At 36.8% G+C, this 288,358-nt stretch overlaps 2 protein-coding genes across 5 annotated transcripts; one reads left to right on the forward strand and one right to left on the reverse strand.

The window, feature by feature from the left end:
• Nucleotides 1-15,707: 15,707 nt before the first annotated feature.
• NBAS (NBAS subunit of NRZ tethering complex) lies at nucleotides 15,708-206,637 on the reverse strand (the record flags this gene model as incomplete). 3 transcript variants are annotated; one of them, XM_082757307.1, is made up of 52 exons in its annotated part: nucleotides 15,708-19,789; nucleotides 30,556-30,684; nucleotides 37,167-37,311; nucleotides 46,395-46,534; nucleotides 68,325-68,520; nucleotides 70,923-71,012; nucleotides 80,181-80,383; nucleotides 80,635-80,853; nucleotides 86,529-86,863; nucleotides 87,914-88,164; nucleotides 91,490-91,600; nucleotides 94,563-94,792; nucleotides 115,569-115,706; nucleotides 116,291-116,367; nucleotides 121,211-121,334; nucleotides 121,585-121,698; nucleotides 122,244-122,411; nucleotides 129,843-129,941; nucleotides 132,208-132,365; nucleotides 133,965-134,078; nucleotides 141,119-141,232; nucleotides 141,568-141,680; nucleotides 143,562-143,785; nucleotides 145,935-146,037; nucleotides 147,510-147,632; nucleotides 148,150-148,212; nucleotides 148,909-149,042; nucleotides 149,991-150,164; nucleotides 151,109-151,294; nucleotides 153,338-153,491; nucleotides 154,000-154,083; nucleotides 166,837-166,973; nucleotides 167,248-167,352; nucleotides 168,303-168,381; nucleotides 168,646-168,780; nucleotides 169,567-169,718; nucleotides 171,043-171,168; nucleotides 171,937-172,194; nucleotides 173,276-173,469; nucleotides 174,957-175,020; nucleotides 176,411-176,539; nucleotides 182,241-182,306; nucleotides 183,352-183,490; nucleotides 191,651-191,749; nucleotides 191,865-191,998; nucleotides 192,750-192,883; nucleotides 193,538-193,581; nucleotides 194,720-194,767; nucleotides 195,833-195,910; nucleotides 197,622-197,658; nucleotides 198,291-198,345; nucleotides 206,485-206,637. In XM_082757307.1, 52 exons carry the CDS (start codon nucleotides 206,635-206,637, stop codon nucleotides 19,514-19,516), a joined length of 7,155 nt encoding a protein of 2,384 aa, XP_082613433.1. In that variant the 3' UTR covers nucleotides 15,708-19,513. The 3 variants fall into 3 exon arrangements, with proteins under 3 accessions (XP_082613433.1, XP_082613434.1, XP_082613435.1); XM_082757308.1 differs by lacking the exon at nucleotides 122,244-122,411 and having other exon boundaries at nucleotides 206,485-206,596; XM_082757309.1 differs by lacking the exons at nucleotides 15,708-19,789; nucleotides 30,556-30,684; nucleotides 37,167-37,311; nucleotides 46,395-46,534 and adding an exon at nucleotides 66,020-66,456 and having other exon boundaries at nucleotides 206,485-206,596.
• Nucleotides 206,638-209,111: 2,474 nt separating this feature from the next.
• On the forward strand, nucleotides 209,112-229,303 carry DDX1 (DEAD-box helicase 1). 2 transcript variants are annotated; one of them, XM_082757262.1, is made up of 26 exons: nucleotides 209,112-209,174; nucleotides 210,998-211,049; nucleotides 212,037-212,100; nucleotides 212,798-212,827; nucleotides 213,074-213,170; nucleotides 213,989-214,036; nucleotides 214,171-214,254; nucleotides 215,157-215,240; nucleotides 215,675-215,751; nucleotides 217,044-217,116; nucleotides 217,225-217,301; nucleotides 218,087-218,201; nucleotides 218,668-218,806; nucleotides 219,593-219,653; nucleotides 221,108-221,206; nucleotides 221,892-221,981; nucleotides 222,536-222,724; nucleotides 225,150-225,201; nucleotides 225,350-225,496; nucleotides 226,171-226,262; nucleotides 226,876-226,948; nucleotides 227,340-227,412; nucleotides 227,529-227,571; nucleotides 227,797-227,892; nucleotides 228,534-228,654; nucleotides 228,955-229,303. In XM_082757262.1, exons 1-26 carry the CDS (start codon nucleotides 209,159-209,161, stop codon nucleotides 229,083-229,085), a joined length of 2,223 nt encoding a protein of 740 aa, XP_082613388.1. In that variant the 5' UTR covers nucleotides 209,112-209,158; the 3' UTR covers nucleotides 229,086-229,303. The 2 variants fall into 2 exon arrangements, with proteins under 2 accessions (XP_082613388.1, XP_082613389.1); XM_082757263.1 differs by lacking the exon at nucleotides 209,112-209,174 and adding an exon at nucleotides 211,886-211,957 and having other exon boundaries at nucleotides 228,955-229,302.
• The last annotated feature ends 59,055 nt before the right edge of the window (nucleotides 229,304-288,358 follow it).

Below are 288,358 nucleotides of genomic sequence, written 5' to 3' on the forward strand. Positions count from 1 at the left end.
TAATATTTAATATTTTATGTTTTGTTTTATTTTATTTTATTTTATTTTGTGTGTGTGTGTGTGTTGTCTTTTTTTCTAATTTTTTCCTAAGGAAAGCCCAAGGCATGATGACTATTCAATGAAATGCGTGGACAATATTAAAGAACAATTTTTAATGGTCTTATCTGACCTAATAAAAATCAATTCACTAGTCATCAAAAATCTCAGTAAAAAGTGAAGAGAAAAATTCTTAATTCAAAATCATGGCCTCATTCCAACAGGTGGAGAAAAGCAAACTGGAAAACATGTACTAAATGTTACTTTCATATTAAAGTGATCAAAATTGATCCTTCAGTCTCACACACTTTCTTTTAAAGTACACCGACTCTCGTTTCTTAATGTACAACACAAATAAATTCAGTATATTTACGGTTTATAAGAGAAAAAAAAAATCTACAAATTTATAAGGTTGCTCTGTCCCAGATAGTTTTGTGAAGCTAAACAGGAGACCAATTTTAAACAAAAGAAAACAAAACAAAAGTTTTTATAAAACTGTTTGATAATATTTCATGTTTGATAATATAATGATAATATTTCATTTGGGGAATTCTTACAGTTTAATGTTGTTGTAAATACAATCAACATAATTCATTTTGGAAAGTAATTTTTAAGTAAAGCTTATATTCTTTTTAAAGGATTATAATGATTAAAATCATCCAAACAACCCTTTTCAATTAAAAGTTTTCATTTTCAATTAATTCATATTTTGTGATAGGTTGAAAGTATGGTTCAGTTAGCTTTATCTGGATTCTGCTTAGATTTCAAAAATCTCCTACTAAGACATTTTAAAATTCCCGGTTTCCCATGGAGTTTGTCTCTATGGCTTTCTCTTATAACTTGATTCTTCATATTCTGACACCAGATTTTATGGTATTTTTTTGTTGTTTGGTTGTGTTGTATTTTTTCCTTTTTGTTTGACTGACAAAAATGTTCCATGTAGCTAAAATCTACTTCTGATGTTATTGGGGATACAAATCGTGTGTGCATTTATGTTTCTTTAGTCACATAATTTTATATATTTCATTTTTTGAGATTACAAAACTAGTTACAAATAAAATGTAAAATAGGTTACTTATATTTTAATAGTGTCAGCTTTTATTTTGTATTTTGTCTGTGAAAAATAATGAAACACATACATATAAACAAGCTGATGCCGTGGTCATCAGTGTCCTTACATGTCCTTAAACGGTTTTGTTGGCAACAATATAATGGGCATTAATCCACTGGATTTTTACTTCTAGAAATGAAGAGACCTAAGTAGAAGATTTATTTTCTCCTTGAATTCTTACTGATTATTTCTCTTCATTAGACATTCAGATTCCTCTGTGATGAGAGGCATAAAACTAAGACAGATGAGCAGACAAAGATAACTATAATTCAATAAAATCTCTGCTCAAAACCCCATCTCAGAGTAATAAGGACTTTACTTTCAGGGAAATAATGGAAGTATTTTAATGAAAGTAGTTAAGAGGTTTAACAGACCACCCTCTATTTATCTACTGTTAGTTATTTAAACTTCTTATTTACAGAAATACAGTTATTTATCAAGTTTTCTGAAAGCCAGAGGAAGAACCAGAGAAATGTGAATGTGTTTAGATCATAAGAAATAATTGGATTATGTATGAGCTATCAACTAAAGCCTGTAATTGCAAAAATAACAGCAAAGCACAACTAATGAAATGAGATTACTAAATAGTCATAGTTGACTTCTGTTTTCTTCCCAGGCAAAGGGACTGGACTTGCAACCAGACAAGCACTTTCAAAGCAATTAAATGCTTGTGATATCAGCTGCAAGGTCACCTCCCCAAACCAGCAGCACTTTTACCAGCATCCAGCAAACCGCTAATAAGAATCAGGAATGAAACAGCTGGGGGCTGCAGAATCATGTTGCCATGGAAACCACTGCAGGTGTGTGGTTCAAGGAATAATAAACCCTAGATTTTCAGGGTTTATAAAAAAAAAAAAAATAAAAAAATAAAAATAAAAAGACACAAACTGAAATAAATATCACTAACCAAGGGCATTGCAAGCATTTTTGAAAGGAGGACAGAATAGCATTGTTAAATGTGATCTGTCAGGAAGAACATTACAGGAGACAAAGGGATTTAGCTAAAAGGTACCTTGGTGTACAAAGTATGCCAGGAAAAGGAAGAAGAGAACAGAACTAAACAAAAGAAGAATACAAACACCAGAGGTCAATGAAAGAGAAGTAAAATCTATTACAGGTCACTGAGTTTAGAAGAAACAACAGAAGGAAAAGAACAGTTCAAAAACTGATATGGGAATCAGGACCTCTTGGATTTCATAATCTAGTTCTAGTTCTCTTGTGCCAAAAATCACTTGAACATCAAGTCTCTCCCTCGTATAACACATAGAGTATCCTTTCCCAGAATTAGCGCTCATTCATCTCCACATCTCAACATGTGTTGATGGATCCAATTTTCAAAGATATTTAAAGTCCTGAAACTCATTGAATTTGCTCAGCTTCTAAGCAGGATGAGCACTTAGTTCACATTCATATCAGTGGACCCAAGGCACCTCATATTCATCTTGCCTGTCTGAGGACTACTGGCACCCTAAATTTTCTTTACAATCTAGTGAAGGGGACTTGTAATTCTAAGACTGAGCCAACCAAGATTTGAATTGGTTTCTGTCTCTCAAGTGGCTCTATAGGATGCAATATCAATGCCATTTTTAGTAAGACTGTATTTATACATGTAGTTTCCTATTTGTAGATTTTATGAATAAAAAGAAAAATGCTGTCCAGAGATGTAGAGCAATACCACTCCAGGCTCACAATACTCATGCAAAGGAAGAGGAGAATTCTCAGAAGATTGTGACGTTTGCAAAGGAGGTTTAACGTCATGCATGGTGATGGCCTCTCTACTAGATACTCACATACTGCTTTGTGATAAATTGACCTCCACAGAGCAGGGAGAGATTAGGGTTGTTTGCAAGAGTAAAAAAGAATATGGACAGAGAGATCTGGCTGATATGGATAATTCAGATTCCCTAAAAGCATTTAGCAAGATTATCAGTTCTTAAAAAAAAAAAAAAAAAATACAAAAAAATACAAAAACAATTTTTCTCTTGATTAGCTTCTCAACATAGGGGCTCATCTTTACAGTTTAGGAACTTATGATAGGATGTTTATTTTTCCCTGAATGACGTAAATGAGATCATAATAATTATAATTCTGATAATTATAATCAAATAATCTGATTCAGAGTACTAACATTATGAATGTTAAATGCTGCATAAGATCATCATTATATTGAGCAGTTGCTGATATAATGGCATGTAACAATGAGTTATGAGAAATGTAAAGCAATTTGTCCACTCATAATAATGGAATTTAAGTTAGATATTACTAAACAGGAAAAACGATTCCATTAGGAAGCAACAGAACTGGCAATATGAAAAGAAGAGGAAAAGAAAAATAAAAAAAGAGAGAGAGAGAAAGAAAAAGGAGAAAAAATGAGAAAAAAAGAAAAAAGATAAAAAAAAGAAAAGAAAAAAAGAAAAAAGACAATCAGACATAACCCAAGGGCAGAGCTGTGGATTACTTGTGTGACACAGGGGAAAAAAAAAAAAAAAAAAAAAAAGATCAGTAAGAAAGTGAAAAGGAAAGTGGGGAGGAAAAAAAGCAAGAGAATTAATTTTGTGAGACCAAAATAAAATAAAATAAAATAAAATAAAATAAAATAAAATAAAATAAAATAAAATAAAATAAAGAAAGAAAACAGGGAACAAAACAGAGATAACATTCATTACCAAAGGACAGAAAATCACAGAAGATGAAAAGAACTGAAATGTTTAGTGTCTTTTTGCTCCAATTTTCCTAAGATTAAACATGACTAGACACTCAACACAATTAACATTTCTAAGTGACAATAGTAAAACAGGCCAAAACAATGGAAGACTTCATTAAAGACAGAGAGTCAGATATAATCAAGACAGCTAAGCCTCATGAAAATTTATATTAGGTATTTAAGAAACAAGCTAAAGCAACCTCCAAATTCAAGAGCCCAAGAAAGATAAGAGATTTTCCAGAGAAAAAGTTATCACAGTAGCTTTAAAAGAAAAAAAAAAAAAATCAAAAAAAAAAAAATCCAGGAATCACCAGGGAAGTGAAGATTAAACTCTGGTATCTGAAAGAAAGTTGAAAAAATATTAAATTATTTTGTAAGATATTTGATATTAACATGGCAAGAAATATAAAAATGGATTGTCCAAAACAGATGTCATTGCACTAATCAAATTTACTTCCCTGTCAGGGCTATTGGACTTTGTATTGTGAAGCACTTTAACATATATGCCTTGCCTTTAAGAATGCTTCTGACACTTAACATTTACATAGAAAAACTAGGGAAATATCATTTAGGTGAAGTTAATAATAGGTGCTTGCACAACCAATTGAAAATAATAAGAAAAGAACATATTCGGAGAATAGTTATCAGTTAGCCTGGAAAGGCAGGAGATTAAATGGAAGATCTGTCATAGGTCTTGAATAACATTCTGACTTTCCAGTAGCGATATGGTTGATAGTCCAGAAACAATTTGTGGATGCTACAATGCTGCAAATGCCATGAAGATTTTCTTAAGGCCTCTTATTGAAGTGCCCTGAAATGTTAAAAAAAAAAAAAAAAAAAAAGTACATTTGAGGAAAAAAGTGCAAATACAAAAATTAGAATAACTGTTTACATAATACTACTGCAGAAATGTAGCTGGGGTTACAATAAACCAAAAACAAGATGAGTTGAGAACATGAGATGGTTGTCAAAAGAGCAAAAGTAATTCTGGAATGAAGGTAGAGGAACACTAAATGAAGGCCATGATAAGTAACCATTCCATTCTGCAAAGTACTGACAAGGCCTTAACTATGATACAAATTCAAATGAAAATTGACAAAATCCAAAAAGGGTATTCCAAAAAAAAAAAAAAAAAAAAAAAAAAAAAGATAAAAGAACTAAGAAAAAAAAAATATTTTCTTAAGATGGAGATCTTTTTAAATCATTTTCAAAATGTAAAAGATTATAAGGAAACAATATTGTGATATTCTCCAAGATGCTAAGAGTTAATTTGAATATTTTTCTACTACATTTTTAGGTAAATTACATAAAACAAAACTTTTCAATAAAATGACAGTGAACTAGTAGGACTGATTTCCTGTGGAGCGTGTCAAGGTAGGACACTTCTAAGAACAGATTAAAAACTGACAGATACCCCTGTCTGGGTATAAATAATGCTGCTTCAACTCTAGATATAGACAAAATGATTATATTGGCCTTTATTTTGTGCTTTACATATTCTTAAAATATGTACAGGATTCCATGGATGCTCAGTCATTGAAATCGTCTACAAAATAAATAGGAATTATGTGATCAATAGCATGACATTGCAGCATCTGCACATGCAAAAAGATGTTCTTTGCAACACTTTCTCTTATTCCATGCCAGCTACTCATGTTTTCCAGTGCTGGTGTCACTGGAAAAAGGCTAACGTAAAGAAGATACGACTGTCAGTCTAACACAAATATAGCTTTTGGTATTAACTTGCTGATAGCTGCATCTTAGAACCTGCTACAGTTTATAATTTGGCCACCACTATTATTGTCAAATCACTACTTGAAACAGAATGGCAAGGTAAATATCCTATAATGCAGAGACTGTTTTCTGTCTGTTGTCACTGGTTTGACTTTCTTGCTATCGAAGATGTTTGACCTGGCTTCTGCTTCAGGTAACTATTGAGATAAACATGGATTAATTTCTGCAGGGAATCTATTTATTCAATATATTTGCAATTGCTTGCTTGCAAGAGGCTGATAGATATTTTTAAAATAATGATCTTTAAGAGTAAGAATTGGCTATTTGCTAAATGCATCAGACTTTGAGTTCTTCCCACATTAACTCTGAAAATAGCACAGGAGAAGGGTGGCAACAGATACTGTGCATCACTTCTTTTGGAGATAAAAAGGGCATTGTTTAATTCCAAAGTTTTCATTTTAGATAGCAATTTTTGTTACCTCAACTAAGCATTCTGTGTTGTTATGTTGAATAAGCATACCAAGATATCCATGAAAACTTGGATTCGATGTCACAGAAAATAATGTCTCAAAGTCCAGGAGCAGCTATGAAGACAAGGCTGAATTAGCAGAGACAGATGAATCTTAGAGTTCAGGATGCTTAAGCATAAACTGATACTTGACAAAACTTGTACTGATTAAAATTTGTAAAAGATATTAAAACAAGTAGCAACAGATTTTTTCTCACATTTTGTAAAAGCAACGAAAACAAACAGAGGAAACTTTGCACTGGAAATATGGCTACAGTGCTTCTAGCAAGACAATGATGAAGAATATGCAGGGAATGTAGGATACCTAATAAGATTACAAAAATGCAAATGTATGCATTTGGACCAGGACAAAAATGCAGTGAACGCTCTGCCTTCATATCAAGGGGGCTTTACATTCTACATTGTAGAAACGTGACAGAGCTAGAACATGGGCTTTTATATTCAGTGTCAAGGTTTTTTAATCATTTCTCCCATGTAAATTAATTCCTTCTTAGGGATATGCTTTTAGCTGTTTAAAAGAAACAAACAAACAAACAAAAACAGATATCTGGCTAAAAATAAAATACATGTAAATACAAATAAAATGTAAGTAAAAATTAAAAATATAAAAAACATAAAAAATAAAAATAAAAATCAAGCATGTTAGTTTATGTCAGTTTTGGCTTCCATAGAGTACAGGACTTTACGACATTTCTTTTTTTGGAAAGAATTAACAATTGAAGAGATGGAAGACCCATAAAATTGTTTTTCTATCAGTTGTAGTTAAAGTGAGATTAATGCATTTCTTTGCTGAGTAACAACCTGGACATAAGCAACATTATCTCTAGCCCACTACTGCCATTTCTAGTAACAGCCCTCATGGTTTGCACTGACTTTTCAAGGCTTCAGGACTGAGACTTTTTCATTTCCTTTGTTTGAACTTATCTTGACCTGCATGGAACTTTGTTTAAATGTTCTTAGCCATATAAGCATTTTTGTAACAAACAGCATACCAATATCTAATTTTGTTGTTTTGTTTTGCTTTGCTTATCTCTGTACTGTATAACCATAGTTTTAAATAGATCATAGAAACAAGCAGTTGTTCTGTATGAAGTGGTACATTTATGACTAAGACAAGGAAGTAGTGTGGAGGAATACAGGCCTAGTGTGACAGAAGGGGCCTTGAAAAGTAGGTACATGTGTTGTGGTGAAGAAAATTGTCATGGGATAGTCAAAAGATGTGGCACAAGCTGATGGTGGATATGCTTTCTGCCTAATTTTTAGAATACCAACCAGGTAAGAGACTGCCTAATCATGATACTGCAGAGTTAAGCAGGAACCAACTTTAACCAATAAACCACAACAGTGGCCCCACAAAAAATCCTATACTGAAGCATGGACATCAAAGAATCCAGAGGAAGGTCCAAGGTCAAAAAATTGTCAGAGGAGGACTCCTTTTGGAGCCCACTCCTTCCTTTGGGAGAACCCTCCAGCCCCACACTAGCTGCAGCTGTAGGCTTTGTCTCTCTCTGAGCCTGAACCCAAACTTTAACCCCTACATAGGGATTCTCTGTCCAAAGAATCTGTTGGCCCAGCTGAAAATTCTCAGTGGAGAAATCTCCCAGCCATCAGCATGTTCCTTCGAAAGCTCCCTGAAGCCTCACTGTCACCAAGCTCCAGGCTTTGTCTCTCTCCTAACCATACTCTTGACCACCAGCATACCCAAGGGCTGGGCTGAGCCTCAGTTGTCGATCCTCAGGTGGTCCAAATGGAGGAGGCCATGCTGAGGTCCCACTCTCTGCACAGGACCATTCAGACCTGTGAAAGAGAAACTCAAAGAACTCATCAGATCTTGGTGGGAAAGAACAAGTCAGGACATTTTGTTAACTTCTACCTGCTCACAGGAACAGTGAACACTATGCCCACCTGTGGTGGCATCACACCACCCAACACACCACCCTTTTAAGAGAATGAGCCTTACCTCGTCTTTTTTAACATTGGCAACCTACGTAAACAAGGCTGAGGCCCCATCACTTCAAATGGGTCAAGAAAAATCACTGTAAGGAGTTAGTTCCAGGACAGAAAGAAATCATTGACAAATCAAAACACAGACCTAATGAACCCATGTAACATCATCTAATTATTGGCAGATTATTTCACAGCATTCTCTCAGGCTGATTCATAAAGTATTCACAAGCACCCATTAGAATACAAGCCGTGAATTCATGGCAGTGGGGTTTGAAGCTCTTTTCGGTAATTTTATTCTAAACATCTGTACGTGGCATTTTTTGCTGCTGTTCGCAGGGATATCTACTTCTGTATCCCAGATTCTGATGTTTTTCTATCACTGTTTTGTCTTCATCTTAAAAAACAAACAAACAAACAAACAAAAAAAAACTTTAGATTAATTAAAAAATAAAACAAAACACAACAACAACAAATCTGGCAGCCTAAAAAAGTAACAGGATTTGATAAGCAGTCTGGAATGGAATGAGGAGAATAAAACTCATGTGTAAAAATAGTCACTGAAATATTCCAAATTGGCAAAATCAATAAAAGTCTGAACATCTGATACATGGAATTATCTCAAACAGGAAATCCAAGCTACATTCATCCATTTAATTTTTCATTACAAATGTCTGGAATAGCTCTAACAAGGGCACTTTATTTAATTTTTTCAGTCACACAATATTTGAAGCCCTCAGCCAGTTTACATAGAAGCTATGGTTAGAAGACAAAGCAGAACTAGGGTAGGCAGCCAAAAAACAAAGTAACCACACAACTACTCTGAAATTAAAGGCAATTTTTACACAAAAATAACTTGATTATCTCTAAGCATCATACAGCATCTTCTCTATGCTTTATGCACTAAATTCTTTAAAAGAGGTAGAAAGACCAGCCAAAGGGGCTATTGTTCTCTTCTAGCACATCTCTGACGGGAGCAGCTAAAACCTGGCTGAAGGCATATTTCCTAGTGGCTGCTCTAAAAGAGAGCTGCAGGCTGGCCCAGCATCAAAGTCCCTGAACATCTCTGGACAGCCACCTTCTTTTTACTTATAAACTCCTCAAATTGGAAGATGCATGCATAAATATAGTCTTAGAAAAAAAAAAAAAAAAAAAAAAAAGAAAAAAAAAAAAAAAGATATTGCATCTTCCAGAGTCCTTGGAGAAAAAGAATATGATTCATATCTTGGTTAGTTCTGCTATTTTTGTTAAAGCTACATATCCCCTTCACTGGAGTGTAGGATTAAGTCCTTTCTCAGATGATATTTCAAAAAGTGACTAGCAATAATGCATCAATAAATTTACAGTTACAGTTTTGAGACATTGACTCTAGTTTACTACCAAAAATTAAGCAATCTGAAATGTCAGAAATTGTGACCGTCCATCTCTGTGGACAGAGGAGTGGTAGCAAGTGTTAACATTCCTCAACCCAGTAAGGAAAAATTACACTGAAAGAGAACAAGCAACCATAATGTCCTCCTTCATTTGCCACACAGTTTGTTTTTTAAAGCTCACCACACAATCCACTAACTGCAAAGAACACACAAGTGAAATTTCATCCCATAAGGTCAAAATCTCAAAGTTACAAATGTATTGAGCAATGCAAACTGATTTGCAGCTTTTAAGAACTAGAAAAGCTGCCAGCTCCGAGAACTGAAAGCTAAAACTCTTGGCATCAAACACCCCCAAAATGTTATTTCCCACAACAATGCTAGTCTCTGGTAGAAGGAAGAGCTCTCAGTTTAAACCAATCTCAACAGTAAAGTAGAGCTTTGAGATGCTGGCTGCCCACCACCACCTCCCATGCAAGGTCAGGCAACTCTTCTCAGTAATCTTCAGTGGCAGCTCTGTAAGCACCAGAGGATGTGTTGTTCAGACTTATCCTAAGGATGCCAGAAATTATACTACTCTTTTCACTGCAGTTATGGTGCTGTTTTATCAAGGCATATTTCTCTGGTTAAGCCTTTGTAGATCTGAAATTTTGTAGAGCTAGAGAAATAGCAGAGAGGTGTTTAGGATTAAAAAATCCAGTTTACTGATTTTTGTTCTTCTGCAGATTTAACCCTTAATTATTGAATTGTGATTAAAACCAGAAGCTGAAACTAGTAGCTACAATAACTAACATAGTAATGAAAGGAAGCCTTCTCAAATATGATGTTGGTACCAATTCGTATTCTCTATGATCTATAGGACAATAGATCAGAGTGTTATTAGGAACGAGGAAGAATTTACTCCATGCTGTCAAAGGCCTCTCCCAACTGCATAGAACAGCATTTAAACCCTTGCTAAAAATCGTATACCATAAAATGGCATGAAAAAGTGACAAGAAGGATGCAGAATATTGTCAGTGCAATCACAGCAATAGAAGAGGATTTAACAGTGGGAGTTGATTCTGTCTGCTGTTTCATTCCACTGTTAATAATCCTCCGGACCTTGAGCCTTTTCCAAAAGATGTTGGATACACTGAGATCAGCGAACATCTGAATGAACTTTGGAAAGTGATTCTTGTACTTCAGATCTGAAATTTAACAGGTTGAGCTGCAGCTCTGGGTATATAAGATCCTTTCAGTCTTCAGAGGCATTATTCTACAATAAAACCAAAACTGTGCCAAAACATTGGCACAAGCAAGACCTGTAATCTCTTTCCTTATATCTGTGACATTTTTACTTAAGAGTACAGAAAAAAAAAAACAACCAACTTTCTAAGTGAATAATGCTCATCACATTTAAAGCAGGATCTTGCAGTATGAAGAAGTTATCACAAACACCAGTTATTTTTAGAGGCCTCGTGTGGGCAACTAAATTGTATTTTATTAGCCTTTCATGGAATTAGATGTAAACATGTTGTCTTTAAAAGTTCCTGAAGTTAGAAAAGTGCTAAATGCAAAAGTTATTTTTCTTTAGCCTTCTTTTATCCAATGCTACCAATTTTATGTATAAATATGATTACAGAATGTTAAGAAGAAGAAAAAAATGGAACTACTCTTTCTGGCTTCAGACAGGACTGATGGACCTCTGCAAACTACTCTCATGATTCAGAGATAAGTCTCTCCCTGTTTTTGTTTGTTTGTTTGTTTTTTTTTGTTTGTGTTGTGTTTTGTTGTTGTTGTTGTTGTTTCTTCCCTACTCTTTTGGCCAGATCAGGAGAGCAGAGTGAAACACCAAAATACCAAAGGTAAAAATCAGTGCCAAATAAAACATTGATTGACATTTACCAAAATCTTAAGAAATACCATGTTTTCCACATCCCCTCCAGGAAGATATTGAGAAAGCCAAAGCTAAATATCTATGCATAGATACCTGCTTAAGGCTAACAGTGATAAAGCCTCCATTTCCTTTGGATGAAAGAGTCAGATTGCTCAGATTCAGGACATAAGGAGAACACTGACATTTAATCAGATGTAGTCTGCCCTTCCTAGCCTGTAGTATTTTCCCCTGCTAATTGGCACATAATACCAATCTTTTGTCTGAGCAAAGAATCATTAGCTAAAAGTGGTGAAAGAACGAAATCCAATTTGACAAACAAAATTAAAAGGACATCTTCAACTTGGTATGGTACACATTGGTAAGGCCAGACAAACGTTGGGCAGAATTTATGCAAATATGATGCATATGTTACTGTGTTGTGCTCATTACTTTCTCTGAACACATTATCTTTAACACAGTGTTAAAATTATGTTGCAGGGTCACACAGGTACAGTGCTTCCCAGTTTGCGTCTTTACTGGGGCCTCCAAAGACTACTGCTGTAATAAGTACTGCCCTCTACATGTCAAAGTATCTGAAGGAATCAACAGCTTATTTGTAGAGCTGTAATTAAACAGTTGGTGACTTACAGGTCCTTTAATTCTTTTACATGAATTGCTCTTCTCCATAAACAGGATACTACTCTAATTCCTCTCCAGACCAAACTTTTCAAACTCCTGAATTACATGTGTTAAATATAGCATTTTAGAAAATCCCACAGCTAGAGTGTCATCTGCTTGGTGTGGTCATTCTTCCATCATTATGAACAATAGAGATCTAAACAAAAAATTTAAATATTTACTTGGGAGTTTCCTCCCTCTGGAGATCTACCAAGTCATTGAAGGGATGCAGGTTATGCCTGGATATGAATCTAACAACAACACAATACTTAAATATTCAGCCATCTCGAATCTTCAGCCATCTCAAACTGGACCTTACTTCATGCATGAAGTCATCTCTCATGATCACTCTTAGTGTTTTTTGGCACTTATGTCCAACAGTTAAAGAAATTGCCAAAGACAGACAAAATGCATCTTAAAAAGGGATGGTTTTGCTAAGGAACAGCTGCAGCGATTATAGCTCCAAAGTCCAAATTGGCCTAGGTTAGGTTTTCCTTCACTTTTCTCTAGAATGTCTTTATTAGGAATAACATTTAAAACAGCACTGTGACAAACATCCATTAAGCACTTAAATGAATGGAACCAGTCTCATCATCACTTGCAGAATTGTGCCTTAAACTGCAGTCCCAGTCCCTTTTGACAATTACACGGGATACTGCCTATATATCAAAGCATTCTGTTGAAAGCTGCATTCAGATATTGTTGTGCCTTGTTTCCTCTGCTGCCAGAACCAGCGCAGATGGTACTACCAGATTAATTAAAATCACCCCCCGGTTTCATGCGCAGTTTGCGTTCTGTATTGTTCTCCCATTTAGACTAAACTCCTTCTGCTTATTTGTTTTCAAGCATTACTTTTTATTTTTAAACAGCATACATCTGCTTTGCTCATTAGAATAAATATTTTACATGCACATTATGCAGATAAAGACTCTTGCAGAAAGAGACTGCCAAGCAGTTTTCTGTATCTGGGTTGCAAATGGTGTTGGGCTATAAATCAGAGCTTGTGTGAAGCTGGTTGCACTGCTACTGCGCCTCGTAAGCGAGGGTGGGCCAGGAGAACATCCAGTGCCATGGTATCAGCACAGCCTGGCAGAAGATGCTGATTTCAGAGGGAGAGGAATACAAGGGAAGCGGACAATGCAGTTTTGATGTAATCACATTTTTTATGCTAAGGTTTATACATACTTACTTTCACTGCTAATAACTCAGGTATTGCCACTAATCATTTCCTTCTTTTTCCTCATAAACAGTGCACCAGGACTAATATTTTTTTATTATTATTATCTCTGTTTTGAGGAAAGAACCTGGCTTATACCAACTACGGCCAAGGAACATTTTGGCATTTTGTCTCTTCAGAAGAATGAATCGGCTCAATACTCAGCTTTGCTGGAACTAGGCATTATGACCAATGACTGAAACAGGTATTTCTGCTTCTAAGGCTATTTCAGTAACAACTACATATAAATTGATTGTACATTAAAAATAATAATCATAAAAATCACTGTCATGTATCTGCTATTGATAAGTGATAAAGGAAGAGGTGTTTGGTGATGAAGTAGATGTGCACCAGGAAAGCTGTTACGGTCTCTGCCACCCACTGTCAGGTAGCTTCAGGAAGTACATACAGACTCATTTTAGGTAGAAATGCTGACCAAGTTGTTGGATATGTCGGATATGTGACTGAGTTGGACATACCTCAGAGTTTATCTTCTATTTGCACAGCTTAGTGTATCCTAAGAAGGTTCAGTCAATAAGGAAAAATAGCACAGTCATTAGCATGAGGACCAAGCCATCCTCTTTGTTAGCTGATTGCAAAGCTAGTGAAGAAAGAAGACAGATAAAATTTATCACTATAAGAAGAAATCAAAGTAAATAGGATTTTCATGTTTCTGAAGGTCACAGTAGTCAGAGAGATTTAGAGAAGGATTTTTTCCTATGAGTTCTTTGCTGTTTTAATTACCTACTGAAGATACTAGTTGTAGATAAGAAAAACAACTCTACTGAGCTCTAAGAAAAGATGAGGCCCAGCAGCTATGTTGCTATAGGCTTCCGGCTCTGCCAGCTCATTGAATGGAAACACTGCACTGCATCTTCACCAAGGGCAACAGAACCACCAAGGACAGGCACATGAAAGTTTAGGGAAGTGAGCTCTTGTGGAGAATGGAGCCATTTAACCAAGCCAAAAGAGCCTGCCTCTGGCCATTGATAGGACCTTCATCTCCATTCCTGCTTTTATACACATGCCTCATCTTCAGCAAAATGAGGCAGCTGCTTTCAAATACAGACAGTTGTTGAAGAGAATCAGGTTTACTATTTTGTGTCTACAGAAGGGGGCTAATAGTAAAGGTGTCAAAGTGTGCTGATGGAGACATGCTTTTGAGGAATAATGACAACTGGACGAAAACCTGTTGAAAGTCTTTATGAAACCTGCTGGTTGGGTGATAAACTGGTAAACAGTCCCCAGTTTGTAACTGCAGGATAATGTACACAAGAAAAAAAATAAATAAAATACAGTGAAATAAAATAAAATAAATAAGCTGTAAAAACATATAATCTCAGACGACTGTAGAATGAGAGCTCAGGGTCATAACGAACAATCCTATGCGAACTCTACCTCAGGTGTTCAGTAATAGTCAAATAATCAGACTGAAAAACATTTTTATGCCAATGTATGAAACTTTGGAGTGTCTGTAACATTTAATATATATACATACCGAATATAAAAATGATACAGAAATGAAGAGGTAGACCAAAGGGCATATAGAAATGAGTTAAGTACACTAGGACTCACTACACTGGAAAAGACATAACTGAGTATGTCGGAAGTCTATAAAAACAGGGTGAAGAGCCATTTGGTTTTTCACTTTTTTTTTTTTTCTTTTTTAATTTTTTGAGGCATCGTTTGAAACAAATGAAAGCGTATAAAAGGAGGTGGCTCTTCCACTAGAGAGGTTTATAACAAGTTGAGTGTAGAGATCGAGAGACAGTTTTGGGGAAAAAAAAAAAAAAAAAAAAAAAAAAGCCATACCACCATGGAAATGAGACAAGCCTCAGGGCTTTACTAAAACTCTCTCTTAAAAATGCGAGAACATAGGAACCTGAAAATCTTTAAGCAGCAAGTGTGACACACATGGTGGGCAATGATGCAATAATAAATCTGTTTTTAAAGACAAAACTTCTAGTTTTGTGTTCATTCCCTTCTTTCAGAATCTATCATCAGTAAGTATGATAAACCAGTAAGCTGGTAGATGTTACTTGCTGTGTTTTGCAGTGAAACGTAACCCTAGCAAAATCCTTGCCTTGACTCCCATTTCCACTTCCTTCAACTGTCATGGACCCACGGATGTTGCCCTGCTCCTGATGTGTTCTCCAGCTAGAGTCTTCTTGCTCAGGTCCTACCCACTGACAGGTGAAAGCAGGCAAAACCTTAATTTCCTATGAGCTTCATCCTGTGCTTCTGCAAAAGCAACACATTCCCACATTCTTTGGGAGACCTCGCAGGGCAGAAACCTGCCTTCATTCCCATAAACAAATGGCCCAAGGTGTCACCTAGAGCCCTGTTTTGTTGTAATAGTTAACTGCATGCCCCTTTGTGAAACTTGACCTTGCACAGTGTACTTACCCAGATTGCTGTGTTTCAAAGGGAAAGTAGAGATAAATAAAGCAAGCTTGAAAAATGACCATGTTTTTCAATTGCAGTTTTACCCTTTGTGATGAAGGTATCCATATTCTATGGCCATCCTCTCAACATCTTTTCACAGTGCAAAACGCCAAAAACAATAAATCACAGAAGGGATCACTATACAAGGAAACTAAATGAATCAAATGTGGCCACCCTGGCCACTGAATTGCACTGTTGTTTATGAATACAGAAGTGACCCCTCTGTAGCTGGTTGCAGTGACATACTGGCTCCACTTACGGCTTCCAGTGGAGAAAGAAATTGTGAACTGTGATCTTTCTTCTTGAATCTCTTGAATCTAGTTCTGCTTATCCACAAGGAAGATTATGGATTTGCCTGCTTTCGAGCACCTACCAGGCAGAAAAAAGCTCCTTGAAGATGCAAGCACTATCAGTGCTTTTCAGGCAAAAAAGGATTAATTGCCCTAGAAAGCATTGCTCCTAGAGATACAACCGAACTCTTTATTCATGTACTTCTGTCAGTATATGCATCTCCAAGTTTATATTTGCACAAAAACAAATAAACAAAAATTACAAAATAAAACTGACTCTCAAATGCCAGTTCAACTCTTTTGTGTTGTGTTGGTTTTACTTTGTGTTAAATACTACTAATAATGCCAAGGTGATTTTCTTAACTAAAAGAGAAGAAAAATCTCCCAAATACAACAGCACTTGCTAGTGTATCTTGGTCACTCCCAGAGCGTCAAATGTAAAACATTTGCTCTATCACTATCATCCAGAAGATACAAAAAGCTAGCACTGGGATACACATATCCTTGTTATGTGCCTCTTCTTTCATCTATTTTTTAATTTCTATTTTACTTTGGAAGATATACTAATATGGGCTAATCAGTTTTGGATGTATATACTAAAATTGTTCATTACTGATGCAAGTTTTGAATACAGAATAAATCAGGGGTAGCTCTGGTTAGAAGGAAAACATTTATCATGGTTTTTTAACACCAGCAAAACAGAACACAGACAGAAGATCAATAACACTCATTAGAGCTTTATCTACAGCTCAGCTCTGAAGTGACACTAAACACTAACTTTTCATGATCCTGAAAGAGAATAGTCAGAAAATCCAGCTACAAACTTACCAACTAACCTGAAAACAAAACAGACCAAAAAAGAAAACATCATTAAATATAGAAATATCTTCTGTGGAATAATTCAAGGTTTTCTTGCTGGAGGTATGTCTTGCAGTTTATCTGCATCTGCTGATTTCCAGTTACATTTCATTTTTTAAGTTTTTCCTTTCTTTTCTCTGCAATTCCAATATACTTTGCTGGGCTATTTTGAGGCTCTTGGGACTGTTAGTATAAGAGAACAAAATTAAAGCAACATACCTGAATTATATACATTTGAATTTAATATATATATGGTACATGGATGAGATAACCTTCCTTAAAACACTGAAGGACAGCTGTGAACTGCAAGTACAAAAAAAGTTAACAATCTCAAGAATTAAAGCACTATTAAATATCTCATTAGGAATGCTAAAGTAAGGTGCCAAGGCAAACATCTGAGCGATTTTCACAGGCTGTTCAAGCTGATGCAATAATACAGATCCCAAGTCAAAGATGATGCTAATAAGTGTTGGTTGTGGTTCCACAAATATATAATCATCCATTACTAAATCCTGAAGCCTAGGAGAGAACTCAGTAATATAAATTTGTTACAAAACAGTTACTTAAAGCTCTTAACCCACTCCTCTCCTTTCTTTATGATTCAAGCTGACATTTAACGTCAACCTATGATGTAGAGCTTAGGGATGTGGTTTAGTGGGGACTGCTAGCGTTAGGTCAGAGGTTGGACTCGATGATCTTGAGGTCTCTTCCAACCTAGAAATTCTGTGATTTAGGAAAAACAGATTTAGAAACTTCTCAGTATAGTCAGCTCATTACTGCATTGCACAATGAAGGGCCTGGCTACTCTAAAAATCTGAAAGTTCAGAATCCATACCTGAACTGGCTCCTTCTATTACCATTAGGATTTGCTTAAACTCCTGTAGAGTGTTCTGGAACCCAAGAGAGATTATTTATTAGCAGGGTGGCAACCTGACCCTGAGCTCCCTTTGCAGATTACTACAGTCCTATTTGCCAGGATTTAAATCTTTACATAGCACTGAGTATAGAGACACCCAGGTCATTAGCTGAATATCAGCCCTGGCCAGCACTGGAGGAGATTAACTCAGTCCTGCCTGAGACCCAGGCAGCACCAGGCAGCTGGGCATTGGCCATAATGCTCAAATTTCAGTTCTGAGATCCCTCTGCTGGCTTGAACTCTCAGCACTTGTCGTCATGTCCTGTGAAGGCTTGGACCTGAGCTAGGCTTGGAAACAGTAAAATATACTGGCACTTTACACCTACACTGAATTTGGACTACTACAAGTATTAACTGAATTCATCACTAGTGTCTGTAGTCCAGGTGTAGTACATCCACTTAAGTCAGCTATGAACTGAAATCACTGCACTAAAAGGTGATTTATTTGTTTTTTTGTTTGTTTGTTTGTTTGTTTTTTTGTTTTTTTTCCAGTTCTTCTTTTGAATTTTGTTTTGCTTTTAGAGGAGAAGACTGTGGAGGACCCCATAGTGGCATTTGAATACCTACAAGAAGGCTATCCAGCCAGTGGAGCCACGCTTTTCACAACATGCATGGTGGGAGAAGGAGAGACAACTTGCAGGTACTGAAACAAGACAGTTTTAAACAAGAAGGTATTATGTAAAAAGCTTTTCAACATGGGGACACAGCCTGCCTGGGACAGAGTTGCACAGTTTCCACCCTTAGAGGTTTTTAGACTTGATTGAATAAAGCCCTGAGCGATCTGCTCTGACATTAAACTAACACTCTTTCAATGAGGAGGTCGAAACCCTGGATATCACTTCCAACGTGTTATACTATGATCCTACAGTGTTTAAAGTTTCTGTGCATTATTACATCAAAATTAGATCTGAGCACAAAATTAAAGATTTACAGATTCATTTTAACAAGAAATTTCTATTAACACATGGAACTTCAAAACCTTCTTATAGTACAGACAATGTAATAAACAGACAATGCCCTTGATAAAAAAAACGCAGAAAACAAATCAGAAATCCTTTGACTCACTAAGATAGAAAGGCATTTGGAAATTGTCATGTCTTGGAAATATTTGAAAAGTGCATTCATAATAGGTATAAATAAACATTGAAAATTTGAGATGGGGCTTCCTAATTGTAGAGAAAAATACTTCTAAAACTAAGACAGTCCACAAGCATAAAAAATTTCTGCTTGTTCATATGAATAAACATCACTAAGAAGAGAAAGGAATTTCAGAAAAAGTGGGTAAAGAAAATATTTAGCTATCTAAAAGAAGGAGAAAAAGAGAGACGATAAATGCAAAATATTTTACTTATTGCAAACAAAAGCTGTGGCAACAACATTGCACAATACTAAATTTTAAGGTTTTGAAATTCTCAGAAATTAATTTTCATTCTGATTTTTTGCTCCATATATCTTTGTATTTTTACATTAGTTTTACATTATGACAAAAAGTAAATTACTTACAGAAATTAAGACAAATTGTATATAACCTGTCAGATTATTAACATTTCATTTACATGTCAGTGTAATCATTTAACATTCTTCTCCTTTATGAAAACTTTAATCGTATGCAATGTTTTGCTAGTATGTAACAAAATTACACTGTCTACACCAATATATTTTTTTAAACATTACAAGTATATAGGAATCCACCGTTAGTGTGCTGTTTGAACTTTCTGCAAAATGTAGGCAATGATAGCTAACTTTGTTACTTTACTGGAACAACAAATTCTCCCTTTTGTAGATATCTCCAGAAGAAAGGCAGAGAAATCTATAAATCCAACGTTTTTAGATCCAATGCTGAATAGCCTGGAGAGCAGTAGCAAAAGTCCTGAGTGCAGGATGAGTTCCTCGGTGAGACATCAAGAGAGACCCTGCCTCTGCACTGAACCCTGCTTCTTTAAGTTGTTTTGCTACTTCCTCTACATCCCAGCCTCCTTCTTCCTGGTTAGCCAGCAAGTGGTCAATAAGGTGAGGGTAGAAGGCAGTAGATATGCACTTTACCACTAACTTGGCATTGAGGAGCAAGGAAAGTAGTTCAGCATCACAACTGGAATCATCAACCTACGAAGAATGAAAAATCCATAGTAATTAAAAATGAATTACCCAATACATCCATCAACCAGAACATGCCATGACTGCTCTATCTGCACAGTGTGACCTTGAAAGCAAGATGATAGAGTACTTTGAATGGATTAATAACAGTAATACATACTTGCTATATTTCAGAATATGTAAAGATGCATCTTTAGCAGTCTCTATTGCTTTAGTATATATACTTGACCTGCATGAAGTTAAGGGATAAGAATATTTAGTAACGGAGCTAGAATTATATGAAAAGGTTTATTGAGTTTTCATAGGCTCTTAGTCCCCAGTGCTGAATGGACCACGCCACCTACCTCCATATTAAAAAGGACACCCTGAGGAAGGTCAGAGCAGAATACGTTACATTTTGGTCATTTTCATTAATATACTATATTACATTCCATACTGACGACATTCTCAGACTCAAACATATTTTCCAGAGTTTCAGCACTCACAACAAGGTCTAGATTTTCAGAATACAATGTATTTTTAAAAAGATTTGGTGCACACAGTTGCTATTTCTGTGAGACACCCTAGATGTCTCAGAAAAAAAAAGAGGCTATTTGATACATGAGAGCACATATTCTCTTGAAAATCTGGTCTATTGTTTTACAAATAACACTGCAGAAAACATTAAATTCTACTTCACTTTATTTTGGAAGTCCTATATAAGTCTTTTCTAGGTTTCTTGAAATGTAGTGTTTTAATCAGCTTAGGTGTCATATCACTTCAAGAAGTGCAATAGAACAATACATGTAACACAAAAAGGACTAAAGAAGTGGTGGACAATAGTCAACGTGACTGCATCCTATCAACTTACAAATAAAATAATTAAATCCCTATATTTACAAAGCAACTCTTCAGTTTTAAAGAAGTCTGTCTGTCTAGCCATTGTTTCATTTTCTATAACAATGATGTATTGTCTTACATGTCTCATACTAACATACCAGCATGTAATAAAAATCCTGTGATTTGGTACTACTTGAAGACCAATTCAGCAACAACTGTTGACTTACCACAGGACACAACACTAACATTTGACGGTTGAATTCAAGCAATTTTCGATCTAATTAGCATCACAAAGCACTTAATCCTGATACTTTTCAGACATGTAAAGTTTCCTTGCCTTCAGACATGTAAAGTTTCCTTGCCTCTGTTTCAGTGCAAGCTAAAACAGCACAGAGCTTTGCTTCCTCTTGTTCATGTGTAACAGACAGCATGCAAACCTTGCCCCCTCCTTTACCACGAGCACATTGTAACAGGCACTTCTTGCTTATAACCCAGTTCTCGCTTCCGTGAAGTTTTCACTACCGCTGCTCAGTGAGATGTAACTATCAATTTACAGTACATTTTGCAGTATTTATTTATTAGGAAGATTAAACATCACTATGATCTACCAGTCCAGAAAACCAAACTTCCTGGTAAATATCTTTCTTACTCAGACGCATACACTGTGAGAGATCACGCACACCAGTTAACATGGACTGTCTAATGTGGGAAACTACTCTCTCCAGTTTCCCTGTACACGTAGTCAAAGAAACAGGATCCTTAAGGCATAAGTCAGAACAGGTATGTAACTTTCCCTTGAATGATTGGCAATCCCAAGTTTTGGCACTTATTTAGAGGAATCAATATTACATTTGCATATGGAGGAACAGTGTTCATAAGAAACTATCAGGTAGCTCCTTGTACGAAAGCGGATCTGAACCTGAGAATGAGAAATCTGCCCCTAACTTCAGAAGAACTTCTTTTGAAGTAATGACAAATGCTTTTAGAAGAAAGGCCTTTATTGTATCTAAATAATTTTAGACTAATGAATATATGTTTCTCTTCTGCAAAAGAGAAAGCATGATGACTGAAAGCATATATGTGATAAGAAACAAAATGATTTGTTGCTCAGTTTTGGAAAAGACTCACTCTACACAACATTAAATATAATTAAAAAAGGAAAAAGACAACATATGAAATATCATAGCATGAAAAGATACTATACTTAATCAAGCACAAAGCCTCAAATAAAGGATGCCAGATGAGGCTATTCTCCCAACAAGCATTTATCACCTTTAATTTACCATTAATACATGATTATTCCTTTTAGTTTATAATTTTTACTTCCTTTCAAACTTCAGAAGTTTTCCAGAAAAACAGAATGGCTTTATCACGGCTGAAATCTTAAACAATTTTCTCCAAGTCTTCAGCATTTTCATGGTTAGTTACATAAACTCCTTATGGTTTACAAAGCTAAACTGCAATGATGCACAGGAGTTCTAGACCCAGTAGTCAGAATGGTTCTAACAATTGTAGAATGTAGAATTGTGCATACTTCAGGTTGCCCACTCTGTCTTTCATTATTTAAAAGTTCCTCAAAATTATTCCATGTTAATTACTGAGATGCTTTCCTTGTGAAGACAATAAAAATCCTGGCATTGGCATCGTGTAGCATACCACACAGTGCTATAAGCCATTATCGAAACAGCCCTCATCTCTTCTGAAATGGGAGGCTGGAGAGGTATTCTGCCCCACTGCTGAGCTCCATATGCTCTATTCTTGATCAGCGCATAGAATGCAACTTTACCCAGCGCTTTAGTATTTATTTTTATGGACATAAACCACAAACAATAATTACAGTAATGAGATTAACGGCAGATGGGAGGTCTGATTTGAATTAGTGGTTTTTTTTTAGGCTATTATTCAGTTAATGAAAAGTCCTATAGATTAGTACAATTTCGTATGCCAAAAACCTACAAATTGGAGAGAGACAAGTCTGAAACTAATATCTTTTTCAGCATAAAGCCATTAATCGTCTGAGCTACATATGAATATAAAGATGTCCACGTGCAATACAGAAGCAGAGCAATGCATCTGTATTCACACATGAACAAGATCATTGTGCCTTTATACACAACAAAAGAGCACACAAAACACTTTTGGTTGTGTCTGGAAGCCCACACTTAAGATTGAATAGTCCAGTAGGTTTAAACTGATTAACATTTACAATTGTCTGACTCTTCAAGGCTGTCTGAAAATCTGGTCTGAAAGGGGAAGCCTTTGCAATGTATTTGTCTCCAGGTGACTGGAAACACAAGAAGGCAACAGCCCAGAAAGCCAGCCATGTCCTGAGCTGCATAAAAAGCAGCATGGCCAGCACAGCGAGGGAGGTGATTCTCCCTCTCTATTCTGCTCTCAAGAGACTCCATCTGGAGTGTTTGGCTCTGAGGTCATGGATCTACTAGAACAAGTCTAGAGGAGGGCAAAGAGGACAGTCAGAGGGCTGGAGCACCTCTCCTATCAAGACAGGCTGAGGGAGTTGTGGTTGTTCAGCCTGCAGAAGAGAAGGCTCCAGGGAGACCTTCCAATACATAAAGGGAGCCTACAAAAAAGCAGGAGAGGCATTCTGTCAGGGAATGTGGTGATAGGACAAGGATAATGACTATAAACTAAAGCAGTGGAGATTCAGATTAGATATTAGGAAGAAATTCTTCACTTGGAGGTGGTGAGGCACTGGCACACGTTGCCCAGAGAAGCTGTGGATGCCCCACCCCTGGAGGTGTTCAAGGCTAGGCTGGATGGGGCTTTGGGCAACCTGATCTGGTGGGAGGTGTCCCTGCCCATGGCAGGGATCGGGAATTAGATGATCTTTAAGGTCCCTTTCAACCTACACCATACTTCGATTTTATGATTGTGTTAAATCAGATCCTTTGAACACATTTCTTGGGGCCAAGGCCTCTGACTGTTCTGCACTGCTTTGGTAAATCTAAGTGGTGCCTGACAGGAGTGGGAGGAATGCAGAGAAGCCAAGGTTTAATGAGAAATTTGTATAAAAATATGCAGCAAAAACTTGACTATATGTTTTTATCACTTTTACAACTCTGGATCGTGCCAGTATTTAAATAAAAAAATGTGCTCATGGAAATTACTTACCCAAACCTATGCGAAGACTGTCAATGAATCAATGTGTATTTTAAAATCTCAATTAATACAGCTTATATATTGAGCAGCCATATTTTGATAAAACTATAAAAAGATTTAAAAAAATAAATGCACTCTATAACTATATTTAAGATTATTTTAAATTAGAACAAACATTAATGCAAGCACTGCTTTAAAATATAGACACAACATACATTTTAAAGCAAAAATATATTATAGAATCACAGAATCATTAAGGTTGGAAAAGATATTCAAGACCATCTGGTCCAACCATCCCCCTACCACCAATATCACCCACTAAACCATGTCCCTAAGCACCACGTCCAACCTTTCCTTAAACACCCCCAAGGACAGTGACTCCACCACCTCCCTGGGCAACCCATTCCAATGCCCGACTAACCTTCCTGAGAAGAAATGTCTTCTGATTTCCAACCTAAACCTCCCCTGCCACAACTTGAGGCCATTTCCTCTATAGAGTTTATAATATGGTATTTGCTCAAGAACTCAAAAATCTAGGACTCCTCCACCTAAAAAAGCAGAACCTTAGAGAGTATAAGCAGATATCAGCATCATTAAAGTATATGGGGACTGATTAAACATTCCCTCATAAAACAAGAATTATGAAGCATCAAGTGAACCTAACAGAATCAGATTCAGAGTAAATAAAAGAAAATAGCTTTTTATTACACTGTTGAATTCTTTGGCAAATGATACTGCACAATGTAAAAGCTCATCCGTGTTTAAAGGGGAAACTGGACAAAACTGAGAGAGAAAACTACTAGCAGTTACTTAGTACACGAATACATACAGCCAAAAATAACTGGAAGCTGCGAGAGCAACCCAGAACAAGAAGATATATATGTCCCCTGTTCTTATTCTTCATTAGACTTGTAATTATTTCCCCTGTTGGAGCCAAGACACTATTCTCTATGGACTTCAGATTTTCAAAATTTTACATTTTTACATATAAATTCATAACAATATTAGAGGTTATTTTTGTTTGCTAACCATTTTGACTATACTTGAAATGTTCTATGGATTGGCACACGCTGGCTGCAAGAATGTACACCTAGCATACATACCAAATATTTGCCTATGGTAAACATGGAGTCTTAAGTTTTTTACTGTCTCTTCTTTTTCAAACTAACCCTTTTGACATGACTTGTAAACAAGAGAGTAAACTCAGTTAAGACAATTAGTAAAAAGCAACTGTGCCACCCTAGCACCCTAGTATTAAAAAGATGTTTTTTTTGTTTGTTTGTTTGTTTGTTTTTTCTGAACAGCAAGCAAAGGAGGGTCTTATTAATGAATCGCTTCTGATCTGCCTGCACACGCATGTCCTTACCATCCCAAGATCCTAAGTGAGTCTTAAAACACTGGTTCCAGCAGGTTATAGCCAATTCCCCATAAACACTATTCCAGTGATGTGGAATGCAGCTGACTGCAGTTTAAGCAAGTCTTGCAGGTGCAGGTATCTTCTGTGAAATGAATTCACAGCCACTTTCCATCTTGTGTGAACATGTGAATAAACCATAAACAACAACGATGACAAACTCACAGTATATGTGATGGAGAAAAATCACTGCATCTATCCAGATTTCCACGCTGAGGGTGCTGAATTTTTCATTAGTGTAAAACCTTTTACTTTTGGAAGGCTTAAATTGTAGATGTTTCTCTTTTTCATATCCATTTCTCCTTCAGTAGGATTTGACAGTGCTGACTTAGTGTGATGCCCACACATACACTGTGCATATGTACAGGGAAAAGAACTAATGGGGATACTTATGCTAAGGAGAGGAAATCCTGACTTTTTTCCTTGACATGGGTACCTATTTAGGTATTGGCTGATATCTACATTAAAGACATAGGCATTCAAGTGCTACTTCTGATGACTAGCTCACTTTAGACTGACGATCAATGCAGTTCCCAGCTACAGAGGTGCATATATATCTAAGAAGCCAGAGACCACATAGAAAGAGGATTGCAACAGATGCACTGATCATTTCTGCCACTGCAGTGCTACAGCAATCTGCTTCAAACAGGGTTTGTACATTTTATCAAATGTCTCTTTAATGCAAAATTTATAAAAGAGTCTGCATCTGCTCATGAAAAATCACATCCCAGCAGGGCTGCCCTCAACAAGCACAGAAGTGAGGACCACGTGCGCTCCTTTCACCACAAGTCTTAATTTCTTTCTGCATATCCTCAGCAGGAGCGGGAGGAGCTTCATCCCAGACTCTTAGGGAGGACACATTCAAGCTGTTTCTGAAACACCCTTGGCAAATGATCTGAAAAAGAAGCAGTTGTACAACCTGTATTTACCCCCTACGCTGACTGCAGTATTTCTGAATCACAATGTCAGTTTGTGTCTTACGCTGAACTTGGTGTTGTCAGTGTATAATTAGGAAGGTTTAAGCGTGCCTGCCTGGGGCTTTGCCATCAGCACAAATGATGTTACCAACTGCAAATGGGCTCAGGCTCGAGGCCCTCAGCTCCACCAAGACAGCAGCTCCCCTGGGCAAGCAGAGGCAGGGAGTCTGCATGTTTTAAACAACCTTTTGTGCTAAACAGGTAGGTGAAAATCAGCTCTACCAAAGGTGACAGCTCTTTTGACATACTAGGAATAGCAACTTGAGGCATCTAAAGAAGCTCTACTAGTAAATCACTGAGGATTCTGAAAATTTGAGTGAAAAAAATAATGTGACTCCACTCCCAGGACCAACACTACATCTCATGTAAGTATCCAGTATTTCTACTGGTAGCTATTACAGTCTACATGGATATTGTATCTATATTTGATAGTACATAGTATATTTGAAAGAAATCTCTCTGCATTGATGACTTTAGATAAGCAAGAACAGGACAGAAGGTTTGCCTGCTTCAGTAAAGGACAAGTCAGAGTCCGGACAATTCCCTGTCAGCATTTTTTATGTCTAGAGAGTCTGGTACTAGCAACAGGAAATGTGTCATCCATAACTTATGCATTACCAAACCCATGCACTATGAAATATGGATACTAATGGAAAAATAAGAGCTGTTGATAACATAACAGCTAAAAAGAACTGAACCGGCCATTTGCTTGAGTATTAGCTCTACACTACTAGTGGAGGTAAAAATGCTTTTCATTTTGTTCCTGGATGGAGTCTGCATGGCTGCAGGACAAATAAGTAAGGGGGTAAGAAAATTACAAGATCTAAAAACAACTAGACAAGTGAAGGACAGAGACATTACTGTTAGGTTTTAAATGCATAATTTTACAAGGTTTCTTTTAAAAGGTAAGCCACACAAAGTGAGCAGCCATACATGGAACAAGACTGTGGAGAAATAACTGGAAATTAATTTCAAACATTAATTTTTTAAAAGGCAGTCTTAGCACTTCAATATTGAAAATACAGGATATAAACTGAAATAAAATATTATTTTAGATTAACTAAAAACATTTTCTAGTCCTACTTTCTGTTAAAGTAGTATTTATTGATCACGTCAACTTCCATTTTACCTACCAACAGGTAGCAGAACACTTAGTTTCTCTGTCAGAAGTAAAAACATCAGTCTTGATCTATGAAAGATAGTCAAGTGAACCGCCAACCCTTCTCAAAAATAAAAAAATAATCTGATTCTTAAGGGCAAAGTCTAAATCCCACTGGCAATAATAAGTTTATTTAAGTAAACTTTTTACATTTTTTTAATTCTTCACACACCACAGAGAAAAACCAGATATTTCTATTATCCAAAAGAGGTAAATGGCAGTTTATAAGAAGATGCACAATAAAAAGAGATGTCTGCAATTTCAAAAAAGCTTACACAAAATCCTGGTTGTTTTATTACAGGCAAAAGCTATACAATTCTTAGTATCAGCACTTCAGCATCATCCTTTTAACTGTAAACATCCATAAAGCTGTCAGCAACATACAACAAATGGCTAACTAATACATTGTATCAGCAAGCAAGTGCTGTATTTTTCTCACAGCCATATCTGTGAGTTGTTTTAAAGCTATGTCGCGGAATCAATAGCTATGATTTCCTTTTGCCAGATGTTATTTGTCCTTTTCCTGTTTAATGTAACCAGAAATGGGCTTCCCATGAAAAATTCATTAAAAATTCTACAAGAAGCATTAACAATTCTATTACTGTTGCTAAAAAGCAAAAAGTATGCATACAAAATTATACTGAATAAACATTGACATAGCTAAGCAGTATACACACTTTTAGTTGGTAAACTACCAACTAGTGTAATCATAAGAGATGCATATAAATCAAGGAATAAGAGGTAATTTCTAAACCATCCAAGAAACCACCATGCTCTAAAATTCAGCAGGGCACTCTTCTGTGCTAGTTGCTTTTCTAACACTGGTGGTGAATCTCACATTCAAGGTACTGGCTAAACACTATGCCTTATGGTATGAAATCAAGTTACATTTTCATTAACTTATGATGAAATACTAGACCGAAGCTAAATGCGCTGAAAATTCTAGGTTATGGAGCACTGGTGTAGAAGTATATGCTCAAATTAATACTGATTTTGGAAGAAAAAATAGGAATAGTTTTTCAAAGTGCCTCTCACATAAGAAGGCCAAAAAGAACATTATTTTAGGAATGCATAGGTGTAGTGAGTGTTTTATATTAGTAAGAAGTTAATATGGTTCCTGGCTCTAAAACTTCAATATAATATAATCAACCCAAACTGTAGAAAATTAAAAGCCACAGCACACTGGAAAGAAAAGGCCAGTTAAGATAGCAATACAATCAGCAGCCATTCAGAAAGTGCTACTGCACAGCACTGGGCTTTAAAAGTAGTTAAATAAAATGTACTCGGACATAAATTCCTGCTGGGAAGTTTGAGAGCTAATCACTAACTCAGCAGCTTTCAACTGTTAACAAAAAAGTCAATTTTAAAAGGTTAACAGAACATATAGACGAGAAAGTGCATGCATATATCTGATCTCCAGCTCCTTTTCTATAAGATCATCTTGTTTAAAAACAGTTTAAAAAAATTGTTTTGCAGACCAAAATGTACAACTGTAGGTGTGAAAATTAAACTATTAATATGCTAATGATAATCCACTGCTTTGGTGGTTAGAAAGGTATCTTTTGTGGAAAAATCAGACATGTTGTGTTTCATTTGTATAAAGAACTGGGAATAGGACCAGCTTCACAAAAACCTGTGGTTCTTTCCTTAGAACGACAGCCTCAACTAGGAAATACTTCCAATTCATACTGGATTAACATCATACTGGATGTTAATTACAATATTCACATTTTGATACAAGCAGATGTGTAATACATGTAACACGCCCTGCTGCCTTCTCTGCAAACACTTTAAATGTCCACTTATGTTCCACAAAGCTAGTGCTCCATCCGTTTCAATAACAGAACTTTTGAAGGTAAATTAGCAACATCTGAGATGAAGACAATACTTTCAGATTCATTACTTCTCTGACAGGTTCTGGAGACCCCCTGAAGAGAAGCAGATAAAACCAAGAGAGGATGAGAGACTTACAGTAGAATCCTGGGAAAAGCAGGATTGCTTTTCTTTTCATATCTTTCCTAGGAAACAGGGGATGGTGTCAAACTACAGGATTGGACAGCACTGTTTGTTGTAACCAGAGAATCTAAAAACTTGTTGCAACACATATAACTGGAACACAGAGCCTGCTGGAGAACGTTCCTTCAGAAATGGAGGAAAGTTTGCATACTTTTAATCTCAGAAAAAAGGTACATTTTCAATCTGCATTCCAACACATTGCATTTTTAAAGCTTTTGCGTTTTGAGGATGCTTATTTTAAAAACATGTACAAGTTTTCATTCCTGTTTCTGTAAAGGCAGTTTTATTTTGAAGTAGCATACTGGAAATTTTACCTCAATTATTATTTTATATTGCAATATACAACTAAGAGCTCCCTAAGAGACAGTACAGAATTCAAAAATATTGGAGATGTGTTTTTTCTAAATAAATAAACATTATATGGGGACCTTCAACGCAGTTATCCAGCAAGAAAGGAAAGCCATTCCTTCTCTTTTGCAGTAAGTAGATAGCTGTACTGCACAACCATGGCTAACAAAATCCAAGAAAGTCTTTCAGGTTGTACATGCACAGAAGTTCATTTAGAAGTTAAAAGTTTTAAACCCACCTCAGTTCTCAGGAGACCAAAAACAAAAACAAAAAACAAAACATGCAAACAATTGATTTTTCTTTCTAAAAGACTAGCTTTCATTTCACCGGGGTGGGGGAAGGAGGGGAACAATTGTATAACTTTCTACAACAATTGAAAATACATAGTAATGTATAGCAGTTCTTGTCCAAAGAAGAGGTATTATTTAGCTTTTTTTCTTCCAGAAACTCTGTTGCAGTATTAAGTAAAAACATGCTTAGAATCGACTAAAATCCCCAAATATGTATTTCATCCCTTCTACAAAACAAAAAATGTTAGCAGCTTACAATGTGTACATGAACAATGCCAAGATTGTCAGAGACATGCTAACTCATTTGTACTTTTATCACTTACAAAAAAATAATAAAGTGCAATAATAGATACACTGAGATAGCAATCTATTTCATATAACATGGTTGTTTCTTTTCCATCACATTGACTTACAATAACACACTAGGTAATTTAAAGAAAATGCTGTCAGTTTTAATCACCTCAAGTATATAGAAAAGATCTTACAAGCCCTGTGTTACTGCTCAGCGTACACAATAGCTGTAGAAAATCCTAATAATAAGGGTCTCGATAGTCTCTGCTTACTAATATGAAGATAAAAGAGCTAATTTATTACCTTAAACTCTGAAAGCTAATTAATTCAACTGCTCATACCTTAGCAACAGTTGTTATCTGCTCCAGTGCCACAGCATGAAGATCTTGATCTTTGCTTTCCACCAGCAGTTTCAGGGATGGCAGCAAAAGGGACTGGTTAAGCAGCAACAAACATAATTCTTTTATACACTGAAAATAAAAGTAAACTCATTCAGCAAGATCTCTGGAGATATTAACATCATCACTCAAGCTAAAATTTATGAAAATTCTGTGTCAAATGAAGAATGAAAACCTAACTTCTAAAACAAATGAAGTCCCTGATGGAAATAAGTCTTTGGAAACTTGAACAGATAAATTTATAACAAAAAAAAAAAGTGGAATACAGGGTTTTAAGTTGAGTCTTTGTTACATTAAGATGAGGCACTGAATCACCATTAGAACCCAGAGTTTCACTGAAAGAGAAACAAAGCAATCACAGCCCTCTCTGGGACTCATATATTTGTGCTTAGTGAAATACTGCAAAGCACAGAAAGAAGTTTAACAAACACCTGTGATACTTCTGTAACTCAATTATACAATCATAAATGTGGAACAAAACAAAGAGGAAATAACAGTACATACCGAAGTGCAACACCATAAAGCTCTGTTTCAAAAACAATTTCAAACTTTATACAAACTTTTACACGTGATGAAAGCATAGTAATTTACCTTTCCCTCTTTCATATAACTTCTCATTTTTATAATTGAACACAAATTTAGCATCATAAAGCTGATGCAGCAAAAAAGTACATATTTAAATGCAAACAAACAAACAAAAAAAACCTATGTGTTTCCAAATCTTTAATTTGAATTTTAGTTTAAAAACAAAACAAAAACTCAAACAAACAAATAAAAACCCTACAAGTAACTTGTCTTTTTGTTTTTCCTTAACATGGCAATTATTTATTTATACATCAAAAAGCATTTAGACTAACAAACTGATGACTTCCCCCCACCTTTTTTTTTTCCCCAGTGATTTTGTTCTAACAGCCACTTTCCTCTGAGATCCAGCAGACATGTCCTGTGTTCGGGACAACTTACGCTGAGTGCTTACACTGAGTATTACATAGCACTGTCACCTTGCAAATGGCATCCAAATCTTCCAGGGGCTCTTTGTTTCACTGCAACACTTAAAAAACATCAATTGCCAAAGGATTTCATCAGCTAAATATTACTTTGAGGGAATGCAAACCATTTTTAGAAATCTTTTGAAGTTTAATGGTAAGTATAACAATTTGAAGACTGAAATACAATCACACTTTTAGCAGCACGGTTTTAATTTCCAGGCTTTTAGAGTCACAGCTGCTATTCAAAGACAAAGATGTTAAAGGTTTTGACAGTCATGTACTTCACAATCACCTGGCCTCACTTGGTACACGAAACTTCTTAGCTGCACTTTGCTCAGCCTCTTCTAAATGTATACCTTCAAGAAACAGCAGTGAGCAGGATAAATTATACTGCACTGAGCTCTGCATCACTCATGCAATGCTTGTTCTCTTACCCAGATTTGTTCCTTTAAACCTATATTCTGCTGCTACTGATGATTAATGTTTTCAGTAAGGGATCAAGGAATAAGAATATAGGATCAAGGAAAAAGAAGATTAAAAAAATACACTAAAACTTTGTCTGATCAGTCATATGCTCATTAAACTTTTGATAATTTCGTATTATACTGTGTTTCTTTTGAGCAGTATGCTCGACATACCAGCAAACCTACTGAATGCAAAGTTAGAGATTCACTCACTCTACAAGTCTGTTCTTGAAAAGGTGTATCCATGGCAATAAATGCAGCTTATGTTCAGAAAAATAATTTCTGAGTCATAAGATACACAACCTGAACAAAACAGCAATTTTACCATACTTGGTAACGTTTTCTGCCTGAAAGCCTCTCAAAACTAAATGGAGAAACAGTGTCATTAGAAATAACCCGTAACTATAAAAAGGCTCTAAAAGAACCCCAAATCATATTTTTTGGTTGTGTGAGGAAGAAAAGGGAATCAGGTACAGTACAAGTTTAAAGCAACACATCAGGGAGACCAATGGTGCAGATGTTGAATCTATTTGCTATCTCATTGCACTTCTTTAAAATAAAGAAAATTACATCACTCAGCAAGCAAATGCAATAATACAGATATTAACTTTCTTATTTTCAAAGCAATAACATTTAACTCAGATGACATGCCACTGTTTTGTTTGCTTCTTAGATGCTTCAAGATTATGTCCTAGTACTGGTTATACATTCTAATGGGATATTTTCTAAAGCAATCTGCTTTGTTTGTAACAGAGGCATAAAGGCCTCAACAGAAGAAAATGTTTAGCTATTCAATCAACTTAGATTTACCTTATGCTAGCAAATTTTTAAGCCAAAGGTAGTTAGATTTCAGGTAGTTACCAGTCATATGATTTTAGTAACTCTGTGCCTCATTTTGAGTCTAGGAGACAGCAGATATCCAGTCTTACCTACAAAAAATGTTCAAATATAGATAATTCATCATTTCTCTCTAAGGAAAAGTATATTCCAACAATTGTTATGTTTCATTTTACACATTTCTTTGTAAATCAAAAGAGCATTTTATTAGCTTCTGCTCCCTCTAAAAATACCCATACAACAAAATAAAATCAACCTCTCAATCTCTGATAAGGTAATATACTGCACTCTTTCAGTCTTCCCCTTTCAGGTTCATCTGTACACCAACTTTTGTAAGGCTCTCTCTTTTGCCCCTCTTTTCGCAGCATCATCTCAAAATGCAGCTATGCTAACAGGGCATTATATTCTCACTAGTTCACTAGCTGTTTATGGAGACTTGCGCTTCTTATCCACTAATCTGCACTTGATCTCTCTAACCTTCTGGTGAGACTGCACTGCCTCCATTTCCCTGGTACTCTTATGACATGACATCATGATTAATGACATACTGCTATGCAAAAGCCAGTAATGAAAATTCAAGAAAAGGAAATATCTTTCTTGCTTTAATTCTTATTAAAAGATCTCAACCAAATGAACAATAACAGTTGACAATTACAACAGGTGAAACTTCAGCATTGAAAATTTAGTCTAGAATTAATAATATATATTATTTTTTCTGGGACTCAAGAATTTATCTCAAAGGATCTACAGAAATAATAAATCAAGTTAAAAAATACCACTCTTGAGAACAAGAATGGTTACAGAAGACTGGAAAAGAGAAAGGCAGCCTGCCCTTTAGACATGGAATAAAGATGTGCAAGAGGCAAAGGAATTGTAGACTTCTCAGACATCAAGCCCGTGAAAACCATCAAAACATACAATGAAAAATCAAACATAAAAAACTCATAGGAAAATCTTCCTATGGGTCCTAGCAACAGGTCTAATAGTTAGGAATAAAGCAATTGCTATGGTATACTTTTATCTTGGCAAGACTTCAAAGATGTCACACTGAAACACTGTCAGAGAAACTAGGGAAATAAGGTCTATGACGGTGTGGTCCAATTTGCAAACCCTTGCAGCGGCCTTCATCCCTTTTTCCAACTGAAGTGACACGACTATGTGCCAAGCAGAGAAAACTGTCCGAATAGTAAAACCATCTCTTAGTATGTCTTGTACAAATGACTGCACTGCTGATTTGGGCAGGAATTGGAAATCCAACCTATGCAACAAGCCAACATTCTGAGCACTTTCAAAGAGCAACACAAACAACTTTTCTCTCTGCAATAGCACTGGAAAGCACTCTAGTATCATTCTGTCTGCTGTGAGAGGCTGCACTTTGAGGTCACATGATGTTACCTGTGAGGGACAAGGGAAGTCCTAAATCAAAATCCAGATTACCGTGATGTAGCTGAAACTTTTGTAAAGAAACATTTGCTTCCTAACTAGTTATGCAGCTATTGATGGTTCACTCTAACACCAGTGAGGCATAACAAATGAATTGCATTGGAGTCTGCTTTGGGTCCGCTATTACTCAGTGTTTTCATGGATGGCTCAAATGGCTGGATAATGAGTACAAACAGTATTGTGTAAAGAGACTCAAAGGCTAGCATTTAAATTCAAAATTACCTAAACAAAATGGTCAGAGACAACTGCGAATGAAGAAAAACATACAAAGTAAATTCATATATAAAAAGCATGAATAACTAGCTGCAAAAATAGAAGGGAAAAAAAAAGAAAATCGACTGCTGTATTATTCTACAAGATAAGCATCTTATGGCCACCAAAACCCCAGAAATTACAAGAGACTAGATGCATTCTTCTACTTAAGTGTTTGTGTTAACTGACACCTGACCTACAGGTTGATAGAAAAACACAAGATATTCAGAGGAGTTGCACTTTAACACTTACTAGGGGGAAGAAGAACTTGCCCCTTTCTAAAGAGATTTATCAGGCAGTGCAGGAGATGTCAGATAGTCCAAACAGATGTGCACTCTAAGCAAGTAAAACAGTGCTTATTTGAACAAAGACGAATGAAAAAGTCCATCCACTGAATAATGCAAATAAAACCAACCAAACAAAAAATCCACATATATAGATGCAAAGATTAAAGCTATGCAATTCCCCAGAAAACATTAAAAAAGATCTTGGCTGTAAATAAACTAGAAAGACCAGCAGGAGGAAGGATAAAGAACAAGAGTGCTTTCTGATGAAATCTACATCTAAGGAAAGTTTTTCTAGACCATCATGACTTGAAGTTAAATGTTATTTTCCATCACAACTTTTGCATTTCAGAATGGCAAATGTTATCCATGGTGATAAAATGTTTTTAGAATTCCATCATTCTAGTTCTCTCCTCTTAATTGTATGACTTCAGATTTATTGAAATATGAAGTCATCTAAATAGGTTATTTGTCAGCAATCAGGTTTTCATCTTATATAGCCATGCAAGCTCAACGTACTGTACACTTAAGTGTACGGCGCTTAAGCACTGTAGCTGTGTGTATAAATAAGTTACTTAAATTCACCCATGTCATTACCCTTCTTCCCAAGAAGAGACTTAAAACAGTACAGCCTGTATTTGTAGGTAACAGTACAATCAAACATTATGGTGCAACTTCTGTTGCTGTACAACATTCTAGCCAAAAAAGGTATGTTAAATTGGTAAAGCTAGTCTGGTCCTCAAACATTACATAACTTTTACTAGTAATGAATCTTTATACTGCATCTGTATATATTCACACCCATAGGTAGGGTTCTTCCAACACTCTATCTTTAAAAAACAAGGCACCTCTAACTAAAGCTGTCAAACAACATCAAAACAGTGAATAAATAATGGTCTTGTTATGGAATTCAAGAAAAAGTTCACTTAATTAAGAAATGTGAGAAAACTACAACCCACTCTTGAGCAGAACTCTTGGTAAACTGACTGCTATAAGATGATGACCTTCAGGGGGATTTGTCTTCCTCATTCACTAAAGTGAGTTAGCCTACTTTGGCAACTTTTGACTACTCTTATGGACGTGTAAGATCATGCTACGATGCATCACTCAATCCTGTAAAGAAAAGCTACATACATGTACACTTAACACCAGTCTCAAAGTTATAGACACCTGTCTTCAACCAAAAGTTTTGGTGAAGCCAGTGAATTAATAATGCAACCTTTCAGATTACTGACACCTTCTGGAGTCATGTTTTACACAGATTTTGAACTGAAATCAGTCTAACTATTGAAAAAAAAAAGCACAGCCCACCCCTTCCCATTTATTTTAAATAGAATCTGTCTCTTCTGTTCTGCTTCTGGTCTTAACATTAGCTGTTTTCTCTAGCAAAGATTGTGATTGCACGAAGAAGATTATAAGCGATTAATGAGCCTAGTAAAATATGCACAGGACTACTCTAAAGTTGTGTGAAGTTTATTAAGCATTTCTCAAGCCTGTCTTGATTAGTATACAATATTTATGTACAAAACACTTCAATAATTGTAGAGATGCTTGTATGGAAGTATACTTACATAGTAGAGCAAGACAGAATGTCACACGGTTATTACAAAGTAATTGCTTGTATATAAATTTTTATCGCCAACACATTTTCAAGGATTCCTCGCTAAACCGTTATACATTTATAAGAGAGAAAATTACTCACTATTTAATGAACAGCTTTAGCCATACTGATTTCAATAGCAATGCATTATTAAAGCCTTTCTACAAATACTTCAAAGAATTTACACTGGAACAGACCTCTAAAGGTCATATAATCTAACTAGCTCCTAATTCAAAGCCAGCCTGACAAGATCAAATTGCCCATGATGTGATCCAGCCAAGTTCTGAATATTTCCAAGGATGAAGAATCCATGTCTTCTCCAGGCAATCGCATGTTCCAGTGTTTCACCACTTCAGTGGAGAAAAACTATTCCTTGTAGATAAACAGTTTTTAGGTTGCAAGTTATCTCTCCTGCCTTTCATTTAATCACTAAAAAGAAACTGTCTCTGCCTCCTCTACATGTTTTCTCTTCCACATATTTAAAAACAGCAATATGATCTCCCTCTACCATCTCTTCTTAAGATGGAATCAACCCAATTCTCTCAGCCACTCTCTATGTATTGCGTATCAGCATCCTGATCATCCTGCTGGCTCTCCACTGGACTTGATACAGCATGGCAACATTGTCTTGCACTGGGACTGCAAAACAGGACTCATATCCACGACAATCAACGTTAAAACTTACCTCAGCAGGGAGCATGTGCTTAGTGTCATACAAAGAACGGCAGATTTTCAAAATTTCATTTCCCGTGCTCTCCTTTTCCTCAGCTGGGCATCTCTGTAGCATAGCAGTCCCCAGTTTCACCCAGGGATTATCATCTGTGCACAACCTGCCCACAAAAAAAAAAAAAAAAAAAAAAGATGTTTATATGTACACATACACATATATACATATACATACATGTATATATACATACACACAATTTTCTGAAGTTTGTGCACATGTATGAGAATTAAAGTATGATCTCATGAAACAGAGAAGAAAACATTTTGAAACAAGTTACTATTCTGATGCCATCCGTCTTTCAATGCAACAAAGTTATTAGAAGTATTTTGAATTCTGACATACTGTTATCTGAGGAATCACACACCAGACAAAGACTGGTCAAATTGGAACAGCACAGGAACAGCATCTCCTGTCCTTGTACCAGCTAATTTCCCAAACAAAATGGTATTGAGGGAGTGGTGACATGAAACCAGAATTCCTAATTTTCTTAGCTTTGATCAAATTCTAACAGAATCTGTCTCTCAAGTACCTGTCTAGTTTCTTTGTTTAGAAAAAACTTAGAAGACTCATATTTTAATTTTCCAGTCCAACAAGCACAAACAAAAATAAACATTTAAAAATATATCTATCTTCTTCTATAAAACCCATTTTATAGCTCATACAAACAATGCTGTAGAGAGAAATTATATGCAACTGTACTTCTCCATTAGTAGATATGTAGATACTTTTTTATTATGGTCATTATTGTTATTGTATTTAAAGTGTCCTTTCTATTTCATATAGAAATTGGAATCCTAGAATCACCTGGGTTGGAAAAGGCCTTCAAGACCACCAAGTTCAGTCACCATGAACTACTGAGTTCCATCACTAAACCACGTCCCTTTGTGTCATGTCTACACGTCACAAATACATCCAGGGATGAGGACTCCACCACATCTCCTGGAAATCCCATTCCAATGCTTGGTCACCCTCTCCATGAATAAATCCTTCCTAAATACAATCTAAATCTCTCCTGGCACAACTTGAGATCACTTCCTTACGTCCTATCACTCATCATGCGAGAAAAGAGAATAACACCATCCTTGCTGCAACCTCCTTTCAGGTAGTCGTAGAGAGCAATGAGCTCTCCCCTTGGCCTCCTCTTCTCCAGACTAAACAGCCCCAGTTCCCTTAGCTTCGTTTCTCATCAATGCACGTGCTTTATCAAAATAATATCCTTGTCGCCAGGGACCCAAAAATGAATACAACTTCATCTGCTATCACCATTACATGGTCAGCCTTAAACAGAAGGCAGACAGTAGGCATATGTAAGTTATATCATGCATGCTAGCAAAGGCAACATTTAGTATAAAATTTAATTGCTGGAACATTTCTTGGCCTACAGCAGCTATTTGCTAGATCATGGAGATGCCTGACTACTGTTGGTAGGGATAGGTGTACTTTCTGGATGTACTGATAGAAACAGGAAGCAGACTGGAGCTTTTAAATAAGAGCATGAACTGTAACACTGGAACACATCCACACTGCCATTTTGCTAATTTGAGTTAAGTTAATGCATTTCAATACACTTCTACAATGGGCTAAAATCACACTTAACAGCATAGATCAAGACCACATAAAGCCACAGTAACACAATGTCCTGGTTTCAGTTAGGACAGAGTTAATTTTCTTCCTAGTAGCTGGTAGAATGCTATATTTTGGCTTAGGATGAGAAGAGTGCTGATAACACCCCAATGGTTTAATTGTTGCAGAGCAGTGCTTACACTAAGCCAAGGACATCTCAGCTTCTTGCTCTGTCCTGTCAACGGGCAGGCTGGGGGTGCAGTAAGAGCTGGGAGGGGACAGACCCAGGACAGCTGACCCAAACTAGCCAAAGGGGTATTCCATACCATCTGACATCATACTAAACAATATATAGGGGTGGCTAGCCGGGGGGAGGGGGCCGGACTGCTCGGGGGTAGGCTGGGCATCGGTCAGCGGGTGGTGAGCAATTGCATCATGCATCACTTGTTTGTACACATTATTAGTAGTTGTACTATTATCATCATTATTGTTATTGTTATTATCGTTATTATTATTATTATCATTATTATTATTATTATTTTCCTGTCTTAATAAACTGTCTTTATATCAGCTCATGGGCTTCACTTTCCCTTTTCTCTCCCCTATCCCAGAGAGGGAGAGGGGAGAGTGAGCGAACGGCTGTGTGGTGTTTAGCTGCCGGCCCGGTTAAACCACGACACGCAGCCATTATGTTTATTTGTGCATACACAAAAGAAGGCACAAAAGGTGGTTAAAAAAAAAAAACTCCATGAATTTCTGGTCATTAATCAACATCCCAAAAAAGCAGGATATATTTTTATTTTATTTTGTTTGAAGAGGGGAAAAAAAGTCACTGGAAGAGCAAATCTGGCAGGTTGGTCTTACAGTTCACCGTAAATTAAGATACTTGTCCAGCACAAGTGGAAAGGAGCTGTAAAGTGCTTTTAAAGTGCTGTTTTTCAATGGTATTATTAGCACCAATTGTTCAAAGTAACATAATAACTACAGCAGCAAATGGAGTCTGTTAAAAAAAAAATCAGTTGGGCTGACACATAACAAAGAATAGGTCTGACAATTTGGTAGAGGACAACTGCTAATACCTACTATTTCATACATATATAAGATCTCTCCTGTTCAGCATCCACTTTCGTAAGTACATACTGTAAACAAATAAAACCAGCTCCACTGGAAGCTGACATTATATTCTAACACAAACACCAGGCAGAGATGCTAAGAGCAGGTAAGTTTGAATGCAAACTAAATAGAAGTTGTGATTTTCATTCTTTTTGACAACTTAATTGAGCCTTTCCATCAGTCACAGTCACTGAACAAACTGCTGCCAGGAGCCTGGCTGGGAGCAGCACAGCTCCTCCTCCTCTCCAACCTGATGGGTTAGACCCAAAGAAGCCAACTTATCTGACAGGCAAAACATGATGCACTCGATCTACGAACCCCCTGTAAGGTCAGGAGAAGAAAAAAAACAATATGCAACTCCATCTTTGCCACTGGCTAAATTAATAGCTCCTGCTATGTGATCCATCTTTTGCTTAGAGGCATGGAGAATCATCATGAATTTCCATTTTTATAGCTGCTGCCTCCAGAGTACATTAAGAAAACCTAGAAGAATTTTCCATTAGAAGAAGAAAACAAAAATCACACTTCAAAGCACATTTAGAAGTAGTTACGAAGAAACAGAACAATTAGAAAAGTTAGATATAACGAGAAAGATGCAAGACCATTCAATAAATAAAGCTGCACATGGCATGCCTTAAGTTAAGCATTGGATATATACTTTACATATATAAATCTTTTCTGACATATAATTGTGATTTCTGAAAATTATAATTTTCCTTATAATTATTTGACCTTCTGTGGTCTGCTATCAAATAAAGCATCATTTGCCATCTCTACGTAAAAACAAGATTCAGTCACCAAAAAATTTGACAACTGGAGGCAGAATTCAGTTTTCTTCTTTTATGAATTTAACCATTTTTATTTATTTTTAAATAAATAGAAGTCATTTACTTTTTCCATGCGGAGAACTTTTTCACAAACTTGCAATGAAGGCATTATTTTCCTGCACCAAACCAAAAGCATCTTTGGAGGGACATTTTGCATTAAGAAAAAATAAAACATGAACTAAGCCATTGAGCCCCTAAAATCATGTCTTTTTGAGTTCCCAAACACCTCATCAATATTTAAAATGAATATAAAAAATGCCTTTTGAACGTAGGCAGCAAGTTCCAAAGGACTGCAGAGCTTTAGGTACTGTCAATCTTCTTCTTCCTTTTTTTTTTTTTTTTAATGTCTTCATGAAGCACTTAAAATGACATCTGAATATGAGACTATGAGACACCTAGATGGAAAAGCATCCATGAATAACATGGGTTTAAACACCAGTTTTTAAAAAATGTATATATTTGAGTATTGACTGAAACAACCAAGTCACCTTCAGTGGTTCCTCGCAGTCAACGTGGCCATTCTTTTGTCAGAGTGTTTTGAAATACAAAAACACCCTCAGACTGATCTTTGTCAGAGAACTCTTTTTTTTTTTTAATTAGAAATAAAAATTAAAAAAAAAAAAAAAAAGTAGTAAAGAAAAAGACCCCGAGCTTCAGTTCTTTTACTTTCCCTTCCTTTTGAGCCTTTACAAAAGATAAGTTTTATTTTCTAGTTTGGTATTCAGTTTTAAGGATTAGGTATTTACTGCTAGGCTTAAAACCGAGATTTTAAGTATTCAGATGACTAAGAGTAAAATTCCCCAGTTCCTGCACATATTATTACATTTGAAATAAACAATCAGTTAGCATCAAAGGCCTTTTTTTTGCAGCAGAGCAAGAACAAATAAGTAAAGATTGAACAAAACCCTAATACGTACAGCTAAACAATTGGCTTAATTGCTTATAGTTCTCTTCTTTACTCAACAATTTCTTCACACGATTTGGTTTAAAAAATGGGATTGCTGAATAACTCACTATCTAAAGAGTTCCTGCTTTATTCCAACTGATCTACCAAGGTAGGTTTTTCAGCAACACAGTTTGAGGAACATTTAAAAAAAGAAAATCTTGTAAGGATACCTGAACACTACTGACATGAAATATGTAACAGAGACAAAAGAGAGAATTTATGAGTAATGCAAGAAGAGAAGACACTAGAACAGAGCAGAGATTGCTAGCAGCCTTGCCAAAAATGCAGAGATAAGCATATGATAATGACTGTCAATGACAATAGGGAGAGAAGGAAAGAAAGCTCAGATAAAGAAGGCAGGAAGTAAAAATTTTGTTGTTGCTGGTTTTGATTGCTGCAGAGCATCATACTTACAAAACACCCTCTGTTTCTTGGCTGGCATGAATTACTCCAGGGTTTACAAAGCAAAATAATTCAAATTAAGAAATAAAATTCAAAATAATGAAAATGAAATGTAAGCTATTCCCAGCTGATTGTAACAAGAAGGAGTTGCAAAGATCTAACTATCTACTTGGTAAGAGTTCAGAAAATGAATGTTCTCTCATATTGAAGGATACTAAAGAGAGCTGTAGCTGACTTTTTAAAGCCAATCATGCTTGAGGTAGGAGGACTGAGGGTGGAATGAGGACAACGCTTCATTTCTGGAGCGTTATTAACTATTCATGTTTTGAGTTCATGCAAATTCATTCTGATGACAGCACGCTTACTATGAATGCCAAAAATCTGTTTGAGAATGTCTCTGCACACCAAACATATTCCTTTAGACAAAAAGATACAAATTTTGTGCTTTTATTTTTAAACAATAGTTTATTTTTTAGCCTAGATTTTAATTTAGATTAAGTCCTTGTAATGTACTTACTGTTTGTCCATTAGACTTATTTAAAAACAATAAAAATAAACAAAAACACTTTCCCTCCAAAAAAAAACAAAACTCCAAATATAGATGACTGAGCCTATAGAACTAAGTGGAGGGAATGAATTTGCAACAATCATAACTATGACCATGCTGACCACTATTAAAATGCCAGGCACATTCCTTGAAAGCACTAGAAATGCATAAGAAAGGAGGGCTTTGAAGACTGCAGATACAGAATTTATAAAGCACTTAGCTTTGCAAGTACTGTTAATAACAGAAACAAAACAGATATTAACAGAAAAGCAATGAGAGTATAAACACAAAGACCTCAGGAGAGAGCAAACTGTCCCACCTTTGATAAATTTTTCTACTGGGACAACTTCTAGTAGGAGAGGGAAAACTGAACAAAACCACAGCCACAAAGAAACACGAAGAAACTAGAGATGCATCATTCCTAATGAGAAAAGAATGATGAGGGTTAGGAGGGGAGGGGTGGGCAGGAAAACAACATCTCTGTTTCTTCTTTCAAGACACAACCTCAATTCTCTTCTCCTTGAGAAAAACACAGCTAAAGCAGGGAAGAGAACAGACTGCAAGGTCTTTCCTACTCCTCTAGCTAGCAGAAAGAGCTGAAGAATAAAGTAACAGTGGGAAATGCAACCTGTGACGCCCACCTTTAAAAACAACAACAAAAAACAAAACAACCAAACAAAAATTTGTTTTCGTTACTATTAACATAATCAAAGTTATTTTAATTTTTGGTTGTCTAGAGTTTTAGGCAAACTCAAAAGAAAACTGGAAATCTGAACTACTCTTTATTTCCCTGTAAACAGTGAAAGTGAATTAAGTGCTGAGCTCAGGAAAATTTCCTGAGCCTGCACTGTAAATCATGTTATGGAATCATGAGTCAGAGATTCTCCATGAAATCAGTAAAGGTAGCTACTACTACTGAAAGAGAAGGGGGCAATTCCTCCTGAAGGATTTCCGATGCCTCATAGCAAAGACAAAGCAGTGAAGAAAGACACCAAAGTTCAACTGATAACAGAAATTGTTTAAAACAAAAGTAAAAATGAAAATCTAATCAGAGGATAAATTTTCAGTTTGTTCCTTAAGACTTTATGCTAAGACACAGGCCAGTCAGTCTCTCCTCGATCTCCGGTAAAGAGATGAAGCGAATCTTCCTAGAAGTATTTCCAAGAATATGAAGGCAAGCAGGTGACTGAGATTAGTCAACATGGATTTAAAATGTGGAAATCATGCCTGATAACCTTCTACAATGAAATGACTGGATGATAGTTGATGTTACATACCTTCATTCAACAATACTTTCAATGCTCATAATACCCTGACTGACAAACTGATGAAGGGTGGGCTAGATAAGTGGACAGAGAAGTAGACTCAAAACTGGTTTTGATAATCCAGGATCAAAGGATTGTTATCAGTGGCACAAAGTCCTGTTGGAAACCAGTGAACAGTGGTGCACCCCTGTGGTTGGTATTGGGGCCAATACTCTAACTTCTTCATTGAAGACCAGGATGATGATAAGACAGTGAACCCTCTGAAAGTTTGCAGATGATACTAAACTAGAAAATAGTGGGCGATACACAGGTTGGTTGTACTGCCATTCCGATGGGCCTTAAGAGGAGTAACGAGTTTTCTGTGGCTTATCTCTGCCCAGCAAAGGGAAATCCAAAGTCTAGTACCTGGGGAGGAATAACCAGAAGTACAGGCTGGGCCAACCAGCTGGAACAGTTGAGCAGAAAAAGACTTGAGGGCCCTGGTGGGCAAGGTGACAATAAGCCAGAAATATACCCTCATATCAAAGAAGGCCACCAGCATCCTGAACTGCATAAGCATTGCCATTAGGTCAAGGAAAGTGTTCCTTCCTCTCCACTTGGCATTAAGTGAGACAAATCTGGAGTGCTGCACTTAGTTGTGGGCTTCCCAGTACAAAACTGACATGAGCATAGTCAAGGCAGATAATAGAAGTTCTCTTGCCCCTTATCTTAGCTACATTGATTTCTTTATGTTAGAATTGTGATTATGCATATGTCTAGTAGCTACACTGCTTTAGATCCTAAATGACTTACACTATGGGTGTTCAAAGTATTTTGTACAAATTTTCAGGCTACCCATATCTCGAAACTAAGATGCATCCTACCTCTGAAATTTAATCCACTGTTAGTTGTGAATACAAATAACATTTAATCATTATTTTGTTTTCTCTTTTTCACTTGACAAAGAGTCTGAAGAAATAACACCAAGTGGGAGATAAAATTAAATAATTTTTATGTTTTTTTTTTTCTATCACAGAACAGTAAACAAGAACTGTCTATTTATAAATGTTCTGCTTTCACAAAATCTTCAGACTGTCTGTTCAGCCCAAGGAGAAAAATTTTTGCTGATTGTTTTGCAGCAATATTTCACTCTCCTCTGTGCTCCGTAAGTTATGTTTTTTTGTTTTGTTTTATTTTTGTTTGTTTGTTTGTTTTTTGTAAACCTAAACACTACCTTGAACAAAGTCTGACAGTTCCCCACACACCGGAAGGCATCAAATTTTTCAGATACAATTAAAACTAAAAAGGAAAATTGGAATATATATTTGTGACAGATCATGCAGCAATCTTTGTAATTCACAATGCACTGAAGAAAATATTTAGTTCATAAAAATGTCATATAGGATTTAGATTAATTTTCATTCAGAAATAGCAAACAAAATGCAGGCTTGAAGGTGAATAATCTTTACAGATTAGATTCTAATGGACTGGTTCTCTACAAGTACAAAAAAAAAAGAATTATTGTTCATAAAAAGGTAGACCCGAACTTCTCTGGCTAATCAATGTACATAAACACTTTGGGGAGTGTAGTCCTCAAATTCAAACAGGTTGCAATCAATGCCATCAAAGCAATCCAAAGAAAGTATAATTTAATATCTCTAACCTAACTATGCTACATTGCACTGGCTAGCCAGAAAGTGTACTAATATTACTGCTCTCCTTGAAGGATGTGTGACTTTTGCCTTAATGTAAGATTGTATGAATCCTTTTATCTTAGAAATCAAGAGTCTGTTACAGAATGGAACAACTGAAATTGTTACCTTTAAGCATGTTCAGGAAGTCACAGCCAAAAACAAAAGAAACAATAAATAAAATTGTAGTCAAGATGTCCCAAATCAAAATTTTCAGTAAACAGTTTCAATAAATACCCATTCTGATGGGTGCCATGCTGAAATTTTAAACAATTATTTTCATTTTAAATTGTTGGGCTAGAATCTTGTGGATATGTCCTGCCATAGTATAAATTCTTTGCTTTCAGATATTTCATCTAGAAACAGAAATGAGAGGCATTGGATCGAGAAAATAAAAGCACCATTGCTTGGTACCATTAACTGCACAGACCTTCTGCAGCTTGTCTGCCGCATATGAACATTAGCTTTCAAAGACATTTCTGTAAAGCATAACTTGAAGTAGAATTATTTAAAAAAAAAAAAAAAAAAAAAAAAAAAAACAAGTCAGAACTTCCTATTGGATTTTCTACATACTGGCAAAAGTGAGAGTAAAATATGTAACTCTAAATTCAAGTACTTGGAAAAACCTCCTGTGCAATAATTCAGACAATAAAATTGTTCTGTCTTCTGCGTGAGGCATACTATATACTTTCTAAAAGAAACTGATTCAATTCTACTTTTAATAAGCCATTTATTTTCCCCAAATGATCTTTCTGAAAAGTCATACTCCTCTTAACCATGTTTGAACTCACTGACTGAAAGTTATGTGATATGATCAATCAATAAAACTTTTTTTGCTTGAAGAAATGCTCACCTGTTGCTCATTTCCATAGGTGGCCATGCTTGAAGGAGTAAAACCAAGTGCTGAAACTCAGACAGGCTGTGACTAGATTCCAGAAGTCCCAAGAACAGATTGTACCTTTTTTCTTCATTTTCAATATCTGTTATCTCTACCTGAAAGAAAAACAAACATTTTAAAATTATGAATTTAAAGCAACAAGCTATCTGTAAAGGACATCACTGTTGTAAAACAACGCAGAAACACAGCCAATGTAATTTTCCCTGAAAGCCATTTTCTTACCGCTCATTTTCAATTACATGCAAATAAAACAGGAAAGCACACAAACAATGGGAAATGACTTAGGTGTATGTTCCCAAAATGATATACCTCCACAAAAGTACATTAATTGATTAGTGGAGTCTTACATCTATATTCTTCATACATCCAAAAAATCTTTACATTTTCTTTTCTCCATATATATATATATATATATATATACACACATATATATATATACACACATATATATATACTTTTAAACAATGGGCATGTATAGTACCAATCTTAGAACAGCTTGGGTTGGAAGGGACCTTAAGGTAAAAGGTTGCCCATGGACTCATCCAAACTGGCCTCAACCACTCTAGGGATGGAGCATCCACAGTTTCTCTGGGCAACCTGTTCCAGTGCCTCACCACTCTCTGAGTCAAGAATTTCCTGCTAACATCTAAATCTCTCCTCTTTTAGTTTAAAATCATTCCTCCTTGTCCTGCCATTATATCCCTGAAGGTGTTCAAGACCAGATTAGATGAGGCCCTGAGCAACCAGATCTAGTGGGTGACGTCCCTGCCCACGGCAGGGGGGTTGGAACTGGGTGATCTTTGAGGTCCATTCCAACCTAAGACATTCTATGATATGATCCTATTATCTGACTGAGCAAAAAGTTGCTCTCCAACTTTATGTATGTATTAGTTCTGTAATACATATTACTCTCACTTACCTCTGAGAATTCAATAGTTTTACCTGAATTTTTATCATCTAATCTTTTCTCCCAGAGGAAAAAGTACTGGAAGTTAATTTTAATTCATTTACTCAATGAAGAACATTTGCTGACAAGCATTACAGTGTTTCTCTGTATAGGTATTTGAGCTTATGAAAAAGAAAAACCCTATCAGCAGATAACTCTGTCTCAGGAAAAGTGTCCATCTAAGTTCAAAACACACAGCTGCTGTTAAGAACTTGAATACACTTCAGCTGATGACAGGTTCTATTACAGATAATTACTGCCTGCAGTTTGAATGGTAAAAAAGTGTGAAGTCTGACTATTCAAGGAAGGTTGCTATAAATGAAAACCAGCTTGCTGCTAAATGAGAAGCAGCTTCTGTTTAAAAGTTTGGGTATCACACTAGGAGGGCTTTCACAAACGAAATAGCTATTCCTTGTCTGCCTGACACACAAAAGTTCTTGTAGTTTAAAAATAATTTGTTACAATAACAAGGTAGCTTCATTTCTGTTATTAACACATTCCAACACTAAATTTTTCCTCCAAACTTTGAAAACTTCTGGGATATCAAACACTTCAGTTACATCTTATAATTCAGCTGAAGATACACAGCATTAAAAGTTAACATTTTTGTTTAAGCCCAAGTAGTTCTAAGACTTCAAACACAGACTAAGTTTTCCTTAGTTCTACAGCTACTTTAAAAGATTAAAGATTGTATTCCCATCTTCTCAGAGTGACTCTGATACATCAAGGACAAGTTTTTCAAAAGAGGGTGGAAAACAGATTACTGATGCATTTATTGAGTTGCCTACGTAATTTGTGACTTTAAAATATTTAGTGTTGAAAAGTTTACTTCTTTCTCCAGGGTATATCTGAAAATACCGCATACTAGATCATTTTAGATAGAGAAACAACCTTTCTGAGGTCTCTCCATTTAAAATACTTCCCTGTACTGCAATGTCACACAGCAGATATCAATTACCCACTTGTAATATCCCTAAATTCCACCTATACTTGCTGAGATGAAATATGATTATCTTCACTATTTAAATCATACGGATGAAAAGAGAAGGGAGAAGAACAGGAAAAGGTAAAAGGTTAGGATGTCTTATGTCCCTTTAGGGATCAAAAATATTTAGCAATCTAGCAACTCTAGCATTTAGATGACTTCATCTGTCCCCAGACTCCTTTCTCAGACAACTAGTTCTAAGTTTTTAGACCAAACAGCTAGCATTACGGATGGCCCATTAAGTACATTCTAGGATATTTGCACGAACAGCATGTTAATTCAAAACAGACTGAATGTTTAACTCTTTCTAATGATAGACATAAGAAGGGCGAGAAACGGCACATGAGTGTTTAATACCATTAGTATTAAAAGATGAGAAGAGCTGCCACAGAAATTGAGTTCTTGGCAGTAAAGAGTAGATGATAATAGATCAGATATCATATTCAACATGAACTGAATTTCAGTAACATGACATAATAATGTATCTTTAAAGACTGGTTTACATTTTTATGATGCTAATTAATCTAACATTATAAGGTACTGTTTTGGACAGCTGGATCCTTGCAACATAATTGCTTTTAACAAAACACATTAATGTGATCAAGGAGAATTAACTTTATATTCTTAAACATGCTGTGTATTTCTGAAACATTTCTTTCTACAATGGCCTCTTTACAATCGCCTGCATTTCACACTACAAGTAGTAAAAATAAAGTGAATGTTCCACAGTGTTATTTATAGTCTTTAAGAAAGAACTATTCAAAATTCACTTTTCATATGGTATTTTTAATGCACATTGCTTCAATTTATTGTGAACTAGGTGAGATTAAAAGGTAGCAACAGAGGCAGCAGCAAGCATGTGTACTTTTAAGGCTGAATGTGGGGATCTAAAATGTAGCACTGAGGAAATGGAAGATTAATGAAGGAGTAAAAATGGAAAATACGTAAGTGTTGAAGGGAAGATGACAAGTATATTTACCTTCCCCCACCCCCAAAAAGACTAGCTTTATCCTACCTTAAACTTCCCACTCTTTCATCTTTTTATACCTCATCTTTTTTCCCTGATTTACATCATCTTATTATAGAGAATATAGATGCACCACTCTGTATTCTACAGACACCTGTGTTTCAAGGAAGTTTTAAGCATTACTTCATTTCTTTGACAACACGGTTATTAAAACTTCTTTTTGGAAAAGAAAAGCTGAGATTCAAAGGTCTAAAATCTACATTTTAGCAGCAAGAATGCACGAGCATTTCTGACAATGGTCACAGTCAACTGTATCAGGAATATTTTCTAAAGCATTCCTGAGTTGAAAACATCATCAAATACATGCTGATTCCGCAAGGGTTGTGTACACACTTCACATCACATGTTGATAAGTAGTCCCACTGGTTTCAACAAGATTGCACAATGTCTAAAATTGTACCTTCTGGGAAGCAGCTGTATTTAACTGGTGTGTACGTCTTTACAATCAAGGGGATTGAAATCTATATATGGTTTGCCCACTAGCATGCCTAGAAAAATCCTAAGCAGATGAACACCGAGTAACAGAAACACAGATAACAATAAAACATTTAAAAACTTATTTTCAATACATTGTTATTCTTCTAAAAGAGAAGAGTCCATTTTAAGTTAAAGACCTGTAAGGTATACTATCTACTATGTAGTAAATCAAGGTAGTTGCTCTAAATAGTTTCCACACAGCTTTCCACTTTGACATGATAACTTATCCTATCTCTAATTCTTTCCTTACAGTTCTCTAAAAATAAAAGTTAAACTCAAACCACCAAAAAAAAACCCACAAACTGATAGCTCCTTACTACAATAAAGCATGATCTTGAAGCAAGGGATTGAACTGACTTAATAATTAATTTTGTTATATTAATATATAATATTAATATGCTTAAAAATAAACATAGCTGTATAAAAATATACACGTGTATACATTTATACTAGGAGCATTGGTTTTCCTCTGTATTCTCTTCTCTTTCCAAGGCTAAGAGAGAGCATGGAGAGGAAGCAGTCATATGCAACAGAAACAGGGCATGGTCTGTGTTAAAAGGTAGACATTTCATTTTATAAGAACCAAAAGCTAGCTGAGATGAAGTCACCAAGGTTACAGTTAAGCCTGTCACCTTGTTGTAGTACCACAGCAAAAGAGCAGAGACATTAAAAATTCCATTTTAACTGAACACACTCTTTGTAGTGACTCTGAATGATCGATTCAGCTGACTCTAAAGGATGCAATGCAAGAAGGCGCTGCATTTCTAGTAGCATGGTCACCTTTAAAACCGTGGTAGGTAATACGATACTATAAATTCCTCATGCGCACCCTCCCCCCCCTTTTTTAATTCTTAATTAAAAACAGAAACATCCCTCTAAAACATTCAAGGCTATGCACAGATAACCTGCCACAAACTGCTCAGACCCCTGGTAGCAGAAGGGTCTGAAAAGAAGAATCTGTCACTAACCAGGTTAATGAGGCCTACAGCAAACTAGCAAGGAGTACACTTGAACTTCAGATGATCTGAAAGGCCTATGAAAAAGCAAAAACGGAAAAGGAAAGCAGGACTTTCAGTTTTAAGAACAGATATGCCCAATTCTGTCTCAACTTCCCCTAGTTTTGTGCCTTCTCTTTGGCAGTAGAAGGCAGATGACTTTATGCCTCACATTAAAATAAAAGGCTGCACAAGTATACACCACAATGGGAAAGACAATTAGGGGAATTAATTTTAGAAATGATACTTGTGATAGATTATAAAAAGAAATACAAATTAAATAAAATCTGACCTTATGTTAAATTGTTAAAACACACAATTTAATGGTCAACAAGAGACTACATACGCTTAAAATCAAGAAAACACAAGCATTTGCATAATGCTAATGTTCTTTAAAAGAATATTAAAAAAGAAAAATACGTGCTACACAAATGACACAGCTTATGCAGCCATTGTTGAAAACTGCACTACATCCCACAAGCTGTCTGAATCAAATACTTTCAATCTTATGTTCTCCTTCTGAGCTCTTCGCTTTTACCTCTTTTTCTCGGTTTCTCCTGTAATTAATTGGCAGAAGTTATGATGGCCCATAAAGGAATTGTGACTCATCCCAGATTATCTCTGCTTAATAAAAAAAGCAAAAATCACTCCATTTTTATCAAATATATTTACTTACTGAAACATATTTATATTATTATATAAATATGTTTATATAAATATAATATTATATATTATATTAGGGGCACAATGTTTAGCTACAGCCTTTAGCAGCCATAGCATGCCAGAAGACAAAAGTCAGGCCTTTTGATCTGAGGTACATCTTTGATGGTGACATGGGCAGTGGGACTGAGTGCACCCTCTGCAAGTTTACTGATGACACCAAGCTGAGTGGTGCAGTCGACAAGCTGGAGGGAAGGGCTGCCATCCACAGAGATAGGTTCGAAAGGTGTGCAAACCTCATGCAGTTCAACAAGGCCAAGTGCAAGGTCCCACAGATGGGTTGGGGCAATCACAAAGAGAAATACAGGCTGGGTGACAAGTGGATAGTGAGCAACCTTGCGGAGAAGGACTTGGGGGTTAAATTTTTAACAGTAGATATAAAAAAAAGAAAAAAAACTTGAATAAATATCCAGAGAAAATGATTTGTTTAACCTTTTAATGTTTTTATAGGACGTCTCTTTCATGGATGATAAATCCTTAGTAAAACCTTTGTTTTACTAAACAAGTTTCTGTCGTAAATGCAGGGAGTAACTGGAAAAAGCTTGTTAGAAAAGCAGATCTCCAAAATTCTTTCTTCCGGATCCTAAACCTAATTTGATGTCATCTTAAATTCAGTGTCTTTCTGTGTGTCAGGGTAGATTTACACACACAAACCTCATTCTACATTATACCTGCAGATGTTGGTGGATGGAAAACTGAACTTAAGTCAGCAATGGGTGCTTGCAGCCTAGAAAGTCAGCCCTATCCTGGGCTGCATCAAAAGCAGCATGGCCAGCAGGGCAAGGGAGGTGACTCTCCCCCTCTGCTCTGCTCTCGTGAGACTCCACCAGGAGCACTGAGTTCAGCTCTGGGGCCCCCAGCACATGGAGGACATGGATCTATTAGAACGAGTCCAGAGGAGGGCCACGAGGATGGTCAGAGGACTGGAGCACCCCTCCTATGAAGACAGGCTGAGGGAGTGTCGTGGTTTAACCCGGCTGGCAGCTAAACACCACGCAGCTGTTCGCTCACCCTCCCCCCTCTCTCTCTGGGATGGGGGAGAGAAATGGAAAGTGAAGCCTGTGAGATGAGATAAAGACAGTTTAATAAGACAGGAAAATAATAATAATGATTATTATTAATATAATAATAATAATAATAATAATAATGTGTACAAACAAGTGATGCATGATGCAATTGCTCACCACCCGCTAACCGATGCCAGCCTAACCCCGAGCAGTCCGGCCCCCTCCCCCCGGCTAGCCACCCCTATATATTGTTTAGCATGACGTCAGATGGTATGGAATACCCCTTTGGCTAGTTTGGGTCACCTGTCCTGGGTCTGTCCCCTCCCAGCTCTTACTGCACCCCCAGCCTGCCCGTTGACAGGACAGAGCAAGAAGCTGAGATGTCCTTGGCTTAGTATAAGCACTGCTCTGCAACAAATAAAACATCGGGGTGTTATCAGCACTCTTCTCAGCCTAAGCCAAAATATAGCATTCTACCAGCTACTAGGAAGAAAATTAACTCTGTTCTAACTGAAACCAGGACAAGGAGTTTGGTTTACTCAGCCTGAAGAAGAGAAGGCTCTGGGGAGACCTTATAGCAGCTTTCCAGTGCCTAAAGAAGGGGGCCTACAAGAAAGATGAGGAGGGACTCTGTCTCAGGAAGTATAGCAGTATGACAACAGGTAACATTTTAAAACTTTTTTTAGTAGATTTAGATTAGATATAAGGAAAAAATAGAAAGAAATTCTTTACTATGAGGGTGGTGTGGCACTGGCACAGGTTGCCCAAATGATGCTCCATCCCTGGAGGTATTCAAGGCCAGGTTGGACAGGTTGCTTTGAGCAACCTGGCCTAGTAGAAGGTGTCCTTGCCCGTGGCAGGGGTGGACCTAGATGATCAGGTGCCTTCCAACCCAAACTGTTCTATGATTCTAATATTTTTGGTGTCTCTGAGCACAGCCACACAATATACCTTTTTGAATTACATGACTTCAGTTGTCAAAAGCACTATTTTTTTCCTCATGTAGCTACAGTCTGCTTGTTAATAGCAGATTCATGAGATTTAACAGAGTGTATCTTCTTCAATCATCCATTTTCCTACGGGGAAAGTCTTACACTGAACTTGATATAACCTGCAAACATGAAGAAGACCAAAACACTTTATGATTTATTTATTTATTTTCTGGAGTCCAGTTATTTATCAAGCAATCGGCCACAATACCTTAGTTCTCGCATCACTTTATTACAAGGGCATTATATCAAAGAAGTTTCCTACAAGCTTTTAAAAACATTTTGTTTTATATAACAAATATGAAGTATAGGGGTATGAGTGCTTTTACTGCTGAAGTATAAAAAAATAAAAGGAGTCTGGCAGTTGGTTGAGGTACTTGTAATCTCTTCAACAGTACATTATCTGGGCACAAACATACCCTTTATCTTACTTCAGGCATTCTGAACAATCCTGGAATGCACATTCTTCATATCCAGTATGGGAAAAAAAAAAAAAAAAACAACCACCACCTTAATGCATTTACAATCCCTCCTCTAATAAAACATCAAAGTATTCTGCCTGACAATAAAATTTTTCAAAGATTTATATATAGTTCTCTTCCCTTATAGATTAAATGTATTAGCTGTCCAAAATGTTGAAACTTTTACCCACTTTGAGCGCACTAAGTTTTGACTTATCATCTTACTCTATGGATTTGTTACTGCTTTCTAGAGACCCAAGTGCAACACACATGAAAGAGTCCAAATATGAAGAGTTCCCTCAAACTTGTGTTCTACCAGCTTTTGAAAATTGGTATTTTGTAAAAACAAACAAACAAAGATGTTTAAGAATAATAAGGTTAAGTAAACTTGAAGAATAATAAGGTTAAATAAAACTGTGGGACATCATATATGACTGGTAAAGGTAATTTTTGTGTTTGTAACTGAGTAACTCAATAACTGAACCATGTGTTCGGTTCAGTACATTATCTCACTCTTGAAGTTAGTTTAAATCAGTATTTACAGAAACAGTGATATATCACTATATCTAAATTGTGTCCCAGAGGCATAACTATCCCCTATATAATGTTTTCCTACATTAGGAGGACATCTGATAGAATTGTAATATAGTTTAAGTGATAAAGCATTTCATTTGAGAATCTGACACCAACCAATTTGGCTGATGACCTAGAGAGTGTTTTAAACAAGCAGAAGTAATAATAGAAAGATACAGAAAAAGAATCAGTGAATCCAGTCTCCTCCTTCCCCTGAGATAAAAACAAAATGTTGTCTGCTTACATGTGAGAGTGGTGAGCAGAAAAACTGAAGCAAACACACCCCTACCTGCCTCTGCCCAACCAAATCTGTTCAGCATATTATATATTTTACTCTCTAAGCATGGCAGAGCCATAGTTTTCATCAACAGATTTTGTTCAGTACTAATGTTCTAAGGAAATAATTGATAAGGGTGTTTCTAACCAAAGAATATGGGTCATAAAAATCAGGAAAAAAAAATATTTTCCTTCATTGTAACTGTTTGCTACTGCTTGAAAAAAGTTACACTCATGCTTAAAACCAATTCCTGGTATTAAAGGCAGAGATATTTGTGGTTTCCAAGAGCTGCAACCAACAGCCTATTGCTTTACATGATTATAAAATTCATTTTGTTACATATGCCAGACTGTAAATGTAAGCATCTCAAAATATGTTCACGTTCATCACCGCAGTGTAAGTTTGAATTAATAAGGCATCAAAAATAGAAACAATAAACAGGCATTTGAGTAGCCCCTTACTGCTACAATACATTCTCAATTTGTTTGGACTCCCTTGTAAATGCATTAAGTTTTTATTTATTCACCCCACCACAGGCTCCAGTGGTAGAGACTTTATCTACATTACATTTTAAAATAATAGGCAGATCTGACATGAAGGATTTTACTTGGATTCAAGACAAGGAATTCTGATGCTAAGGCTTCTTAATATGATTTATAAGCAATAACTGAAAGGATTAATAATGACTTGAATTCTGTAATTGGCATCTGTATACAGTTGACAGCACAAAAATAGAAGTCTTACTTTAAAGACAATATAATCTAAACAGGTAAATCATCAGGGCTGCAAAGTTAAAAGCTTGTTACAAAGGACATAATATTACAAATTAAGATATTTAAGAGATATAACATATAATTCATATATATTCATATAAGACTATGAACACAAATGTTAAAAGTCCTCAGCTATATATAAAAAAAAAAAAGGGCAGACATGTTCTCTTCCTGAAACTGTACAGCTACTGACCCTGCAAAGATAAGATGAGGGGCTTTTAAACACTATTTTTCATTTCACTCTCTTCAGACTGTTTCAAGATGCTAGACATCCCATCAACCTTGATGCTAGACACGTTACATACTTGTAAATAATGGCAAAAACAAAAGCACATATTGAAACATCTTATTAAAAACCTTCATGTACCAGAGCAGCATTAAATGCTTTCAAGGGCAAAACCACAAGTGATATTGTCGCCAGTACACTATCAGCATTCCATTACTTCTAAACCTGGGTGGTTCTAAAAAGAATTCTTTTAGGTTGTGATTGAGAGTGAAATCTTCAGAGACACAGCAGAGTCAGGCTAGAATAAGTACTAAGAGGTGAAAAAGAATAATCCACAATTATTCAGCTTCCTGTATATGGCCAAGTGTGCACGTGCACACACCAACAGAAGTCAAGAGCAAGCAGGAGAGCAGAGCTGTGCATGAATAGTTTGAGGTACCTGATTAAAGGCAGGTTATGAACAGATCTCACCCACACTTACACAAAGAGTTTAAAAAAAAAAAAGAGTTAATTAGTTATCTGTTTTGCAAGACATGCACTACAATTCAGAGACTCCTAGGAGGAGAAGTTATGCACAACACACTAATTATGCACAATTTCATCCAATAATTTTGCAGTAAAACATTAGCTTCTGTTTGAACTAGAATGGTTCCTGATAGACTTGCTCTTCTACTTAAGTAAACAAGTTAAAAATTGTTGACTTGTTTACAACTTTAAGTTAACATATAAACACAAGATTCGTATCTTCCTGGTAAATTATTCCCACCTACTGCTCAAAATGTAGCTCTTCCTAATTTCACTTTAAGATTCTACTTCCTAGGTCTTTGTGGTAATTAGAGCTTGTGGAATTTAGAGGTTGTTGACACATAGAACTGCTTCCACTTCCTACTCCTAATTAAATTCCTTTGACTGTGACTTGTTTAAGGCCAGGTTGAATGCGGCTGTGAGCAACTCGGTCTAGTGGGAGGTGTCCCGGCCTCTGGTCGGGTTGGAATTTAATTGGAATTAATTCTGGTTGGAATTACATGGTCTTTAAGGTCCCTTCCAACCCAAAACATTCTGTGATTCTGACTTCCCAGAGATGAGGACAATGATTGGGTAAGTTTCATACATACTCCTTTTCTTATTTTTTCCTTCCACACCCATTTTTTGACCACTGTTAGACACAGAATATTGGGCTAGATTGGACTTTGATATGAACCAGCACTAACATCTTTACGTACTCACATATCAATTAAAATCTTTGTTATGAAAACACACAGGGCCAAAAATATTTCATCTGCAGTTTCCAAGTGAAATTGAGGGAAGACAGGGACTCAGGTAAGCCTACCATTTTCATTACATGAACTGTGTACTCTCACAAGATAGCTGAATAGAAGTAAAATCCTGAGATGTTACAAAGAAAGCAAAGGTACAACCTTTCCATACATCATTAATTTTGTAACTGTGTAAAAAACTCTTATTCTGTGAATAAAACAATGGGTAGTTCTTCTTAAAGGAAGAGTCTTAATACTTCCATTAGTAACATAATCACCTCTGCTACCCTTTCTCTCTATTCACTGTGCACATGAAATAAGAACGTCTCGGGTTTCCTCTTTTTATTCTTTTATTTTTGTTAATTTTCATACTTGTTTGTTCTAAACTGTTTGAGACATTTCATCCGTTCTGTTCTATTGACTTCTTTCATATATAACAAAACTCAGTGCTATTGAACTCTAAATAATAAGTTAGCATTGAAATGGCCATGATTTCTAACACTGTGGTCCCTCACCTATTAGTAACTATTGGCAACGGAATGAAACAAACCCCAGATCTTTTAATTCTCTTTACCTGAACTGAAAAGCAAAATGGAGTTGAAATTAGATACCTTTTAATCTACACCTGCTTTGTATTTCCACATCCTTCACTTCTTATTCTATAAGGACCAAAGTACTTAACTTTTCTTCTCTAACAGTAGAATTGGAGACAAATCAGCAGAAATGCAATGCTCAGAGACCTCAAGAATAGAAAAGATTCACAGTAAGAAGACGTTTGAACCCAACTATTTTCATAACGCAGAATTCCATCTTAAACTGAGCAGAAATCTGACTTTGGGAGAGAAAGGATCAGTCAATCTTGATCACATTTGCTAAGCCAATATTTGCTTTTGTAGTAAAACTCACAGGTGATAAACAACTATGTATTAAAATATGTATAAACAATTCCAAATTATTTGCAGATAATGAGGTTAAAGTTTTCTTGTTGATATATTTTATAGTTCTCATCTTAAACCTCATATATTCATGAAGTTCTTTCCCCAGTATTTATCAAAACTTTAGGCAATAATTTGATATAGTACCTTTTGCTCCATGTCCTAGCACAATACTGCCACATACAGAGTTAAAGGCAGTTAAGAAACACAGTTTAAAGAAAAACTATACAGCACCACGCTTTGTATAATATAAATATTCACACGGTTTTAGAATTAAATTCAAAAGACTTCCTAGAAGAAGGAATACTGCCAAATGACTAATGTGATGCACTGACATACACCACGTCAGCTTCCTCACTGAGCTTCCAGACTTTGTACTATAGTTACTTCCTGTTTTTTTGGAAGGGCAAAGACAACTTTTACTTTTGAAAATACCCACATAAAGCTGTGGTTTAGATTATAAAATGATGGTTTATCCATACCACTGCAGAAGAAAAAAAATATATACAAAAAATATTCATATGTATGTCATTTGAGAAGTCCATCTATCCTTTTACATAGATGAGCTTTAGCTTCTCAGAAATGAGAAGAGGAACATTCATTGTAGAGGAACATGCCAATTTTAAATGCGATTTTTCTATCTGCCAAGTTTGTATGTAGATAATCCTACATCAAACCCATTTTGGGTTTTGATAAATGGAAACATTATAAGGTAATGAGTCACAGCTGAGAGATTGGTAGTTTTTAAAAATCTGTTCTACTAGGCTCACAGATGCCCCCAGGTAATGACAGGATTTAGTTCTATTTTATGAAAAAAACACTGTAAAAAACAAACAAACAAACAAACAAACAAACAAACAAAAAAAAAACACCATGATCTCATTTAGAGCCTGTACAATGTTGTGGATAAAATTCTGTTATTTGAAGGAAACGTTTTTGAAGATATGCCTATGGAGTTACCCCATTTAACAGAGAACAACATATTTACTAAGGAAAATCTGTAAATCTGTGTTCTAATGTAGTATGGTCCATGTTCTCCACTTAAAAAAAAAAAAAAAAAAAAATACCACCACCTCACACTCCCCCATTCAAAGTACTTTTCATTACCGTTACTAATGAGAATATAACTTGAGCCAGCAATGCAAAGCAAAGGCGTAATTCACTATCTCCCCTTCATTTGAGTTTAAGACAGCACATAGACAAGAGCTCTTGGTGCAGCATTACTCATGTCCTGAACTCACAAAAAGAATAATGACAGCATAGGACCTTGGAAAAACAGCCACTATCTGAAAGACTGAAAAGAAGTGTCTGCCATCAAAATGTTAATCTTCCTAGAGCAATTAATATGAAATTAAAACCAAAGTCAAGAGTTTTGTGTGACAAAGTGTTCACAAACCATGTCTCCTACCCCAGAGGTGGGAAAACTCTGAGGTCAGACATTTTGTACTTTCTCCCAAAGCTAGACTCCACAGACTGCACATATTAAAATAGGATTGCGAGTGGTGAGCACCTCTGAAAGCCTGCTGCACACAGATACTGAAGGGATGTGCACGATGTCACAGGCCAAATCCTTCTCAAACTAAAGTCACTGAACAGGATAAGCAAGTTATGGGATTCAAGTTTAAAAATAAGCCAACCAAAAAGCCTAAAGGTAAGGGCTTAAACAAAGGCTTAGCCACATGTTGAGCTCCCTCTCTCATAGAAATACCCAAGAACCTTTTTCTTCCAAACTGATTTATATATTGCTTAATTCCTTATCTGCTTGACATGCAGCTCACTAACTTCTAAGAAATGCATATAGAGTCAGTAAACACAAGTGCGTTGCCTAATGCATAAAAATGCATAACTTGCACAGAAAATAAAATCCATTCATTTGTATTCTACAGGAGACTCTGTTGTAATCTGCACAGAGAAAACCTCTGAAGACCATACACAGATATTGAGATAGATAAGGGTGAATAAAGAAAAAAATGCATTTAAAAGATGTATATAGCTAGCTGGCTAGAATTTAAAGAGAAGATTAACATACATATAATTTAAAATATACATTAATTGTCAGTTAATATGAAAAAAATGGATCTGTGTAAGTTATGGCTAAAAATAACAGCTATGCAACACAAGGATCTTAAAAACTTGTAAGCCATTTTACTTGCATGCACCAGCTATTAATCATTATTTCAAACCTCGCAGTCTACGTATGGTAAAGATACGTTTAAAACTGAAAAGGTGATAGAAGATTTAGCCTGAAAATAACAAGATTTCAATCCTTAAATGCTACTTTTAAATTTAAGCTGTTAAATTAGCATCAGTATTTTTCCCCATTATGGAAGTGGCTCTTCAGTTTACCTTTTCTGATTATCATGACCATTAAGAGAGCAGTGTAAGCACAAGTTCCCAGTATTCAACTGTATGTGTAACTGCTGTCTTGATGATCAAAGTCTGCAATTCTTACTAATAGAGGAAAAATGATATTAAAAAAAAAAAACATTTTAATTTAAATGAAAACTTGTCAAAATGAATCCTTCCAAAATGTTGTTTTGCATATAGAGTAACATAAATTAAAAGAGGTATTTTTATAAAGAACAACCCACATTAAACTGAAACACCTGCCTTTAGAAACAACAGGTTGTTGATACTGACTCCAACTCAATGTCATATTTCACTATCTATTAAAATAAATAAATAAATAAACATAAAAATAAAATAAATGACAGACAATTATTTTTTTTAATGTAAGATTTCTCTATTTATCCATATTTATGACCTGGACCAGGAGCATTGAAAGTGCCAAGTGGATAGATACCACAAAATTATTGTTGCTGTACAAATTTAAATAAATGAGTAAGTCTATTACAGCCATAAAATGAATCAGAAACAAGTAAGCAACACAATGCAACACTCATACAGAATGGCATTACATAAGCACAGCAATTGGTGCTTTTCTTTTTAATTTGATGTAGTCAAAGTCATAGCAGTTAACAGGTAGTCACAGATGAGTCTCTATGTAATAATAATGACAACATAGTTAGATTCATAATTCTAAGTAACGGAAAAGAACATCTAAATGCCATATTCACATGGAATTTTAGGGTGATACCTACCCAAAACTAGGATTTATTTAAAAAAAGCCCTCATAAACATCAGACATTTACATTTTGAAAAGCTACAAGGACTAGTGTTTATATACACTGTAAAAGAGGTTGAATATGAAGCACTTGCTTTTCTTATGGAAAAAAAAATCTCTTTCAATGAATATGAACTACTAGAAATGCCTAAGAAGTAACAACTATTCAATGAATACTTGAGAAGGGATCCTTGGATGATACAGAGTTTACAGAACTCTAAAATAGCATCAGCGTTTGATGGAAAAAAACAGTTTAGAATGATATGGTAAAGAGTAGAATTTCTGCTGATTTTCTGACTGCTTTTTTGCTTACACAAATTAATGGATGCTTTTAGGGAACTGTCTCGTCAAGTCAAAAGAGCTTCACTGACTGAAATTCAGAGACCTGTGGTTAACGTACAGCTAATGTCAAAAGAGCAATCGAGGTGTTTGGATACACATACTGTTAATTTCCACAAGGACATCATATTCCTTCTCCAATTATCTCATTTCAAAGGTATTCTGGGTATCTCAGTAGGCTCAGATGGAGGTGAGAATAGAAAACAGACAGAAAAAAAATGGGGTGAGATAACAGGACTGGAATTGTTTACTTGGATTGAGTAAGCAACAGGAAAAAAAAAGTGGCAAGGTACACAGAGGAGACTGATTTTCTGAATTTTACTGTCCTATAAAACATGGAACAACAACATATACAAAATCACAAAGAGGTAAAAATCCTTCTACAGTGCCAGTATGACTTGCCTTCAGTGCTGTATGACCAATGCCACAAATTTAGAAAGTCATAACCTAAGGTTGTGTTATCATTTACCCATACATTTCTTTGCAACTTAATAACTCTGAATATCTCACTAGTGAGATATTAATTTTTCTAAAGCTGTGATAAAAGCACAATATGCAACTGTTTAAACCATTCCCCATCTATACATTCATTACAAAAGACCTATTACAGAAAGTGAATTATTCCACATGAATTCACTCCAGATCACATTTATCTTCCTCTAAAACAACCGCAGTAGCCATGGATTATCGTTCTACCTAAGGCTTGCATTGGAAACCATCATGTTCACTCAAGCTATACTGCTTCTCTCTTCACTTTGTCTTATCCATTTTACTTGTGCAGTTAATGGAAAATTTTTCATTTGCATCCTAAAGTATTTAATCAATCATACACACTACAGCAGTTTATGTTTCCAGAAAAAAAATACAATTTACATGTTTTCATATGGATAAATTGCATCTTCAAGAAATGGAAATTAGTGTTTTAAAATATTAATTAAAACTTACATTTAATTTCTTAAACCTAATTTTTATGCATTACCAGTAGAGAAACAATGTCTCTAGAATTTATAAACATCATCTTAATAAATTTACTCAAAGTTGATAGGAGCATAAATCCTTCTTCTAAGTAAGCATGTTCCACAACAAAAAATGGCTGAGGATTAAACAGATACTGTTCCTTCACCTGTATTTTGCCAGATCAAGCTAAATGCAGGTCATTGCAATCAGAAAGCTGATAAATGCCTCCAGCAAAATGCCTTGGGAACTCTTGCCTCTTTGCTTTCCATATACTTGTGCTCCAATCTAGCTGACACAAGTACAGGCACTAGATAAAAGTTGGAAGTCATGTGACACAATTATTTGCATTAAAACCTTTCTTTATGAAGTCATGGAAAAAATACGTAAACAGATACATATTTGTCATACACTGGGGAAGAGAGACAAAAAAGCCAATGGAGACTTAGCTAAGAAAGTCATTACGTTAACGTAGGTATTACAAAGATGGCTGAGACACATACAGTGTGCATGCAACATACATGAAGGCCTATATGCAGGAACAGCAAATGTGTGTGGGGAGAGGGGCTGCACATACCAAACACACATTAATTTACTATTTTTCAAAGTTAAATTTTAAAAGTAACAGATAAAATAAGTAAGGTCCTAAAGTTACAATCTCAAATTTGTATTAGACATCCCTTAGAATTTTAAAAAAATCTTTTTAAAAGCAGATCTCTATACCCTCCAGATCACAAAAAATGTAACAATATGAGGGGAAAGGCTAAATGAGATTACCTTCTCTAAATGACAAAGCTATTTGCATTTAAGTAGTATGCAAATAGTAATTACATTTTCAATTTGCATAATAATTAAACAATCCTTTAAAGACCTGTCTTATATAAGCTTCACAATTGCTAACTTCTTGTCTTAAACTAACCCTTAGTTTACCTACAGAACCTTTACAGAACCACTGCAACTTCCTGGGAAAAAACCCTCTCTTGTACTGTAACTGGTCACTGTATTGAATGACTGTACACACGTAACCTGCTTGGTGTTATTTTGCATGTTAGACACTGATGCAAGTCATTACAGACGAGATTTTTACACGTGATATGAAAACAAATGTATTTCTCATCTTAGATAGATAAAAATCAAACTTTGATATGAACATTCTAAACCACATTTTTCTCACCTCCCACCCAAGACTTTTTTTAATGTACAAAAGAGTCGGTATTTTGACCCATATTTTTCATGCACCAGTTAACTAGAAAATTACAGAACCTGAAGAACTCAGATAAAATTCATCAAGGGTATTAAAACAACACATGCCTCCTCCTCCCAGTAGGATGGGATGCTACTGGAATGTGAATTAAAGACTCTCAAGCCTTTGAAAAACGAGGACCTCTGAATTTTTAATTTTGTTAACTTATCATTAGAGAACTGGAAATTGCTGTATTTCTGACCGTTTGATAGGTAGCTGCTTCCATAAAGTACATTTTTAATTTTGTAAGAGCTGGCCTGTTTCCCAGCAGCACATTGATTTGTTGGACCACTACTTACAGCACCTACAGCATAATTAAATATTAAGTCTCCCTTTGATGTATGCAAAGCCTGACTAAGAGGATTAGTAGACGCTCTGAGGGTGGCTTTCACACATTTTCTGGTAATTGAACACCGCAATATCATTAAATTTATCTTTACTCAATAGGAATTCACATACAACCTTCACAACATTTAGTGTCCCTTTCTGTATGAAGAAATGGTAGAGGAAAAGAGGGATCTTCTAGAAGCATGCCAAAAATGCCAAGCAAGTACAGATAGAATAGTCTGGAAGCAAGATCATGAACACATTTTTGAAACATTTACAATTTAAACTTCATTAATAAATCTTTTAAACACAATCCTCCAGTTAAAAACAGCATTCAGTTGTCCCTTGGCCATATTTTTTTTCCATAATGTGATCAAGGGTTTTACTACTTTGTGGGATGAGAAAGGATGACCAATTTAACAAAGGTGTGGTTGAGTTAGAAAACCAGATACCTACAGAAACAGACAGATATCTCAACATGTCTGAGCACACTTCTGAAAGATGTAATTCCTTATGTCTACTTTTGACCCTGGTTTACCATGGGTCAAATTGCATTTACCTAGCAATTTGATAGAACTTTCAGACTGTGCTTTAACTTCCCCTTCACAATGGTGCTTTTACATCCTCACACTTGAAGCACTCACCTGTGTATGAGAAACTTTATTAATGCTCTCCCAAAAGCTGGGATTCAAATCTCTCTTCACTTTTCAGCAGTCACTCAACTACTGAATTATGCAGTGTTATTGTTTTTGTAATGTATCAAGGATTATGAAATACATCTAGCAAAAATACAGAGAAAACAGTCTGCAATGTGCTGTCTTATTATTGTCTCCCATTTGTTAATTCACAAAATGAACAAATTCAATCAAATAAGGTCATCGTTTCCCCTTTCTAGCACTATCTTCTAGACTAGTGTTTGACATCAGCTGACTAGAAGATAAAAAAAATAGTTTAGTTAATCACTTTCCTTCTTGGATATTAGTGAAGAGCTCTGAACTTCAATTACTGGTACCTAACAGAGAAACTAATATGACTGTTCTGTCTAAACCACTCATTAGTTATCTAGCACAAGATATTCACTCAAAACAAAGGGTTCCCATCCATCACATTTAGCTTGAACTGACAAGAAAATTAGAATTGTTTTTAAGTGTGTTCCAACAGGACTCTTATGATTGCACTCCGTAGCAGGAACTGGGGTGAAAAAACAATTATTTTATACAAGTATGTATAAGCGTAACTTTCACTATAAGAACTATTTTTGAACTTAGCTAAATACTTTATACAGAAAATTTTATGTTACAGCATTGTATGGCACATTTTTATTTAATTAGCTCTGAAAAGTTTGAGCTTACTGTCGTGGTTTAACCCGACCGGCAGCTAAACACCACGCAGCCGTTCGCTCACCCTCCCCCCTCCCTCTCTGGGACGGGGGAGAGAAATGGAAAGTGAAGCCCGTGAGTTGAGATAAAGACAGTTTAATAAGACAGGAAAAAAAAATAACAAAAATAATAATAACAATAATAATAATGATGATACAATGGTGATAATACGAAAGTAATAATAGTATGTACAAACAAGTGATGCACAATGCAATTGCTCACCACCCGCTGACCGATGCCCAGCCTAACCCCGAGCAGTCCGGCCCCCTCCCCCCGGCTAGCCACCCCTATATATTGTTTAGCATGACGTCAGATGGTATGGAATACCCCTTTGGCTAGTTTGGGTCACCTGTCCTGGGTCTGTCCCCTCCCAGCTCTTACTGCACCCCCAGCCTGCCTGTTGGCAGGACAGAGCAAAGGCTGAGATGTCCTTGGCTTAGTATAAGCACTGCTCTGCAACAATTAAAGCATCGGGGTGTTATCAGCACTCTTCTCATTCTAAGCCAAAACACAGCATTCCACCAGCTACTAGGAAGAAAATTAATTCTGTGCTAACTGAAACCAGGACACTTACCTAGCACAATAGTTACAGTTTTTACTACGTGGCTTCTTGCAATACTTGCTTACTTATCAGGAAAAGAAGTTGAAGTGATCAACTGTTCTTTGTTGTGATCTAACAGGGTGCTGCTTATTATCAGTGCACTGCTTCCTTCACCAAAACCAGGTGTGTTTTTCTGCTCAAAATTAGGAGTACTCTGAAAATCCATCACTTCAAAAACCAGAAATTACTGACATATAATATGGAGAGACCTAATCAGGCTGGAAAATTGGGTCCACAAGAGTTGTACTATTTTGCAAAGATACATGTGAAGTCTTGCACTTGGGACAACACTATCCCATGCAGCACAAGCCTGGAAGCAGCTCTACTGAGAGGGCCTTGGGGGTCCTGGAGGGCAGTGAGCTCCATGTCAACCAGCAGCATGTGCAATGAATTTGAGTAATTCCTAAAACATCACGAAACATAAACAAATAGATGTAATCTTTGTGTTATAAATTTATACAAATTTTGACTTATCAGATTATGGGAAAAAAAAAGTCGTTGTACATCTTTCATGATTCTCAAACAAGTGTAATGAGTCTCACAAGGTTGCCATCAAATACAGGTGTTTTTTTCTTCTACAGATATGGCTGAAGGCTATTATCTGCCTTTTTTTTAAAATAAAAAAAAAAAAATATTCTAGTTGAACATTTTGAAAGGTTTTTGACTAGGAAAGGGGGTTGCAGGCAATAGAAATGTTGACACAGGACACTGCATATTAACAACAAAAGAAACTGAAGATGAAGAAACCAATCACAGACATCCTAAGAGTGACTGCGGAGTTAAGTGCTGATATTATTGTGAATCCAAGAGAAAAAGCAATTTCTAAATGAGGCAAGGGATAAGCATTTTCTTTGAGATTATTATGGTGATTATTCCCTTGGATAGTCTTAGTAAAGCACGTAAAAAGTGCTTTTGTTTGAAATGAACACAAAATGCATTTGTACAAAGATTTTTTGGAAGTATTAAAAATATTTTAGCTCCACAAGGTTTTAACATTGGAGACAGAAGGGGAAAGGTGTTGATAGAATCATAGAAAAATCATTCAGAAAATTGATGTAAATTAACTGATTTTTAATAATTCTATGTGCAGCAATTGATACAAGCTTCAAAGACAAGATTATTTCTCCCTGATAAGCATTTTGTATATTTTCATTGTACCTAGAAGACTAAATGTAGAAACTCTGTAGTAATACATGCTTTCATATTAATAATTTCACCAAAAGGAGTTGTGAAATGTAGCAGCTAAAAAAAATTCACGCATACAAGTGTTGTTTTTTTTTTGGTTATTCATTAATATTTCCATGTTCTACTTCATAAACTCAAGCAGTTTCATGCATGAAAACCTTCACTATAAGATCCTTACTAGTCTTAGATTAAGTTTTACATATGCTTTAGAAACTCAGAGCTTGGTATTTTCTAGCCCTTTAATTCAGGATGAAAATGAATCTGACTTAGACTAGAAAGTTTGGACTAGAAGCACTCTGCCACTCTGAGTGAGGAACAAATAACAGATTAGAACAACTTTTTGCAAGAATGATTTACCTTATTTTTCCCCACTTCACACTGAAAAAGACTTAAAATTCTCACTTGGACAGGTTAAGGTATGAGCCTTTTTAAGAAACTACTGCCTTAGATGCTACCTCCTAAAAGAAACAGTAGCAGCCTCTAACTATGACCAAACGCATTCCCTAAAGATCGACTCTTTCCAGCTGAGCATGTCCCTAATATTCTGACTACACATTCATAGAATAGTATCTTAAGAGCCCAGAAAAAAAGTAACAAGAGCCAGTAATTCTCACTCTAATTCTGACTATAACGTCACAACAAATAGATAAAAAGGAAAATAAAAGTGACAAAATCGTCTGATAAGAAAGAATATGCAAATGTTGCGCTTAGGAACATTGTTTTAGTGGTAGACTTCGCAGCGCTAGGTTAATGGTTAGACTTGATCTTAGAGGTCTTTTCCAACCTAAAAGATTCTATGATTCTACGATAATATTAAAAATTGAAAAATTTAATGCATAACAGAGAGAAAAATCATTAGTGTTTGATCAAGCTTGGTATTATGTACTCCTGATCCCAAACAAAAGCTGAGGAGTCTATTAACTACTCTGTTTTTCAAAGAATCGCTATTTATTAGTGATTCAAAAGGAAGGTAGCATTAGTTCTCATACTGACATCCCAACCACGTACTACAAACTCACATTTCATCAGATAATCCCCGCATAAGAACGGTCTCATGCTACTATTTACAGCAGTCAGTTTTAATACCTTTGTTTCAAGCCAGCATGCTCTGAGAACAGCTTGTGTCCTGAAGTACACAAGCAGCTTGCTGTCCTCATCACTGAGATGGAAAGCTTGCTCCAGTATTTGCAATACTCTGATGCGAGGTTTCACAGGTAAAGAGTCATCACCACAGAAAGGTCTCAACCACTCCAGGAGGTCATCTGAAGAAACTACTTTCTCCCTGTAATTAAACAATACTGTGTTAAACAGACTTTGATAATCCTAATCAAAATATTACCTACCTGTCTTTTCAGAGTTGTTAACAACCACATTCAATACACAAACAATTTCATTAGAAGACTCATATACCATTCTTGTGTTACACACAATTTTCAACTTGTGCAAAAGCAGGATCCCTCAAAAATCACTATATGAAATACAGAGAATAGCATGAGCAGTATGATCATGCCCTACAGATGCCTGCATAGAAGCAGGACACTATCTCTCAAAGAGCTCACCTTCGTGAGACAGAAGAGAAACGAGCCCTCGTAAACCAGGTGCCTAAAATTAAGTGGTAGAGGAATCTTTAAAAAAACAAAAATCAAGTAACCACATAAAGACCATAGAACTCCATCTATCCAAACAGTAATGTATTGTCTCCTACACTACCTTGACTGCCAATTTTATAACAACAATGCCAAATTTCAACATTTAAAAATAAAAGCTGTTTTATTGTGACTGGTCCTGATCAATGCCTATACCTGCACACCATTTGACCTTACATAAAACCAGCCTGACTGCTTGCTTTTCAGGTGTGACTTTTTTTTTTTTTATCCAATGCTCAAATTCTCCTGTATTCTTTATTTTCTTACATATCCCTTTTTTACTTTCCATATACACAAATTAGTATCTCCTGTGGCTTTAGCTATTTGTTTATTTTCCTACATCATCATCTTTAGCAAAGTGGATTACTTTATGTCCTAACATGATAATGATTACAAAATGCCTGTAACTCCTAGAAGGTAAGAAAAAATGTTAAAAGAAAAAATAATATTTTTGTTATTTCTTGACTTAGAGAAATAAAAAAGCTATTAATAAAATTTTTAATTTTAAAAAGTGTATTATGCTGAACACATCCTAACCACGTGAGAGCATTTAAAGCATACAGATTACCATGAACTCAACCAACCAGCTATTTGCAGACAGAATAACGTGTTGGGTACTTTACTGGCTCTAAACTACCATGTAACATCAGTAAATGCTATTCTGATATTTTTTTAGTAGTATTTCAAAGTAAAGCTTATTTATTTATTTATTTAAAATCAAGAAAGTGGTTCCAGGTGGAGTGTGATTTATAACTAATGTTCTCTTATTTGTCTTAACAAGACAGATGGGAAAGTAATATCAGACAGAAAATACCAATTTAACCTGTCTTGCAGCTCTGAAATAATAAACATTGACAGCTTAGATTTTCAGATTGCAAGGATTTCAATTTTATTTAGTTTTTACATTGTCTGAATTATGTTGTTCAGTGCAGAACTTTAGCTAAATTAGACATGCCTCAGCTAAACAGGTGGCATTCAAACTGTAAATTAAAAGTTTGGGAATTAAGAGGAACTGTTTGAATATTTCTACAGTTTTGCAGACCTCACACCTGATACTTATACATGCTTTCCTTAGGAGAAGATTTATATTTTCTAAGTTGAATAGCTTAAGTTTAAGATAAGTAAGATTAACTTAAAAAAGAACGTAAATAGCTTCTTGTAATCACATCGATTTTCACTCCAGGTTATTGTTTTAACAGTTACATGTTGAAGTATACACCTAAGGACTCCAGAAAGTACCTCTTGGAATAAAATATTACCGACTCTCCCATGCTACCTTATAATGCTGTTAATGAGATTTATTGTAGATTTTGACGTCAGTCTACTTCAGTACCCAATGCTTACATAATACCAGTAGAAGAGCCTCTGTACTAATAATTTAATTGTTTTTGTTGGCTACTAGAGAGCATGAAGATTTATTTATTTATTAATTATTATTATTAAATACAAGTTTTTAATTTGTACAGCTGGAAAGAAAGTTGATTTTTTTTTTTTTGTCTTCCTTGCCTTTTACAGAAAGGCAATGGGAAGTACATCAGTAAGACAGACCTTTGTATGAACTGAAATAAGGGCATCCATAAAAGAGAATTTAAAAATAGAGATGAGCATTTATGAAATTATTTCTGCACTATACGCCACAAATATTGGTAAGTTTGGCATCTAAATTCAGATGTTTAAAGTGAGTCAATATTATTTGCAAGCTACATAATAAACTGAAACAAAAAAAACCCTAAGTACTCTACTTCTAGTAGAGTCAGAGCAGAAATATCATTTCCTCAAATTATCATAATACATAGTTACATAATTTTTATGTTCAGAGAGTTGCTTTCTTCCAAATGATCAAGTAAAAGCTTCTGTCAGGCTTTGAACCTTGTAAGTGATAGCCTGTTCCAAATAAAATCCTAAGAAATAAAGTGTAAACACATTATATACACCCATGAAAAAAAAAAAAGATCCATATTCAGTATTGTAGCTTCAAGGCTTTCATGAGAAGTATCTTTCAAAGCCTAACCAGGGAATCCATATAGTAAGTTCTTACCCTTTTTCAACACTTGCATGCACTGCAGAAATGATGCCTTCTAGGATTCCAAGTGGATCTTTCACTGATGTAGAAGAACTGTCATTTGCTCTGTTAAAGTAAGACAAAATTCACCATGAAAAGTCCCTAACACTGTATCTAAATCTGTACAACTGCAGGATACATATGAATTGTTCAGCATTTATGGAAGTTTTCTACTTTCCTTGCTTAATTTTGTGTCAAAGCAATACAGGGAGTAACAAGAAAAAAGTTGGAAAGATAAATACTAAAAGACATCAGTGAAATTGGAAAGAAAATAGAGATAAAATTTAACATTTATAACACAGAGTAGCATAGCAAAACACACATTTATTGCCTTAAACATCTCATCAGCAATAAGTAAACAAATACACATAAGCATCACCATCTTTTCTTTCCAAATATCCTCATACTGTATCATATTGGTTTAAACCAACTTGACTGTAACCTGATGTCAAAAGAATCCTTTCTGCCGATTCATGCTTACCAGAAGCAACAAAAGGAAAAAAGAGAAAAAAGGTTGTTCAAGAACAGTGTGTGGGAAAGGGGAAGATAGGGTGTTGTTCCACTGCCGGCTTATTGCGCATAGGTAGGAAGAGTGTGAATCACGCTGCCCATCAGATGTTCCAGTTAAACCATAATGTTCTTCCATGGTGAAAATAAATATTGGAAAAGTCATCCTGATAGGAGAAAAAACTTCACTACTAATGCAGTGGAAGTGATTTTTTTCTGCTAACATTTTCAGGGAAACAAATTTGAGATGCAACTCAGTGCTGAGAGAGGAAGAGATTTCACACTGGCATGCCAATAAATTACAGTGTCTCTTCATGCTTCAATTCAGTAGCAATGATGACTGTACTGAACTAGAAAAACAACAGTTTTGCCTATTTTAAGAGTTTGTCAATGTTGCATTGAAGCAAAGGAAGGCAAAAGCAAATAGTTCCAAAGTCAGTTTACTTAGGATGACTCAAAAACCCAGAGATAAGGTGTATTTTCTCTACCGTTCATCAGCATATCAAAGCTATTCTGTTACTAAAAATGTCAGCCTCTTACTATATCTCTTAAAAAAAAAAAAAAAGTCTAGAGTCTGCTGACTGTTGTTTGAAGCAAAAATATACTCTGTAGCTGACTCTAATTTGCAAAAAAAATTACAGTTTACTGCACTATTTCACAGATTTTGTGTCAAGAGTTATGAATTTTTATAATTTTGTCATGTATTATTTCAGAAAGGTAAATATTTTGCCTAAAAATGATTATACTGTATGGCATACAAACCTGAATTCTTAAAATCTTTAGTGTCTTCCTGTATTCAATATATTTTTTTAAAAACTTAACATGACTAGCACTTCAGTGAACAGCAATAGATTAAAAAACATGTGACTTCATTCAGAACAGATACAAGATAATTTGTTGTACAATGAAATCTAAACATTGTTTTACCTTACCATTCCTTTTGTGTTATTATACCACACTCACAAGTATGAAGTAAGACTGAAAAGATCATAACACCAGTCTTTTCCTCAAAAAATACTGTTACTTTGATGGGATCATCACAGAAGTGCTATTGTTAATACCAATACTGTCATATGGTAGTTGAGAAAATTTTAGAAGTGTTAAGTTTAAATTCATATATTTAAAACATCTTGAGAATATTTGGAAATAATCAAGTTATAGTTTATGGTAAAGAAATATCCAGGGTTCCAGATTCCCAAAGGGGGAAAATGCCTGTCCAGTCAAATACTTTGTTCTCAGAAAAGTCTATTTTTCCACAGAGGAGACACACAAGATCAGAATGCTCTGTAAAATGAAACAAACAAAATCCTCTACATTTAGATTACACCAGCACTACACAAATGTGCAAATCATAGAAAGAACAGCAGTATTAAAGTAACCATTCATTGAAAGTAGCATTAAAAGGTGGTTTCAAATTTGTTTTAAAATAAAAAAGCCAAGAAAATCTACAATATATTTCCCAAGTGACCAGAAATAAGACTGTTCATTAATGTCCTCTCCATAGGCTCACTTTACATTTTTCTGTATTATTTTTTGTGTTTTTTTTTTTTGTTTGTTTGTTTGTTTTAGTAAGTTTGTAATAAGAGGACATCAACAAAGCATATGAATATTGCATATCTAAAGAAAACTAAGGGAATATTTATAAAACTTACATACTAAGAAGAGAATGATAGTTACCTGAAATGGAAAAGAAATAAGGCTGCAGTAGGGACGGGCCATGGAGATCTTAGTAATTCTACTTACTCCAAATTACATTTAATGTCCCTATGTAAATTACATATGAAAGGAGAATGACTAGCAAACCTTAGCTTCTGGGTTTCTTTGCAGACTGATTCTGAACAGTCCTAGCACTTGCTTTACAAAAGCCCTTAATCTCTAATTAGACATGAGAGTCTGTAGCTCCTATGGCAACCAGGTTCTAAGCACTTCAAAAAACATGGGTAAAGAGAAACATACACACAAAAGCTGATGGACATTTCTGAAAACAGCAAATCACTGTTTCAGACAACACAGCTGTGAAGCCAGTTCTTGGGTATGGTAGATACATTCATTTGCTCAAAGTTTAGAGTTCGTCATCCACAGACAGGCACTGTTCCACTGAGAGGGAGGCAAGGAGAAGAAAATAAAAAGAGGCAAATCTCAAGCAATAAATTAGAGCTATCTATACTAAAAACATATGTAAAAGAAATTAAATCTAGCACTTTTAAAAAGCTTAATATTGCCGGTACTTCCCAAAAACTTCCCGAGAACTGTTACAGAAACTAAAAAGAGATTACAGCCCATGAGACAAATATTGTGTCAAGTTTGTTTTGTTCTTACTGATTTAAAATTAACAGCTACTAACAGAATCAAATATAATTAATGAAGGATTATTTTTTTATACAGATTATACGCTACTTGATGCATGTTTTAAGCAACATACAATTCAGCATTCACCTCAAAACTCATAGGTATAAGCCTGGTGTAATTACACTGATAACGGCTTATTTTGATTTCAGTTGAGTTTCAGAAAAAGTGATGCATATTTAATCAAGTTCTTCAAATGCAACAAAGTACAAAGAATGCTTGAAAGGATAATAAATTAAATCCATCTAAGCCTTTTAACCTAATTATACTATTCATCATAAATACTTGATAATTCTTTCCTTTATCCAGCCTTATTTTTCTCTATTTTGTGTTTCTTTTAAATATCAGGAAAATAAGCAAGTAATACATTGTTGGTGTTATCATTCCAAACTGGGGAAAAGAAGCCATAATGTCAGTCATTTCTGTAAGAATTATTATCAAATTATAAGATACCAGGTTGCAAGATTTCCCTGAAGAACCCCTGCTCAAACGAGATGAGATGGTGAAAAATATGCTTTCCTCCTAAGTTAGGTGCTCAGTCTATTAAATACAAATTCAGAATTCCCACCAAACCTGTCCTGCTCATTGCCTGGTGAATACTTCCAAAATTTCACGAAACACAAAATCCATCTGAGCACAAAGGAGGCCATAATGTCTTCAACAGCTAAACTGCCTTCCCTGACTACATAGACTCCTAAGTAGAAGATCCTCACTCATGATACAAACTTCTCTTCGTCATCCATGAACATTCCTTAAATCATGGATCATGGATAGTTTCCAATACATGACACGAGTGATCTTGGTCATGGAATAAACTGAATCTTAGATAAGTCTAATTAGACTATCAGCATTACCAAAACCTTCAGAATCCCATGATTTCTTCTGAAGAAGTAACTAATTTCTGTTGTTAGTAGCTTTTTTTTTTACTTTAAATTTTGTGCACAAGAATTACAGAGTCAAGGAAGATAAAAGCAGTTAACAGAACTGGACAATACTGCTTCTGAAATTATACCCTTAGACAAATAACTACATGTATGTTATATTTAACAAGAGTTACTGTTTCTGAGAATGTATGGCAGATGTTAAGCCTGTAATATTGTACACTATTAAAAAATGAAGGGAAGAGAGAGAAGAGAGAGAAGAGAGAGAAGAGAGAGAAGAGAGAGAAGAGAGAGAAGAGAGAGAAGAGAGAGAAGAGAGAGAAGAGAGAGAAGAGAGAGAAGAGAGAGAAGAGAGAGAAGAGAGAGAAGAGTTCAGTTGGACTTTCAAAGGGACCTTCAAAGGGACCTTCAAAGATCATCTAGTCCAACTGCCTGACCTCTTTGGGGCTTACCAAAAATTTAACTGTGTTATTGAGGGCATTGTCCAAATGCCACTTGAATATCAAGAGGCATGGGACATCAGCCACCCCTCCAGAAAGCCTGTTCCAGTGTTTGACCACCCTCATGGCAAAAAAAAAAAAAATTTCTGATGTCCAGCCTGAACCTCCACTGGCACAGCTTTGTGCCATGCCTTCATGTCCTGTCGTTGTTTACCGGGGAGAGGAGAACAGCACCTTCCTCCTCCTCTGCCTCAGGAAGCTGCAGAGAGCAATGAGGTGAGGCTGCACCAACGCTAAACACAGGAGGAGAATCAGCTCTTTTGACCAGCTGGCCATGATGTGTTTGATACACCCCAAAATGCAGTTTCTTCTAGCTGCCCAGGGCATGTTACTGGCTCATGTTAAGCCTCCTGCTGACCAGTACCCCCAGATCCCCTTCCGGTGAGCTGACTCATCTCCAGTCTGTACCCATGTCTGGCATTAGTCCATCCCAGCTGCAGAACCCAGCAGGAAGACAAAAATAAAATAAAATTAAAAAAAAAAAAAAAAAGTAATTTTTCACAAAGGCAACATTTTCTTGAAGAATCTTCTACAGTAGTCAGTCAATACTTTAATAACAGAAGATATTTTACTGTGTTTGAAGGGGGGTTGTAGTTATGAAACTGGAAGGAAGGATGCATATTTTCAGTCACAGATGTGGTGTGTCTCTGCTTAAGTTTCAGGTAAATCACAGGCACTACCACATTTTTTTACATCTACACAGGCCTACTTCATTTATGGTCCCTGTACCTTAATTACATTCCCTGTCACCATAGCTACAGAAAATCCAGGCAAACTCCAGTTCAGTGTTATAACCCTACAAGCACTACTCTGAATGTTAATTGTCAAAGGAATTTCTTTTCTGCAAAACCACTACATAAAATAACTGCACTGTATAACATATCAAAGCTCAGGAAAAAAAAAATGTGAAGAGTTTTCCCTTGAAATGTTACAATTACTGAAGAATAATTCAGCTTTCCAGGTTCACAGGCAAGACTTTTTCTTTAAACATATCTTTTTGTCCATGAACCCTGAAGTTAAAGTGTTGCACAAAAATGCTGTGGTTAATGTGTTTTGATTTGTGTTATGGTCTAGCTAGAAAGCTAATATCTGAACATAGGATAGAGATGCATACAATTTCATTCACAGCAATGGCATCAAAGCCAGCAGGCTTAAGAGATGACAAGTCACAACCTTTCTTTTAAATGCTCACTATATTTAAAGAGACTCTACCTTATAATATTATCATCTTGCTGAATTTTGTAAGAGGGATAATATTATTTCAAATATTTTTTTATTCTACATTGGCTTTTACTTTATGCTTTTTACCACTGTAGTAGGCAAACTTTCCAGACTTCATTATGTGACTACTACCTACCACATGACTTTCATCTCATCCTGTTGCACAGAGACAAGTAAATTAACTGGGCCATCTTGTTTCATAATATTTTTATTTTTTTTAACATCAGTTTGTATTTATAAAGAAGAATACTTGTCAAAAGAATGCACATCACAAACCAGATGAAAAGTTGTGAATTTCTGAGTTCTTCTGAAGCCTCCAAGTAATTCCTCTGCCTTTCCATTTTTTTTCCACTGGAGGGATGGATGCACTTTCCATTCTTTAATGGTTTAATGGCTTTCCATTCTTTAAGTACTGATTAAGAGTTATTGGTTGTGGTCTATATGCAAAAACTATATTAAATAAACTTTCAGACATTCCAGCTTTGCAACGCGTATAAAAAGCAAATATGTTAGTATAGAGAAGAGTAAAAGAATTTCAGGACGTCCATCCTAGTCTGCATATTCATATGAATCACTACTGTTGAATTAAATAGACTTTATATCCAGATGCATCACACAGACCAGATGTATCATTCCAGCCAGGAACATCAGGACCTTGATCATCTAAAGCCAAATTATTCCTCACAAAATGGACATGTCAATACAAGAAAGACAATGTTACTGATGTTGCTATGCAGAAAACTCTGCCATTGCTGGGGATGCTATGAACACTCAAACTGAGTGACAGGAGACATTCATTTTCTGTCAAAGAGGGCTGCAAATGCTTTGACAGGCTCCCTTCTTTTTATCTGTGACTATCCAATCTGATTATACACACAAATTCTAAGGAAAAAAATAGGTAGAGCTATACATTATTTTCCATGCTATATTTGTTTCTGTATTTCTGGCATGCATATTCAAATCATCCTACCCACGTGTAATTTTTCCACATGCAAAAGAATCAAGTAAATTGCAAAAGCTTTATCCATCTAAGCTGGTTTTAAAAGTGATAGAGTTTAACAGCCATTTAACAATTGAATACTCTTTAGTATGTGTTGCATACATCTCTTTGGAATAGAAATACTTCAGAAGAGAGTTCTAAATAGTTAAACGAGAAATATCTGTTCATTTGTTATGATATAAAATAACCTTCTCCCCTATCCCCCGCCACTACTCTTCCTCAAAAAAATAAAGTAAGTTTTCTACTGATCACATAGGTCATCAACACATGGTCTTTCACTTGGAATATTCAGTAGATCAAAGACACAGCCAGGCAGAGGTAGCACTCTGCAACATCAAATCCAAGACAACATCTACAAATAAAAATCCCTGATGAATTGCTGTCACTGGACTACAGAAGAACAAAAAAACAAACCAAAAAAAAAAAAAAAAAGTGAGTGTTTTTGTGCTGCTCTGAAGGAAAAAGAACATAACCAACAAAAAGATTTTTAAGAGCTGATTGGTATTCTGTCAACTATGATGAAAAAACAAAAACTACCACCACACACACACACAAAAAAAAAAAAAAAACACTTGTGCTCTATTTTTTTCCTGAATAATGATATAGATGTAAAACCCTAGAACTTCATTCTCTGTTTGCTTCTTTCAGAATTTCACATCTCAGATGTAGTCTAACAGCAATGGAGACTGAATATACTCTTTGGTTAAGTTGTGTCAGAAAACATCCAGAAAGACACACTGATTCAATCATGTTAAGTCATAGGGCTGAACTCTGCTAACTTCTTGACAGGAAAGAGGACAGGTTGTTCCTAAGTAGCTACAAAAATTCACAGACTTTCAAATATCCTAAACCTTGTTAAAGAATAAGGGCATCTTCACAGGCTTATTCAATCCTAACAAACCTTTATCAATGTACACTCACCTTATAGATTGCCATTTGAGCCCACAAACCACATTCCCTATTACTTCACTGTCCTAATAAATAACCTATCCTTTGGATAGTGCCTTACACTGTGGCAGGGAAAAAGTTGAACCTCAAAAGACATACTAACTTATGTCTCACGTTTTGTGCCGAAAGAATTTTGTAGTCACCATGGCTATGAAAACTGCCAAATCTCTTACCAAACCTCAGGAGGTATTAAAAATGGCAAGCTCGGTTAGGACTGAGTATTAAACACAATGAATAAAAAAGCACCTTATTTAACTGAACAGCTTTTCAATAAACATGCTTTTCTTTCCCTCACCTGTGTCCATATTCTCCCTATGCTCACACACATGTATTTTTAACAGTTCTATATTCCCAGAGACATTACATTCTCCCAAATGCCAGTTAAATTAAAATGATTTTAGCCTCAGACTCGTGAATGAAAGCAACATCCCTTCTGGGCTAGAAGATATTACATAAATTAAATAGAGGCTGCTGCTAACCCAACAGGCAGTATGCTCTTCAATACAGAAATCTTCCTTCCTTAAGACATGACAAGTACTGAAGAAACACCGTGATTACAGTAGTTCTATAGATTCTTTATCACAAGTGTTAGAATTTAGAAGCCATACTACAAAGAATCATGCAACTAAAAGATCATTGTAGTGAAGTTTATATAAACTCTGAACTCTCTGATAATGAGATTAAGATGGCCACCATCAATTTATTTCATCTTCCTTTGTATCACTCAGGTCTCACCAACATCTCGACACAATTATTCAAGGATTCGTAACTATAAACTGTATGGAAATTAGTTATTTTGCATTTTCTCCATACTTTTAAAATAAAAGATGACTCAGCTTGCTGTAGTTGTATGAACAGATTGGTTTGGTTTACGTAATACAATGGAAAACACAAATGCTGAGGTTTTGGAGCTGTGAATTCTAGAAAAAGATAGAAATAAAGCCTTACTTCTGGCAGGGAACGCCTCTGTGATGACACTATCAGCAGCAATAAACAGTAAGTGTCAACACTGAAAAAGTTGATCAAATGAATGTCCTTCCTCACATTAGAAATCTGTTTCTGTCCAGGAAGTCAGCTAATTGTGTGTTTTGCTTGCTTTTTAATCATTGCTGCTTTTAAATGCTGCAGGAAGCATAGAACAATTAGACTTGCTGTTTAATTTGGGGGTTGGATGTGATACAGAGGGAGGTGGAAGAAGAAGAGAAAAAACGTAAAGAAGTGTTCTTTAAGAGAGCAAAGAACAAAGATTTATGGCCTATATATTCATGATTTTAAAGAAACACACATCTCAAAAGCTTGAAAACTAGAAAAAAAAAAAAAAAAAAGAAAAAAAACTAGAATGTTCCCCGAAATACCCTGGCAAGTTATTCAAAAGATGGAAATTGTACTTCTTCCTGTAGAATTAACTGTTGTGGCAACAGCTGTTGCTAGACCTCTGCTGCCCAAATACCTGCAGAAGCATGTACACACTATCTCCAACAAACATGTTTTTAATTCTGTTGTTCTTAAAATGAAAATTATGTCCAATTATGTATTTGCCAAAAAATCAAAAATGTACACACACACACATAATGGAACAATATTGTAATGACACAATTTATAATTTAAAAGCACTTTTCATTGAACAGGATGAGCAATGTTGCTTGTTTTGTTCCGATTGCCCAGGCTTCCCAAACTCAGAGAAATATAGCTGTCTTATCTGAATAGAAAAACATACGTCAGCAAGAGCATAAGAACTCAGTTCTTCTCATTGCCCGATCTTCTGTAAAATTCAGACATTCAAAAAAAAAAAAAAAAAGGAGGAGAAATTCAATGGTTATAGTAGACTTACCTTAGAGTGCATATAATTTTTTTAATAGCACATTGAACAATGTCCTTGGGAGAAAGACCTAGATCTCCAACAGCAACTTGTATCAACTGTTGTATCATGTCCAGGGGCTGACCATCTATACACATAGTTACTGCTTGGTCATGGATTTTTTCTCTCTCTGATCTTGACAAATCATATAAATAGCCATACTTCTGTAGTACATCCTGTGAACAGATAATTTTTGAACATGAAACAATGTACTCTTTATTTACAGGTACATTTCATTCAGGGTCTTCATTTCTACCAAGATAATACATATACTACAAAACAAAAAAGACTGATGGAAGAGAATTTCAAAAGACTGGGTCAACAAAAACAAAGCTATAAAACACTAACAAAATATGACAGCAGCTTGATGTGCATCACTGCTAGTTATGGCTACATTCAAAACAATCATGTGATCAGTAACCATTACCTGTTTGCTGTTTTTCAAGTAAGTAATAAAACTATGAGTGAGTGTTTCCAGATGAGCAAGAGATTGCTGCAAGTGATTCAGAGTTTTTTCATAAGCAACAGATGGATTTTCAGCATCTTCCATGTCATTCTCAGAAGGTTTTTTTCTTGATTTCTCAGAAAGATGTTTGACTGCCTTAATAGCCTTCTTAGTCACTTCTATCCTGGTTTCAACTGTCAGCTGAAAAAGATTGCTCAATATTTAATCATTATTATTATCTATATGCTACTATTTGTATTACAGCAGTGCCTAGAGTTCAGGTAGCTCCACTTTCCTACATTATTGTACAAAACTAAATGAGTTATTTTAGGAGAAACAACTGTATTTCTTATTAGTAATTTATTCAAAAAAAAAAAAAGATCAGTATTCCATGTACTTTCTTCTGTTGTCCTTTCTTTTATTGACATTAAATCTGACTCACAATAGAACATACCGAACTTTCCTTAACAAATAATATCCGTGATTTTTGCAGACTGCCACTTTTTTGTAGGTGGTGTTTTTGTTCTTTGAATTTTGTATTAAGAAAAACCCAAACACAGAAAATTAACTTAAGGTTAGTTTTGTTAGGTTTAGCTTGTGGTTTGAAATGTATCTCCAAGACTATGATCATAAGTGAAGATCAATTGGAGGTCTACCAACTTAGGCCATGTATACTTTGATCTGCTTGCACATTTACCGCAGATACTTCACACTATCTGCCAGTACATACAACCTACACCACACTACTACTGCAATGAAGATTTTGCAGCTATCAAGTTTTTTTCAATCTCTAAAAGGATCATCTTACAGTTTCACAAATTTTAAAAAGTGCAGGCCACAACAGATTGGATGTGAGGGAGACACAAACTCCTTTCAAATCGACTTATTTAAAGCACAAGTTATACAGAACAGCAAGTTACTATTTTGAAAGACCTTTACAACTACATGTTTAAACCAAAACAAGAACGTCTTTTTTTTTGTTTCTTTCTTTTTTCCATTAAGCTTCCCATAGAGATGAATTTCTGGATACAGAGTAATACATACACTGAATGAAGTCTCCCACTACGCACAAAGGAGTCATTCCTGCATGTCAGAATGGAACTGAGCACTTCAGAACAGAACCCAGGCAATGATTATAGATTTCTAAGCTTCCAGAAACCAAGAGTACTTCAAGAACAGATACAGATAGAACTACTCTTCATATAGACAAGACAAGCAGCAGACTGCTGTGTTCTTAACCCAGCAGCCTCACCTGGAAGTCCAAAACAAACTCTGAAATATAATTTTTAAAATTCATGTATATTTTGCCAATTTTTAATTTCAAGTACCATTTTAAAGATGCTTTCAATATACGTTCTTTCCTCTGCTCATACCCACAACATTAGATACTTTAACATCAGCTGTTTTAATTACTGGTATACTGGACGAAGACATGCAAACAACTTTAATTTTCAAGTAAAATTACACAAATAGAAAACAAAGATTGAATTTGTATGGTATTGAATAAGGAAGAGGCTGATTTACCATAAAAAGAAGAAAATTAAGCTGCTATAAACATTCTTTTTAAGGAAGGCGATTTGATATTTACATCATGAATTAGACTTATCTGCTTGTAAAGCCATAGAAAGCTTCACAAAGAATAGCGAGTGGAATGTTTTACAGCTTTTATATATCCATGCATATTACTTTTTGCTAAATATACATGGTGAAAAATGTAGGGGTTGCTCTCATGTTTTAGTGCTGTTGCTGTAAACCACAGCAATTATCTACTGCTATTTAGTACTAAAAGCAAAATGGGAGGACATTTTGGGAACAACTAAGGAAATCTTGCCAGTATTAACAGAGTAAATACAAAGGATATCATAAAATCATATGGTTTGGGTTGGAAGACACCTTAAGGAACATCTAGTTTCAACCCCCCTGCCATGGGCAGGGATACCTTCTACTAGACCAGGTTGCTCAAAACCCCATCAAACCTGACATTAAACATTTGCAATGATGAGGCATCTGTAAGTTCTGTGGCAACCTGTTCCAGTGTTTCACCACCCACATAACGAAGAATTTCTTCTGAAGATGTTACCTAAAACATCCCTCTTTCAGATTAAAGCCATTACCCCTTGTCCTATGTCTACACATCCTTGTAAAAAGTCCTTCTCTGTCTTTCTAATTAAGCTCCTTTATATATTGAAAAGTTGGAAAAAGTTTTAACTGGAACCTTCTCTCATCCAGGCTGAACAATTCCAATTCTCAACGCCATTCTTCACAGCAGAGGTGCTCCAGCCTTCCGACTGTTTTTGTGGCCCTTCTCTGGACCTTTTCCAATAGGTCCATGTCTTTATGTGCTGGGGACCCCAGAACTGGATGCGCTCATAGAAGTGGGATCTCATGAGATCAGGACAGAGAAGGAGAATTACCTCCTTCAACCTGCTGGCCACGCTTCTATTTATGCAGCCCAGGATACAGTTCAAAAATGAATCATTTCCATTCCCATTAAAAGAAATTAGATATGATTTTGTTACTTTGAACAAGGTCTCAACATCAGGTTTTACTATAAGCAGGGAAAAGGTGATGCTGTTCATATCACATTAAAATTTAATGACCACAGATGGATTTATGTATCCATTTTGTAAACCTCATAAAAGATTAAAACATTTACCTTTTTCATTTTTCCTCTTCCACTGTATATACTACTAATGTTCAAAATGCAATTAAGAGAGATGCAAAAGGCAAACAATTCAAGTACTCCATCTAACTGTTATATCCTAGAGAACAGTGTGAATATACTGCATGTTTGTAAGTCATGAGGCTATCAGTGTATACAGAATAAAGCATTAAAAAAAGAATACAGGTTCTTCCCAAGACCGTTTTAATTTTGCTTTCATATTTCCATGAACTGCAGCACTACTATTTCATTTCTCTGATTATTTTATTCTCAAATGTGAATGGCTATCCCTCTATACTTCTAGTCAGTTCAGTAATGAGATTTGGTGTCATACCTGTGACAAAAAACAGCTTAGGGGCTAGTTCAATTTTTGTTTGAATGTGAAGTTGAGTTTTCCTTTTAAAAAGTTTTTATAGTTTAAAAACATTTTTAATTTTATAGGCCACATGTGATAAATAGTACTAAAAAGCTGTTTTCATTTTCAAGTAAAGGAATATCACACACTATTTCAGCTCAACAGGTTTCACTCTTTAGGGTGAAAATTCACCGCAGAAGCCATTTTCCTTAAGAATATCTAAGTTTTTCTCAATAAAGTATCGTACAAGTAACATTTACTCATGTATGAAGACCCTGCCACTCTTACTGCCAGTGATTAATGACAGAAACAGCTTCCCTTTTAATTCCACAGAAACCTGGGATTCCAGCAACATAATCACAGAATGGCTGAGGTAGGAAGAGACCTCTGGAGGTCATCTGGTCCAACCCATTCCCAAGCAGGGACACCCAGGACCAGTTCCTAAAAATCCTACTTCCACTATCTCGCTTTAACCTTCTCCTCAAGGTCCGCTTAAAAGCCAAAAAAAAAAAAAAAGAAAAAAAATTGCTGTCTCAGTGAGATTAGAAATTACTTCATGGTAATCATTATGCTTTTTTTTTTTTTTTTTTTTTTTTTTTCCAGTCCTTTACCTATATTAAGTATCAATACCTCCATGAAATATGGAAATGTACAGAAGCGTTAGGGGAATAAGAAACCAATTTAGTATGTCCTTGGCCACAGAACTGGGCTGGGAATAAAGTGCTGATGTAGAGAGTTAAAATAGCAATTGCATGACCATCACTGCTTCAAAACATGATGAAATTTTAAGTAACAACTGCAAACCAAAAGACAGCTTTTATGTATGAAGCACTTTTCAGATGAAAGTTAGAGAAAAGAGATCTCTCAGAAATATTTTTTCAATAACTACTACAAAAATCATACACTTGCACTTGAAAATCATTAACTGAATTTTAAGGGAAGGCTAGTTGTAAGCTGGTCAAATAGCTGTTTCATTCCCAAACCCAGTGCATGGTAGGTACTAAATCAGCTGATTTGACCAACTTCTTCAAACACTTATTGAGTTTGTTTTATGACTTTGAGTTTCATCCAAAAAGCTGGCAGATTTCTGCTAAAAAGGTTAACTTAGATAGCAACTGCAATAACCTTGAAGAAGCCATCAACAGCTCCTTCCCTTTACTCCTACTCATCTTATGGGACTAGAGAAACTGTATTAGAATCCTAAACAGAAATAAACAAAACATTTCAAAGCACATGCACAGGGGAGGCTATCCAACCTTTCCCTGCATCATTCATCCACACTAAATGAGAAATTTTCCTGAAAGGTACATTAACAGAAAGAATTTGTAGTCATGAGGAGCAATCACACATGAAGACACTATTACCGTCTCATTATAGCACAGTCATCCCCTGGCTACCTCAGTTCAGGGTCATGTCTGGCAACTGAAACCTTGGCATGACTGTCAGTTTTTTTCCTGATAGGCATGCAAACCTGAATATTTAGAATCACAGAATATCCCTGTTTGGAAGGGACCCACAAGTTTCATTGAGTCCAACTCCTATGTCTACACAGGATGACCCCAAAATCAAACAACATTTTCAGCAAATGCTTATTGAATGCCAGCAGGCTCAGTGCTACGACCACTGCCCTGGGGAACCTGTTGCAGTGCCCAACCACTCTCTTCACAGAATTGTGGGGGTTGGAAGGGACCTCCAGAGATCATTGGGTCCAAGCCCCCAGCAAAACCAGGTTTGCTAGAGCAGGTTGCACAGGTAAGGGGTTCTTCTCTGGGTGAAGAACCTTTTCCTAACACCCAGCCTGACCCTCCCCAGTCCCAGCTCCACGCCGTTCCCTCGGGTCCTGTTGCTGTCCCCAGAGAGCAGAGCTCAGCGCCTGCCCCTCCACTTGCCTCGTGAGGGAGCTGCAGGCCGCCATGAGGCCTCTCCTCAGCCTGCTCTGCTCTGAGCTGAACAAACCAAGGGACTTAGCTGCTCTTCATACACCTTCCCCTCTAGACCTTTCACCCCCTTTGTTGCCCTCCTTTGGACACACTCTGAGTTTTATGTCCTTGTTTACTTGATACAAAGGATCGAAAACCTAATCACAACGATGGTTCCACTGAAGAGGTGTAAGAGACAGCTGACAGTACTTTATTTCTAACGTAACTTAATGTTAGAAATACCTTTACAAACAGATTTCACTGGGCAAAAAGAAACTGTAGATCTGGTAGTATATGTTACAGACACAGAAGTACATCCTTTCAGTAACAGGCTTTCAGCAAGATGGAAATTACAACAGAGTTTATAATTTACATTATTACAGTGCCTAGAAACCATACGCAGCGGCCTGGAACACCTCCCTGTGGAGTATCCTATTCAGAATGCAAAAGCCTGGTAGTAAACAGAAGCCTGCAGCACAGTGAATTTTAGGATCAGCACAAGTGAAATAAACAAACACATAAGAGAAGTATCTTATTCTCTGCTGAACCACAATACTGGGACTTTGGGGTGCCATGAAAATCTTTCTGATCCTCAGAGCTAACTCCTTTATATTTATCTATATATTATACACATATAATAGATATATGATATATATCTCTATATTATATATAACATAATATATATAGATATATGATACGATATATATGACATACGATATATATGATATACGATATAGATATGTGATATATAAGATATATGTATATTTTATACAGTGATAGATATAAAAAGAAGAGAGAGGTTTATAGGAAGGTAGCTTTATGAATTTATCTTTAAAAATTGTAAAATGAAAACTGCAAATATTTGCTGAGAATTTCTCCCTGACAGTATATCAACCGTGCTTCACCTGAAGTTTGAGTTTTTTCAAATGCATCTGCTTACCTTTGTGACAGCTTTTGAAGAAAAGGTAATTTCATCAATAAAAGTGATGATATCATCTGGATCAAGTCTATCAAAGTACTTTGAACACACATCATATGCATGTAGCCACTCATCCATAGTTTCTGGTATTTTTTTAATGAGATGGTTATCACCGTTCCAAAAAAGTTTTTGTAACCAGACAGCATAAAGAGAGCTTGGTGACAGCATACTGCCATCTTTTTTAGGAATTTTGGGAGCCAGTTTGGAAATAGATAAGATATTTTGACTCGTAAGTACTGGCTCCAGAGTTCCCAGAGGGTTTTCGTTTTCATCTATTAAGTTTTTGTAATTAAGACCTATTGACAGAAGGAGAAAAAGACAAATTAAATGTAAGTTATTCATTATTTTCAATGTTATTTAGTTATTTAAATAAATCTACTCAAACTCCACATTTCTGTACAATTCAGTCAGAACTAGAAAAACTCTTGCTCCACTTCCATTTTCAATCACGTATATTGACGGACTGGGGAGGAAGACAGGTTTGCATGCAGATAACACCAGGATTTTATGCTGACCTCATATATGAGATCTCTCAGTCCCTGGAACATATTTTGACTTCATATATTGATATATATATATATATATACACACACAAAAAAAACCATAGATTTTCAAATATGCAAGGATATTTTTAGTACGTAGAATCATGAGACCATTTTTTTAAATATAAATCCTATAAAAGCTCATCTTAATAGAATCTTATCAATACTTGACTTTATAAGCAAATTGAAAATGGTATTCAAAGTTTCAAAATACTTTCCAGCAGTTCTCTTTCATGTGTATTGTCTAATAATGCAAGAGGAATAAATAACGTATTTCTGTAAAGACAAAAAGTAACATCAAAGAAAAAAATACAAAATAAAATTACCCTCTTTACAAAAATGCTTAAAGTTCTTGATATATTACGTAACTTAGACTTTTGAAACATAAACTAATATTCTCAAATGACTTAAGACAGTTAATGTTGAACCTGCAGGCTTAAAAATTATGCTTCAGGATAACTATTTTTTCTTTAAAAATCATTATACATCATTGCTAATAATTCTGACTTGCATCACCAACAGAAATCTGTTTTTAATCTATCATAGTAGGGAAAAAAAAAATTAACTTAAATTTCCGGTAATACAAAGAGAAGGAACTTCTCTCTTCCTATAATGCACGACTAACCCACCAAATTGCTTGCAGGCATCTGATATGCTCATTGAAAAAAAATAATAAGAAGTGCCTGGCAAGTATAAATTAGATAAACATAACCATGTCAACACTCATATAACAGAATAATAAATACAGCTAGGAGAAAAAACAAACAAACAAACAAAAAAACAAACACACATTAACTCTCTTACCTGGTGCAACTGCTTTGAATTTTTTCAGGAGTCGAATGTGAGTTTCAGGTTTCACAGCATGCTTCACAAATTCTGAGCAACCACAATTTTCAAGGAGTGTGAAATAATAAAGCAACCGCTGATGATCTCTACCTTCAATACTTGGGTAAACATATTTAACCATGTGTTCATGTAAAGTTTCAGGACTTGTTTTCAAAGTCTCAAAAAGACCAAGACTTTGTGCTCTTTCTTCTATTTCCAGAGTAGACAATCTGCGTTTTGAAAGAATTTTGCTTTAAAGGCGTGGACATGCCATTAATGCCTTTTCAGTTCAACACTTACGAAGACAAAACAATATTTTTCTTTGTTTGAGTAGTAAGGTTCAACTTTGTAAGAGATTCTGAAAGAGCAAATACTTGTTCATAGATAGCTTCTGTTTATGGAGAATTGAAACTAAGGAGTTCTTTCATTTCCTGATCGTATTATTTGTTTATTTGGATGTGAAGACTAAGGGTGACACACTTAAGACTTTTATGTGTGATTCAAAGCGGCATTTCAATTCTCTAATTATATGTAAAATCTCTAATTATACGTAAAAGTAGACATGTCCAGTGCACGTGTATAGGAATTTTAAGCTTCTGCTTAAAAAACAAAAGCCAACAATAACAAAAAAAAAATTATGCACACAGCACTTGTGGTTGAGAGATGTTAGAAAAATCTTAAAATCTTACAGCCCAACCTGTTCTCTCGTTCTATTACATTTTCTGTAGTAAATGAGGACCTGTGCATTCTTTTAGAGAACATCACTGAAAATTGACTCTTGTCCACCAGTTTATCTATTTGACACTATCATTCATACTTCACGTTTAATTTGACAGTTTTATTATGCTACCTTTCAAATTGTCATCCATAAAAACTTATGAAAATACCAAAAATCTCAGGTTGACCTCAGCCAGTCTCACTGCTGGAAGTTTTTTTCTTGACCCTTTTGAAACGAATACATTAGTTCATTCGCAGCATGAACTCAGACACTTCCAACAGACTACATAAAAGACAGTTGAATGCAATCACTCCTTTTTTCTCCCTCAACAGAGGTAAAAATGGATGTATATCAATGAAGTCTCATCTTGAGTTTATACATTTCTCAACAGAAATTTTTACCTAAAATCTAAGGAAAGAAGTCACCTAAGGATGAGCATTAAACTGACTCTTCCCAGCATCCAGCCACAGGCCACCTTAGGTAGGTATGTTTCAATTTGAGATTTGATGTCTTCTAACCACATTTGATTTTTTTTTCTACCTTTACAATTGATTAAATTAGAATTTTGACATCATTTTTCCCTCAGTATATATGCCACAAGTAAGGTAGTGTTTCTTTTTGATATCCAAGTCAAGTAAGTAAGTTTCATTCTTAAAGATGAATTTCATACAGCAAATACTACAGACAACCTTCTCTCAGTTTAAAATTAATCTCTGATTTCTAAGGGATAAGTTATTTTTGAGTTATTTTTATGGCTAGAACTGAGCCCACAGGCTAGAAACCTAACCTTGTAAGCTTTAATTTAGGTCTCTAGATTCTAGCTGTTTGCTAAGTGTAATGGTTCTACCATATTAAGGGAAAAATGTCTGCTACTAATGGAAATAAAATGTCATTCACTCTTAATACTCTTAATGTAAGACAAAACTGACACTTGGAACTGATTTATATCAAGAAAGAGATTTGAAAGCTCTGAATACACTTTCTTTCCATACCATCCAGCCTACAGGTTGAACTTTGAGATGTTAAATTTTAAATCGATAGAGTTTTGCTGTGTGTTTTTTGTTTCTCTTTTGTTTTGTTGAGGGAGTGGGATGGATGCAGGGGAGAGCAAGAAAGGTTCATTATGTTGTTCACCAAGATCATGGAATAGAATCTATGGAAGATAAACATAAAATTTCTTGTTGCTAAAATTATAAAAAGCATTTTATACACTTTGGCATTCAAATTTGACCAGATCCTCCACAAGAAACAATTAAGTGTTCAATTAATTAAGAAACAGTGATTATGTGCAATTTTCATCAAGTTCAAATTCACAGCACAACAGAAAAACATGTTTATTTGTTACCAACTAATCAAAGAAATAGTTAATACAAACCATGTAAGTGCTTCTTTTGAACTTCTCTGTACATAAAGTGGCTTATAGAAATAATCTCTTTAACCAAATATGCAGCAAGTCTTAGAATAAACTTCTTTTCATTTCAGAATGAATGCATAATGAGGCATGCATTATTAATGCCATAATCCCAAGAGTAAAATATACTGTAATTGCCATATGCTGTCAATCAACTTTAAAATGAGATTATGATACAACAAAAACATACTCAGCAGCATATTATGCTATTATATATCAATTTTCAAGACTTTTTTGAATTTCATTAGGGAAAAGGTCGTTACTTCATACTTTGGTGATTTCAGAATTCTATGATTACTGACTCACAGAGGACAGAACAAAAAGTGACGGAAAACTGGTGCAAAACACCTTCGGTAGAATTTTAGTCCCAGAGAAGTGATCTGGTTCTTTCATATTGACCCCAGTGTTGCCAGGATTACACTCCAACTGTCTATTTTGTTTAAAGAACTAATTCATTTAGTAGCACCAAAATTTCAAAGATACAACTTCTCTGTTTTCTGAAGAAAACAAAGGAATCACAGAATGTTATTTCACCTTCTCAGACTATGTACCAAAATCTATCCGGCTTTGTTTTTTATACCCCATGTTCTATAAAACATTTTAATGCTTTTTAATTAATAGTTAATGGTAAGAGAGGTAGAAGTACTGCTGCAAGCTACAGCTGCTTTCACAATTTAAAATTTGAAACCAACTAATTTCATCATGTCTGTTAGAACAGTAGATAAGAGCTGCTATATTACACATGGGGCTCTACATCACTGTCACCTGAATGCACTATTCAGGTAAGTAGCTTAGGCTTTCATTAAAAGGGTTTATTTCTCTTTCAATTTGCTAAAAGTTATTGTCTGACTGACAAGATGTCCAAGTCTGAAAAGAAAAAAAAGGCTCTTGAACCAACTCGGGAATGCAAAAGAAAAGAATCCCCCTTGCCATCAATGCCAAGTCTGATCTGCCACAATCCTGTAGTCTAGAAAAGTTCCAAAGAAGTCTTGTAGAAAGTGCTTCCATAAAACACACACACACAAATGAATAACACAACTAAGAAGCTCTAATATAGTTATTTCCTTTCTTCTATTTAGAAGAGAGGTCAATAAATACCAAAGTTTATTTTAAAATAAACAAACATTATCACAATTCACAACCTATTCCAAAGGACTATAAAGGTAAGGATACTTTGCTATCAAGGACTTGATAGCTGTGGAAACCTAAAAACTGAACCAAAGTCCCAGGATATTTACAAGAACAGTAAGATGCACATGGACTTTTATGTCTGCTTGTAACACATTTTCATGGCTGGTTACAAAAACACCACATGCAAGAAATATGAAAACACAAACCTAAATCTGCCCCCAGTATAATGCCATTCTATCTCAGATTAGGACATATTTCCGTGTAATAGAATCTGATGTCAATTTGCAAAACTTACCCACTGTCAGTGAATAAAAATTCCAGATGGGTCATATAAACTTCCCAAAGGGGGACGTTGTATCGCTGAGCCAAAGAAACAGCAATCTTGTATACATTTTCTTCAAGTGTTCTTGTAGAAAAGAGCCATGAAACAGAACAAGGAAAAATTACACTAAGCCCCTAGAGACAGGACAGTAAGTATTACCACTAGAAGAGCAATGATTTCTTGTTAATCTTATTCTCTCCAACCAAGGACCTAGATTTAATTCACTAGTTTTAAACCACTGTTAAATAAAAATACACAAAGTGTGCCTTGTTGCATTTTCCACGTTCTGTGGTCCATTTAGGGAAAATTTTGAAATCAAATCAAAATACAGAGAAATTTCAAAGACAAATACCTGCTCCACATACACCTTGGTTCTTAGTGACAGTTGGGTTTCTGCTTAACCTTTTTGCTACAGAAAAAAAACATAATTTTCCTTTAAGTTACAAAATGATAACCAATGTGAACCAATGCATCACAGCACTTACTTGATGCAGCACTTATTTAGTGGCAACATCTAAAGTCTTTGGTATGCAGATTGGTATGTAGATACTCAAAGCTTTTCCTAGAAGTTCACAACCAGAAACATTGCTAGTCTTTGCAGGCTGAAAAAAAGTGTGAAGGTGTCCAGCTACACTCTCTAAGTGTCCTACAAATAGTAAAAACTGTTTGTGTTACTACCCTTTAACAGAACAATCTGTTAAGTGATGAAAGCCTGATGTTAACCTCATATTATTTTCTATTAATCCACTGAAGTTAGTACAGCTCAAAGATTAGTGCAGAAGAAAGCAAAGAAAGGAGCAGTTCTTGTGCATGGTTCTTAGCCATCTCTCGTCTGTGTGCCAGCACGCATTGCTGAAGTACCTGAAAATATACCTGTACAGTGCTGCTCAGCTGGAATTTTGATGATCACCTCCATGCTCCCAGAAACAGGCATTTGGAAAATCAGGGCTGTTTTTTTCCCCCCCAGTGTTGTTCTGTTAAACCTCTGTTGTATTATACAAATGCATATGTGCACTTACAATCGTTGGACATATCAGTCAGCTACAAAGCATTACAACCAGAACTGCATTCAATTATAATGACAAGAAATGAGATTGATGTTTCCAGTCAGTCATTCATCCTCAGAAGACGTAAAATGGAAAAAAAAAAAAAAAAAAAAAAAAAGGAGAAGTAAAATGAAGATTCAAGCTAACAGCCTTTAAGTCTCATGCTTGGAAAAGGAAAACAAAATGGAAGACTACAGCTGTTTGAATTCTGCAAAGCATTGGGGAGAAAAAGATACGTCTTAACTAAAAGACCAGAGCATCAAAAGCATACACAGTATTTCAGAGACTAATGACACTATTAAGAGCTACAGTACATTGAAGACGTTTTATACAGGATATTCTGGTTTAGTCTTCTGGAAAGGGACCTATTTCATATGCATCAAAATCGTTCTGAGAACCCACTAATCATGAACTAAATTATGGAAACTCCAATTGCACCATAATTGCACACGTTTTCTAATCCAGATCACTCAGGCACAAAATAAAAAAATCTAACAAAAGTATTTTGGTTCAGTTACGTACAACAAGGAAAAAACAGATACTCATTCATTAAAATCAGCTTCCAATAAAAACATTTAAGCAGAAACAGTGATAGGCTGAAAACATCACAGTAATCGAGTTGGGGGGGGAGGAGAACTTGCCACAAGTGAAAAATAATTTGGAAAGTTTATACACTATGGTTGGCCTAAAGCTGTGTGGAACTTCAGCTGATAACTCAGGAATTCCAATTCAGTCTTGCTCTAGTTTCCTTTATTACTTCCCTGATATATTCTTGCTTTATTTTTCCCAAATTGAAAACTGCTTAAGAACTAGCCTTGATTAAGTCTGTGAGGCACCTCAATCTTTAAATGTTTGATAAATAATGTGTAATAAGCTCTAATGAGAATTCACCAAAATATGGAAGATAATATTGACATAAATTGTTAAGTAGTTTTAGCAAACAAATTCTTCATTCTAGTACAAAGCTTTTTTTGTAAATAAGATACCATCTCTTCCAGGTTTTGTTCCTGCAAACAGCACTTCATAAAAGATTCAAAACACGAGCCATTTAATGATAAACCAAAAGCAAGCAAGAAAAAAAATATGCTACATAATTATATTAAATTTGCACATTGTTTTCATCAGAAAATGCAGATTAGGAGTCAACTAACAAGATTAGAACAAGGAAGCTGTGAGCTGAACAAGTAATTAATTGCATCTTTGCAACTGCCTAATACAGCACTACCACTCAACTACATGCTATGAAGTCTCATTTTTACTAACCCTTCGACAGTCTAATGGCAATTCAACTGGGAGTGCTTTCAAAACATATAGAGTTCAATATATTTGTTCACATTGTAGAGCAGTTGCATGCAAATGTTAATAAAATGTATTTTTAAAATGAAGAGACATTACTATCCTACAGCTTACCTTTTTCCTATTCTGGGAGACTTAAAGGTGAGAGAAAAGCATTCTACATATCACAACAATATGCACAGTGGAGGCTTCAGTAATTCCAAGTGATTACAAAAAGTATATATTGTAATATAGGGTAGTTTTAACTTAATTATTAACAAATAAAATAGTTTTATTTATGGTTTAAAACCAGTAACAAGAAGCTGGGGTTCCGAGATTTGTTAATTTGTTTTGCTACAGTTCATTATAAACTGACTCTTGTGCATACCCTAATAGATTTCAATGGCAGGCATACAGAAGATGAAAGGAAGAGAACAGACCTCCACCTGTGCCCTGATTTTACTTTATGTTTATTAACTGCTAATATTGAAGTTAAGAGTTCTATCTTCCATTAAAAGTTATCGACCCAGATGTTTGAGTAATGTTTTAAGTGGAATAGTTGAATTGCAAAGACCCCAGTTGTAGCAGTTACAGTGTAAATATCTGAAGGAACTTGCAACTTATCTTCTAAAGGTCAGCGCTACTTTCAATTTGCTTTCCTGCTTTAAAGCTTAAAGTAATTCCATTTAAAAATAAATAATGAACACTTAATAGATCTTACTTACTCTGCCAGTCCTAGTATTGTTTCTCTCTTGTACTGTCCATCTGCTGTAAACCTCTGCACATCTACTCCTTTGCCAAGTCCTTGCAGAATCTGAGCTTGAGTGAAATCCAGCAGTCGTTCATTGTAGTAATGCAACTGATTTATCAAAGTTGCAATTTCTTCAGGCCACTCTTTATAGCCATACTGAGTAACATGCTGTGTGACCATCTTAATCAGCTCTTTTGGATCAGCCTGTAAAAATAATTGGAAAACACATTTGAAAATATCCTACGTGTTCCTTCAAAAAAATTACCATTTTATAATTGATTCCAGTGTTCAAAATTGAAATATTTTTCCATTTTTGAGAAATCTTAAGTACATAAGTATTGCAAGATGTAAGGAGTACTCACTATGACTTTAAAACCTGTCCTGGAATGTTTTAGAGTTATGCTATATGCTACAAGAACTCACACTAACTTACCTAAATATACTAAGATTAAAAGTATGTCACTGTGACTGAATTTGTTTTTAAAAACCTCATTTTTATTACTATTAAGCTAGGCAACTGATTTATAAAATTTATAAAGTTTTTCTTTATAAAATTTATAAAGAAAACTCTGCAAATCTCTCAGTCACAAAACTAGAAATAAGTTTATTCATAAATACAGACTACCTCAAAAGAAAAAAATGGAAGCAATACCATTGAGTCTTTTTTTGTTGTTGTTTGGTTTGGTTTAAATTGCTGATTTTCTGATATACTTTTATTTTGCAGAATTGACAAAAGGCAGCATTTTCAATATCAAGCACTGGTACTTTCAAAGACCAAGAAGTGTTGCAAGATCTGCAAATTACACACAAGACACATTGCCTACACACATTCATTTTGTACATTAAATGCTGAAATCTTCAAGTAATTAAATATTGATCATCTACTGGTTAGGATAACCTTTGTTTACAGAATAACTTTCATCACAAGGAAAACTTACTTTTCTGCATCAAGTGCATATTTAATCCATCACTAACTTCTGTAGTCAAAAGCCCATGTAGCGAATTAGAACATGAACCAAATACAGTAAACATGTTTGAAATGGAAAAGGAATATGTGCATTACAAAGAGTTTCCAATTACCTCTGGGTAATCGGCTAATCTGGGCAGTGGCTACATCTAAGCCCCTTCACTAGAACAAAGCTGTGTCTGATACATCACTCAACATGAACAAAGCCTTCTCTCTTCCACAAAGCTGCAATGCCCACAAGGCAGCACCATGACTTCTGTGTCAAACCCACTGAGGATGGAGTGCTCCCTACAGTGTCCCAGCACCTAATACTGAACTGCATTGCTTTACAGTGAACAGCCACTTAGAAATACCTTGGGATGCCGACTGTAGTTACAGAATTTTCTAAAATAACTGATTTAACTATTGTGATCATAAATATTTTGAAAATAATGGACAATGTACTTTGTTTTTATTATTAAAGAATGGTTCTGCTAAATTAAAAGCTAAAACTTACGAACATGAACTACAGTGTACAGCAAATTAAAAATGTATAAAACATCTGAACCTTGAGACACGCTTGAACTTCTCTGTGGTTTGATGGTCATTCTAAATTGATTTATTTTTTCCCCCCTTTTCAAGTCTTAACTGACACGCTGCTCACAAAGTCATATTAAATGCTACAGGGCATCCTTTTTCCTCTTCACATGATATTTTTTCTGAAGCCCTCTAAACACTGCAAACATAGATTTTATAAACAACATCAGTAGTTCTTTCAAGATTGTTTAAGAGATTGGTAACAGAATAATAAAACCTCAGAAAAGAGATAGGCTGGCAGAGCACTGCCTCTACAATGCAATTACACTGGCTGGAAACCAATACACTGCTGCTTATTATATACCCTGGTATCTAATTTTAGGTGATACACTAGAAAACAAAGCACTGGAAACAGGAAAAATCAGAGCAAGATGAGGAAAACTGTTTAACATAATTGCCTCAATCCGCTGTGCAATCCACTAGGAAAGGCAGGTGCCTCTGACAACCTCTGTGGCTAAGTTTGGTCTCTTCAGCTAGGTTCCCCCTCTCTCCATGAAGAAAAGCAGAGTCTAATGTCAGCAGTCTTCTTCCTTTGCACAGCACACGGGATTATTCATGAAGTACACAAAGACAATCTTGAAAATATTTTCAAACATCTGTCAGAGCAATTCCTTGAAAAATTGCTTCTGAAGATGAGAAGACAACACTTTTTATTAAGTTTCCTGCAGAGCACCAAGTTTTTCACAGTGAGGTTGAATGTAACTTGAATATTTACAACAGTAACTTATAAATAATATTCAGGCAGATTGAAAACACTTTACTTTTGTTCCACCTTTATCTTCAACACACTGGCCCAACACAGGCTATAAATTTGAAACTCCTCTTTAAAAAAAAAATTCTGCCACTTGACTTCCAAACACATTATTCTGACCAAGTTGCAGCCTCTCATCTGACATCTGTCATTGATGCCAACCTTCATTCTTCATGTGTCACATCTCCCTAAAGGCATCTTTGTGCTATCCTCCACATTGCCTGTTCATGCTTCAAAGGAGCACCTTAAGGCTATCTAATCAGCTTATCATTCTCCTGCTAGTACTTTTGCCAAATAATACCTACAAATAAGCCTGCAGTTCTGCCAAGACTGCTATATATCAAACTAGTAAATACATTTTTCACTGTTTTTCTTATCTGAACCTCTTCTACCTTGTTTCAATATCAAGCTGTAACTGAAGTAAAATAAAAAACCTGGATCAAGGACAATTACAAGGACTGAACTTCTGAACTTCTTAATGACATAATTAAAGATCAATATGATTGTTCCCTGTACAAATACCCATGTATGTGTAATAGAAAAAAGTTCATCACACTCCTCTAGCTAGGCAACTGAAGTATGAAATCTAATAGCTGGTAAGTTAGCATATACACATTAACGCAAAAGAAAACAATTGTTTTTGTTGTTTTCTTTATTTATTGGGATCCTTTGTCAAGGATTGTGTTGAACTCTCTCCACCACTAGAGATCTTTCAATCAACTGTTGCCCCTTCCATCCCCTACAAGACTTAGACCCTGAACTATCCAAGTATGTGAAATCAAAAATTAGAGAAATCCCACAGCCTGCTCCATGCAATAGCCTATAGGGGATATCAGTGAATCCTTCTACTTGTTTTTTTTAATCCATGAAAACTTTTTTTCCTGAGTTGCAGTTGTTTGCAAAACTCACTCACAGTGTAAATGAATCATACAGATTTTCTTCTCTCTGATTTGTCATCTTTGTCACAGTTTTAAAATGCTTTCTTAAAAAATAATGTTGCTTGTGCAGCAATTATTAGGCATTTGAGACAAGCTCACTGAGAAAACACAGCTGAAGCATTCAGTATCGAACTGTTCAGAACTTGCATTTCATAGCCTTAAATAATCATTAACATTTCCACATTTTAATAAGATAACTTTATGAAAATAAAAGCACAAATACTTCTGCATCCATTAGATACCTAGTTCAAATAGACAGAATGTTGTATTATTCTTATGTGGCAAGGCTTTGGTAGCAGCAAGCTGCAGGGGTGGCCTCTGTGAGCAGAACCCAACAATGCCACAGGTCATAGAATCATAGGATCATAGAAGGGCTTGGGTGGCAAAGGAACCTTAAAGATCATCTAACTCCAACCCCCCTACCACGGACAGGGATGCCACCCATTAGATCTGGTTGCCCACAGCCTCATCCAACCTAGTCTTCAACACCTCCAGGGACTGGGCATCCACAGCTTCTTTGGGCAACCTGTTCCAGTGCCTCACCACTCTGAATCAAGAACTGCCTGCTAACATCTCATCTAAATCTCCCCTTTTTAGTTTAAAACCATTTCCCCTTGTCCTATCACTACACTCCCTGACAAAGAGTCCCTCCCCAGCTTTCCGGTAACATAAACTCCTTCAATGTGACCATCCAGCCAATTCCTTAGCCATCAAGTGGTCCATCCATCAAATCCATGTCTCTACAATTTAGAGACAAGTATATCATGGGGGACAGGGTGAAATGCCCTGCACAAGTCCAGGTAGAGGATGGCAGTTGCTATTCTCCTCTCCACCAACACTGTAACCCCATCGCTGAAGGCCACTGGATTTGTCAGGCATGATCTGCCCTTAGTGAAGCCATGTTGGCTGTCACCAGTCACCTCCTTTTTCTTTCACATCCCTTGAAAATGCTGCATTCAGCCATACACATTAAGAAAAAAAAGGGGAATATGAGTCAGTCTTTCTCCTGTTCCTCTCCTGAAGTGGCAACAATTTTACAGCTACAGTAAAAATAATGATAATGATAATAAAAAGACAGCTTTCATGTAAGTAAGTGCGTCATTGATGACATTAGAGCATGATAAGCTATGTAGCCTGTTTACTTATTTTAAGACCAATAATCTTTCAAACTGTTCTAAAAAGGAGCATTTTTTGCCTTTTTTTTTTTTTTTTTTAGTGTAAATGATCTTCAGATTGCAATACAGAAACGACTAGGAACATTGATGAGAAAAGCTGCCAAGATCATCTAGGCTAATCTGCTCATAATCACCATGAATGCATAACTGATTTTGCAGATCTTTCTGGAGTAACGTAATGATTAAAAGGTAATGATCAAAAGCTGCAAACATAGTGAGCCATTGGAATCTGAATGGAAAGACAGAGAATGTTTTAGTTGTGGCGGATTCTTGTAGTACCAGATTTGTTTCAAAACATTTTAAGTGATCTGAAGAAAAAGATCATGCTACAGAGGAAGCCACATACACCACCCAAAACCCTAACAGTTAGTAAACCCAGGAGATGATGGTACATGAGCAAAACAAGATACCAGAGTGCAGGGCATGAAATTCCTGCTACAGACACTGGTACACACTGATCATCATCCCTGCCTCTAGTTGCTGACAATGTGCAGTGCTTCTATGCAAACCACACCTCTGGAAAGCACTGATACATTTCAGGGAGGAGAGGAGAGTTCTTCCTTAATCCTTGCTTGCAGCAAAAGCCACAATCCCTGTAGCAAGAGATTCAATGTGCTACAAATCTGATCCAAACAAATATAAAAGAAAAAAGGAGACACAAGCAAAAGCTTTTTTTTTTTTTTTTTTTCCCAAGTACTGAAGCTGGGAAAGAAAAAAAAGGTTTATAGGAAAGAAAGTTTACCCATGCCTGTTTACTCAAGAAGTAAAATCCATCCCTTTATAGGATGCCTTTTCATTAATTAAATCAGTAACACTTGCCCTCCACCAAGCCTGCCATGCTGTGAATCAAGAATACATTCTCACGATGACACAGCATCAGATCAATTTGGGGTAGTCCATCTTTCAGATCATGGCTGTCTCACATCTGATCTGCTCAAAGCAAAAGCTAAAGTTCATGACTGGGAGCCCGAACATCTCAGAAATAAAAGCTGTACTAGCAGGATTCAGATGCAAGGATGCATCCTGTTTCTTTGTCCTCTAGCTACATACACTGTTGGGTAACACAACAGAACACTCATGCATCAGGATCAAGAAGCAGCAAATCTCATTGTCCACCAGCGAAACTACATCAAGTCAACATACAAGGATGCCTATTTGTATACCTATTGTAAGCTACAAAATGCTTAATGTCTTTGCTATACATACTAACATAAAATGAAGTAGAGATGAAATAAAACGTTAATCCTCAATTATCAAAGACACAGGTATGTCTTCTTATACATACAGACAATATTAAATTTGTATTTCAGGTTTTTAGAATCTTAAATGATCCATCAGATGCTTTTGTAGCATACTTGAATGTCTCAGCTGTATTTACTTACAATGATTTTGAAACATGTTGATGCTCTTAAAAAATTGCTTGTTGGCACAGTACTGTGCATGGATGATACAACCCTGCCATTTCATACTGTACTCAAAAATGTGGATCTGGATATTATAGATCTGGGAGTAGAGCTGTGGACTCAAATTCCCTAACTTCCCTCCTTGCATTTGCCACAGATTTTATCCAAATTTCTCTTTTTTCTGCCATATATTGAAATAGAACATTTTAAAATTTTACTGAAGATCAATGTCTGTATAAAACAGACACAGATCACAGTTTAAAAGCCACTGTTTTTTGAAGCTCTCACTTTAAAATGGCCAAGTTTAAACTACTCCCAAACATCCTGCGTACAACTCATATTACATCATACAAAAAGTAGATTACATACTTGAAGTACACAGGTGACTGAGAACTCTGCAGTCTTGATGTGCCTAGGGGTTTAAGACTAGCACTAACTTGAAAGAGTTATTTGAATTTCCAGGGAAATTATTAAATATATATATATATATGTGCACATTTACAGTGAAATTGGTGTAAACTAATTCATGAATAAAGAAACTAGCTAAAGCTGGTAAATTGTGAGAGGAACACAAAAGCACAGGCAAGCAGTTTGCAAAAAAGCAATTTCCCTTTCACAGGAAATGGAAGAAATTAATTCTTATTTCCAAAGTCCTGCTTCTTTCCATTATCAGGCAATGTGGACATCCAATAACAATTCAAACGGCAACACTCCTCATCATTTTGTGACTAAAAATAAGTCGCGAAAACAAAATCTAGAAAAGATTTGGAAATGATAGTATTTCAAAACTAGTCTAAAAAAGAGCAAATTATTTATTTGGCTGTTTTAGTTTTTGTTTATTTTAATAGAAGGAATGTTTTGTGTTTTCAATAAGCAATGCTGAAGTGCAATGTTTGAAAGCTGAAACACTTGTAATAGGAAGTCAGGCAGCATACTCACTCCACTGCTGCTTCAAGATCACTATGTTGGAAAACTACCCGGCTCTTATAAGGAGAAAAGGTTGCCCAAGATGCTGGTACAAGTAAAGATGACAGGGAAGTGGAAAAGTGGAATCCCAAGAACCTTTTCTGCAGGCAAATCCCCCAGAAGAGACTGAATAAAAAGCACTGAGTTAAGCTGTTAGCTTTGAATTATGCATCAGATCTTGCTTGCACACAACCTTGGGAATATATTACCTGTTGATTTTATTTCTGTTTCAGAAATTACACTAAAGCTGGTATTAGAGTTGGGCTAAGGAATGCACAACACCTATGAAGAGGAATCATGTTCTATGATTTTTTTTTTTCAACTCTATTTGCAGAGGTAGCAAAACTGCAGGCTAGAATTATGAGAATACCAAAAAAAAAAAAAAAAAAAGAGGAATAAAATGCTGTTACAATTTTATTTCATGCATACATCATATTTTAAGGTCAAACAGCTATCCATGACAAAATGAAGTCATGAAGACAAAAGAATAGCCACTGTATTTGTAGATAATTTAATGTAAATACCTGCATGCTATTGTAATTATTGCCTTGAGCTTTTACTGAATGTATTTTATGATAAATTCCTAGCAGATAAAACTTGGCTACAGAAGTAACATACGATCCTTTAAGAGCCAGCAGCAGACAAAATAATGACAAAAAGTTATTTTAAAGTGCAAGCAAAACCTCTAAATTAAATCAACATAGTTACTAATACAGAAGCCAGTACTGCTGCAGGAAAAAAAAATGCAAGTTACTGCTGTTGCTAATAACATATAAAAATAATTTTAAAAGTTGTTAAGGCAGTTGCTTCCACAGTTAAGTTAAATGACTTGTATCTGAAGAGTTGAACAAATTGCTCTAGTGCTGTTTTAAATGCTTTTTTGCTTTGTTTTCAATCAGCTCTTCCAGCAAGAGTGAAGAATAATCTGTCCCAAGAGAAAATGTTTTGATAGCTTCTCTTCTCGTGTTCTCTTGCAGACTCTCTCATATTGGGTAGGATACTGACAAGTCAGACTTAAGTAGAAAAACTCATCTTGTCATTTCAACTTAAAGCTGCTTTAGGGGAACTAACATATGATAAATGCAAAGTTAAAATGTCAAATAAAAGAACATCTCTGAAAATAGAAAATTACTACTTAGTTTTGCGTCAACTACTGAATTCATAGTACACAGTTCTTTTCCCATTTGCAGTCAGCATTAATATGTCTCAGTTGAGACATAATGAGACAAATGACTAAATAATGTCTCAATTTTTGTAATTATCCTAACCCTCTGACCATCTCCATTTTCTCTAAAAAAAAAAAATTATTTATTTTAATAATAAATGATGTTATGGATGTTCCTTTAGAATATGTCTTTACTCTTGATCTACATGGCCACAGCTTTAGTCACACACACAGACTTTGATATAAGCATACATTCCTAGGGTAAAATCTATGTATAACGTGATATCGTTTTAGTTTCCTGTGTACAATATCATATGCTTTTAACTGTAGTTACCTGAGTAGGTACATGCAAATATTTCTATATTTTACTAATTTCAAGCTTGAAAACTATTCCATGAGCTACATAACAGAATAAAACACCTGTTTTTTTCAGTGAGTGTCTCAGTGACCACCTTCCCTTACTGTGATATTTTTCTGAAAAGCTTCTTAGGCTAAATTTATCCAGACCAAAACATTTGCCCTCAACTCTCCAAATTGGGGAGGTGGGGTGGAAAGAAAAAGAAACAGAAGAGGCAACTCAATTCCTGAGTAAGAGAAGACTGCCTGTAGCTCTAAACTTACTTATATTGACAATCCAGATGAATAACACTTTGCTAAAGTATTTTATATTCTAAAAAAAATGTCACATAAAATTTCAATCAGGCTGCTTGCAAAAATTAATTTTGTTGACAGCTTTACATTCATCTCTAAATTATGAAGCGGTATCATGTTCAAAGTAGAAAATGCTGAACCCTTTAGTTAACTGAAATAGCTGTCTAGCTGTTTTTGTTGGTGGTAATTTTTTGTTTGTTTGTTCAGTGCTAATTTTTCAAGGAAACTTGAAAAACCATACCATCATCTGAAGAGTAAAGTAAAAGAGAAGATAAAGTGAACTGACTACAGAAAGACTGCTTCAAAAAGCTGGCAATCACCTTTGTACTCTCTCAGAAAGAAACAAAACCCCTTGCAAGAGAAAAAGCAGAAGTTATCCCAACTCCCTGGCATGAAAATCCGTAAGTAACTCTCCAGAGGAACACAGGCAAACTAGAACTCAAACTTCCATGAAATTCAAGGTTTGAAGATCTTCTGTTCTGAAAGAGTATTTCTGAACAGCTGGCTTAAGAACATTTGCTCTGCTTTCAGAAGTGGGATTTAACAGCATAGCTTATACAGTCCTCGCAAAATAAAAATGAGTAACATTGCTATAATCTCTTTTTTCTTTTTTAAGTATAATTTACCTTGAAGAAATAAAATGATGCTTTGTAGTGTTTTGTGCTTGGCAGACAAAGAAATATGACGATATGCAAAACACTGGCTTATCTATATCAAACACACTTCAACCAAAGGAACATAGTTGTCATGCTATGACTGCAATGTCACTAATTGCTGGCTTACTATTTCAGGGATGATACCAGAAGACGTTAAAAAGCCTCCATGGGGACTGCTAGTGCAGGAGAGCTTACTTGAGTCTTAAGCCTTTGAATGTAGTAGCATATAGTGAGCTAGGGGAAAGATGGGGAAAGAAGAAGCGTGTTTGTTGATAAATCACTAAGGAATAAACAAACAAGTGAGAAAAGAAAATTAACAATATGTGACAGGTCAAAGAGGTAATTAGAATCATAGAATCATAGAATATCCTGAGTTGGAAGGGACCCTTAAGGATCATCAAGTCCAACTCTCGACACCGCACGGGTCTACCCAAAAGTTCAGACCATGTGCCTAAGTTCACAGTCCAATCTCTTCTTAAATTCAGACAGGAAAATTATTAAAAGGGCTAAAAAAAAATAAAAACCTGCAAAGCATCTTACAAGGAATGGCTAAGATGATAGCAATGAGTTCTGAAAAGCAGCTCAAAATCAGAACAGCTAGAGAATTGGCAGAATCACTTGGTGATAAGGTGTGAAAGGAGCAGGGATGGATAACCCTAGTAGGGGAAGTCAATGAGCTAGCATGCCACTATGACCAGATGGCATTCACCTTGAGTTCAAGAAACACAAACATGAAATTACATTAAATGACAGGCTTAGGTGCATCAACACATGTTATAACCACCGTGACAGAGTACAAGACCGATCTAAAAAACGGATTTCAAGAGGATCATCACAGGGATGACAGACCAGAGAGTCTGATTTCCATCCCTGGTAGACAGACTCCATCATAAAGAATGAGGCCACTGAACACATGCATAAACTGTTTGGTGGGAAAGAGTCCGCATGGCCTCTGTAAAGAAAAATCTGCCTCATTAACTTGCTGGAGTCCTATTAGCACTCAACGAGCACAGTGGTAAAGGATATTCTGTAGACAACAAGCATAAAGACCTTCCAAAATTCCTTGGTAAGTTTTCCAACCAAAGTCCAGTCAAGAAAAAGTTGTCATGGGATTGGAACAAAGGCCTTTTTAAGAACTGAAACCTGGTGAAAAGAAAGGTGAAAGCTTAGTGATCACAGAATCACACAGAATTTCTAGGTTGGAAGAGACCTCAAGATCATCGAGTCCAACCTCTGACCTAACGCTAGCAGTCCCCACTAAACCATTTCCCTAAGCTCTACATCTAAACGTCTTTTGAAGACTTCCAGGGATGGAGACTCCACCACTTCCCTGGGCAGCCTGTTCCAATGCCTCACAACCCTTTCAGTAAAGAAGTTCTTCCTAACATCCAACCTAAAACTCCCCTGGCGCAACTTAAGCCCATTCCCCCTCGACCTGTCACCAGGCAGGTGGGAGAACAAACCAACCCCCACCTCGCTACAGCCTCCCTTGAGGTACCTATAGAGAGCAATAAGGTCGCCCCTGAGCCTCCTCTTCTCCAGGCTGAACAAGCCCAGCTCCCTCAGCCGCTCCTCGTAGGACTTGTTCTCCAGGCCCCTCACCAGCTTCGTCGCCCTTCTCTGCACCCGCTCAAGCACCTCCATGTCCTTCTTGTAGCGAGGGGCCCAAAACTGAACACAGTACTCGAGGTGCGGCCTCACCAGAGCTGAGTACAGGGGGACGATCACCTCCCTAGCCCTGCTGCTCACACTGTTCCTAATACAAGCCAGGATGCTCTTGGCCTTCTTGGCCACCTGAGCACACTGCTGGCTCATATTCAGCCGACTATCCACCATCACTCCCAGGTCCTTCTCTGCCTGGCAGCTCTCCAACCATTCCTCTCCCAGCCTGTAGCTCTGCTTGGGGTTATTGCGCCCCAGGTGCAGGACCCGGCACTTGGCCTTGTTGAACTTCATGCAGTTGACCTCAGCCCATCGGTGCAGCCTATCCAGATCCTCCTGCAGAGCTTTCCTACCCTCAAGCAGATCGACACACGCACCTAGCTTGGTGTCATCTGCGAACTTACTGAGGGTGCACTCGATGCCCTCGTCCAGATCATCGATGAAGATATTAAAGAGGACCGGCCCCAGCACCGAGCCCTGGGGAACGCCACTAGTGACTGGCCTCCAACTGGACTTGGCTCCATTCACCACGACTCTTTGGGCCCGGCTATCCAGCCAGCTTCTAACCCAATGAAGTGTGCGCCAGTCCAAGCCAAGAGCAGCCAGTTTCTTGAGGAGAATGCTGTGGGAGACGGTGTCAAAAGCCTTGCTGAAGTCAAGGTAGACCACATCCACAGCCTTTCCCTCGTCCACCCAGCGCGTCACTCTGTCATAGAAGGAGATCAGGTTCGTCAAGCAGGACCTGCCTTTCATAAACCCATGCTGACTGGGCCTGATCGCCTGCTTCCCCTGCAAGTGCTGCGTGATGGCTCTCAAGAGGATCTGCTCCATGAACTTCCCTGGCACTGAGGTCAAACTGACAGGCCTGTAGTTTCCCGGGTCTGCCCTCCGGCCCTTCTTGTAGATGGGCGTCACGTTTGCTAGCCGCCAGTCGACTGGGACCTCCCCCGATCGCCAGGACTGCTGATAAATGATGGATAGTGGCTTGGCCAGCTCCTCTGCCAGTTCTCTCAGTACCCTTGGGTGGATCCCATCCGGCCCCATCGACTTGTGCACATCCAAGTGCCGTAGCAGGTCAACAACCAGTTCTTCATGGATAGTGAGGGCCACATCCTGCTCCCCATCCCCTTCCACCAGCTCAGGGTACTGAGTATCCAGAGAACATCCGGTATTGCCGCTAAAGACTGAGGCAAAGAAGGCATTGAGCACCTCCGCCTTTTCCTCATCTCTTGTAACTAAGTTTCCCCCCGCATCCAGTAAAGGATGGAGATTCTCCTTAGTCCTCCTTTTTGTGTTGATGTATTTATAGAAACGTTTTTTGTTATCTTTAACGGCAGTAGCCAGATTGAGCTCCAGATGAGCTTTGGCCTTCCTAATTTTGTCCCTGCACAGCCTCGCTACATCCTTAAAGTCCTCCCTAGTGGCCTGCCCACTTTTCCAAAGATTATAAACCCTCTTTTTCCTCCTAAGATCAAGCCACAATTCTCTGTTGAGCCAGGCTGGTCTTCTTCCCCGCCAGCTCGTCTTTGGGCACGTGGGGACAGACTGTTCCTGCGCCATTAAGATTTCCCTCTGTGGTGGTTTTACCGTGCTGGGCAGCTAAACCCCACAACCGCTCTCTCACTCCCCCTCCTTTAGATAAGGAGGGGGAGAAGTAAAGCAAAGAACAACTCACGGGTTGAGATAAGGATAATTTAATTAAAGGGAAATAATTATAATAATTAAATAAAGACTACCATGAACTAAACAATTTAACTAAGGGGAAATAAAAGGGAAAGGGGAAAAAGGGAGGAAAACAAACAAACAAAATAAATGAAAGCTATATGGAAGTGCAGAGGAAAGAAATTACTCTCTACTTCCCACAAATGAGCGATGATTGACCACGTCCTTGAAGCAAGGCCTCAACGCACGCAGCCAGTGTTCGAGAGGAGGACTGACGTCTTCTCAACGAGAGCCCACCCCTCCCCTCTTCTTCCTGTTTCCACCTTTTATTGCTGAATGTGACACCACATGGTATGGAATATCCCTTTGATTGGTTTAGGTCAGCTGCCCTAGTGATGTTTCTCTCCTCACTTTTTTGCCCACCCCCTAGGAGGGTTAGAGAAAGGCCCAATGCTGTGCCACTGCTGCTCAGCAGTAGACACAACACTGGTGTGATAACACTGCTGTTCCAGCTACAAGTACAGAGTACAGCACTGAATGGGCTGCTGCCGGGAAAGTTAACATTCCAGCCAGACCCAGTACACCCTCTTGAAGAGCGCCCAGCCTTCCTGGACCCCTCTGCCCTCCAGAACCGCCTCCCAAGGGACTCCACCAACCAGTGTCCTGAGCAGCTCAAAGTCAGCCCTCCGAAAGTCCAATACAGCGGTTTTACTGGTCCCCTTCCTGGCCTCGCCAAGAATAGAGAACTCCACCATTTCGTGGTCACTCTGCCCAAGACAGCTCCCGACAATCACATCTTCCACCAGTCCTTCTCTGTTTGTGAAGAGAAGGTCTAGCGGGGCACCACCCCTGGTAGGCTCACTAACCAGCTGCGTCAGGAAGCTATCTTCCACGCTCTCCAGAAACCTCCTAGACTGCTTTCTCAGGACTGTGTTGTGCTTCCAGGATATGTCAGGGAAGTTGAAGTCCCCCACGAGTACAAGAGCTGACGATTTCGCAACTTCTGTCAGTTGCCTGTAGAGTTCCTCATCCGTCTCCTCATCCTGGTTCGGCGGTCTATAGCAGACCCCGACCAGGACACTAGCCTTGTTGTCCCTGCCGATCCTAACCCAAAGGGACTCGACCTTGTCATTCCCAGCCTCGAGTTCTACAACCTCGAAAGACTCTCTAATATAGAGAGCCACACCACCACCCCTTCTGTGCTGCCTGTCCCTTCTAAAGAACTTATATCCAGGCATTGCAGTACTCCAGTCATGAGACTGGTCCCACCACGTCTCCGTGATGGCAACCAAGTCATAGCCTGCCTGCAGCACGATGGCTTCCAGCTCCTCTTGTTTGTTACCCATGCTGCGTGCATTGGTGTAGATGCACTTCAGCTGGGCCATTGCCTTATCCTCCGGCCTTGCCACCGTTCCCCCTGGCACAGCCCCAACAATCCTAGCTTCAGCCCCATCCCCCTTCCTACCTAGTTTAAAGCCCTCTCAATGAGCCCTGCCAGCTCCTGGCCCAGGATCCTTTTTCCCCTAAAAGATAGGGACCCGTCTGCGGCCATCAGGCCAGGTGCTGAGTAAAGTGCCCCATGATCAAAAAACACAAGATTTCTGCATTGGTACCAACCCCGGAGCCACATGTTTAACAGTTGGGCTTTCCGTGTCCTCTCTGAACCCCTCCCTGCCACCGTAGGGATGGATGAAAACACCACCTGCACTCCCGCTCCATCCACTAACCGACCCAGTTCCCTAAAGTCTCTTTTGATAGCCTTGAGGCTTCTCTCTTCGATGTTGTCACTGCCCGCCTGGACTATCAAAAGAGGATAAAGAGGATAATCACTTTTCAGGATAGGGAAGTGCTAGCAGCAAATCCTCCAAGGGCAAGTTCTGACAGCACTTTTATCCAGAATCTCTTATCAACAATCTGGAGAAAGGATGAAAAATAAACATTTAAGCTTTCTAATGATGCTATGTTCTTTGAATTATTCAAATGCCATACAATATGTCAATACAGTGCTTTGGCTACTTTAGTATTAAAACCAAAACAGAAAACCAGCAACACAACACTCACACAAGATCAGTTCTTAGATTACCAGTTAAAGTCTCACTCATGATGCCTTCCCTCAATGCTCTCCCTTCTCCTTGGCTCTCTTCCCAGTCAGACTCTACACATGTGCAGGAAGGTCAATGGGAGAAAGAATAGAGCAGCATAGATTCAAGGAGTTACACTCTTGTCTCTCCCAATTTTTGTCTTCAGAAGCATCAGGTATACACTGGACTTAGAAACAGGAGCGTATGCCAAATGAGATAGATGCACAGATACTTAGTTATTTTTTCTTCCAACGTATTAATGGGTAATAGTATCTTACAGTGTACATGCAAGCAGCATAGGATATAAGAAGATGATAAGTGGCCAAAAACAGCAGCAAGAGAAGGAAGTGCATACAAACTTGAAATTGATGCAGAACATAAAACAGAAAATTCAAGCAGCGAAGTAAACAGGACATGATATATTGCCAAAGCAAGTTTTCTAGTTTCCAGCATCACTAACTGAACAGCAAGAAGGGCAAAGAGGAGGCAAGGTCTTGAATCAGGACTCAAAACAGCAATAGAAGAAGGCATGTTTTAAGCCAATAATAAAGGGCACCACCATCTACTTCATGCTAGCTTGTGGGAAAAAAAAGCCCCGTTAAGAAGGAATGAAACAATGCATGCAGTGTTAATAGGCTCCAGTAAAATTTCATGTACAGTAATCCAGTTTGAGACTAAAAAAGAATATGTTATGTCTACTGAGTTAAGTTCATAATTTAGGAATGTGATAGGATATTATTATTATCATTAAACACAAACATGAAATTATTCATTATCATTTGATTTCCAGTGAAAGGTTACCTCATCTGTACAGACTTACCTTCTAGCTGCACTACAGTGCCACATAATTTGGTTTTAAGCCATTAGAACCAATAGAACACAAGTGGCACATTTTGTAGCTCATAAGATCTGCCTTTCTCCCTCCTCTATATAGCTTTCTTACTTGATATTTATTAGAGTTCAAAGTAAGTCTGTATTTTCAATATCCTAGACTAAGAATAATACCTAAAATAAGGACCGTGAATGGGAATTCTGCTTCTCTAACTTAATGCAAGTGTATCTACAATTAGGGTTGCTCTAATACAAATAAGTGACTAAATCATCTTGGGGACTAGGTCAAGCCTGCAGAATGAACTCCCATAAGATCTGTACAAACCTCTGTGTATTCAGTGCCAAGTTCAAAGCACACTCACTCCTTTTGACCTTGCTTTCATTAATGAAAAAAAATGTGCATGTAAACATATATGTGTATGTAAAAAAATGTGTATGTAAACATGCTGTTTTTTCCCTAGGGGAAAGGAGATGAGAGAGAATAAGCCACACATGATGTATTTGTCACAGCCACTCAATGCATTTAAAGACTACAGATGTCACGGTGATGAGGGCAGTGTGGTGAGCCTGAGCACAGATCTACAAAGAAAGATGTGAGCAGACAGAAACAATAGTCTGACAATGACAGGAGAAAAAAAGAAAAATAAAAGAAAAAGCAGAGGAACTAAAGTACACAAAGGTTATTATACAAACAAGAAGGGAAAACAGAAAAACAAAACTAGAGAAAAGTTGTTTTGTAGACAGGGAATTTATTTGAGGTGAAAGCAGACTTAATTCTGCCTCTTCGGGAAAGTTGGATAGAGGCTTACCTAAGCAGTAAGCAACAGAAAAGGGAATCAAGTAATCAGGTTATGTGTATAGAGGACATTTGTCATTGTATAAAAGCACACTTTTCACAAACTCAAAAATCGGTTAAATCAAGCTACTGTGGAACACAGTAGTCCCAACTAGAAGTCCCAACTTCTTCATCAACTCTAGGCTACATCAAAAGCATCACTACAATCACTGAGGTTACCACTTCAACACATTGAATTTCACTCCTGTCCTTCTGTGCATTTCAACTGGCATTTTATTGAATGAAAATAACAGGTAAGTTAGTAAAAAAAAAAAAATCTGAGAATTGCTAAAAGAATATATAAGAATATGCTAAAATAATTTTTCTTCATCTCGCATTAATTGCGGAATTCCTCTGCAGTTTAGCAGTATTTGTCAGAAATGTTGCTTGATGCTGCAAGAAAAAGCATAACCTCCCAGCTAAGGTCAGGAAAACACTCTTCTCCCAAACCATAGAAATACTTCTATATTAAATTATTATCACGGAGACAGGAACATAATAAAACAATTAACCTTAGGGTAATTAAACTTCTCACTCCTTTTTAGAGAAAATAAATGCCTGTATATATGTATACTGGTCACTTATCACATCACCAGTAAAGGACAAATGAGGAGACAAGCTGTTAACAGAAATAAAATCATCCAGGAAATATCTTGCTCAGTTGTACAGCTTCCCCTCTCATCATGAGCAAGAATTTTTGAGTGGCAAATCCAAGTGGCAGTTGGAAGGAATGCTCAATAAAACTTTGTATTCTTAGATGATATATCTTAGTCTATACTAGACTAAACTTTTGACATATAATGCAAGAACGATGCAAAACCAAGCAGCATTTTCCAAACAAACAGATTTTGGTTATCAAGACTCAGAAGCATTGCTGGTTAACAGGCATCTGGCTACGCAGAGGAGTGGATTCTGTCAGGAAAGACACTGGGGTGAGCTAGATCCAACCTAACCTAGTTAGGTAAGTTTGAAATTAATCTCAAAGGGAATGCAGAACGAACCCCAGAGAGAAGTCAAGGAACAATGGCTGGAGGAGAGCTGGCCTACTATAGGACAAACAGGAGAAAAGGTGACAGTGGATATGGTGTAATGACAAAGCTGCTTGAACACATTGAGCTTTTCTATGGAAGAGGTGATAGAGAAAAATGTATGGGTCATGATTAGAGAGATTATAGAAAGAGCAGCATTGTAGTAAATTAAGTGCTACAGACAACTTGACAGAGAAAAAATTAACAAAATCCATCAAAGAATTGCAATATCAAGGTTCATGGTTCCCATGGAAAATATTGTTCTGGAAAATAAAACCTGCTGGAAGGACAACAAGGAAGAATACAACAATCCAGGAGATTTCTGGAATGTCAGGTACAGGTGAAGGAAAAATTTGGAGAATTGGATATTCAGTATCAGACTTCACTGCTGGGACCAAAACACAGTAGTTTCAGATTTTAAGGGAAGGCAAACAACAAGGTAAAGATGCTGGACTTTATGAGGTTGGACTTTGCCTTTAATGTAGCCTCCCATGCAATTGTCACCTGTCAGTTTTCTAAAAAGCCAAACTGGCCAAGGTGAGCTGATTGAAGTTAGAATCACAGAGTAACTTGGAGACAACTTTCACAAAGCACATGCAAAAAGCAGGTGCAAGAGCAGCGTTACTCAGCCATCGTGACACGTTGCCAACTGCTAAGCTCAAAAAAGCAAAAAAGAACATACAAAAAACGAAGATGAGGATGAATTTCATACAAACAGATTTTCATTAGGATAGAAGAAGAATATAGAAATCTTGCCTAGACACGAAGAGTTGGAATTAGGAAGACTATGCTGAAGTCAGAGCTGGAAATGGATATAAATATTAAGAAGGGTTTCTACAGTTAAACCAGCAGCAGAATGTTTTTCACACCCAATCTATTTTTCAGTATTTTATTTTCTGTCTGGCATGATTTTCACAGATCCTTAACAGGTTTTTTTATTTAGTTCTAGAACTCTATTAATGTCTCCCTCAGGGTAAGAAATTAATAAAGCTCAGATGCCCTAAACTCTGACTATTATGTCTAAATTGTAATAACAACTAAACTTCAAAATCTAATTGTCTTGGGTACAAAAACACAGTAGTACTTTACCCCAAATTCCTTTGTTTCTCCTTATTACAGAGTAATAACTTCATCAGAAATAGATATTCTCCATCTGATTTTCTTTTGGACATCAACAATACAAAAGAACATAGTGAGAATTTCTGGCAACCTATGATTCTGTTTTGATGCACAGGTATTAACAGTACTTCAGGTCTCAGGAAAAAGTCAAGCCCTTGTCCAGCAGAACTACAGATTCCTTCAAAATGTGTTTTCTTGATTAATAATTCTTGCAACAACTTAGCTATTTTCATCCTGAGAACATTTCTCCTATTATTATGGAGATAGCCATGTATGGTTTTGAAAGACAAAATGTTACTTTAAAGCAGACATAGGAAGTGTAGGTATCTCCATGCTTCTATATAACCTTCTAAAAATTTACATAAGGTTGTTAGGATAGTAGATTAAGTAGACTAGAGGAATCTTTCAGATGCTGTTATACAGAAGTATGCGCTCTATGATCTTGAAGATCTGCCTTCTCAGCATGTGGCTCAAGTGCCAAATTCAGATCTTTACTGTATATGTAAAGACTTAGAATAGGGGAGAAAAGAGACTGATTATACTTCTTCACCCACCAAGCCTACTCAGTTACCTTGTAAGAAGAGCCCATAGCTGAGAATTACATAGTTAAAGGACTTAAGGACACATTTCTGTTTTGAGAAACAGAAAATAAAGGTAATTCAAGATACCAGCTGCATGTGCTAGGAGACAATCTACTATGGAATGACATAAATAATTAAGTTTATCATCTTCATGAAAGTTTGTACCACAAAGTTTAGAAACAATCCTTGTCCTCCTCCTATGTCCTTAGTTTTAAAGGAAAAACAAATACAAAAGGCAAGAGCATATCTATTCCCATAGCATTCGGTAACATTGAGGAAAACAACTTGTAAGCTGAACCATTCTTTGTTACCAGCTCATTTAAACAAATGTCTGTTCTGTGGAAATTGTCTTTTGTTTTTTGTTTTGTTTTTTTCTTCCTTTGTGCATGTGTGGCTGGAAAAAAAGTATCAGTTACTATTTCTTTTCAACTTCAGCAACTGTCCCACACTGGATACTTTAGCATTGGTAACAATAAATGTCTTCTCCTATGTTCTTTTCTTACTGAGTACTCAAGGACAATTTTTATTTATTTATTTATTTAATCGTTTTAGCAAACAACTTAGAATCTACTGTTTATCCACACTTAGAATCCAATCACATACAATATTTCAGTAAGATGGAATAATAGATTTAGCTGAAGATCATACTGGTAAGTGATAAACTACATGGTATTATTGATATGATTTTGTTTATTAAATGACAACTGGAGTAGAAATAGCTTAAGTTTTAACATCTGTCCTTGTTCTTTCAAAATGAGGACATTTTCTTTCAAAAGGCTTCATAGCTTCTTTCATAAAATAAAACTGTCCATCTTTGCTTGTAAGACAGAAGCTAAGATAACAAAAGTATATACTTTTTTTTTTTTTTTTTTTTTTCCCTCAAAGGTGCCTAACAGCAGGCTCAAAAGAAAGCTATTTAACCATGAACAAATTCCTCTAACCAACATATTTTGCTAGTGCCACAAATTTCAGCTCTGGGCTAAGTTTTTCCTTTAGTTTCTAAACAGGGTATCAGGATGCAGGAGAATCAAAGGTTGCCAAACTGCAGAACTGGGCTAGTATCAAACAGTCTTTTTCTGAACATAGAGGAAAACGGAGCTGATCTGAATATAGAAAATACCTCCTCTTTTCCAGCTATGATGGTGCTTAGTGATCTCTCTCCAGAAAATTTGGAGTGGTCTTTTAACTGTAAAGCAGAGACAAGCTGGAAACTAAACAGTCCAGAGAGTTTCAGGAGAGGAAGAAAGAACTTTCTGAATTCTGTGAATAAACTCTTGGAGTAGCAAAAAAGAGTTTACATTAGCCTGACTTTTGCACCAATTCTAATTCCTACTAAGAAACCTGGGTTTTTACCAAACATGTTACCTCTCACATTTAGTTCAGGTTTATCATTAAACTCCCTTAATCACAGGTGATGAGTAAGAAGCAGAGCTGTGCCATTTGAAAAACAACGAAGAGAGACAGTTATCACAGGAAATGAACAATTTCATCAATGAACAAGGATGAACTTTATAAACATCATATACATCATATATGAACTAAAATACGTAACAATAAACATTGAACAGCCCTGTTCTTGCTTAAATGGACACTTGACTCATCCTAGGAAGTCCTTTATCAGTACTGCAAGATGACAGAATAGGCTATACACGTTATTGCTCAGTTTATAAGCTACTTTGAAGATGGCTAGTGCTACTACCTATAAATGACACTTGATATTGTGCTTCAAGAACACACAATATACTCTTCCAGAAAATTTCAAGTACTTGCCTGTTTACAGCACTGTGCAAGAATAATTATGCATAACTTAGCAGGCTGTTCACAGTGTAAGGCAGATCAGCTCCTTAACAGGCTTAACTCATGTACTGGCTATTTAGAATAGCTTTAATGCTGCACATTAATGAATATGGTTTTAAAAAGAAAAAGTACTAACCCTGTAGAGAGGGTGGCACTTGTCCTTGAAACATGGTGCCAAACGAGCATAGATCTGCAGGCTGTAGTAATAACTTGCCAGCTGGAGAGATAACGCAGAATGCAATTGCTTTTCAAAGCATTTGTTGGCATCTACCACCTAGGAGAAAGAGAGCATTAATTTAGATGAAAGAATTAGCAAGCATACAATGTTAAGTGCACAAACTTTCTAAAAGCTTCTTGCTGTGATTTACAAATAATTCTATGTTTTTTTTGGCACAGAAATAAGTCACTAAATTCCTCTCCCCCCCACACAAAGATAATTCTGTATTGTGATAATTCTGTATTCTGTATTTCTCCCTTTGCACACTTAACCAAAATGATCTCCAAACTAAGTCTTTCCTTCTTCTACACAATAAAGGTATTACCTGCATTTCTGAGCTATGCTGGAATTGTCAGTCAGGCAGTCTAACTTCTATCAAATGTGTTATTTCACCAGTACCACACTCATAAATCAGTCCAACAGCATTTGTTTAGAGCTACCTTTAAATGCGTCAGCCCAAACTTTTTTATTTATATTTAATTGATCTCAAAGACAAATTTTAAAGCCCTACAGAAAATACATTTCCTTATGAAATTCTGAAATCCAGAATAATATTTACTGGTAAAAGCATATTACATATATATATATGTGTGTGTGTATATATATATATATATGTATATATAAAATCACTATCAACATACCTGTGGCAGTGCAAGCAGATAGGCAAGAGACAAGGCCATATCATTTGGTAAAGCATCGCTTGCCAGTTGTAGCAGAACTGCAACATACACAGAAAAGAAATAAAGGTTTGATTACTGACCCATCCAGCCTTGACAGTTAGCAAATTAAATGTTTTCAGTTTAACTTTATTTTATTAGACACTAGCTTGAAGCACCCTATACATACTTAATTAAACACTAATCAGCGCAATCCAGAAACAGATAATATGTAATTAAACTGCAGAACAGCTTTACCTTGACTTCCAGGCAAAGTGTTCCATGCATTAACCAAACAAGAATGTGACTGTGCAGTAACAGATGCTAAACAAAGCCACTGAAATACCATCTGAAATGATTCAAAACAAGTAGACATGTTGCTTGTAAAGTCGAGGCAGTGGTATAATGATGTGAACATTACAAAATACCAACCAGAGGAGTGTCACAAAATGTCTTTTCTTCAAGCCTGAGCTCTAATTCACTTATCACTGAAAGCAAGATTCTATATTGAAAACTTTTATCTTAAAAAAAAAATAAAGTGCAACAAGTAGCATACATTTTTAAGTAAGATTATTGAAACTAAGCAAGAAGTATAAGCAAGAGAATTCCCAGGCACTTTAGAGAGAGAAACAAGCTGATCTGGATCATGCATACTGTAAAATGTCACTAAGAAATCATCTAAATAAATCACTGACAGGTACACCTAAAATACATTATCCAACTGACAAGTTACACATAGTGACTTGGTACAGTTAGTTAATCTAAAGTTTGGATAACTATGTCAACGGGAAGGTATCACTAACTAGAATGAGTTCATTTAGTAAATAACACACGGATAATGAAAAAAGAAGCTTCCTTAATTGAATGTTCATGATTATTTTAATAAATTCTAAAGCTAAGCTTAGAAAGAAAGTAGCTGAGGAAAATGAACAGTTATTATGAAGAAAGTTAAGAAATCTGGAAGAATGGGCAAATTCAGGTCTTTTTACTGAATTCTATAAATTCAGATTAATCAATTAAAATAAATATAAATAATATAAATTAAATAGTGTAATTCTTATATCTGCTTTTCACTTCTGGCTTTAGGAAAAGAGAAGAAAAATAACAGCAACCTTTTATACAGTGATTCAAATCAGATTAGCTAGCATTCTTCTAGGATATTTACATTTCAATTGAAACTCAATAAAAAGTTAGGGGGGAAAAAAAAGAAAAGCACACATACACAAAACCATCTCCAAACAATAACTCCCCTGCTCCTGCCACATACTGCAATCAAAAATTTCAGCACAAGAACGCAGTAGAAATGAACACAAAGAATAATGATTCTAAAAAATATATACTTCCAGTACAACTGACAAAAAAATATCTGCTTTTCCTAAGTTTATACTAAGGGCTTTTTTAGTTTAAAAATAGAAATCATTATATTTTACTTTACACAAATAGGAGAACCAACATGGCACAGACACAATGTGATTGCCTGAGATTTGTTGGTTAATAACAGGATCTCATTTATATATTTTTCTGTACTAAATTGTCACCATGGTTATTACAGAAGCTTCAACAAACACTTAAAAAATAATGGTTCTGATGATACACTCAACATTTAGTTTTAGGGGTACAGAATGCAAATTATTAATTCCAGAAGCAACTTCAAAAATCTTAGGAAATGTGGATCAGAAATTGCTTAAGGAATTTTAAATATACAAGGAAAAAAAAATGTTTTCATTTTTTCATGGACTTTTTTTCCAAAGCAGCAGAACCCTCTTTCCACAGCTTAGCTCTTTGCACATTTTAAGAAAGTCTCAAATGCTTTTATTTCCACATTGCATAAACTACTCTTAAGTGCATGCTGGCAAGAAGCATTTTTATTTTACACACACAGACCTCCCAGTGAATTCTTTGTTCCAAAGAATAAGTTACAAAAGGCTTGAATGATCACTTACAATTTTCAGATTATCATTAATTTGCCACCAGACTGACTTAGTTGATTTATGTGCTGGCCCTCAGCCACACACAACAAGCAAATTTCTATGTGACAAGGCATCGCAGAGGTCGTCAGGATGGCAGCATTAAAGTTACTGCAAATACAAACCTGTCCATCAGGAACTATGCTTCAAATAGCTTCTACCAATAGTTTCTTGCTGCTGACAGCTTGTTTCTGCTGCATTCAAAATAACCTGGATGCTGTCCAAGCAAAAATAATAGAACTCTAGAAATATCTAATATTAAAATCTTTATGAGTTAGTTTGCAAAACTGGTATTCTGTACTATGAGCAAAAGCTATGCTACTTTAAATGTTCTTACAACCACCACTAGTCAAACAGAAAAAGATGGGAGGAAGAAAAGAACCAGTGCTCTGCCCTCTTTTCCATTTCTCTGGAAAATTCCTGACCACAAAACCACAAGAATAACACAATAAACTCCACATTTTCTTTGAACTTAAAATCGCCAACAAGACAACTGCCCAGCTAACAAACATTTATCTTCACCTTTCAGATAGCAATCATGACCAACAACATAGCACCAATACAAGGCCACAAAATGACTTCATGAACGCTGTTGTATTTGAATGAAGCTCAACCCAAAGGTATCCCAGCTGCAAAAATACTACTTGAGAGTAGGAACTGCTTCCATTGACATCCCTTCTGAGAAAGGGATTATATATATACTTATATATATATATATAAATACATAAACACACGCGCGCTTTCTTTGTGCTTGTGTGCCAGTATGGGTTCATGTATCCTTATATATCCTCCTACTTACACATACGTACATGTAAGTACAAAGACTAAAGTCACACAGTTTTATGTCTCCAAGCAAAACCCTACAGGAATTCAATGACGTACTAATCCACTGAGTTTAAAATCACAGACTACAGATATTAGCAGGATGCCACTCTGTTCCAATGCACATCTTAACAAAACTTATGGGGACAAAGACCTATGCCAAATTAATTAAACATTACAGGGCTGCAAAATAGGGTGGACAAGAAGTTACAAGCAATGAAACAGTGTTCTACAAGCTGTATTTCCTTAGGAAAAAAAATATATATAAATATATATGTATTCTGTTTTTATGGTTTTGTTTTGTTTTTGTGGTTTTTGTTTTGTTGTGTTTGTTTTTTTGTTTTGTTTTGTTTTTTTTTTAATATTTCCCGTGCACATTTTGACTTTATGCCAGAAGCCTACTTGGATAGAAAACTGGAGAAGAAAATTATTTCTTCATGAAAGCTAACTTACTGATACCCAGATGTTTTGTTGAAAGATGCAAGTTATCATTGTTCATTTAGCATGTGATAATATCTCACTAAACTTAAAAGTATATGGAAGATCAAAGTCCAAGGCTTGTGACCATACCAAATCCTACATCCACAAAGCAGCAGCAAACTTAATCTTGAGTTTTATCTCACACACTTCCTCTGGGGAAGATGTTCAGCTTTTCTCAAACGTGTATAACAATGAACTGCTACAATAATAGAATATTTGGCAAAATACACAATGTACCTTTTCTTTAAAAGTTCTCTTATTGATATGTGCTGACAGACAACCCTTCCTCTAAATAAAATGTATTTCAGAGAACAAGTTCATTTCATCTTTCCTATGCCTTTTCTGAAACTTTTTTTTCCTCCACTCCCCTTGACACAAATTCCTGTATAGATCTTTGGAGACAGAACTGATGTTTAATAGTCCAGTTTCCGGTAGGAAGGTAGAAGTTCAAAAACTAAACTTGGAATCTAAAATTTCTTTTCTTCTTCAAGTCCCCAAACCTGAAATTTTGATCTCAAAGGCACCCACTGAATTGTAACCAAGCAGTTCCAGTTAGAGCAGGAAGCATCACCAAGGATTTCCCAATTAACATCATTTGCTGTAAGAAAGTAATGAACGTGTTTACTCTTTGCCTCTCCCTCCCCTTTAAGACACAGGCATCACAAGCTCTCAGAATGTAAGATAAGAGATAACCTGTACAGACTTAACATTATTTTTGCATTGACAAAGTTTGAAAAGTACAAAATATAAATAAATGCTTCCTCATTTAAACTTGCTGATGCTGACCTTCTCTAATACTTATTTTATTAAAACGGTACCAGTTATCTGTAGAAACATCACACATCTAAAAATAGAGAATTGTATACCTGTAAAACAGATATGCTGTTTTACACTAAACGGTTGAAATAAAATGATATGGATTATACAGCAAGCTTCACTTGAAACTTTGCAAGTGATTTAATACACTCATTTTTCATAGCAGAACTTCCCATAGAGTAAAATATAACACAGACCTCTTCAAAAGACAGTAACAGCATGTAAATATTTAAATACTTCATTTCTTACACCAGCAGGAGACAGCAACAAGAAAAAAAATGTAGTTTTTTTTGTTTTGCTTCTAAAAAGTGAAACTGTTTCAGTTAACAAATTACCAAGTATAATCTATAAAATCTAGAAATTTCGAAAGAAAAAGTTCTGCTGATTCTAGAAACTGAAGGTGAGCTGTTATGTATCAAAATACTCTAATGATCCTGTAATACTAACTCCTGTATAAATGGCACAGGATCTCAACAAATAACAAATGGATATTAACACTGAGTCGCAAATTTCCTTTTAGTTATGGTATTTTATAGTATACAGGAAGCCTTCAATATTTTTTCTCTTTATAATGTGTACGTCAGCCCTCAAATAACAATTTCTACTTATTTAAAGCCGACTTTCTGATTTCAGATTTGTATTCCCTACTGAGCAACTCCTTTTAGAAATACTTTTCTTGAAAACTGCAACTACTTCTATCAAGACTACTTACCAAAATAAGAGTAAAGCATTACGTACTCTTCTCCACTTTTAAACCTAACTGTAGCTTCTCCTAGAGTTACTATACTAAATACAGAAGTGAATACACATATACCCATACCTTCTGTAGTTGGGAGTAGGTTTTTTCCTTCACTCTTGGTCTCTGTCAGTTTCTCTGTTCTCAACAATACTTCTGCAAAGCTTTCCAAAGAATTGTTCTGGTATGTGCCATAGTTGCTTTCAGACTAGAAGGAAAATAAGATAACTGATGCATGAGCACTACAGTCTACAGTTACGTTACATCAGATACAGTTATAAACCTCTGTTCCTGCATTTGCTTTAATTTCTGTTTAATTATTTTTTTCCTACTATTGCACAAAATTTCAAATCCTTGCAAGGCAAACACACAATATAAAATCCATATTGTTACTTAACTAGAAGATCTCAACAGAGAGGAAAAAAAAAACAATTCAGAATCCTGTCATAGAAACTTACTTCTGCAACATATGGATCAGCAATTAAAGATTCATAAAATGGATGACAGCCTTGCTTTTCCACAGTGACATTTTCTCCAGGCCCACTTTTTAACACATCTCCAAATTCTTGGCCCTGGGAAAAACAAGTACAGGTGTGTCGTAACAACAAAAAAAAAAAAGTTCATTACAAAGTTTTTAACTGCAGTTCAGAAGGGAAGCACCTGTAAATGGAAAGATCCCTGAATTCAACTGGGATCAAGGTAAGAGTCATCCTAAATAAAGCGATGTTATATCAAGTTCAGTATTAAGACAGAGAGAGAGAATCACACTCAAAAGCAGTATTGGAGCTTTGAATATAAATAGACAGTATGCAAAGAGTTGACTTCACTGTGCTTTATTCCCCAAAGTTCTGAAGTTCTGTAAAGTTTAAGCTATGCCTTTACACTATGCGAGAAAAATAAAAAAAAAAATAAAAAACAGATTAGGAAACAGAAGCAGGAAACACCTTTAGATGGATTCTTTCACTGTGATTTGCTTGAAAACTGTCCCTTGTCATCTCTAGTTAACTTATCAATTTGAGCTCTTCAGTTGTCAGGTGTATCTACAAAGGAGCCCTGTTTTTACTCTAACATTGCAGTGAATGTGTAAGCATCTCGAGACTTATCAGCAATCCCTTACATGTAATGGTCGAAGATAAGTTAGTGATCTTTTCCACCACTGTCCATCACTGACAGCATGCAGCATGGCTTTTGTAGTCATAGTTGTGTTAGACAACACCTTCATGGTTTTTGTTGTCGTCCAGTACAACAAATCAGCAGACTGGCTAGAGGAGACCGTAGTTTCATCCTGTGAGCATATCCAACACACAATGGTAAGCATTAGACTCATGCTTTAATTAGATTAAGACCTAAAAGCCAAAACACATTAGTTTACACACACTATGTTAATAATTTATTTTAACATTCATTAATTTAGGCAACAGATGTTGTAAAAAAAAAAAAAAAAAAAGTTAAATTTAAAAGTGATTTAAGTCTCAATCTGCAGTGAGTAGTATGATCAATAGAACATTGTGCCCCTCGTACAATCTCACGTGTCCACAGATATCAGCTGTGTATAATTCCAAAGTTTATAATGGTAATGTGTTACATAACTGTTGAGTACTGCTATTAAAATAACAAACCTATCTATAATACATGAGGAGACTGAGCATGCTAAAATGAATCATCACTAATTCAAGAATGCTGATAGAAGATATAATCTCGCATTAATAGAGGTAGCATTTATTGAGATGAGTTCTCAGTATAATATGCTTTCATCACACAACCTTCACAAACTTCACTTACAACAGCAAACAGAGCTCCCCATGCTGAAGTCAAAGTAGCATTCTCACAAGACAAACAAAGGTGGATAATGTAGACACATTCTACCCCTTGTCCCTTCACATCACAACAACAAAAAATCCTCACAGTTCCGTGGGGAAAAAAAGAGATGTAAACGCTCATCTCCAGACCAAGTGAGAAAGAAGATTTGAAATTCTGCAGTTAGCACTTTCAAGGTACAAATCTAGCAAACCTAACAAACTGTAAAAAAGAATCCAAGATCCTAACCTAGTCTATTCCCAAGCTTGAGCTGCTTCTGCAACATATGCATGTTGTCCTGCAAAATGTGTTCACTCAGCCTCAGCAGACTCACATTAAAATCAGTTAGAGGACGTTCTGCAAATGGAGGTTTCTGCATCAGCTCTTCCTCTTGTAAAGCATTTAATTAATACTCAAAATATCCATTTTGGTCGATCTGTGCTAACTATTCCAGCCATGAAAGGTTCATGTCCATGGTATGCTTTACAAAACTTGCACATTAGAATAGAACCATATCCTTAGCATGCTAATGTAAATACTGCCTTCAGCAACATAAAATATACATATTCCCATCCATACAGTAAATTTCAACAGCTTTATCTCCGATGCTTCTTCATAACAGTTCAATTATTCATTTCCCCATACACCAAAGTTTACAGAAGTAGGAGAATTCTACCTGCATAACTAATAAGTGAAGGGGAAGTATTAATTCACAGCTTACTAACTTGTGACAAAATTTCAGACATCAAAGCAAAAGGATACTGAGTTATGCTCAAGTGAGGGATGCCCCACAGGAACTTAATTGACAAAACATCTGTTAGCTTCAAGGTAAAATTTCACTGCAGACAACCTTATTTTTAGTACCCGTAATTGTATTATTCACTGCCTTAACCTGATCATTAAAGTAGCAGGCCCATTTTACGTCTTTCTTTCCTTTAAGACTTCAGCATTTTATTTATTTTTTCCAATCTTCTCTAAAATTTATATTCTGAATTTCACAGGAACACCACTAATGAACTAGTCAACGAGATTCCAAATTTCAGCTCTTCACTAAATGAACAAAGAACATGCTAAGCGTAATACACCAAAATTTTTACTCCTCTGAAGAATAAACAGCAATACAACAGCCTAGGTCTGGTGGGTTTTTTTGAGCAGTGGGGAGGGGGAAACAATAATTCTTGTTAATCAGCATTGTGTTTTTTTGTTTTGTTGGTTGGTTTGATTGTTTTTAATGAATCTCTTTTGTTACTTGCACTAAAGTTTTCATAACATATTCTAAATGGTATATAGAGAACACAAGTTTCACTAGTTGCTTCAGGACTCTGATTCTGAGGATTAATTGAATTAACAAACAACAAAAATCAGAGTTTTTCCCCTCCAAATTTTCAACTGCATTTGAGAAAAACATTTTTAAAAATAAAACTCCTTCAGTAGACTGTGTGCTAGTATAGTTCAACCATTATCAGAAAAACTCTGGTAGTGATTTATTGATTTCCCTAAACGGAACTTTAACCATCATTACAGTATTTTCTGCACAAGTAAGAATTTTGTCATCTGAAGAGCCGCTGTGTACCTAGAACAGCAACACTTACCATAACTCCATGCTATCCTGAATAAACCTCTGATAAACTAATTGATTTCTTAAAGATTATTGAAGACCCCATTTAATAGGATAACTTTAATCGTGTCCTTTAATTATGACTTCAGTAAGGTAGTATAGCTTGGGGATTTTGAGGGAAATTATTTTCATATAGCAGCTAAAAACTTGTACGAATCTAACTTTATATAAAAAAGACTCAGCCAACAAATTGTAAATTATCAAGATAACCTAAAATAACAGCTAAATACTAAAATATAATTCTAAACAGTCTAACCCAATGACAAAAAGCAAAGCGAACTGTGTTTTTTGTTGTTGTTGTTGTTTTGTTTTGTTTTTTTTTAAATAAGCCATAGAATAGGATAAATTAAAACACCTGTAACATAGTTTTTGCTTGTTTTGTTTTGTTTTTAATGACAGTTAGCCAAGGCACAAGGGTCAAAACATGCAGAAACCATACTTCTAATACACCTTATGAGTTAATAGTCTTGTGAAGTATCAGAGTCATAGAACTATTCAAGTTAAGAAGATCTAGTCCAACCTTTACCCTAGGACTGAAGTCCACTATTAAACCATGCTACCAAGTTCTACATCTGAACATTTCTTGAAGACCTCCAGGGATGGGGACTCTTCCCTGGGCAGCCTGTTCCATTGCCGCACAACCCTTTCATTAAAAAACGTCTCCTAATAGCAAACTTAAACCTCCCTGGTGCAACTTGAGGCTACTTCCCTTCATATTACCACTTGGAGCTTCAGAAAAGTGCCTAATCCCCACCTCACTAAAAGGAAATAAATGCTAACACTAACATCTGTTATTTTTAAAGAAAACCTGCATAGGTTGACTACATAGAAGGTTACCTAAAACTTTCGTAATTTCACAAAGCGAGGTGGAACAGACTCTACTTATTAGACAAAACATCAAGTCTTAACTTAACTTTTCTTTTTTTGCTTTTTGGTACTCCCACCAGAAAGCAGGTATTTAAATATTTTTACATATGCATCCATGTATACTGTACATTCCTGTTTTGTGTCTTGAAAGGTGTGGTTTTTCTGTGTTTTTTTTGTTTGTTTGTTTGTTTTCCATTTTTGTACAACACCTCTATCATGAACCTGTCTACATCAAAATTCCCGTCCAGTTCAGATAAATTAAAACAGATGAGAAACTACAGAAAGGATTCAGCTCAAGATTATAACCTTCAGGTGTCACTGAATGTCTAAAGTCTCAGTAAGTCTATTACTGTCATTGCAAACTAGAAAGTAATTCAGCCTTAAGCAGAGACAATGGATTACATTCAACTACTTAAACACGGGCTTTGATGACTGTGTGCAATACATGGCAGTAATTAAGATATCTGTCTAACACTCATAGATCTGACAAGAGGACCTAGACTTTTTCGGTCAGTAGCTAAAGGACAGGAAAGATGCCTTAGGACATCTCAAATTGTTGGTATCTGTAATTAAGTAAGTGAATCAAGCACCTAATGGCTGGTTAGTTGCATTATTCTCTGTACCTCATTGATTAAATTGCCAGCAGCAGTTTACACAGTACAAGTATGGAGTTCCACCTTGAGATCTTCTCTTCCTCAGCACAAGAGTTCGGTGACATTAAATGAACTTAGTGAATAAAATACCATCAAGAGTTACAGCTACCTCTTTCTATGAGCATTCTAATTTTGTTGTTACACAATTAAAACCAGTATATTTACTAAGCCACAAAACACAGCTCCAGTTAATCTCATACATATAAATGTGTGTATGTATAAAGATTTATGTATCATAGCTATTTGAAACTGCAGCTATTTTTGCCCTGAAGTTCCACAGATTCCAGGTGGAACATTTCCCTGAATACACTACAGAAGTAAAACATTCCCTAACCATTGCTAATCAGCAATGATAAGGATGCATGACACACAAATTTCACATATGCGAGTAATTAAAAAAGATTCCAGATCCAGAGCATGGGTCCAAAAAGAAAACAAGATGCTAATTCTCAGTTAGTAGGAACTTTTTTTTTTCTTTTAAGCAACATTTAAGAAAAAAGTCCTATAATTTCTAGAGAAGAGTATCTTCAAATCATTTCTACTCTCTTATCAGAAGTTCCTTTCCAAGGAAATATGAAACCATTAATTTATCTTGGGCTACTGTGACAGTATACAGTAATTAAATTTTCACATTCAGATATGTAAAAGATAATTATTTTATTTATAATGGACATAACACATGTTTTAAGTATTAAGAAGATCAAGCACAAAGTCAGAGCTCATTTAGAAGGCAAGATTTACAGTGGTTATTGTCCTTACTGCTTATATACAACACAGCATCTCACAACTAAGAATTATATTTTAATAATGTTAGCAGTAATATTTTGAAATGCTTTTAATGAGTCAAAACCTTATTTTTTCTCACTGAGATAGTTTGAACAGCAGATGAATTGTTGAGGCACTTGCAGCACACTACATAGAGAACAAATGGTAAGCATGAAGGAAATTTAATAAGCAAAATATTCTACTACGTTGGAGTCATTGTAGCTTCAAAAGGATAACTTCTCCAATGGTTCCACTGAGTTCCATCACAAGTGACAAGCCAGGTGCTTTGGTCATGAAGTACATGTGTAAACACATTAGTTCCTACAGAATAATTATGTGCATCTTTATTGTAGCAGTCAGGAATTTTATACAAAGACTTACTTAAATCAATATGACAGGTATGTTAGGTGACACATTTGCACATAATTTGTGAAGATAAGTAGCCAGCTGCTTATCGAGATTCCTGCAAGTTTCATGGGGAAAAAAATGTTTGGAAAAAAAAACAAATACCCTTAATACAACAAAGATAGATGAGTTTAGACATTAATAGAGAGTTCTTCCTGTACATCCAAAAAAAAAAAAAAAAGAAGAATTGAAAAGTATAACCAGCAGCTGGTGGGCTGGTATCACAGGAATACCAGCAGTGGGCTGGTATCACAGGAAAATGGCAGTGACAACTAACAATCAATACCAGAAGAGGTAGAAAAAAGATCTCTAAAGATATTATAAGAAAGGTTGAAGGTTGATTCATTAACAGATAGGTATTTTCAAAGTAACAGAGAAAGAGATGCCCAAAAACATATACCTTAATTAACCTTAGTTAAAAGGAAAATTATGTTTTGAGCACTAAATTGAAAAGTTATCAGTAATTGAAGAAGAAGAACATTTGTCAAGTCCTTGAGAAAAGAATGTTTTAAGTCAAAACACAAGTAAAGAAAGGAGTAAAAAGAAAGGGCAAAAAGATATTATAGTTTGAAATTCTGTGCAAGACAATGAAGATAAGAAGCAGAAAGAACTACTTGACGTGCAACTACAGTGATTGCAGTTATGGGATTCATTTACGTCAGAGAGAGTTTTTGAACATAGTGCACTTCTAATATTTCATGTCTGTAAAAAAGGTAAGTTTACACAATTTCGAAATATTATTGGATGTTTCCTCTTGTGTCATTGCAAAATACTGTAAAAAATGAAAGAAGCTATTATTCCCATATAAATCAACTGGGAGAAGACATTAAGTTAAAATTAACAAATACACAGAACCCATTTCATAGTGTAACATTTTGACTAGAAAACAAAAGCTGTGTTACAAAAACAATGAAAACTCTCAATGCTGCACCATACACGTTTGCCCAGTCTACTGTGTGCAGACTTCCAACTGTAGACAACTAACCACAACAAAGGGGAAAAAAAAGAAAAGAATGTATACTGGATGAAATAAGAGTGAACAATTTTCTAAATGCAAATTCCTCACTCTAGTTAAAATTGCTTCAGATATCTAAATCGAACTGATAATTAAGCTAATTAGTGAGTTTACTCAAGACTGATAAACCCTTAAGTGTATTTCTGAATTCATTTATATGCACATGCAATTGTTCTGTCACAACAAAACATTTGATAGTACCAGAGCATATTAAAGATGATGTGACAAATTTGTCGTGTGTTACAATTTGTTAAAATATGCATCCATGCCCTAATCAAAAGGCTCCACAATGTTATTAACGTTTATTTGACAATCTTGCTCTCAGATGAATTTATTTACCAATTCCCAGAAAATAAAATGTGTTCATGCTAATAAACAGACCTCTTCTTCATGGCAATGATTCTAGATATCCAGATACATAAGGTAAAAGTTTACCTCACTTACGCTGAATGCTGTTTTCAGTGCTGTTTCACTCTCCTGCCCATCTTGTTACTTTTATATATGTATATGTATGTACATTTGTATGAAATATGCATGTATGTATACACAAACATATGCATACACAAAATACATACATATACAGAATTTCTGTTCCCATTCCAATAACATGGCAGGGGCTAATTTATTGTTTAGCTACATGGTGTTAAATATACCAAATGCAAAGACTAACATGTTCCATCTATAGCTATTATTGGTAAAAACTCCTTTAATGGAATAATGACAAGAAATCGGCTGCAATTTAAATATTCTGCTCAAAACACCAAGCTATACAACACGAACCACCTCTCTTTCTTCCTACTGTATTCTTCCTACTTTCAGGTTAACATTTCTCCCCTACCACCCTGAGATTTGTTTATCATCTACAGGAAGAGTTGAACAGAAAAGATGGAAGGGAAAAATAAAGGGTCTGAACTACATTAAAAATCTACTTTTTCAAAAGAAATTTTTAAATTAAACTTGTAATTTCCCACTCTCTGTAGAGGCTGAAAGAGCCTTTCATTTCTTTCAGAAATAGTAAATAGCATCATCTTTGAAGAGAAAAATGTAGTTCCAATCGTACATGTACAAAATTAGATTTGTTAAAACTATAAACATGAAAAGTAAACAGAACAGTAGACCTTTCCCTTCCCCATGCCTCTATTCCCCACAAAGCTTTAAGAGTTGATGTACCTTCTAATCTTGCACATTATAATTATTTCACATGCAATATCTGAAAGTCAAAAAATGGTGAAAACACCATATACCTCATGATGCGCAGTAAAAAAGAAAAAAAGTTTAACTCAAGATGTTTTTGAATTAAATGCATAGCCCAGGTTTATTTGCAAATGTTTTGCTTCCCCCTCCCACCCACCCCCCATGGTGCTGCTAAGATTGCCTACAAAGAATCAACAAAAAACCAGAACAGACTATGCAAAAATATACAAGCAAAGGTAAACCTAAAGTAATCTAAGACTGAAAAATTAGTAGCCTTTAATTAGAAGCCTTTAATGCTGCGTATTTTTGTAGTAAACAGGTAGATGATGCTCACACTCAGATTCAGCTCTTCAACGTAATACAAAACACAATTGTTATTACTTTAAAAACTTTAAAGCTCACCTCTGTATCCTTACTGATCAGCGAAGAGGGTATGGAGCTATTTACATTCTCATCTCCTTCTGAAGGAAGCAACTGGTGATTCACAGCTTGATAAAGAATCTACAGAGACAGAATAAATATAATCCCTTACCAGACAAATACTTATTAAGAACTATAATTCCAATGTCATAGGAAAGTCAAGAAATTCTGATGCAAAAATTTCCACAACAGAAAAAAAGAAGTGAGGGGATAGAGGAGGCAGGGAGAAGAAGAAAACAATTGTTTAACATCCTCTCACTCTTATAGTCCTTAGGCTAAATGACCTTCCCTTCTCTTTGTTTTCTGTGAAATATTTTTTCCGTACAACGTAAGGATTGTATTTTTTTGATTGTTATAGTTGTTATATTTGTTTATTTTACACTACCTATAAGTTTCTGTACCACGTCAGCTAAGAACTTCCATGAAAAATACTCATTATTGGAACTGTGCCTCTAAGGTGATGGGTAAGCAGAGAGACAAATGTCACATGAACAGAATTTCCGCAGGCTATAGACTAATGAAGTTCCACAAAACAGTTACAGTCTTTCAGCATCAACTGTTCACCATGAACTTCTGATAAAGATTTTTTGCATGTATCTACCTACATACATGGAATGGTTTGGATTGGAAGGGGCCTGAAAGATCATCTTATTTCAACCCCCCTGCCATGGGCAGGGATACCTCCCACTGAATCAGGTTGCTCACTAAGACACACACATTGGACAGAACAGAAGGCCATTTATGATGAGTGCTGAAAAAAATATGCTTAGCTTTTGGAGAAAGTAATTGCAGAAGAAACCAATTATGCATTCTTTCATGGAAATCATGACTTGGGTTTGGCTTCCTTGGGCAAGTATCAAATAAATTATCACTGAATGTTTGTAACAAATCATATTGTACTAACAAAGAACCCTCAGCAACCAATTCAGTATCAAGCTTTGTGAATAAAGAAGGTAAAATGTTTTCCCTTGGAAAAGTAGGATGCAAGAGGGTAATAACCAGTGGATGAGCAGCTATAATGCATTACAACTAAGAGGAAAAGAAGCCTTTAGAAGGAACAAGACAGCAATACAGGGGCAATGAATTGAGTGAAGTTTAACACATTTTTACTTATACAGCATCAGAAGTTTACGTAACTTCGAATTCTAATTCTGTGTATAGGTACATAAGAGAGGGAAACAAGCTTATTTGTATATTGTACAGGTATTAACTCTGGAAAGAGTCCACCTGTGTTTAAACTAGTAATTATACCTCCCTGCTTCAAACTGGAGTGCTTTCATGATGAAAAAAATAAATAGTAAAACACAAGTAAATATAAAGTAAACAGTTCATAGGAGTTAGACTTCATTTCAAACTGTTTGTAGCATTTAATTCTGACATTATCATGTTACTGAGGCTGCAAAAACTGCCTTTATGTTTCCCATATTTCTCATGTGCTCTGCTACACCAGAAATTTTGTGAAGAAAAAGGATATGCACTTGGAGTTGCCTTTATTACACTGCGTAAGTACTGTATCTATTACTACCCTCTCCTCCATGTCTTGAGACACAGAACATGAGCCCTCTAAGATTTTTATATTGTACAAAGAAAGCTATATAAGAGTTCACAGTGATTTAAGAAAAATTCGGACTTAGACATAGCATGTAGACCAACCCACAACTAAACTGAACAGAAATTTAACTTTCTGATAACCTAAATTACTGCACTGCAGTTTCAAAATAAGACCTTTAAATAGGTTTGTATGTCACCTTGCCATAACTTGCATTTAAATGTCACAGTAATAATTCTCATGGACATAATATGATCTGATGAACATTTAAGAGCTGATTCTGCTAAGAGTCAGTCATTGCAAGGTTAATAAAGATGGCTCAGATAAAAACGGTGTTATATTTGACAGAATCATCAAACGGCTGAAATCAGTGAGAAAAGAATTTCACCACATATTTGGTAATGATCATAAAAAATAAGAATAGATGTTTAATGAACTTTTAATTGGACATTTAATTAAGTTAGATTACACAGAATAAGCAGGTGACAGAACCTGGAGAACTTCAGAAAAAGATTTAAATCCATTTGCAAATAGAACGTTTAACAAGGCAATAAATTAAGACATTAAAAGTACTGAAGATAGATATAATTGCACTTCTACTTGAGCAGCCATCATATGAAAATGGTTTAAAAAGACCTGGTGCTGAAATAGAATAGCAAAAGTAGAATAATGAGTAGTCAAATTATAAACTTGCTGGGGCTGGCAGGCAGACAAATTTAAGGAAACAAAAATTAAAAATTCCCCTTTAAAGCATTGGTAAGCACTGAACTGCATGAAAGATGTTTCAGAAATACCTACCTGGGTTTGCAATGAGCTGCTAACTCCTAGCAATGCCTCTATGGCATTTGGGGGACAGTGCGTCAGAGCAAAAGCCATGAGTTCCTGACGCATATGCAAGTCATGGAAGCCTTCTGACTGCCCAAGCTGACTACATACTTCCCAGCTTTTAGAATAACCTACAAGAGAACACAAAACTTACTTCTCAGTTAAGCAAGCCTCACGAGTGTCAGGAGGAACCCACATAATTCTCACTGGATGAGACAAGAGAATAGTATGTGGTATTCCTGCCAACACAGCCCCTGAGAAAGGGGCCATAAAAGCTCCAGAAAAGAGATATAACTCAACTTTAGACTGAAATATCTAGAAGATTCATGGCCACCATATTGTAGATATCACTATAACAGGAATCTGTAAGCCTACATGCTAAATTTTTACATATTACCATAAGAAAATCAGAATGTACTTCAGTGCATAATATTAAATATATTACAGGAGTGGCTTTAATATACATACGATTACTTGATACATTAAGAGAACCTCAATTATTCTGTTTCCACACACACTCTCAATCCTAAGGCAGAAAAAAGATTCCAGAGAAGCAAAACCCATGCTACTTAGCATCTTGACATAAAAATATCACTTAATTTTATTCATAACCTCACATATAAGACTTACGTAAATAGCACAAATATTTTAAGAGCTTTGATAGAAGTCTATCTAAAAGACCTGCACATTAGCCTACTTTGAATACTTTAACTAAGATTCATTGGAGGGCAAGTTTTGGCGACTCCAGACAACCTCCAGGAAATTGCATGCCCCTGTGGCAGCAACGAGCCATTTGGACACCTGCCCTACCAACTTTAAGTTTTACTGTCTGTATCTACCACAGTGACCACAGGTAACAGGCAATCGGGGTTCTGTGATATTTAGTAAGAAACCTAAGTCAGAACTTACTACTACAGCCAATAATACCTATAAAGCCTATTTTGGATGGAACACTAAGAGCCATACCCAGCTGCCTAACAAACTTTTATTTCTTGTCATTACTTCAAGAGATCAACAAGTGGGATAGTAACTGTACAATAAGATTTTATAGTATGTGAATGAACTTTTGCAAGCTGAAACACAACTTGAGGATATTGAAATACATTTCCATACAGAAGTTTACAGAGAAGCATGACTGTGTATAAACGACACTGAATGCATATGTACCAATATACATGTTTAATTTCAATGGTGTTTCACATGACCATTAACAAAAATATAACACCAGAACATAGCAAGTAAGGGATTTAAACAACACGACAAATTATAACTTTTCCCTTATAATTTATATTTTAAAAAACTTATCCACTTTATATGTAAAACTTATAATTTATAACTCTGTTTTCTTACAAGAAAAAAAGCCTTTAAAAGACAATTAAAAATGGAATCCCTGATGGGATATATTTTTGAGCTTCTGGCACAAAAAATGAGGGCTTATTTGAAACGCATTATGTGATACCGGTTGAGAGATCTCAGTGAATCAAATTTTAAAAGACAGTGCTGCTCCAGAAGACACTGTGGCTAATTTTGTAGGTCCATGACATACATGGGAATTACCGTATTTCATACCACATGCCTTCTACAGCTGACATACTGCTGACTTGCACAATGAAGTCGATTTTTGAATGAAATGGACCAGTTTGAAGTAACATACTTCAGAGTGAGCTGAGCATCAGAACTCAGATTTCCAACCACCATCACCCCATGTAGCCCCCATTTATTTACTTCACCTGCAGTCATGAGCTCTTGGCAATGCATACTAGCTGCTTTGTAGTCCTGGAAACTGAGAGCTTGTTCCACTAAAAGGATTAAAACTTGACCTTTTCTCTCCATCTGGTCATCTCCTGTATGAAAAATTGAATATTTTTATTAGTTGGAAGAAATAATCAACATAAGCTTCCTACTTTATTTCTTAAGGAAATTATATGCCACAACATGAAAACATCATCTTCTGGAAATAAAATTATCATTTTATTCTTCCTAAAAATGAGGCAACAGATAAATATTAAAAAAAAAAAAAAAGTGGCATTATAGCTGGCTAAAGAAATTACATAACATGTTAAGTCTAGGTTAAAAAAGAGTTTAGAAGAAAAGCATATGCAGTTTTATTTATGTGACAGCCAACAGATTAAACACATTAAAACTGATATTAAAGACGAGGGATGTATAGAACCAAATACTGACTTTTTTGTGTGTGAATTGCAATAGAAAAAGAATCTTGATATTTATAATTATACTGTTACAATAAGCAAAGCCCCTAATTTAAGCTGCCACTTCATGTGGACAAAGATTCCTAAGATGTGAAAGACATTAGCATTTAAAATCCCTTCCCTGCTCAATTTAGAAAGTAGAACTGAAACTACTTTCTCACATCATATATGGATCACCAGATCCCCTGGACAACGTCTACTCCCCAAAGGATAAGTTAAAAGTAACACATCAGATACTAGTGATGTCTTCTGACTGAAGTTTCAGTAACAACCTCTGTGGACAAATGTCTTGACCTTAATTTTAAGAAATCAGCATTCGCAAATGAAAATCTAATCAGACAACTCATCTCCTTTTCACAGTCAGTTACAATCAATACAAATAACATTTATTCCTGTTACCCTTTATCAGCTATCTATATATATTGTTTTTTAAAAGCTTTTTCCAATTTAGAATGAACACGAGAAATTAGGAATTATTTACTTCACTGAAACCAGCTGGTCCAGGCTCATGCTAAAACAGCATCCACATATCCATGTACTATAAGAACAGGTGACTGAACGTACACAGGAATAATTCCATACTACTGATTTTAATTTAGGAAGGAGGGATGGCAAGAAACTAATAAAAGTGAGTGGGTTTTTCAATGCAAACTTCTTGCTCATGTTTCTCTCCTATTATTAGAAGTGATTTTATGGAGTCACTGCTGACAGTCATTTGAAAAGGGCACTGGTTTATGAAACTGTATTACTACAACTTATGAAATGCAAATATTTCAGAAGGTTAAACAGAGCCAGTTTCAAAAAACACTTAAAGAGTACATGTTCTTGAATTACATAGTTGTTATTTTTATTTTGGAGGATCGTCAACACAGGTAAACCTAATTTGTTTTTAAAGCCTTCTTGAAATGTAAGATGTAGCAGTTGTGCTAGAATGACATTCAAGGAAGTGAAGTTACTCTAATTATTTAGCTCAATTAAGATTCCCCTAATCCCAGCACATCACGACTAACTCAGCATAACTGGGAGAGCACTTTGGCTTCCCATCATTCCCATCTCTTGGCCTCTCGCCCTATATACTGCCAACACATGGTGTTGCAAATTAATCACATCCAAGGCTCTTGTGCTGCAAATTTTGCCCTCTGGAACCCAGGAACTTCTTATCCAGGCAAAAGCAATTACAGATGACAAAGAGGTGTTTCTGTCTACAAAAGCTAGATGTGAACTGTCATTTTGTAAGCAAAAGATTTGTAGTTGCCACTCACCTTCTGAGGCCCACCACTTCACCCTGACAGCATTACTACTTATGGAGAGATTTGTCTAAGTAGCAGACAAAAGTAAAAGGCAATAGAAATAATGAAACTATGGTTAGTCAGATTTCTGCTAAACAAAATAAGCACTGCTATTTATTACTACTTAAAAATCAGTGGGATTGGAGGAAAGAGTGAAGAACACTTGGAGCAAGGAACTGCTTTCTTCTTAACTGTGCTTGAGCAGTCACATACTGCCAAGTCCCCCCCCCCCCACCATTTTAGCTAATTAATTTTGATGCAGCAGATACATCTCTGCGTGTTTTTACAAAAGCACAAGCATAAAACATAAGGATTGTTTTCCTGCCAGTCCATGGCTATACTTTTTCATCTCATCTCCATTTTTCTCTCATTTAAAGTTCCATTATCTTGATGCACACTGTTATGCTGGAGATTAACTGTCAGCTCCACCACGACTACTGAATACCCCGCAACGCACAGCTCGAACCCTCTTTCATGTGGCTTTCACTGCCTCAACAGTGCAGTCACTTAAAATACAACCCACTGCAGATCAGCAGCATGTTCTCAGTCATCTATTCAGACTTGAAAAAATTCACTGGTGCAGCTTCATGACTCCTCATTTCAAGAGATTTTTAATAATAAAGCCTTATAAAAGTGAAAGGTTTTGAATCTAAATTGTTGCCCTTGCCATTCTGATAGACATCCAAGATGTAAAAAAGGTCCCTTCCATAAGGGAGACCATTAAAGTGATAACATTATTTTAATACAGAGTAATTCTGCATTAAGCCTTAACGTTAATGCCTGACATCCAGACTCAAATAAACCAAGTTCAGTAACTGGAAAGAACATGTTAGTTTTTATTTCCCCTTTATTATTTGCAAAACTGTGTGTGTCTGTGTTCTGCTGCTGAAGACTAATGCTTCCTTATGTCATAAGAAATACACGCTTTTTTTAAGGGTTACTTTGCTCAGTAAGATTTAGATCTCTTCTACATACACTTTTTCCACATCCTTTTGTTACAGCATTTAGCTTTCAGATAGAAGTTGATAAAAGCAGAGATGGCATTACAAATGAGAGGAAAAATATGGAAGCTCCTAAATGACTGAAAATCATTGGGTGGGGAGCAGGGAATACAGTATGTTCAAATATTTAAAAAAAAAAAAAAAATTTGAATCTAATTTGGGTATAATTAAAAAAAGCCAATTGAGACATTTTGTGTAAGATGCACATTGTATTTGTGAGTGGATAAAACAAAGAACATTAACCACATTAGAAAACTTAAAAGTCAAATGGAATCAAAATTGTATGGATATACTCCAGAAACTCCATTTACGAGACCACAGACCATCTGTATGGTTACTTCTACCTACATCAGACAAGAAAGTCAGTGTTAAGAAAAATGGATTTCAAAAATACAGTTTTAGCTGACTTAGGGATCTGAGCAAAGCTTAAAATTACTAGATATTACAGATATTAAAACTACATTACCACAAGAAAATTGTGAGAGAAGAGCAAGATGAATAGAAAATATTTCCAGGGATCTTGAATCAAAAATTGTCACAATAAATAGCAATGCTCCCTATATCTTGATACGCAGCAACAGTAGAGAAGATGCTAATTTCTGATGCATAAGCTATGTTTTTTTACCCCTTTTTTCACTCCTCTATTTTGTACGCGAGTAATTACATAATGTGAATTCTCTCGTGCTCTTTCTTAAGTGTGTGGATTAGGAAAGGAGCATGAGACTTAGGACACCTCCAGTTCCCTAACCAGGTGCAGGTTTGCTTGTTGTCATGCTGAGCACATTCTCATTCTCTCATTTTGCCCATCTGCAAAATTAAGATAACACTTGTGTGCCTAATTTAAAGGAGGTAGTGATGTGAGGCTTAAATAGAGTTTATTCTCATTGATCAAATACCTTAAAGCAATTAAGAAAACTGTTAATATATCACTACCTAAGCAATATTTTAGAATTTATTTTTGTACTTCTCAAAGCATTACTTGCTTTGAATGCTGTTCTCTAAAATAAACCGTATACAGCTCCTGAAGCTCCTTCAGATGACTACATGCACTCTATCCTTGTCTGCAAAGCAGATGCATTATTTTTAAGTTGAAATTAAAATATTGAGTTGAATATTGAGCTTTGAGTTGAAATTAGAAACTCATTTTTTAGGCTATGTGATATATGCAGTGCAATATACCATACACCATATACTCTCTATGTACACACATCTAATATTTATATAGCTATGAATGGCTTTATCAAGCAGGTCTTTCAAAATACATAATCAGATAGGATGGGGACAAAGGGGAAAAAATCTGACAAAGCAAGAGAAAGCACTCTACAGTGGTAGGTTGGGAATGGAAGGGATGACAGATTTCAGAAAGTGTAACTGATACAGGTACATTCCACAAGATAAAATTACAACTTTCACAGCAAATTTGGCTCATAAATCTGGGCTTTTTTTTTTTGTCCCTAATTGGTTTTCACTATTTTTACAATTATTCTTCTAGCAGTAATTTATGTAATTCTTCAGTAAGCAGATCCATAAAGTTCAATCTCTAGATTCTTTCTCCAGTATCCAGACATATCCCTATATCTCTCCATTAAACCATTTCCTTTCATCAGAACCTGTTAAAAATCATGTTGCCCTTTCCCAGGGATTTTAAACCTGATGTCTTAAAACTGCCTGGATGGCTTAGGATTTTGTTGGTTCACAAATCTTAAAATCTGTGTGCGTGCAAACTGCTTTTTTGGCAACAAACTGATTTATAGAATAATATTAATGGGTGTTATAATTCTTACTGCTGAAGTCATAAAGGAAGTCTTCAACTGCAACTCAGTAAAACTGAAATTATGAATTGAAAGATACAGAAATGCCCTTTTTAAATGTCTTGCTTTATTTAATTTTTTATACTGCCTATTAAATTTTAAGAGTATCTTCATTTGCAGATTATGAGTAAGGCTATGTCAGCATTCTACTTAGTATCAGTTTTTAAGGGGATTATTAGCCTAGCCACTAAAATCATATGCAGCCTTCAACCCTATGTCAGATTATATGTTTCAGCGCTCACTGAAGATATGTGCAGCAGCAATAGAGGACTGTAGAGTGAAGCTCTACCTCTTTCTCTAATATGATGGAAAAATATTGCACTTGTATGCTAGACTTTTTATATCACGATGACAGTCACGTATCCTTTGTATGCTTATTGAAAGCTTTTTGACGGTCTTCTGGATACTAGTCAATGGAATGAAATACAAAGCATAATATCTCTGCAATAACAGTGGTATACAGTTTATGGCTTTCACATCTCAGGAAAACTGAAAAAGATTAAAGAAATATTGAATTTTTTAAAATGAAAGAAACCAAATGTTTTCCACAGCCCATAGAACAAATAAGTTCAGATAACAATCACAACTTTGCCAGTCTCATGCTGAATCCTTGTCTTGCTTATGAATTAATATCCTGTATAGAAAAGAGTATTTCTAGATAAGTAGTACGACTAGTTACTCCTCAGAAACAGTGAAATGTTTTCTAATCACAGAAGCATAAAACTACTTATTTAAAGCAGAACAAAACCAACAATATACCCACAAAAAATACACCCACACCTACCATCACAGAAGGTCACTACTAGAAATATTTTATTGCTACTTTTGCTTTCAAAGGAATGTTACTCTATAAAAAAAATAAAAGCATGGAAAGTGACAGAGCTAATTGTTTATTTAGCTTAAGACTCAAGAAAATCAAAGCAGCTTTTTCCTTACCAAGATGAACTCCTGAAAAATACACTTACCTTAAGAATTCCATACTTACTACAAGAACAACCATCAGCATTAACAGTTAAAGTCAGATAACACAATACTCTTAGAATAAATATGTAATTTGTAACATTAGTAGTTTTTAAACCATTTACCTGAGTAAAAATTAAACACCTCACACATTCAGCTTCTATTTTTTTTTTCCAGTCCAGAGATAATCATTTTGTCATCTGTCTTTAAATCTTTTATAAAACTTTATAATCATTTAAAAACTTACTGAGACACCAATGAATAGGAAAGCCGGCACACAGACATTGCAATCTCAACAAGCACTACATGTACTCCCTAAAGTTTTCTACTTAATTTATGTTGCCCCTCTTCCTTCAGTCTCTGGAGATGGGAGCTACAAGTTTATTCCATATTCAAAGATACATACCAGGGCACAGGAGGCGCTAATTCACGACTATAACACTAACACTACTGGACAAAATAACTTGTGCTTTTAAGCTTCATAGAATCACACTGGATTTTGCTTTCTTCCTCTCATACAGGAGAGAATCATTTAGATTCAAAAGGAAGGTAAAACAGAAAACAGCTGCATTAGTCTAAAGAACCCAACATATTTAGAGAAAAAGACTCTAACCTGACATGGGTAGAAGCAGACAAGAGAAGGGAAGAATTATACAGTAATCTTGTCTTATGTATCCTATTTTCTTTCTAAAAGTCTTCCAAGTAACAAGCAAAGACAAGTTCTGTCTTTCTTTCTAATTTTTCCACAAAACAAGAGATTTACATGTAAAATGAATAATTACATAGACTGGATCCAACTACTTAATATGGTACTATGCCCTCACCTGTACCATCCTTCAAGTAGTAGGGCTCCACTGCAGGAGCTTACCATAGAGAAACAATTATTCTTCCACTGATTTCTTTCTTAAGGACCCAGTTATCAGAGGAGATCAAAGTCCTAACTTCTGCATCTCTAATAATATCACACCCAACCCTCCCTATATAGTATACTATGCAATGATTGTCACTGCTAAGATTCCCAAAATACAGGAAATAAAAAATCTTAAATTTAACAAATGGAACAAGTCGTTAAAAAAAAAAAATATAGTATACTAAAGATTTAATCCTTCAAGATGTTCAGCTTCTCAAATGAATATTAAGCTAACACATCAGCTTTAGTGCACAAAGAATATACATATAGCATAAACAAATGTATAAATTTCAGTTGTTAGAGATTATTTTTTTCCTCCAACTTAAGTGGTACTATTATTAAATCAAACTACTTTATTTGACAGACTCAAGAAGATTTACTGGAATTTTAGTACTGCCAATTGTCTATAAAACAAAATATTCTCACCTGCAACTACTCTAGTCTGAAATTAGCTTTTACTCAAAATACACATTAGACAAGGCTTTTCTTGGGTATTAACAAAAGGTCAGAAAAGCTGTCTTTCAGACCAGCTTGAAGGTAAAATATTTCATTACTGTAAAATATTCTATTCTGACCCAGTGACTGCTTTTCCAGATTACTTTTTAGTGGTATCCTTGAAAACACATTCTAATGATCAGCTCAAAAGTCCTAGAGCATAACACAAATCTGTTTCATTGGAGCTCAGTGCCTTCTAACAGCTTACCTGCAACCCTCAGCAAATTCGCAAGTCCCAGGAGCTTAGCAGACTGCTTATAGTTTGTTGACAACTGAGAAAGACAGTCCTTGATGAGACTGAGTCTATCTGAACACAAACGCACTGTTGGAAGAAGAACCAGTGTTAAAGACTATATAAATGAATCTCACTGCCATATTTCTTGCTCAACAGTGTAGGTGAAGAAAGAGAGCTTGGAAATATATCTATAAACATAAAGTTAAGTAACACTACAACATATCCATCCACAGTCACAGACATCTTACCGCATATCACCTGAATTTATGTATTTATTTTAGTAATTTTAAGGTATGTGTCTGTAAGCTGTTTGAAAGGACCCCTTATTTTACTCATATAACACTCACAAAATAGCAAATTATTTGCCATGCACATTTATGCATGCTATTCAAGCAATCGCAAAGAATAAAAATACGCAGTACCTTGCAATGGTAAAATTTTCACGCCAAATTCTTCAAGGTAGCCAAGAGCACGAATGAGATCTAGCTCCTCCTGAATATCACTTGGACAGTCTACAATAAGTTGCAGACAGGATCTAAGTAGGAAGCAAGCAAATTTTTGTAAAAGCAGTTGAATAAATTCAAAGTCTAAATTTCTGGAAAGAGATAACCTCTGCATTCTTGAGTAAAAAAGAATAACTTGTTGTGCTTATGAAATGTCAGAATACTTGCTGGTCCTGCGCATTATAAATATTTGGCACTATGTTATGGCCAATTAAACATTTTAAACAAATTCTACTCTTCGATAGCCATACTCTTTTTCACATATTTGTAATAAGATCAATGCCTAAATCCTCTTGAATTTAGTTGTAACAGATTCGATGAATGAAAGACATTTGAGACATGTATTTACATACATAATTACTTAGGGAAATATTTCATAATCATTACTGGGTTTCAGCTTTGTCATATCCTAGAAGATAAACGTAAAACGTTGATTGGAAGCCAAACTTAAGGTCCTTGTCACAAATTCAGCTTCCTCAGCTAGATTCAGAAAATGAAAACAAAGTTGATAAAAAAAATATATAACATTATTCTGAAGATGAATTTTCGTATGCAATTATTATTGCTTTGTAACTTTACATAAAACTTTAAATAAAATATGCATGTATTTTATAAATATTATATGGACATGATCATATTTTATTTAAAACTTTCACTGGAATACTATGTTTATATGTAGTTTTTAGTAATACATGTTTAAGAAAAAATGGTTTGCAACAGAAATGTATAAATAGAGCTAACATTATATAATTGATTCTGTGAAAGCGAATGCCTTCCAACTTTGACCTAAGGCAATAATGCCTTTACTAATATGTATGTATGTGCTCACATGTGTCCATTTGGGATGGAAGAGAGCACAGCTGTGAATGAATAAGAAAAAAAGCATTTTCCGTCACTTTCTGATTAAGTTATATAGAACATAACCCTCTTAACTGAAGGTAAACTGCAAAAACATTCTTTTAAATCTTAATGGAAAATACATGATTTGTCAATCTATAAAGCAATTTTCTACTGAGGAAAACTTCCTAATGTGAAAAAGGATAACTAGTTACAAACTATTTGACTGCCTTACTTGGTTAAAGGCTGGTTTGCTGAATATCTCCCCAAAACGTGCTAACACACATACATGCATATCATCGAAGGTCAAGAAGATGAATTTATATCTTGAGGGGAAGAAAAATACTTGAATCTCTCTTGCAATTACTAGTTAAATGTACTCATGTCAAAGGGAAAATATTATTTAAAAGACATGTCTACCTTCGTAAATAAAATATAAATATTTTTGTTCGGTTACGTGCTTGTATGTTTTACATAAGTGCCTCAAGGAAAAAGAGAAACTCATTTGGATTAACGTGAAAAAACAAGATCAATGAAAAAATAAATTACTAGAATAAAAGAGAAAGGCTATCAATATTAAGACATACCTTTATTTAAAATATTTAGGTTAAGCCAAGGCATCAGCCTTTGACACAGGCAATATTTGACCACTTTACCTATTTACATTTATGTTGCTAAATACTTCCATATCAATTAACACAAGAATGAACACCCATACTGCAACCTCTACATGTAACACTGTAAGTACTGCAGTCTCCTTCATAGAAAGCTCTGTGTCTCAATTCCTTTTTGAAGAACTGTTTGGCTTATTTCTTGATTACAGAATCATAGAATCGTTCAGGTTGGAAAAGACCAGCAACCAAAGGATAGCAACAGTGCACACACACAAAGCATGGTGTGTGTGTGTGGGGGGGAAAATCTTACAGAAACCAGAGATATTGTTTCCATTATCACATAATTTTAAAGACAGAGAAATAGATCCATGTAAGATTCACAACACATTTCAGAGAAAAGAAATGTCAAGTTTCAACTGAAAGAGAAGTACGTATTTACATATATGATAATTGTAAATATACCTGGCCAAATCCATACAGCTATCAGTCAGACTGGTTGAAGAATTGAAATATTCTCTGCCAGCAGCCAGAACTAGTTCAATACTTCTCATATAGCTGACTTTGTACTGTGGTTTCCCTTTTGATGAAACTGGTTGATCCACTGACCAAGTACTGCAATGCATCATTTGCCCAGCCAGATTGATATTGTCTATACTGCTTGAGCATAAAAGACTTTCTGTGAATATCTAAAAGGAAGAATGGTAATTTAATAATCTGTAGCAACAGCTTCAAGTAAGCATATTTTCATTGTATGGAACCAACCCTTTTGAATAAAAGCATCTTTGAAGTCCAAAGAATACATTCAGTCCAAGCAGAAAATAAATTGTGGGAACATTCTCCTTGGTAGTAGTTATGTGTTTATTAAGTAAAACTAAAAATAACTATTATTTATTTAGTTCTACTTCCTGCAGGAAAAAATAAAAGAAAAAGAAAAAAAGCTTATTAACTGCCTATTTACAGTATGAGTTCAAAAAATAGGAGATCAAAAATTTACACCTATTTTCTGAGGTGTTAATGGGATACAGGTATTAGGACACTGAAAACATAAAAGAACAAATCCTATACTCCAAAAGAAACTCAAAATATTTAGAACTAAGTATATAACTTGTCTTTAATTTTGAATCAAGACTATCTTCAAATAACATACATATTAATACACTGTTATATCTAACACAAAACATTTAATTTCAGGTCAAAGTTTTGCCCACTGTAAGAAGTTTAATCTCAGTTCCTTAACAATTTTTCAGTATAGCTCAGTATAGGTCTAATGAATAGCAACATATGTACTTAGTCATTTCAGAAACTACTGCAGCTGCAACAATATGGCCTTTGCCAATTTCATAACAAATTGAAGTATTTCTTCACTATGATGAACCTCTCCAAACCATCTCATGTTCTACATTTGAGCACCAAAGGAACATAGTTCAGTGCTTCATAAATATTATACTATTTGGATCAGCTTCCATTTAATCCTCAAGGAACAGTGAAAAATGAAAAGTAATTATTAAAATTTCAAATCTTGGAAAATAAAATTGCCAGAGATAGAAAAGGCTTATTTATTCTTGTGTTTCCCAAACACTTTTTGGGAAAACTGGTGATTCCCAAACACTTTTTAGAAGTTATTTCCCTAGCAATTCAACATGCAGATGAATGATCTAAATACAAGTCATCAAGAGTTGATCCTCCTTCTTCCTTAACATTCACATACATACAACAATTTACTTCAGGACTTTTAGATATTAAATCTTTCTTTAAGAGGACAGGACTCATTCTGCGTACAATTAAAATATAATCATCTGGTCCAGAGGTTAAAAAAAAATATTAAAAAATTACATTAAGATCATGGCAAAGGAAAAGCTAATATTTTCACTTTCAGTGTGCTGTAATAATTTTTTTAATGCACTTTAAAATTCTATGTACACTAAGCCTTAGCTTATCACAAAACCATGAACGTCAAATACATCGTAGATCTTTGTGCAACTTCAAAGTTCAAGCTGCAGAGAAAGTCAAATTTTATATATAGGTTAAACCCCGTTTGCTTTTTTCCTTCATTATTTCTTTCTAATTTGCTTCAAAAACTCTTCCCAAGGGCTAATCAGATTGACAGCCATAAGCAATTAAATCTGAAAACTGTAATAAAAAAACTTGTATTAAACTTAAAAGATGTCAAGTTTTAAATAGATTTTAGTGGGTATGGCACTGTTTCTATAATAAACCAGTACAGTGAAGTGAAAATGGAAATAAACAGTACATTCCATGGAAAATTCTACATCAGTCTAATAGCCCTTCTTCTTTGCAAATAACAATGACATAGTTTTGGGCTGTATGTACATGGCAGGTTTATGGGTTTGTGTTTGTGTTTTTTGTTTGTTTGTTTGTTTTTTCCCTTAAAGAAATTAGATTTCCCTTCTCATATTATTTTACTTAATTGCATAAAGTAAAAAGCCCAAAATTATGCGTCTTGGGTGATACTAACAAACTACGTGTTTAAGAAATTATTACTTGAAAATAACATTTAGCTAAGGACTGCTTATTTTTCATTAAAGTGTTTGTAAACATATCTGTAAATGACATTATGAAGGTTCAAGAAGTTGACACAATTTAGAAAACAGAAATAATTCTAGTAAAAGATATTTTACAGGATATTTATTAGAGGGGCTTTTGATTAAACGTATTAACACAGGAAGTTTGCACTGACTAAAAATTCCATTAAAAAAATCAGTAGACAACCAAGTAATAACACATGAAAATGTATTTACATTTGTAAGCAACAATGTGAAATGAGAATTTGTAGCTTACTTGGGGCATAAATCAATGAGAAAATATAAAACTCACCTCATAGCAAGTATCTGATTGTAAGCATGTGTATACTTTCTGCTGCATGTCTAACATATCCTGGAGCAACTCTTTCCATTGTGTCTCATTGACTGATGGTTGCCTACAAACATTTTCAAAATTAAATATTCTATTTCTCAGTAAGTGTAAAGAAAAGCAGTAGATAATACTACAATTTCATCATAAAAATATGCTTTCTCAAAAGCCATTTCCATCTTTAATTGGACTTTTAACTAAAAATGATTTATAAAGACTGAAGACTTTTAATATTAACTACAAATTTAAACCACGTATGTGGGTTAAAATTGTTTGACAAAATCCAATAACCAAACTGTTTTTGCTGTTTGTTTTCTGTGGAATAAGATAGGTATCTGTAGAAATCCTTATCAAAATCCCCCAGTTAGTTTTGGTAACTTCCAACAGATATCAGAAAGCTGGAAGTGCTATCTTCCTGCTAACTCAGCAGAAACAGGGTAAAAACAAGTTTGAAACAGCAACTGAGGATCACTGAAGTGTTGTTTACTGTAGGCCAACTCAAAGGACTAATCGACTTTGTGCAATTGTAGAACAGCAGTGCAGTTGTTTTTGCTAAAATTCAAATTGTGTTCAGTTTCTTGACCCTCTGGAATCATGCGTCTTTATTAAACACAATATTTCCTATAAAATTTCCTATGTACCATCAAAACATTTACTAACAAAAACACTATGAAAGTTTTTGGACATCACCTTAAGATTGAAAAATCACTGTTTTAAGCTATACAAATTATTTCAGCTAGTAGCAATTTTCTCAAGTGATATTAGCTTTCACTTTTACAAAGCAAAGTGTCTCTACAAGGAAGTAGAAATATCAACATTTTTCCTACAAAGGCACTGACTTGATCTTTCTAAAAAAAGATTCCTAAAAAAGCTTTCAGCATGCTCAAGTTAAGTATTACCCTATCACCACCAATAAAACATTGTGCATGTTCAAGCAGGAAAAAAAAAAAAAAACACAATGATGGCTGCTTTAACCAGGATTCATTCTTTTTATCTGTTTATGCCAAGAGCTGTGTAATAATTTATGCACACTTAGAAGACCAGTTAAATAGGGTAGTTCTAATATAGAAAAATGTAAAAATTATACTGAAAATAAGAGGCATAATCAATACATAAAAGCAATAAATAACCCTGTTACAACAGCTCCTGAGAAAGCAAAACAAAAAAAAAATTACAAATCCTACACTTCCCATAAAATTAAATAGATCTTTAAGAACATCATTTACAACATGTTAACTTCACTGTACATCATTTTGCTGTGTTTTGCAGCAGCCAGCAAGCCTTTTAGGCTTGTTAACTTGAACACAAACACACTGAAACAAGTCTGAAGCAAGACATTTTCGTATGTGGAGAGTGCAGCAAAAACACTAATTATGTTAATCATCAGTTTAACAAATGTGTTTTATGTACTCTGTGTTCAATTTAAACAGCACAGTTCCCTATCATAAAAAAAACAGTTAGGTACACTCTCTGAAATTAAGTACTGTTCCCCTTACTGTCATATCCCCCTTTATCTCCAGTTCCCCTTTGAATACTAACTTGCGACCTGTGTGCCTTGTCAGCCTAATCATCAGTTTCCGTGCCTCCTCGGCATTGTCTTTTGTGTCTTTCACAAAGGAAACAGGTTTCTGAAGTCCATGCTTCTCCAACAGCTCTGACACACTGCAAATAAATGGTAAATATTTTTAATTTCTATACAGTTGTACAACTACCTCTGCTGCTGCTTTCCTAAAGCTGTTATCAAACAATGCATTGCAAATGCAAACAAACAGTGTAAAGTCTGTAACAATATGGATTAGCCACAGTAAAACTATTTACTTTAAAAAACTGCAGGGCTAATGCACAACACAATAATGTGATAAACTATCTTCACAGTTTTCAGTTTTTCACCAAAGTATTACAATACGTCACAATATATTTTAGAAATAACCTTCCTACTCCTCTGGAAAAAGACTTTTATTCCCAGCAAAGTGTTTGTGTATTTTTCTAATATTCAAAAAGCAAAAACCACTCAATAGTTTTAAGTTCTGAATATAAAAACCTTACAGATAATCATGTTGACATCTCTAAAACCAACATAAAAATCATAAAAAAGCAGCAAGAATATTTGTCATAATAAGGTTTTTGGCTATAGCCAGCAACATATTTAAGAATACATTATGTTGGCTAAATCAAATACCTCAGAATTTGTTCCAGTTCATCTACTGCATCGTGAAGAGAGTTAGTTATATCTGTTTCAGGCCTGCAAAAATACATAAGAAAAAAAATAATATCTTTGTATCTATATAATAAGAATATATCAAGATAAGCCGTACAAAGTTGGAAACATTCCTTGATAAGAATCAAATACATGTCTTTGCTTGTAAAGATTAAAACTGCTGGCTTCTTGCTGGAAGGATAACTAAAATTGAAAGGGTCCCTTAGTCTCCAAAAAATATAATGTCCCTAGACTTTTCACAGGATCTCTACCTGTCAAAGAAACTGGGAGAATACTTTGTATCTCCTCATACCTTCATTTCCTCAACAATTACCTGTCTTTCATACAGGTCTTCCATATGACAACCTTTCTCACGTGCTGATAAGTAGCAATGACTCACTAAGTGCAAGACATCACTAACTGTTACAAGACCAGCAAGATTACTAAGATAACATTATCATTTGGTCTCATTTCACCAAAATATAAAAGCCTAAAGAACTAATACAGAAAGAGCTTTGGTCTGCACTGCTTTAAATCATGTATTGTTACATAATTTAATAGTAGACATAAAGAGCACACACACATATGTATATACATACAGCCAGTATAATTCAGATAGGAACAGAATATTCCAGTAAAATTACATACCCTCTAAGGATGTAGCAATTATTATTGAAGTATTACTACACAACAATATTTAACATCTAAAATATTTACAAATAACTAGCTGAAAATGCTTACCCATATCCTCTTTGTGGAAGGCATTCCAAAATATCATAACAGAGAGCAAGCTGGTCATCTCGTTCACAACTATAAATACATTCCAATGCTGTAATCATAAGCTGGTCTTGCTCAGGTATAATTTTTTGCTGACACTAACAAGAAAAGAAAGCATTCCACTGTATGTATTTTTTTGTTTCTAATTAAGCAGTTGAGTTTCTTCTGAATATAGAGAATATCTAAATAAATAAATCTCCTGGTTGTTATCTGTAAATCCTGGACAACAACCTAGTGAAGTTCCTTTTGAAGTTACAAGATCTAAAACAACCCAGCTAGTTTCCTACAGTGCAGATAGCTGAAATAGCTCTGGTCCTTCATTATTTCATTATACGCTACTTGAATTTAAGAGGTAGAGAGGGTACAGGTCAAAAGAAAGGAACTGCTGCAAACATTTGTCAGATTTGTTTAACATGTACAACAGCAGCAATACATATAAAAAGGGATATGTTTTTCCTTCAATGGTTGATTTCTGTCCATACACCTGGAATGTTCAAAGGTATGCAAAAACATATGGTATATGCACTAAAATAATTATTTAAATTGTACAAGCAGCATGAAATGGTCACACAATATAACTTCCACCCTTGCTCACTGAACTGCTGTCTCCGTGGCTCCCACTGTATTCTTTGCATTTGTTGGGGAAAGAGAAGAAGGGTTGCAGGGGGAAATCATCTGAAATCTAGTGATAGTAAAATTCATTAGGAAAAAATCTTAGGGAGAACATAAAACTGTCTCATGCCCAATTTTTAAGAAATGCTTATGCCAAAAATTTATTTTAAACACATCACTAGGAAATTACTGCAAGAGCATTTACAATAATTTTTAGCTCTAATAGGTCAGAATAGTAATTACATTAGCTTGGCAGTCTCTTCAATGACACTTCTGATTAATGCTTTCTAAAACACAACAGTCCAAAAAGAAGGGAAAGAGCATAGAGATGATCTATCTGCTGTAGAAAATGTACTAATCCTGCTTTTGAGTTGACTTCTTCAGTACAAGAATTTCCCAAGAAACCAGTAAAGTCATCAAGATTCTATACTTACAGCAGGTTTTGAACTCTGAAAAATCTTCAGAGGCAGAGTCAGGTCTTCCTTTGCTAATGTTACTAAATATTCTTTGAAGAGTGAATTTGCCAGACCAGGGGACTGATTTTCACAGCGGTGGAGAAAAGGGATCATCCACTGATAAACATTCTTCACGTATTTTTCATCAGAGGACTGTAAAGCACCATGAGTTACAGAGATGGGAAAAAAGAACAAAGTCAGTTTTATTTCCCAAAACAAATGAACAACAAAAACACAGAACATTTTGGTCAACAAAACTGAAACAGTATCTCCACCTATCACAAAATAGAGCTGAAGCCTAACCTTTGCCACTGCTGTGCAGAGCACTATGTCATGAAATACTGAAACAATTCATCATCTTACTGATACCAATGGTGTGGGAAGACCAAGCTGTACATGAGTAAAGCCCATTAGCTGACAAATGCCAAGCTCTCCTCCTTTTCCTACAGTTTCAGGATGAATGGAAGATTGGCTTCCATCCCCATCAGACTAGTATTACTTCCAATATTTAAGAATAGCTGCATGAGCTCCTCTAGAGCACACACATTCTTTTAACTATTTCAGACCCCTGTTCTATCTGTAGGTATTTTCCAGTCTTTCCACAAAAGATGAGATTTCACCTGTTCTGAAATGCCATGCACAGGTTGAATATAAAGATGAAAAACACATATGCTGCAGAGACAAATATTAAGATTTTTTCACCAACATTTACAGACATCAAAAAACATCCAAGGAAAACATCCAATGTGTATCTGCAGCATCACTGACAGCTACACTGAAGATCCTACAGAAACGGACAATGAAAAAGCAATTCACAGCTTTAACAAGCTTTGACTTTTATTAGATTTATTAATGTTTGATCCTGTGTCTAGGATGGAAGAACAGGTCTTTAACAAAACTAAACGATTAAACTTTTTTTTATTTTTAAACAAAACAAACAAAGGCCCCCACTAAGTGTTAGATTCCCATTGAATTCAAGGTGGAGGCTCATTAGAAAAACGTCAGCCTCTAGCACTATCTTTAAGCACATGGGATTCTAGGGTAACCTGAACTACTGAAAATCAAGGCATACTTAGCGATCTGTTCAAAATACTTACGTTTTTCATCAACAGTCTAAGCTTTTCAATGTCCTTCATCTCTACTAGTTCCTTTAAAGTTAATGTTCGATCACCATCAGTCTCATAAACTACTGTCTCAAGAGTGATCAGGTTGTCACAAAGCACCTGCAGACCAGGGATATTCCTCTCCATGCCAAGACGAACAAGGGACAGAGCACAGTCCACCTGAAAAATAATTAAAAAAAAAAAAAAAACCTCTGCTGTGCAACTGTTTGCCAAAAAACAACTTCAAAAGTCCAGTCTGTGTCCTGTTTGTGTAACTCTCTTCTTTCCTTGTTCCCCTTGCTCGAGAGGGGATTCTAAATTCCTAGAAGTTTTTGTTGCCTATTTCAATATGGATTGCTATTCTCAGCTTTATAAAGACCAAATAAAATGCTTACCCTTGGTGGATGATGCCATTACAGGCCTTTTGGCCATGGTGTGCCCTACAGATGCACATAAACTAGAAAAATACCTTTTTTGATTCTTTCTGTAGGTCATACAGAAATAAGGCATCTCATCTTTCTCCATACATTATAAACGATTGCTTGAAACTAAATTTATCAGTTAACTGACTGAAGTTATGTGTATATCTGTGTGTAATGTGACTTTTCTAGCTGTCCATGAATTACTGATTTTAATTGGTGCATTTCATTCCACAGAATATAATCAGTGACTGAAGACACCTTTACGTGAAAGATTCTGCTTTGATTTCTAAGAATGCAATATTGACTGTATGTATTCAGTGAGGCAGACAAAAGCTTGGAACAGTAGAGCACAATCTCATTTATGTTATTAATTTAATTGATCCTTGGAAGTTGCTTTTATTTCCATAGCTGCTGATAGGCTGTTAATCACAAGGAATTAAGATTTAAGATGCCTGAAAAACTGCAAACTTGAAAAACAAAAGAACTGGACCAGAACTAACCTATATTGATACTTCCATCCAACCTTTTTTTTTTTTTCATGCAGCTATATGGGCTTGAGAAGCAATAAACCAACAGAGCACATGAGCTCTATTTGCACTGCTTATCTTTACCACACAGGACTTCACACATTTTTAAAACATAAAGAAAATAATAATGCAGAAATAAGCTGCCTGATAGTTTCACAACCATACAATAAACCTGCCAAGAAGTAATTGTGACAGTATGACACAGAATCATAGAATGGTTTGGGTTAGAAGGGACCTTAAACATCCCCTAGTTCCAACCACCCCAGCATAGCAGGGTCACTTCCCACCAGACCAGGTTGCTCAAAGCCTCATCCAACCTGGCCATGAACACTTCCAGGGATGGGGCATCCACAGCTTCTCTAAGCAACCTGTTCCACTGCCTCAACACCCTCACAGTGAAGAATTTCTTCCTAACATCTAACCTAAATCTACACTCTTTTCAATTTAAAATGATTATCCCTTGTCCTATTACTATACCCCTGACAGAGTCCCTCCCCAGCTTTCCTGTAGCCCCCTTTAAGTACTGGAATGCCACTGTAAGGTCTCCCTGCAGCCTTCTCTTCTCCAGACTGAACAACCCCAATTCCCTCAGCCTGTCTTCATAGGAGAGATGCTCCAGACCCTTGATCTTCCTTGTGGCCCTCCTCTGGACTCGTTCTAGTATAGCCATGTCCTTCTTGTGCTGAGGACCCCAGAGCCAAACAGTCTAGGTAGTCTCACAAGAGCAGAGTAGATAGAAGGGGAAAATCCCGTCCCTCGACCTGCTAGCCATGCTGCTTTTGGTGCAGCTGAGAATGCAGTTGTCTTTCTAGGCTGGAACCACACATTGCTGGCTCATGTTGAGCTTCTTGTCAACCAATATCCCCAAGTTCTTCTCAGGGCTGCTCTCAGTAATTAGCATTTGACAGTGACATTTCTGAATGCCATATATCGGTATACGACCTAATGCTATGTGACACCATAAACCATGTTTCCTGATACACATTCACAACGTTCCCTCCCTTTACTTAATTACAAATACAAGACACAATGGTAAGCAGACTTCTTCGACTAAAAGTGTTGTCTGCTATGGTAAGTCAAGTGAAAGAGAATCTACAGGCTTCCTGTTCATTCCTATGGATTAATTATTTACCTGACTGAACTTCAGAGCAAGCACAAGTATGCTAAAGTACTTGGGAAAAAGCATCCCATTAATACCCATTAAGATAGGCTTCTACTGAAGAATACTGATCAGCCTGAAACAGCCATCATTGTTTTCTCGCTGCTATTCTCACCTGCATGGAATATTTTTCAATTTCCTGTGCTCTGCTCAAATACCAATCAGTCACAAGCTCTACTGAAAGTTCAGTAGTCCTGTACTTCAGTAATTCCGGCTGTGTTTCATAGAGAAATTCGCCTTCATCTTGTAAAGTTGGTTCAACAATCATCCTTAAAAAAAAAAAAAAAAAAAAAAAGTATGTTTAACTATAAGCATATATTTACTTATATTTTTTCACATTAGTCTTCTTCATAAAACTTTAGGTCATTCTGAAGAAGAACAGTACAAATCAACCTATCATTGCACCAATAAGTTGAGGGGACTCAAAATGCCAATCCCAGTATTTACTTTTATCAGCAAAGTAACTAACTGGAGATACCAAACGTAAGATGGATCACAAAAGATCGATTCCTCTCTACTAAAGACACAAGTATGCTTAATTCATGCTTTCCATCTGTTATTCCCACAAAAAGGCAGTTACATGATCCATTAATGTAGCTACTATACTGTTATGGTTTACAACTTCCAGTAAGATACTCTTCACAAAATCACAGTGAACGTAACAGCATAACATGAAAGACTGCTTGGTCTTCCAGTCTCATTAAGAAAGCTCAAAACACAAACTAGTGTGCACAAAAGTGAGAAATTAGACTTGCTATTTACTGCGTTTTAATTTACCTGCATTCTGCTTTTTCACACCAGTCTTCTTCACGATGTTTCTGTTCATTCCAAGGAACAATTTTCAATGTTCCCTGCTTGTAACTGGTATAACAGAAAATGGAATGCAAATTTATTAAAAAAGTGAAAAAAAGTGATGAATTAATGGAATACAAAGCACATGCAAGTATTTCACTGAATTCATGATAAGGATGTCATTTGATTACAGTGCCAGTTCCTTAAATTTATCACTTCTTAATGTAGCTATACAAGTACGATTTCACCTGTAGGATATTATCTGTACAAACACATATACTACCTATACCATTTAAGTAAACTAAAAAATTCAGTATCATCTTTTTACTTTGTCTTTGATAGAAGTCACTACAAAAGAATCTTTACCACTTCATGGTTAGTATCCTGACTTCATACGCTACCACAGAAGACTGAATGTGTGAAAACCTACAATCTTCACAGTTTAAAAAAAAAGTAATTTTTCAAATTTTAACACAAATCATTTTATTCAACCAAAGCAAGATATGCCCTGCTGTACTGATCTTCTCAATTAAGTTTAACATGGTTTTCTGACTACTAACACCCGCAGTGAAACATTTTCTACATGTTGAGGTTGAAGAAAAAAGTCCATTTGAGACAGAGATTAAGAACAACACAAGTTATTACTAGAACGATTAGTTACAGCTTGCTATTGTAGGCTAGTTGTTTAAGCAGCATGAAACCTGAGAAAACCATACTGAGACATGCGGAACATAAACTAAGTTGAAATAGAAGAGCCTCATTTTCTCCCGACCCTGATAATAAAAAGCAATAGTAATACTGCATGGACAATCCCTATTTACAAGTTAACTGATACTCCATTGAAGAGCAGTAGCGTTGTAACATAGTAGCTTAAAAAGAAACACTTTTCCAATACACAAATCAATTTCACAACATAAGAATCAAAACAAAAAACTGTAAATCAGTAACTCCACCTCAGTTAGTAAGTCATTAAATGCATATAAGGCTATTTAACAAAGCATCTAACAGCCCGTCCTTGTATACACGAGCATTTTTCCAAGGTCACCCATCCTTCCTTTCTCTACTTTATGCACAATAATATTCCGTGTTTTATCCATTGTGATTCCAACCTTCCAGATGATATGTGCAGTAGGAACAGAGAAATAAATTGACCAGCAGGCTGCTAAAGTGAAAAGAGAGGAAGTAAAGATGGAAAACAACTAATTCTTATGTCTCAGGTATAGTAACACCTCCATTTCAACTCTAGTTCAGCCACGTGAAGTTGAACAAAGGCCTCCACAATTACATTTTAATCAGAAAGAAGCATTACATCAGGAGATGCACAGATTTCAGGTGTTTTGTGTTTTTTTTTTTAATGTCTTCAATAACAAATATTGCATTATTTAAATATTAATACATAAAACTGGGTATATAAACTAAATGAATAAGGGACACATGAGAACATTATTAGCTTAGTGGTATGGTTTAGTGGAGGACTTGTTAGTGTTAAGTCAGAAGTTGGACTAGGTAGGTGATCTTGGAGGTCCAACCTAGGTGATTCTATGATTCTGTTATTATGGAAAGCTCAGTTCATAAAGAACAAGCTGAAACATCAAAGCAAATAAAACCCAGTGTAATAACATTCCCTTCTAAAATAGAAAATCAAGAGCAGCTCTTTATATTGTAATCAAAAATGCTCTCCTGTATGTCCTATTAAACAAAAAAGGAAATGGGACAACATTTTACTATCCAAGACTACTACTTTTCATAGGCTCTCTAGTAGTATTTTTCTGTCCACTTCCCAGTAGGTTTGAGAAGGTATTTCACATTGGATTGTGTTGTCTGTCCTAATATTAACACAGCTTACTAAGGTGGGGGGGAAGACAGCAGAAAAGACAAAAGTTGCATTTTAGAAGCCATTGAGAAGCTGTTCTGCAGCTTTCCCTGCAAAATTGTCATCTAAGGTATCCTACCAGCTATCCTTCAGCCATAGACAACTCTAACCCCAAGCATTACAACTACCCTTGCAAAACAACAAGAGGAGATTTTTGGACAGCAGCTCTGATTTCATGTTATAGACAACATTTTCTCTCAAATTTTGCTACAAGTAATAATACTGTAACTGCTGTTCTGCCTCCAAGAATTGACTTTTTGGGGGCTAAATATGCTGCTGCTATCCCTCAATATGAGATGTGAAGAAAAAAAAATAGCAACTTGCTGAGGAAGATCTCAGTCCATTACTACTACCAAGCTTTTCCCTTTGACAATTCCTCTGTTTCCCTTCCCCTTACCTCCAAAATCCATCAAGTGAGGAAGCAATGTACAATTCGGCCTCCCTACTGAAAAGGATGCAACACAGAAAAAGTGGTAAAGTGCAGAGACAAACAATTTGAATGACCACAGGTAAGAAGTGTGTGATCATTCCTTTTGTGAAAGCCTGAGCACATTAAGAAATGCTGGAGGAAAGAAAGCAACCAATGTGCGTTTTTTTGTTTTTTTTTTTAAACAAAGTTGCTTTCTTTTTCCATGTCACTTAAATAGAAAATGGCATTTCACTGTTTTTACTTCCTACAACATGGTAAGTATCGACAAGACTAGCAGGGCCTCGTTCAAAATGAAAAGCAGCAGATACTAGCTTATACCATGTACACATAAGCTCTTAACTACCTACTGCCCAACAGAGGATAAAAAAATGAGTATTTGGTTTCACAATTAGAAAGTCTTCAGAATAAAGAATAAATAAAAAAAGCACCATAAAGTTTACTACACATCTAGAAAATACCAAGTTCAGGAATATTTGAGCCATATATTAAAGTTTCTTGAGAAACTTCAGGTAAATGTGGCAATGTGCTTGTCCATACCACTTTTTTTCCTCCCCTTTCACATTGCCTATTGGCCATTTGTCTTCTAGCCAAATCTACCAAGACCAATCTCATGTTTCGCCAAAGGGTTTTTGCAGGACTGAAACCTACAGTTGTCCACACACATCAATTCAAGAAGTTCTATAAGCTTACTTCAAAAGTTTTTCATAAAAGCTTATTAGGAGACTTCACCACAAAATACTGAAGAGTAGACTTTTTGATTCATATGAAAAAATCATCATGCAGTGCAGTCTTGACTGGAAACTTTCATTCCATCTTTTTCCCCTTCTCACAGCAGAAAAAGTTAAATACTTTGAGGCAGGTGTATGGAAAAGCGACCAAAAATTCTTTTGAAACTATTTTCTGCTCTGGCTTGATTTGCCATTTCAAAAGTATTCAGGTTCACCATAGGAATACACTTAGAAGGTAATTTCAGATTTTTAACGTTCTCACCAAGAAGCAAACAGCAATCAGCACCTATGTTCTCTAAATGCTTAAAGGAAACAACGTTAAAAAAGAATAGGTTAACTGTGAAGTATCTTATCCTAGTAGAATTAAGCAATTTTAAAAAGTCAGTCTTAACATACATGTTTCTTCTCAAGCTAAATTCACAAAGCACACACACACATGGAGCTAATTGTTTATTTCACTCACCTCCTCAACAATTCTAAAAAAATTCTCAAATCCCTCCTGTCCCCTATTTGATTGCATTCTGCCTTCCTTGCTTTCTCCCCTCATTGTGAAGAGTTTAGAAAATCTCTTTGCATATTAATTCTAACACAAGGACTGAAATAAAGCAATTTTGCCACTAGCAAAGGATAGATCAAGGTATCTAAGCATTTTACAAAGTCAAAACAAATATTAAAGAGATGTATTTAACTCAACATTTATCACAAGGCTTTTTCTTTTTCTTAAATAATTGTTATGTTTTAGCATAGATTCCCCTCTTCCCCCCAACCCCTGTTTACCCCATAGCTCTGTATCAGTAACTACAACAACATATGCAGAAAAGGGTAACAAAACTCTGGGAAAGTAACAGCGATCAGCTGAGAAACAGTAAGTTTAGAAAGATTTCAGGCATTAAAATACCACAGCATTCTGCAAACCCAAAAGCACTGAATACAAATGAGACTGAGAAGAGGAAGAGATAGGAAACTAAGTATATGCTAAGAGACAGGGTTTCCATTTTTCTACCATTATTTTGTTTACAATACACATGCAGCAAACTCAGCACCACTGGAACACATCAGAACTACCACATAGAATACATAAGTCTGCCTGGTGTGGAAGGAAATTCAGCATGCACAAGTAGCTTGCTGTATGGGGAACATACAGTCTATGCTACTGCCTCCAGCATTCATTAGGCTCTACGTTTATGCTATGCAACTTCACCACTTTGCTCTAGAAACTGAAATTCTAGGTCAAAGACTGTACTTAAAAACAAAATGGGCACCCGAAATTCCAGGTGCTGGAACAGATCTCTATAGTCACTAAGGCAGGCATCCTTTTCCAATTAAAAGAAACTTGTCAGGTGCAACATACCTAACTCCACACAAAGATTACCTAGGAGTTTCTTTTTGTATATCCTTTTTTCTTCTACTTCTCTCAGCAACTGTTTCTCCCATCCTTGCCCCCCCCCCCCCCCCATCTATTTTTTTTTTTTTTAACATTAGAGTAAATATGATTGGTGCTCAGTAAATTGACAAATTAGGGAGGTATTCAACTCTATTTCTGCAAAAAGAGCTCATTTTTCCTTTGTTGCTTTTTCCACTCTATTGTTTGCATTGGGTTGCCAACTCTTCACATTCTTTGCTCTGATAAAAGAGACCCATGCTATTGTAGTTTCTGTACCTTACCAACTGCATTCATTCAAACCTGCAGATTATTTTTCTCTCTAAGGACAATTCTTTCTATTGCCAATGGTAACTTTGTGTTTGGTTAGTTGGTGTGTTGTGTTTTTTTTTTTTCCTTCTTTCTTTCAAGCATTTCATTCAGAGGAACTGTCTGAGATTCTTTCAGCTGAGGATTTTATTTATTCTAGTTTTCCTTTGTAAAACCATGCAAATTGAATCCAGCCTGGAAAACAAAAGTCAGTTCACCTCAACACACTTATGAAATAGTATCTTTTTGCTGAAAGACACGTACATTTTTAAAAGAGTGGGTTTTTTTTTCTTCAAACTATTTGGGTAGCAGATGAATGTTTGCCTTTTTTAAATTTATCTCTCATTGCCTGAGAAAAAAAATGAGAAAATACTAATTTTCTATTTGAAAGCTTGCATGTTACATACTGGAATAGAACATAATGTATTTAAATGAGACAACAGGTACTGACTGATATGTTAAGAGAAAAGCTATATAGGAAAGATACTGAACAGCAAAATAAGGTAGTATTTCCATCAAATGTTTTGTTATCCACTCAAAAATTGTTTGAAAAATGTACTTCGTAATGATTTTATTAAATTTTATTTTTAAATATTCTCCACTATGTTTTGTGATAAGCAATATAAAATACTGAACCTTCAAATATTCTTTTAGCCCTGATAGCACTTGTATGCCTACCAGAATTACCAGCTTTCGTATTTTACTGTATGTACTCTACAAAGGAGTTTAGACTTCATATTAAAATTATTTCTATAATCCCACTATGCACCGATATGAATGCATTAAAATAAGGCTAAATAATACAGGATTTGCAAGGGAAATTTTATAAAGTATTCTTTTTCATTTTAACCCAGAAACTCATTTGGCCAAGGTCTGTATTCTTAGAGAGCAACCATGGAATCACAGAATATCCCATGTTGGAATGGAACCAGAAGGATCATCAAGTCCAACTCCTGGCTCCACACAGGACCGTCCCAAAATCAGACCATGTGTCCAAGAATGTTGTCTGAACACTACTTGAACTCCAGCAGACTCAGTGCCATGATCGTTGCCCTGGGGAGCCTGTCCCATTGCCCAACCACTCTCTGTGAAGAGCTTTCTAACACCCAGCCTGACCCTCCCCTGTCCCAGCTCCATGCCATTCCCTCGGGTCCTGTCACTGTCCCCAGAGAGCAGAGCTCAGCACCTTCCCCTCCGCTCCCCTCGTGAGGGAGCTGCAGGCCACCATGAGGCCTCCCCTCGGCCTGCTCTGGTTGGGGATGAACAAACCAAGGGATCTCTGCTTCTCCTCTTATATCTTTCCCTACAGACCCTTTGCCACTTTCATATCTCTCCTTTGGACACATTCTAATAGTTTTGTGTCTTATATTGTGATGCCCTAAACTGCACACAATACTGGAGGTGAGGCCGCACCAGCCCAGAGAGGAGTGGGACAATCCCTTCCCTCAACCAGATAGCAGTGCTGCACCTGATGAACCCCAGGGTATGGTTGACCCTTTTAGCAGCTATGGCTCACTGTTGACTCTGATTCATCTTGCCATTGACCCAAGTCCTCAATCTTTTTGTGGGGCTGCTCTCCAGTCTCTCATTCCCCAGTCTGTCCATAAATCCAAGTACAGAATCCAGTATTTGCTCTTGTTAAATTTCATATATTCCCTGTTTTCAATGGGAAAATCAACTCCAGTTTCTGTTGCTCTGCAATTCTTACAGCTCTGAAAATTTTATGATGTTAGAATTACTCTAGAACTGCAGATGAAATACAGTAAGAAATGCATCCCAGATACACTGTCTGAAACAGCTATGATATGTATGCATTTGTATTTTTCATACTGCATGAAGACATGGGGTAGTTTAGTAATGAATTAGCAAATGCAACTACAGAATTGACTACGTATATTTTTAGGTTTCCCATTACTCAACATATTACATGACACAAAAGCAGTAGGCAGAGAGAGAGGCATTTCATTTTCAGAGTATCCATATGATGTGAAAAATTAAGCAGCAGTGAAGCACAGCTAGTGCCTAAAACAGAGTGCCAAAAGCATCAAACAGTTTGGGAAAACTGATCCACATTAAATAGTGGAAAAGGTATACCAGCAGCTTTTGGCTGCCACAGTTAGCTACACTTCAGAATTCCTACGGTGCGCATTTCAGTGACAGGTCTTTTGAAGCAACTCCGCCACCAGAGAAAAATGTGCTATCTGATTTCGCATAAACAAATCACATTACTTTTTAATGATTTGGTTATCCTCATATATAATCTGGAAAGAGAGGAAACTTCGTCCTAAAGCAACCTGGACTGAATAATCTAAATATCAGAAATGTCAATCAACATTATTCAGTGACACTTCAGAAGCTTGCTTGTTGTTGGTAGTGGTGGTGTTTTTCCTTGATATATACAACTGAAATTGTGAGGCAATAGCTTTCACAAAATCAAAATGGGCTAACTTTAAAGACACAGCTGAACTCCCAGTCTGCCGCATCATAGTGAAAATACTTCTTTACAAATATACATTTATAAAGCATAATGAATGTTTGTGGAAGAAATTTGATCATAAACTCCATTAAAAAAAAGGATATAAACAAGACAATAACAGCAATATAATTTCAGAGAATAACACTGAAGCCAAGTCAAGGTACAGTTCAGGAGTACGAATGCAAAACAGTATGCATCATGGCAAATTAAGGTAGGATAAGTTAGGCACAAACACACCAGAAACAAACAGAAAATCTTGTTAAGTCTACAAACAACACCCACAGTTGTACACATCCTATACAGTAAGGCATTAGAAAATTGCTGCTGGGCAACCCTGTGACCCACACCCAGCTGAACACACCCAGCCCCCCAGATCCCCAAGCATCTTGATGTCTCTCTTCTGAGCTTGCTCCAGTTCACTGATATCTTTCCTGTACTGGGTGCCCAGTATCCTAGATGCAGCTGAACGAGTGCTGTAGTCTGACTGCTCCATCTCCTGGCTGTGCTTCTGTTCATGCAGACCAGGACACTTTTGGCCTTCTCTGCTGCCAGGATGTGCTGCTGACTCATAACCTGCTTGTGTCTACCAGAACCTCAAGGTACTTTTCAGCAGAGCTGCTGCCCAGACAGTCAGTCTCCAACCCTTATTGTTGCAATGGTTTCTTCACATGCAAAAGCAGGGCTTTCCTTTTGCCTTTTTTGAATAACCTTGTCTCTCTGAATGGCAACTCTACCTAAGCATAGCAGTTCTTGTGAAAACTCCCATCTCCCTTGTCAACAGCTCATGTTCTCCATAGTCCCTTCATTGTTTCAAGTTCTCATTCTCATCTTTAAAAAAATCTGCAAGACTAATACCTACAGTAACTCACCAGCTTACTTTCTGCAGCATCCTTTTAGCCTAAGTGAACTGTCCCTGAAGATCCACAGATCCCCACACAGGCCTGCTTTAAGAAGAGCTTCTCTTCTTCCGAACCACTGTTTTAATTTTTACATAGACCACAATAACTTTCTTCACTCCTACCAGAAGTCAGTCCAAAGAGGAGACTGTATGCTGTCATGTAAATTTAATCTTCCCCTCAAAACTTGATTTTCCTAATTCTCAGTAGGAGGTGAGATTTGTGATTTTTTTTTTCAAAGCAGATCCTTGAAATTAATATTAACTACATTGATCCTCTATTTCTGAACCACTTTGTGTTTTCCCCTCTTTCCCTTAGTGTAAAGGACTGCATATAAATAAGAAGAACAGAAGTTTTATCTCATGGTAGTGCTATAAAAAGGAATACAAACAAAAAAGAAAACTGACCACAGGATGAATTCTTTAAAGATGAACACTTCTGAGCTACTTTAAAAACAAAAGCAGTTCAGCAGAAGAGAAGAAAAACTAATAGAAGAGAACTAGTAGTCTATGTTCAACAGTTCTGTAGATGTTCAGTCATCAAACCGATTACGTACTAAGAAAAGTAGACGTGAAGACAGAATCACTTTGTTGAAACTGCAGTGCCACAGGCAATAACTAAAGACCTCATTCAGGAGAAGATAACATCCTGCAACGGCAAAGTTAACTGCTTACAAACCTCTCAGTTTAATTACATAGTATTTTTCTGTTCACAGATGTGAGTCTACTGCATGGAATTTTTCAGCATTTAAAAGCTTCACTTTATGTTTTTAAAAGATATTTCCATTCCTATCCCAGAGTATCAGCCAAATGGAGTTCATTCACAACTCTCCATTAAAAATTCACTGTAAGCCATGACTGAAAAACAGTATTTGTAGAAGTTCAAAGTTAAAAAGTGACTTCTATATGTTTCTCCTATCTTAAAGTGAAGGTTTTTACTACTGGTGAAGTGTGCAATATATGAGAGTTATGGCTATTGAGGGAACCATACATTTGAATTTCCCAACTTCTGTGAGTCTTAAGTGTGAACAGTAATGTTGCAGTATAACAGTTAAATGTAATAAGGATAAGAAAATTAAAAGAAAATGAAAAGATTCAGGTTATGTATTTACAACAGCAGTAAAGCATTATATTCCTATGAGATCGACTTTAAAAACCTGAGGGCAACAGCCTTAACCATAAACTAAGAATGCTAGCTACAGTTATTAAAATAGAGATTAGAAAGAGTTATCAACTACTCTGAATGCCTAAACTTTTATAACCTTTACCCTAGTTGCTTTAACAGATACTCTGCACCTGACGGATCTTTGAGAAGAAGCATGAATCCCAATAACCCAGACCTATTACAGATTCAGAAGTCATCATTATACAAGAAGCTAAGAAATAATATGAAAAGTGAAAGAAGTAGAAAAGCATTGCATTACAGAAAAACATTACAGAAATAGAAAAAAATCACAACCCTGCAAAAACACATTACTAGGTAACTTCAGTCCATCACAACGTCAGTTTGAAGTTGACAGGCATGTAGAGCCATGGGTGTATCTTAGTATTTCGGATTCCTTCTCAGCTTCAGAGAGCTGTTGCGGTTATGTAACTCCCAGTCCTTTTAAACATTCTCATGAATGCATAAATCAGTCACTATAAACCTGAACAGTTCTGAGAGTGATCACCAAAAGGTGCTAAGCTAAAAAACATGCAGCAAAAATTATGAAAAAAAAAAAAAAAGATATCTATCACCTGAGATGTTTTACAAGCAGACAAAGAAAAAAAATGCATGTTTCCTAACAACCTGGCCCAGAAGACAAAAAAAAAAAAATCTACACCTTATCTTTGTTACGCCAACTTCTTTTTGACTGATTAAGCCTTAAAGTTTTTTGGGACACCAGACTCTACTGCCATCCTAACACAGATAACGTGCCAGTAACAAGACAAAAACCTTCTTTATGCTCTATAGGATGCGCTAGCAAAACAGGCATTTCTTTCCCTGAGTACTTAGAGTATACTACCTACAGCTTAACTCAAGGCACCATGCAAAAATGAAATAACAGTCATAACACAATCTTTACAAAAATATTTCTCATAGGTAATGCATTTTCCAGATGCAGCACTTCTACGTGCATTCACATTGGTGCTGTTGTACAGCAAACAGTTAAGTACCAATGCCTTTCTGTTGTCAACAGCTAAAGGTGCCTACTTGCACTATCTCACTTGTCCCATGCTCGAATAAAGCAGCACCTACTAGCATTCTCAAGGTTCTTCCTCATCCGCATGACCCTAGAGATGAAGGAACACAGAGCAAAGTGTTGAATTTCCAAAAGGAGGAGACACCTCAGAAGACTAGCTCATAACCATCTTTTATCATGCTCCATAAACACAGGAGATAGGGACAACTCCCAGGAGTACTTTATTCCCCCTGCTTCCCTTTTGCAATATTTTCCTTCTGTTCAAATGCTTATTACAGTCAGCACTTGAAAGTTTTTAATATTATGTGGGAATTAAATATTTTCATAAATTGAATCACAACCTTGTTCAATCAGTTTATTTAAGACAAATTTTATCTGCAAGCTCTGTTCTACAGGGAAGTAAAGCTACATAGCACATTCTTCTAAACTGGAATTCACAGCAAAAACTGCATATCTACAGACTGCCAGCAATTTTGTTTATACTAGTTTCCCATTTTAAAAAAACGGGAGAAATAAAAGACCTAGTAAACTCATTTACAATCACCAAGAACTTTAGTTATATTTGATTCACATGGATTCATTTTGATTCATGTGAATTCTCAGAAGTTGAAGCTATCTGGAAGAAAAAAATAAACATTCCATTTAAGAAAAAAATTAATATGAAATCAAGTCTAGACTTAAGTAAACTTCGGTGTATTTCATTAGTAGGTTATTCTCACAATTACAGATACTTTCATTAGTAAATATTTCGTACTATTACATTTATCTAATAGAGCTTTTGTGAGTGTGCCTAGCAATACTGTTAGCAATCAGGTTTGCAACAGGGTTAACAATTTTAGAAACAAGGTTAGATCAGATATATAAAAATGTAGTAAGTATTTCCTGTGTACCTGCTATTTGCTCTCATTTACATTTTGCACTTGTACAGTGTCATCTACTCTGCAACTTGCTGAAAAGCACAAACCTGAACATATCTGCTGATCCTAGCACTGCCAGGTTCTCTCCAATCTGCCAGAGGTATAAAGATTCAAACTACATACTTCCATTCTTTAGCACTAGACAAAACTGAAGTTTTTAACTCATAACTTCACATCTTTGTTACTAGAGCAATAGTGAAATATTTTAATATTTAAACCTTAAAATTTTACCTGCTAGCACATAAGTCAGTTTCTTAAGCAAACCAACCAAGCAACTGCAGCAAGAAAATACACAAAAAAAAAATCTTTCAGAAAGAAGGAAAGCCTGTTTGCAAACATCAACAAAAAAAAAAACATAACCACATTTCAGAAAAGCCTTCCTCCCTCCCTCTCAGACAATAAATCTTATTAAAACAGAAGAGAAAATTTAGAATCTATCATCCCAATTTTATAAACATTGCAGTAATTTCTTCTTGTAATTTTGTCACCTTACAGAAAGTGTTTTCACACCATAAATAAATGTGTTCCCAATATTTTCAAAATGATAAAAAGGACACTAAAAAAAGTACTTGATATCAAGAAATAAACACTAATTTCTACTCAGAAAAGGTAGAAGTTATAAGTACTATAAACCAAGAAAAATGTCAGGGGAATAAATATATGAATAAAAACTCTTCTGTGTGGAGAATTACTCAAATGGTACAGTTAGAACTTCAAAGTCAAAATTCTAACTATAATGTCGGAAGACTACAAATAAAAAATAAGTATCTATTAGCTACTCCAAGAAAAAGTATCTTTCCCAAAAAAAGATATGTTACTATTGCAAAATATTAAATAATGAAATCTTTATAAGCATAACGAATTCTTTATAAGAATAATGAATTCTTTATAAGCACTGAACAATATATTTCCAAACTGATTTTGTAACTGAAGTATTTGAAAGAAACACCCTAGAAGCAAAAATTTCTTCTAATTAAAACACAGAACATTATTACGATGTTCAAGAAAGACAATCTTATGAAAATTTGTATGAATAATTAACATAAAATTGACAGTAAACTAACATTTATAAGCTCAAGTGAATGAATAGAAAAGTCTGGATGTAAGACTTTCTCCCTAATTCTACCTTTGTAAGGAGAGCAACGATCAGTGACAAGAGGATTAATGCTTTTGAAGTTACTGCTTCCTTAAAGGTTAATTGCATTTAGAAACAGATCCAGAAGAATGTAATATTTATGTTCCTTCCAGGGAGCTAAACACTTTTTAGCCTCTTAATGCTGGCTGTTACTACAAACCACTTACAGACTTAGATTTTCACAGGTGTAAATACGGGTAGTTCCAGATCAGAAAAGGACACGCTTCCTCTTTTGGTTAATAGTGAAAAGTAAATCTAGTTTCCCTACTTTCTCATAAATAAACAAACGAGATAAAAAAAACTTCCATAAATGGCACAAAGTAAAACAAATAACAAAGACAAAGCTGCTCTCTTGATTCCAGGAAATAACTAACAGCAGATCACTACAAATGGAAACCAATTTATACAGAGAGCTGATTTGGGATTTTTTTTTTTTATTATTTTTATTTTAAGTTAATGATTTTTTTTAAGTTAAGAACACTGACGTATTCTTACCAAGCTTCAGGCAACAAGAAGGCGTATTCATGTGGTGAAGTTGTCTCTGGGAAATTGGAGAGAATTGCTTGTCTGTGTGGAAGCAAAGCTGATCCATGGAAAGTGAACAAGATTTCCAAGGCTCTGACATTGCTTTCCTAAAGAGAAAAACAATATATTGTGGTGGTTTAGGACTGATATAGACTGAAACTGAGCGAGTAATGTAAGTTTTGATCACACAACATTTAATTTTAAGATTTTCTTCAGCAATAAGGAGAATTAGATCGAGGTCACGGATTGTAAATAAATAAATGCAAATAAATACACCCTCCAGTTCTTCAATTTCCATTGAGATTCTACCAAGTTCAACAGAAAAAAACATGCACTTAAGTCAAAGAGGCAAAAAAGTATGTTATAGTAAAATATTAATACCCGAGCATAAGTTCTTGCTGAAAGCACAATATTCTGATTTCTGAACTTCTTGAAGAATTCACCATCGTAGTGCTGTTTAGCTGCATGAGGTCCTCCAAGGATTTCCTTTAAAAAATATGATACTTTTTTTTTTTTATACAAGATTTACAGAAGCATTAAAAAACGTGTTTCTTTATCATACAATGATGAAGCATGAATTATACCTGGAAAACATGGGAGAGGGGTCAGGTATTCTTTTTTGTTTGTTTGCTTTTTTTTTTTTTTTCCTGTGTGTGTGTGTTTTTTTTATTTTATTTTATTTCAGTATGGAAAACATTTGTTTCCGACAAGCTATGGCAATTCTGTGTTATTTGAATTAGGGTGTAGACAGCATTAGTTACAAAGGGATTTGGTAAAAATCACAACTTAAATGGTATCAACTGCAAAGTTAAGTTAAAAAACAAAACAAAACAAAACAAAAACACAGTCTTCCATTCCAAAAAGTTTCACTTCTGTAACTCGTGAAAGAAAAATAAGATTTGCTAGAAAATCTGAATTCCTAAATAGACTAAGGTAGCTTCAAAGCAATAATAATCCTGCACCAATTCTAGATTCCATGTTGTTGTATAAGTTATTTCCCACACACAAAACTGTTCAATTATTCAAGACACATCAGATTTCCCCTCTGACATTTTAGTTTAATGCCATATTCATGTGTAAATGCCAAGTGCACTTAATACCAGCTAACATGCACTTTAAACTGTACATGACTATTCCTGAAAAAAACAGTCTGTATTTTGCTGGCAGACAGCCACAGTATGTTCAAAACAGGCTTCTGCCCCACTATGCTTCTCAAAGCTAAAAGCTAGCCATTTGCAACCTTGAAGCACAAGAAATGAGGTAGCCTGAACAGAAAACAGCTTACACTTCTCAAGAGAGAGACCTGCATTTCAACAAGACTATGAATGTTAATACTACAACATACAAAAAAATATGATCATGAGACAAAAATGTTACAGGAGTATCTGTATAATGAGAATTCAAAAGAACTTAAGTCAGTTACCAAGTTCCTTTACCTCATAGGTTTCAAGGCGATCAAGATAAATTAACAGCTTCAGCCTGCTACGGCAGAGTTCTTTTTGTTCCAGTGTTAGCCTGTTTACCAAAGCAAGAATTTTCATGTTTACAACTGATACTGTATATCATATACACATGAAGAAAACAGCTACACATTTGAATGATTTTGTGCACTGGAGAATATTGAGAAGTGCAGTAAATTGAGAAGTTTGATAAAATATAACACTAAATAAAAATCTACACAACTTTTCTATCAGGAATAATGTACATAAGAATGTTCTTGCAACTCTGTAGTTACAGGCCTATAAGTCTGAATAGAACATGGCTTAACACTGCATTTACTTTGAGAAGTTTACTGATAACAGCAGTTCTTGATGCTTCCTGGCCTCTTTCTCCTTTTTAGCATCTGTTTCTTCGTCTGCTGACAAGAAGTCTTCATAGGGAATTTCAATGTCCACCTCCCCTGGTAAGATAAATCTGGAGGACAAAAACAACCAAATCAATGTTGATACAAACAAACAAACAAAAAAAAGATATGAAGAACGGTTACTGAAAAAGCAGATTGACACAGTTTTCTACTTATGTCTTGACTAAAAATTTAAACTTTCATAGAAAATTATAATACTGAATTTTGCTGTTGTAAGAAGATACTCAGCAAAATCAAACAAAAGGCATTGAAAAGCACCTCTTCGACCCCCAACCTCCAAAAAAAAAGAAAATACCCACAACTATGATGGTAAAAGCTTCTGAAGTCTACAGGTAACACTGACATTGGCAATGTTTCTACAACTTACAATTGTAATAGATGACTGGATGAAGAGAGAACATCCTATTCTTCCATCAGGAACTGAATGCCAAAGAGAATTGTCTCTGCATACGTTTACCTACTGACCCAATCCTCCCACTGCATTTTGCTTTCCAGAATATTATCACAACAATCAAGACGTACAATAAAACATCTTCATTAGGAGTAGCTGCAACTACCAGAAGAGGCAGCAGAAACAGAGTCTCACAGAAAAATCACGACATCAGAAGTTCTTTGTAATGGAAAAGGTAGCAGGCACCAGACATAAGGGAAAATTCATTATCAAAGTACTTTGTCAAAGGTAAAATGGCAACAAACACCTTGTAGACATCTATAGAATAGTTTGATTCAGAGCATTATGTCTTTTTTAATGCCCTGCCAAAGCATCTTAATACTTCCACTATTAGTTGATTTAGGAGGGGAAAAAAAAAAAAAAAAAAAAAACACTCTTCCCAAACCTGCCACCATCTTCTCCTTTTCCTATGGCCACAAGAGCCTCCAAGTCTGTGCCTTTCAAGCCATACTGTAGCAACTTCTTTGCAGCATCCACATTCTCCGGAACTCTTTCTAGGCACTCGTGAAGAACCCATGCACGCTTCTTAATTTTGCTCTGTCCAAGACAAAAGCACAGGTCTAATGTTATATGTTTCAATCCAAAGCAATGAAAACGGAAACGTTAAGTAGAAGAAACACATTAGAACACTAAGAAAACATCGAGTTTATCTCGTAACTGGCAATGTGAACCAAAAAAAGAAGTGAGATAGGGAAAATACCCCACACAATTCTGTTCAGTTCTGTTTTATCAGTATGTGGACTTCGTTTTGTTCAGTTAATGTAATGGTGTTAATTCTCTTTGCAGGGCTCTCCACATGACTTTGTTTACTAGCTAAAGAGAAGCCTCCAGCACAAGAAATTGTATCCTGAAGAAAATCAGTGGTCACTGAATATAGCCCTCCAATAGAAAAAGAAGCAAAGAATGAAAAAAACATAATTCCATCAGAGTTTACACGGCAGAAGAGGGCACAAATGCCAAATGACCATAGCAGACCAGTCACAACAAGAGGAACAGAAATTGTTATTTCTGCTCCCTAATTAGTATCACTCCTGATTATACTGTATCAAATTTGATGTTTTGGGGCCAAAGATACAGCTGTTATAGATTTTGTGTATTCCCCAACAGGGCTTGAGTTATTCTCAGTATCTGTCTCTTCTGTTACAGAAGACCACAGACACAGAGAGGTTACAAAGGATTATTGCCAATCTTCAATTGAGATTACACAGCATATGGAGAATGGTCACTTAGAAAATCTTATTTTGACATTTAAATAATATATGACTTGAAATAAATAAAACTACATGATATTTTTCTTGATCTCATAGAAGATTTTACATCAATGCACCATTAGGTTGTGCATCTTTGATTATGCTTGTCTGCTAAGTTAGGTAACTCTCTTTAAAACAAATAAAACCCATGATGGATTCTACTGAAACAGTCCAGTCACGGGTTGAATTTAATATAAATTTTTGTTATTCATCCTTTGAAATAGCTATGGATACCAACTTAACCTTCCCACATGATTTTCTAAAATACCTGGAAGTTATTTAAATGTATTTCATTTCTAATTATTATTCATTTGCCGTGAAACAATCTACCGCTACATGTAAGAAAGAGATTACATTAGAGAGAGCTATTAACTGAAATTAGAAGATATTCCAAAGGAATGATTTCCATTAACTTTTAAGGTCTCTGAATCAAGCCTTCAGTTAAATTAACAAGATCACTCTCTCTCACATGACACACAAATGGAATTTGCAGGACAGCTCTCCGAACTGCCACCAATTTCTGTTGCATAAATTAGAACACAATTCAATTTCTGTGAGGATAACAAAGGCATTCTGAAAAGAAAGCCTAAAAGTCACAGAAACAAACCCACCAAATAGTCTTGAATTGAAGCAACGTTAACAGCTGATTTCCTCCACTGTCTTTGATAGACAAGATCAGAATCAAGGCCATATGCTTGAGCCAAAGACAGAGCTTCCCCATATTCTTCATTATCAATCTGAAAAGTAAACACATGAAAATTAAAGTCCACATTAAGCGATCAATTATTAATTCTCTGTGTTGAAACAGGTAGAGGGATAATTACTATGGGTATGCTTAAGCAGGTAGGGAAGTGAATGGCTTATAAGATAAGAATGAATAAGACCCAGATCTGACAGAAGCCTTTAGAAAAAGAGACTTTTCCTCAATAAAAAGGAAGAAGTTTAGGCAACCAGTATGACATTAGCACCCCCTCGAAACTCTTAATAGCTATTAGGCTCAACTGCTTTGCCATCAGAACAACCAAAATGTCCTAAACAAAGTACTGCCTAGAGAAGTCTTCAAGATGAAGAAGCATCTCTTCTCTGATAAAAATGTGTCACAGGACTACCTTTTATGTACATTATATGTGAAAAAATATGCAAGTAAATTACATTAATATAAGAGTGTAAGTTAACCTATTCTCTGGGCAGTAACAAACCGAACTAATTTCTTTCAACATACCTGCTGAGCCTCCCCATTATTTGTAAACACTCACATGAGCACAATTCCAACACTAATGAAGCACAGTTACCTGCAAACATCTTATTTGAATTATTATGGTTTATAAACAATGGTTACCTACATCAGATAACATAGCCCACTTTCAGATATGAAACCCCCTAGAAATATGTGCTTAAATTCTACTCCTAATATAACAACAATTTTTATAAGTTTTTTTTTTTTTTTTTTTTAATATGTCTAAATAAAGCTCATTATCAGATACAACCTTCCCTTCAGTACTCACTTTTCTCTGGTAAAGCTCCTCTGGAGTTGTGGACCTCAAGCTAACAAGGCGGAAATTTTTTGTAATAGTACGCGGACGTTTTCGTGGTGGAGCAAATCGTTCCATTTCTGTCACGAAGTACAGGCCTTGCTTCAGGTAGCTGAAGTATCTGTCCTTAGCAGAATTTTCATCATCGGAGTCAGAGTCATCTTCTCCCTCATCTTCATCACCAGGTCTGCTCTCCAAGCGTAATCTTTTTGGAACAAGTTTTATCTCACACTGCAGAGAAAACAATTCTTAGGAGTAGAATACAAAGCTTCCACCTAGTATATCTCATCTAGCTTGGTGAGAATACAGTAAACCTCCACTTCCAGAACTTCAAATTGCTGCATCAACATTATTCCTCCTTTAAACCCTTTACTTCTCAGCTCGATTAATATTCTCCTTGATTTGAGACTTCATCCTTTACCTGCTAAGGAAGGGCAAAGGTTTGTTAAAAGTAACCCACTATTGCAATAGATACACTATCCTACACCACCCCAGACAGTACAGAACTATGGAGACATATTTAAATCTCAGCACACTGTTACATAGCTTACGTCAGTGTATGAGATAAGCGTAAGTTACATTTGTATTGAAAAGATATATATATCTCCAACTATTCTTCCCTGTGTTCTTCTTCCTACAACATGCAAGTCACTGGCTATATCTGATTTCTAAAATAATAAACTTTTCAAAAAACATGCATGCAAGCTTTGGTACACATTGAGATATTCTGACAATTTTTTTTGTCATTGTTCATTTAAGACCTATTTCAGTGCAAGTCTTAGGAAATAATCGGTTTCTTTGAAACAAAGGAAAGTTCTGGTTAACTTTACTACCAAAGGTACCTCTTACTCCTGTCTGGAATCCTACCAAGGATTAAGAAAAAAACAGATCCCTTGCATAACTTGGTCTTAATTTCAATTTGTTCCATATTTCTTTTAAATATACTCAAGAGACACCTGCTTCAAAATGGGAGAGGGTGCAGCATTCTTGCAGTATTCTTCAAATGCACTAACAAATGAAGCAGTGAAAACTGACTGTTGACACAAACTGTTTCCTGCAGAATTTCCTTTCCTTTCATTCAGAGTTGGGCTTCTACAAGTTTTTTCATCTGCTGTCTACATAACTTAATTGCCAAGGAACTTAAAGACAGTTGAATTGCAGGATGTTCAGAATTGCCTGCCTAGAGATAAGGAGGCAAAATCACTTTTCCTATTAATGATAATAAACATACATATGCATGCAACATCCTTTGGATTACATACACAAAAGCAAATTATTTCTGTTGCTTTCCAGAATGATGTGTATTCCTCACCTCCAGACTTAGAAATCCTCCATCATGAGCTGAAGTAACCTGAGGAGAACTCTCAAACCATTCACATGACTTCCCCAGCAAGTTTCTTAATGTCTTGACTGATGACACAGTTAACGCACCAGAGCAGCGAGCCAGAATCACAGAATTATCTGCCCACCAATTTACATCTATCAGTGGGTAATACGATTCTTTATCTAAAATAAAGAATTAAGAAAGCATCACATAAGGGAAGATAATTTTAAACACCAGATAAGAACTGAAGTGGCTTCAATTAAAAGATTTCATCTGATGGCCTAATTTAACAAACATTTTATTATTTTATATGCATCCTTACTTCACTAGATTTGCATTTTGGGCCAACTGCAGTTTCATGAAATCACTTCTGCATTAACTGAAGTTGTTATGGGGGGAGAAAAATAAATCAATTTTGCACTTAACCTAAGTATTTTTCTTTAATATTATTTAGAAAAAAGTTCACAGTAAACCAATTTACTTGCACAAAACATGACAGAATTTAGATATTTGATAAAGAACTCTTTTATACTTTACTTCCCAGTCCATCCTTGATCAAGTCTCCCTGGCAATGAATGTTATATTGATGAAACTCAGAAAAGGTTACACTGCTTTTGAGGACAAGTGACAACTGTGAACAAGGCTCCTGAAACAGCCTACAAGATGTGGTTATTAAGAAAATTTAAGCACCAACAAGAAAAAAAATCACCACAGATGAGGATGGAAGCCGTGCCACTTCTAAGATGATTTTTATTATAATAACTGGGTATTGGGACCAAAATGTTCATCTCAAAGAGTTAGCTCAATTTAATACATTACCATTACCCACCTCTCTAATAAAAGACAACCATTACCCAAAAAGGACAGAGAAACAGATCAGCTTATTACTTTTCTACTACTTCAGTGCTTAGTTAGCAGGCTACCCATAAAGATCAGAAGAATTAACTGAAAATAAAAGGATCACCAAGAAGAACAGCACAAAAAAAACAGAGCTTTTAGTAGTATAGACATATAGAAGCACCAGCAAATGGATCACAAACAGCTATTGATGTCTGCACTCTTGGAAGAGCCATGTAATATCTAGGGCTATCAATCTATCTATCGATGGCTGCATGCAATGGCTTGAATTTTAGGAAAATAATAGAATACTGACATAAGGTGAAACAAGCCACAGGACAGAAAGACATTTTATTTCAGAGTTTTGAAATAATATCTCTATATTACATTAGCATTCAAGATTTATTAGACATACACAGATAAATGACATAAAGGTAAGTTTATGTTTTAGACTGTGGAATCTACAAACGTATTATTATTATTATAATTTCGTCATATTATGATGTAGTAGCTTCTGATACAACCTAAGACAACTGTTTGACTGTTCAGCATTCTAGTCATAATCACGATTAATAATAAATTAAGTCCTGTACTAGCTGAAATACCCTCTTATTTATGATTATGGCTACAAGAATATTCCTAGGAGAGGATTTTTAAAAACTATACTGTGACACTCATTTAGCTATGTCATGCTATAAATTCAGATCATACATACAATCTTGTCAACCACCCTAATTATGATTTAATTAAGCTATTTCATATCCTTGTACATTTGTATAAATACTTTTAACCACGCCATAACTTAAAACAACAATTCAACTGCACCACATACCTTTTATTTTCTTTCTTTTTTCACTAGAGAGACTCCAGTCTGGGTTGATTTCATCATAACCTGGCTACATAAACGTGAGAGGAAACAAGAAGGATTAATATGCAAGCAAATCTTTAACACAATCCGTTTATTTACTTCACTGCTGACCCACTCATTTTTCACTGTAAACACTCCCACAGAAGTTCAAACCTTTACTGATCATAAAACATACACCTGCGGAAGTTAAACTTTTCTCCAAACAGTTAAATTAAAGAAAGGGAGAGAGGAGAAAAGTAAAAAGGAAAAAAAATACACTACAAGTTTCCTTAATACAAACTATACAGTCTAACCAGATCCAACTGCTTAACTACAGTTAAGCTATAGTTACCCACCCTGTTCCCCAGGGGTCAGTGTTGGGGCCCATCCTCTTTAATATCTTTATAGATTATTTGGACGAGGGAATTGAGTGCATTCTCAGTAAGTTTGCAGATGGCACCAAGCTGGAGGAAAGTGTCGATCTGCTGGAGGGTAGGAAAGCCCGCAGAGGGACCTGGACAAGATGAGTTAATGGACAGAGGCCAATGGGATAAGGTTCAACATGACTAAGTGCTAGGTCCTGTACTTTGGCCACAACAACCCCAAACAGTACTACAGGCTCAAGGCAGACTGGCTCAAAAGCTGTGCAGAGGAAAAGGATTTGGGGGTGCTGATTGATGCTCGCCTGAACATGAGCCAGCAGTGTGCCCAGGTGGCCAAGAAAGCCAATGGGATCCTGGCTTGTATCAGGAATAGTGTAGACACCAGGGAGGTGATCCTCCCCCTGTTCTCTGCTCTGGTGAGGTTGCATCTTGAGTACTGTGTTCATCTTTGGGCCATTCACTACAGGAAGGACATCAAGGTGCTCGAGAGTGTCCAGAGAAGGGCTATGAAGCTGGTGAAAGGCCTGGAACACAAGTCCTGTGAGGAACATCTCAGGGAACTGAGGTTGTTTAGCCTGGAAAAGAGGAGGCTTGGGGGAGACTTTATTGCTCTTGAAAGGAGCACCTGAAAGGAAGGCGTGGGGAGTTGGGAGTCAGCTTCTTCTCACAAGAAACTAGTGATAGGACTAGAGGGCATGGCCTCAAGTTGCGCCACAGGAGGTTTAGGTTAGAAATGAGGAGACATTTCTTCTCAGAGAGTAGTCAGGTATTGGAACAGGTTGCCTTGAGAAATGGTGGTGTCATCATCCCTGGGGGTGTGTAAGGAAAGGTTGGACGTGGTGCTCTAGGGATATGGTTTAGTGGGTGATATCAGTGATAGTGGTACAGTTGTACCAGATGATCTTGGAGATCAGAATACAAGGCTTCTGCGTTTACTGGAATGACAGTATGCAGTTAAAGCACAGTCATCTGAACTTCACTCATCTCCTACGGAAACGTATCTCCAGAGGATTAAAACGTATACAGCAAGTTTCTAAACACCTATGCCCCTCTTACCTGGTCAGCTTGGTCCCATTCTCCTTGTTGTCTGAGAGATGGAATAGACCAGATTGTCAGTTTTCCAGAGAAATGAATAGCTGCCAGAAGAGCTCCATCAGGGGAAAGATTCATCTTGAAAATTCCATCCTGCCAAACATTGTCAGCAAAAACAAAAGTCTCATCTTTTCAGAAAAAAAAAAGTCAACCACAACTGTGGTATGGAAAAGTGAAAACAACCTATATAAGTTAAGAATACTACAACTACTAACAAAACTCTGAGAACATGAACTTCTTTATCACATTCTATAAAATAAATAAAAGCTGAGAATGCAGGAAAAAATCTTCAGGCTGTTCTTAAACCATCTGTTTACAGAAATCATTTAGCGGCCTCAGTTATCTATTGTCCTGCCTACATAGTCACCTTCCAAGAAAGATGGCTACCCAAATGCAGCTTAGCACACAGCTCTCCCCCCCCCCAGTAGCAGACTTTTGGTTGGATAACAACAGAGGAAGCAGCAATAGGCCAAACATCAGATTAAGGCCATACTGAAGAAATAATTCAACAGTTGTTAGTAAACCTTAGCAAAGCTACAAAACATTACATTGCTTCTCCTGGATGAAGTTTTCCTTACAGGCAAAATGTAGTGGCCTCGCTCCTACAAACAAAATATTTCCTTAATATTAAGGATTCATGAACTCCCTTACAATTACAACTGTATCTCTACATCATTCCCATGAGACAAAATATACACTCGTGTTTTAAAGCCCAACTTAGTGCCCTTGCAATGCATAACAGTTTCTGAAAACAGGATTTATATTCCTTTGTGCATGCCACCATCAGGTTCTCAGAGTCTAGTCTTCACTAAAAAAGAGAAGCACACAGATTCTGAAAGCTTGATATTGATCATAGAATCTCATTTTGTTACCATAGCTCACTTTCTAAAAGCTTTCTAATAAACATTCATCCTATAGTAACACTAAACACTCAGTATCTAGGATTTAGAACTATCCAAGTCTGACAGTAATCAATTTTTAAGAAACACCCTCCCCTCTCGGAAAATATCTCAATGTAAGTGAAATATAGATGAGTTACTATACTTCGATATGATTATGAAGTTCTAATACAAAATCTACAGCAAATTAAGAACAGATACCATTTGAAGATGACTCCTTTTTGCAGTTTTATTTTGGTTAGTTATTTTGGCTTTTTATTATAATTGTTTTAAGTTCTAGCTATGCCATAGAAACAATTACAGAATCAGAATCACAGAATTTCTAGGTTGGAAGAGACCTCAAGATCATCAAGTGCAACCTCTGACCTAACACTAAACACAGTCCCCACTAAACCATATTCCTAAGCTCTACATCTAAACGTCTTTTGAAGACTTCCAGGGATGGAGACTCCACCACTTCCCTGGGCAGCCTGTTCCAATGCCTCACAACCCTTTCAGTAAAGAAGTTCTTCCTAACATCTAACCTAAAACTCCCCTGGCGCAACTTAAGCCCATTCCCCCTCCTCCTGTCACCAGGCACGTGGGAGAACAGACCAACCCCCACCTCGCTACAGCCTCCCTTGAGGTACCTATAGAGAGCGATAAGGTCGCCCCTGAGCCTCCTCTTCTCCAGGCTGAACAAGCCCAGCTCCCTCAGCCACTCCTCATAAGACTTGTTCTCCAGGCCCCTCAGCAGCTTCGTCGCCCTTCTCTGCACCCGCTCAAGCACCTCCATGTCCTTCTTGTAGCGAGGGGCCCAAAACTGAACACAGTACTCGAGGTGTGGCCTCACCAGAGCTGAGTACAGGGGGACGATCACCTCCCTAGCCCTGCTGGTCACACTGTTCCTGATACAAGCCAGGATGCCGTTGGCCTTCTTGGCCACCTGAGCACACTGCTGGCTCATATTCAGCCGACTATCCACCATCACTCCCAGGTCCTTTTCTGCCTGGCAGCTCTCCAACCATTCCTCTCCCAGTCTGTAGCTCTTCTTGGGGTTATTGCGCCCCAGGTGCAGGACCCGGCACTTGGCCTTGTTGAACTTCATGCAGTTGACCTCAGCCCATCGGTGCAGCCTATCCAGATCCTCCTGCAGAGCTTTCCTACCCTCAAGCAGATCGACACACGCACCTAACTTGGTGTCATCTGCGAACTTACTGAGGGTGCACTCGATACCCTCGTCCAGATCATTGATGAAGATATTAAAGAGGACCGGCCCCAGCACCGAGCCCTGGGGGACGCCACTAGTGACTGGCCTCCAACTGGATTTGACTCCATTCACCACGACTCTTTGGGCCCAGCTATCCAGCCAGTTTCTAACCCAACGAAGCGTGCGCCAGTCCAAGCCAAGAGCAGCCAGTTTCTTGAGGAGAATGCTGTGGGAGACGGTGTCAAAAGCCTTGCTGAAGTCAAGGTAGACCACATCCACAGCCTTTCCCTCATCCACCCAGCGCGTCACTCTGTCATAGAAGGAGATCAGGTTCGTCAAGCAGGACCTGCCTTTCATAAACCCATGCTGACTGGGCCTGATCGCCTGCTTCCCCTGCAAGTGCTGCGTGATGGCTCTCAGGAGGATCTGCTCCATGAGCTTCCCTGGCACTGAGGTCAAACTGACAGGCCTGTAATTTCCCGGGTCTGCCCTCCGGCCCTTCTTGTAGATGGGCGTCACGTTTGCTAGCCGCCAGTCGACTGGGACCTCCCCCGATCGCCAGGACTGCTGATAAATGATGGATAGTGGCTTGGCCAGCTCCTCTGCCAGTTCTCTCAGTACCCTTGGGTGGATCCCATCTGGCCCCATCGAGCTGTGCACATCCAAGTGCCGTAGCAGGTCAACAACCATTTCCTCATGGATAGTGAGGGCCACATCCTGCTCCCCATCCCCTTCCACCAGCTCAGGGTACTGAGTATCCAGAGAACAACCGGTATTGCCGCTAAAGACTGAGGCAAAGAAGGCATTAAGCACCTCCGCCTTTTCCTCATCTCTTGTAACTAAGTTTCCCCCCGCATCCAGTAAAGGATGGAGATTCTCCTTAGTCCTCCTTTTTGTGTTGATGTATTTATAGAAACGTTTTTTGTTATCTTTAACGGCAGCATTATTATGATCAAGCAATCTGCTCATTGTTCTCACACTTGCCTGGTTTGCAACTTATTGAGAGCACTGCTTAAATTCAAGCTTTCAATGTGCTTTTACACAAAATGGAAGGTATATTAAGATATCTTAAAACAAATTATGACTTTTTTTCTAATATTCATAACTCTTAAGTGTTCTCCAATTATGTTCTTAAGTACCTAGAGTGTAAATTTGTATTTGTAATTTGTGCAATTTGTATTCTAGTTTCTCAAGGATAGTGCATGCCTACTAAAGGTAATTCTCTTTTTAGAAATCAAGTTGCATGCACAGAGTGCTAAGAACAAGAGACTGTGAAAGGACTTAGAAACATAGACCTAAAATATTTAACCCATTCAGATGAATGGTCAGTGGTACGTAACACAGATTTTAAACACAGATTAAATAACTACTTAGCATTGGTAACAACCTGTTTGCTGTTTAAATAGCAACCATATGGCTGCTACTATGTTCAAATTTCCAACCCAAGCATTGTTATCTATAGAGATTAATCAGTACTTTGGCAAAGCAGTCAATGCTGCCTCAGAAAACAGCTTGTCAATTTCAGGGAACTGCAGAACAAGACAGTGAGAGCTTCAGTAGGTTGGCACTTCCCATTTTAAAACTGCCATTTAAGCTACCAATTCTAACAATCTAATCCAAATACAGGTAGTTCTTCTAACCAAGTCCCCTAGCTGCTGTGCCTGTCACATTGTAAAACTGCTGTCAATTTCCTACTAAAGAGGTAAAATATAGCTCACAGATTTAAACTATTAACTCAGAAATTGGATTAAAACATTCAGTAACAACAATTTCTGCTTTCCTTTGCAAATTTGGTACTGGCAAGTGCATTGATAGTGAAGTTTAGCACAGTTATATTCAGTACTACCCTTCCAGTAAAGCTTCCACTTTACTTCAGCCTTCTCTTTTATATTTTCCGTGAAGGAAATAAAATCTCTTCCCATTCTACCCTTGAGAGAGATTCAGAAAGATCTGTTTTCCCCTCCAACCAAGCATCCAATTTCTTCTTTTAACCAGTCACCTAAACATCCCAAAAATCTATTAAGGTTATTTCCCAAGTCCATATAACTTCATACAAGCCATTTTTCTCTCCACAGGACCAGTGAAGAGTGGGAGGTAAATTCTTTACTGCTCCTTCCTTGTAAACCACAAAGGGAAAACTTAAAAAAAAAAAAAAAAAAAAAAAGGAGGGAAAGGGGAGGGAATCAAACAAAGGCTTTACACAAATACTAAATAAGAGACAGGAGAACATGGTGCAGGTACCACACGGGTAGCCCCAAAGGCATGCAGAAGAAATCTGAAACTACTACGCACAAAACCTTAGAAACATAGAAGACATATGCCACCACTTCAATCCGATGAGACTTACCGTTCACTCTGTCAAGGGAGAAAAGAATACAAGACACATACCCAGGGTTTGTTTAAGAACGAATTGCTTCTGATCAGCAGTTTTGCTAGTTTCACATACATCCTGCTAGTATAAGTTTGACTCATCATAAACTTTCGCAGCTATTTAGGAAAACATTTCCATAGTATCTCGTATCTCATAACAGACCCCAAGAATTAAGTCTCCATTTTCCCTATCTAAGCCATGAATGATTGATTTGAACTTAGTGTATGAAAATTTAGGGCTGTAAGGGAAGTGGGTTTTTGTTTTTCAGGTAGGAGTAACGTAGTGCATAAGGTTGGTTTGGGATATTCCTTCCCTCCCCCTCAAGGCATATATTTGAGGAATACCAGCACAACAACCAAGTCTCTTTTAGAGCGTACACACGCTATGTTCATTATATTCTCTAACTGTCCTGGTTTCAGTTAGAACAGAGTTAATTTTCTTCCTAGTAGCTGGTAGAATGCTATATTTTGGCTTAGGATGAGAAGAGTGCTGATAACACCCCGATGGTTTAATTGTTGCAGAGAAGTGCTTATACCAAGCCAAGGATGTCTCAGCTTCTTGCTCTGTCCTGCCAGCGGGCAGGCTGGGGGTGCAGTAAGAGCTGGGAGGGGACAGACCCAGCACAGCTGACCCAAACTAGCCAAAGGGGTATTCCATACCATCTGACATCATGCTAAACTATATAGGGGTGGCTAGCCAGGGGAGGGGGGCCGGACTGCTTGGGGTTAGGCTGGGCATCGGTCAGCGGGTGGTGAGCAATTGCATTGTGCGTCACTTGTTCGTACACATTATTAGTAGTAGTACTATTATCATCATTGTAGTATTATTATTTTATTATTAATAATATTATTATTATTATTATTTTGTCTTATTAAACTGTCTTTATCTCAACTCACAGGCTTCACTTTCCATCTCTCCCCCCCGTCCCAGAGAGGGAGGGGGGAGGGTGAGCGAACGGCTGTGTGATGTTTAGCTGCCAGCCGGGTCAAACCACAACACTAACGAATAACTAGGTGGGTTTTTGCATCTCCCTTTTTGAATGAAGGTTTACATTCTATTTGAGATTGAACTGTACTTCACTAAAGCTGTTCCTGTCATTATGCTGGAAACACCGACATCCAAGCTTCAGGAGATGAACTAATAGGATTTTCAAAAGAGCCACAGAAGCCACTCCATTTAAAATTAAAAGCTTACTATTTTTGATAAGCTTTATAGAAATGTAAATTCTTTAGCTGCTTAAATTAAAAACTCCTTTCAAATCAGTCTCCCAGGCAATCATTAACGGACAATTATGTTAGTAGAATACATTTCTGAGGTAGACCTACACCTTAATACCTGTTCTGTTCCCCGTCTGCTGTAAAATCTTAAATTCATAATCCTTAATAATCCTCTTCTCTGTGCCTGTAAGAACAGAAATATACCATGAAATGAAAGAATCCCATACATCATTTTATGCACCAAAAGCTAAGTCAAATTTAAAATAGCAAAACAACTTTTCAAAATTCTTAAGCTTCCCTAAGGCTACCTATCTTAAAATAATGCAAGGATAACTTTGTCCATTTTGTTGGGTATGTATGTATCATATGACGGAAAAGCATTACTCATTGCAGTGAAATGAAGACCATGGAGACCCTGTTTTTTTATAAAGTAATCGCTATGTAAGAATAAATATTGGAATTTTTCCTAACACTGTAAGCTGATTTCAGTGTATCCTTTTATTTATGGACTTAAAAAGATCATTTAGTCCAACTGTCTGACTTAACCAGAAGTTAGCATATTCTTGAGGGCATTATTCAAATGCTGCTTGAACATTGACAGGCACAGGGTATCAACAACCTCCCCAGGAAGCCTGTTTGACCACCCTCATAGTAAAGGTATTTTTCCTCATGTTCAGTCTGAACCTTCCCTGGTGCAGTTCCTTGCTACTCCTTCACAAACTACCAGGTGGTAGCTGTTAACAAATCAAACATTTATTTCTACTAGAAACCAATGAAGTCAAAAGTCAGAAAACTGAAATATTACAGTTCTACTGCTTTTTCTTATTAAGTCATAAAACAGACAAAAATATTTTTTTCCAGTAAAAAAAGGTGACATAATCCCAGTACAAGATGTATTTCACATGTTTACACTACACAAACTGGGGAGAAGGAGGAGCATTTGGTTTGCAGTTTCCCTTACGTTTGTTTGTCCCACCCTCACCATTAAAAATAAATAAATAAATCCACAAGCCATAATTAAAAACTTAGAAGTTCAAATCACACTACAGAAAAAAGCAAACAGATGCTTGAAGGGAAGAGAAACTTAAAAATTCACCCCATAACTTAGTTATAAAGTAGCAGAACATTGCATTAAGTTTTTACAGTTCAAGAAGATGCACACAGAACTTCCCATTAGATGATTCTGCTAATTATAATCATCATCCAACAAAATGAGAAAATATACTTACTGTTCTAATGTCATCTTCGTAACTAGTGACTTGTTTATAATGGGGAGATCCTGATAGAACTCTCCAAGCAGATATCCCACAACCGGTTGCTTTAGATACTCCGTCTTCATCTGTTTCACAGCCTCCTACAAGCAAAAGTCTGTAAAATATACAAAGGCACATTATTGGTTTCATATATTGACACACAAATGTGTTGTTTTTGCTTTTCAATTTTAAGTCAGAACCACAGCAGTTTGCCTGTAGTAATGAAAAAAACTTTCAGGACATTACAATAACTAACAGTGCCAGTAAACTTTAAACATCAGGCTGTTCATTCACAGCCAAAAAGATTTAAATATTTTTTGATTAACACTTATTTGTGGCATTTATCCCTATAATCTTTGGCTTTCCAAATAAGGCACAACTCCCAACATTTTAAATAAAATGCATCTGGCTACATACCTGAGATTCTCCCCAACTCTCAAAGAGCAATAAAAATTACAACTTAAGCTTATGAACAGTTCTGGTTATTCTGTTGAAGCATGAATAAATGGAAACCTAGTAAGTGGTACAAAAGATATTTCTCCTTTAACTGAAGATCAAAGCAGGAACAGATTTTTCAATTTTGTTTTCTAAAGCCACCCTATCAGCTATAATATGCACACAGTAATTCCATTACACACACTAGATTCTATTTACAAAAAAAAAAGAGGCACACTCAATGCTATCATTGATTACCACTAAAATGTATCAAAACATTTTCCCTTGGAGCCCTTTGACCTTATTAACAGACAGTTTTAGCATTAACTTATGGTCACTTTGATGAAAACTCTGAGAACAGAAGTCTATATTTGTTTGGAAGCATCATTTTAGTGAACAACCCATCAAAAAGTAAAATATCTGCAAAAAAAGGCATAGATCGAAGTCAGAAGTTGAACCCAGAGAACATTTATCTATCTTCAAAGTTCATATTAATATTGAAACATTCTACCACCTAGCGGTGGAAGCTCATATAGCAGTCATCTGCCATTTGACTGTATTCCAAAAAAATATATATATATATATTTTTTTTTTTTTCATTGATGCATCTCACTAACAAAAACATCTGCTATACCTACATACAAACAGTAATTTATTTAACATTACTGTACGAAAACATCTTAACCAGTTTTAGCTACCCAGACAACTGAGTAATATCTAGAATAGAAGTGAAGAAGCCCTCTGTATTTTTTATGACTGGACACAAAATTTAAATAAATCTCTTCATAACACACTCCTCAGAATGGGTATTGATTTAATGGATACATACAATATGACCTGAGTATTTCTAGTGGACTAAAACTAATTACTGGGGAAAAGTGACCTTACAAAAGAGAAAGAAATCACAGATTAAATGTCATACACTTAATAATCCATTCGTTTTTCTTCTGCACATATTTTGTTTCCCTTCTCCCCTGTGTTTCCCTACTGCAACTTTCCCATGCTTCCCACCACTTTATCACTGAAGCTTGACACGCTGCCACTGATCAAGGAGTATAAGAACTGTCCCCAACTTGTACAAAAGCCATCTTTTAATCACGTAGTTCTTCTGAAGAACAGCAGTTAAAAAGTAAGGAAGAAAGACGTTTCCAAACATCTTACAGCACATAAATACAAAATCTATATAAATAAATAAATCTTTTGACTAAGACGCTGAGACATGGCACACCACATCGAACTCCTCCTAACAGCTTTAAGTTTTAGGAGGAGAGACTCGATCTACCCTATTGTGCATGATGCCATAGCCATTCTAGATGACCATGAATAAACACGTCTGGATACTCACATCTGAGCACACAGTCTAGCATCAGTGAACACAAAATTACATCTGACATCTCTGAAAGATATTGGCAAAAATCAGTGTTACACAGATAATTATGCATGAAGTGATAAAAAAAAATCACTGGAAGCAATTTTCATCTCTCTCTCTTTCACAACTTGACTATTATTAATTTATTTAAAAAAAAAAAAAAGCAATCAGTAAACACAAACTTCATGAGATCACCACAGCACAGTTGTCAACACCTCATAACCAAAAGACAGCAGGCATAGTCCTCTAGGAGATTAATTTTTCTGTAGTCTTGTCCATCCATAGGCATTTACATTCTTCTGTAAGTTCGAACTTCCATTGTAACAAGTTTAAAATTTCAACTGCTGTAGTAACTAAAATTCAATTACAATCGACGGCACTGTGCTAGAGTTGACTCGGTGACGAACAGTAGCACAAAGACCAAGAGAAGAGTTGTCAATAGCAGTGACAACAGTAACGCCAAAACTGCCTGAACTAGCTCTCAAAAACTCCATCAAGATAAATCTTTTCAAAGAAATTTTGGAAAAAACTGTCATATACAGTGCAACATATTTATAATTCAGAAGTATCTTTTAGGATAAATGAAACTCAATGACAACTGGAATGAAGATGTCATATCAGTTTACACATACACAAAACACGAAGCCTCAAGACAAAAAGCCTTCTCCCAGGACTGCAGAGAAATTCATCATGGCAGCACGTACTTAAAATTTTAAAAAGCTTTTCAGAGAGCAAAATGCAACAGCGGGGGCAGAAACTATTATGATGAATAACACAACTGGTATCAAAAGAAAATGAAAGGTACTCCTGAGAGCCTCAGCAAAGATCCAGCCTTGTTTACCAATTATTTTTTCAGCACTAGACAGGAGATGACTCCAAAATAACACAAGTTGACAGGTAGCCTGGGAATAGCAACAAGAGGAATTTTTTGTTTTGTTTTGTTTTGTTTTTTAAAGTTAGTCTCAGTCTGAAGAAAATACTGTGCCAACAATTCCCCCAACATCCACCCTCCCCAAAATGAGAAGATATTTTTTCCTAGACAAATATTTGTGTTCTTAAATAACACAATACCAGCTGTAGGTTTATGTGACTCCATATGGGCCACAAAGTAATGTTAATTTAATAAATGATGCTTACTAGTAACTCTCTGGAAGGGGAAGTTTTATCTACCATGCTGATATTGACATAAGGATCAATGCAAAATCCTTTAGTACTTAATACTGTTAAGATCTGTGTTAATTTTTATTCTTGCAGATGCTTTCTGCATACAGCATAGCAAGCGTGCAGCAGTTTCTGGGCTCCATTTCTAGACACCCCCCCCAATCTTCTACGTACTTATGGGATCACCAGACAACTCCTGGGAAATCTTTAAAGAACTTCATAAGTGGCTCTTTCCAGTGATGTCAGGCACCATAAGGGGCCTCACTTTTAGCAAACTCTAGCAGCTTTCAACGAGTTCTAACATCTGCTCCTGATCAAAGGGTGCTTTGAACTTTTGTTCCAGCTGTCTCCTGACTAGGGAGGGTCAGGAACCTTTTCAGTAAGTGCTAGAAAAAGGCCTGTGTATGCACCACAACTAGCAAACAGCCAACAGATGCTGCAGTGACTTGTGAAGCAGTTTGTGTAAAAGAGGGGCCAGAAACTCCTTGTACATGTTTTCAGCAACTGTGGTGATGAAGCCCAGGGCACAGTCCCAGCATCCACCTTGCCTCAGACCATGCTCCCTCAGGGGGATGCAGACAGGCCTGTAGGTCTCAGACAGAGGCCTCTTCCAGAGGTTGGGGCATGGACAGCAGGTGATCCTTGCCTCAGAAGGTGTGTGCTTGGTGATGGTCTGTCTCAGCAGGCAAAAGGTGCTGCAGAAAGAAGGCAGCAGGCTGCTACAGCATCAGAAATGACCAGAAAAGACGACTGGCTGGATCCTCTGAGACTCTGCTTTGAGGATACAGGAGTATCCCCAACTCCCAGACGTACTTAAGTGGGGGGAGGCATACCCTGTGTTTATCAGACTGGGAAACGGAGACTTCCCCTAACGGAAGAGGCTAGAAAGCTAGCAACTACTGGCACCAACAGAGGATCCTGCTTCACCTGAAGATCCGCAGCTGCAGATTAGGTTCAGCAACCTTGCAGCAGATGAGGGACTGGGAGTACCTCACAGCTCCAAGCCCAGCTGGAGGCCAGTCACTACTGGTGTACCCCAGAGGTTCATACTGGGGCCAATACCATTTAACAGCCTCATTAATGAGATGAACCGTGAGGCAAAGTTTGCAGATGATACAAAACTGAGTAAGGGATTGATGAAATGGAAGATTGTGCTGTCATTCAGAAGGACCACAACAGGCTGGAGAGATGGACCAGTAAGAACCTCACAAAGTTCAACAACAGAAAGCACAGAAAGGAAGTAATAACCACATACACACCAGTATGAACTGGATGTCATCCTTACAGTCTTCTCAGCACAGGTGAATCATCTGGATTGCTGCATCCAGCTCTGGGCCCTCCAGTATAGGAAACTGAAACATAATAGTGGAGCAAATCCAGCAAAGGGCCATGAAGATGAAGGTCTTGGAGCACCGCCATACTATGAAAGACAGAATGCTAGGACTGCTCAGCCTGATGAAGAGAAGTCTGAGGGTAGATCCTATGAATATGTATAGATATCTTGAGGAGAAGTAGTGTGGGAAGCATGGCTCCAAGCAAACTGCTCTGGTTGACCCTGCTGGAAGGGCAATGGGCTAGATGGTTTCTAGAGGTTCCTTTCAGTCTCAAAAAGCTGGCTGCCCCTGCAGTATCTCAATTATATTCTGTTTTCAAGGGTTCTATAAAGTTGGGCTAAAGATAATTAGTATACTACTGGTCTCAAGGACAGCAAGCTCAATTAAGGTATCCAAAAATAAACCTTGAGACTTCTACACAGTTTTTCACACATCAATTCTGGTACGATAACAAGATTTCAAGTGAATCTAAAACCTTCATCTCCCAAAGCCACCACACATTTTAGGCTCTAACATCAGACTCCTTCTGAAGCAACTGCAGATAACCCTGAAATAAGGCATTCAGCTCCAGATTAAAGTACACAAAATAAGTGAGGTGTTGAAACTTCCATTAGAGCCTACAGAGAGCTCACACTGAAGCAAACATTTAAGTTTTATCAACTGAAGTTGATAAATTCCATCACAGATGAAAGTTGGAATGCATGGAAACACAAGCACTTGAGCTTCTAAATTAAGATTTTTTTCCAACAGCAGTAAAACTCAAGATTATACTTTTTCCCCAAAGCTACCAATTCATGTTTTCCTACAGATTCAGATACATTCCCTACTGAAAGATTTTCTTTGCAATTATCATATGCTTACATCTTTTTTTTAAAACAAGTTAGATACATTAAGTTCTTGATTGCTATTTTATTGCAGTTTAGTAGGTAACTGGCAAATACATAGCAATAGTGTGGTAAGTCAAGGCCTACAAGCTATATAGTGCAGTTTTACAGATCTGAAACAAAATGAAATAAAAAAAAAAAAAAAAGCCACAGTTGAACTTAAATAATCAAGTTCACGCTACTGAAAATGGAAACTTCGAAGGATTCATATGTATCTAAAATTTTCTTCAACACACAATTTAAGACAACCGCCTCCCTCCAACTCCTGTTTTTCAGACAAAACAACAGCTTAATTTCAACAAGTGATTCTGCTCATCAATTTCTAATGTCATGTTTCTAATGTAATTTCTAATGTAATGTTTCTAATGTCAGTTCTTTAAAGTATCAATTTTCAACTTTATTAAGCAAGTCAACTAATTACATCTACCGGGAGATACTACAATCACAGTGATACTACAATCACTATGTGATTTTTATTTTTATGGGTCATAATATTTCCTGCTAAAAACAAGTAATTGCTGAATGTGCACATACATTACAGAAACTTATTGCTTTAGCAGCAGATATGACCACATATTTTCACATCAGGAAGGGGCATTTCCCATGATAGAAAATTTAGAATATTGGCAAAAGAATACGTTGACCATAAGCTTCCACAAATTAATTTTAATTACTAATATTCTGAATAAACTGTTACAAGCACAAAAGAACAGGAGACAATGATGCTCTTACTTCATACTAGTAAGATTTTAAAATGTAAACCTGCAATCATAAAGGAATAGTGGGAAAACAAAAAGTATTAGTTGGAGGGAAAATGAAAGAACTAACACAAAACTTCCAGTCTTTTTTTTCCTCCCTACTATATACATGTACTTTTCTGGCAAGAAGTTGTCATTAGCACACACAAAGCAACGTCCAGACTACCTCAGCTGATTTTCTATTTCAGCTATTTACTTGTTGAAGGGCTCATCTATTTTAACAGTTTAACTGTTCTGATATCATTTGCCCAGACACACACAAAATCAAATGCAAGCACATCCACATATAAAAACAATCAGAATAATTATTTGACCCTAGTTTGAATATTAACAACTATTCTTTGCAACTGCACTGTTAGAATCAATATACTTCCTAATATTAGGAACAGAAAAGACAGATTTGGAAGCAAGTTTCAAGAACCCTGGTGTGATCAAAGGAAAGAATTAATTGTTTCTGCTGCCTGGTCAGAGTGTTATCAAAGCTCTGTCATCCAGACTTCCTATTTCAAAACTCTAGATTTAGTATACTGAGTTACTAAATTACTAATTGTAATAGTAATAGGGGAATTACTGATTAAATATTAAGCAGTTAGAAAGAGGAAACCATTACTTTCAGAGTTTAATTTTCAGTATAAGTTAGGAGAACATTAGTTCTCATCAACAACCAGTTTTCCCTTAAGACAGCTATCTCACTTAATATTGAAGGATGAGAACAAGTTTCTAACAGAGTTTCTTCTAGTATTCTAGATCCAAACCGAATTTTAGTTTAAATCAATGTAGTGAAGTGTGCTGACAAATTTAATCCTAGTAGCTGTAATAGTAGCTATAATATCTAGAAAGGGAGTTCTCACAATTTAAAAGAAATCAAAGAGTAAGTTGCCAAGTTTATCTTGCCATATAATCAGTAGATACAAAAATGGGAGATACATTTTCAACAGAAGGAATTGGCTAACCAGGACCTATTCCAACCACATCTGCTGCAAGACCAGGTAGCCAATCAGTCCACCTTTCAAATCTGGTATCTGTGCCCAACATGTTACTACTTAAGGAAAAAGCAACACAAGACAACTCCAAATACGAAACCCTGGCAGTTCCAGTCAGAACAGTAGGGAAAAGTGAACCAGACAAGTCCACAAATCAAATCCAGAGAGAAGAAAAAAAGCAGCAAACTATAACCAGCCCTTAAACACAACAAATTCAAAAACGTCTTTTGAAGCTATTTCTGACGTTCTAAAAAAGCTGCTAATGCAACATACTCAGACAGTAAACGATGCAAAAAGCAAACAAGCAAACAATTTTCTGTATTTATCAAATACAGCACTTAAAGGTAAGAGTTGCATTTGATAAATAAAAATCATGTGTTATTGAAGAATCAAAAATATACAGATAAACTGACCCAGGCTGCCAAGACAAATACCTCTGACGTGTTCCCATGTGTTTTCTCTATACCTACAGTTTCATTGAAGAAGCACAGAACAAGCCTTTCTGAAAGAGTCCTTAAGGTACTCTCCAGCACACTTGCTAAGAATACATCTTCCAAAAAAAAAAAAAAAAAAAAATTACTGAAATTAAGGTATACTACATGACTAAATGCCCATGACCATCACATCTCCCTCTCATCTGTATCAGTATTAACTGCAAATAAACAGAAAATAAATGTTTATTTCAAATAAATTAAGATAAAGTCCTGTGTTTGTTACAAAGGAAAGTTAGTCATCTCAAGTTAATGCACTTGATAGGACAAGAAAAAAAAAAACGCTTCTCTTAAAGAACTTAAAGAAACTTAAAGAACTCTTAAAGAAAAATTAGTCAAATAGCCAACAAGTACCATAGCTTGAGGCAAAAAAAATAATAATAATCCAACTTAAGAAAAACAGCAACTCTAATAAGTTATGCAAAAAGAAAAGCTTTCTTTAATTTCATTTCTAGAGGCAATAAAATCTATTTAGACCTTAATCCTAGTGAAGACTCTTTAATACTAAAGACATGATACCCTATTCACAGGATATACATGTCTATAAGGAACTCTTCTGGAATTCACAGGTGTGCTAGCTGTTATTTGTTCTAGTGTTTGAGTGTACCAATTGTCTCATTCAAGAAGCCGAATTTCCCTCAGTATCTTTACTCATTATTAGTAAAGCGACACCACCAACTAGGCCTTCTTTCACAGATACAGCCATATGTGACTTGTTTTTGCTAATTTATTAAATACCAAGATTAAAATAAGTACACCCTCCCCTCCTTTTTAAACATGTTCAACACACTTCATGGTTTATTTTACCACTTCTGTTCATCATTTCAATATTACTGGCAGGTAGTAAACAAAACACTTACCTGTGACCAGGATGGTAAATGACAGTAGTTATTCCATGTGCATAATGGCTACTAAAGCTGAAACTGTGACTTTCTTGGAAGCTTTGATTTGTTCCAACACTAAGTATGGGTATAAAAAAATAAATAAATTAGATTTATTTTCTTTAAAGAGTGGAAAAGATTTCCTTTAAAGTTCATGTTAGTTTCTCAAAGTAAGACAAAAATTTGTGCTTACCTTACAAGATAACTTCTCAGCTCTCCACGATAATTAACAACAAGTAATTCAGCTGACCACTGGGCACTTGCTTTGTATTCTAGAAAGATTAATCCAGCAACAGCATAACTCAGATCTCCCGGGAAACTTGCTGTCTTTACTCAAGAACGCAGACATTGAGAGAGAAAGGCAGGGAAAAAAGAAAAAAAAAGAATACCTTGATTACTTTTAAGAAATTCCATTTATTATTTTTATGAAAATGCTTTAAAAAACTGAAGTTTCATAGTTTATAATAGTAACAAAATATACTCCTTTGATCTTGATCTTAAAGAAAACCTATTAATTAAAAGTCCACAAAGACAATATGCTAAGGAAATAGACTTGAAACCCCTCACAAATTAGCTGAATACAACCTTTGTATACAGAAAACAGAACATGCAATTGCAGTTTGCCTGGCACAACATGTTCTCATACCTACCAATGAAAAAAATCTCATATTGCTCAGTTAGCAATATTTCCTTGATTTATACCAAAATCTGCCCATGAACTGCAGATTTCTAATCTACTACTACAAACAATAACCATTTGCACACACACCAAGTAGAAGATTCTATACTTCTACATTCTGATGTACCTGCTCATCTACCACAATTCTGACCAAGACAAGATGAAGACACTGACTAGATATAACAGCACAAAGGATATGCTTTGCATATGGTACAAATGACTTGAACTTAGTTAACTTTAATATAACCATCGTATGATAAACCCTTGATACCCATGCATGGTATACATATTGTAAGCCTTAATACCAAAGTTTGCCATGATTAAAAAAAATACGTAATTACCCTTTATCCTTACAAAAAAAAGAGTATTTGTACAAATTGAATCAAAAACAGCACTTACCGGTGAAATGACCAAAAGCTCACTACCCATTAGGTCAAAAACTCTCACAGTTCCAGTGCTCTCAGCATAAGCAAGTAACGTACAGTCATGGCTCCACGCCACTCGTCTCCACTGCGGGTTAAAATCTTTTGGCACTACAGAAAAGGAAAACATTCTTTAGAAAAAAAGTGTCTTTCACCCGTCAGTGGCCACAGTGAGTTACAACAAATGTTGGACCATCTGATGACCTCCAACACATACAGTGTTTAAAAAACAGCACATAAGAATTTAAGTGAGCTTTAAACTGATTTGTACAGAGTAACTTTCATGGTTTGGAACCTCTACTTCTACAGATAGTCACTGCCCAACAGACTATCATTCATCTACTTACTTTTGAAAATAGTATTTGCCACGTCAAGAGGTAGAGATAAGGATAAAAAGAGAACTATAATCCCTTAAACAAAATCTAAAAAAAGACATCTGCATCAACAATTGCATAATTCCTGTCATCATTATAAACTTACCTTCTAAAAAGAAAACAAAAATGAACATGAAAAAGAAAGGCTCCAACACCCACTATGCCTTCAAAATCCATTCATTTCACTATCAGTTCATTTCAGATTCCGTATGTTAATCAATGTGAAAAGAATCAGTGGGGGGAAAAATGGAGCTAATCACATAGCAAAAATATTAAGACTACTCACAATACTTTGAAGAAGTTAATAAACCAGTACCAGCACTTAGCAACACATGAATAAATAACAACAACCACATCAACTGCATAAACTTTATAAAGGTTGCCATATTACCTTGGCATTTTCCAACTATGGATCCAAAGTCATCTTTTGCAGACCTGCAGAGTAAGATACATGGATTTAGACTACACACACACATTCACTTATTCAATTTTCCAGAATAAACTAAGAGCTATAAAAATACTTTAAGCGCACAATCCAAAAGCCTGAATGTATTTGACTACTTGTTCAAAAAGACAGATATCAGCCTTCACCCTTAGGCATCTCGTCTCGGTAACAATAGTATTTTAGAAACCCTCCATATAACCCATGAAAAATAATATCCCCTATTTAGCAGTAATGTTGTTCAAAATTCATGCTGAAGTGCTGAAATGCTGTGTAAGTTTTTTTTTCCTTAAACTAGTCAGTATTCTCTAAGTTACAATTTAGAAACAATGTAAGAATATAGTTACATTAATACAGTTGAAACACAAGATTTATTCTATAGTTTATAAGCTGACATTTATGGTGTTCGCATCACTTGTGATTGAACAATTTTCATACACTTGCTTCTTTTACATATAAATGGAAGGTCTGACCTTCTAGCAAATGGATTTTTGTGAAGCAAGTAAACATACTCAATCAAGATCTGTTCTACTGCTAAATGTGTTCTTGAACTGGCAAAGGAAAGCTTGTTGTTAGAGAACAGAAGGAAAAATGAAAATGCGAGTCTTTATGGCAATTCATATCACTTGTAAAATAAGGTGAAGTACTATACATGCCAGCTATTCTACAGAGAAGTGTAATACTAGCTCCTTGTCTCACTTCTTCTCACTTTAAGGGGGGATGGAAAGGCAAAGGTTAGAAAGACCGTGAATTGGAGTTTAGTAGTTTGAACGACCTTGCTTTTCTTTCACATCTTAAAAAAAATGGAAAAAAAACACACACATAAACACATCCAACATGGAGGGAAATACAGGTAAGTATTTATATACATTTATCCATAGCATTTATAATTGTTGTTTGGGTATGAATTGTTTTTAAAATTGTGAGTGGGAAAGACCTAAGAAGAAATAGAAGGTTTTTGCTTTCTAAGTGATAACACATTTTAAGATTATCCCATAGATTAATTTCAGAATATATCTAGCATTTTCAAATAATAAAAAAGCATTTAAAACTATGGTTAACAAGTCACTAAAAACACTCTCTCATAACTCTACAACTGTGGTTATGAACCAACACATAATCATAAGTTACCTGATTTCTATACATTGGTCTTGCACAACTGCCAACAGTTTACCATTGCTGAAAAAGGAAAACAAAGGCATTCAGTTCTTCATCCAGTCCTTTCAGAATATGGATCAGAGCTCCATGCACTTTTCTGCATGGTTAAATATAAATGTCCCAATTTGTTATGAAAGATAAAATATCAATTTTTATACAAAAAAAGTGTTAATAGAAGTTTTAATAGAAGTCCCCTCATGTCACCAAAACATATCTGTCACATTCTTTAACAGCAGCACTAAGAAAACAGAAGCAGTGTCTAAAAATCGTACTGCTGGGGAAGTCAAAATCAGATGTTGTTTATGGATAGGTTTATACCAGCAAGACTATGTATCACTTTATCTGGAATACAGAGCCATCATACTTCAGTAAGTCAGGTCATCTCCTTAGCAGCAGGCCTCCCATCTTTGTACTTAACATACAACATTGCAGCTGGCATGTCACACATCAAAAGGATCACCACTACCCTCACAGAATCACCATCTCTTTCTTTACAGAACTCTTGATAAGCCACTGATCATATTTAGTGATATGAAAGTAGTATGGAATATTTTAGTTTATTGTTTCTGTACATGTTTATGCTTACTTTTGAAAGCCAGTGGTTTCAATGATGCTGCTAAAATTACTTTGGAACAGCTGTCTCTAGCCTTGGAATTCTTATTTCTTCCCTCAAAAAACAAGAGCAGACAGCATGAGGGTATACATCACTTTCCACAAATTTTAAAATAAACAATTTATACTACATATCCTGTAAGTTACAGGTCTTTAGCTGATCAAACTCAAGTTCTGAATACAATCCCAGCAGAAGGATTAAACTGCAAGCTACTTTTGCTAAAATGCTAAAAGTACATACAGACATGCATGAAAGATGCCTTAAAAGGGAAATGCTGTGGAAGCCCCTGAAGACTGACCTTTCTTTCCCAAAGCTACCTCTGAATGCCTCCTGTAGTTCTCTTGACCAAGAAGAGTAACATTACTTTAGCACATTATTAATTCAACATTGCTATCAGTGTGGGCAGGGCAGAGAGTGTTAATACATTCGCTATTACCAAATACTGAAAGCATATAAATACATAAGCTGGTTACCTTGCAAGTACTAGCTGCCAGTTTATCTGCTTATTAACTAGACGAACCAGTCCATTTGGCAGAGAAAACTTTGCAGGGCTGAAAAAAAAAATATATATATATATTAGCCCAAATCAGAACATACACCTATCAGTACCTGAGATATACACGCCAGGTGACTTAGCTTTAAGACAGCCAATCACCTGGGAAGTTTTAGCAACTAAATGTGAATCAGTAATGCACCCTGCTAATAGCAAAGGTTAAAAGCATCCTCATTTGAATTAACAGAATCATAGCCACATTTTAAGGGAACTGATTATTTACTCATCATTCTTCAGACTCTGGTCAGCAGTCAGTTTGGGGTACCCTACTGCAAGGACACCAATATACCAGTGTGCTACCAAGATGGTCCAAGGACTGGAGCACTTGCCCTACAAGGACAGGGTGAGGGAAGTGTAGCCTGGAGAAGTGAAGGCTTCAGACAAAGCTAACCAAAGCCCTCTGGAACCTACAAGGTTCCAAGGAGAGCCACTGAGGTGCATGGCAGGAGCACAAGAAATGATGATGAGTTTAAAACAGAGGAGATTCCAAGCTGACATAAGGAAAAAGATTCTTCACCATAAATACAGATGTGCTCTGGAAGAAGTTGTCCAGAAGCTCTGGGATCTCCATCCTTAAACATTTTCAATACCTAGCTGGACCGTAAGGAACCTGGTCTGAGTTTGATATTCATCTGTGTTGTTTTTTTTTCTCCTTTCTTCCTGAACATATTTTATAAATATATGAAAATGGCAGCTAGAATCAATTTTAAATGCTAGAAAACAGACCGTCAGTATGACTACCAGTATATAGAAAATTAAGTAAGGTCATTCTGTTTGCAACTGAATCCTTAAAACCAGGCTTGTATGATGGCATGGAGCCCATAAACACACACAAAAGAGGCACAAAATAAAGTAGAACACCAGAAATTCGAATTCATTGGAACAGGCTGCCCAGGGAAGTGGTGGAGTCACCATCCCTGGAAGTCTTCAAAAGACGTTTAGATGTAGAGCTTAGGGAAATGGTTTAGTGGGGACTGTTAGCGTTAGGTCAGAGGTTGGACTTGATGATCTTGAGGTCTCTTCCAACCTAGAAATTCTGTGATTCTGTGAAATAGGGAAAACAGCAACGACTGCTGGCCTAAACTAGAGTACTGTTTCACAGTGAGCAACACCATAGTCCATTTTCATACCCTAAAAATAACAGAATACCTCTAAAAAGGGAGAACTGATATCTTCAAACACGCAAAGGGCATCAACAGAGTGGTATAATCATAGAGATGAAATTCTCCAGGAACACAGTATTTATCCAGTATGTTTCAGGGATCATTTTTCTGAATCACAATTACTTACACAGCATTTTATACAACAGCTTGAATTGTTAAAAAAAATAATAATAGTACAAATTATAACCTCAACAGAAGCAAACCCTGCCATGCCATCATACCTGTCGTTGAGGCTTAAAAGAAAACAGCTTCACTTGCAGTATCTCAACTGGGAGTGGAGAGGAAAAACAAATGTTTTGAGAAATAGGATGTTCCAACTGCTCGTTTACTTAGTCTTCTTATAAAACCAAAAAGTTAAACTAGCATACACTACTTATTTTTTCTAGATAGGCTTCAGCTGCAACTCAAGTGGTTTCAGCCTCAGTTGATGAAAAGACAGTGTTCTAAGCAGTGTTCAGTTTTACTGTCATTAACAATAACTTTATATCAAAAAAAGGTATCAAAATATTACCAAATAAAAAGATTAAACATTATTTTCAAACCTACCTGTACCAGATATATCGAAGCAGAAACAATGCAGGACCTACAAAAATTAATAAGCAAGCAAAAATTAAATCTCTAGCTATTTTAAAACACTCTTCAGCTATACATAGAATTCAGCTTTACATAGAATTTTAGAAGTTCTCACAAAACAAAATGTTGCACAGGGAAAAAGCCTCTACACTTGGTCAATGAATCCTTATATTAAAGTAAATGCAAATGTCAAATCTAAAAAAAAAATCAGAGATGAGTATTGATTTTTTCTAAGAGAAATGCCTAAGGAAAGCACAAATCAGCTAATGCATAAACCAAGAGCTGAATTGGCAATGATCATAATACCATAAAGCTTCCTCAGAGAATTGTCGAAATAGCAAATAGCCCAATTGTAAGAACTGATACACAGAAAAACACATTTTGCAAAATACAACAGGACTTCCAAACTTTTTAGATGTTTTATTATTTTGTCCCAATGACCTAAAAGAGGCAAGAGAGCCCACAAAAATGAAATACAAATAACACAGTAATAGGGATAATCAGAAAGCATCTTTCCAAAAAACACATCTTCTGCTCTATTTCCATTACACTAGCCACCCTAAAGAGCAGAAACTGTAAATTTTACAAACAATCTACACATGATTCTTATGAGTCCTGAGCATAAAAACAAGTCATATTTACCTGTAATTGCTCTAGTGATGATAAACGATGCACCATGTTTTCTGTTGCCTCTTGGCTGCAATTACAACAATAACGGTCAAACACTATGATACACATTTTAACTTAAGTATAGCATCCATACTGTATCCAATCAGCATTCACTGATTGAATGTAAGCTGCTTGCTAGCCAGAAGTTCCTTACATATTTTCAATTACTTGCTACTTTATTTAGTGAGTTATTTAGCCACATAAGCTAAAGCAGGCTATAGTACCAAGTAAATTCAGCAAGTGCCAACCTGTAATAAACAAAATTTACTACAAATTATCTATCGATTCAACTTTGCTTTCCTCTATGGGTAGTAAAAAAAAAAAAAAAAAAAAAAAGAGAGAGAGAAGACAACATTGCCTCCTGTAAGGTATTACAAATCATTCTTTCTATGCCAAATGAATACCAGATTGAACTGTAATCCCCAGAAAAAGGTCAAAGCAATTGGTGTTCAACATACTATCCCAATATATAACCTACCAGGGGAGGTGCCCCGCTAGACCTTCTCTTCACAAACAGAGAAGGACTGGTGGAGGACGTGATCGTCGGGAGCTGTCTCGGGCAGAGTGACCACGCAATGGTGGAGTTCACTATTCTTGGCGAGGCCAGGAAGGGGACCAGTAAAACCGCTGTATTGGACTTTCGGAGGGCTGACTTTGAGCTGCTCAGGACACTAGTTGGTGGAGTCCCTTGGGAGGCGGTTCTGAAGGGCAGAGGGGTCCAGGAAGGCTGGGCGCTCTTCAAGAGGGAAGTCTTAATGGCGCAGGAACGGTCTGTCCCCACGTGCCCAAAGACGAGCTGGCGGGGAAGAAGACCGGCCTGGCTCAACAGAGAATTGTGGCTTGATCTTAGGAGGAAAAAGAGGGTTTATAAGCTTTGGAAAAGTGGGCAGGCCACTAAGGAGGACTTTAAAGAAGTAGCGAGGCTGTGCAGGGACAAAATTAGGAAGGCCAAAGCTCATCTGGAGCTCAATCTGGCTACTGCCGTTAAAGATAACAAAAAACGTTTCTATAAATACATCAACACAAAAAGGAGGACTAAGGAGAATCTCCATCCTTTACTGGATGCGGGGGGAAACTTAGTTACAAGAGATGAGGAAAAGGCGGAGGTGCTCAATGCCTTCTTTGCCTCAGTCTTTAGCGGCAATACCGGATGTTCTCTGGATACTCAGTACCCTGAGCTGGTGGAAGGGGATGGGGAGCAGGATGTGGCCCTCATTATCCATGAAGAACTGGTTGGTGACCTGCTACGGCACTTAGATGTGCACAAGTCGATGGGGCCAGATGGGATCCACCCAAGGGTACTGAGGGAACTGGCAGAGGAGCTGGCCAAGCCACTATCCATCATTTATCAGCAGTCCTGGCTATCGGGGGAGGTCCCAATCGACTGGCGGCTAGCAAACGTGACGCCCATCTACAAGAAGGGCCGGAGGGCAGACCCGGGAAACTACAGGCCTGTCAGTTTGACCTCAGTGCCAGGAAAGCTCATGGAGCAGATCCTCCTGAGAGCCATCATGCAGCACTTGCAGGGGAAGCAGGCGATCAGGCCCAGTCAGCATGGCTTTATGAAAGGCAGGTCATGCCTGACGAACCTGATCTCCTTCTATGACAGAGTGACGCGCTGGGTGGATGAGGGAAAGGCTGTGGATGTGGTCTACCTTGACTTCAGCAAGGCTTTTGACACCGTCTCCCACAGCATTCTCCTCAAGAAACTGGCTGCTCTTGGCTTGGACTGGCGCACGCTTCGTTGGGTTAGAAACTGGCTGGATAGCCGGGCCCAAAGAGTCGTGGTGAATGGAGCCAAGTCCAGTTGGAGGCCAGTCACTAGTGGCGTCCCCCAGGGCTCGGTGCTGGGGCCGGTCCTCTTTAATATCTTCATCGATGATCTGGACGAGGGCATCGAGTGCACCCTCAGTAAGTTCGCCGATGACACCAAGTTAGGTGCGTGTGTCGATCTGCTTGAGGGTAGGAAAGCTCTGCAGGAGGATCTGGATAGGCTGCACCGATGGGCTGAGGTCAACTGCATGAAGTTCAACAAGGCCAAGTGCCGGGTCCTGCACCTGGGGCGCAATAACCCCAAGCAGAGCTACAGGCTGGGAGAGGAATGGTTGGAGAGCTGCCAGGCAGAGAAGGACCTGGGAGTGATGGTGGATAGTCGGCTGGATATGAGCCAGCAGTGTGCTCAGGTGGCCAAGAAGGCCAACGGCATCCTGGCTTGTATCAGGAACAGTGTGACCAGCAGGGCTAGGGAGGTGATCGTCCCCCTGTACTCAGCTCTGGTGAGGCCACACCTCGAGTACTGTGTTCAGTTTTGGGCCCCTCGCTACAAGAAGGACATGGAGGTGCTTGAGCGGGTGCAGAGAAGGGCGACAAAGCTGGTGAGGGGTCTGGAGAACAAGTCCTATGAGGAGCGGCTGAGGGAGCTGGGCTTGTTCAGCCTGGAGTTTTCTCCAGGGGCGACCTTATCGCTCTCTACAGGTACCTCAAAGGAGGCTGTAGCGAGGTGGGGGTTGGTCTGTTCTCCCACGTGCCTGGTGACAGGACGAGGAGGAATGGGCTTAAGTTGAGCCAGGGGAGTTTTAGGTTGGATGTTAGGAAGAACTTCGTTACTGAAAGGGTTGTGAGGCATTGGAACGGGCTGCCCAGGGAAGTGGTGGAGTCACCGTCCCTGGAGGTTTAGATGTAGAGCTTAGTGAGGTTTAGAGTGACTTAACTTAGTGAGTTAGAACTTAGAGGTTTAGTGGAGGACTTGTTAGTGTTAGGTCAGAGGTTGGACTCGATGATCTAGAGGTCTTTTCCAACCTAGAAATTCTGTGATTCTGTGATATTGCTATATATACATGTATATTACTATACTCTCCAAATTTTTTTTCCTCCCGAGTATTCTTAGTGCTCACTCCTGAGACTAAACTGCATTATTATTCCACACACCTTAACCCTTCACAAACCTGATTTACTCTTACTCTCTGAAGACTGGAATTTTACATTTTGCAGTAAGTCCAATCACCCCAGATACAATAACGGCTACCAGATCTGTAAATGCATTCCCCTGTCAAATGTATTTATTTTTTAATTCATTCCTGCCTGGGAGAACAAGTTTGCCTTTCCTAGAGAATTCCTGAAATAAAATCCAAGTAGCTTCCTTATTGACAAGGTATCTACTTCGGTTCAGATTTTGTTGTAAGCATGCTGAGTTTAAGGAAAAAAAATAAAGAATTTTAAAGAATGCCAAAACATACTTTTTTTTTCCCTCATTGTCACCAAAACACAGAATCAAGTGATATAGCCAAGAAGACAGACAGAACATGTTTACTGTAAAAAAGTCATCTACCTGTACTTCCATGGTTCAAATGATTCTTTGAGTCCTCTGCTGCAAGCTCCCCCACAGAACCACTGTCTCATTCAGTTTTCAGTGATGAATTACTCAATAATTCCTTTCATTCTTGTTAGGTATGTCTGGATTCCCAGGAAACATGTTATACACAATCATATCATCGCACTGATTACAGGTTGCTCAATTTCCATATCAGTCTCTTTGTGGGCATTGTCAGTTTCTTGCACTCATTCTTTACAAATGAGTGTTAATTTCCCCCAGAAAACTTCTCAGGAAATGCAATGCAGATAAATGAGAATAACAACAAGAACTAAAATTAAAACTAATTTGGGGTTCCAACTTACAAAAAAAAAAATCCATGCAATATCTATTGCTGTATTAAACAGAACTTTACACTTTCATCACAGGATCAATCTTCCAGTGGGTGTAATTACAGTTAGAAGAGCTCAGAATTTCTGCAATCAAAAATGAATCACCCCAAAGGAGGTAACAGAAAAATAAAGCAAAATCAATAGAGAAAAGTTTGGTTTAAGGCCTTGCTTTGGATCCCAGATGACTGCATAGAAATAAATCTAATTTGATTTCCCAATGCAGCTTTCAACTTCCTTTCCCTTTCTACTTTCCTTCACTCATTCCTAACCAAACAGTTCTACAAGAAATACAGCAGGGATCTTTTTGTGACTTTTTTCTGAGCGACATGAATAAGCCTTGATTAAAGAAACAAACGTTATGAAGTCCAAGTCACAATCACCTAAAGAATGACATGTTACTCCATAAGACTGTAACATCACAAAAAAAAGTTTGTTCCCTCATATAAGTATGTATGTGGAAGATTGTAACTTGCTATGAGGAAATACAGTCAATACCTGCAATGTTTTTATATCTCCTCTGTTCAGAGGTTCCCATTAAACATAAGACCTTGTTAAAATACTTTGATAATATATTTTTTGTGGTAAATGCATTAACATCTGCACTGGACTTGAAAGTCTAATACAAGAAAATGAAAAAAACACATTGCTTGCAACTTCTATGTCCAAATCAGACAACAGTTGAGTTAGATACAGTCTAGCTCAGCAAGTTTATATTGGATTTACATGGCAAGGTTTTGGCGATGGGGGAGGCTGCAGGGGTGACCTCGGTGAGCAGAGCCCAGCAGCTGCCCCACGTCAGATCAGAGCCAGCTGCAGCCAGCTACAAAAGGGACCTGCTGTTGGCCAGAGTCGAGCCAGTGAGCAATGCTGGTTGGGCCTCTCGGAAAGCAGACTGAAGAAAGGGGAAAAAAAAAAACATAATAATAATAATAAAATGCTGTGCAACTGAAGCTGAGAGAATGACAGATGACAAAGTGTGAGAGAAGCAGCCCTGCAAACCCCAAGGTCAGTGCAGAAGGAGGGCAAGAGGTGCTCCAGGCACACAGCAGCAGTTCCCCTGCAGCATGTGGAAAGGCCCCTGGTGGAGCAGGCTGTCTCCCTGCAGCCCATGGGTCCCACATGGAGCAGATCTCCACGCTGCAGACCGTGGAGGAGCCCCTGTGGAGCAGGTGGATGTGGCCTGGAGGAGGCTGCGGCCCATGCAGAGCCCACACAGGCTCCTGGCAGGAACTGCTGCCTGTGGAAAGGAGCCACGCCAGAACAGTTTGATCCTGAAGGACTGCACCCTATGGAAAAGAGGCATGCTGGAGCAGTTCATGAAGGACTGCATCCCATGGGAGGAATGCCACATTGCACTGGGGAAGGGTGTGAGAAGGAAGGAGCAGCAGAGCTGCAGACAAAGCATTACAAACTGACTGCAGTCCCCATTCCCCTGCCCTGCATGGGACAGAGGAAAGAACTAGAAGAGCTAAGACTGAAGCTCACACTGGGGAGAAGGAGGGTGGAAGTACAATGCTTTTAGTTCTCTCCATCCTACTCCGTTATCAATTGTGAATGAATTAATCTAGTTTTACCCAAGGCAAATCTGTTTTGCCCACTGAGACAACTAGTCAGAGAGATCCCTGCCCCTATGTCAACTCATTAATTTGACATTATAGTGTCTCCCCCATATCTTGCAGAGGAGAAGGAGCAGTGTGATGGGCACGTGGCATCCAGCTCAGGTCAACCCACGACAGAAAAAACAACGAAGATGAATGGACATCTCAGCTTTTCCAATGATCCATGGAGAAAAAATAGGAAACACATCACTAAAACTTATAATGGTTTTCCATTTTTCAATCTTTGACATTTATTTGCGTGCCTTGTAGACACAAAGCAATGCAAACCTCCCTCTTCACTTATCACTGAAAACCCAGACATAACCCTTCTGTCACAGAATCACAGAATCACAGAATTTCTAGGTTGGAAGAGACCTCAAGGTCATCGAGTCCAACCTCCAACCTAACGCTAACAGCCCTCCACTAAACCATATCCCTAAGCTCTACATCTAAACGTCTTTTGAAGACTTCCAAGGATGGTGACTCCACCACTTCCCTGGGCAGCCTGTTCCAATGCCTCACAACCCTTTCAGTGAAGAAGTTCTTCCTAACATCTAGCCTAAAACTCCCCTGGCTCAACTTAAACCCATTCCCCCTCGTCCTGTCACCAGGCACGTGGGAGAACAGGCCAACCCCCACCTCGCTACAGCCTCCCTTGAGGTACCTAAAAAGAGCGATAAGGTCGCCCCTGAGCCTCCTCTTCTCCAGGCTGAACAAGCCCAGCTCCCTCAGCCGCTCCTCGTAGGACTTGTTCTCCAGGCCCCTCACCAGCTTCGTCGCCCTTCTCTGCACCCGCTCAAGCACCTCGATGTCCTTCTTGTAGCGAGGGGCCCAAAACTGAACACAGTACTCGAGGTGCGGCCTCACCAGAGCTGAGTACAGGGGGACGATCACCTCCCTAGCCCTGCTGGTCACGCTGTTCCTAATACAAGCCAGGATGCCGTTGGCCTTCTTGGCCACCTGAGCACACTGCTGGCTCATATTCAGCCGACTGTCCACCATCACTCCCAGGTCCTTCTCTGCCTGGCAGCTTTCCAACCATTCCTCTCCCAGCCTGTAGCTCTGCTTGGGGTTATTGCGCCCCAGGTGCAGGACCCGGCACTTGGCCTTGTTAAACTTCATGCAGTTGACCTCAGCCCATCGGTCCAGCCTATCCAGATCCTCCTGCAGAGCTTTCCTACCCTCAAGCAGATCGACACACGCACCTAACTTGGTGTCATCTGCGAACTTACTGAGGGTGCACTCGATGCCCTCATCCAGATCATCGATGAAGATATTAAAGAGGACCGGCCCCAGCACCGAGCCCTGGGGGACGCCACTAGTGACTGGCCTCCAACTGGACTTGGCTCCATTCACCACGACTCTTTGGGCCCGGCTATCCAGCCAGTTTCTAACCCAACGAAGCGTGCGCCAGTCCAAGCCAAGAGCAGCCAGTTTCTTGAGGAGAATGCTGTGGGAGACGGTGTCAAAAGCCTTGCTGAAGTCAAGGTAGACCACATCCACAGCCTTTCCCTCATCCACCCAGCGCGTCACTCTGTCATAGAAGGAGATCAGGTTCGTCAGGCATGACCTGCCTTTCATAAAGCCATGCTGACTGGGCCTGATCGCCTGCTTCCCCTTCAAGTGCTGCATGATGACTCTCAGGAGGATCTGCTCCATGAGCTTTCCTGGCACTGAGGTCAAACTGACAGGCCTGTAGTTTCCTGGGTCAGCCCTCCGGCCCTTCTTGTAGATGGGCGTCACGTTTGCTAGCCGCCAGTCGATTGGGACCTCCCCCGATAGCCAGGACTGTTGATAAATGATGGACAGCGGCTTGGCCAGCTCCTCTGCCAGTTCCCTCAGTACCCTTGGGTGGATCCCATCTGGCCCCATCGACTTGTGCACATCTAAGTGCCGTAGTAGGTCACCAACCAGTTCTTCATGGATAATGAGGGCCACATCCTGCTCCCCATCCCCTTCCACCAGCTCAGGGTACTGAGTATCCAGAGAACAACCGGTATTGCCGCTAAAGACTGAGGCAAAGAAGGCATTGAGCACCTCCGCCTTTTCCTCATCTCTTGTAACTAAGTTTCCCCCCGCATCCAGTAAAGGATGGAGATTCTCCTTAGTCCTCCTTTTTGTGTTGATGTATTTATAGAAACGTTTTTTGTTATCTTTAACGGCAGTAGCCAGATTGAGCTCCAGATGAGCTTTGGCCTTCCTAATTTTGTCCCTGCACAGCCTCGCTACTTCTTTAAAGTCCTCCTTAGTGGCCTGCCCACTTTTCCAAAGCTTATAAACCCTCTTTTTCCTCCTAAGATCAAGCCACAATTCTCTGTTGAGCCAGGCCGGTCTTCTTCCCCGCCAGCTCGTCTTTGGGCACGTGGGAACAGACCGTTCCTGCGCCATTAAGACTTCCCTCTTGAAGAGCGCCCAGCCTTCCTGGACCCCTCTGCCCTTCAGAACCGCCTCCCAAGGGACTCCACCAACCAGTGTCCTGAGCAGCTCAAAGTCAGCCCTCCGAAAGTCCAATACAGCGGTTAGCTCAAAGTCAGCCCTCCGAAAGTCCAATACAGCGGTTATAATACTGCAAATCCGGACAGGGAACCGATTTGCCTCGTGCCAGGCGACCTTAACAACGGTCCCACTTCCACCCGCACTGCTTCCACAGCTGTCAGCACAGCTGCTTCTGGGGATGGCAGGAGGAGAGCAGGAACGAAGCGCCACGGAAAGCCGGGCAGGGCAGCGTGACGGGGCACGGGGCAGGAGCTGGGGGCTCGCCCCGTTACTGCGCCCGCCCGGCCGCCTTCCTCCTCCCCCTCCTCCTCCTCCTCACACCCGCTGACGTGGCCGGTTTCTCTCCCCCAGCCGCACGGCGGCCACCTCACCTGCACCTCCGTTTCGGGAGGCCACTCGGCGTTGAGCAGCAGGTCGTACAGCACGTTCTCCTCCTCCCCGCCGCCCTCCTCCGCCCCGCTCCCGGCCGCCATCCCCGCCGCCCTCCGCGCCCCTTCTCCGCCAGCAGCGGCGGCGGCAGCCATGTTCACCCGGGCCCCGCCCAGCACCCGAGCGACGACGGTGGCTGGTGGAGCCCAAACCGCTGGAGCCCGGCGGCTCCGCGGAGCGGGCGGAGTTTAGCTCCTTCACAGAATCGTTAGGGTTGGAAAAGACCTCCAAGTTCACCTGGTCCAACCATCCCCCTACTACCAATGTCACCCACTAAACCATGTCCCTAAGCACCGCGTCCAACCTTTCCTTGAACACCCTCGGGGATGGTGACTCCACCACCTCCTTGGCAACCTGTTCTAATGCCTGACCACACTTTCTGAGAAGAAATGTCTCCTCATTTCCAACCTGAACCTCACCTTATGCAACTTGAGGCCATTCCCTCTAGTCCTATCGCTAGTTACCTGTGAGAAGAGGCTGACCCCCAGCTCCCCACACCTTCCTTTCAGGTAGCTGTAGAGAGCAATAAGGTCGCCCCTGAGCCTCCTCTTCTCCAAGACCAAACAACCCCAGTGCCCTCAGCCACTCCTCACAGGACTTGTGTTCCAGGCCCTTCACCAGCTTCATAGCCCTTCTCTGGACACCCTCGAGCACCTCGATGTCCTTCCTGTAGTGATGGGCCCAAAACTGAACACAGTACTCAAGATGCAGCCTCCCCAGAGCAGGCTTGCTGCAGCCTTTGCTGCGAAGGGGGCTCTGGAGAGGTGCTTCTCTCTGAGGGAGAGAGAGGGAACCCCAGGAAAAATACCAGGGGCTGCACCCTGGTGTTGCTTGTCCAAAATCTGATAGCGAGATTTAACATAGTAGTATTTATTTAAGGTCCCTTCCAACCCCACCCATTCTATGATTCTACAAAGAAGTAAAGAATGTAGTCAAGGGCAAAATGGGTTAATTATACCCTTGCGGAACATTAAAAAATAAACAAAAAAAACAAGCAAATAAAAAAAATAGCAAAAACTATATATTTCTTACAAATTTCCTCTGGCTTTAATGATAAACGCAGAAATCTGTTCCACAGAGCTTATCTTAAATACTTTAGCCCCAGAAACTTCTTTTGCACTCACAGAGTTCCACTATCTCAGGCAAATAAAGATGAACATGTTTATAAATTACTGTGAAAGAACTAAGGCTTCAGTCTCTTTCCTGCAATTTCATAAAGCTTTCTTAAAGCTTAAATAAAATCACAAGCTGCCATTTTTGCTCCCATACTCTAGTTTTAACTGGTGTTTAGTAACATCTTTGTAGATTTTTTCCTATCTTTGTCTTTATAAATGATTCGATTTGTCATGTATCCAAAACCAGGCAAAATTATGATCAACATACAGGGAATAGCGAAAGAAAGGAAGCATATCAAACTAAGATATTCCCAAAGGAATTATTGTTAAAAGGAAAAGCTGTCATGATACAGATGATATAAAATGCCTGTTGTGTTTTTCTCTGCAACACATTTTCTGCATTGTAAATTAGCAATAAACAGGGCTCAGTGAACATTAAAAAAAAAAAAAAGGTTCTGAAATAAAACTCCACATGAAAAAAAGTAATCAGATTGCAACACATGTAGTCAAGAGAACTACATAGTCAGAGAGGCCCTCATTTATTACTCCTTTAAATATATTTTTCAGAGGACTGCTTTAGAAGACTGCTCACAATTGAAAATGGTAGGTAATATTTTATTATTTGCCTTCCACTTAGCATGTACAAACTAGATAAATACCCTATTGTTTTGTAGTAGACAAATGCACTATTGTTTTGTGCTGTAATGGTACAAGCTGCAGTTTTTAATTTGGAATCTAATTTTATTTTAACAGTAACAATCCAAAGATTCTTGCCTTTAACTTCTCTAGAAGTTATCTTGGCAAAAGACTGTGAAGAATGCATGGAAGCTTCCATAAAAACCATAGAAGAATGTATAAATCTGTAAAATAAACTGATGTGTTATCTGTGTGAAGGTACACACGTGTTATCTAGCTGCAAAGATACTTCTATACACAGAAAACTCAGAATACTTTGTACCAAGTATCTTTATTACCAAAATCTATGCAAACGTGAATTACAATAAAACTCACAGAAGATTACAATGCCATATGTAAACGTAAAGCAGATTCTTACTGTAAAGGGACACTTTACAGTTTAAATCGTAAGTTACCACAGTTGTAAACTAAACAAACAGCTCTCCTGACTTTAATATCTGTGTAAAGCTCTAAATACCAGGCCTGGTATCACAAAGATAGCTGAGGTTTTCCACGAAGGGGAGAGAAAAAAGACAGGAGGAAAAAAAAAAAAAAAAAAAAAAAAAAAAAAGTCTTTCAGGAAGGCGAGAAATCCGTGAGCAGGTCACCCGAGTATACCCTTAAAAACTTAAAATCCGCAAAACAACAAAAAGTAATTTTTTCTTCCTTCTCCGAGTAGCAGCCCGGACTTATATACGCGATGCACACACGAGCGGGCGGGGGTCGGAACGTGCGGCGCGGCGTTCCCTGCTGTCCCCCGGCACCCTAAAGCGGCTGCCCTGGGCTGCGCCTGCGCTCTGCGGGAGGGGAGGCTGGCAGTGCTAAGATGGCGGCGTTCTCGGGTACGTGGTGCGGGGCAGGGCCGGGGGCGGCCAAGCGCTGGGAGACCCCTCTGGGGTCTGGGTCTGATGGGGCCTTGTGGGGGTGGAGATGAGGAGGTGGTTCCCGGTGGGCAATAGGGGCTCACTGTCGTATATGCATCGCTACGCAGTAGGCCTAGGGAGGCTGATTCAAAGATCGAAGCCGAAATTCCTTTAAGTGGTATATTCTTTATTGCAGCGCTGGATGCACGGGGGATCTCTCCACCTATCGTGCATACTCAAAACAAAAAGCAGTCTTGAATTTATACAATCAATCTATCAATATTCTACAAGCACCTATACATATGCATTACCTATCCCCGCCTTCCCTCGCTTCTTATGCTAATTAGCCTTTTGGCACCTTGCGCCTGCGTAGAGCCTTCCAAGAATTGTGGGCAGGGGTCTTTGGGACGTGGGCAGGGGTCTTTGGGAGGAAGACCCCGAGTCTTCCTCACAGTGTACTTTTCACCTTTGGTCAGGAATCTGCTGAATTGGCATGTTTCTTAATTGCGAGAGCTGGTTGTTGCCAATTCTTCCCTTTGTTGTACCTTTATAATGAATTCCAATGTCCAGTTTTGAGATTTATAGTCCTTACGTTTGTTTCTCTGTCCGTCTGCCGCTTCCTTATCATGAGTTTCAGTGTCTTGTTTCGAGATATACAGTCCATGTCTGGGGATTGTCCTTGCCTCCCCAATGCCTCCCCAGTACCTCCTTATTCAAGGCCCAGGTGCTATTCTGGCTGCCCAGGTTTTGGCAGGCCAGCAGGTGTGCTCGCCTCAATGGGTTTGCTGGGTTTTAGGGCATATGTGGCATGCGTGTACCTGGTAAATGGGGCTGCTTGGAGGTTAAGGCTGATACCTTATTGTGAGTCGTTTCTACAACAGGAAGCTTATGGCAACTGTTTTGTGCATTGCAGTGATTCCTAACGTTTTGGGAGCAGCCCCATCCTGTGTTAGGTAGTTGTGGAACGCAATAAGATCTTTCCTGAGCTTTCTCTTTCCCACGCTAAACAAACTCAGTGCCTTATCATGATTAAAATGTCTGCCTAAACCATAACATAAGATTTTTTTCCTAAAGTAGCACACATCACTGTTGGTACTGTTGTTTCCCTCTTCCTATATACACACCCAGACAATCACCATACATCATCACCAAGGGAAATACTGAAGCTTCTTTAGACCTGAAGATAAGTTTGGGTGGTGGACAGGTTTATTTTTATTAAATAGCGGAGGAAAACTTATATTGTGTCATCGCTAGTTGTTTTATTTGTTAGTATGCACTGAAAGAACTTAATCAGCATAAATGGGAAGTATGCTAAAAGTGCAAAGACTGTTTAAGGAATTTATCTCTGATTTGCAATTAGTAATAACTTGTTGCTAAGAAAAAACTTTTTGATTATGTGGTTTGTGTGAGGCTTTAGGAGTAAAAAAATAATAACTGAAAACTGAAGCTTTCTGAAAACAATGAAAATAAAACATTCCCCCACTTTTTAGTAGTATTCCTATTACTATAGCAAATGTAAGAATGATTTTTGGCTGTATGCATATGTATGTGTTAACCAAGTTTTTGGTGTGTATATATATATACACTGTCATGCGCTGGCTTTCTGTGTGCATGGAAAATTAGCATGTGACAGTGTGAAGACTAACATGTAAACATTTGCTTAAAGAACGTAATACATATATCTATTTTTGCTTGTAATTGAAAATTTCCAAGTGGAAACATTTCATTCTGGGCTATGTTAATGTAACTAACACTGCTTGTTATTTGTGTTTTGTATTATTATTATTATTTTTGTCTTGCAGAAATGGGTGTTATGCCTGAGATAGCTCAAGCAGTGGAGGAGATGGATTGGCTGTAAGTAGGCTTACCTTTGGGCCTGGCAAAATCAAATTTGCCTTTCAGTGATGTATCACGTGCTTCTGAAAATACCCACTTTTTTGTAATGTAACAGCAGGGATATATATTTCCTTTTATCATTGCTGCATCTCTTATATTTCCTCATAGTGTGAGCAGCTGAAGATCAAACTGTAACTGCAGTGGTAACGCATAAGCTTGGACGAGCAAAGTATGACAGCTTATGCTTCAGTGTCATTTGTTTGAGAAAAGCCCCTGTGCTTCAGGTTTATTTACTATGTGTTGTGGGATTGCTATATGAAATACTGTCATTTAAATGACAGTAAGTGTTCTCCAAACTGTAGGCTGAATTTGTGTTTTTCAGGGTTGATGACTGAGTGTGTTATTTTACCAGAGTTATTCTTCCTGGTGTTAGTTGCTTATTGGGTTGAAATTCAGTATTTTAAAGCTAGTTTTGAATTGTAATTTTGAATGAATGTTACCTGTATGGATAGTCTTAATTTTATGTAAATCTTTTCCTGTATACGTGGCATTAATTTGCTGAGATGGTTTCAAGATACTAGTTACATTTATTTCATTAATTTATTTTCCAGTATTGAGTAGGAATTTTGTAAATGAGGACTATGTAAGTGGCTTTAAAAGCGAACCATACTGGAAGGGAAGAAATCTGTGAATCAATAATTAATCTTTTCCTTCTGTCATTAGCATAGTGAGGTAAGATATGGACCTCTTCTAGGGGTGCAATTGAATTCGCTGCATCCACTTGTCACTTCCTGTCAAAGTACATCAGCTATTCCAAACCCTCTGTGTAAATTTGTACCTCTTCAATTCCTCAGCAGCAAACCAGGAGGAATAACTTTCACCTGCTATTTCGCATCTTACATTACTGATACATTAAAGTGATATCTGTAAGTTCTTGTGTAAGCAAAAATCTTTTTTTTTTTCTTCCGATAATCTCTATTTATATTAATGTGTTCTTTCCTATAGTCTTCCTACAGATATTCAAGCCGAATCTATCCCATTGATCCTGGGAGGTGGTGATGTGCTTATGGTATGTATGCAGGACAGCCCTGTTCCAAGGAAGTGTGTGTCTCTTGCCTGAGTGTGCACTGTTTCCAGAACCCTTCTTTCCAGAAGGGTCTGTAATTACACTTGTTTTTCTGTCCTCCTTAAGTGGAAAAATACATCCTTGAACTAAAAACTGTAGAGTTTCTGGTGTGTTTCCAGCTGTTCTTGCAGATGGAATTCATTCTTCATAGGCTTTCAGTTTCTGACAACTTGACAGTTTGACAGGCACTGCTACATGAGTGAAAGCTAACTGATCCCCCCTACTCTACTCTTCACCTGACACAGAACTGCATGAAACGTGACAAATACCGTCTTAACAAGTGCTTCAGTCTCAATAACCTTAAAAATACCCGATTGGCGTACTTGGGTGTCATGCTTTCTGCAGATTCTATAATCAGAGTAATGCCTCCTATAATCTTCTGTAGCACCTTGAGAACTCAGACATACATAGATAGCTCCCCTGGTGAATTCTGGGAGCTGTTATGTTCCAAGTGCATTGAAAAGGTTTTGTGTTTGTATTTGTCTGATTTCTGTGAAGCAGTGGTATTACTCTTTAAGATCTTCTATATTACGCAGAGGTAAAAGTAACCTTAATTTATAGTTTGTTAAAATAGAGCTGTAGAACAATCCTTAGAGTGGAAGCTGTAACTCTGATTAAACTTAAATTTTTCTTCCTGTAGGCTGCAGAAACGGGCAGTGGAAAAACTGGTGTAAGTAATCAATTTTAATTCTAATAGGAAGTAGTAAAATGTACAAGTATTTTATGTGGTAAGATACATGGTGTTTGTGTATGCATACAGAGAGCACATGTATACATTTGACTATGTTTTTAAACATACACTTAGATATGCTTTAAAGTCTTTCAAAGCTATGGGTATTTCAACTGAAAACCAGACTGTCTGTATATATGGAAATACCTGTATAGATGGTGGAAGAAAAATAACATTATATTTCAGGCTTTTAGCATTCCAGTTATCCAGATTGTTTATGAAACACTGAAGGACCAGATGGAAGGGAAAAAAGGGAAAGCAACTATTAAAACTGGTGGAGCAGGTGAGCTTTCATCTTTCCCTCTTCCAAAGTTTAGACTGCTGTTAATTCATGTCAATTCCATAACACCACAAAGTAAAGGTAGCCTGACTTGCCGTTGAACAGATACTTTTTTAAAAATTTGGGGTAATATGAGTAGAATACAGTTACTTCAGAAAATATAAAATTACAAATATAAACTTAATGATGTTAATAATGGGAAGAACTGGGATGCATTGGGCTATGCAGATTTGAATTCGGAAATGTTGAACTGAGTTGGCGATATGCAGGGCCAGAACCTGCTGATATAGTATGGATTGTAATCATGGTGTTATTCGCACAGTATGCAAGTGCCTAATATAGACGTCCTTTTAAATAGACTTGCAACTTGAAAGCTAGTAAATGTGTTCAGTCTGTAGTAGTTACAGATTGAGACTTGTCACCAACAATAACTGTAAAAACAAAATTTTGAAAATGTTACTAAAAGTACTAACCTTTCAGTTTTTACTGATAATGACTGCTGCAGTGTTGACAGTGCAGTTCATTTACACTCTGGCTTACCTTATAAGTGTCTTTATTGTTTTCAGTTGTATTTTTAAGCAATTTAATCTGTGCTGCATTTAATGGAATAATTCAAAATTGCATAAAGTAGCTTTGCATTAGGCATCTCTAACTAAGTTTTTAGGCCTTTGCTGACCTAGAGGGTTTGAATTGATTTGGAATAAGGCTGCCTTCCCAAAATACTAAGCTAGGTGGCAGAGACAATGTGAAATTTGAATTTGAGTTCTCCAGGCTTACCTTGTTGCTTTAAAGAATTTTCTTTTTCTGTCTTTCAAACTTAGTGCTCAATAAATGGCAGATGAACCCATATGATAGAGGATCAGCTTTTGGTGAGTTATCTTAATTGTTATTGTATTTGAAATGTTCACATTGTGAAACAAAAAGAATAAAATATGTACAAAGCTTTCTTTAAAAAACTATTAAAAAAATCATTTTCTGTATAAAACTGTCTTGTCATTTTCAGCAATTGGATCAGATGGTCTGTGTTGCCAAAGCAGGGAAGTAAAAGAATGGCATGGATGCAGAGCAACTAGAGGCGTGACTAAAGGTAGCTATAAAACAACATATTTCAGAGGCTCCTAAAAATCTCAGCTGAAACACGCACTTAGCACCTATTGTTAATGTAGACAGTCGCATTTCAAATTTACTTTCTATCTAAGCAAATGTGGCATTACTCAATTTACTGCTAGCTGAAGACTTTCGAAAGGCAAATAAAGTATTTTAGTTTGTTTTTCTCTCCTTATCTTGTAAACTGCCTTTTCCTGATTGGGGATTGTGTCAGAGGTGAGGCATTCATAACTGGTGTTTATTAGAACATATTTTATTAAATGTCATGAATAGGAAATAGCTATTCACACAGTACTTCCAATCATTTCCCCCATAGGTACATGTGTGCACAGATTTCATGGTTATCTGGTTGAAGTTGGGAGGCCAATCCCAACTGTTTAGTTGGAAGCAGAGAGTCATGCTGACACTCCAGTAATTTTAGGTGGGTGTTCAAAATGACCCTTGAGCAGTCTGATTTCATCAGGTGTGCACACAAGCATGTAGTCTGTACATGGCAACCAACTGAATGCAGGTCAAGTTATACAGCAAGTTGTCAGTGCTAGTGCATGCTGGTGGTCTTGCAGTGATTTAGCAGACCCCTGGGGTTTTGAGTTTAATCAAATGCTGTGGATTCTGGAGAACCACAGGTATCACTAGCTTACCAGTTTTTAGTAGTTATTTGAAGACTTTCACACACTACCTCTGAGCACATACTTTTTCGTCTCTTAGGCGTGCTGTTTTCCAGTACATGTTTCTCCATCAAGGTACATAGGTACTTACAGATCACTTTCACCCTAACGCAGTAGGGTAGAAATGTTAGACATTTGGTGATTCTGGACTGCCAAACTGAACCACCTCAATGAAATTGAAATTAAGGTGTTTTTTATCTTTTTTCCCTTAAAGGAAAATACTACTATGAAGTGTCTTGTCATGACCAAGGCTTGTGCAGAGTTGGTTGGTCAACTATGCAGGCATCGCTAGATTTGGGTGAGTTTCATCTTAAGAAGGTGGATCTACTGGAATCCTGTAGACATTATGGAATGGCTGGAATCCTGTTCTCTTCTTGCAGAGAAGGGACTCCTTGGGAAGATTAGCAATATCAGTGAATTCAAAACTAGTAGAGATCTTCTGCTTGTAAGAAGAAATCTGTATAGATGGTGATTATGTTTTTGTGATGTTTTTCCTTTTGTTTCAGTCTTTTTATGAAGATGACTAGAGTACCAGTATACTGGTCAAAGATTATTTTATAATACATCAAAACTAGGAGTCTTCAGTTAACACTGAGTATTATTATTTACATTGTAAAAGTTTCAGTTGGCAATATAAATGATAATGGACAAAGAGGAGCTGGAGGGAGGTGGGGGGAGGGAATGTAACCTGTCATCCAAACAATAAAAGGCCGTACTGTGCCTTGTTTTCAGGCACTGATAAATTTGGCTTTGGATTTGGTGGCACTGGTAAGAAATCTCACAACAAGCAATTTGACAGCTATGGTGAGGTAAGTTTGAATTACTTATTAATAAAGAACATTGCAATTCATTTCTCAATTTCTTCATGTTGTTTTTTTAATATTTTTTATCTTGGTTACATGCTGTAGCAATCAATGCTTTCCTAGCAGTGCCAAATTTTTAAGGTAAAGTTGCTAAGTAAAAATACCATGAAACCTCAAAGCATTTTTGGACAAAAGCACATTAACTAGATCAAACAAAAGCATGTTAGTATGTTGGATTTATGATAGTGGCTAGACCACAAAGATGTTGATTTATTTAGACGATAAAACTCTTATGTGTGTTATAGGTTAGTGGTTAACTGATCTCTTGGATTTATTTCTTGACTTATTTTAGTGTTAGCTTGAATAACATCCCATCTGTATGCGTTGGTGGATGTCAAAGTAAGGGCATGGAAACCTGTATACTGGCAATTGAAGTCACAGAAAAACTCAAAACACGTACTTTAATGCCAGTAAGGTATTGAAGTATGCCAATAAGGTATTGAAGTCAGGCTCAATTTCTGCCAGTTAGTTGGATATACCATTAGAAATATCTTGATACACTCTTCTGAAAACATCTACCAGGAATATCTGTGGTGTTTTTTGTGTAGTGTGCATTCTATGTGCATGAATGTTTAAGCATAGCTTATATAAATATGAAGAGCACAGTAGAAATGTCTTTTTGTGGTATTAGTAAAAGCTGAAAATTTTACAGTATTAACAATTTGCTATTTTATTTCTTTTATAAGTGACTTCTGATCTGTTGAACTTGAAAAGGCACTTCATAGTATATAAGTTTTTATTAAATACCTTTACAATGAAAAGACTTAAAATGATTTAAATGAAGTATTTAAATTTGTAGCATACATTTAATACCTCCTACGAGAGTTAGTCTTTTCAGTAGCCAGAAGATAGGTTTCTATTCGTCTTTGATGCTCTAAACTTGGATTTACATTGGCTACTAAATGCGTGATTAATGCACATCTTCATAATACAGAATTCTTCCAGGTAAATGACTAGAATTTATCATTGTAAAGGCATTTGAGCAACTTAAAGCAGCAATAACAGTTTTAATATCTAAGATAAATTGGGCAGCTTGAAGATGTGTAATCAAAAATGTGAATGTTGTTTATGTTAGTAATATTGGGGTAAAAATAGAACTTGCTTCTCCTGAAAATAAGTGTTTAGTAGGGAGAAATATGAAAATTGTAAAAGTTGGCAGAATGCAAACACCGTTTTTTTTTTTAATACAATAAACGACCCCAAAATTTGTGAGTTTAACAAAGTTTTTTTCATTGTAGGAATTCACTATGCATGATACAATTGGATGTTATCTAGATTTAGATAAAGGACAAATAAAATTTTCCAAAAATGGTAAGTTTTCTTCACTTTATTCTTTGGAATTTAACTTGAATGCTCACATGGCTGGGGAGGGAGGATGCACATACATGCGGAGTCTGACTGAATGATCCCTACTTTCAGGGAAAGACCTTGGCCTTGCGTTTGAAATCCCACCACACATAAGGAACCAGGCACTCTTTGCAGCTTGTGTGCTGAAGGTAACTTAGGAATATCACAAATGCGCGAGTTCCAGAAAACTGGTCTAGTTCTGATAGAGCAACTACTGTACAATTACTGTAGTTATGCTTTTACTATTTTTCTTTCTGTGCACTAGTAATCCACTACTGTAATGGTCATCAGTGCGTTAACTTTGAGGACTCCTCAAGCTGAATACTGAATATCTTAATTCAAACTGAAATACCAAAACTTTAATGTAAGGGTAGAATAGCTTGGAGCAAGAATTACCTTTATTAAACTTCAGTATAGTGTGATTCCACAGAGATAAGAAAGCAGCTTTATAAGTGGTCTGCCTGAACCCTTAAGTTTCCTGTTTCATTTACTCTTAACATTCTGTAAATCTAATAGCGTGTCTTTGTTTTCTTCAGTCTCTCTGGGGTGATGAGTAAAGGGCTTAGCACATCTTTTTGGTGATCAGAGAAATGTACACATCTAAAAATTACATTGGCTTGTTTTTTAATTATGCTTAGTTGTCAAATATGAATAAAACAGATCATAAAAGTTTCAGCATATCTGTAACTGTAAGAATACTTTGATGTAGAATAAAATAATATTCTTGTAGAAGAAGTAGAATGAAGCACAAACTGTCAGGCAGGCTTTAGACTCCTTGGGGAAGGAGAATGTGAAGGGAGGGGAAAAAACGCATTCCTTATCTCCACACACGCCTCTTTGTCTAGCTGGTTTCTCATGGGGGAAGCTACTTGTAAAATGAAAAACAATTTCACATGGTCTCTTGAATCTGTATGACTATTTTGTTGAAATCTAGAATGCTGAATTAAAATTCAATTTTGGCGAAGAAGACTTCAAGTTTCCCCCAAAAGATGGCTATATTGGACTCTGCAAGGCTCCCGATGGTAGTGTTGTAAAATCACAACATGCAGGTAAGGTTTGACCTTTAAATTTCTCCATTGTATTTTAAGGTTGTCCGAATACACATTTTGATCACTTCAATTTCTTAATTTCTGCTGTACTTAGGGTCTTAGAATACTAACACCTCAGTGGTAGCAAAACTAGAGCTTTTTCAGTAGTCTTCAGGGTTGTCTTCAATGTAAATTGCAAATAGTCCTATGCTTGGAATTTTAGAAATGTATCAGATGAGTAAACTTCTCTTAAGTTACTGCAGGGTATCTACTTGGAAAACAAGTGTCTGGTTTTTAAGCTGTATGATAAAAATTATGTTGCATAGCCAGTATACTATTGTAATGGCAAGACTTGTATTTTTTGAATATTAATCTAAAGCAGAATATTCCCTTCTATGGAATATTTAGAATCACAAGTTTGTTTACAATAATAAATTCCAAGATAGGTATGTAGTCTGTCTCTAACTGCTCTTTTTTTTAATCTTAGGAAATGCACAAGTGGTTCAAACACAGAACCTTCCAAATGCTCCAAAAGCATTGATTGTTGAACCATCGAGAGAACTAGCAGAACAAACTTTGAACAATGTGAAGCAGTTCAAAAAATATGTTGATAATCCCAAATTAAGGTAATAGCGCATCTGATACTTAGGTTGTGTTCATGACATTGCCCATGGACATGACTTGGAGGGTGGGGTTCTACTTTGTTGCTACATGGACCTTAATCTGCAGTGCTACTGGTAATAGTCTCAGCAATACCAGCTACCAGTCAATCTTCGAATTCTTACACTATAGTCTGACTCCAACAGGTGGCTATATACAAGGTCTGCTCTGCTTACATTGTGGTGTTCACAGAACAAATGTTGCACTTACAAGCACTGGATTGCAATCCAAATAACAAAGTTTGTCTACAGGATGCTTTAGTCTAAAGTTTTTCCTGTTTAAATTGTGCTTATAAAAGAAAGACATGTCTACGTATTAAAGTACAGTCAGTTCACAAGAGTGCTTTTAATGGAATAGCATGTAATAGGGAGAGACAAATTAAGATGTAAGATTAATTTAGCTTGGCTATTTGCATTGCTAGCTTTCAAAAATACAAGGAACTTGGAAAGTGAAATTTTCCTTAAGATTATAAGGAACAGATCATTTTTCTAAAGGTATTAAATATTTAACATTAACTAATTTCACAACAATAATAAAATAATGAATTAAAATACAACTGAAAACTTTCTCAAAGTACTATATGCTATATAAGAGGAAGAATTTTTATTTTTTAGTGTTTTGCTCCTAATTACGGTTCAGAAATGTTAATCACTATTAATAGTGGAATCAGTCTTCAGCCTGTTACTTTCTCTCCTGAATATAACAAAAAAATTACCAAATGTCAAAATACATTGATGTAATGTTTGTTTTAGGGAACTGCTGATTATTGGTGGGGTTGCTGCAAGAGATCAACTCTCTGTGCTGGAACAAGGAGTAAGTTGTATTTATTTTTGTTCATACGACTTAATAGTTTAGGTTCTAAATAACTCATGCTGTCCCTAGAGAACAGTAATAATACTTCCTGTGACTTCTGTAAACCTGCTAAAAAGAGACCATGCAGCTGATAGCAAGCTCATACTGTGCTGTATTAGCTTTTTTCATTTCATTTCCATGGCAACTCTCACTGCAAATGCTTATGGTATTTGATCAAATTCTGTTAGGTATTGAGTACTGCTGAAAATTTTAAAATAGAAGTGTAACTTAATATTTGTTGTTAATTATCAGGATAGAGACAGGTTTCTTACTAACTTCTTCATGTGTATGCAAATAAAACTGCTCTGCAATTGTCCACATCAAGCTACACCAAAAACCAATCCTACGCAGAAGGACCCAGCTTAGTTTCTGCAGCACGGAATGTACAGTCAATTCAGTTGTCCCTTAGGGACAACTGTGCCTTTATTCAAGGCACAAAAGTGAGACTCAATCACTGTTAAGGAGTTTTTTCAGTGTCTCTAGCTGCCAAAATCAGACATTTCTCCTAAGCAGGCTTGAACTGGAAGATTGCTAGACTTTGATATGAATCACAGTGTTATGGCTTAGTGGACTTGTTAGTGTTAGGTCATGGGTTGGACTAGGTGATCTTGAAGGTCTCTTCCAACCTAAATGATTATACGATAAATTTGTGATGGTGAACCCTTCCATCTTGCAAGATCTTAAGTATCTTTTCGCTCTCTATAGGTACCTTAAGGGAGGCTGTAACGAGGTGGGGGTTGGTCTGTTCTCCCACGTGCCTGGTGACAGGACGAGGGGGAATAGGCTTAAGTTGCGCCAGGGGAGTTTTAGGTTGGATGTTAGGAAGAACTTCTTTACTGAAAGGGTTGTGAGGCATTGGAACAGGCTGCCCAGGGAAGTGGTGGAGTCACCATCCCTGGAAGTCTTCAAAAGATGTTTAGATGTAGAGCTTAGGGATATGGTTTAGTGGGGACTGCTAGCGTTAGGTCAGAGGTTGGACTCGATGATCTTGAGGTCTCTTCCAACCTAGAAATTCTGTGATTCTGTGAAGTATATTTCTATGGTTGGTAGACTTTAACTCTCTTACTGTGGAAATATGAAATATACTTGAATTTATTTTATTCCTATTTAAAATCGGATCTGTTGCCTGGAGAGCTTATGGAGTCTCTGCCCTTGAAGATGTCAAAATTTTACTGGGCAGGGTCCTGAGAATCCTAAAGCAAATTGGAAGTTGTCCTTTGGTTGTGACGTATGTCATATGGGGACCAGATGACTACAAGATGTCCCTCCAATACAAATTATTCTAGCAATCTGTGGTTGTAATTCATAGAAAATAGGATATCATACAGCTGATTGCTTCACATACTGAAGTTTAAGCAAAGCTGGTGCCTCCAAGTTAGCTATGGGATCAATTAATGCTCTTCTGTATTTCATAGGTGGATATTGTTGTTGGAACTCCTGGAAGACTGGATGACCTGGTCTCAACAGGAAAGCTTAATTTATCTCAAGTTAGATTCCTCGTTCTGGATGAAGCTGTATGTAGAGAACTAAATGATACTCAAGTGCTGTTCTTAAATGCAGTATAACATTTCTTAGTTGTAATGAAACAACATTGCTCTGTAGCATTTGGTGCTTAAGTTAGCTAATTCTAGAGTAGTTCAGGTTAATCTCCTTGTTGTTTAAGTGTAATAAACTACACAACTTCCTCTTGTTGCCTCTCTGTAAAGATGTTTCTATTTTACCTAATAGAGAAGTATGTTTTAGTCTGTATTTATAAGATTAGTGAAATAAGTCCCTGTCTCTGTCCAGCATAATATTCAGGAAACTTGAAAGGACTAAGACTAGGTAAGTGTTTTGATTACCCAGCAGGTCATGAAGCCAGTGTATGTCCTACTCAATATGCTGTGGAATGAGTGCCTCTCTTTCTTACTTTGATCTGTTGTAGTATAGCTAAGTGTTCACGTAACGTGCCAAGGAGTATTAGCTAGGAGAAGCAGCTGAAGCAGATGTTTAATTTCTTCTGAAGCATAGCAGCTGTGCTTGAAAATACTCATTTTTTTTCCTCCTTAGTAGTAGTAATATCCTGAGTATGCACTGAGCTGTTCAGTTAATTAAATGAGTAGAACTGTTGAGACTACAAGTGTGTTGGTTATTTGGCTGAGGTATGTAGGCTGACAAATAAGAACTGCACCTTTTTTCTCTCGTTTTATTCCTGTGTAGGATGGCCTTCTTCTCCAAGGTTATTCAGATTTCATAAACAGGATCCATAGTCAAATTCCTCAGATCACTTCAGATGGAAAGCGACTTCAGGTATAGAGTTTGTTCTTGTTTTGTTTTTTTTGTGTTTTTTTTGTGGTGTGCCCTGCTGTCAGTTGTTGACTGTTGCATGATATGGAACATTTCTTCTCTGAAGTAGTTTATTCTTCGTTACACTTCTTGTCCACAAGTAGCACTTGTTCATTGGGTTCAGTAATTGCTTGCAAACGTATATTTTTAGGATCCTAGATTTGAAGTCCAGTGTCTATCAGTATTTGGGTTACATGATACAAACGTATCTGAAAAATGAGTGATTACTTACACTCTTTCTAATGCTCTAATAATCATTTCTCAGTAATTCTGCTTTCTTCCTCTTAAATGATTGTGTTTCTCTAAGAGAATAATTCAGTAACTTTGTCTTGACTCATCAGCAGAGTAGATGCTGTGATGAGGATAGCCAGTTTGGGAGACACTGTTGTGCTGCAGGGTGCTATTCAGCTACCACATGACGTTCTTGCAGTTCTACTTTTTTCATTTTGTTTTTGTTTTTTTTTGTTCTAGGAGAATCTGATCTTTGGTGGTATTCATGTGGCTTTTTTTCTTCTCAGGTGATCGTGTGTTCTGCAACACTGCATTCTTTTGATGTGAAAAAGCTGTCTGAAAAGATCATGCATTTTCCCACCTGGGTTGATCTGAAAGGAGAAGATTCTGTCCCCGAAACTGTACACCATGTAGTTGTGCCTGTTAATCCAAAAGCTGATAAACTCTGGGAAAGACTTGGCAAGAATCATATCAGAGTAAGTGGTCTATAAGTGGAACTTAGATTACTTGTTTGTGAATGTTTACTTATTTAATATGCAGGGTTGAGGCCCAGTGTTGTAGGATCTTTGCCAGCTATTGAAAGTTCAGTGTTTCTGAAATGTTTGTTCCATGTTAGTTAGCGGCCTGATGTTTGTAATGTCACAACAGTTTTTTAATGGTATAGTCTTATGAACATGATTGGGGAAAATACTGATGGAGTAGTACTACCTTTTCGAGGTAGAGAGCAATGGCACCATACTGCTTATTCAGTCATTTCACAGCTAATGGTCACAGCTAACAGCTTCACTGGTTCTTCCTTCTCATCATTCACAATAGACAGGTAAACTTCCCAACATACTTTTGATAGGAGGAAAAAAATAAGCACTTTACAGAAAGATGCATGTGAAATGAACAATTTTTAGAGGAATGGATTTAATCTCAAACTACATTTGAATCTTGGGTTTAAATTTTGCATTCACATGACACCTGTTCAGGTGGGAAGCTTGTTGTTGAAGCCTTTAGTTTTCAAGCTCTGGATAACCTGGAGCTGTATTTTATTTTTTAGGAACCCATATGTGCTTAGGATCCGTAGGTTTTCTTAACATCTTGCTGTCTCTGGAACTTCCCTTTTTTAGGTCTGTTAGAGCGTTTTAGTTAAGTCTTAACATAAGTTCACTTCACTGGTATTTTAGGTTTGTATCTGATTCTAATATAGGAAAAAAACATACAAACAACCAGTTTCTTATGATTTAGCAATGATTATTCTATTGCTTTCAGATCTACATGAATAATTTTACTTTTCATTATATGAACCAGCTTTGTGTTTAGATTGAAAATGTTTCTTCAGTTAAAGGTAGATTAACTTGTCTGGTGGTAGAACAGAATGCTTAGATTAGCACAAAATTACATAAGGTTGAAAAGTAATTTTTAACTTAAATGGAGTTAAGTATTTTCCTCCATGAAGTGTGGTCTAATGACTTGGTTTTGCTTAGTATGTTGGACCATATCCAAGTGAGGTTTTCTTGTCCCATAAAGCCAGAGTGATTTTTTTTCATTGTCTAATGTTCTAAAAGGCAGTTGATCATAAAAGAAAAATTCTTAGTCTTGTCTGCCATGAGAGGTGCATACACATTTTGTGTCTTGCCCCCCTCTTCTGAGGTTGTTATTTTAAGGTGAGACAGATCTCTATCAGAGAGGGTTGTAGAGTCTCCTTCTCTGGAGATGGTCACATCTGGGCAGATTTTGACTCTGTGAAACATGTTGTAGGTGACCATTCTTGAGCACGCTGGTTGGACTAAATGATCTCTGGAGGTCCCTTCCAACCTCAACCATTCTGTGGTTCTGTTTTGTGAGGTTTTGGTTCTTCAAGGTACTCTTCATTTGTGGATTTGAATCTATGTGGCTTGGTCAATTAATTGGAGTTTGAAGTGAAAACAAATATTTAAATAAAATAATTTTAGGTAATATGTCTTCTAAGTACTGGAAGGATTTCAAGTAACTGTAATTTTCACATGACTTAAGAAGAATTTTGCATGTAACATCACAATTTGTCTAATGATCTTACCTGAACTCATTCTAAAGAGTTAGTGACTTTTCCATTCCATGCATGAATTTATTCATAAATCAAAGAAATTCATAGGCATGTACAAAAATCCAAGATAGCACAACTACTTGTTTCTGTATTTTTTTTTAATTAAAATTTATTTAGGTAACACATGCCTACGCTTCAAGTTCATCTTCTATCTCTTAGTTGTTTAAAAAAGGGTGAATATCTTTGCCATGCTTATTGTTTTGTTTCTGCTGTCTTACCAAAAAACAGTTAGTTGAAAGGATATTTTATTTATTTTAAGTTCAAGGCTCTTTAATGTTTGTTCTCAGGTTATAGTATTGTGAACGGTACATTTAATGCCTGAATATTTTTTTAAACTTACAAGGGAGGGTTAGTGTGAACTTCAGAATCTGAGTTATCTCTATGTAATGGAGCCAGTCCTGCTGTCTCAAGCATTTTAGACGATTAAGAACAACATTAATTTCATTATTTTATTTAAAAAGAAATCTAGGATATTAAATCTCATTTTAAAATTATTTCTTAGCTAGAAGCAGTCACAATAAGTGAAGTTTCAGGATTTTGAGTGTAAACAATCGATTCCATTCAAAAGGATAAATGAATTGCAGCTGGTCTTGTGTCTGGAATTTGGTTCTTAAGGCCTGCTGATGAACAGAAAGAGGGTTTTTAGTGACTAATGGGTTGATTGAGGAAAGTCTTTGCAGAGCTGAGAGGATGATGCAGGTTTTTATTAGAAACATTGAGTAAATTCTAAGTAGTTGGTGGTAGGTTTTCTTCCTCCATTCTTGTGATTGAATGTGGTTTAGCTACTGCTACAATGAAGTGGCTGAAGGTTGTTTGTGTTTTTTTCCTAGACTGATGAAGTACATGCAAAAGACAATACACGTCCTGGTGCTAACACTCCAGGTAAAAAAAAAAAATGAGGGTGTAGTTTACCAGCTCTGCTAGTAAATGTTTACCTGTCTACTCAAAGGCTAGAGATCTTTAAGTGCATACTGTTTAAAGGCTTTTTGTATTTTTAAATAATTGAATAAAAATATTTTCTTTAACTTAGAAATGTGGTCTGAAGCTATCAAAATTCTGAAGGGAGAGTACACTGTTCGGGCAATCAAAGAGCACAAGATGGACCAAGCCATTATTTTCTGCAGGACAAAAATAGATTGTGATAATATGGAGCAGTACTTCATCCAACAGGGCGGAGGTAGTATTTTCACCAGAACTCTATTCTATTCCCTTCTCTGCTTATTTTAAAGACAACTTTATGATGAGGTCATTGATATTCAGATATCACACAAATAAGACTGTGCCCAAGTTTTTTAACATAGGGCATAAAAGTCACGGCTCACTCCAGTGTGGGAGGAAGCCACGAATACCAGTTCTAGGCAGCTTTGAAGTGGGTAGTAACAACCCATTGTGTGCCGAAATTTGAACCAGTAAGAGAGATGTATGGGGCCTCTACTGAAATGTAAGCAAGAATGAGAGGTAGTTGCTCTTAACACAGGAGGGAATGTGAGGATGCACAGAAATACAAATACGAGGAGAGAGAAGGAGAAATATGAGAGCACACAGGAGGGTTGAAATAAGACACAAGGAGAAAGGTAAAGAGATGTATCTGGGGAAAGAAAGGGACGTTTAGACTAGAAAGGGGTGAGGAAATGTCTGCACAAAACCCTTCTGGTGAGGGGGGAGGAAAGCTGTTTAATTATCTTGTTTTTACCAATGCCTGTATCAGTAACTAGAAGTTTGTTTTATGATAATAAATCAAGGGAAATTCCCCCAAGCTGAGACTTTTCCCCACCTGTGCTTCTTTCACTGCTGTATCGTGTTGTGCCATACCTTATATGTGATGTTATTAATGCATGGTGACTCTTTCAGGCCCTGATAGGAAGGGACATCAGTTCTCATGTGTCTGTCTGCATGGTGACAGAAAACCTCAAGAAAGAAAACAGAACCTGGAGAGATTTAAGGTGATGCAGCAGATTCTAGCAGGCTTTTCCCTCATTTCCTAATAACTGAAGTCAGACCTTGTATGTTAATACGTGCCCTCAATTTAAATTAAAATGGGTTTGGATGTTTTATAACTCTAAAACTCTAGAACTTCTAAAATTATAAGATGCAGTTTCTTTTAAGTGGAAATCTATATTCAGTTAACATGACCTCTGAGTTTTCATTGATATTTTCATTAATAGGGTAGAGATAGGTTTACTTACAAGTAAACCTAAATTTAAGCTCTGTAACAGATCATTATTTTCTAAAATTACTGGATCTTGAATATTAAAAAACAAATCAAATGATAGTTTAAATACTAAACTGTTGGGTTTGTGTTGTTTTTTTTTTTTTTAAGACATTTATTGATTTATATTTGCCTTATCTTGCTGGGAAAAAATAAGGATGTAAACTGACCAAGCCATTCATGTTCAGAAAGCACTGTTGTACTACAGAAGAGCTTTATTTGGAGTATTGTGTAAATGTACAGATGTGCCTTCAAGGTACAGTAAACGGGAACAACTGCTGCTGTTTTAGTGCTTGGATTTTGGTTCGGTTTACTTAGTTCACCACTTGTAATAACTATGTTTTCAGAGGGGAGATGTCCGTTTCTTGATCTGCACGGACGTTGCAGCTAGAGGAATTGATATTCATGGTGTTCCCTATGGTAAGATATAACTCTTAAACCAAGCTATTGAATTTCTATATGGCTTTAATATATTTTCAGTCCTTTCAACGAATTAAAACAGGTAATGGGGAAGAAATTTTATGGTGGAAGCCTTAAATGTAGGTGGCACAGGTGGGTAATGACACCTGTAACTGCTCTAACAGAATGTTAAGTTCACATTTGATAGTGTGTATACGGGCTAAGAAGAAGGAGTGCAGTGATCAAAAGCATATTTACTTTAGTTGTGTGATCTGTAACATTAGCTCACGTATTTAAAGTGTGTGTGTATATGTATATATGTGTATGTAAAGTGCATATATAAATATAAAATGCATATGTATAAAATGTGTAAGTATATGCACACACGTTACGTGGATTGTGTCTTCTACAGTTATCAACGTCACGCTCCCTGATGAAAAACAGAACTATGTTCACCGAATTGGGAGAGTAGGCCGAGCTGAAAGGTATGTATGTGTTCAGAGTAGACACCATACATTTTTGGACTTCTTTTTTTTGCTTTTAATAAGTTGGCAATAGCTGTTGAAACACATTTTTCTCTTTCTTCCCCCCATTATTTCAGGATGGGTCTGGCAATCTCCCTTGTGGCAAAAGAAAAAGAAAAGGTAATTACACTCCAAAGCAAAATCGAACAGATGCTATTTACTGAAGTTCCATTCACAGCTGATGCCTGACTTTAACAGCCTGCATTGGAAAATTGCTGCTTCTTTCCTCCTTAACTGAAAGGAACTCTGGAAAGATATCTAGATTATTTTCCATGCTAGAACTATAAAAATGAATATACTAAACTATTTCTCAAAGTTTAAAAGTTTGTTTTCCCTTATTTCTAGGTTTGGTATCATGTATGCAGTAGTCGTGGAAAAGGATGTTACAATACTAGACTGAAGGAAGAAGGTGGTTGTACTATATGGTACAATGAGATGCAGGTAAAACTTCTGCTTGACCAGAATGTTCTTCCAGTACCTTAAGGGGGTTTCCAAGAAAGCTGGGGAGGAACTCTTTATCAGGGATTGTATTGATGGGACAAGGAGGAATGGTTTTAAACTAAAAAAAGTGCTTTAGTATGAGGATAGAGAGACACTGGAACAGGTTGCTCAGAGAAGCTTTGAATGCCCTATCCCTGACAGTGTTTAAGGCTAAGTTGGATGGGGCTTTGAGCAACCTGGTATAAAGAGAGGTATAAAGAGAGGTGCCCCTGTCCGTGGCAGTGTGGTTGGGATTAAATGATCTCTAAGAACCCTCCTAATCCAAGCCTTTCTGTGATTGACTCTGTGATTTCCTCTAAAAGACTGGATTATAGTCTGTTTTAACCATTTAGTTGAAGTACAGATCTATCTTCGAGGTGTTTATAACTTTACTTCCATTTGAAGAGGAAACTAGAGAGCTATGCAAATTATACTTTCTGTAAGTAGTGTATTGAATTTGGAAAAATTAGTCTTTGGTCTCCAAGCCTACGTTGTTTCCTATATATAGTTTTTGTTGATGCTGTTTGAATGGCATTCAAAAAAAGACTGTTATAACTGGAGTCTTAGAGCATAAGTGTAATTTAATTTATTTTTTCTTTTAGTTGTTGGGGGAGATTGAAGAACACTTAAACTGCACTATTGCCCAAATTGAACCAGATATAAAAGTGCCAGTAGATGACTTTGATGGGAAGGTTACATATGGGCAGAAAAGAGCCCTTGGTGGTAAGGAAAAAAAAAAAACTTTTGAGTTATGCTGCTATACAGTATCTAGTTTTTTTTGTTGTTGTTTTCTGCTTCGTAATGACAAATTCATGGATTAAAAAAAAAAAGTTAATTCTTTGCTGTCTCATGCATTTGTTCCAATACAGCCTCTGGGTCGCAAGCAGCCCAAGTGTGTTTATACCTGTTTTTATAGTTAACTTAAACTTTTTTTAAACTTTCTGAATGACTGTTGGTGAATGTTACTAGTTCTGCTGACAAATGGCTTTGAACATATCACTTAGACTGGGTCTTTTTTGGCAGGTGGACTCTATAAAGGCCATGTGGATATTCTGGCGCCTACAGTACAAGAGTTGGCTGCCCTTGAAAAGGAGGCTCAGACATCTTTCTTGCATCTTGGCTATCTTCCTAACCAGCTGTTCAGAACATTCTGATTGTGTCACACTTGAGACAAGGCTTGAGTTAATAAATATTCTACCCTAGAAATACAAAAATCTTGTACTGTCTATTGAGTAGCAGTAGTAAGAAAAGGATTAAAATTCAATATACTTCTTGCATGATGAACAGCTTGTTCAGCGTTGTTAACTCTGTATTAGGTGTTGGCTTGATAAAAATAAAAGAAATCAAAGAATGGTTTCTGTTGATTTTCTTTTGTCTTTCCTTAAGAGTTAATTTGCAGAATAATTTGCAGAATCATTCTTTCCATAGGTTTTTGATTCATTGATAATACAAGTATAGTTAAGCGAATCTGGAAGACAGTTTAATTCTTTGCAAAGTATATGTAAAAAACTTCATTAATTCTGTACTGTCATTTTTAATGCTGTGCTATTTAAAAGTGCATTCAGTTGTAGATAGATGCTTATATTTAAGATATTGAAGTAAAAAAAATAGAAATAAAAAACAACTTCAGGAAGTATGTATTTAGAACTGAGTTATTCCAAAGCCAAAATGTTGGCTGAGTGTTTTGATTCTCTAAGATCAGATTTCTCTAAGGTGATGTCTTAAACTTGTGCAGCTGATCTTGTACAAAGAACTCTACATTATTTTGAGTTTATACAGAAGTATTGCACTAGCATCAAAGCAGTTTATAAGTCTGCATGAAAATCTGTCATGAAGTAGGATAGGTTAAAGTACTCAGTGCCTCTCACACTGTTTTCGTGTGGCTTTCGTTTGTTCAGATGAAGTTGTTGTCTAATTTGATTTTTTTTTTAACTTCTGTCTTTCTCTAGTGACTTTCCCCAGATATTAGTTAAGAAAACTTCAGTGACTTTACCTGCAAATTCTGTCACTTAAATATCAAAGGTCATTGGGAATGTCTGATAACCAGGAAGAGAAGTAACATTTTGCATTCTTCGTGAAGAGTTCTAGTCGCAAAAGAAAAAACATGCAATCTGCTTGCAGGAAGCTGTAAAAAAAAATAATAAAAAAAATCCAGTTGAATAAAGAAATGTTCCCATCCCCCTGGTGTTATTTGGAGAAGGTAGACTGAGTCCTAGCTAGCCTAATAAAATACACGGATTTCTCATTAAGTTGAGTAAATTTCAATATGAAATGCCATGACTGGTGTCACCTGATCATAAATTGGTAATGGTGAAATCCTTCCTTCAGCACCTTTTAATTTTTTTTTTCAAAGGGCGTGGTGGCAGGGAACTTAGCATTTGGATTTGGAACTAACTTTTGTTGTATCAGTCCTTTCTCATCAGGCCAGTGTAATTAAATCTATTGATCATATGTGAAGCACAATTTATTGCAGTGCTAAAAATAATTTCAAATACAGGAGAAAATGTGCGATGCATGCTTGCAAATTGAAATGTTGTGAAAATGAGTTTTGCCTAATTTACCTGGTTCATTTTAAAGTGCATTTTAATTCAGAGAACTTTGGAATTTGGGAAGAGGGTGGGGCTGGGGGAGGAAGGTACATGAAGTCAAAATCTTACCAGCACTGAACTTTTTATTAGGGAGTAATATTTAGAACAAATGTGCAAATTGTTTCAAGTGCTGATATGCTTCAAGCTGGCTATTGAGTACCTAGACTTAAGCATATGATGTCAAAATACTTAAGACTGCTTTATTCAGTTTTCTTTTTCACTCAAAATTGAAAGTGGTTTTAGGTGTGTGCCATTGTCTGTTTAAAGCTTGTATTTCATTGGTGTAGAAGCTGAAATAACTGAAGTACCCTAATGAATACTTTTTTTTGCCCTTCTCCAGGAGGGTTTTGCTGATGTTCTTTCAAGGGCTGTAGCATGAGAAGGAAGAAGAGAGGGAAAGAGGAACTTCAAATTGAGTTATCAAGAACGTAACTTGTGCTCAACAGGAAATCCAATCTGCCCTAAGAAAAGTAGATGAGATGTCTAAATTCTGAGGGATATAGCTTATTCTTTATATTATTTTCAGTTACTGCTATCTTAAAACACTACAGGGGAAATAAAAATTTTCTGGAAAGCATAACTTCATCAGTGTTTTTTTTTTTTTTAAATGAAACTTTTAGAAAACCAAATTGAATTCTACGAAAATAACTTCAGACAACAGTCCCTGCCATGAAATCCCAGCATGTTTATTGTCTTTTAGTTTTATTTCAGAACACGTATGCCTTACCACCTAGTAACACTAAGCAGTAAGCCATTTGTAGCTAGAGTAGCTGAAATGTAGGTACTTGCCTGTTGAAGCTGAGTGCCTTATTGTGTGTCTTTGTACTGGCACATCTGTGTATGTATATAAATGTAGGCTGCTTTAGATTTGTGGAAGTTCAGAGTGGGAGGGGTATTTCAATGTTTTTTGCTAACTTTTGTTAACTAACCATTGACTACCTCTTGGTGGTGCTGGTGTTTCATGTATGGCTAGAGAAGCCGCGAGTATGGCAGTCTACTGCTTCCAATTGGGTCAATTATATTCCCCCTTTTCTGTTTTTTGTAGAAACAAACAAACTCCTAAACAAAAAAGAAGTTAAAGCTATTAGAGCTGCTTGTATGGAGTACAAACTGGCAATGAAGGCCTCTTGCTTCACTGACTGACTTCTTGTTTCAGCTTGAATAAACATGCATTTTAAGCTGCTAGTATGGTTAATCCACTAACTTCTGTTTTAAATAGCTCATTCCTTGTCTGGATACAACACTAATTCTTGCTACTGTACGTGCTAGAACTATGTTTATTTTTCTTCTCAGTGTTGATTTCTAGAGCTGTCTAACTGAAAACAGCACGGAAAGATAGGCTTTCATAAGTGCCCCATGGAAGTATTTGCCACAGTTTACTGGCTTTGGAGCTCTAAAATAATTCCATGTAGGTATGCTTGCTGTGCTCCGGCATTTCTGACCAAAAGGGGGAAATACGCAAAATTCAATATTAGTCTAAGAAAAATAAGAAGCTACTGTTTTTAAGGTCTATCTTTTTGTTTGTGGGGTTTTGTTTTTCCCTTAGGTATATTTTAATAACATCTGAAAATTGGGGTAGTGTGAGCTTTTTCTTTGTCTCTTTTAGTTTATCATTTACTTATTGGAGCACCCTTGTTTAATAGCTTTGTATTTTTGACTGATTTGCCTCAGTACAATGTCTTGAGAGAATTCACATTCTTATAGGATGATTAACTATTTGAGTATTTATAACTACTGGTAGTAATCTTTCTTTGTTTTCCTTTACACTCCCATAAAGGTTCCTTTTATGGAAGGGAAAAGGATACAGATGGTGTTTGCCACTCAGCGTCCAAATTGTTGAGCTGGGGCCCCCTTTTAGTATACTCCAAAGGCAGGAGTTCACTGGTCTCTTACGCTTTAAGTATGGTTCTATTTTGCTACTGTGAAAGCAGGCAAAATTGCTTCTGGCAATAGAAACTTATACTCCAGTGTTCTCATGTTTATGGAATCACACATACAAATAAATGTGCCTAGTCTATTTGAAGAGGTAATTGGCCTGTGGTCACTTCCATATGTGAGTATCTGTATAATGCAATGAGCTGGGATCCTACTTAAGCCAGTTAGCAAAATAACTACATCTCAAGTAGATGAGATAAATATAAGAAAGGGGGAAAATGTGGTGAGTTCAAAGGGTGAACTCTTCACCAAGGTGTATATACCCTTCTGTTTGTTGATAGGGAAAAGCATAAAAGCTAGGGATATTTAAATAAGTTTTTGTAACTACTCTTAACACCAACACTTGTTACTGGACAAAATGAAGATATTCAAGGGGTGTGGAGAAGAAGATCTATGGCTTTTATAAGAACTTCTCCTAACAATCAAACTTCCCTGAGAAGATGCTTGGAAGCAAAGCTGCTACCAACCCATTCAGTGAATGATGGGTGAGCTCTTAATAAGCTTTTATTAAAATAATTCTTAACTTTACAACTTTTCACGCTCTTTATCCATATTTCCTGATTTCTTGCAAATGTGATGAGATCCACAGATGGAGAAAATGAAGTAAAAGGGTGCAGTAATCTGCTACATATCAGTGGAGGTTGGCAAGAATTTGCATAACTTCTTTGCAGCAGTGATATATTAAAGACTAATGCACTGAATGTCATGAAACAACTACGCAGTTTTTCATAATGATTGTTGGTACTGGAAAACTCAGCATATTCTTCATGAATGTACCTTTTGTCTGCTGAGCACAGTTGCTTACTAGACTGGTAAGGTATGTACCAGAATATTTCTCTTGTCCTGAAAACTTGGTTGGTCTAAGATTTGGCAGAAAAATTGAAAGGGCAAACGGCTATCAGATTAACTAGAATCAACTGAATTCTAACCATGCTGAGTTGAAGACATTGTAGATAACTCAGGATACATTGCTACAAATTTCCCTCCTATAGGTGCTGTGTTGTACCTGTTTGTGCTGTACAGGTGATTCAAGTAGCCTGAAACATCTAAACAGCATCAATTATATGTAGTATATCAATTATATGTAAAATATATAGTATTAATTTTTAATACTAATATTGAGCTTTAATCTTTTTGGAAAAGCATTCAGATGGCTCTTTATTCTTTTATAAGTTTAAGCAGTGTTGGGTTGTAACAGTTGAAAGGAAGCAAGGTTTACAGAAAGAATGTGGAAGCAGAGATCTCTGGTAGTACTTGTAATGTCCGAAAACAATGAAAAGGTAACTAATTTTAAGATCAAGTTCAGTAAAGATTTTGTAAGTTTTCTATCAGTACCACAAATTGTTATTAAGAGTTTTACAGCTCTTCTATGCTAGTATCTTCGTTTAGTCCAAGGTTCTAAAACACATTATTTCTCAGTGTATGGAAAATACACTCAATTTTCAGTGATCTCTAACTAAGCTTTAACTCTTCTGTTATGTGTGTACAAACAACTTTTCCTAGTGACTTAAAAATAGTCTTTATAGCTAAAAGTGGGAAAAGGTTGCTGTTAATCTCCCCCCATTAAACTTATCTTTTTCAATGTAATGCCTGTGCTACTAGAAGCTTCTTCCCCATGTTTTACTTGACTTAAATGAGTTATGTAAATCCCATGTTCAGGATGCAGTCTCTTTAGTAAAGCAGGAAATCCCTGGGAAACTGTCTAAATAAACACTACACAGGCTACTGTAACAATCAGAAATATGAGTTTGTGTATGATGAAATGTTTTCATCAAGCCTGTATAATACCCCCTTAAAAGTCTTTTTTTTTTTTTTTTTTTTTTTTTCTTTTCTGGAAAGAGATCCAATAAAGTAACCTTTACTTGTCAGCCATGTGCATATTCAGCTGCCTATCCCGTTACTCTGCTGCTGAGTTAACTTTCACCTCTCTGTCTCTGGCATGGCTTCATGTCTCCCTTCAGTTTGCAGCTATTGAAAGTCCAGCAGGCTGAGGGAGAAAATGTACTGGGATAGAATGGGAAAGACATTTAAAGTTTCCTAAAATCAATATATATGTATACACATTTACATATTATACACACACACATATATGTATATAACTATATATATATAAATCTTGACTGAGGTTTAAATTGCCAGTTTGAAAATCATCTTCTAAACAAGAGTGTCTCTATAAGTGACATGACTTAAGTTCTTGATGCTCACTGAAGCAATGGTTTCAAGGTTATGAGACCCTCAGGAATGTTTCAGCTACTGCCTTTGGGGGAGTAGGGTGTGACGAGGAGAGGCAGAGAAGCTCTGCTGTTGTGTTTTCTGATTGGTGTCTTAAAATCTTAAACATGTGATATTCTCAACTATGCAAATTGGTGTGCACCAAATAAAAATTCTTTATTTTACTGCTATCCTCTAGAGCAAATTAAAATGTTGTGGCTTGATGTGCCATGATAAAATCCTCTCACGGAAGCATCTGCATCTCAGTGAGGTGTCAGGCTGCAGCTCATTCAGAAATCCCAACTTCATCTATGTTCTGATTCAGGTTAGGTTTGTAGTGAACAAAATTGTAGTAAGTGTCACAGGGAATAATTCTACCTCCTTCCCCCTCAATGGAGCCACTCAGACTCCAAATATTTGTAAATATTTAATAAGATACTTAACAAGTTGCCAGCTCAGGTAGAAGCTTTGGTGTGTCCTCTGCTGGGATAGAGATGTGCAATGCTCTGATGTGCAGAGTTGCCTTCACCAGCCACACCTTCTCAGAGAATATTTACCAAACTCAAGTCTCTTGTTCATTTATTTGAAGAAGAAATCCCAAAGTCCATGAGGCTATTTCCTGCATAAACCAATTAACCTTCATACTGAAACTAGGTCTTGCAGAGGTGGTTATGTTTCCTAAGAGAGCAGCTGTGGTACTCCCAGCAATTGATGCAGAAAGAGAGAGTTTTTTTTTAAGAATGAGTTAATTTCCAAATCACAGAATCACAGAATTTTCTAGGTTGGAAGAGACCTCAAGGTCATCGAGTCCAACCTCTGACCTAACGCTAACAGTCCCCACTAAACCATATCCCTAAGCTCTACATCTAAAAGTCTTTTGAAGACTTCCAGGGATGGTGACTCCACCACTTCCCTGGGCAGCCTGTTCCAGTGCCTCACAACCCTTTCAGTGAAGAAGTTCTTCCTAACATCTAACCTAAAACTCCCCTGGCTCAACTTAAGCCCATTCCCCCTCATCCTGTCACCAGGCACGTGGGAGAACAGGCCAACCCCCACCTCGCTACAGCCTCCCTTGAGGTACCTATAAAGAGCGATAAGATCACCCCTGAGCCTCCTCTTCTCCAGGCTGAACAAGCCCAGCTCCCTCAGCCGCTCCTCGTAGGACTTGTTCTCCAGGCCCCTCACCAGCTTCGTCGCCCTTCTCTGCACCCGCTCAAGCACCTCCATGTCCTTCTTGTAGCGAGGGGCCCAAAACTGAACACAGTACTCGAGGTGCGGCCTCACCAGAGCTGAGTACAGGGGGACGATCACCTCCCTAGCCCTGCTGGTCACACTGTTCCTGATACAAGCCAGGATGCCGTTGGCCTTCTTGGCCACCTGAGCACACTGCTGGCTCATATTCAGCCGACTATCAACCATCACTCCCAGGTCCTTCTCTGCCTGGCAGCTCTCTAACCATTCCTCTCCCAGTCTGTAGCTCTGCTTGGGGTTATTGCGCCCCAGGTGCAGGACCCGGCACTTGGCCTTGTTGAACTTCATGCAGTTGACCTCAGCCCATCGGTGCAGCCTATCCAGATCCTCCTGCAGAGCTTTCCTACCCTCAAGCAGATCGACACACGCACCTAACTTGGTGTCATCGGCGAACTTACTGAGGGTGCACTCGATGCCCTCGTCCAGATCATCGATGAAGATATTAAAGAGGACCGGCCCCAGCACCGAGCCCTGGGGGACGCCACTAGTGACTGGCCTCCAACTGGACTTGGCTCCATTCACCACGACTCTTTGGGCCCGGCTATCCAGCCAGTTTCTAACCCAACGAAGCGTGCGCCAGTCCAAGCCAAGAGCAGCCAGTTTCTTGAGGAGAATGCTGTGGGAGACGGTGTCAAAAGCCTTGCTGAAGTCAAGGTAGACCACATCCACAGCCTTTCCCTCATCCACCCAGCGCGTCACTCTGTCATAGAAGGAGATCAGGTTCGTCAGGCATGACCTGCCTTTCATAAAGCCATGCTGACTGGGCCTGATCGCCTGCTTCCCCTGCAAGTGCTAAAGGTGCTGCTGATACGAGAAACAATTTCCAGTGTTACAAGTGCTCCTTGCTTATCTCTGCTTTATAGAGGAATGTTTCTTGTGGTATCAGCAGGCATCATTCATTTTATGTTTGCCAAACAGACTTTAAAAGGTATTTTTAATGCAAAATTTTTATAGCAAATTGTATTATCTGTGAGTCATTTTAGGGAACTAATATCACAAATTGGCTTTAGTGTGTGAGGAAGGAGGAACTGTAGATTAACCCAGCGGAGGTACAGTAGGGTAGTGCTCCTCTGAGGCAGCATGGAAACATGAGATCTAATAAGGGGCTGAAATCGGGAGCAGCAGCAGGCTGCTGAAAGTCATTCTGGACTTGATGTGGGCAGAGAAATCGGAACCACATGGCACAGCCTGTGACTTCATTGCAAAATTCTTGTGTCGCCATTGTGTGCAAGTGCTTTCCCAAAGCAAAGTGTTGCTTTCTCATACCTGTCAGGAATGGCTAATGCTCCTCACAGCCTCTCCAAGGAGGGAATTATACGTGCTCATAGGCTCAAAAGCATTCTTTTGAAATGAATGAGCAGGCAGGCTAAGATACACAAGTAACGAGCTTAAGGAAGCCATGATTTTAAGATGATCCCAGATTTCTCTCAGCAATCACTATACGCCTCAGGAATAGACTGGAAATGCCAGTGGAAATTATTCTTGTTTTAGACAGGAGAGAGGCTTATTTCTGTCTGTGCCAAACAAACTGTCCTTTAGATACAATGTTGGTTGTTTTTTTGTTCTTTCTGTTTGGTTTGATTGCTTTGTTTTATTTTGAGAAACCAAGTAGTGGATCAAGATGTCAAGTGTAATCACTTTTTAATGGAGTCCTTAACTTAAAGAATTAGGTGGTTTTACAGTTTACCTGTGTAGAAGAGCAAACTTTCTTAGCCTAGATTTGCTGGAAATGAGTATAAATAGATTTCATGCCCTGAGAGGTAATTCCTCAATGGTGGCAAGGATGTATAATTATTGCTAAATCTACCAACATGATTGAAGTCCTGCAGTCAATTATGGGTGATAGCACTACACATGCATGCTATCGAGAATTTATGGGAATACCAAAATTGCAGGGCGAGGTGACTGATTTTCTGTATGCTCTCAGCAAACGGAGGTTGCACTGTGTTTGAAAGGCACACTGTATTCCTCCTTGTGCTGAGGAGTGATCTGCCAACAGTGAAGGACTAACCTGAGGATTACTTTGCTTACTGTTTTAGAGCACAGGTCAGATTCGCACAGCCAGTACTTTGTGTACGGATCTAGGAAAAAAAAAAAGTTGCAAGGTTGATCTGTTCCTTTACTTATTTTTCTTCTCCAAAAGATCTTGCATTCTGAAGTGCCTATGTCTTTTTTAGAGGCCTTAAAACTTGCTTTTTAATCAATGACAATGGTGCTGGTAAAAATTTGTTTTCTGTTCCTTTCCTCTTGGACCACAGCTTAGAGTATGCAGGTGTCATGAAAGAAATATGTGTGTAAGAACCAAGAAAAATAACATTTTCAAACCCAAAATTTTGATTCATAAGATGTTCCAGCCCTGGGCTGAAGTTTATTGCAATTCAAGTGCTGAAGCAGAAATCAAAACAAGAAGCTGCAGGCAACTGCATTCAGGACCTGATGGCTTTGACTTCTGCTCTTGATGGTGTTACCAGTGTAGGAAATATTATCTCTCTCACTTACCAACAATTTTCCACACTTTTCCTTTGGTCTGTGGTTCAAAAGCAACAGCTGAGGTCAGGGCAAGCAGAGGTGCTTTATTTCATATCTACACTGATAGCTTAGAAACAAGGGATCAGCCTGCATTGGACCAAACCGGATTGATCATGCTTCATGCCAAATAAAAATTCTCCCTGACAGCTGGGGTGGAACTGAAGGAATGCTGATTTTTATTAACTAAGTGCCCACTGATATGTCCTTAAAGAAGGGTGGGAGGATGTAGCGTTTGTATTGCCGGTGAGACTCCCAGATAGATTACATGCTTGACTGCTACCATATGTTACCTGGGAATGACATTATGGCATTTCTGGGAGAGGGACCCTCATGAAGAATTATAGCCAGCACTCTTCTTTAGGCACCACTTTCTGCTGTTGTACTGGATTAAACTTTTAATTATAGCCATATATATTTGCAACTGTTTTCAAAATGGCAAATTTCAAATAAATTTCAAATGCTGCCTTTGGAAGTAAAAAATTTAATTGGCCGCAACATTAAGTTGATGTCATTTTACTTGAGCTAAATTATTCAGTAGCTAAGGAGAGAGCAATAAAGCAGCACAACTGTTGGAACCCAGTTGCATTTCTACCTAAGCACTGAAGAGAAACACAAAAACCCCTTTAGAAGCTTTTCAAAGAATGAGACACTGCCTCGATCATCACTTTTTAAAAAATCCATGTGCATTACAGTACTTTGTACATGGGTGGCATTAGGACCATGGGAGGTAGCCTCAAAGGGCTGTGTAATACTGTTGGATTGTATTGTTTGTGTCTCTACAAATACAGGGGACTTTTTAGAGATACTTATGGCAATCAATTTTATATATCCTTAGCAGTGCTGTTTTTAATGGAAGATTTAACTCACAGAAGTCTAGAAAATAATATGCTGTTGACCAAATGTCTTCATTCTTGAACTTAATTTGCTCTCTGTTTTGCTAAACAGTTATCTTAAATGCTTAGCTCTGTAGCATGCACTGCAACTTTCTGAACCAGCACAGAAAAGACCAGACTCTCAACTGTAAAAATTAAATGCTTACACACACACACACACACATATATATATATATATATATATATATATCCTGCAAGTAATACTTTCCCATGATCTCCATCTTGAAATCTAATTTGTAAAGGTGATACTAGGACCACACATACCTCATGTTCCTATGTGAAGCTCATATGAAGTTGAGACTGGATGAGGGATTTTTCCTATCTATAAATTTGGACTGTCCATGAAATGTGAGTTCAAAGAATACCAAAAAATTCAATTTGTACATATTAATCCTCTTGTACGTCAAGGGAGCTATTACTGTCATATGCTTTTATGCTTCTAACAGTGTAGGATAATGATACTGTATATATTAAAACTTAAATATTTTATAGATGCAGTCAAAAATGCATTTAAATAAAGTTAAGTGTATGGCTAAAATGTAAACTCAACAGAATTTAAAGCTCAGGTTGGAAATTTTGGTCTGTTATATTCTTCAGATTTTCAAGCCATCTTCTGAGCACTAGTGATTAGTCTGCTTTGCCTAATCTCATCTTCCTGGCCTAGGAAGAACAAAATGTAAGTTCCATTTATGAAACATTTTTTTGTTTGTCTGTTTTTGTTTAAGAGCAAAATGGAAATCTAGATATAAAACTTGTATTTTGAGGTTTGTAGAAAGCTACCTACCAGATACAACTATATTTATGTGATGAGGCAGAATTACATGTTATTACATATTATTGTATGGTTATTTTATTATATACATTGGGGGGGAGGAGGAGCAGGAGGGATCATATGCATATCAGAGAAGCTAATATTCAAATTCATATGTATAATACATGCTTTTATTTTCTTGTTTTTCTTTGCTTCCAACTGCACTTCTGCAAGGTTGCGGTGTTTTTACCGTGCTAGGCACCTAAACATTACAACCACTCTCACTCTCTCTCCTTAGATGAGGAGGGGAAGAAGTAAAGTTAAGAACAACTCATGGGTTGAGATAATTTAATTAAAGGGAAAAAAAAAATAATAATTATTAAGAAAAGATTATTATTAACCAAACAATTTAACTAAAGGGTAAAAAAAGGGAAAGGGGAAGGGGGGGGGGGGGAGAGGAAAGAAAAAACAAATAAACAAACAAAACAAATAAAGGCTATGTGGAAGTGCAGAGGAATGAAATTACTCTCTACTTCCCACAAATGAGCGATGCTTGACCATGTCCTTGAAGCAGGGCCTCAACACACGTAGCCAGTGTTCGGGAGGAGGACCGACATTTTCACAACGAGAACCTACCCCTTCCCTCTTCTTCCTGTTTCCACCTTTAATTGCTGTGTGTGACATCATACGGTATGGAATATCTCTTTGGTTTGTTTAGGTCAGCTGCCCTGGAGATGTTTCTTTTCTCACTTTTTTGCCCACTCCCTAGGAGGGTTAGAGGGAGTCCCGATGCTGTGCCAGCACTGCTCAGCAGCAGACGCAACACTGGTGTGATACCGCTGCTGTTCCAGCTACAAGTCAAGAGCACAGCATTGTATGGGAAAGTTAACATCCCAGCCAGACCCAGTACGAAGGACTGTATTTGCCCTTTAGAGTAGAGGATCATAATGGAAATTTGAGCTCAGCTTGAGCTCAGCTGATAATTCACTGATACTTCTCCTTCCTTTTTTTTTTTTTAAAGAAATTCCAGATACTGTTTGAAGTTGTATCCTAGAACTGGAGGTTTTCCTAGGAGGTACTAATACACATGTGGCCATATATAAAATTGAAGTGCTTGTTTATAGTTAGGTTATGAAGTGGCTTGTACCACTTTGCAGTTTTCTTATTAGTTACTAACGCTGATGGATTCATATACATCTTTGAGTATGGTTATATACTTAGTATATATATTTTAGATTAGTGATACAAATTACTAGTGGGATTCAGAAAAAAAAAAACACCCCACATTCTGGATGATTCATGTCTATTTGCAATTAAGTCTGGAGACTTGTAGGATAGTTTTATTGATGTTTATTATGCTGTATTTATATCACCATCATTTCTTATCTAATGAATACATAAATAAATCAGAGAGCACCAAATTAATGCCATTAAGAGGTCTAAATACATGAATGTTCTATTGTTCCCTTTTTAAATAAACTTATAATTTCATCATAAAATATGCCAGTTCAGCTTGACGCAAACCCATGCTGATTGGCATTAATTATATTAAACTTCCTTAATTTATTAATCAAGTCCTGTATCAGCTAGCTATTTTGCTTAAGATCAATGTCAGTGTGACAGGCCTATAATTACCCAGGTCATCATATTTAAAATATTGGCACAACATTAGCTGTCCTTCAGCTCTCTACAGTGTCCCTTGTGTTGCAGGGAAAATATTGAAAATCAACATTAATGTATCAGAGAGTCCTGTTGCAAGTTGTCTTTGAAACCTTTGAATGTAAGTTATTTGGACACACCAGTTTTTAAATTGTCTACTTCTAGTAGCTACCTTTTTAGTATCTTCTTGAGTAACTATTGAAAAGTATCTGTCTTGGTTTCTGTCAAAGTTCATTTTTCATTAATCTGGGTGATTCTTACTTTAACACCATTGTTATGGCATATAGTAACCATGGCAGTGATGACATACAACATTCTGTAGCAATTAACGTACAGTTCAAATCATGGGCTATTATCATCCAACATCAAATCCCCTTGAGGTACACATCAGACTTCCCCATTCTTCTGCATTACCCACTGAGTGTACCCAGGTCCTTGAGCAAAAGCAGTCCCACAGAGGAGTTTGCCCTTTCCCAAGGCTTTAATAGCCTAGACTGTCTTCCCCAGCAGGTTCTTTACGTGTACTACAGGTACTTTATCCCCTTCTACAGTACATGAGAGTTTTGATTGGGAAAAATTGGCAGATTCCCTAGTGAGGACTAACTAGGTGGCCTTTGGTAAATGTTTTCCCAGTGTTTGAATGTCCCACTAGCCATTGCCTTCAGTGTAGTCTTTAACAATCCATTGTATCACTCAATTTTCCTGGAGGCTGGTGCATGATAGGGGATGTGATACACCCACTCAATACTACGCTCTCTGGCCCAAGTGTCTATAAGGTTGTTTCAGAAACAAGGCCCATTGTCTGACTCAATTCTTTCTGGGGTGCCATGCCACCACAGGACTTGCTTTTCAAGGCCCAGGATAGCGTTCCGGGCAGTGGCATGGGGCACAGGATATGTTTCCAACTATCCAGTGGTTGCTTCCACCATTGTAAGTACATGGCACTTGCTATTGTGGGTTTGAGGGAGTGTGATGTAATCAATCTGCCAGGCCTCTCCATATGTATATTTCAGCCATCATCCTCTGTACCAATGAGGCTTTAAACACTTGGTTTGCTTGATTGCAACACATGTTTCACAATCAAGAATGATTCCTGTATTATTGTCCATGGCCAGGTGCACCCCTTGATCATGAGCCCACTTATATGTTGCATCCCTGCCTTGATGGCCTGACATGTCATGGGCCCATAGAACTACAAATAATTCACCCTTATGGTGCCAGTCCAGATCCACCTGAGCCACTTTAATCTTAGCAACCTGATCCCAGCTAATACCAGGACATCTACTGAACATGCTTAGAGACTTGGTCATAAATGCATTTTGAAAATATTTATGAAAAACTCCCATCTTTTCAGCTCTGCTGTGCCTGTTTGAGCAACAGAATTTGGGTCAGATGACCTCCAGAGTTCCCTTCCATCCCCAGCCATTCTGTGATCATGTGTGCAGTTAGGCCAGATTTCAGCCTCTATTTGAACATTATAATATTAGACAAATTGTGCATTCATTTGCAAGGAAGTTTTTCAGACATGTACATGTTTTGCGCTCTGAAAACAGCAAAAAGAGAACAGCAAAGACTAAACCTTTCCTTTAGCTGTCAACCTTTAGTTGACATTTATTTATATCAGGCTAAAACAACCTCTAAATATTTACAATATTTTCCCCGTAAAAAATACTTCATAAGCCGGTCTGTTGATTGGTCTTTTCACACCACACAGGTTTGGCAGGTTGTTTTTCGTGCTATAATATAATATTCTTATATTCTTATATTCCAATAACGTTTTCCTGATTCCTGGTCTCATTTCCTCTCAGGAGCAAGAAAAATCCCATTCCTGTGTTTTACACCCATCTGCCTCGGAAAAGATTGTAACATCCCTGACTTAGCACTAAGCTGCAGTGTCAGAGGACAAGAGTAGAAGAGGATGAAGTTTTGAGGTAAGCATATTTATGGTACTATAATCTTGCCTGGAAGCCACAAACAAGAATTAAGTCTCTGTATGGGTTCAGCTTCAGATAACCAGTAAAGTACAGGGGATTCCTAATAGAGCTAAAAATGCAACACAAAGTGACACAATAGTTGTTGTTTTTTTGTCTGTGTAACGAGGACAAACATGTTTGTCAGTCTGTGGTATAGCAGTTTATAAGCCTTGTAACCTAGTTTTAACACAGACATAACCGGTGAGTGAACTCTTGGACCCGCTGATGTCAGTTGAACCTGATGTTGTTTTTGCTGAGCAAGAAAAATATCAGAAAAGCCAGTCTTGCAGTTAAATTCTCGGGGATAAAAGAAAGACCTCTTTAAAACTGAGTAATGAGCAATAAACATGATAGAGAGGATGCTTGATGGACTTGCAGCCTGGGTGCTGTGAACAGCTCCATTGTCAGTTGTACCAGTTCCTCTTAACATCACTTCTGGTGTTCCAGGGCGGCAGGTCTCCTCACCGGTGGGGTCCAGCAATGCATAAACACCATCAAGCTGCTGCTCAATAGTGGTAAAATCAGGAAACGCTTCCTGCGCTGCTGCAGAGGCTGATGGCCTGGAAAAGGAATGCCTTTGAAATCGGCTGCAGCATGAGCTGCTCCACTTGATTGTTTCCATCACGGCATCAATCCACGTTTCAACACAGTGTGAGCTAGCTCTGGGTGAAGGTGGATGTCAGCTTAAAAAACAATGAAAATAAAACCTTATGCCATCTTTCATACAGAACAAACACTGATTTATTTTTTAAAATTTATTTTCCAAAGTGAAAGCACAGGTTAGGTGCACCTAGCTTCAGACAAGATATTACTTGCACCTTTTATCACTCTCTGGCAGTGACTTTCTCTGTTGGCTACATCTACCCAGCTGGATTAACAGCTCTTTTTTTTTTTTTTTTTTTTCAGTCTTTTCCCCAGTCTCCTTTTGTTGAGACTGTGGAGTTGCATTCAGTTAAAGATGAACCTAAGAAGCCAGTGCATCCTATTGCTCAGTTTCCAGTACAAAACACTGTAAAATGTTGCGTTGAAATAAAGTCACCAGAGGTTCAGATTTCACCAAAAATACATTATATTTGGTATCTAGCATCTGTAACTTCATAATGAAATTAATCCCTGTTATTCCATAATCCCCCTTCCACAGCGGGCTAGATCCAAATCTTGCTATGGCCAGGAGATGACAAAGGAGACATTTCTTATTCTGTCAATAAAACCTCCAAAGACCACAATACTTAATTTGTTCACTTAAGTCAATGTGGAAAGCTCAATTCCAATACAAGAAACAAACAAACAAAAAACCAAGCACTGCTTATGCAGTGCTTTTCATAAAGTAAAAGTGCATTATAAACCACAGAGAAATTAATGTTACCAGGGAAAGACTTTATAAGAGATAATCCACTTCCTTTACAAAACTATAAAAATCACATTTAAGATTTTAAACTTTCCATGTCTATGCAACTTTCAATCTCACACTAATTTTTAAAGGATGTATAAATTAAATGTAGAAATAACAGATTGCAACATTTTTCTTTCCTTGTCTTCTAACACAGGAATAAAATGACTTCAGCTGAAAATAAACTTACATTCTGCCATTCTGTGTCCTACTAATGTATAAATCCTGTTGTCCTAGGTGGTGTAGAACAGACTCAGCCCCATGTATGGAGAGTTTTGATTTGATCACAGTAATGTAGATAATTACAGGTAATTTATCTGTAGATAACAGACGATGTAAGACAAATAAAAATGAGAGGAACAGTAGCAAAGTGTTAGCAGTGACAATGCTGGAGGGGCATTCTAGCTGTTGCTGTTGATATTAGGTAGTATAATTCATCACCATAGAAAATAGAGTATAATTCAAGATATCATAAAGAGGATATAGAGATGTATAGGATATCTGTATAACACACATAATAAACACACATTCAGGGATGTGATTGTTAATAACAAAAACATTCTGATAGATACCAATATTTCTGCTTTATTTTGAACTACAAGGGTTTGCTAGTTTGATCATACAAGCCAGTGATGGTACTCACTGTGCCGTTGTGGAAAACAGTCTGCTCATTTGGAGAAGCTCATGAAAAAAACAGAACTGAGCTGATAGGGCTGTTGTATGTTTCTGGCAAAGGCTTAAAAAATAAAGGTAATGAAAGGTAAAGGAAACACAGGAAACAATTCAGCAGGAAAGGCATCTGACCACCAATAAAATTCTTTATACAGTAAGGGTTGCTGCTTTTTATCCATGAAGCCCTAAATCTAGTCTTTCTCTCAAATAGTCTCTCTCTTGTGTGTTATCACCACATTTGCAAATGCCAGTGATGCTTGAATTGTAACCTTAATATGAAAGAGAGTAAATTTACAAATCTTTGTACTAAATAGTCTGTTATTGGTTAAATGTCAGGGCACATCTGTTTTTCGGTATATCTGGGAGGTGGAGGGTGAGAAAGTATGGAATGGATAGAGTCTGATATACAGTGGACTATTGGTATTCCTTAATAACCAATAAATATTTTAAAATTAAAAGTTTGTGACAGCTTGTATAGAAGTTGGCATCAGATCCTTATATTTTATCATTGAAAAAAAAAAAATACAATGTTAATAACCATTACCATTTTTTCCACCTTGTTGCAGTTAGAGCTAATAAGCCCACACTGTTCCTCTGTCTTTTTTTTTTTTTTTTTTTTTTTTTTCTGCATACTTCCTCAAAGCAACTGATACTTATTTATTTCTTTCCAAGTTTTTAAGTCCAATGAGAAACTAGTAATTTTCACATGCTTCTGTAAGTTTATGAACTGTAAAACTATGGTTAGCACATCACTGGTTTCAAACCAGCCTTTTGCTTTCCAAGGATTTCATGAAGTACTAAATTTAACTCTTTCAATAATAACATATCCTTGTTCTGTAAACCACATAGACTCTGCATATGCACAGGGATTCACCACTGGAACTCCGGTTATTTTGTTCCAAAAACATACACTGCTAGTATCTCAAAATTTCCCACTGATAACAGTAATAGCCATATAATTCTATGACTCCATCTTTGTTCTTCAGCTTTGTTTTGTAATACTATCAAACCATTTGACTTGATCAGATTCCTTTCTCACCTTCCAATCAGGTGATAGTAAGCAGAGAGTCATTAATCTTCTGGTATATTTAAAAAATGCAGCCATTTGGCATGAATTCCATATCTCAGTTAACCAGTTTGTAATAGCCAAATTTTCATGCCTTATTGTTGGATGCTTAATGTGCTCTTTGGTTACTGATGTACTTCACACTGCCAGAATTCACGTGTTGTGATCAGCATTTTTGAATGGCTTAAATTATAACCCTGAATTCTGTTTTCTACAATGGACTGAGAAAAAAAAAATATTAAGGAAATAGGAAACAAATTCTCTCTTACAGCATGAATGGTGTTTCCTGAGCTGGGAAATAATGATGCCAATTAACTCTTTTTTTCTTCTTTTTCTTCCTACTTTAAAGTATCCAAATGCACAAACAGGAGTCATGCCAGGTTAACCAATTGGCTGTTAATGAAACCTCTGTGTGAAGACCCTCCCTAATCTACTCAACCCTCCAGAGATCAAACAGAAAGTTAACAGAGCAGAGCAGGTTATATGTGATGGATGTGTGCGTATAAATCACTTCCTCAAAGCTAAATTGTTCCAATTCACTCACTGGCAACAAACTGCAAAGGTTCTCACAGACATGTAACACTCCCTCCTCCTCCTCCTCCTCAGTAAGGATTATTGGCTGAGTGTTAGAAAACTCCTGGGAATCCAGGTAATATAGGAGCAGGGCAGAAAACAGCAAGCAAGTAAAAGAAATAATCATTATTTTTGTCTTCCTATAAGCATTTTGTTGGCACCGAGGGAATTTCTGTTGCGTCAACTTGTGGTATTGTGCAGATAGATTTGTTTAGATTTCTTGAAGAAGGTAATATTAAAAGAGGCATAATGGCAAAAGTTATGATTATTTAAGGAATGGCCTGTAAAATCATGGAATAAAATTAATCTGTGAATCACAAAATCTAAAAGGACACTTCTGTAAACTACTGCCAATAATTCAGTTTTTCTGGTTTGTCTTTCCTAATATTCCAACTATTTTTGGCTTTCTTCATGCTAAAGGAAAAGACTCCTGACAGAAAACAATCTAATTATCACTTTTACTTGTGAATGCACTGATATTATATGTATTTGTTCCTTAGGTGGTCTCCATTAGGAGTTTATGTGAGTGCACATTATAGAGTAAAGCAAGGTTGCGTTGGTCAGGAATATAAGTATGCGGAGAGCTTATTTCGTAAAAGTATTAAAAAAAAAAAAAAAAAAAAAAAAAGCAGTAGCAGAGTGAAAGGCTCATACACATATCCTTCTTTGGTATTTTATGTTTATTATTCCCACTGAAGACAGTTAACGTCAATATGCACACTTCAAGATCATCCAAATGCGGTAAATTCCATCTTTGTCTAGAGACGGAATACATGTAGAAAAGATTGATGGAGATTAAATTCCGTGACTATTAAAATAAATGTCATTAACAACGGAAAAAAATCCTAAACGCGTAATTATTAGGATAAAAGAAATACTCTCAGAGCATTAAGATTCAGGTCATTCTAGTCTACCATACTGGCTGAAATTTATCTCATTTCACTTTAGTTATGAGTACAACTTGGTCAGTTTTAATTCCCTTCTTAAAAGTACTCTGATGAGTGCCTATGACATCATTTATCACTTTAGATATCTTATGTCTTTGGGTTAAAATGAATCACACCTCTTTTCTTCCTTGTATGTAGGGCATGTGATTAACTGAAATATTGACATCTACATATTGGTGTCTACATGTGTCTACAAAAGGCATATACATACATATTGACATATAGATATATATGTTCAAATAATCTTGCTGAAAGCAATATATTCATCAGTCCCACCCTTTCCCTGAAGCTACCCATGTGCAAATTTCTAAGTACATTCAAAGTATAAGGTTTCAATTTCAGAGCAGCCTGTACAAACTGACAAGCTCTGAGACTTCACTCAAATATCATTTGTAACAGCTGAGCTTAGCAACAAAAGAGCCCCAGTCCTGATTTTATAACGGACATACTGACAAATCCTCTGTGTTTTAATAAGTGTATGAATAAGTGTATAAGTGGATGAATACGATAAATTACAATTGAAAGCCAACCACTGTCATTTCCTTCTCTACATTGTGGAAAACATAAGTGTGCCTTTGTGCATAAGACAAGAATTTGTTTGGCTCAATTTATTGTGTGGGTAAATTCAAATCTTTAATCAAATCCCTGCTTAGTCCTTATGCCAACTTTTGCTCCTAACTTTGAAGATTTCATTCCAGAGGTTCAGACAAGTCAGTCAAGAGTGCACTTCATCAGCTGGGTCATCTATATCTAGAGGAAAGGGTGGTGGTGCTGGGAAGTCAAACAACAGTGTAAAATAATTGTTCTTTCTCTTTTTATATATGAAAAAGGAATTTTGTTGAAATAGCTAAGTCTTCAAAAGGCCATTTTGCAAAACAGAAATACACTTAAAAGCATATAATCTTTAGCTGGAGGCCAGACTGAGTATGTTTCTGATTATGCTAGTGACCCTCACCCTAAAATCCCTTTGTAGAAAAGCCTTTATTCTAGACAACATACTGACTAGCAAATGATCTAACAGATTTCACAGCACATAAATTAAGACCTAATAAATTATTTCAAATTCAGACTCCTTAATTACAGAATCAGTCAAGTATTCCATTTACAATTGTAATTATCTAAATAATTTATAAATACAACTAAAATATGACATCACAGAAAATTATCTGATAGCTATTTACTGTGGAAAAAAAATCTGGTTAAATTTTTAGCACTGGCTAAAGCTGGTGAGGACTAGTTAAAACATATTATTCATGGTTGGTCTAGATACCAGAATAGGAATATTTCATTATGTTGGTTTAGCCGAGTGTAAATGCTCAGAAATTAACCTCTGTTACTGATTAATATTTACACTCATTTAGAAATGCCCAAACATCCTACTGGTTTTCCTGGGCAATGGCATACTTACCTTATCAGGAAAGCATTTGGAAATATATAATAAGTATTATGCATATAGAATATATAATTCCAATATATTTATTGGAATCTATAAATATAAAAAGAATAGTTGTACAACTACAAAATGTACTTTGTTTATAGGTATGGTTATGACTGGGTGTATATGGCTTCCATATATACGAAGGTGAAGGATGTAGATATATTTTCTGTCCTCTCTGATCTAAATCTAGTAGTGGGAATGCATGTTACTTGAGAAAAAAAAAAAAAAAAAAATGTATTTTTTGCACAACATACTCTTTTTAAAAATGACTTTCTTTTGCCTGTTTTTAACCTGTGACCAGATCAAACAGAATGAAAAACTAAGGAAAATATCAGTTGCTGCTATCGATTAATTAATTTCAGGTGTTGAGATATCTGCAATGGGAAAATTAAGATAAGCTATAGACAGATGACAAAGGAATTTATATAGCCCATAGGTATAAATTGCTTCTGTCCCAGTGTTCTGTGTTTTCTCAAACACTGTTAGCAAAGAATATGAACACCACTGCCCCTGAAATCCATGCTTTAGTGCTTTCTTAGGATTTCATTGCATGCATTGCAGTGGGACTTCATTTATTTCTGCAATGCCACTAGGACAAAATGCATGAAGATGTTGATATGTGGTACTGAGCTTGTATGAGAGATCCCTGCTGCTCACCCATGACCCAGGTCAGCAGAAGGCTATTTATCAGAGGTGGAACTTGAATGCATCTCTCTTCTCAATGACCATGCCAAAAAAAGGGAAGGTGGAAACAAGAATATAGCTGCTGCTGTTTTTTGGCAGACAAGTGTAGGAGTCTTCAGAGCCAGATGCTACACTAATTTGAAAAAAGATGCTGGGACCTCAAGAACTGTGGAGTTACTTGATTTGGAAACAGATATGGTGAGGTCTCATTTCAGAGGGTTTAGAAGCATTTAAAATTTCTTTGATTTCTGTTCAAACAGTCTGCTCAAGCTCCATCAAGGAATTAATCCCATCTAGATCACTGAAATCATCATCTCATGGCACTGAATTATTCCTTAGGAGAAAGTTTTTCAATTATGTTAATTTGTATTGGCTGAGAGGAAAAGAGTCCTTTCCAGAAGATGTAGCTTAAGTTTCAGATAACATATGAGCACTGTGAGTTAATTACAGTTAATTACTGTTACAGAGTTTTCAGGGTTTAGAACTGGGGCTGGTGAGAAAGGTTCTACTTTCCTTTGTTATTGTTGTATGTAGGGCTAAAGAGGTCTTGTGGATTAGGGCAGTCCAAGGTTTTATGTGACAAATAAAAGACTTCTATCTTTTGTTTGTGTTTGATGTAACTGACAGGATAGCAATGATGAACACTGCTGCAAGAAAGCACAACTAAATCTAAATGGTAAATAAAAAAATAAAACTTTTGATGAACATTCCAGAAAGTCAACTTTTTTTTTTTTTTTTTTTCCCTCTCTCTCTCTAGACTGGCCACTTCTCTTTCCCAGATTCTTGGGATTTTCAGAAATCATGGACTGCTGATTCTGATAGGGGATTGTCAGCTGACTGAAGCAGTGAAAATGTCTCTTTTAAATAGGTGGTAGTCCAGCAGAGTAATCTTCCACATCTCAAATACAGCATCTTTGTTCATGCATAATCTGCATCTTTTTGTAGGCATAGTTTGCTCCATATAAAACATGAAATAACAAAATTTTCTTTGTAACATAGATGAAATATACTTTACACATTACTCTTTGGCATGGTCCCTAACTATGTTAAGCCATGTGCTATGTACCAATCATCTGAAAGATTCCATTGGAATATTAGAAATCCCTTACTGTTCAGACTAATGGCTCACAGAGCCTCATACAATGCCTCTGACAGTAGCAATGGGACACTGCACATTGGCAGTGTCCACCCACCTTCTGTTCATCAGACATCCCAGATTACCTCCATCAAACTGTTTTGTAACAGTAGGTGGTAGATTTCTCTTACTGGTGAATTTAGTGTTGCTTACTTCAAGGGCAGAAAAAGTTCTTTGGAGCATTTATAGGAAAAGGACTTAGATACACAAATTTTGCAATACAACACATTTTCAACAACAACAACAACAAAAAAGGCAAAAAAAGCAACAAACCACCTTTCACTGGATTAACATCAATACTTTCCTGAAGACTGCATTCCCTTCAGAGTTCACTTGATTCATTACATTTAAATAGTGCTTTTCCTCATGTAGCTGAATATATTTTTTATTCCACAAAACAGCAAATCATAATCACATCGTCTCTTTCTAGAGTGAAAATTTATCTTCAGTAATAACAGAGCAGGTCTGAGGTTTGTCCTTTTGTGAAGTAATTTGTAGTTTTCACTTATTGCTGTAATATACATTCCTTTCCTTTTTTTACCCTTAGACTACATTGGAAACAGTTTATATGTTTGTATGGAATGCCAAGAAAACAACCACAAGTCATTGATTAGCAATCGGATTGCACAGTCTTCTGAAGCTGATTATATTTCTTTGCCAATTATACTCTACTTGTTTTAATTCTACTTGATAGGAAAAAAAAATCATAATCAAGCTGCTATACATGTTACTTTTTCATTTTAATTTCTGACATTTTATAAGGAATGCACACAGGTCTTAATTTGCACAATGAACTTGCTGTACATTCATTTCCAATATCAAATTTCATGTCTTGGTGGAAATGGTATTTGTAATAATGCTTTGTGTCATAAAACCACAGCATATTATTTATTATACAGTCTTAATCTTATTACATTCTGTTGTTGAACTAATTTCTAGCAGACTCAAACAGGAAGAGAAGCATTCATGGTAAAAGTCAAGGGGAATCAGGGTTATTTGGCAGGGAGAATTCCTTCCTTGTTCAAGGCTTCAGTGGAGGGTGGACACCCTCCTTAATTGCACCTGGGGAAAGGAAGTAAGAACCTTTTTTTTGATTGAATCCAACAAAACTTTCTTGAATAGGCTAATATCAGTAGGGACAAGGGCTGTTCAGCACCTCTAGAAATTGATTCTTCAGACATCCAGTTATGAATTCAGGATAGAGGCACAAAAATATTGGTTTCCACATCTGGTAGTCTAGGCCTTTGGGAGCAGTTTGTGCTGCATGGATTCTTCCATCACTGGAGAGCTGAAACAGGTAAAGTTGCAACACAAAACTTCTTGTTTGAGAGTCAGCAATATCTCTGGAAGATTGATTACTGCTGTTTTAATTGATGGCCATTTGCAGAAAGGTAACAAAAATGCAATGGATTTTGTTTAAGTTGTCAGAAAAATTATTTTGAGTTCTATATACTGTTATTATCTCTTTCATACCAATTAAAATCTTGAGGCTTATTTTTGCTGCAGTACTGGCTCATTTCTTCCTAGAAGAATAATTTGGTTTTCAGCGAGATACCCAGAAAGATTATAAAATAAGAGAAAATCAAAATCAATCTTAAGATGCAATTCTGCCTGAATTGCTAAGCAGTGTAGTACACCAAGAAAAAGGAATGATGAACCTAAAAGCCAAAATCCTCACCTAAAATCCTCTGATGTTTCTATGTTACAGAATCTGTAGCTGAATTTCACATCTCTATTTCATTCTAGTAGCGGGTACTGTGAACCAGACACTGTCTCTGAATCAAAAAGATCTGTAAGAAAGATGAGGGGAAGCTATTTATGACATATTTAATCAAGCACACAAACAGATTGAGGTGTTGAATATGGCCCTGTTTGTTTTGAAAAAGTAATGGCTAAGTCTGTTTTGCCATTTTATATAACAATGTAATTGAGCAGAAAAGTTTGCCCATTTAAAAACAGCATCTCCACTGGAAAAAATCTATGTCATTAGACTGACTGTGCATCTAACTGTCCTGTGACTGATGAAGCATGTTTCCTTGTTTTAAAATGGCATTCACAAGTATGATTATGATATTAAAGATCTAGTCGTACGTTCTTCACACATCTGAAAGATCTAGGAAAATATCAAGAGCTTTATATTTGCAAGGAATGCAGGTACCCGGACTTTGTTATTGTTGTTCTTTCTTTCTTTTTTTTTTTTTTCATACATAAAATGTGTGTTAATAGGGTTGCTCTACAATCAGTTGACTTTATGATTTATATGTATTCTTTTCCACTGAAAGCATCTGTATCAGAATAACAAAAATGTTCAGATAAATACACTGGCTGCATTAATTTCACTGTTGTTAATAGAGTTAAGCGAAGAAGAAAATTAAGTATAAATTTTCTTTGTAATCAGATTTTGTAATTATAAAACTGTAGAAAACAAAAGCAAACTTAATTTAAGCTACTAGAAATACCTACCGTAAAATTTGATCTTCTTTTTGTGTTATTTTGCTTGAGTTCACAATAAAGTAACATTTCTGCTTCACTAGCACCTGCTGTGTATCACTGCAAATAATTGCCTGTAGCAGCACAGGTACCTCGAGGAAAGGAGAATATACCGTTCAGAACATACAAACAACTATATTTGAATTTATAAATATCATAATTCCCTCTGAACATAAAAAATGTGAATTGTTAAAAAAAAAATCTATGTTTAAGTATTTATTCTAAAACAAAACAAACAAACAAACAAACAAAAACTCTTTTCCCCCAGAAAATTGCACACAGTAATGGCTGACATCACTGGTAATTTGTCAAGCATGGTATTGAAAGATATGAGAATTTATATTTTTCTGTATAGAAACTAGAAAGAAAAAATAAAAGGCTCTGGTACCCAATTAGAAATTGCTTGTGAAAACAAACTGAAAAGAAAATAAATGAATGCCTACTGCAGTGTAAGGTTAACCTTGAAATCATTTAGACTGTTGTATGTGATGTTTGCCTCCAGCCTCTCTGTTGTTGAGACACCAGGAATAGATGGTTTCATCTCTTCATCTCTTCATTTAAACATCTAAGTAACTCAAAGCATCAGAAATGCTGTGCATAAAATCTACAATTAAGGAAAAGAAAAGAAAAGAAAAGAAAAGAAAAGAAAAGAAAAGAAAAGAAAAGAAAAGAAAAGAAAAGAAAAGAAAAGAAAAGAAAAGAAAAGAAAAGAAAAGAAAAGAAAAGAAAAGAAAAGAAAAGAAAAGAAAAGAAAAGAAAAGAAAAGAAAAGAAAAGAGAAGGGAAGGGAAGGGAAGGGAAGGGAAGGGAAGGGAAGGGAAGGGAAGGGAAGGGAAGGGAAGGGAAGGGAAGGGAAGGGAAGGGAAGGGAAGGGAAGGGAAGGGAAGGGAAGGGAAGGGAAGGGAAGGGAAGGGAAGGGAAGGGAAGGGAAGGGAAGGGAAGGGAAGGGAAGGGAAGGGAAGGGAAGGGAAGGGAAGGGAAGGGAAGGGAAGGGAAGGGAAGGGAAGGGAAGGGAAGGGAAGGGAAGGGAAGGGAAGGGAAGGGAAGGGAAGGGAAGGGAAGGGAAGGGAAGGGAAGGGAAGGGAAGGGAAGGGAAGGGAAGGGAAGGGAAGGGAAGGGAAGGGAAGGGAAGGGAAGGGAAGGGAAGGGAGAGCTCAAGCCACTCAGATTCTCCTGTTCATAAAGGCACTAAGTTTATTGCTATTGCCTAGTTTGCTTTCAGCAATCCAATTTAGACATCATAATTTAAAATACAGTGAATGGGAGGAAATAGGTTTCAATGCTCACCAAACCCAACTGACCAGTATCCTGTGAAACAGATTTTCTGCTGGCAGTGGAATTATTGACAATGTGAGACATCCAGACATCCAAGAAATGTGGAAAAGAGAGATGCCTGTGAAGTCTGGTGTTTTATCTTGGTTTTAGATGCCTACTTATAGCCTTGACTTAGGTGATTTTCTTCTTAGAAAGAATGGCTTTTTGTTTTGTTTTGTTTTGTTTTGTTTTGTTTAATACTTATTATGCATGGACAGAAGAAGTAGAGCTGCTGAGCATCTGAGATGACTGACTTTTATATGGCATGGGCCTAAGGAGAGGATGTAAGAGGCAGCTTAGCTCTGCAAGTGAGTGATTAGGTTACTCTGTCGATGGACAGTTTTGAGGTTCTATTAATTCCCTCAGTATTTCCGTTTTTATCCTATGCTTGCCTAATGTAAACAGTTAAGGAACTTGCAAGTTCTTATGTGATTAAGTGGCCAAATGTGGATTTTGTGGTTCACTCCCCTAAACTGTGGTTCCCATGGTTCACACTTTGTGCCTACAAGAGATCTCTTTTAGTGTACACCTGACTTACTGTACACAATAACAAAGCAACAAAGCCTTCACAGCACTCCTGTATGGACTATCTAGTTTGTAGGGGTACAACCATGGTCTTAATGGTACATGGCAGAGGTACAACCATGGTGAGGCATGGTTTTAATTATCTACCACCAAGCAACCATAGAGCTAAATGCACTAGAATATGTTTCTATTTCCTTTTCCTTTTCCTTTTCCTTTTCCTTTTCCTTTTCCTTTTCTTTTTCTTCTTTCTTCTTTTTTCTTCTTTTTTCTTCTTTTTTCTTTTTCTTCTTCTTCTTCTTCTTTTTCTTTTTCTTTCTTTTTCTTTTTCTTTTTCTTTTTCTTTTTCTTTTTCTTTTTCTTTTTCTTTTTCTTTTTCTTTTTCTTTTTCTTTTTCTTTTTCTTTTTCTTTTTCTTTTTCTTTTTCTTTTTCTTTTTCTTTTTCTTTTTCTTTTTTTCTTTTTTTTTTCCTTTCTTTTTTTTTCCTTTCTTTTTTTTTTTTCTTTTTTTCTCTTTTATTTTTTTCCCTTTCTTCTTTTTCCTTTCTTCTTCTTTCTTTTTCCTTTTTTTTCCGCCACTGCCTGTCCCAGCAGGACTTTCCTGGGCTGTTAGCACTTTGTTAGCACTTGCATTTGAGCAAGCATTTCATGGCTTTCTAACCTTTAGGTGAATCCTATGATTTTTTATTTTCTGACTGGCTCAGGTGTAAATGTCCATGTTTGCCCAGTGGGTTCCCACTCTTTTGTGCCTAGCTGAAGTGACAGCTTCAAATGACTGCTGAGCAAATGACTGCTATCACCCCATGCACATTTGGAGGGAGAGGTCATAAAGAGAAGGGGCTGTGGGCCTTTTCCTCTCTGTCAACACCCTCAGATGCTATATGAATGCTCAGGATCATCTGAAAACAGTAAAAGCTGTGCTGCCCTCCCAGCCGGTTATCATCCAGATCCACATCATTATACTTGCAACTATTATATCATATGTCAAATATGCAGAATACTGTTCTTTTGAGAAGCTTTGATATCAACTGCGTCTTTGTAACTTGGTCATCAGCCTTCACAGCTCTGGGGTATCTGTATCCAGTTCCAGCTTTCTGTCTGTATCAAAAGTCTGTTTGTGGCACCTAGAGGTGGCAAATTTTGCCAAAAAAAAAAAGAGGGGTGGGGGGCAGTGGTGAAGGAAAATCAAACAAAAAAGAGGTCTCCGTGTCACCTTCTCCAAACACATCCAAAGTATTTTTCTAAATGTATTTTCTGTTCTGCAGTGTTGAAGTCAGTTAAAAACCTAAATAAATCTCTTATCCAATACCACCCGGGCTCTGCATTGCTCCTTGTGTACTCATATGTATGCATTTTGGGAGTAAAGGAAATAGTTAAATGGTTCTGGAATGGCATTAGTTAAAACAGCTGTTTGCTTTCTCTATCTGTCTCTTTTTGAGTGCAGTTCAATATTGATGCTGTCAGTTAATACAGCAAGTCACATAAGCAACTGGATAAGAGTTCTTCACAAATAATGGCACTATTTCAAAGAGTGACCCTTGTAATCTGCATAGGTTGTTTTCTGCTTTGATATATTTTTATTGCAAAACCAGATAATTTTCCCTCAGCATTTGTTAAACAATAGGCTACTCATAATGTAAAATTACCAAAAGGCAAATATTTATATATTGCCACTCTTTAAAATCACATAATTAACATTTACATCTGCAGCTTTATACTGACCTTTTTTTTTTTTTTTTTTTTTTTTTCCTAAATGAAACCATCGTAATTACGTAATTTGAAGCACTTTCTTTAAATTGCTGCTTGTTACCTATCTTCCATAATAACATGATTTTAAATTATAGTGATTCAGTGCTTTTAAATCTGATACTCTCTGCTCTGCTACCACAAGGTCTCCATGCTAGGTGTCAGCGGCATTCCACATAGGCACAGGAATCTTTATTGATGAACCCGAGGCAGACAAGGTTCATAGTTAATGTTTGACTGTGCATTTACAGAGGGCGGTTTGGTGGGGAGTATTGGCAAAAGTAATACATCTCCCAAGTGGCTTGTGTTTGGTTATGCACTTATTTAGATGGATTTCAGTCAAGATAATCACCAAATATCATTTAATTTCCACAAACACAAGACTTATTTTTTTTATTTTCTTTCCTGAATAATGTTTCATTTGAACCTGATGCAGCACAAATTGGATCACATGTTGTGCTTGTGACAGACAGCAGGAAAAGAGTATTTCTCACAGACTGGTAACTGAAAAAGCATATTAATATGATTTCTGCAGGAAAGAGTGTGGACAGCCCAGCAAGAATGACCACAATGCTGCCAACATAAGTATCTATCAGCATAACCCAATTTCAAAGGACAGTGACTTCAGCTGGCTTTAGATCAGTTCCACCTCCATGCTACAAATCCACAAAAACATTGCAAGAAGTTTTAAAATGTCTTGCTGGATATCCCATTTCCACATTGTGCAGAAGGGCAATTATTTGGCAAAGCAATTGCCAGTTTAGTATTACTTTTGTATAACAGCTCTCCATAGCTTCAGTGTCCTCTACTGTCTGTCTTACAGTGTTTTTGTAAAAGGGCGATTCAAAGATGCTCAAGAGAACTGCTACTACTGCTACTGGCAGTAGGTCACTTCTGAGGACACTTGAAGATCTGTATTTTTTTCCTAGTAGATATTTTTGCTTCTGAAATTAGTCTTTATTTATGCTGGATTAAAACAAAAAACAAACAACAACAACAACAACAACAAAAACATGCCATACAGCACAGGACTGGAAATCATTGTGAAAAGGTGCTTGAATCCCACCTACACTTCATTTGTCATCGTGAGTGCCAGCAGTTAAGTTGGATGATGGAGAAGTGTGTCACTGCAGACACTGGCACAAGCAATTCATAGATAAATGCTGTAGGTTTCATCTGGTAGTTGTGAGCACTGAGCTGGGGGTGAGGGGGTAGGACATCACTGTGTGTGTTCATGGGGTTGGAAGGGCCATCATGTTTCACAGATTCCAAACAACAAATCCTGACAAGTGAAAAATGTTTGATTTTTAAAAGTCACACAGCTAGCCTTTTTTAAACACTTTCAGTATTTATTTAACCTAGTAAATAGGTTTATTAGCAAGGTTCCATTCTTTGTAGTTTAGGTAATGGATTTACCATATGTTTATGCTTTAAGGACTTGTGTAAGACTGCTAACACCTATTTCTCCACCTCCTGTCTCAGGGGTTAAGACCTTGGTATGCTGCCAGTTTACTGCTGTGGTCCTTTCCCCTTGTATAATTACAGTCATTCCCAGAGTGAAGGAAATTCCCTGAGCTTTTGCTCTAACTAGCCACAATGTTTCACTACAAAAAGGCACTTCTTTAAAAGGAGAAAAGTAATAAAACTTTCACATTATTAACTTTTTCCCTTTTAAAAGAGGCTGAAAAATGCCATTGTACCACATTAAAGGCCTTTACATAAGACTCACCATTGGCTAATGAGCCTTGTTGTACAATCTACCACATGCAACTGCCTTCAAGTGCTGCTTTTAACTTAACCTTGATGTAGTGCCAGGAATGTGCAAAGGATATACTTTGATGGTGGGGGCAGTCTACTTCTCTCTCTCTCTCTCTTTTTTCTCATTTTTTTTTTCCTTTTTCCTTAAAAATACTTAAAAATATATGTAAGATTTAAATTTTACTGTTGTTTAACAAAGCTATAAGATTATATTCCATAAAGGAGGAATGAAGAATTATCTGTCCTATAGAAATAAGCAAATAGATCAGTTATTTATCATAGAAATTATAATAAATTGTTGATACTTTGTACTTATGCAGTGACTTTCTTCCTGCAGATACAAAGAATTTCATAAGCATCCTCACAACTCCCCTGTGAAGCAAGTATCAGAATCTCTGCTTTATCATTAACAAAGCTAGTTCAGTAACTTTCCAGAAGATGACACAAAATATCAGTATCAGAAGGAGGATCTGAAGAATTTTTACTTGCAGTTCCCTCTTTGATTATAAGTCATTTCCTCCCATCTCTAGAGTGAATTATTTTGGTAGCAGTGCTACTGGAATTTGTTCAAATTTCATGCTATAGCCAGATGTGTTCTCCATAGAAACACATATTTAATTAACATAATAATATGTATATGATAAGTAATATTCTGAAGATGATTTTAGGGGCATTTATCTGGCATTAATATTTTCCTGAATAAAATTAATATGATATTGAAAATGAGTCACATATTTTCCATGAAGGCTATTTATTGAAATATTATTTTTCTTGAGATTTATGGAGCTGACTGACTTATTTTTTGTCTGTTGTTTCCTTGGTTGTATACTCAAAGCATACCAGAGCTTATATCTAATTGTTTTCATTTTCCAGCATTTGAGAAGTTTGTGAATTAAAAGACTGTCAGATATTTTTGAAACTAGACATGTAAGGTTATTCACAAAACACATATGCAGGGGTGAAATGACTGACAGAGGATGAGAAAAATGCATATCAAGGGGCCAACAGTAAGTTTGCCCACATGCATCCCAAAAGTACAGACAAAAAATATTCTCTTGAAATATTTCTCTTGGAAAGTCTTCATGAGAAAATTCAGTCTGTTGGAGGTGTAAATTGAAGTTCTTTTTATTTTCTGCCAAGTTTTCTGCACCCATTGTGCCATAACAGTCAATTTACTTTCTATAGGACTGAACACAAAAATCTGAACTGATAGCTTGAGTAGGTGAAATCTTAAGAGAAGCAAAATTGGGGCCATGTCATAGCTTCTGAAAATATCACTCAAAGTGTACAAAAACAACCAAAATATCTGGGAAACTGAGGATGTTCAGAACGTTTAATCGGGATCTTCTCTGAGAATACCTAATGAATTTTCAAGTTAATGGGACATGATGACTGATGGGATTACTAAAACTGCAAATTGTCTCCTTTAAGTAATGACCGAATTAACTCTAAAATAAATAAGTAAGTAACAAAAGTAGTTAAAATGGAAGCTTCTATTTCTTGCTCTTAAAAGTTGGGAAAGAAAGTATTTTCCACATGCCAGCTTCTGACATGGTGGGTGGAGAACTGATGCTCAATTTTGCAAATTACCAGGTGGCATGAGTGAAATAACAGAGTTGAATCAAATTAAAATGAGAAACAAAGGATTACAAAAGGACATTTGTAGCTTTCTCTCTCTCTCTCTTTTTTTTTCTCTTCTTATATTTGTATATTAACAACTCACTGTCATTGCCTTGAGATTTTGTCAGTCCAGTTCTATATCTCCAGAATAGCCTTCTAAAGGAGTAAATTTCATTTTCCAAATGTAATTTTATTTTTTTCTTTAAAATCCTGTAAGTAGTTATGAGCAATTTTGATCAGGTCACCATACAGGTGACTGACTAAATTGGTTGAGATATGCAAAGATTTTTTTTGTCAATAAGTGTATTGAAATAAATCTAAATTCTTAATTTAAAAAGAATTATTATTTAAAGTTTTCTAAATATTTATGAAATGTTTTAATTAAAAAAAAAATAATAATGAAAGCCTTATGGTCAGAGTTTTATTCCCTGTTAGTCAAACCTTTTGTTTCCTTTGCAAAGGCAAAACAGAAAAAAAAATCACAGTTAAGAAAAAGGATCAGTTTTTGAAAAAAAAAAAAAAAAAGTTGTGTTGTGTAGTTTTTTGTTGTTTTTTTTTTTAAAAAAAAATATTTTTTTTTTACTTTTTGAAAGAAAAATACACAGCATCTTAAAATATATATATTTAAAAAATGCTATGTTATAATTTGTGATTTAAAATTGAAGTTCTCTGTTCAGTGGATAATTACACTAGATGTACACTGAAAGTTATGAAGATGAGTCATGAGAGAAGCATGTACTGGTTGAAGGGATGAAGATGAGTCATGAGAGAAGCATGTACAGGTTGAAGGGAGGGCTGCAGAAGTAAAGGTAAAAACTGAGAAACCTGAGAGTCAGACAGGATAAGACTTAAAAAATATAAAATGAACAGTTTCCCTGACCAATTTGTCTTCACCTAGGATAGAAATTCCTACAGTTATTATAAACACCTGGACAGTTTATGTAATTATGGAAAACAAATATGTAGAAAGCAAACAATTTGGTGTTATTAGTAGCAGAAACCCTTATAAAACAGAAATATATATAAATACATGTATAGTAGAGAACACAACACCGTCTTTTTCTGAAAAATTACCTGTATGTGGAAGAAATGTGATTTTGACTCTAACTTGGATAAGAATCCATATGAGCTCTGCCTATGTTGCATACAGTCTGCTTACACAGGCAGAATCATTTTATCTCTTCTGATTGACCTCAAAGTGACATAAAATCTCTGTAACCTTCTCCGTACCACTTGCTAATTAACTCACTCATAAATTAAATACACTGGTATGAGTTAGATTTTAAGTCAAAAACAATTTGTTTTGTTAATATTTTTATAGAGATCACGTCAGATATTTTCATGTAATCAGACTATCTTTCTGAGACATCACTTCATGTCGTTCCATTTATGATATATTAAAAATAGAGATGTTTTGTTACTGACTGAGGAATTCTGGGATTTCCCAGAATACTGTGATTTTCAGTGAACTTCAGTCAAAAAGTAGAATAGTTGATTTTGCTTTTCAAGTCACAACTTTGCAATTAGAAATTGGTAGTTTCATTTAGCAAGAAAAAAAGACAGAAATGTATGCTGTTCTTAGCCCTACATAAGGGAACAGAAACATGCATTGAAGTACCACTATACAGTTTATTTTAGCTATGGACATGCACGTAAAAGTGCTTGTATGTGCATGCTGACAAGGCTATACAGTGGTCAACAAATTGCTATTTTTGAGGGAGAAAAAAAAAAATTAGTTGCTTTCTAATAACTGGAGTGAGTAAAATGTGGACATATTATCATCCAGCCAATCAGGCTCATGAATTTATGGATTAAGCACACTTTAACAAAACAGATCTTCACAAATTTTGACTTACTTGTGTTTGTAGGAGTGACCATATCTCCACAGTTTGTTATAGCTCTCTGTTTGGTATTAAGCTCTTGAAGCTATGTTCTGAACTTGTTCAAGTTGTTTCAGTGATGAACAGTGATATAGTAAATAATTTGCCTGGAAAGTGTGTTACTGCTGCATGGATGATAACTCTGGAGACTAGTGAATGATTAATATTTTATTATTATTATTATTATTATTATTATTATCAGGAAGCTATTTCTGTGTAAGGAATCCCAAGCTGAAAAGATGGATAAAAGAGAAATGGAACTTAGATACCAATGTGGTTCACCAAAGCTGTTTTCTTTTATCTGGAAATTTCTTACTTAAAAATTTCTTCTTCCATGATTTTATTAAAACAAAGCATTAAAAATACCACAACTTTTTACTTGACATTTGTGTCTGGTGGGTTTTTACAACTGTAATGAATCATTTGATAAAGGTAACCCTGAACAGAATGACTCACCTTTGCACTGTACTGCAGAGTACCATCATAGTGCACTGAGTGGCAACTGTGATGGTGAATGTTAAAGTAAAAAAATGGAAAACAGCTGGTCTGTGATATGCAGCATAAGCTGATAGTGTAGGAAGAGACCGAGAAAATCTGAAGCTAGAAGGGACCTCTGGAGATCGTCTAGTCCAAGCTGCCTGCTCAGAGCAGGGTCAATAGAGCAGTTTGCTGAGGGCCATACCTGTTTGGTTTCTGAATATCTCCAAGAATCAAGGCATCGCAACCTCTCTGAACAGTCTGTACCTTTTTCTTATCATCCCCATGCTAAAAATGTTTTCTGTAATGTTTAAACATGAATCATGCAGTTTGTGCCCCTTGCTGCTTCTCCTGTCACTGGGCACCTCTGAGAAGACTTTGTCTGTGTCTTCTTATTCCCCCCATAACATATTCAGACACAGCAACAAGATATCACCATAGGCTTTCTCTTCTCCAGGCTCAGGAGTCCCAGAACTCTCAGCCTTTTCTCCTCCAACAGATGTTTCAGTCTCTTAATCATCTTTGTGGCCCTTTCTCGTACTTGCTCCAGTATGTCCATGTCTGTCTTGCACTGGGAAGCCCAGAACTGAACCAAGCACTCTGGATGTGTTTCACCTCCCTCAGCCTGCTGTCAATGTTTTTCCTCATGCAGTCCAAGATCCTTTTCGCTTTCTTTGTTGCAAGGACACATTGCAGTCTCATGATCATTGTGTTGTGCACCCCAAGGTCCTTTTCTTTAAATCTGCCTTCTGTCCGGTCAGCCTGCAGCTTGGTGCTTGTGCGTTTTCCTCCCTTGGTGCACTACTTTGCATTTCCCTTTGCTGAATCTCATGATATTCTTTTTTGCATATTTTTCCAGCCCACTGAGATAAATAGGGTGTATCAGCCACTTGTCCCAGTTCTGTATCATTTTCAAACTCTATTTGATGCTCCAGGCCATTAATGAGTATGTTAAACAACACCGGCCCCAGTATCTACCTCTGTGACACACCACTGGTGACTGGCCACAAGCTGAATGTTGTGCCCTTGATCACATCCTTAAACAGTGTTGGAAGCACACTGCAGATACCAAATTTGAAAGAAAGAATCCTTGTACAATGGGCACATACAAAGAAACGTAGAGATATGACTTTAAAATACCAGCCATCCTATTTGCAATGACAGTCTGATGCTGAAATATTTTGACAGCATCCTGAAAGTGTGTTCATGATCTACAGGCAATCCCAGACATCTCTGGAGTTAATGGGTGTGCTTAGCACATTAGGTGGGAATAAACCATGGAACAATTAAATATGCACTGGACTGTAAAGGAAGTTGCGATTCAGATCAAACTAAGAAAGGACAGGTGGGCTGATTGGATAGCTGAGTTCACTGGCCTGAATACACACTGGTAGAGCCGTGCACAACTGTATGTGACAGAAGGATGTGATTGGAGTCACACATCACAAAAGAATGTGGAAAGCAAAAGGAGAAGAGGACAGTGCATCTGGAACTATAAGGAATCCAAGAGTGAGAGAGTTTGTTGTTGTTGTTCTTTATTATTATTATTTATTTTTTCTTTGGAAAAAGCACGTAGAAGGGAGTATGACTATCAAGAAAGCAAGTTTTTGAATAAGGAAATTGAATAGTGTTTGCTCCTGTTGTATTCAGGGAACAGGAATGGTCTATGTTTTTTACAAACAATTTTTACTCAACTTCTTTGGCAATTTTACTAGTTGCTTGCTCTGAAAAGGGCCATGGCTGGCCAGAAAGGAGGAATGGAATCATTTTTCCAGTAATATAGGGATACTCTACGTAATCTTACTGGATTTTGTCTGGGCAATTTTTAGTTTTTGGCATGAGTAAAGGTCACTCACTGATGGCAGAAAATCAACAGGTCTCAAAGGAAAATAGGTTCAGTCTGTGTGCTCAAAGTTGGACAAGAACACAAAGGCAGGCAGGATCTGCCTCTCATTGTGTGTTTTACAACTTTAAGAATAAACTGCTGATAGCTACTAAATATCCACAAAACCTTAGAGCCTTTGGGAATGACAGCCTGGATGAGAATGCACATTAAAAACTGTATCATTGCAATGTCTGTAGTATCAGGATTATCTCAATAATTCATGTCCTTATACTCTGTATCCTATTATAAATATACACATATAATCTACTTAATCCCATATTTACCTTTTGTTTTACCTTTTTTCTTTTGTCATCATTCTGTGGATTAATGCTCACACAGTTGTCTTGTGCGCACAAGCTCTGTAGATTTTTTATTATACACAAAGATAACTTATTTACACAGAGTTTTCTAATCCATTTTTACACTATGTCAGCAGACTGAATTCTCATCTCTTGGCTCATGCTAGCAGAATTGGAATTTAATTATCAGATAAAAGGTAAAGGTGCAATGATTTTGTATCTCTCTACTTTTGGGGCCACCAAAGAGGAAGTGAAAGAATCCATGCACCTTTTCAGTTAACCAGACTGTCTGCTCAGAGGTGATTTTACAGGTAATGACATTAACAGCTCACATGGCACAGTTCTGTGTATGTTCAAGAGCTACGGAAAGCAGTCTGAGCTGCTACATAAAGCCAAATGCTCTCTTTAACCTACAGTTTCTCCCATCATAATCTGAGATCTTCATGTCCTTGCAGTTACAGACAGTGTGAATACAGCTAAAAGACTGTGACTAGGATTGATGCAAAAACGATCGATCTCTTACATGTTGTAGATGAATTAGCCAGGGAAATTATATCCCCTTGGGTTTTGTTGTTGTCTGATCTCAGACTTCGCTACTGTTGTCAGCCAGGTTATCTCAGGATTTGTCTATTGCTTTGCAATTTACTGGAGAGCCATGTTCAGTATGAGGATGATCTCCTCCTGTTCCCCATAGCACTTCCTTGCACAGAGCAGTCTGCACTGTGTGTGATAGAGGTGTCATTTCTCTCTGGGTGTTTTAGCTTAAAATATCAGATAGAAGCAGATCTTTTGAGATTCAGGATCATAAGATCATGTTCTGAGATCTTGAACACTCCCTCCAGGCAGCTCACTGAAGGGCTTAGTGCAGAACATGTCTGAGAAATTTTGAAATTCAATTCAAAAGTGGATTTTCTGGGAAAGCTAGTTTGCAAGATCTACTCCTGCCTTACATCATGGGTCTTGTAGCTGAGTCTTCTCTCTTTCCTGCATTTTACAAAACCCAAACTCCATTTTATATGAAAGTGCAGTCCTATAAAGCAGGTGGTGGAAAACAGAATTAGTGCATGGGAATTTTGAAAGGGATTTTACTTCGGGGGGTCACACTTCTCTGTCAGCTCACTGAGGGATTTGAAATCATCCTGTAAGTATAATATTAATAGTAAGCATTGTTCATATAGATTTTGATGTTCCACTTCATGCTTTCTAGCTATTGTGCTACTTAAAGCATTATGGGTGAACAGTAGTTTGAAATACTTCAAATAACAGCTATTTCACACCATTTTCAACTGACAGTCAAAGAAAAATGTCTTGCAAAAGTATCCTGGCAACAGGGCTTATAGCATCAGTATAATTCTTGTGCATGTATTAGCATGCTGTGGAACATCACTGTGTTCAGAGAGGAGCTGCAAATACATTTTTTCATCCTGAAGTGGCAGTTTTATTGAACTAGAGCAGTAACAATTAACTAACCATTCAAACCAGGGTATTAGTATAGAAAAGACAATAAAAGTCTAATACTATCAGGCTGCATAGGCACTTTCTAAGATTTCCTAAGATTTTTTTCCTAAGATTTTAACATTCATTAATAGAGGAAGCCCTTCCTCTATTTCAGATTCAGCAATTCTCAGTCACATAGCTGTCAGTCTAAATCCTCTGCATCCAGATAGATATTCATGTAAAGCAGCAGATCTTTAAATGTTTGTTAGTGATTTGGAAGTACTTACAGGAAACATTCAGTGGCGAAACCTGCAGCTTTGTGAGAGGGTTGGTAATCTTCACAAAGCCCTTCCATTGGAAAAGAATAATAATTTGAACCCAAGCAACAGTGCTTATTTAGTCACAGGCAAAGTAAACAGTAGCCTACAGTGGCAGACTGCCTGAGATGGCAGATGAGGACATGTAGTGCACTGCTTGAATAAGCAGTCTCTGCCTCCTATCTGCACAGCCTTCTGCTCTTTCTGTGCTGTCACTGAGCAAAGGATCGTGTTTTTGCAGCAACAAGAGAGAAACAGTAGGAGTGGGAAGCTTAACTTGCCTGGAATCTTCACAGATTTTTGTCCTGGTCCTGCTCCTTCCCTTTTCTTCAGTCAAAATGTCAATTTTGAGTACACTGCCAGAAAGCCTTGAAACTGAGAAAAGAAAGTGCCCCAAACCACTCCAAATGTGGTATGAGTTCCAAAAAGCAGACTGCCAGGGATTTATTTTTATTTTTATTTTTATTTTTATTTTTATTTTTATTTTTATTTTTATTTTTATTTTTATTTTTATTTTTATTTTTATTTTTTAAGGAGGTGGGAGCATCACACATCACCCATAACCTACATAAGCCTCTTACTTCAGTCACATCAAGTATAAACTGTTTTTATATACCCAAGATAAAACCAATATAACCATTATATCATATTTTCTCGATAATTCATCATTCTGTGATGATGCATCTTTCGAGCTGAATTTGTAAGCACTTGGATCCAGTATTAGCAAATGTAGGCTCACACAAACTGCACATCCAGAAAACTTGAGCTATACAGCCTACTGGATTAAAACCTGAGACTTCTGGGGTAGGGTGTGTGAACTTGAATAACACCTTCCATGAAGTGCTTCACTGATTTAACTTATCAATCAAAAACTCACTTTCTACCTGCACAGAAAGAAGTATCTGCTGATAGTAGCTTTGTGCTTTTGTATCTGTAGCTACAAAAGATAAGATCATGAACTGTGCAAAATCTCAGAAACTTTAGCTAAACTTTTAGATTTTGACTGACTTTCTGTGTGACTTGGACATCTCTGGATTTCTCTTCTCCATCAGTAAAATAAGGAAGAATTCGAACATAAAAGTGTCAAGGCTTGTGTAGATATGTAGAAAGCATCCAAAGTGGATAGATCTTTTTAATCTTCACTTAGTGTAAGTAAAAGAATTTATTGATGAAAAAAGAATTTATGTAGGACTAATGGACAGATGTTGATGAAGGCAAGCAGAAGAAAACCCTGAGCTCCTGTCATTAATTAGCCCCAAGCATTTTATCTGTAATAACCTTATAAAGTTTCAGATTGAGTAAATATGTCCTAGCTCTTTAAAATTCCTCTAAGTGCAGTTGGTTAAAATGTTCTTCCCACCGTGCCCTATAATAACATGTAATTTTAAATAGCTGCAGCACAGTGTGCTGCAGGTGGTGACAACATTTCAGTGACCGATGAACTTCTTCATACTGAACTGGATTCTTAGGTGAGTCGGAGTTCCTGGTGACTCAAGGCTTTTGGAGTTTCATGCTCCACTGCATTTTGGCAGGATTATTGTATGTGAAGAATGTTTGAAAAAAAAAAAAAAAGAGATAGCGAAAAGGAAATTATGCTGTATTATGCATCAATTCATCAGGTACACTGTAGCTGTGAATGAGAAATGGGAACAGTAACATAGGTCTGAGTACCTAATGATCTTTAAAATGTCTCCTAATATAGAACAGTAGCATTAATTTCATATATCATAGAAGTTTGCTTTAGCTATGCATTTGCCTCATTTTGTAACATAAAAAGGCTACAGATTGCCTTTTATATAAAAACGAAAATGATTAGAAACAGTTATGTCTAGCTCAATCTAATGTTAAAAGCAGAAACTAAAGATACTGTGGGGGAAAATAAAAAAAAAAAAGGAAACAGGATTTAGGTATACAAATACACATTTATATTTTTGAAAATATTTGTTTTCCTATTTTCTGTATGAGAAAAAAAATAGATAATAGTCTTAACAACACAAGGAAATCATAGAAATCATACAGTGCTCAGCAAGCTGAGCAACTCTACTGCCACCCCCATCTTCATGTTTTATTATTTTGATGCCTCAGCAAAAAGGGACAAAAGAAGCTGGCAACAACAACAAAAAAAGATGTATTCCCACTAACACCTGAAACACTTTTATGGCAGACAAAGACAGATGAAAGAGGAAAACAGATAAGGATGATTGCTAGGAAGAGACCTTTGCTGAAAACCTGCTTAAAATAGGGTGAAATGTGTGAAAACAACAGATCAGAGGGCAAGATGGAGAACAACAACTGTCAATAGCAGGTTGACTTGCTTTAAGAGTTTTCATATTCTAAATAGGACTACAGGAAATTTCCTGAGTGCAGGCATAGCAAAATACTGAAAAGCAATTACAGCTGTTTTAAATGGACAGAGCTCCTCCAGGGCCACACGAATTACATCCTCAACTCTGAATAGGAAGTGGTAAGAGAAGAAATAGGAAAAACCTTGGCAAGAGTTCTGAAATCTTGCCAAAGATGGCAGTGACCCCAGAGAAAGGAACAGATGGCTAATTCAATTCCCAACACTAAGAAATTAATAGAAGCAACATGCCCATAAAGTTGACTTGTGCTATGAGGAAGATTTTGGGATAAGCAGCAAAATTTTTCAATAATTTTCATTCATGTTGTGTACATGTTCTTATGCTTCCTAGAAAGTAAGATGGGCTAGGTGATCTCCTGGCATCTTCTGAAATTCTGCATTTTTAATTTCTCTGATTTTAAATAAATTGGCAATATCATCTCTACTGTTAGAAAGGGAATGTAAAACTAAATTGAATTTTTCTTTATTCTGATAAGATGACTGTATAAAACAACTCCATTAGGGGGAAAAATCTGAAAAGCACATGATACAAAATATGAGTTATGATGCTGTAAATAGCAAAGACAAGATAATGATATATTTTAAGTCATTCAGGTGGACTTTGAAGCCTGCTGGGAGGGTGGAGACAGGGAGGACCAGCAGTCTGTTTGACATTTTTTCCACATTCTGCTATTAGCTGTTGCTTCCTTTGTGTTTCTGTTTTGAAAGACATCTAACAAGGTGCTTAATTCATACAGAAATTATTACTCCTTCAGATTCAGCTGAAAATATGGTTTAGTTTATATTCTATAGCATCACTAAAATGAATAATATTCGGGGTAAGGTATGAGAATTTTGTAAAAACCTCTTCTTGTCAAGGAATTGCTCTCAAGTATCAAAGAAGATTCCTTGCACTTAATGGAATGAAATATTCCTTTCACTGTGTCTGACAAGTCATTCTGCAAAAACTGCTTCTGAAGATTGTGTTTGATCACTGTATCTCATGGTTCCCCTACAACGAAATAAGAAATAGACATAAAATGAAAGACTGGTGAGTAAAGATACAGAATAAAACCAACAGTTATTGACCGGACAAGTGTAAATGTTACAACTCACTAAAGATTACATTTCCCAAAATACTTTTATATATGCACTATCTTAGTTCAGCTATGGGCAATTGATTTTCAGTAATAATTTTTGGAAGGTTTTGTAGTAATGGTCTCATAAAAATGAGGAAGCAGGAAAACACATTGAACTTTATCTTCCTGCATTCATATATAGTGAGTTTATTTAGTGTTAATATACAGAAGACAATGAATACTCCTGAAGCAGAGAAATTAATACCTCACAACTGGGATTTTTCATTACATTTTTTTTTCTGATATTATGTCATAGTAATGTTGTTGAATCAAGTCATTCATGCTAAATATGCATTTAAACATATATGTTCTAGATTTTTTTTTTTCCTTGCAAAGGGAAAAGTTCCTGCTAAACTTACCTTTTCTAGGCAATGACCTAACTCCACGAGTTGCCCAATGTCATTTCTAACCACTGGTGTTAGAATAACTATTTCATTCCAGGAGGAAACTGCCTACTGAGGTGGAAGCAATACATTTAGAACTTTTTAGACTGAGAAGAACAGAATCTGGCTCTTGCACTTCCCCTTGTCTGAATATTATAATCACTTTTTTTTTTTTTTTTGTTACAGAAAACCTCAGTAGCAACACCTCATCATGAGTTAAAGGGCTGTGATCAGTTACTTTGGATGGTACCTGGTATTTCTTCAGAAACAATCCTTGTCTCTGGTTTCAGATATATAGAGGGATCTCTCAGAGGTGGCCTAGAGCTTGAAATGGGCTGGAGTTTCAGAAAGTGGGATTTCTAAGTAGCTTCTGGCTACTGGCATGTAGGATTTCTCACTGTCCTTCTGAGGTGTGTGACCCTTCTCAGTCACACATAAAGAGGGAAAGGAATCTAATCCTGTGTCCTTATTTCAACAAATTGGATGGTGCAATGCCTAACTTGTATTGTTCTAAGTTTCTTTTATTTGAATTACCCTTTAGCTGTGGAAAGAAGTACATGATCTGTGAACAAAAATTCTGTAACACTCCAAGCTTTTTAATTCTGACAGCATTCTGTCTGTCCATCAGTCTTTTTTGTAACTGTACTTGTAAGTACAGAACAAACAGGGACTTTTTTTTTTTTTTTTTTTTTTTTTTTAACTTTGACTTCTTGTGCTTCCATCTCTGTAAGATTTTCCTTGCTTCATTGCACATACTTATGCATATAGTCTGACTGATAGGGAATAAAATTACCCACTGGAAATATAAATCCCAAATCCCGGAAAAAACATTAAAATACTAGTGAAATTATTGGTGGAAAATTGGTTAGCATCAACTCTTCCTTGAAAATTAGAGAAGGTTGAGTGCAGGTAATTCACCATTCAGATTCTTTGTCTGGCACTTGCAACCTTGAGATCATATGCCTGTCCCTGACTAAACAAAATTCAAATCCAATTTGTAACAACAAAATATGACTTTGAATGGATCAATCACAATTGGTTCTATTTGTTACTTTAATTGAACCACCTTGCAATTACTGAAGTATTTATTTTTAATTATCTGTTCTCATTTGTTCTGAATGAGTACATGGGCTTCATTCCTCCAAGAACAATTTAGAAATGTAATATGGAAACCTCAGTAGGTTCCATTGTGGACAAACAATAATGAATTTAAAAAATGAATAAAAGATTATGATAATCCCAAAGACATAGCTGTTAAAATATCAGGGAAAATTATATTTCCAAAATAAAGCATTACTTTTCACCCATTAATAAAAGTGTCACCATCACATCATGGATATGCTTAACAGTATTAATGCACCAAGGCTCTCCTCTGGCTTCATCTGTCCTGATTTTAGAGTCAAATGTATTGCTCTATTCCTAACCTGACACCTAAGGTCTCTTATTCCTCTGTGTATACAGGTCACTGACTGTTTCAGAAGTGAGTCAGTTATCCATTTCATTTAAGTTTCACTAATGTTTTTAGCGTTTGTTTAATGAAACAAAAGAGAGAAATACTTTGGTTAGGCACTCAGTAAATTCCAGAGTATTATGAGCTTAGCTAAATTTACAATATGGAAAACTTGTCTCAGATTTTACCATATCTCAGAATATGTTCTTGACTATCCACTTCCCAAGCAAGGAAAGAAGTGTGTTTAGAAGAAATGTGTTTTCTCAGCAAATGATGTAGTGATATATCCATCTCCAGCTCCATTTTTGTAGAAATGTCTGTCACTAGGCAGAATAGTTTATTCCTCTGAAAGGTGTTCACAATGAATAGATGAGCACAAATATTTTCAGATGTTATTCTGTGCTAAGCAGTGTCTTCAACAGTTATTTGATGCATTACAGTCTTCATCAAAGTATTCAGTTTCCCACCGCTGTATACCGATGCCCTTGGCTACCCTGCTGCTTGGCTACCCTGATGGGCACCAGCAGTTGCCATGCTCTGAAAATCCAAGGCGTCTATTTCTGTCACTGGTTAAAATGAGACATCAGGAGTCACCACATGAAATGTTAGAAGGACCAGTTTGTGAGGAAAAAATACTGCTGTGTTCTTTCATCTAATGTTCTGCTTGTAGAAATTGCCAGAATACCTCTCTGAAATTTTGGTAAGAACATGACTGTTCCACTGCCTTCCTCTAAACAGTGAAATGATAAACTTGTGACTCCGTACTCAGCCATGGTACTTTATTTATTTGGGACTTTTGGAGACAAAATACTTTACAACACACGTTCTTTTGTTATGAGACTGACTTCTTAATTTTTTAATTTCTTTTCATAGGTACAAAAATTAAAGCAAAGTTGTGGCTTTTGTAATGCTCTAATGTTCCTCACTGTGACTACTCTAAAGTAGTCTGATGTGCTAGGAAATCCTTTCTCTTCTTGGAGCATGAGTTACTGCTTGCCTTCCCTCTGTCACAGTTAAGTGCAAAAGTAACTGCCCATGCATTTTCTGAGCAGAGGAAGCAGTTCTCCTTCTGGCAAAGTTGCACATTAGGAAAACATTTCTTGACAGTCATGGTAATTAGCTGCCAGTGATAAGGCTCTAAAGGCATTTGATTCACTGTCACTGAAGATCTCTAAGGGTAGCTAATGCACAGAGCCTGAGACAAACATACATGTACATACAATACCTCTGTCCTGCAGAGGGTAGAGAGAGATGATCCAAGTCCGTCAGGTCTTTTCCATTGCAGTTATGTATAATTAATTCAGGAAAATAATTTTCCTCCCCTCTACAGCTAGCTTGTTTTCTGGGGGCCCTGTGTTTCCCTTTCTCTCAGTTAGGTCATTAACTGTTTATTTTCCTTTCCCTATGTACATGTTTAAATTCCATCAATGCTAATGGAAAATACACGTGCAAGGGATAATAAACATCTAAATATTTGGATTCTGTTAGCACTTCTCCCTAGGGCATAACAGTAAAAATGTTATAGGAAAATACATTTGTTCAGTAACACTAGAAGCACAGAAAGAGCAAAGTTGATGTCTCCTTTTTCCCACCCCATTGAGATAAAGAACCAGTAGAATGTGTCTCTTAGTATTGTTCAGATAAAAAGAAATAGACATTTTAGTATTTCTTCAGAAATTGTGTTTGAGGAGGATGGCTTAGTTCTGCGTAGCAAGGATAGACATGATGGTATTACATTTGGTAGCTTCTTGGAAGGAGGGAAATGTTCTTCATTAAAATGTGGCAGAGCTAACATGCTCAGAGATATGGATGCAAGTACCATATGGCCACTTTTTGCTTCATTTCTCATCAGTGGTGAATGAGATAATCGTGACTTTGGGGTAACTGAGGACAGAGGTGAGATGAGTCGTGGCTGTGGGATGGGTGGTATGGTGGTATGTGTGTGTGTATCTTAAAGTGTGGTGGTTTTTGTTTTTGGTGTTGTTTTTTGTTTGTTTGTTTTTCTTTTTTTCTTTCTATATATAATATCTTAAAAGCTATAAACAAGTTTAAGTTTTGTTTTTTTCTTCTATATATAACATAATTCTGCTACTGCACCACAACATGTAAATCACAACACTAATATTTCCAGTTTTGGCCTTTTTTTTCTAATTTCATTGCACTGGGACTGGAAGGAACTGTCTATGTCAACAAGTCCAGACATTAACGGCTATAGGAAACCATGCATGAGATGGCTGAGTTAGGAAGACCTCGCTCAGGGTATGTCTGCAAACTATTCTCCAGCACCTTACAGCAGATGGTGAAGATCTGTGGTAAGAGAGCAAAGCTGCAATGATGAAGTGGAATAGAAAGTGGAGATTGAGTGGAGATTGCCACTGCCTGGGAAAGTGCTGGAACTCATTAAATCCTGTAGATGATCCTGGATAGAAAATAGTGACCCATACTACAGAAAGATAAAGAACAACTGCAAGTTCTTGCTCATATGACCCAGGGAAACAAATACACACTCAAACCTGAGCATTAAATGTGGAAGCAAGCTACATACATTTCTCTGTACAACTGAACCACTGGAGAGAATGTAACACCCCAGGGACACCTGAGCAATCTGCCCAGTCCGGGCCAATCTGCTTCTTGGAAGAAGGTGAACCTGTCCTCATGTCCCTTATCAACGTCTTTGAAGCAAAATTCAGAGCCAGAAACATGGAACTAGGAGTGTATAAATGACAGCCAGCCAATCTCTTTTCCAGCTCCTGTGCATACAACAAAATATTAAATAGCTAGGTTTCATAAGGGGAGCCACTGTAAAAGCAGTTGCTCTGCTGCCCTATGGGTTGCTTGGGAAAAGGGTTTGTATAAACGCATCAGGGGAACGAAGGGGATTTTCTGAGGGCAGGGAGGCATATGATGGCCTTCTGACACACTAATCTCCCAACGGGGCAGCAGCCATCAAGGAGCCTACACTACATGGGTCTATCAGGCAGCTGGTTCTGGGTGCCTTGGGCGCTCTGGTCCATGCCAGCCAACGGCGAGTATGGAAGAGCTGCAGTGAGCCTTCCAGCAGGGGCACGGGGGGAATCCAGCCCACCTTCCCTCATCATGCACGGCAGAACAGAAATCTGTCGGTAGAAATCTCGTAGGGCTGCATTTTTTTGGCTGGGGAATTTCAATCTAGCATGAATGTAAAGATTTGTAGCAGCATGTAGCACGTTTGTTTTGCATCCACTGAAGCCTCTGGGGTACCTTGCTGAGTGAGGCAAAAACACTTTTTAAATCCAGGGATCTCTTACATGACCAAAGCTCTAACTACCAATATGCCTGTCTCCCCTAGGGCTAGCTACTGGCAGCAAAACTATAAAAATAAGGTAACATTTCACTCCCTTTTATCATTTCCTTAACCCCACCCTTCTGCTAACCAGCCAGTTGGGAGAGGAAAGTCCTAACACTCCTTTTCCTGAAGGGACAAAAACAGGCATAGGAAATAGCTGTGCAACTTTGTACCCCTCTGGGTTCTCCAGCATACGTGTAGCTATTGTAGTGATGATAAACAAGCTATGAATGTCCACATTTCATTTCTTTATTTTCCTATTAAATCTGTGGATCTCTCCTCCTAGTAAAGTGACAGATGTGTGAAATTGGGAACAAACTGGCTGAAAACTGCAGAACAATTTTATCGTCCAGGACATTCAGACAGCTATGTAAATAGCAGACAGCTTTCTGGATAAGATTATTTAAATCCCCTCAGCAGTGTATGATCCCTTTTGAGGAAGGAACACAGGATTCCTTGAATGTCCTAAAGTATTATTAGTATTATTACAGCTATCACAGTTGTTATGAACTTGCATGATTTTAAAACATTCTTAGTGACATTTAAAGTATATCCTATACAGTCAAAGATATAGTCAACCTTAGGAAAATGGTGTTTCAGAAACAATGTGGTGAATACAATCCTAAACCAAGGGGAAAAACAGCATATTTGAATATTCATGGTGAGGTTCCTAATGATTAAAAGGGGTAATATCCCATTTTCTCTGTAGTGGCACTTTCAGCTTGTGTTTTAAAGAATGACATGCTTTAAAAAATGAAACATTAGCTTGACAATGTTCACCTAGAAACTGTGCCTTGTCTTCATGAAATGAAAGTTCAGTGAGTATTTTATGGGGTAAGAACTAAGGGAAAACAGGAAATCTGTATACAAGCTACTTGACCCAGTACGTCCATAAAGACGGAAGATATAGCTAGTTATTTATTTTTTCCTGAGAAAGTTCACTGCTAAAGCAAGCAAATTAGAAACAGTTTTAATCATTTGTTTTCTAATAAATATATATACTCATATATTCCATGTCCTTCCAGAAAGCCCTTACTTTTTTATGACAATGTCACTTCTTGGCTGTGGGAGAGGAAATTAAGAGGGTAGGAAAAGATTGGCAAAAGGTAAATAAAGCTTAGATAAAATGGAACCTTTTCACACAGAAAACTAGATTTTCTCAAAATATGTTTTCCCTCCCCCAGAATCACTTCTGTGACAAGTTTTAAACCTCCCTAGTAATAATAAATACACAATGACAAGCTGCTTGTGCATATGGATCTCTCTTCCAAGTTGCTCTTGTTGGTTAGTGTAATTCTTTCTGGCTTTTAACAAACATAATCTCCTTTAATTGTGAGCCTTCCTTAATGAAGACTGTTCTAGAAACTGTCATTTAACATAAGTCATTAATTGTTTTCCACCCCCCGTTAAGTATAATAGGAAGTTATACCATTAATTCTATCACTGCTAAATCCCCACATTGCCAGATGCTGAAGCAGAATGGGACTATGGATTACAAAACATATGGATTTATTTACACTAGGTAACTTCTTTATTAAAATATCTTAACACAGTCTTTACAGAGACTTCTTTCCCAAGCCCCTGCTGTCACACTCTGCTCTGCTCAGGAACACACACCACATCTGCTTTTCACATATGCTTTCCAGCCCCAGTCCACCCACATGGGCCCCATTCACAGCAGTATGTGCCCCTCCTCCCGAGCCTCAGATGCTCACACACAACAGGGCTGTAGCACTAACAGGAGCATGATGGGTTCAAATCAGCCTTGCCAGGCTTTAAGAATGTGCCTAGACTCTCTACATGTTCCAGTACAAAGCTTACAGACATGGTCTTCAGCCATGGGTTCTCCAGCTCACCCTGACTATTCAGGGCCTTCAGTGATAACAGCACACCTCAGAAGCAATGCAATTTATCCAGCATGAAATGGCCGAGACAAGATATTTCACTGGTCATGCCATGACTTGGAACTCACAGGAGCCTGCAACTCAATCAAGAAAAATAATAATAATAATTGGAAAAAAAAAAAAATCCTACACCTTGCTCTCTCCTTTCCCTTAAGCCACAAATTCCCAAACTGAAAGCTGATGCTAAAAACTATCTCTTGCTACTGGGGATTAGAAAAGAGTAACACTTTGGGATGAAATGCCTTTTTCTCTTTCCTTGAGAAAAGACACCTTTCTGAGCAGTATAAGAAAGATGCCTGCTAAAACAGACAGATTGACTATACTGAAGCATTCAGTTTGTTTGCATAGATCTAATTTCCTAACTGCAAGAGCTTTTGAACAGTAACGTCCTTCCCCTCCCTATGCAGTTTGTTCTGATTCTGTAAATAGATAACCAGGAAAAAGTGGAAATTATTTGAAAAATGCTGTCTCTTCGTTTCCTACCTGTCTCTTTCCTTCGTTACAGACTGTTTTTTTCCCTATGGGCAACGTGCTTTTCCCCGACTTTCTAATTCTCCACCCCTTCAGTGATTTTTTTTTTTTTTCCTCTGGGTTATCATCTTTGAGCCAAAACTGTTTTACTTTTTATTATTATTATTATTATTATTATTATTATTATTATTATTATTATTATTATTAGCAGAAAACACATATTCTAACAAAGGACTTTTGAAACCACCTCCATAGCAACCAAGGATTCTTTATAAAAGAGGATGTTTAAAATCTCAGTGCTTAACAATATGTTGCAAACCACAGCACCCATTCTAATGAATTACACTTACAGTGTGCATCTTGCCACCATCAATCCCACATAAAAATGTTAAAGATGCAAAGAAATGCACAATAGATAAATAAATAAATAAATAAGACTTTTTACTAAAGCAAGTCTATTTGTTTTCCCCCACATTCACCCACTTCTCAGTGGTACCAGGTTCCTAGTACCAGTCCCATCTTCATATCTAATCAGTCAGTATGATTTTCTTCTCCCTGTCGTGCTTCTTCTGAATTCTTTTGGTCATCCCAGCCATTCCCACTGTGTCAGCATACATCCATTCTCACTTTCTGCTCACAAATGCTCCACTTAACCTCAACTCATCCAAGTTTTCTCGCACCTGATTCCCATCCCTGTCTGGGACTTAAGCCAAGAATCCACCGCTTCCTCCACTCCCAATCACTTAACTTGCCCCTTTTCAAACTCCTCATTTAACTCCTTGTTCATCCTCAATTTTCTGTCTCCCTTGACTTCTGCTCCCTTTCTCTGCATTCTCCTGTCCAAGTTCATAAGCTATCCCCAGTCTTAATCTTTTCACTTTGTCTCTTTTTCTTTGTCCAGTCAATTCCAGTTGTCCAGTTAGAAAATTGTTCCAGACTAACTGTTCCTAACTTGATTTTTGTTTTACATCATTGTTCTCTCTATCAAATTAGCCATTTGCTCTATCAGTTTCTTCACTCTGACCTTTTTTTACTTAAACCGTTGCTTGAAATGTTAAAATACTCTTACTAATATTTTATCATTTTTAGCATTGCTTGCATTGAATTTCAATACAGTTTTATTTACAAAAACGGTAAATTGCAACTCCTTCCTTACTATCTAATAAATAAGAAATAATTATTTTGTACTCTAGCAGGAAAGGACAGAAAAAACAAGAATGAGACATTAGTGGAACTGCCTTCCAAATAAAGGTTTCATAGGCAAGCACTGAACCTTCAAAAATGTGAATATTTCTTCTTGCTCTACTCCCTTTACTTCTGTGATTTGGACCACCAAGGTGCTTAGTTTCTTTTTTTTTGTTTTGTTTTGTTTTGTTTTGTTTTGTTTTGTTTCTGGGGAGATTGAGGAAGTCTTCCCTTTATGTACTCCTGTAACCACATCTTGGAATATCTGAGCACCAAACACAGGTCTAATAGTGGTGGTGTGTTTCAAATGGGAACATTTAAGAGAATAAAACAGGGCTTAAACAAGAAAGTAGATATTAATGATGTAGATCTTTACAAGCCTTACCAACATGATGTTGGAAGTAGAATTAATGAATTATTACAAAATAAATGTACATCAAAACAAAGCTTTGCAGAACACACAGGTAATATCAATAAATTGCCAACAGTAGCAGTGTCCAAAAATATTGACTGAGAATTAGAATTAACATCTAACACAGACCAGATGTTAGCCCACAAGAGCATTGGACATATTAACATCAATAGGCTTCCGCATGGAACAGTAACCATTTTTCATTAACAACAAAGTGAGTTGTCACTGAGCTGTGCTTATGGTGCTAACTGATACTTCCACATTGGGCCTTCTTCATAGGGGGTTAAAGCAGGATACAGGATACAACAGATTTCCAGAGGAAATTAATTAATTCAAACCATTTACAGCATGTTGACGAGGTTAGGTTTACAATGTGGTCACTCAGCTTAGATAAAAGCACACACAGGTTTGGCTGATCCTGGGATTTAGGAAAAGAGGGAGAAAAAAAAAAAAAACAAGAATTAAAGACCTTCTAATGCCAGCAGTTTTACTTCCATCCCCACCCCCTTCACCCCACAACAAGTAAACACATTGTTCTTCTCCTTGCACACATAGTTGAATATCATCAAGTTTTAGTGTGGCTTTTTCAAATCTTCCTGAGAGTACTTTTCTCAAAATGTCGTGAATTATACTGTGAGGGAATAGCAGGTTCTTATATCACTACACAATGTTCAAAGTTCTTCAAATTTTGAAGGTCAGAATCTTTGAATTCTTTCTGCATTTGATCTCTTAAGTAAACCTTAATGAAGACAATCTCATATCATATGTAAAGCCATTTTAGCTGATAGAGAGAAGATAGCACTAATTGTACCATCACATGTCCTTCCCCAGATTAAGATAGCTAATGAGTGTTGTGAAGATGGAAGTAGCTTTTCCATTTCAGTATTTTAGAGATCTTTTAAAGGTGTTTTGCCTTTTTTTTTTTTTTTTTTTGATGGCAAAAACAGAAATTGGCAGTATTTCCTGAGTGTCAGATGCTGCCTGAACAGATATTGGTCCCTCTAAAGAAGAAACTACATGTACAAGTAGGTGATTATTCTCATTCTGTGGGTGATGTCTCAGATATGTCTTCTTTTAGTTCAGTGCCACACACACCTAGGCAGCAATGGTGTAGCCATTTCAGCAATGGCTACAGGGCCACACTGGCAGACTGAATGGTTATTATCTCTTCTCACATTATGTCTCTGAGAGCTTTGGACTGGACTTTGTCACAGTAACAAAACTTTTAATCTTTTCCCTCTTCATGCTTTGTCTTCCCATTATGTTCTTTATTTCTGTCTCTGTGCTGGTCTAAATAATTAATTGTATATCCATGCATTCATGCAGCTGAGTTGCTTTCCATTACTGTACCATTTAAACAAATATCAATAATGAAATAATTACTGAAGTTTTAAGAGGCCAATGTTCAAACTGGAGAAATGGACTTTTGGTTGAGGGAAAAGTCATGAATGAGGAATTTGACTTATGAGTGTCAAGTAAAAGCTGTTAAGAAGTGAAGTTTTGTGACATTTCCTAAGCTCCTCATCTCTCAGTCAAACAAGAGATGTCTTTATTCTCAGAAATCACTTCCTTCCTCCTAGAATTCATCAGCAGTACAGCTGTTGTTGTGTTACATAGAGTGAAGAATTGATCCAGTTCAAGGACCAAGGCCATCATTTGGCATGAAACCTAGCAAGTGGAGAGATTGGATGTATCCACAGCAGTTGAGTCACGAAAACACAGATCACTGTTTAAAGCTTCAAGGATCCATTCATTGTTTCTGTAATGAGATTTAGAGACCCTGAGGTGTGTTATGCTAGTCTGTACGGATATAATACAATCACTGAGTGTCAGATCTCATTAGAAGAAACAAGGAAGCAAGGGAGAATGGAAAAGAAAAAAAGAAAGGAGTTCTGGAAGCTGACTACACCTGGTTGCTTTCTTCATTTTCTGATTAGTATCAACTGTATTCAGGCTGATCTTTAAAAATCTCCAAGGTGTTCTTCAGCTGGATTTTCAAGAACTTTGGTCTGCAGCTATCTGCCACAAACATTCAGAAAAGAGAAGCCACCTGGCATGGTAGAATCTAGGTTACAGAATCTCTAAGAGACAAGTAGAAATGCTGCAAAGAACAACTGGCTGAGAAAATGCCACGACTTCGGTATGTGTGCAGAGATTGCTAAGAACAAGGTGATCAGAGAGACAAAACCACAGTGGCGTCAGCAACCAAAAAATGATTAAATACTCTTTAGAGTCTGATGATCTCTATTTAAGGCAAAGTGTCTTAAATATGAAATGTCTTGTTGCAATCTGATACCAGAGGTTGCTCTGAGAGTGAGTCAAGAATAATCACAGTGGTGAAAGAGCAATAGGTCATGAAATGCAATGAAAAACTCCAAAGAAGATGGAATTAATTAATAGCTTGAGAGAGTTGAGGTCTTGAGAGAGTTGAAGTGTTCCATGAAGCTACTGGACTTGACGTCTCAAGATATATGCCTTGCCGGCACTCTAAATCCAAGGTGGTATGTTGCTGAGACTCATATGACCCGGTAGCTACCACTTCATGCTGCTCATCCATATAGGAATCAAGAGCTGTGTCAGGAATAATGCCAAAAAGATGAGAAGTCATTATCTACCTCTGGGACTGAGGGTGAAAGAGTTGGACTCAGGCAGTGTTTCGGTCAGACCTTCCATTCAGGTGTAAAAGTCTGGGGAAAGCACAGATATATCCTGAAGATGAAGCCAATGCTGAACATACAGTGTCATTGTGAGGGTTTCAGACTCATTACAGTTTTGTCTAACTTGTGATGAATGAGTGGGGTAGTGAAAGTCCTATTACATGGGAGTTACCATGCTTGATGTGTGTTTTAGCAGTGGTTCATTATCTATCTAGAAGAACTGGACTCGGGGGTCTGTGATGGATTAGAAGCCATGCAAAGACTTTTGTAATAACCAGAAGGAAAGTATAGAGTAAACTAATTAATGTGGTAAATGACACAATCTGAGGAACCTTTAACTACACTAGAGAAAAGAATTCAAATTCAAAATTTTCTCATAAAAACATAGAATAATTTAAATTGAAAAAGGTTTGAGGAATTCACCTGTCCAATCTCTGTCTCGTTGTAGGGCTAACTTTAACATTAGATCAAGCTGATGAGGGCCTTGCAAAAGCTAGAGAGAAAAGATGCAATTCCACAAGGACACATACAAAATTCTTCTCTGCAAGTACAAATTGAAAAATGTCTGGCTAAACAAAAAAGATCTGAGAGTTACTGTGGCTCACAAGCTGGATATAAATCAAGAATGTTATGCTTTTATGAAAAAAAAAGTAAATAGAAGTGTTATCTCTAATTCAGCTGAAATATTTGCTGTATTTGGCATTAGTAAGGTGTCAGCTGGAGTACTAGTGTCTGATTTTGCGTACAGTTCAAGGAGGATGTAGACCAGCTAAATAATGCATTGTGATTAGAATAAGAATTTCTAATTAGCACATGAAAGATTACATCAGAGGACAGGAAAAACCTTCTACGTGAAAGGTTAGTGAAGCAATGGAATGCATTGCCTGGACAAGATGAGTTTCCTTCACTGGAGGCTATTGAAATACAAGTTGGACAAGAACCTGTCAGGATTGACATTGCAATATCTGACTTTTTCTGTGGGAATAAAAGGGGAAGAGATGGTCTCTTAAGATATTCTCCAGGCCTCTTATCTATAATGTCTAAACTTGTCATCCAAATTTAGTGAAGAATCAAAGTCCATGAGACTACTGTATTGCTTAGTTGTATGCCTTGGAGATGAAAACCATGTTATTTCTCTCTGCTCCAGATGCAGTTGCTGTTCATATGTGAATCCTGCCTATTCTGTTTAGGTCCCAATGAGCTGGATTAGCCAAAATATTTCAGTTCACCCCATGTCCCCTTACTTTAGAAGACAGAAAGTGCTCAAATGACCATTTTTGCTAGCAGGTTAAAGTGGAAGTAATAACATTTGAGAAAGGGGCACTGATGATCAGCTGGATGGCTAATATATGGCAACCATCTTTATGGACATATCTGTTTGAATAGTCCACTTCTGTATACACTGTTAATAATGGCTTGCAACTCTTATGTACACTTCAGCACATTGGTATAAAGTAATTTGGTGTTCCATAATGGAACTTATTCTTTTCCGATAGTGGTTACATTTTGCTTCATTTAAAATCAAACAGCAATAAAGTATTACAACATTTGATGCATAAGAACTAGAATTAGAACTGATAAAAAAATGCAGAACACATTTCTTTGGTTTTACAAGACAAAGTGAAACATTTCTTTCCAAAATTTAGAAGCACAGGCTTCTTTTTTCTTGCTTAGATTCTTTTAAACATTGTATGAAGAAATTATATTTCCCAGCAGCTGGCATAGTCCTTTGAGAACTGGGAATTCAGAGTTTTATTCTAGATGCAGTAGTTGACCTAGTCTGGGATTTGGGCCAAGTGACCTAATATTTCTTTGCCTGTTCCACAGCTTTAAAATCTTCAATACACTTTATTCATTCAGAGAGAAGATGATACGACTTATCTGAGAAAGCAGATGCTGCTTGTGCTATTTTCCTTCTCAAACACAGCAGTAAGCACTACTCCTTACTGAAATCTTAATTTCAATTCACCAGTGCCACCCACCATCTCCAGCTATGCTGCTACCCTAGTCTCCTAGATCACCACTAATGCATGTTTGTTATTTTTTAGGAACTTGTCCTCCATTAAATGAACATGAATCAACTTCCTTACAGTGATTTTATCTGGTTCACCTTTTAGTTTCCTTGACCTCAAACTACCTGTCTGAACTTGGAAAAACAAAGGATAACTGAAAATAAGGAGAGAGAATATCAGTGTAGTAAGCAGTGATACAATTGAGACCATGATAATACATGTATCTAATTGCTATTTTTACTGCTTTTATTATGATCAATGTTGCTATTGTAATTATTAATAACACTTCAATACCATTAACACCTATAACCAGACCTAGAAAACATACTATTTGACAGTAGCAATATAAGAACCTTTTCTTATATTTTATTGATGTGACCGTCTTTGTTAAAAGATCGTCTTAAAATTGTTTCTACAGTAATAAATAACTGACTTTACTTTCCTGAGTTTATTCATTTTATAAAAAGTAACTCTAATCCTCATTAAACATAAATAAGCAAAATTATGTTGACAAGACACATAGAATCAATTACATGACATACTGCAGATGCCTTATATTTACAGCATGGTCTATTCAACCTTATAGAGGTTAAGGACTATTTTTCTCAGTAACAAAGATGGAACATTTTACTGGGTCCAGTGTTCAACTTATTTATCAGTGACCTCAACAATGGAACAGAGTGCAACCTCAGCAAGTTTGCTGATGACACAAAGCTGGGAGGAGTGGCCGATACCCTTCTGTGCTGCCTTTCAGAGGAATCTGGACAGGCTGGAGGGTTGGGCTGAGAAGAACCTTATGAAGTTCAACAAAGGAAAGTGCTGGGTCCTGCACCAAGGGAGGAATAACCCCAGGCACCAGTACAGGCTGAGGGCTGACCTGCTGCAGAGCAGCTCTGCAGAGCAGGACCTGGGAGTCTTGGTGGGCATCAGGCTGACCATAAGTCAACATTGTGGCCTTGTGGACAAAAGGGCCAATGGTATCCTGGGCTGCATTCGGAAGAGTGTTGCCAGCAAGTCGAGGGAGGTGATCCTGCCCCTCTGCTCAGCCCTCGTGAGGCCACACCTGGAGTATTGTGCCCTGTTCTTGGCTCCCCAGTACAAGAGGGACATGGAAGTACTGGAGCAAGTCCAGAGGAGGGCTACAAAGATGATGAGAGGACTGGAGCACCTGTTGTACTAAGAAAGGGTTGTTAGGCACTGGAGTAGGCTGCCCAGGGAAGTAACTGAGTCACCATCGCTGGACGTCTTTAAAAGACATTTAGATGTAGAGCTTAGTGATTAGGTTTAGTGGAGGACAGGTTAGTCTTAGGTCAGAGGTTGGACTAAGTGATCTTGGAGGTCTCTTCCAACCTAGTCAATTCTGTGATTGGGGTCCTTTTGGGACCAAGGAGTTGGACTTGATGATCCTTGCAGGTCCCTTCCAACTCAGATACTTTATGACTCTGTGATCCTTTTGCCAATACCTCCTGTGTTGTTTGGATATAAGGATGGAAAATTAGTGGATCATAATGCCTTGTTCCCTGTTGTTATAAGCAACTAAAACCTGTTTATAAATGTTGCAAGGCTCATTATAGAACAGGTTAAAATTTCTCATCTCCTGTTTCTGCTTGAAGGCTGTTCCAGAACTCATTCTTCCCATGATTAGAAATCTTCTAACTTCCATTTTAAAAATATTTGTGACCATTTTACACATTTTTATTACTGTGCCAACAGTATCTTTTAGCTTAATAACTCTTCCTTCTCCCTGATGGTTTTCACCATATGTGCTTACAGATATTTGTGATTTTTCATATATATTATCTCCGCATTTTTTTTATACATATGCATAAAGGTTATTTTCCAAGTTCATTCTAGTTTAAATTCACAATTTTTGAACTCGATCCTGTATTACAGGGGAGAATTTTCTAGCACCTTATATAATGGCATCGACACTTCTCTATTTCTATCACTTTGCCTGAAGCACACTGGGATTATTTTTTGCCTGCTTATAGTCATGTGACATTACTTGATTGAATAAGGATATTCAGGTCTTTTTTGCCTTTTGTTATTTCAATCTGATGAAAACTTACTTTATAGAGGAATTTATTTTAGATCCTAGCTTTTGATATTAAAATTACAACCCATCTCTTGTTCTTCTCTGGGACTACTGTGGTTACTGACAGAAGTGACAGTCTTGACTGATAGGCCTTAAGTAATGCCCCTTACTCAGATGTATGAGGTAATCAAAGTAACCAATGTGATGCCAGTGATGGAGGTGCCTTGAATAACTGAGATGACCTGTGCACCACAAATTGACCTCTTGCTGTGTTATGAAGAACCACCTAGTACAAACATCTGTTTTTTTCATAGGTAGGCCCAGTTAGTTTAGTAGTCATGTGCACAAACTCTTTTATATAGGATAAATAAAATTATCCACAGAGTTGAACTTTGAGAAAACGTGTCACAAACCTCATTCCATCCCAGAAGTTATTATAACCAGTATTTCTGTGTCTTTCAGCCATTCCAGTTTTGTCCATCTTCAGTTCTTCCAATAATGTCCATATTATTCCATGATAATTTCACATGCTGTGCCATACAAAAGGTTTGTTTGCTCATCTTAAACATACCCTGAAAACTGGATTAATTTGGGGTCTTATGTACAATGCTGTATGCTGTCTACATCTTTTAAATGTATTGAGGAAAAATACATGCATATATCACCAATTTCATCCCAAATGTTTTGTTTCCAGACATGTTCAGGTGCCGTTAGCAGCTGCTGTTTGAGATCTCTGGTTTGAGATATATCAGCTAATTTAATTAGCTAGGATGTAAATATGTGTGTTTCAGCTGATCAACTTTACTCCCTTTATAGTCACTGAGAGAAATTAACACACTTATGATGTTTAATCTCTCTGTAAGCTAACTTTAAAATAGACCAGATGACTTATACCCTAACATCCCTCCATTGAGTATAAAGAGAGAATGACTAGCTAAGGTGTAGGTATCTACATTTTTTTAAAGTTAGTGGTGGTGACTTACAGGATATTTAGGATCTCCCAGTCATCTAAACAGGCTGTTTTCCTGATTTGTTCTTCTGCTCTTCTGAATTGTATCCTAAATTATACCAACCCAAACAGACATCCCAGGTATCCTCAGCCTCTCCACATAGGACTTGCCTTCCAATCCTCTTACCAGCTTTGATGCTGTCTTCCGTATGCATTCAGGGATCTTTTTTATATTGTGGATCCCAGAACTGCATATAATACTGTGGTGGTTCTGCTCGAGTGGGCAGCCGAACTCCACCACAACTGCTCTCTCACTCCCCCTCCTCAAAGAGGAACAGGGAGAAAATACAATGAAAAGGGCTCAAAGGCTGAGATTACAACAAGGAGATCACACAGTAATTATTGTAACGGGCTGTCCTGGTTTCAGTTAGAACAGAGTTCATTTTCTTCCTAGTAGATGGTAGAATGCTATGTTTTGGCTTAGGATGAGAAGAGTGCTGATAACACCCTGATGTTTTAATTGTTGCAGAGCGGTGCTTATACTAAGCCAAGAACATCTCAGCTTCTTGCTCTGTCCTGCCAACAGGCAGGCTGGGGGTGCAGCAAGAGCTGGGAGGGGACAGACCCAGCACAGCTGACCCAAACTAGCCAAAGGGGTATTCCATACCATCTGACATCATGCTAAACAATATATAGGGGTGGCTAGCCAGGGGAGGGGGGCCGGAC

This window comes from Aythya marila, assembly GCF_965140915.1.
Source record: "Aythya marila genome assembly, chromosome: 3".
In the NCBI taxonomy this organism is placed as follows: domain Eukaryota; kingdom Metazoa; phylum Chordata; class Aves; order Anseriformes; family Anatidae; genus Aythya; species Aythya marila.

Coding starts and splice junctions, on each gene's coding strand:
- DDX1 (XM_082757262.1), top strand. Junction 218,807..219,592: donor GTTGATAATCCCAAATTAAG/GTAATAGCGCAT, acceptor TGTTTGTTTTAG/GGAACTGCTGATTATTGGTG. Junction 226,949..227,339: donor TATTCATGGTGTTCCCTATG/GTAAGATATAAC, acceptor TGTCTTCTACAG/TTATCAACGTCACGCTCCCT.